Here is a 288,358-nt window from a genome sequence, read left to right as displayed (position 1 = left end):
TCCTGGTCATAACAAATGATAGACGATGACGATAGACGTTTAATCAGCTCGTTTTCCACGCCAGCGGCCTGCCTGTTGCAAACTTTTTTTTTTTCTTTCTAAGTTTTGTTGTTCAGCTTCTAGTCAGTTGTACTGTGTCACATGCTGGAAAGTTGCTGACAAAGTACACACGCCAAGGACTGGAATTTTTTGTTGACTGTAACCAGACAACACAGAAGTAGGCTACTGTAGCGGAGGGTTACTGATTCTGGCATAAGTTTTTTTATCTATCAGGGAAACAGAAGCACCAGTATCCAGCTGGACTGTAGCTTAATTGTCTCGTGTTCCTCTTTAAAATGAACAAAAAGTTTGCTCGCCTGCTTAAGTATTGCAGTGGGAGCTTTCCGTGACGCGGAAGCATTTGGTTCAGCTCGCGCCTAAGGGAGTGGAACTGTAGTGCGTACACTTATTGACAGCGAAGCTGTGGCCGCCGTACGTTATCACGACGGCGGCTGTCGCCTTTGCCCTGCCTGCTGCGTAAACAGGCAGTTTGAATGTGACCTTCACATCCACATTGAAAGCAACTAGCATTATGACATGGATAATTTTTCCGATCATGCCTCGGAAAACACCGAGGACACGATTTTCTCCCAGATTTTTGTAGCATTCTCTGTGTGCTACAAGGCTGAAAGTTTTCACTTCTGCTGTTCTGAATGACTTTACTGTTTGTCTGAGCACTATCCTTAAAGACTTGAACACATTTCTGTACAAGAGACTGAGTGTCTGGTGCACTATGAAAGAAAGAAACACAAGGAGCCTCAAAATCAACTTCTGCTGAGCCCAAAACTGTTTGAGGTTCCACTATGGACAGTACTGTTTTTTAATCAGGATTTGTTTCAAACCAATTTTAGAATTGCAGCGTAAATGTGTGTGTCTTAGCATTCTGTGTAATGCCATCATGTCACATTCTGCCACTATAGTTAATTCTACGTTGTAGTATCACGTTGAGAGAATTTTATATTGCATTGTATTCTCTGTCTTATGATGAGTGTGCGAAAGTGGTGATAGTGTCAACGCGGTGGAAATGTTTTTTATTTTTGTTAAAAGCTAGTAGTGGTCAAATGTTTAGTTCACATATGTTATGTTTTGAAATGTAGTGAATAATAGTTTTCTTACGTCCGGTCTGGACAGACTAAAATAGCTATACATTGTTTTATATGTTAAAAACTACGACGGTAATATTGACACTCAAAGATATAGTGGCTGCGAGTGGCAGCAGCGATGCTAAAAAGAGACTGTTGCACATTGTATCTCTGGCTTTGTTAGCCGACTTGGATATAATTTTTTTTGTGTGTGTTGTCTTCCTGGCGGACTTAAGGGACAGAGGTATATAGGGTGGTCCATTGATCGTGACCGGGGAAAATATCTCACGAAATAATCGTCAAACGAAAAAACTAGAAAGTACGAAACTTGTCTAGCTTGAAGGGGGAAACCAGATGGCGCTATGGTTGGTCCGCTAGATGGCGTTGCCATAGGTCAAACGGATGTCAACTGCGTTTTTTAAAATAGAAACACCCATTTTTTATTACATACTCGTCTAGTACGTAAGGAAATATGAATGTTTTAGTTGGACCACTTTTTTCACTTTGTGATAGATAACGCTGTAATAGTCACAAACAAATGGCTCACAATCTTAGACGAACAGTTGGTAACAGGTAGGTTTTTTAAATTAAAATACATAACGTAGGTACGTTTGAACATTTTATTTCGGTTGTTCCAATGTGATACATGTACCTTTGTGAACTTCTCATTTCTGAGAACGCATGCTGTTACAGTGACAATGTGCTGACGCGTGTTGTCAGTCGTTCTCGGTGGATCACGATAGCAAACATCCTTCAACTTTCCCCACAAAGAGAAATCCGGGGATGTCAGATCCGGTGAATGTGCGGTCCATGGTATAGTGCTTCAACGACCAATCCAACTGTCATGAAATATGTGATTCAATACCACTTCAACCGCACGTGAGCTATGTGGCGGACATCCATCATGTTGGAAGTACATCGCCATTCTGTCATGCAGTGAAACATCTTGTAGTGACATCGGTAGATCATTACGTAGGAAATCAGCATACATTGCACCGTTTAGATTGCCATCGTTAAAATGGGGGCCAATTATCCTTCCTCCCATAATGCCGCCCCATACACTAACCCACTAAGGTCGCTGATGTTGCACTTGCCGAAGCCTTCGTGGATTTTCCGTTGCCCAATAGTGCATATTATGCCGGTTTACGTTACCGCTGTTGGTGAATGACGCTTCGTCGCTAAGTAGAACGCGTGCAAAAGATTTGTCATCGTCCCGTAATTTCTCTTGTGCCCAGTGGTAGAACTGTACACGACGTTCAAAGTCGTTGCCATAGAATTCCTGGTGCATAGAAATATGGTAAGAGTGCAATCGATGTTGATGTAGCATTCTCAACACCGACGTTTTTCAGATTCCCGATTCTCGCGCCATTTTTCTGCTACTGATGTGTGGATTAGCCGCGACAGCAGCTAAAACACCTACTTGGGCATCATCATTTGTTGTAGGTCGTGGTTGACGTTTCACACGTGGCTGAACACTTCCTGTTTCCTTAAATAACGTAACTATCCGGCGAATGATCTGGACACTTGGATGATGTCGTCCAGGATACCGAGCAGCATACATAGCACACGCCTGTTGGGCATTTTGATCACAATAGCCATACATCAACACGATATCGACCTTTTCCGCAATTGGTATACGGTCCATTTTAATACGGGTAATGTATCACGAAGCAAATACCGTCCGCACTGGCGGAATGTTGCGTGATAGCACGTACTTATACGTATGTGACTATTGCAGCGCCATCTATCACAAAGCGAAAGAAGTGGTCCAACTAAAACATTCATATTTCTTTACGCACTACACGAATATGTAATAAAAATGGGGGTTCCTATTTAAAAAAACGCAGCTGATATCCGTTTGACTATGGCAGCGCCGTCTAGCGGGCCAACCATAGCGCCATCTGGTTTCCCCCTTAAAGCTAGACGAGTTTCGTTCTTTGTAGCGAGTCAAATACGTCGTTGAGGATTGCAGCGAGCCCTCGGTAATGTCTGTGGTGTCGCTTCGCGTTGCCGACTTTGCTGTGGCATCATAATCCTTTGACGATACCACACTAGCCGGCCGGTGTGGCCGTGCGGTTCTAGGCGCTTCAGTCTGGAACCGAGTGACCGCTACGGTCGCAGGTTCGAATCCTGCCTCGGGCATGGATGTGTGTGATATCCTTAGGTTAGTTAGGTTTAAGTAGTTCTAAGTTCTAGGGGACTGATGACCACAGATGTTAAGTCCCATAGTGTTCAGAGCCATTTGAACCGTTTGATACCACACTATCTGTGTTCTCTTTTTAGATACCTGCCCTCAGCAAGAGAAAAGGGTATTTCAAGCAACTATCTATACTTCAAAAATGGTTCAAATGTCTCTGAACACTATGAAACTTAACAGCTGAGGTCATCAGTCCCATAGAACTGCTTAAACCTAACTAGCCTAAGGACATCACACATATCCATGCCCGAGTCTGGATTCTAACCTGCGACTGTAGGGATCGCGCGGTTCCAGACTGAAGCGCCTAGAACCGCTCGGCCACACGGGCCGGCCCTATCTGTACTAGTCCACCTATTTTCCAGAAGGGGCACTATTTCTGCCCCTACAGTAAGTTACCAATTTTCCTTCAGTCTAGACTGATACTGATGTTTAGGCCGATAATAAAATGGCACACACACACATCCGATTGTTTGTTTTAACCAGTCTGCATGGGACAAATTCAAAGAGCATCTCAGATACTGATACTTCAGAAGGAAATGGTTAGATACACAGATAATATTCGGTACAAAGTTGCCAGTTGTTTCAGAAACCAAATCTTACTTGTTCTGTCAATTATGCATATACAAATGCATCATAAACATTATACGAAGACAATCATTTTATTCACACAATGAGAAAGAAAGATAATTTCATACTTCTCACACATGGGACACACTGAATGAAATTATATTCTCAGACTCAACAAAATATTTAACAAATTAATTCAAAAAACACAATATGAAGCTAGGTCTTGAAAATGAGGGCTACACGAGACTCTCTTGGAGAAATGCTGCTCTTCAGTAGATGATTACTTTCAGGATAAACTGATGATTTGAGCAAGGTGTAACTTAATGATTTAATAATATTTCGTGAATCCCATCATGAAGGGGAGCCTTTGGGAACATGTGCTGGAGTGTGGTGGTGGTGTGCCCTCCCTCCACTGATGTGGTGGTTGCTGTGACTGATCTGTAGTGCAGCCAGAGGTCTAGTTTTGAATGAAATGTGTCATTTTGGTTCTGAGCAAATGAGAATATAAAAAGAAAAGGTTGTGGTAGTAGATTCGTCTGTAGCATAGCCTAATGGTGGTGATGGGAGGGGAAAGAGCAAAGCACTATGTTACTAGAGTTATTTGCCTTCTCTTCTCCCCCTCCCCCCTACCACCACTAAAATATTGGTAGTGGTGACAGTCTAATCTGTAGCGTATCCAGAATCTGTTAACTTGAAAAGTGATAATTTGGAGAAGCCAACGGATGTGAATGCCATTAACGCTTGTGGTAAGAGAGTGGCCTGTAGTGTACTCTAATGTTTACGTTCACGCCATATTTAAAAACATTTCGTTATAAAGTTTTGTAAGGTAAATTCAGAAAACGCATATTATATAATAGACATGTTTCCGACAATTATTTTGTTGCGATTATGTACATGTTTCGTACATATACCACGAAAAATGCAATGGGATCCGCTACGTAACTCTTACCAAAAAACGACGTTGTTAAAACTCAATTCCTCAACTGGAAAAGATGATAATTTTATATGCCATTTCATTAAGAAAAGACAATTAGTGAAGTCAGGGTAAATGATTTGTTTGGTTGTTGGTAAATTTGGGGGCGGGACCAAACAGCGAGGTTATTGGTGCCATCGGGTTACGATAGGAAGTCTGTCGTGCTCTTTCAAAGGAACCATCCTGGCATTTTGCCTAAAGCGGTTTAGGGAAATCACGGAAACCATAAATCGGAATGGCCGAACTCGGGTTTGAACCGTAGTCCTCCCGAATGCGAGTCCAGTGTGCTAACCACTGCGCCACCTCGCTCGGTGTAAATGATTTAAAAGTGAAAATGTTGCAAGTGCAACCAGAAGTCAGGCACAAATTACATTTACTAAAAGCATGTGGACACAATTTAGACAGCGTTTCAAATACTTTTCTGTGGAAAAAGTATATGCAGAGGGTGATTCTTATCATTACAAAACAGTATGGAAAATTCGCAAATAAACGTCTAAAATAGTTGGCCGAAAGTATTACTCTGAATTCAGTACAATCATTTTAAATGTTTTTCTGGACGCAATTGGTAGGTGATAATCGTCAAACTAACATAATAATATAAAAAGCATAATTTTTAATCTAATTTAATTGAATGCCGCAAATGATTTAGCAGCTGTGAATGCAGACTGGATATTTACGTGCACTCAGAAACTTCAATTACAAGACATTCCTGTGTCTACCCCATGAACTTTCTGTGTATGCTGCAACATATACTTTTTGTTTGACAAAGTTTATTCGCAGTAAACACGAACACGACTTTCAGTATTTGCATCTATTTTGCTATACTACATAGAATTGAATAGGCGATACATTTCCTGCTTGGCTTCCAATAAAGTCCTTATTTGCTGATTGGCTGTGCAGTACCGAAGAGCCTAGATTTTTTGGCTGGCTGCAAAGACACAATGATGAAATCATATTAGGGAATGGGGACTTTACTGTTTGTAGACGCCACCTAACTACACTCCCTGTCATGTTTCTTATACCATATAGAGACTGTTTGAAAAGGGTTGCAGTCGCTTTTGAACCTTCATTCGAACGAACATATGATGCAGCTTCTGAAGAAATTCCATAGACTGGACCCAACTGTGGTTGGCAGTTTAATTTGTTCAATATCCGAGTGCATGTAAGGATTCATGTTGCATTCGCACCTGCTATATAAAACATAGTTCCACTCTTCACTGTTGTTCACACTAAGACGTCCACCTATGATGCATGGACTGATAAGATATTGCTGTGCCCCTTGACTCAATTCCGGACTCCATATTCAGCTATGTGCTACTGCCCACCTGAAAAACTAAGCCAACGGATATTACTATCATGCACCCTACGCCTTAAGGCATGATACTCGTGAAAGAAGTAAACCATAATGAAATACCGAAATGTGACAAGGTGCTGTGGTCATCCCGTTCCATCATTGCCAACTACTCTCGGTCGTCTAAGTAATGTTTGATTGTGTAATATGCATTATTTGTGAAGAAAGTTTTAGTTGCCCTTAAAAAATGTGTTTCAGTAATCATTTTCACTTCTTCTGACAATTTGTTGAACAATTTTATCCCCTGACATAAAATACAGTTTTGAGTCTTGAGTTTTTTCCTGTATAAATGTAACTCCAAACTGGCTCTTGTTCCATGATTATGTGCAGAACAGTTAGTGCAGTATTTATTAATGTTTTCCTTGATGTGCACAGCAGATTAGTATATGCACTTTCCTGGTGCAGTACGGATGCCCAATTTTTTAAAGTAGTTCTTCTCGATGAGCCTGACTGCTACTTCCAGTTGTTATTCTTATGGCCTTTACTGCAGTTTAAAAGCTGTGTCCATATTTTGTGCCTTCGACCCCCAGAAAAAATCCCATAGCTAAAAACTGAGTGTATGTAAGCACAGAATGTCACCATAGTGCTTTGGCCGTTGCAAACTGATGATAATACCTTAAGAGCATAGCGTGTAGGAGGACATTCTTTCTGCCAGTATCTTTGTCTGCTCACTCCATATTAGGTGACAATCAATGCACATCCATAAACACTTTGTGTTTGGTATCATCATCTATGCTCAACGTGACAGAGTTGCTTCCTCTCTTTTCATTGAACTGCATACTTCAATGTTACTTCATTACATACCACCCAATTGTAAACATCCCTAAGGGTTTCATTTGCTTTCCCTAACAGAAATTGTGTTTTATTAGTGACTAAAATGTTGCTACCATTGGTAAAGAGAACTTTTCTCCATTTCTTACACTGTCAGAAAAGTCAATTTCATGTACACTACTGGCTATTAAAATTGCTACACCACGAAGATGACGTGCTACAGCCGCGAAATTTAACCGACAGGAAGAAGATGCTGTGATATGCAAATGATTAGCTTTTCAGAGCATTCACACAAGGTTGGCGCCGGTGGCGACACCTACAACGTGCTGACATGAGAAAAGTTTCCAATCGATTTCTCATACACAAACAGCAGTTGACCGACGTTGCCTGGTGAAACGTTGTTGTGATGTCTCGTGTAAGGAGGAGAAATGCGTACCATCACGTTTCCGACTTTGATAAAGGACGGATTATAGCCTATCGCGATTGCGGTTCATCGTATCGCGACATTGCTGCTGGCGTTGGTTGAGATCCAATGACTGTTAGCAGAATATGGAATCGGTGGGTTCAGGAGGGTAATACGGAAGCCGTGCTGGACCCCATTGGCCTCGTATCACTAGCAGTCGAGATGACAGGCATTTTATCCCCATGGCTGTAACGGATCGTGCAGCCACGTCTCGATCTCTGAGTCAACAGATGGGGACGTTTGCAAGACAACAACCATCTGCACGAACAGTTCGATGACGTTTGCAGCAGCATGGACTATCAGCTCGGAGACCATGGCTGCAGTTACCCTTGACACTGTATCACAGACAGGATTGCCTGCGATGATGTACTCAACGACGAACCTCGGTGCACGGATGGCAAAACGTCATTTTTTCGGATGAATCCAGGTTCTGTTTACAGCATCATGATGATCGCATCCGTGTTTGGCGACATCGCAGTAAACGCACATTGGAAGCGTGTATTCGTCATCGCCATACTGGCTATCACCCAGCGTGATGGTATGGGGTGCCATTGGTTACACGTCTCGATCACCTCTTGTTCGCACTGACGGCACTTTGAACAGTGGACGTTACATTTCAGATGTGTTTCGACCCGTGGCTCTACCCTTCATTCGATCCCTGCGAAACCCTACATTTCAGCAGGATAATGCACGACCGCATGTTGCAGGTCCTGTACAGGCCTTTCTGGATACAGAAAACGTTCGACTGCTGGCCTGGCCAGCACATTCCCCAGATATCTCACCAATTGAAAACGTCTGGTCAATGGTGGCCGAGCAACTGGCTCATCACAATCACGTTATCACTGTAGTGGCATGATACTAATACACTTGAAGACTATTTTATGAAAATATTGAACAGTTTGCTTATAAACTGCACACATTTTCAGCATTTTTGGACACTACTTTGCTGCTCTTTTACTAATAGAAGCCCACATTTCATGACAAAATACTGTATCTTCATTCACTTCAGTGACACAAATACATAGCAGTTGGAATTTGTCTATTCTCTGAATCACTGCCTGTACCGAAGCAAATTTTTCATTCTCATGTTTTTCACTCCGAGCTTGATGAACGTAACGGAATGGTCCATTGCGAAACGTTCGATACATACTCTAAAATTTTTGTCTCACACAATAAATAAAATAAACAAAAAGATACTGTAAAAATATTAGCTGCTAAGGCGCACTGCAAGAATTTTTTTAAGTTAGTTGTTTTTCCGCAAGAAGAGCTGCAAACTTATAGCAACGGTTTGTACCGCTCTTCCAGCACAGTTCGCGAATCGGGAAATAAACAGACACAACTGTGGCAGGAGAAGGTAGCGCCACATAACATAAGGTGCAAAGTGCACACACGCGAATTTTCAGCACTTGAACCATACCAAAGTGTCTCCCATTATTAAGTTTTCTGAATACTTGCATTTCACATCGACGTCAATACTGTTTCAGATGTCATAGTTACACAAGAAACTAGCAGAGGAAAGAAAATCACGACAGTGTATGATGTTACGTTACAAATGACTTCCATCAGCTTGGACTTCAATTTGCTGACATGAAATATTTTTCAACAATTACTGCTGCACAGTTCTTATGATGATTTTTCAACAATTTATATTTTATTAACGATGAAACAGTTCCTTGTTTATTCCCTATAGTCACCACAATAATACGAAGTGTCTACTAATTGTGGAAACAAACGTTTTCCTTACACAAGGCGCATCTGATAAAAGAAGATTTAATACAGTTGAGCATTTCACAGTAACTACGAAACAAACTGGTCTGGGGAAAAACTGTTAGTAGGGCAAGTTTGGTACTTTGATGGCATTAAGTTGGCATAACTGGGATGAGCCCTGATCAGCTGATGTATTAACATTGTTTCATTTCTAACCTCAAAAATACATTTCAAAATTGCGAGTGCGCTTGTAACGTCCACATTAGTTGAATAGTGTTCTCTTATTCGTTTTTTAATCGCTGAAGGCGGGAAACCAGTGAATATATACTGTAGAATGTCTAAAGTTCATGGTGAAGGTTGTATGAAGCGTGCAAATTTCTGCAAGTGGGTAGAGCAGTTCAAAAATTGTCGTGACTCAGTGACTGGTGAACACCTTTCTGGCGGACAAGTTGCAGTTTCAACTCCCTCACTTGAAACTCGAATTTATACCATTATTAGTGCCAACCATTGTGTGACTGTAGAAATGATAGTTGATGAGGCTCAAGTTAGTACTGATACAGTTCGTAACATTACATGTAACAAGCTGAAGTACCGCAACATATGTGGAAGATGGGTGCCAAAGAATCTGATGTGGCTACACAGGGAAACACGGTTGAGAGTGTGCACAGAGGTAAAGGAATGTTATAAAAGAGAAGGTGAGCCCTTTCTCAACAAAATTTTAATTTGTGATGAAACTTGTTTTCACTATTATGAGCCAGAATCAAAAAGACAAAGCATGGAGTGGAAGCACACCAACTCCCCTGTCAAGAAAAAATTCAAAACCCAAGCATCAGCACGAAAAGTCATGTTAACTGTGTTTTGCGATGCTGAAGGTCCAGTTTTTTGTAATTATCTCGAAGAGCAATGTACAATAAACAGACAATACTACTTGGATTTGCTTTTAAACAAGGTGAAGCCAGCCATGAGAGAGAGATGCCATGGATCTTAGAGGAGAAGTGTGATTCTCCAGCAAGACAATGCACATCCTCATAGTGCAAAGCAAACCTGTGAAACCAAGACAGAATGAGCTGGGAAGTACTGCCTCCTTCCCCTCACAATCCTGATTTAGCGCCTAGTGATTTCCATTTGTTTGGTGCACTGAAGAAGGCATGATGTGGGAAGAGGTTCCAGTACTTCATCTGAACCATATTGTCTCCTTCTTTTACATATTTAATAAACATCTTATTAATTTTAACTTATTTTTACTGGATTCTAATTTGATTTTAATAAAATCTTTCATGTAATTTTTAAACAACATATCGCTCTTATTTCTAAAATTCTGCACTTCATAGATATATAAAATTTTATATCCTTTTCTTATAGCTTTATATATTTTATCAGTTGTCCAGGTTACAGTAAACCTTCTTTCGCCATCATTGTAATTGCGATGATTTATTTTTCATTCTGCACATTATCACATTAGGAACAATAGTTTATCATTTTTATCACTCCTCATTCATACAGCTAAAGCAGGATGATATAATCCTAGGTGCCTATACTTTACAGTTTACTGCACATCTGGATGGTGACTATACACAACAATACATCTTCCTTTTGTGTTAACACTACCTGCTTTAGCTGTAGTTTTATTGCATCTGTACAGCCTCCATAACAAGATCTCTTGAATACAATGGTTTGACAACTTCCAGTAATTACTTTAATTTCTTGAGTTTTTTATACACTGCTGAGTAAATTCAACTACATTGCCATGTCTCTACTAAGTTGTATTCTGAATTTCATGTTAATGTACTTCTTGATGTTTCTTGGTACAAATAACCCACTGATTCTCAATCTTTTTTGTTAACTGTTTCAGTTTTAAGAGACTTTTTTATAACCATTCCAAAAATAGCAATGGTACTGGTAAAATATTTTGGTTCCTTTCAGTACCATCTACTTTAGCTCCAGCTATATTTACTTCACCGACACCAATAGCATGTTGAATATTATTGTTGTTTCTACAACAGATTCTTTACTATAATTTTTCTTTTTATTCTATAACCAATATAGCAGTTTTTCTATTAGATAAATATTTAGATCTGTATATAGCCACACAAACTCCAACAATTGTCAAATAACAGAAACGATCAATAGTACCAATCTGTAGGAATTGTTTTCTTTGTTCTAAACAACTTCTTCTTAATATATCTGCATCAGAATTACAGCTCTCATTAATTCCTTTCTGCATATTAAATGTATAATTTTCTTTAACTTTTTCAACATGACCCTGTTTTCTGGTACCATAGTATCAGAGCAATAATATACGATATCAGGAATCAGTCCTATGTAATTTTCATTTTCCCGTGTGTTGAACAAATGTGGAATGTAACGTTTCCTTCATTATTTCAGATCAAATGTTTCTGAAAATTTATTTAGTATTCCTTGTACAAATTTCTGTATCTGTAATTTTTAGACCTAATTGTATTACCTCTGACGACGTTAATTTAGTTTCCGTGTAGAAAGTATATGGCTTCATTGTATTTTCAACACAGTACTTCAGAATGATTTGTGAATCATAATGTTCAGCACAATGAGATATAAATGTGCAATCATAATGTTCATCAGATAAATACCACTTACAGAATTAATCATTTGTCTTAAATTTGTAAACAGTATCAACATTAAAACTGTAAACTATTGTGAGATTTGAAATAAGTATTCCTGTTTCTTGTTGAGCTTCATTATCAAAGCAAAAGTATTTTTTGTATAGGTACAAGGAATTCTCTCTGGGAGTTGTTTTTTACAACACACCAATTTTTACATGCATCTATACTATTGCATTTCAGTATTTGAAAAACAGTAATTTTTAATTCACCATTAATGTAAAAACCATTTTACTACATTTTGGCACATTTTTGTAACTTGTATTGTATGTAACATTTATGATTTTTAATTTCTATTAGTTGATCACAGTCTCCACAGCTTTCAAGCCATAGCTAAGTACTTCAGATCTCAAAAAAAGCCTTTTACTTCCTGCATATTTATAAGCTGTAGTACAAATTTCTCCATGATTGTTTTAGCATTCTTCATATAACAATATCTAGTACATTTTTACAATATATCTTATTTTCCATAGTATTGTATATTGTACCCTTGGGAGAGTAATATATTTCTGTTTTTGTCTTTCATTTATGTTCGTTCCTGTTGTTATATATTTAGTTACATTTATAATGAAAATATGTAGGTCTAAGAACGCTGATAAACTATTAATTACATCAAAATGGTTGGGATTTGTATCCTGGTTAACTCATTTTGTAATTTGCATTTTCTCCTTCCTTAATGTTCTTAGTTTCATCTGTAGTTAGATTACTTGTCTGATATATTAATGCAACTATTATTGCTCTAGGATGACACAGGTACTCACCATTATTAATTCTAGCAATGCATCTATTAGACCTATCATCATCAACTACATTTAATTTTCTATTATCTTTGATACCTTTTGTAATTACTAACATTTGAATATTAAATGTAGTATTTGCTATATAAGAGACACAGAAGATGTTAATATATCACTGATTTTGTTGCACAAAACTTAGATTCTCTTGTATTATTTGATGCTTAATATTCTGCACTAATGGGATTAAAAAATCATGCATTTGCTCTTGTTATATTCAATTTATCTACTTTTCTAAAATTATTTCTCTTTTTACCTACTTCTTCTGTATAATTAAGGGCTTTCGTTATATAATCTGTTTTCTCCCTAACAATACTGAGTTTACTGACATTAAGATCGTTAAAGATAGTTTTATAGTAAGAAGTCAGAAGACCAAGATTCAATTTTTTCATTAACTTTAGATTTCATTTCTATAATCTTGAATAAATCAGTTTTCGATAGTTTCTTCTCTTTGTCGTGCTCAAATAGTTCACTACTGAATGGATAAAATTTGATCTATTCTCTCTATTTTCTTCTGTCTTGGTGCTCAACTTTTTCGCAAACATGATCGTCAAATTTGTAAATACAATTTATATGAGGTACATGTTTTTGTCTTAGTTTAGTCTTTGGAAATAGTTCTTGACGAAATGGAAATTCTTGTAAAATAATTGAAATAATTACTTCTGATTTCATTAATTTACTATAGCCTCTAATACTAAGACCTGTAGGTCTAATTTTAAGTTCAGTTGCTCCTATATTATTGAGAATCCTTATAGGAGTAGGTAAATTTTGTGATGTAATTAAAGTAATTAATTGATCGTTCCTTAATCTCTTGTAGCTAGTTATTTTATTTCTTCTACAATAAGCATGAAGTTTGGAAATCGTGAATTGCTCCAGTATAGTGTATTATCTAATAAAAAAAATTATTAGAAATTTTACAGAAGACTGAGCCAGAATACTTATTTTTGATATATTCTCGAGTACATTTAATGCATCCACTTATATGTTTGTCTTTACATGATGGATTCATGTGAAAACAGTCTACTTCCTTACTCTCTGACACTCAACACTTTTTGTTATCTATCTCAATCTGTTGTTCATCATTTGTCATCAACATTAATATCTTTGAATCTTTTTCACTTGGAATTCTTTACATATTATTTTTATAATAATATATAGAAGCATTTTTCAGCATACAAAATGAATTCATTTAATATTATATACTCTTATGTTGTATTCATTTATACATTTCTACTCATTGGCCTATAACCACCTTTGTATATATTTGATATAAAATTATGAGTTGACTTCCAGTTTTACAATATTTACACAGTTTAGATTGGACACCTTCCATTTGTACAGAAAAAATTTTTATTAGAAAAAAGTAAAATTTTCTAGTTTTTTTCAATGTATCTTTTAATATATGTATTAGCTTGGGAACTGATGCTGATGGTGTACAGCAATGAGTAACAAGTAATGATAAACCAGCTGTACCAGCTCTTATAAACTTTCTTGTGAATTCATTATATACATAAAATGTATCATCCTTGAAAATACAACAATTTGTTAATGCACCTAAATGGAGAATGTATTCCAGTAGGCAATCCTGCAAATTCTCCAGTTATTAGACCTTGTCTTATATATTTAAAATTGCATCCATCTATCGACACATAGAAAAGTTTGTTATAGAATACAAATGTTTTTTCTGTATATGTATATGTATACAAATTTTAACAAATAAAACAATTTCACTACCTAGCTTTTGATAATTTCCATCTATTTTTTGTAAATCTTGTGGTAAAAACGTTATACAATTAGTTAGCTGTGATTTCATATCACTAACTGTCCACTTCCACAATTGATAAAATATATGTATAAAATTCCATTCACAAATGTTCTAACTTCTTAATTTGGCATGAAGATTAAATTAGTGCAGATGAAGCAACTAGAGTTCTTTTTGGTATACATGGCCATACAAGCTTTGAAAATCATCAATATCATCTTCAGATAATTCCAAAAGTGAGACATTATAGTGTAGATACATTATCACACCATCAATATCTGTGTGTTTTAAACCTAATGCATGACGAATTTCATGACCAAAACTTTAAGATTTGTTTTGCCTTTGGTGCATTCCCATCAATCTACAAGTACCAGAATCCTTCATCATCCATACAATTCCATTTCCATTTAGATTGTTTGAACAATGCTGACCTTATATTTCATAACCCAGTACACATCTTTCATTTGTAATTAAAATATGATGATTATTGTTATCTTGATGAATCTGAATGCCAGTATCCTTTTGTGACAAATGAAACACAGCCTTAGTTACTTCTAACTTGTGCATCTTTATAGTGCCATTTTATGTATTCCATTTAGGCATACTACTTCTACAGCAAGATTTATATGTTATACAGCATACTTGGGTTTATTCATAAAATTTAAAGTTCCTTCACTTAACTCACCATTTATTTCAAGACTGTGTGTCCTGAAAAATCATTAACACTTCTCTAAATACAACATCATTCACCTGAGTAAGTTTTGTATCATCCTAAAATGTCTCAGAAACCATAATTCCTCAATTATTTTATAGATTTAATCCTATCATCTCTAACTACTATTTTCACAAACAACAATAGTAGAAACAGAAATTTATATAGACATACAATATTATAAGAATAAAAAATCTAATAAAATTATATGTATTGAACGGAGTTAGTCAATGACCTGGTGCAGCCTAAAGGCTGCTTCAGAAGCTGCTTCATCAACAATACGCTTACATATAATAATAAGCAGAACTTCATGATTATTGATGAAAATGAAGTTGCTGATCTTTTATGGTACAATCGTTCTAGGCATGTAATTAAAAATAACAAAGATAAGAAAACTTTTAATGAACTGGAAAATATCTAATCTATAGATATGTACATCCTCACACAGTGTTCATTAACAAAGAAGGCATAACTTCATTAGTACAAAAACATAGAGCAATCAGAAAAAGAGAAATAGACAAACTTGTGAGCGATTTTGTTTTGAAACTTAATTTAGTGACACAAGCAAAAGAACAAGAATTCATTGACATATTGATTAATTAGTTTAAGAACGTTCTATATTTCACAGAATACAGAATTGCAGTTGAGTGTGATGAAAACCTTCACAGTGATCGAAATATAACAGAAGAAATTAAAAGACAGAAATTCGTAGAAGAGCAACTAGATTCTAAATTTATTCGCTTCAATCCTGATGAGAAAAATTTTAATATTTATCATGTCCCCAACAGAATACATAAAAATGTTCTGAATCAAATGAGGATGAATAAATAAAATGAAATGTTTATCAGTTAAACATTTATAAAATAATATAAACGTAATACATATAATAAAAATTATTTTTAACAATTGGAATCAGTCACAGACCTCTTAAACAACAAGCTTACACTCAAAGAGAGATAAGCATTTGTGATTATTGATGAAAACAATAATCTATGGTTTAAAGCAAAAGATGCAGCAAAATTTTTAGAATTTAGAAACACTACAAAGACAATATCAGATCATTTTAGAGAAAAATGTAGGAAAATGTATTATGATATGAAGGGCAGCAATTCATTCCTCTTGCGAGCCAGGTACAAATTTTACTAATGAATATGGTCTATTTCCATTAATCATGAAATTAAAAATAAGAATAGCAGAAGACTTTGAAGTTTGGATTTATGAAGAAGTGTTATCATCAGTTCGCGAATATGGAGAATATAAAATTAAAGAAATGTCTCAAACCCAAAAAACTCACGTGGGAAATGTAAACAAAATTATGGATAAACAAATAAAAAATTTAAATGTCATACTTGATAATGCTATGGGAATAGTTGATAATGCTATTGGAATACTACAAAGAGAAGCAGAGAGACAGATACTTTAGTACCTCTTGTTGTTCACTTAAACATTCCATCAGAATTTAACACCAGTTATTGTTCTTTTAAAATTATTTAATTTAAACTATGAATCTAATTATTATATCATTAGATCACAACGAAAAAATTACAAAGGTGATTGTATAGTATCGAAGAGAGACATCTAAGCTGTGAAGAAATTTTAGGATTTAATTACATTCTTAATTCAGTAAATTTCTAGCAAATAATGAAAAAACTTTAAGAATTATTTGTGGCGAAATTATTTCAATATTTTAAATGATTACACATAACATCATTTGAATAATGATATAATTAGTTTTCATAAAAATTAAATTTTTATCAACATTTTCAACACTGGACAAGTAGAATGAGCTGCTAATCATTTACCAATACATTCTTTATGAAACATTTGATTACATTTTGTTTTTTTAAAATTGATGATTTTGATCAATTAAACATAGAATAATTGTTATCTTGATACTGATCCATTATTTCTTGGGTTTCTAATATTTTTTGTTTGAACGATTCAAATAAATTTTGACAGCTTTAAGTGCTTTTCCCAATTAACTTTATCTGCAAATTCCATCATAAAATATTCAGACAAAACGTGATCACTTGATATGTACCCCAATCGATTGTATCTCGAAATTCTCTTATAAAATTTTCAGACTTGCTTCTTTTTTTGGTTCATATGTCCAATCAAATGGATTTTCCGTTTTAATATAATGAACAAATATAGTTCCATAATTGATAATGCCAATTGCACAAAATTTAAATTTTTGTACATAAAATAAATCATTTGAATAAGTTGTACTTGTTTGAAATTGAGGCTCATTCACATCATTGTTATTGTTTTTAATATTATTATTGTAATAAGTTGAATCTCCAAAGGTGCCTTACTCCCAAGTAGTCACCGTAAGGTGGCTTGCAGAGAATGGATAAAGATGGATAGATTGATGATCAATAAATTGTTGTTTTGTCAGGTTAGAATCTCCTTTTATTTGTAGTTATTTTTCTCTAACTTTTAATTCACTTGCTTTTAGGTTCTCCACTTCTAAGAAATATTTTTTTAGAATAATATAAAGCTGTCTGATATCTTATGGAATTAAGCCAGACCCTGCAAAATTAACTGTTTTTATAGTACATATAAACAGTAGATATTTCTTGCCCATTTATATTCTGTAAGTAATTACTTTTCTCATCAATCAATTGATTTATGAAGGTGGATATATCATCATCAAGATAACATACAGATAGAAAATACGAAATTAATAATTTTCTCATTCGCATTGTATGATCCATTTGTATACTATAATTTTTATTAATAAAAATAACAAATTTCATCAAATTTATTTTTTTTAAATGGACCAAGTGCCAGCTGAAGCTGGCTTACGACTGCATACAACACCAAGCATATCTACTTCAGCTTTTGCACCGTCAATGGATAACAGCAGGATTTACTTAAACAATAAAGAAGTTCTTGTAATAACTGATGAAAAGAATAACCGTGGGTTAAACCTAACATAGTGCAGAGATATCGGAAAATAAATATACTTACGAAAATATTCTTAAACCCGGCAAATTACTGGATCTAAATTACAATGAAAAAAGAACCATATTTATCAGTGAATCTGGACTATAAAAGTTAGTAATTAAATCAAGTACACCTTCTTGCTGCGAGATTTACTAAATCGGTAACTAAAGAAGTTTTACCATCTATTTGGAAACATGATGTATATAAAATACAATCGACAACTGAAAATTTACAGCAATAAATTGATTTACAAATTGCAAAGAAATTGCTAATGTGTGCTAAAGAAAAGAAGAAATTCAAAACTTAAGAAGACAAGAGGAATTGCTTGTTGAATAAGTAAATGAATTGTAACTGCATGTCGTAGTACTAACTGAGAATACTGATTTGAGACATATGCTTCTTTTTTTAAAATTATTTGATGATGACTGCATGTAATTATCATGTTATTAGAGTACAAAAAACCACAAAAATATTTGCTTTTTATTCAAGATGGACACCCAAAGCATGAAGAGATGTTAAGATTTGATTTGGTCCTAATTCGATAAATTTATTCCAAGGGATGCAAGAAAATTAGAGGATTGTGTACTGTCATAATTATTTCAATATATTGTATGGCTACACACAAGAACAATTGCTTTATGGTGTAACAGATTGAGGAACTATAAAAACTATTCTTCAATAAAACAATTTAATCTTTATCTGAACAAAGAAGTATTATTACAAACTACATTTTGTGTTTTATTCACCATGGAATGATATGTCTTCCAAGTGAAAGGCGTGAAATAAATAAAGAAATTAAATTTGGAATTTCAAATATCATGACGCCGATCTCTGAACAACAACTTTTACAAGATGTAAGAAATCGTTTATAAAACTACTTTATCCTTACTAAACCCACTATTATGTGAATGATCAAAGCCTAAGCATTTAACACACACTTCACATCATTTCTTTCTCAATACTTTCTCCACGAGATATACATCTGAATATTTTGTCTTCTGTAGTTCATAGTCATAAAAATTTCCTTTTATTTTTTCTCCATCCAATGCCTTTGGTTTTCTTGTGATTGGATTACAATGAGTAACATCTCCAATTTAAAAAAAAAAATGTTGACATATTGGCTGAATATCCTTTTTCAATTCTTTTAAGCTTATTAATTCTAACTCTATTACCAACTTTATATTTAAGCTTATTATTAGATACAATGATGGCTGGCTTATAATTTCTTTCATTGTGTTCTGGTAGTTCATCATTGTTGTTAAATGCTTTGTGTTAATCTGTTTACCAACCAATTTTTCAACTAGTTCAATCTATTTGTAATTTCCTTGTGAGCCAAATTTTTTCCACTTTTTTTTCAGTAAGTGTTCTCATAAATATTCTACAATAGATGCTTTCCCTTTAGTAAGAGTTGAATAATGATTAATATAATATTTTTCATAAATTCTAGAAATTTCTTATTATAGAATTCTTTACTATTATCTGTTTGCAAGTTTCTTGGTGTTCTCTGTCTAAATATTTTTTTCTAAAGCATCAGCTATATTCTTACCTGTTTTATCTTTAATTGGGACAACCCAAGGAAATTTAGGAAAGCATCGAATACAGTTAATAAGTATGTATATCCCTTATTTATTTTTGAAATTCCTTTTAATTTACCAGAATCCATTTCTACTAGATCACTTTGCCATAAATCATTCATACCAAAAGAAACAACATGTCTTCTTTTAAAACTTTTACTCATCAGTTTATGTACTTTATCAATAGTTTCAGGTCTGGGTGAATCATCTGCCCCTTCATCTACAATTTTTTAACGCATTTACTAATTTTATTTTTACGTACTGTTAAATACCTTCAATCCTCTGTCTTCTATTTTAGTGCTGACTATTTGGGGGTGATGAGTCTCAGCAAATTTTTAATTTTACATGATTTCACCAAATATAATTAATTTTACATCTGCTGGTACAGTTGTAATTGTATCTCTTAATCTTACAGTTAGAATATTTGATTTGTGTACCATTATTGATTGATTACTAACATTTACCTCACACAGTGTATCAGCTACACTTACAGTAATATCAACCTCATCAAATTTCAAATCTTTTTATTCTTCCTGATGACAAGTCGTGTAACCACACTGTTAGTCTGATAATATACATTCCAGTGATCACCGTCTATATTTAGTGTTGTGGTATTTGCCTGTAAAAACTACTTCATTCGGAGGTAATGCCATACCTCGATTTATAAGGCTTGTTTAATTTTTAATGTGGATATCGTTAGCGATACTTGCGAGCACTGGTAGAATCAAGACCGACTGTGATAATAACATGGTCGTAGCGATCGTGTTTTTTTACATCTGGCTGCCTGTAAGACGATTATGCCTATCTTCGTAAGATACAGTAGTACCATTCACAGGAAAAACTTGTGAGACATGTCCAGCCATTGTTGATTTTCGCTCAGTATCATTTCGTATCGCCAGCAATCAGTTTTTGGCGAAGTGTTGTACTTAGTAGTACGGGATGCATGATTGGTTCACCTTGCTCATCAAGCTTATAAAATGTGCAAAGAAAATTACTATGTCCAGTCATAAGGAAGGTATGGATTTGACGTGGAATACTGCGATAGCAAAGTGAATTAAAGATTTTTTTTTAGCTTGGAAAAGTATGTCAAGTGATGTGAATGGTGCACATATTTCTACTTCCAGAGTCACAGCTGTCAGTGGGGGATATTTCCAATACTTCGCTCATTGTCGAATGTCGTCGAGTTGAGATTTCAATCTTAATATTTAATTGCAAGTATAGCTATCGAATATATATATATAGATAGTTTTCTAAGACGATTTTGTCTGGTGGTGCGTGGCGCTCGGCGGTGGTGGCCTGTGGTGGAAATGATTCACGTTTCCAGCTAACGGCAGGAGCCATCATAATGGAAAGGCCTGTTTGGGTACAGGAATGTAGCTGACCTAACCGTGTTGTCCTCTAGACGGGTAAATAGCGAACTAATACTCAGAATGTGTCGGACAGACTTCGAGATCACATGTGTTTCCCTGTGGAAATTTGAGAAGATTGTCTGGTTGACTGCTTCTACTCATTTCCCGTCTTAATTTGCTTGAGAGAACATCGATTGTGGTGTGAGTTGTGGGCATCTAGCAAGTGAAAAACGGGTGGGAGACATGTTTGCTGGTTCTCTAGATATGAGAAATACATTAGTTGACTTTGTAAATTATAAGGATGATTTGGAATCTGCTATATCACTAACATCGGTATTTGCGAGTGGAAATATATTTTTCCTCTATTTTTTTCGAGTTTTCACGTAAATATTTTCGCAGACGAGATAAGTTTCCAGTTACTCACTGGTTTACAGGACGCTCCACCTCGCTGTACCTCGCTAAAGTCTCGGGTTTCCAGAGAAATAATTTCCAGTCCAAATCTTCGGATTTATACTGTCCAAGCGATCACTAGCATACTGCTATGTGCTTGGTATCGAGAAGTATAGCGTAAATGGTATGATATTGAGGTAAAACATGTGAAAATACATATGTCTTTGTGATCCCAGAGTCTGGAGATGGGTGTAGAAAGCTACCAAGCAAGCAGGTTGGAGCCAGAAACAGTAACGCCTGTGGGGAATCGACCCATCCTCTGTACAACAGTTCAGAGAGTGATCTTGGTCTGATGAGGATGTTCTGGTCACACGCCGGGTCGGTGTGTGTGTGGGGGCGTATGACTTGTGACTGTCAGCTTGACGGTTGCAGAGCAGTGTAACTGAGGAAGTGTCTTTCTGTATTTGACAATCTGTAGACCACTTTTGCAGGGTTTAACTGTCAGTGCAATATGGCAATCTGTACAAAACAGTCCTGCAGCTGAAAGTCTCATCTGCAGAAAAAATAGCCTGACAGTGCTCTCACACCAGCATTATCAGTAATTTGATGGGTAAATGCAGTAAGGGCCAATGAGAATGCCCCATTCATTCACAAGATATCATATGTGCTGGGACATAGGAGCCTCCCATTTACATACCAGGACACTACAACTGTTCTAACCCTTCGAAATGATGGATGAAGGACCCTGGGAAGTTATGCCACATATACTGTCACAGAAAGCGCAAATCATGGGACGTGACGTTGCAGGATTTCCAAAATGTAGTGCATGAACTCCCACGTGGTTCGACTCTTCTGGCACCATTAATAGTATTGAGAAACAGGGCACCACCAGAGGAAATGCGAGAGCTGGTAGAATTTCTTCATAGGAGAAGAATTCTGCATCAATAAATAATCGAATTGGCGCTACAGAGGATCAGGGAAGCCAGAAGGAAGAGGAAGGAATGAGAAGGCAAGAAGCTCGAATCCACGAATTTTGAGTAGGGGAAAATCTTCTCATCAAATCGTTAAGACTCACCAGCGATCAGAAGAAGCAATGCCATAACTTTTTATGTGAACAATGGACCTCTTTGAGTACATAAACGCATATGAACTTCAGTTCTGAAACCTCTACGATTGGCAGGTGTGCACCAAATATCGCACATTAAACCATTCATTGAGTAAGGCTCAAAAAGAAGAATGGTATCAGTCACAATGAATGCACCAAAGCAGTGAGCTGAAAATATCTGTGTGTCCATAGTAATTTAAGTATGTTAAGAACTAGGTATAGAGTTCGCTATTGTCAACAATAGTATCAACTAGGTGGCTTGCAATAACAATAACGTGAGAGAGCTGTTATTAGGAGTAAAACCTTATCTTCAACTTTTATAGTCCTGTCTTCCTCAGTTGCGTGTAATATTACGGTATATTAAGACAGGACTATAAAAGTTGAAGATGTCAATACAGCTATGTCAAGCATTCCCTGTCAACATGTACAACAGGTTCAAGAAAATACATCTGAGACTCCAGAAGACGATACAGCATATAAAATTCAACAAAACATGCAAAAAGAACAATTTAATTCCAAGTTATATTAATGTAAAGGTTAAAAACAGTTCTACAGTGGTACAAAAGTTGAAATCATTTGCAGAACGATATTGGTTACTACATGAAATTAAGATGCTCTATTCGAAAAAACAGCACCTAAACATGATGCTCTATGAGACTCATCTAGAATTGGCAAAAAACGTAGGAAACGCCGCAGTTTTCATGACATTAGTAGAAAGAACGGAACACAACACATACACAGCAATGAAACATTTACAAACCAAACATAAACAGAAGATAATGAAACTAACAGTAAAAAAGACGCAAAAACACATTTACATTTTAAATGTGAAACCACATGAACACCAACACACATTCCATCCACGCTTAGTTAACCTAACAGAGACAGAACTACACGAAAATGAAAAAATGCTCTTGGAAAAAGGTTTGAAACACTGCACCAATAGCAAAGTGAACAATCAATACATAGAAAATCTCATAGTAGAAACCAAACACATCCTTACACGTGAAGAACAGCAAAATAATTGTGAAATAAACATATGACTGACAAGAGAACTAGTAAAAGAAGAAATAAAAGGCATAATAAAACAAACACAGCAGACACACAATAAGAACAACCAAACAGAAGCAGCTACCGTGAAAAGGTTAAAACAAAAGTTAACAGACAATAACGTATTAATAACAAGAGCAGACAAGGGAAATGTAACAGTACTCATGGATAAAGAGCAATACATCACAAAAACCAAGGAATACATAAACACCAACGCCATACAAAAACTGAAGTCAGATCCAACTACACGATTCCAGGCAAATGTGAAATGAACACTGAAAAAAATTGAACACACACTCACAGACAAACAGAAATACTACTTAACACAGAAAAACCCACAAGCACCAACACTCCGCAGTCAACCGAAAGTACATGAAGACGGAATGCCAATGAGAGCTGTTATCAACTTCAAGCAAGCCCCAACATACTGCATAGCCAAACACCTCCAAAAGTTAGTTACAAAACACTATAAAGTAGAAAACAACAGAACAGTGATAAACACAGGAAACCTAATAGAAAACATACAGAACATACAGGTACCACACACAGCATCACTGATTTCATTCGATATAGAAAATATGTATACCTCCATTCCTGTCACAGAAACAATAGAAATCATAGAACAAAATCTCTCATCCCACAGCAACCTCACCACAGACGCAATAAAAGAAATAACAGATATGCTCAGACTGACAACTGAACAAAACTATACTCCTGGAAATTGAAATAAGAACACCGTGAATTCATTGTCCCAGGAAGGGGAAACTTTATTGACACATTCCTGGGGTCAGATACATCACATGATCACACTGACAGAACCACAGGCACATAGACATAGGCAACAGAGCATGCACAATGTCGGCACTAGTACAGTGTATATCCACCTTTCGCAGCAATGCAGGCTGCTATTCTCCCATGGAGACGATCGTAGAGATGCTGGATGTAGTCCTGTGGAACGGCTTGCCATGCCATTTCCACCTGGCGCCTCAGTTGGACCAGCGTTCGTGCTGGACGTGCAGACCGCCTGAGGCGACGCTTCATCCAGTCCCAAACATGCTCAATGGGGGACAGATCCGGAGATCTTGCTGGCCAGGGTAGTTGACTTACACCTTCTAGAGCACGTTGGGTGGCACGGGATACATGCGGACGTGCATTGTCCTGTTGGAACAGCAAGTTCCCTTGCCGGTCTAGGAATGGTAGAACGATGGGTTCGATGACGGTTTGGATGTACCGTGCACTATTCAGTGTCCCCTCAACGATCACCAGTGGTGTACGGCCAGTGTAGGAGATCGCTCCCCACACCATGATGCCGGGTGTTGGCCCTGTGTGCCTCGGTCGTATGCAGTCCTGATTGTGGCGCTCACCTGCACGGCGCCAAACACGCATACGACCATCATTGGCACCAAGGCAGAAGCGACTCTCATCGCTGAAGACGACACGTCTCCATTCGTCCCTCCATTCACGCCTGTCGCGACACCACTGGAGGCGGGCTGCACGATGTTGGGGCGTGAGCGGAAGACGGCCTAACTGTGTGCGGGACCGTAGCCCAGCTTCATGGAGACGGTTGCGAATGGTCCTCGCCGATACCCCAGGAGCAACAGTGTCCCTAATTTGCTGGGAAGTGGCGGTGCGGTCCCCTACGGCACTGCGTAGGATCCTACGGTCTTGGCGTGCATCCGTGCGTCGCTGCGGTCTGGTCCCAGGTCGACGGGCACGTGCACCTTCCGCCGACCACTGGCGACAACATCGATGTACTGTGGAGACCTCACGCCCCACGTGTTGAGCAATTCGGCGGTACGTCCACCCGGCCTCCCGCATGCCCACTATATGCCCTCGCTCAAAGTCTGTCAACTGCACATACGGTTCACGTCCACGCTGTCGCGGCATGCTGCCAGTGTTAAAGACTGCGATGGAGCTCCGTATGCCACGGCAAACTGGCTGACACTGACGGCGGCGGTGCACAAATGCTGCGCAGCTAGCGCCATTCGACGGCCAACACCGCGGTTCCTGGTGTGTCCGCTGTGCCATGCGTGTGATCATTGCTTGTACAGCCCTCTCGCAGTGTCCGGAGCAAGTATGGTGGGTCTGACACACCGGTGTCAATGTGTTCTTTTTTCCATTTCCAGGAGTGTATTTTCAGTTTGAGAAAGAATATTATCTACAAACTGATGGACTGCCCATGGGATCCCAAATATCAGGAACACTAGCAAACATTTTCATCAGTCACCTAGAAAATCAGATATTTGATAAGATAACCACAAATGAAAGTTTCAAAATCATATATTGGTACAGATACGTGGATGACATTATTTGTCTGGTAGATGAGCCAAGTGAAAAAATAGATGAAGTCCATTCAGAAATAAACAAAGCTCATCAGAACATAAAATTCACACTTGAAAAAGAAAAAGAAAATCAAATAAATTTTCTTGACATTACAATTAAAAAAGAAAATGGTAAACATACATTTAATATCTTTAGAAAACCAACAGGCACAGACACAATAATACATTTCACATCCAACCACCCCCACAGCCAGAAACTTGCATCACTAAGACACATGTTACATAGATTAAACAGAATCCCACTCAGCAAGAGAAACTATGAACAAGAAATGAGTACAATCATACAAATAGCTAGGAACAACGGGTATGACACACATGTGGTACACAAGCTCAATCAAAAAATAAAAACACAAATAAAAAACAAACACAACAGTTCCACATTACAAAAGAACTCACAAGCTGAAAACTTACAAACACACTCAACAAACACACACAATGACAACACCACACAGAAAAGAACCAGATGGTACACCATGACCTACACACATAAACTAACACACAGAGTTGCAAACATCCTAAAGAGACAGTGCTTCAAAATAGCATATAAGCCTGGGCAAACCCTTCAATCACAACTAAGCCAGACAGCTACCAAGAGAGACAAATTCCAACAATCAGGAATATATAAACTTGAGTGTCAAAGTTGTGATGCAGTATACATAGGCATGACATGCAGGAATTTTCAAACAAGATACAAAGAACATATTAGATGTTGGAAGTATGAAACAAACCATTCCACATTTGCAGAGCATTTAAAACACTACAACCATCATCCTACAAACATGGAACAAGAAATGAAAATAATGAGAATAAGCAACCATGACAAACATCTTATACAAATGCAAGAAAACTTCCACACCCAGAAAGCCATAGCAGAAAACAAACATGTGATTAATGAACAAACACACATCAGCACAGGCTCCCTACTACACTTAGTAAGGGAAATGATAACATAAAACAAAAAATAATAAAAAAACAAAAAAAGAAAGAGAATTATCCCCACATCATCTGGAGACACACACACACACACACACACACACACACACACACACACACACACACACACACAGGGAAAAAAACATACACACTCACACACACAGCACAAAAAAATATATTATCACACCAAAAAAAACACTCACACACACACACACACACACACACACACACACACACACACACACATACATACACAAACGCACACACAAATGCATACACGAACAAACCACAGATACTTCAATAGTTACACTCATAAGTTTGGCAATAACATTCGATCTTTGGCAAAAACATTTGACAGTCGTCAACAGAAACCAAAACATTGCTTTAAAACAAGCGTTCTGTGCATAGTGTTGTGGAATGGCGAAATAAACCGGAAATTGGCGTTCATAAGAAGAAGAACAACACCAAAAATGCAACAGGAGCGTAATATGTAGGAAATTGTCCACGCACCCTGTAAGTACAGTTCAAAACATTACTACTTAATAGGAAATACCAACCACCAACACTGTTTATAACCTATAGGCACAATGACAAAAATGTAAATAAAATAGCTAACATATGTACATATTCCAGGCCACTGATGATGCCTTGCAGAAAATAAAGGCGAAACACGTATGGCACTAAAATTGTGTTTTATTCAGTTGCTGTCAGACGGTCCATAAGTAAAAATTATTAATATACCGTAGTAAAACCTTATGTTTAATAATTTTCTGGTGTACATACTGAGTACTAATGTCTGTCTGGTCATCCGATTCGGAGGGGATTCAGTGAGTTATTTGTGTTATGGCGCAGTACTGCTTCCTTTAATTAATGCTGTGTAGTTGAATGACGCAGACCCGAGTCTGGAGCTGTTGATTAGAGTGTGGAGTGTGTTGTTTGGTGCAGAACCGCGCCATTTTCATGAGATATTGATTTTGTGTCGTGTCGTTCACCGAGATACGGACAGATATGATGTTTATGGGTTTGGATTGAGCTGATTTGTGTTTGTATGTTCTAGAAAGAGAGTATGGAGAAAGTTTTTCTTTGCGAAGGGCTTATGTTGCTTTCGCTAGTTAATGGATGAATCTGATGTGGCAGGCACACTCATGAGCATGGGGCGTGCATAAGTAGTGGGACAAGGGTGGCGTCACCCCACGTTGCACTGTTACCAAATTTATTCAAGATGGCAGATCCAATATGGCGGCGATAGATATGGCAACGTCGCATTGCCGTCATGGCGAGGAAGTTCAAATTTTGGTGGGAAAAATGTCAATTGGGACACCTCCACTAACCTAAGAAAATGGTGAGAAAATTTTGGCAGGAAAATAGGTCACTTGGGCTACCTCCACTAACCTAAGTCATCCAACCACTACTTCTTCCTTGGAATTGGCGGTTAAAGGACTTAGCCTGTGCTGGGTTGCTGGATAGGATGGAGGTAAGTCTTTGTTTTGCATGCTGTGTATATTTAAAGAATTTGAGCTGGCATAGGCAATAGCTCCATCCAGTGTGTCCAGCATGAGGTCGAGAGTCCAACTGACCTAGTACACAGTACCGCCACCAGAGGATACTCTCATCCCTCCCATGATTAATCCAAGATGGCGATCTGGAGAAAAACGGTGGGAAAAGGAATCAGTCTTTGTCCAGCTGTTTGAAGAGAGGGAGGAGTGTGCTTTATTTATTGTCAATGGGAAGATGGAACTATTTATTTAGGAATGGATTTCATGTAGATTATTTATTTATTACATTGAATATAACACTCACCCTGACATTCTTGGGGTCACAATCATATTCTAAAGATCTGCAAACTGGTCGTAAATTACCGAAATAATACAGTACACTGATGCACAGACACGTTCATTACACATAAAATTGGCAAAAATAATGCAAACACGCTCACAACGATTAAATAGCCGAAAATAATGCAGTACACAAACACGCATTGCGTGTAAGAACGCTTTCGAATTGTTGTTAAGAAATTCGACCGCGACGTATGAGCGAACTGTTCCCTATAGAGCTCCAAGACGCGCACCCCAGAGTGGCACGCACACACTGGTCCAACAATGTCCCACATGTGAGATGCCTCTAGCCGTGTGCACGGGTTTACCTAGGTACCATTGCTGATGCAATGACACATAGCCACGAGACGTTTACCTAGCGACTTACCCTCGTAGGTGCAGCTGAAAAGTTGTCAGGCTTATACTGATGTCTCATATTTATATAAATAACTGCCAAGTCTCCCTCTGGACGCGCTGTGGAAATCTTTTGCAATGTTTCCCAGAATAACACAGGATGCATTATTCTTAGCAATCCTAATTACACATCAGTCCATTCCCAGAAATTGTGAAGTGTCGCAGGAATAGTTAACTGTCACTTTTCTTGTTGTAGGAGCTTTCGTGATGTCTCAGCTTGGCTGCATGGAAATTTTTGTCCTAACAGGACCTGTTTACGAAAATAGCTCAGGAAACACCGATTGCATTCTCTCTGATGGTCCTAACAATGTACCCTGTACATCACGTGTTAGCCTTCTTGGAAATTGTAACGTTCTGCTTTCACCATATAGTCTCAGAAACGGTAAACGTTCTCACCGTTAAAAGCCTTCATCATTTCTGTGCATGCTTGCAAAAACACCGTTAATCATAAAAGCATTCTTGTTGCCTGGAAAGAGAATACTATCTAAGCACAGACAGGAAAATCAGAACAATTACGCAAACAGAATTCGAATCACTGTCGTACAAAAGAGAAAAATTACTGGAATTTTCGGTGACCTGTCCTAATGTCACAATGGCTGGTGAGGGATAGCATCTCACCAGAGATGGATGGTCTACTTTAACTTTTCTTTGAACACTTGAGCAAAGAATACATCACATTACCCTCAGAACTTTCTGTAGATACCTTGCCCCCATCTTGTTGAATCATTCATTGTTTGACTGTCTGGATTTGCCTTCTGACATACCTTGCATGCTGACAGTAACTTCCGAATTCATCTCACCATGTCCTTGAAGTAGTACAGGTCCTTCAGTTTAAGGAAACACATTTCCGTGGCCCAAAGTGACAGTAACTCAAGTGCGTGCAGCAAATTACCTTATTGACTAACTCGTCAGGTATGCACAGACTCCACAGAATACTGACTACATTCAGGCTATGTAACAAGATAGAACATCTGTGTTTGGTCTTTCTCACAGTTATGCCAACGCTCCTTCTCTCGCTTTAATTCCGAAAGGCCCGCATCTCGTGGTCGTGCGGTAGCGTTCTCGCTTCCCACGCCCGGGTTCCCGGGTTCGATTCCCGGCGGGGTCAGGGATTTTCTCTGCCTCGTGATGGCTGGGTGTTGTGTGCTGTCCTTAGGTTAGTTAGGTTTAAGTAGTTCTAAGTTCTAGGGGACTTATGACCACAGCAGTTGAGTCCCATAGTGCTCAGAGCCATTTGAACCATTTTGAATTCCGAGTCTTCATCCTACCCACACCTTGCAGTGATATCGTAATGAAGTTCTCGAACATCATGCCTCATAAATAGAACAGACTGACTTGGCTATCCTCGATATCTTCAATCTTTGCTACTTCTCTGCCGATTGGTAAACACGGAAGGGCAACAGCAATCACTTTCGTTTTTTCCAGACACATGTGTGATGCTGAGGTCAAATTGCTGCAAAAAGAGAACCCAGCGATTCAGCCTATTGTGTCCTAATTTGACGCTCAACAAAAATTCCAGGTCTCGCTGTTCTGTGTACACACAACTCTTATGTCAGAGCAGGAAAACACTGTACTTTTTGAATGCCCAAACGATTGCCAAGGCCTCTAGTTCGGTAATAGAAATTTTGTTCACATTCTGTAAGCACACAGCTTCTAAATGCTATCGTCTTCTTCACTAAAGTACCTTCTTCCTGAAAGATTACCACGCCGATACTCGTTTTAGCTGAGTCCGTCAACATGGAAAAATCAGCTCACAGGTCTTGGTGTGCTAGGATAGGCGCTTCCACAAGAACCTGTTTTGTGCTCTGAATTCATACCCAGCTGCCTTGTCCCACACACACGGTGTCTTTTTTCCTCTTAATGTAGACAGCCTTGGTGCTGCGTTCAGCTGTACCCTAATGAATTTCTTGTAAACATTTATGACTCTGAGAAACCGTCTGAGGTCTTTCCTAGTCAGCGGTCTCTGGAACTGTGCTATTGCTTCTAGATTTTCTGGGTTGGGTGTAATCCGTTCTGCAGGGATCACATTCACAGGAAACTCCACCTTGTGTGTCCTGAAACAAGATTTCTCGAGGTTAATGTTGACACCAAGTCTCCTTAATGCGCCAAGAAGTTCCGCTAATACCCAGTAGTGTTCTCGCCAATGTGCTTTCGTGGTAAGTACATCATCAACATGGCACATGTCTTTCTTTAAGATGTCTGTCAAAATTCTATCCAGTCCTCTGCTGAACGCTGCTGACAATATGTTGAGATCAAATGGTAATTGCTCCCCAACTAAGATTACTGTGTATTAGCGGCATGAAGGATGTAATTCCAACTGCCAAAAATTTGATCAGAGGTCGACTGACATAAACACCTTAACACCATGGAATCTTTGGAAGAGGTTTTCGAGCTTCTCTAGATGGTCAGTTTCCAGCAAGATCATCGTGTTAATTTGTGTAGAATCGAGGACCAGACGTACAGCCCCATCCTTCTTTTCCTCCACCCGCAGTGGGCTATTATAGGTAGACACAGCTCTTTCTAAAACGCTCTCTTGTAGCAACCTTCATATCTTTCTCTGGAGTTTACCATGGTATGCGCAGGGAATTGGATATGGTGGCGTGAACAATTTACGATGCTCTCTGACTTGGAACTCATACTGAAATTTGTTAATGGCTCCCATGTATGGTAAAAATACTTTGTTGTTGCTTTATAGTACTGTTGCAACTATTCGCTTCCCTCGTCGTTAATATCTCGATTCCTTGCAGCCTTTCACAAACTGCCTCATTAATTTCGCGCTTTTTGACCTCCGGTTTATTACTGGCATCCCTCTCATCCACAGACTCTGAGTTCACATTCCTATTGCAGTTCTCTTCTGAATCCATGCAGATCTTGAGACACCTCACCGGAGCTTACACCATATCGCCTGTTCTATAAATCTGATGCGGATAGCTTTGGCCTTCAATAGTGTGGCCATACTGCGTCCTAAATCTAATAGTGCATTACAGTCGTTGAGGAAATTGGCCCCTTAATTACGTCACTTGATAATCTTGGCATGATAAGGAAATTTCCCATTAGCAGATGTTTTGACATGATAATTCTAATCTGGTCTGTCTGCCTGTTCACCTCAGTTACCTTGCCTACAATAGCTATTTATATCGTTATCTCCTTTACCGAGAGTTCTGCCCAATCCCATTGTTCTTTGCATACTCCACACATTTCTTCCGCAGTTGTTGATATCTGACTTTCACTGTCAAGTACTGCTTTTGGTTCCTTTCCTACTATGGTTACCCTTATGATAGGATGTATGTCAGTGTGAGAGGTCGCCACCCTATCTTTCAGTAACATCTCCTCCAAGTTAATGACAGGTTAATGACATTAAGGAGGCTATCGCCAATCTCAACTGCTGGTTCATTTTCCACCTCTCCTGCATACGAGTCTAGTCACTGGCGCTGGTGGTTGCTTCTGTGCACCCATCATTCTAGGTCCAGCCAGCTAATTTCATTACCTCAGCTCGACCTTCATTTCCGCTTCCTCCGCTGTAGTTCTAATCAAAGCTGTCAATGTTGCTAAATCCTGATCCTTGGTTCCCCCATCCACTATTCTGCAGTCCCTCTGTCCCAGCCTCTGTCCCAGCCTCCAAATACATTCCTGTTGCCATTCCTGTTTTCTTGGTGCTCACCGTTATTACGTGCGAAACTTCCTGGCTGTGAATTCTTTCCATATGGCGATGCCTTTGCCACATAACCATTCCTATTGTTGTTGAAATTACTATGTTGTGGACATGACACAGATCCTACAAAGTTCTTCTTCCAGTTTCTCCTATATTCTCCAATATTCTGCATGCTGAATGCAAATTGTAATTCATGAAGTGTGTTCCTGAAAGTACTGAACACCAAAAGGCACCTGCCCACTAGCACATATTGATGTGCTGGTGATAGATTAGTGTAACAGTGATGTATGATTTCCCTGTTAAGTATCAGGTGTCCTGATAACTTCGACAGTTAGCCGCTATGCCACACATTTTCTCGGCCACTGTACCTTCCAAATGCCCAGAAACGAAATCCGCTTTATATTGTAAAAGCCAATGTGAAGGCAAGAAAAATCAAATTGTGGTACCCATCCTTTGGGCCAAACCGAATTACCTTTATCCCGAAAATCCTGAAATTTTCGTGCTCGCAAGAAGTGCTTGAAATCAAAGGGCATCTCACTGATAACTTCTGGCAAACAGTTTGTTACTGTCCTACGAATATCATCATTGCTTGTGCCCTGTCTGTGGTGCCTCCATTGTTGCTTGATAACATCATGTTTATATCGCCATATCCTCCGCTTGCTACTAATCGTATGAAGTTATCCGTTTCGTTTGAGGTAGTCTCAGGTTCTGCTGCACTCACTCCTGTCCGGTGTCCTTAACAATGTTTATTTATGGCTTCCTCCAATTTCTTTACTAAATGTGAATTGATTGCTTCCTGTTTCTTTGTTTCCGCCAACTGGTACAGCATTTGAGACTTTCGACCCAGTGCCTAATTTGCGTAATTCGGTCTCTACCTTATCCTTGGCCTCCACTGCGAGAGTATCACCGGCTTCTTGTACTTTGGCGTCTGTATGCTGTTCAGTGTCATCTTGTCGGCTCTACATGCTTTCAACCCGTTTACCCAACTTGGACATCGCATCCTGCCTGTTCTGTTCCATACGTTTACTTGTCTTATTAACTTTTTTTGCCACCCATTTTGCAGAACTTGCTTTGGGTTTTGCACGTCCCGCTGTTATAGTAGCGTCCTCTGCGATCTTTAAACTTCTGTTTGCTTTATCATTCACCTTTCGAAGCTCTCCTCAGAACTGATCTGCCCATGTCTTATATTCCTCACGCTCATTTCCTTATTTTTCCTGTCTTATTGCATTAATTTTCTCTCTCATATGTGTTATTTTCTTACCTATTTCCTTATTCTCCCATTTCATTGCCATCACTGACACCAGATTGAAGTCCTCTTCCTTTTCCTCAGTACTGTGATCTAGTGACACCTCTTCCGATTTTGACGGTGTTGCTTCTGTAACATCTCGTTCCGACGATGCCCTGTCTATATTGTCCAGCACTACTGTTTTCACATGTTGTGGTACTTCTTCATTCTCTACCTCACACGATCTGACATTCCCCATACTCTCTACATTTGCCATATCGCCTGCTTCTGCTGCATATACTCGTATCTTGTCTTCATCGTCGCTAAATTTACCCAATGGATTAACCTGCCTACGTTCCATCTGTTCCTCCAATGTCTCAGTTCGCTATTACTCCATAATGTATTCTCTATTCTCACTATCACGATCTAATTTTCATCTACATCTACATCTACATCCATACTCCGCAAGCCACCTGACGGTGTGTGGCGGAGGGTACCTTCAGTACCTCTATCGGTTCTCCCTTCTATTCCAGTCTCGTATTGTTCGTGGAAAGAAGGATTGTCGGTATGCCTCTGTGTGGGCTCTAATCTCTCTGATTTTATCCTCATGGTCTCTTCGCGAGATATACGTAGGAGGGAGCAATATACTGCTTGACTCTTCGGTGAAGGTATGTTCTCGAAACTTTGACAAAAGCCCGTACCGAGCTACTGAGCGTCTCTCCTGCAGAGTCTTCCACTGGAGTTTATCTATCATCTCCGTAACGCTTTCGCGATTACTAAATGATCCTGTAACGAAGCGCGCTGCTCTCCGTTGGATCTTCTCTATGTCTTGTATCAACCCTATCTGGTACGGATCCCACACTGCTGAGCAGTATTCAAGCAGTGGGCGAACAAGCGTACTGTAACCTACTTCCTTTGTTTTCGGATTGCATTTCCTTAGGATTCTTCCAATGAATCTCAGTCTGGCATCTGCTTTACCGACAATCAACATTATATGATCATTCCATTTTAAATCACTCCTAATGCGTACTCCCAGATAATTTATGGTATTAACTGCTTCCAGTTGCTGACCTGCTATTTTGTAGCTAAATGATAAAGGATCTATCTTTCTGTGTATCCGCAGCACATTACACTTGTCTACATTGAGATTCAGTTGCCATTCCCTGCACCATGCGTCAATTCGCTGCAGATCCTCCTGCATTTCAGTACAATTTTCCATTGTTACAACCTCTCGATACACCACAGCATCATCTGCAAAAAGCCTCAGTGAACTTCCGATGTCATCCACCAGGTCATTTATGTATATTGTGAACAGCAACGGTCCTATGACACTCCCCTGCGGCACACCTGAAATTACTCTTACTTCGGAAGACTTCTCTCCATTGAGAATAACATGCTGCGTCCTGTTATCTAGGAACTCCTCAATCCAATCACACAATTGGTCTGATAGTCCATATGCTCTTACTTTGTTCAATAAACGACTGTGGGGAACTGTATCGAACGCCTTGCGGAAGTCAAGAAACACGGCATCTACCTGTGAACCCGTGTCTATGGCCCTCTGAGTCTCGTGGACGAATAGCGCGAGCTGGGTTTCACATGACCGTCTTTTTCGAAACCCATGCTGATTCCTACAGAGTAGATTTCTAGTCTCCAGAAAAGTCATTATACTCGAACACAATACGTGTTCCAAAATTCTACAACTGATCGACGTTAGAGATATAGGTCTATAGTTCTGCACATCTGTTCGACGTCCCTTCTTGAAAACGGGGATGACCTGTGCCCTTTTCCAATCCTTTGGAACGCTACGCTCTTCTAGAGACCTACGGTACACCGCTGCAAGAAGGGGGGCAAGTTCCTTCGCGTACTCTGTGTAAAATTGAACTGGTATCCCATCAGGTCCAGAGGCCTTTCCTCTTTTGAGCGATTTTAATTGCTTCTCTATCCCTCTGTCGTCTATTTCGATATCTACCATTTTGTCATCTGTGCGACAATCTAGAGATGGAACTACAGTGCAATCTTCCTCTGTGAAACAACTTTGGAAAAAGACATTTAGTATCTCGGCCTTTAGTCTGTCATCCTCTGTTTCAGTACCATTTTGGTCACAGAGTGTCTGGACATTTTGTTTTGATCCACCTACCGCTTTGACATAAGACCAAAATTTCTTAGGATTTTCTGCCAAGTCAGTACATAGAACTTTACTTTCGAATTCATTGAACGCCTCTCGCATAGCTCTCTTCACACTACATTTCGCTTCGCGTAATTTTTGTTTGTCTGCAAGGCTTTGGCTATGTTTATGTTTGCTGTGGAGTTCCCTTTGCTTCCGCAGCAGTTTTCTAACTCGGTTGTTGAACCACGGTGGCTCTTTTCCATCTCTTACGATCTTGCTTGGCACATACTCATCTAACGCATATTGTACGATGGTTTTGAACTTTGTCCACTGATCCTCAACACTATCAGTACTTGAGACAAAACTTTTGTGTTGAGCCAACAGGTACTCTGAAATCTGCTTTTTGTCACTTTTTCTAAACAGAAAAATCTTCCTACCCTTTTTAATATTCCTATTTACGGCTGAAATCATCGATGCCGTAACCGCTTTATGATCACTGATTCCCTGTTCTGCGTTAACTTTTTCAAATAGTTCGGGTCTGTTTGTCACCAGAAGGTCTAATATGTTATCGCCACGAGTCGGTTCTCTGTTTAACTGCTCAAGGTAGTTTTCCGATAAAGCACTTAAAAAAATTTCACTGGATTCTTTGTCCCTGCCACCCGTTATGAACGTCTGAGTCTCCCAGTCTATATCCGGCAAATTAAAATCTCCACCCAGAACTATAACATGGTGGGGAAATCTACTCGAAATATTTTCCAAATTATCCTTCAGGTGCTCAGCCACAACAGCTGCTGAGCCAGGGGGCCTATAGAGACATCCAATTACCATGTCTGAGCCTGCTTTAACCGCAACCTTCACCCAAATCATTTCACATTTCGGATCTCCGTCAATTTCCTTCGATACTATTGCACTTCTTACCGCTATAAACACGCCTCCCCCTTCACTGTTCAGCCTGTCTCTGCGGTATACATTCCAATCTGAGTTTAGGATTTCGTTACTGTTTACGTCTGGTTTCAGCCAACTTTCTGTCCCTAGTACTATATGGGCGTTGTGATCGTTTATTAATGAGAGCAGTTCTGGGACCTTTCTATAGACGCTCCTGCAGTTTACTATTAGCACATTAATATTGTTATTCCCTGTTGCATTTTGCCTACTACTATCTTGCCGCGTCTCAGGAGGCGTCTTGTCGGGCCTAGGGAGGGGATTCTCTAACCTAAAAAACCCCCATGTGCACTCCACACGTACTCCGCTACCCTTGTAGCCGCTTCCGGCGTGTAGTGCACGCCTGACCTATTCAGGGGGACCCTACATTTCTCCACCCGATAGCGGAGGTCGAGAAATTTGCACCCCAGATCTCCGCAGAATCGTCTGAGCCTCTGGTTTAAGCCTTCCACTCGGCTCCAAACCAGAGGACCGTGATCGGTTCTGGGAACGATACTACAAATAGTTAGCTCTGATTCCACCCCGCGAGCGAGGCTTTCCGCCTTCACCAATTCCGCCAACCGCCTGTACGAACTGAGGATGACCTCTGAACCCAGACGGCAGGAGTCATTGGTGCCGACATGAGCAACAATTTGCAGTCGGGTGCACCCAGTGCTCTCTATCGCCGCTGGTAGGGCCTCCTCCATATCTCGGATGAGACCCCCCGGCAAGCAGACAGAGTGAACACTGGCCTTCTTCCCCGACCTTCTCGCTATTTCCCTAAGGGGCTCCATCACCCGCCTAACGTTGGAGCTCCCAATAACTAATAAACCCCTCCCCCCGTGTGCCTGCTCGGACCTTGCTGAAGGAGCAGCCACATGTCCCCTCACAGGCAGAGCGGGCGATGCCACACGGCCAGCCTTCACATTGACCTTCCGCCTCGTGCGCCGCGAACACCGCTGAACCCGCCACTCCCCTTGGGGAGAGGGTGGCCCAACCGCGCCCGGTACCCGCGAAGATGTCTCGACAGCAGGGACAGTGGGTGAAGCATGTAACACCTGGGGTGTACCTTGCGACGCACCAGACTCCCCACTGCCGCTACACTCCGAGGCAGCAGCCTGAAGACGGCTGACCGCGGCCATCAACACGCTCAGCTGTTCGCGAACAGTGGCCAGCTCCTCCTGCGTCCGTACACAGCAGTCACACATCCTATCCATTCTAAGGAAACAATTTACTGAAGGGAGTTAATCAACCTTTAACTAGACTGCTAATTCACTAAAGGCGGCTGCTTATTCACTAAACTGTGGTTGCTAGCCCCTTCTTGTAGAAAACAATGAAAATAGCACTACCTGTCTCTGGACTGTATTGAAAACAAACTCTAGCACTACTGGCACTATGGTTGACTACAGGGACTCTCTCTTACTGTATTCAAAACAAACACGAAATCTATGGAACACTTAAGAGCACTCGAAAAATAAAGCTTCCTAAAAGCAAATACACACGGAAGAAGAAGTGACAAGTAAGAAAAATACAGTTAATACTTAAATTAAGGTAGCTCGCTGCACAGCAGACGTGAAGCAGGCGGCAGTTACGACGACACTGACACTACTGGCACTATGGCTGACTAAAGGGACTCTCTCTGACTGTATTCAAAACAAACACGAAATCTATGGAACACTATTAAGAGCACTCAAAAATTAAAGCTTCCTAAAAGCAAATACACACGGAAGAAGAAGTGACAAGTAAGAAAAATACAGTTAATACTTAAATTAAGGTAGCTCGCTGCACAGCAGACGTGAAGCAGGCGGCAGTTACGACGACACTCCCACGACCTCCCACGACCTCCCACGTAGATTTTCTCAGTGTCTTACTCCTCGTTATCATTCAATTTGCTTATGATTGACCACTGGTAACCACATACATACAACAATATAGATATTCATATTTCCAGAGCCACAGTCGTCAAGAGGGGTTTACTCGATACTTTGCTCATTATTGTTGTCAGATTAAGATTGCTATCACAATATTTAATTGTAAGTGCAGTAATAAAATAAGTGTGGGTGGTTTCCTAGGACGATTCTGCCTGGGTTGTTGGATGCGTGGTAGCTGTAGGCTGTGGCCGGAATGATTGACATTCCGGCTTACGACGGAAGCCATCTGAACTAGGGAGGCTGGCTGGAGTACAAGAATGCTGCTGACCTAATGGTGTCGCCATCTAGGTGGGTGAATAGCGACCTAATCCTCAGTACATGTTGGGCTGTCCTCGTGATCGCGTGTGTTCTCCATGGAAATTTGAGAAGATTCAATATGGGCGTGTGATTGTGCTGGACAATTATTACCTCCCACGTAGATTGACCAGCTGACTGCTTCTACATATTTCCCGTCTTTATTTGGTTGGGAGAACATCGGTTGTGTCGTGTGTCGTGTGCATTTAGGTGCTGAAAGCCAGGTGGAAACGACGTTTTCTGGTTTTCTAGACATGAGAAACACCTTTTGTATTGCATTCTATGTTAACCGGGGACCTAGAAACGATGGAGAGGCTCCGTCCCCGCCGCAGCCGCAGTGGTCCACAACCCCACGATGACTACCGCAGTCCACTTCACCCCTTTGCCGCCCCACACTGAACCCACAGTTACTGTGCGGTTCGATCCCCAGTGGAACCCCAGGGAACGTCTCACACCAGATGAGTGTAACCCCTATGTTTGCGTGGTAGAGTAATGGTGGTGGACGCATACGTGGAGAATCTGTTTTCACAGCAATCGCCGACATAGTGTAACTGAGGCGGAATAAGGGGAACCAGACCGCATTCGCCGAGGCAGATGGAAAACCGCCTAAAAACCATCCACAGACTGGCCGGTTCACCGGACCTCGACACAAATCCGCCGGGCGGATTCGTGCTGGGGAACGACATGCGTTAGACCGCACGACCAACCAACCGGGCGGGCCCGAAAAAACACCTAAGTTGACTTTGTAAAGTAGAAGGATTATTTGGAATCTATTATATCATTGACATTGGTACTGACATAAAAAAATAGAAGTGGCACTACCGGTCTCCTCTATTTTTTCGGGTTTTCACGTGAAGATCTTCGCAGACGAGATGTGTTTCTAGTTACTCGGTGGTTTTCAGCACATTCCACCTCACTAAAGTTTCAGGTTGCTATTGACATAATTTCTACTCTTTATCTTCGGAACTCTTCTTTGCAAGAGATTGGTATCATACTGCTGTGTGCTTGATATCGAGTACTATCTCGTAAATGGTATGATATTCTGGAGATCCATGTGAAAATACATACACTATGTGATCAAAAGTATCCGGACCCCTGGTTGAAAATGACTTAGAAGTTCATAGTGCCCTCCATCGATAATGCTGGAATTAAGTATGGTGTTGGTCCACCCTTAGCCTTGATGACAGCTTCCACTCTCGCATGCATACGTTCAGTCAGGTGCTGGAAGGTTTATTGGGAAATGGCAGCCCATTCTTCACGAAGTGCTGCACTAAGGAGAGCTATCGATGTCGGTAGGTGAGCTCTGGCACGAAGTCGACGTTCCAAAACATCGCAAAGGTGTTCTATAGGATTCAGGTCAGGACTCTGTGCAGGCCAGCCCATTACAGGGACGTTACTGTCGTGTAACCACTCCGCCACAGGCCGTGCATTATGAACAGGTGCTCGATCGTGTTTAAAGATGCAGTCGCCATCCCTGAATTGATCTTCAACAGTGGGAAACAAGAAGGTGCTTAAAACATCAATGTAGACCTGTGCTGTGATAGTGCCACGCAAACCAACAAGGGATGCAAGCCCCCTCCATGAAAAACACGACCACACCATAACACTACCACCTCCGAATTTTACTGTTGGCACTACACAGGCTGGCAGATGACGTTCACAGGGCATTCGCCATACCCACATCCTGCCATCGGATCGCCACATTGTGTACCGTGATTATTCACTCCACACAACGTTTTTCCACTGCTCAGTCATCCAATGTTTATGCTCCTTGCACCAAGCGAGGCGTCGTTTGTCATTTACCGGCGTGATGTGTGGTTTATCAGCAGCCGCTCGACCATCCAAGTTTTCTCACCTCCCGCCTAACTGTCATAGTACTCGCAGCGGATCCTGATGCAATTTGGAATTCCTGTGTGATGGCCTGGATAGATATCTGCCTAATACACATTACGACCCTATTCAACTGTCGGCTGTCTCAGCCAGTCAACACTCGAGGTTGGCCTGTACGCTTTTGTGCTGTTCATGTCCCTTCACGTTTCCACTTCACTATCGCATCGGAAACAGTGGACCTAAGGATGCTTAGGAGTGTGGAAATCTCGCTTACAGATGTATGACACAAGTGACACCCAATTGCCTGACCACTTTCAAAGTGCGTGAGTTTTGTGGAGTACCCCATGCTGCTCTCTCACAATGTCTAATGACTACTGAGGTCGCTGATATGGAGTACCTGGCAGTAGGAGGAGCTCAATGTACCTAATATGAAAAACGTATGTTTTTGGGGGTGCTGGATACTTTTTGATCACATAGTGTATGTTTTTGTAATCCCAGAGTCTGGAGATGGCTATAGAAGCATGGCAGCAAGCAAGCAGTTCAGGACCAGAAACAGTAACGCCTTTATGGTGGGGAAACCAGCCAAGCCTTTGTACACCAGTTTGGAGAGTGATTGCTGTCCATGGAGGGCGCTCTGATCATATGTCGGGCCAGCGTGTGCGGTGGTCAGTTGACTCGTGACTGTTGGCCATTGTGGATGACCGACCGACCTCCTGGGAAATATCTGTTGCTGAAAGGATTATGCAGGATGCAGAAGTGATGATTTTATATGCTCCAGGACACGAATTGTGTTCTATGTACTGACTTGGCAGAAAATCCTAAGAAATTTTGGTCTTATATAAAAGCAGTACGAGGATCAAAACAAAATGTCCAGACACTCTGTGACCAAAATGGTACTGAAACAGAGGATGACAGACTAAAGGCCGAAATACTAAATGTCTTTTTCCAAAGCTGTTTCACAGAGGAAGACTGCACTGTAGTTCCCTCTCTAGATTGTCGCACAGATGACAAAATGGTAGATATCGAAATAGACGACTGAGGGATAGAGAAACAATTAAAATCGCTCAAAAGAGGAAAGGCCGCTGGACCTGATGGGATATCAGTTCGATTTTACACAGAGTACGCGAAGGAACTTGCCCCCCTTCTTCCAGCGGTGTACCGTAGGTCTCTAGAAGAGTGTTGCGTTCCAAAGGATCGGAAAAGGGCACAGGTCATCCCTGTTTTCAAGAAGGGACGTCGAAAAGATGTGCAGAATTATAGACCTATATCTCTAACGTCGATCAGTTGTAGAATTATGGAACACGTATTATGTTCGAGTATAATAACTTTTCTGGAGACTAGAAATCTACTCTGCAGGAATCAGCATGGGCTTCGAAAAAGACGATCTTGTGAAACCTAGCTGGCGCTATTCGTCCACGAGACTCAGAGGGCCATAGACACGGATTCCCAGGTAGATGTCATGTTTCTTGACTTCTGCAAGGCGTTCGATACAGTTCCCCACAGTCGTTTAATGAACAAACTAAGAGCATATGGACTATCAGATCACTTGTGGGATTGGATTGAAGAGTTCCTAGATAAAAGAACACAGCATGTCATTCTCAATGGAGAGAAGTCTTCCGAAGTAACAGTGATTTCAGGTGTGCCGCAGGGGAGTGTCGTAGGACCGTTGCTATTCACAATATACATAAATGACCTTGTGGATAACATCGGAAGTTCACTGAGGCTTTTTGCAGATGATGCTGTAGTATATCGAGAGATTGTAACAATTGAAAATTGTACTGAATACAGGCGGATCTGCAACGAATTGAGGCATGGTGCAGGGAATGGGAATTGAATCTCAATGTAGACAAGTGTAATGTGCTGTGAATACATAGGAAGAAAGCTCCTTTATCATTTAGCTACAATATAGCAGGTCAGCAACTGGAAGCAGTTAATTCCATAAATTATTTGGGAGTAGACATTTGGAGTGATTTAAAATGGAATGATCATATAAAGTTGATCGTTGGTAAAGCAGATGCCAGACTGAGATTCATTGGAAGAATCCTAAGGAAATGCAATCCCAAAAGAAAGGAAGTAGGTTACAGTACACTTTGTTCGCCCACTGCTTGAATATTGCTCACCAGGGTGAGATCCGTACCCGGTAGGGTTCACAGAAGAGATAGAGAAGATCCAACAGAGAGCAGCGCGCTTCGTTACAGGATCAGTTAGTAATTGCGAAAGCGTTATGGAGATGATAGATAAACTCCAGTGGAAGACTCTGCAGAAGAGACGCTCAGCAGCTCGGTATGAGCTTTTGTTGAAGTTTCGAGAAGATAACCTCACCGAGGAGTCGAGAAGTATATTGCTCCCTCCTACGTATATCTCGCGAAGAGACCATTAGGATAATATCAGAGAGATTAGAGCCCACACAGAGGCATACCGACAATCTTTCTTTCCACGAACAATACGAGACTGGAACAGAAGGTAGAACTGATAGAGGTACTGAAAGTACCCTCCGCCACACACCGTCAGGTGGCTTGCGGAGTATGGATGTAGATGTAGCTACTACATCGATGTGGTATGTGGTGACATAGCCCGGGTGGAGATCGATTTCACGCTGAGAAGTTCAAGCTTTTCGCGTCAGTAGCAGAGCACTATAATTGAGGAAGTGTCTTTCACGATAGTTTTCATATCTCATGATCTGTAGCCCACTCTTGCAGGGTTTAACTGTCAGTCCAATATGACTGCTGTATGTTTTTTTTTATATCTGTACAAAATAGTTTTGCCACTGAAAGTCTCGTAATTTGTCTTCTGCAGAAAATGGCGGACAGTGCTCCCACATCATCAGCAGCAGCAGTTCATCATTACATCTATGGACAGAAGTTCTACTTGGTCATGGATCATAAGCCACTGACTTCACTCTTCCACCAAACCAGGCCTGTCCCACCACACACAGCGCAGAAATTGCACCGCCCTGCAGCTCAACAGTCCAACGTCGACGTGTTATCAAGGTTACCAGTGGACAAGGATGGACAGTTCGACGCCACCAAAGCACTGTGTTTTCAGACAGATGCTCTGGACGCTTCTGCAGTTCACAATTTTCCGATGGACTTTCGTCGCATAGCACAGGAGACAGCTGTGGACGCACATTTAAGCATTGTGCTGAATTACATGCGCACAGGGTGGCCAAGGAGAGTGAAAGACATTGTTCAGCCAGAAGAACGTCGATACTTCGCTCACTGTCAAGCCTTGTCAATACAATGCGGTGTTTTACTGTTAAACAATGAGAATGACCAGCCCAGGTCATCATCCCATGCACCCTTCAGCAGAATGTTTTATGGTTGCTGCATTAGAGAAGCTGGGGTATTGTTAGGACAAAGCAGCTTGCTTGAAGTCATTGTTCTTGGCCAAGGGTGGACGGCAAACTGAAGATATGACATCACACTGCGCCACTTCCATGGAGCGACAGGTGGATCCACCTCAATGCTCTTCTGACTGGTCACGCCCCAGCGGTCTGTGGAAATGCATCCCCATTGATTTTGCAGGAATTATACGGAACACATGATGGCTTATTGTAGTGGATGCCTTCAGTCATTTTCCCTTTATGGTTACAATGAACTCTGCGATGTTGGCCAGTACTATCAGGACACTTACTTCAATTTTTTGCATCGAGGGCTTGCTAGAAGCGTTAGTGTCTGACAATAGACTGCAATTCACCTCACAGGAATTTGAACAATTCTCCACGGTCACCAGTACTGAACATGTGACCACAGCGCCATTCCACGCACAATCAAATGGTGAAGCTGAATGTTTCATGCAAACATTCTAGGTGCAGATGAGTAAATTCCATAGAACTCACTCACAGCAGCAGGCCTTGCAACTGTTCCTGTCCACCTACCATATGATGCCTTGAGATAGACCTTACCCAGCCGAACTCCTGCATCGCAACCTGCTTCAGCTGCTGCACCCACCAATGAGTAGTACTGGTCAGTACAAAGATTCTCATTTTCAGATCCAGGAAGCAGTACTCTTCAGGACCTTCCAACCTGGACAGCAATGGCGATAGGGGACCGTTTTGCATGTCCGTGGACACAAAATATTCTAGGTTTCTTTCCCTACAAGGTTGCTTCTCAAAAGACATTGGAACCAGCTTCACCCTCTGAGACTCTGCGATCCAGCCGCTGTGTTTCGTTTAACACATTTAGGACACAGCCAAGAGCCAGGGTCGCAGCCATCTGCCATGGACCACATGGCAGTTCAGCCTGAGGCGCTTCCCATTGAGGTAGACACGCTCTCATTCCCGATGCCATCATTACAGCTGCCCATATCACCATGGGTGACGCCTCTGCACCCTGCCGCCTTCCACTCTGAAGGGGGCTTCCAGTGTTTGAGACTCCTGCCCTGGATGTAGTTGTACACCCTCCCTGCCGTTTGCCAGGCGTTCCCATGAGGACTCAGGGTAAATGCTGGGGTACAGATGTGAGCCTGTCACTGGCTTCAGTTCCGGTTCCCGTTCCATGTGCTGCGCCTGCACCCAGACCTCCCCCTCGCCGGTGGTTTGCAGTGCAACCATGGCCAAGAGATTTGGTGGGGACCAGTGTGGTGTCGTAAGCACAGCATTCACCACAGGCATCGATAACTCGGTAACCAACTCCAGAGATGGTGTGTAGCCCAGCAATTGCTGCACCAAGAAGTCGCAGTGGTGGCGCTTCAAGAGAAGTGATATGCGTCGGCGCCACAGCAGAGTGGCCAGCACCGAGAAGACTGCATTCTAATTGTGCGCTTCACGGCACGTCGTCTGCTTCTAGCGAGTCTATAACAGCCCATCTTCAGTGAACATTCTAGTGGAAGAAGAAATGTTAAAAAGTTGAGTATTCATCAATAACTGTTTGTGTTCTTGTCACTAATAATTACCACTATTTCAGTGTTCTCCTCGTTCTCCTCTCATAGCGTTTCCCTCAGAGCGCTAAAAATAGTTTAGGGCGATGACTAGTAAAATCTCCTTCTGTGGTTGTATCAAAAGTATGTTACAACACAGGGCTGGAAAGGAAGCCAATGTGTTTGCCAGGGCACCTCATCCACAATGTAGATGGGCCTTGCCTGCGGTTATCAAGCAGGTGGCTTGCAGTCGTCTGGAAGTTGTTGCTCATGTCGGCACCAACGATGGCTGTTGGATGGGTTCTGTGGCCATTCTCATTTCATACAGGCCGCTGGTGAAATGGTGAAAGCTGGTAGCCTCGCACATGATGTCCAAGCAAAGCTCGCAATTTGCAGCGTTGTTCCCAGAGTTGCTTCAGATCCTTTGGTTTTAATCGAGGAGAGCATCTCAACGTAAGGCTTCGTCGACTCTGTGACAGTCTTGGCTACAGATTCCTAGACCTCCATTATTGGTGGCCATTTGTAGGACTCCCATTGATAGGTCAGGGATGCACTACGCAAAGGAAACAGCTACTCAGCGCGTGAGGTTCTTTTAGGTAAAGCAAGTTTCAGAATTTTATCAGTAAATTGTCGAGGTATTCATAACAAAGTTCTCAAATTTACTGCCCTCACACTCAGATTACTCTTGGCTCAAGAGCTGGCTGAAACCTGAAGTAGAAAGCTCAGATATTTAACGAGTCATGGAAAGTATATCTGAAAGAGAAACTAGACACCATAGGAAGGGTTGTGTTCATTGCCATTAACAAAAATTTGGTCTCTATTGAGGTCGAAGTTGAGCATGACACTGAAGTTACCTGGTTACATATAACAGGTCTAGGAGAAACCAAGTTAATTGGTACCCAATTCTTACTGGGCACCCAATTCCAGAGTGACAATACAAGAGCCATTCAAAGAAAGTCTACCCAGATCATGCAATACTAGTTGGAGGCGACTTTAACTTATTGAGTATAGACTGGGACGTTTATGGATTCACTGTGTGTGTTTGTGTGTGTAGCAGGGGTACACACAGAAGTCTTGCAAAGTCTTTCTAAAAACTCTCTTGAGCAGCTGGTTCGGCAGCCGACATGCAATGGAAATATCTTAGACCTTGTAGCTACAAATAGGCCAGACTTCACTGACGGTATCAGTACAGAGACAGGGATTAGTGACCATGATGTCATTATAGCAGCTATGGTTATGAAAATTAATAAATCAGCCCAGAAGGCTAGGAGAGTATTTCTGCTAGAAAGAGCAGAAAAGCAATTGTTAGTGTCTCACTTAGACAGTGAACTGACATCGCTTAGATCCAGTAAAATGGATGTAGAAGAATTGTAGGCAAAGCTTGAACAGATTGTAAATCATGGTTTGGAGAATTATGTGCCTAGTAAGTGGATTAAGGATGGAAAAAACCCACAATGGTTTAACAACGAAATCCTCGAGATGCTGAGGAAACAAAAGCTGTCGCACTCTTGGTACGAAAGAGAGTGCGCAAATCGCGACAGGCAAAGGTTAGTGGAGATACGCGCATCTGAGAAAAGATTTATGGGCGAAGCACACAACAACTACCACCATCATACATTAGCAAAAGATTAGGCTACAAACCTGAGAAAATTCAAAATTGCTAAGCGGGGCTAAGGATCCTTCCAGTCACTCATTGGCCAGTCTGGTATGGCAGTTGAAAATAGCAAAACGAAAGCCTACGTTTTAAATTTCGCTTTTAAGAAACCGCTCATGTTGAAGAATCATACAAATATACCGCCTTTTGACCATAGAACAGATTCCCGTATGGATGACAAAATAATAAGCTTACCTGGCATAGAGAAAAAAACTGAAAGATTTGAAAACAAATGTCACCAGGTCTGGATGGAATATCAATTCGTTTTAGCAAATAGTATCGTACTCTACGGTATTGGTTCCTTACTTAGCTTTGCATTTATCACGAGTCTCTCGCCAAGCGCAAAGTCCCAAGCGAATGGAAAAAAACTCATGTTGGTCCTGTATATAAGAAGGTTAAAAGAACGGATCTGCAAAATTACAGACCAGAATCCTAACACTGAATCCTTGAACACATCCTCATTTCCAATACAATAAGCCTATGTCTACGAATCAGCACGGTTTTAGAAAGCATCGCTCATGTGAAACTCAGGTTTCTCTTTTCTCACATGGAATACTGTGAACTACGATTGCAGGGCAGCAGGCAGATTTCACATTTCTAGATTTCTGGAAAGCATCTAACACGGTGCCTCACTGCAGACTGTTAAGAGAAGTACGATCAGATAAGTGAGTGACTCGAAGTCTTCTTTAGTAATAGAACCCCGTATGTTACCTTCGATGGCGAGTGTTATCAGAGACAAGGGTATCATGAGGAGTGCTCCAGAGAAGTGCGATAGGACTGCTATTATTTTCTCTGTTCACAAATTATTTGGAGGGCAGCATGAGCAGCAATCTGCGGTTGTTTGCTGGCTGTTGTGTATGGAAATATGTCGAAATTGAGTGTCTGTAGGAGGATACAAGATGATGTAGACAAAATTTCTAGTTGGTGTAATGCATGGCAGCTAGCTCTAACTGTAGAAGAAATCTAAGTTAATCCAGATGAGTAGTAAAGATAAACCCATGACGTTCAGATACAGCATTAGTAGTGTCCTGCTTGGCACAGTCCAGTTGTTTAAATAACTGGGGTTAATGTTGCAAAGCGATAAAAAATGGAACGAGCATGTGAAGATTGTGGTAGGGAATGTAAATGATCGATTTCAGTTTATTGGGAGAATTTTGCGACATTATGATTTATCTCTAAAGTAGACCACGAGTAGAACGGTAGTGCGACCTATTCTTGAGTACTGTTCGAGTGTTTGGAATCGTGCCAGGCCAGATTATAGGAAAACATCGAAGCAATTCAGATGTGGGCTGCCAGATTTGTTACCTCTGGGTTCGAACACAAAGGTTACGGAGGTGCTTTCGGACGTTCTTTTCGGGGAACACTATTGAGAAAATTTAGAGAACCGGCATTTGAATCTGATTGCAGAACGATTCTACTGCCACCAACATTAATTTCGCGTAAGAACCACGAAGATAAGATACGAGAAATTAGGGCTCAATCGGAGGCATATAGCCAGCCATTTTTCCCTCGCTCTGTTTGTGAGAGGAACAGGAAAGGAAATGACTAGTAGTGATACATGGTATCCTCCGACACGCGCCGTTAGATGGCTTGTTGAGTGTGTATTAGCTTGGTGCATAAATTCGCAGTGTTTTTGTTTTGCATGTTAGTATTCCGGTTGCTATGGATTTATTTATCGATTGTCACCTTTTATTTGTAGTTCACTATTGCTATTTGAGTTTATGTATCGTCATTTCGTCATTTGGGGATAGTGAATGAAAGTGTGGACGCTAGAGAATGGAGTGCCAGTTGGAGAGATCGGGACATTTCGGACATCTTCTTCTGTTTGACTTCAGCAGAGGGAAGAGAACAGCAGAGGCAACATCATTTGCCACTGGACAGGGCATGGCAGGGAAATGGTTTTCTCGTTTTAAGGACGATTTTTTGAACATTAGTGACTCTCCACATACAGAAAGACCTTCAAGTTTTCACAAAGATCATTTAAATGCATTAATCCACAATGATCCACGTCAGTGTACTCGAGAATTCACAGTTGTGATGAACTGTGAACATTCCACCATAGTGGGACATTAGTATGCAGTGGGGAAGGTTCAAAAGTCGTGTGTATCATTACCACATGCTCTAAGCCAAAATCACAAAAATCAGGGGGTGGCCATATGTGCACCTCTGCTTGCTTATCATCAATTGGCTCATGAACAACACTGACGATTCCTACCCTGCATCATTGCTGATGTCGAGAAATAGTGTCTTCGTGCTAACATAAGGAAAAGAAAGATGTGGTTGAGCCTAAAGTCAGCACCCTCTCCCTATACGAAGACCTGCACGCATCCACAAAAGATAATGTTATGCGTCTGGTGGAACAGTGATGGTGTGGTGTACTACAAATTGCTTGCCCGAGGTGTAACCATCACTGGTGGCATTTATTGTCAACAACTGAGACGTCTTGCAGACGCAGTCCAAGAATAGTGACCAGGAAGACTGTGTGAAGTGATGTTACTTGATGATAACACATGCCCACATCCTGCTAGACTGACAATAAAACACTATACAGGAGTTGGGTTGGGAAGTCATTCCACAATCGCGTTTTTCACCAGATCTTGCGCTCTCTATCAAACAACCTTCAAAGAATTTCCTTTCCAGATGAAAATGTGTGCCGAACATGGCTCGATGAGTTCTTTGCTTCAAAACCGTTTGATTTCTATAGTCATGGAATTGGAAAGTTATCCCAGCACTGGCACACTGCTGTAAATAGTGGAGGAGACATGAACGATTTGTTCTAAACGGCCAGCAGGGCCTCACCCCACCAAAAATTTTATGATATATATCTTCAGTTTTATATCAAACAGTTCGAGTATGTGGTGGAGTAAGACTGACAAAACCCCACTGTAAGCAGGGTCAGTTCTCTCTGTTCTCAAACAGACAACAAACACACAAAGCGTATCCTTCTGCAGTGATGAACCATTTTTTCTTTCCACATCCGATTTTTCCAATGTCGAGCGCCTGTGGCAGGTGGCTCGTTGCCCCATACTCCCTCTTCACGCCTGGCTCCCAGTCACAGTCACATCACCAAGTGGTTTCCTCTTCTCCACCTTGCATCTTGCTGATGCATAGCTGCTGGCCAGCAAGCAGGGGGCCCAGTGGATGGGCCACTGCACATGTATCCCTTTTTCCTTGCATCCCAGACATGTCGTGGGGCCAGCAGCAGATGGTCTTTACTCCCCCCATTCTCCAGCTCCTAAAACTGAAGTCGCAGTGATGTGACCAAGCTGTTTACCTTTCTATACCTTAGTCTTCATCATAGTTCAGCTTATGGCCAGCTAGAGTGGGCTCGGAGGAAGAACCACCTTACCCATACTCCTTTTTCTCCACACCCTAATAAACCCTGCAGTCCCTGCTGCATTCCCACTCACATCCCCTGGCCCATCTGTCCACAAGTCTTCACAATGTTTGGAGCAAGTCACCTTGGGCCCATAATGCCTAACTGTAGTTGCTGTCATGTGCCTTACTGCATACCCCCCCCCCCCCCACTTCTACTGCCATTCATCAATGGGAAATATGGAAAACAGCAAATGAGGCCACCTCTCAGTAGTGCCCCGTATTCTGGAGCTGTGTGGTTAAAACTCGAATGTTCATACAGTGATTTTAAAATAAACAAAGTAGATTGTTTGCTTAAAACGCCCCTCCATTTATTAAGAATGGACAAGAAGCTGGAAATCAAGTGGTTAGGCGCATATCAACCAAAAGATTTCTTGGTGTCTTAACTCGATGGAAAGAAGAAGAGAACTTTCTGAAACAGTCTTAGTTAACAGTGGGTGAAGAGAAAGAAAAATTATTTTGTTTGTGTTACCTGGAGGCAAAGAATTGTGGACAACATTTGGCTCTGTGGATCTAAAGTATTTAAATGGATGAATTAAGAAGCATGAAAAAAGTAGAAAATGCTTGTAAATACAAAATGTTTGGCACAATTAACATTGCTGCTCAGATTGATTCAGTGTATAAAATGTCATTTCAGAAATATAATGAATTAGTTACCAAGAAGAATTAAACAGAATAGTGGAGTGCTTAATGTTTTGTAGAGCTCATTGGCTAGCACTAAGATCTTACAATGAAAACCGGGAATTAACGAACTGTGGGAATTTCTTAGATTTGTTATCTCTTCTTGGAAATCTTGACAGCATGTTAGATAACCACTTAAGCAGTTCTAGTACATCCATATGTAAATGTGTATCACACATGATACAAAATTAATTTTAGACTGTATCTATCAAGTTTACATTGAAGAACAGATTAAAGAGATTAATGCTGCCACTATTGTCTCTGAGCAGCAGATGAAGCAACAGATATCACGACGAAATAAGAGCTATTATATGCATAAGTGAATCTGCCATTACAGTGCGGTAGATTAAGGGGAAGAAACCTGTTGAAAGATTCCTTTCCTTTAAAAATGTTAAAGATAAGACGGCAAGTGGGCTTAGTGAGGTTCTGAAAGGAATTATTTAAATGTTCAAGAAGAACTCATTGCTCAGGTATACAATGGGGCCCCAGTAATAAGCGGCAGTCATGGTGGTGTACAAACTCTGGTGCAGAGTACTTTCCCATATGCCAAGTATGTCCACTATTATGAGCACCAAATGAATTTGGTCTTTCAGAAAGTTTGTTGTATAAACGTGAAGTCTGTTAAGTAGACCTTTGCAAATATTTCTGGGTTTATAATGTTTCTCTTCATCACCTAAGAGAAGTAGTTTGTTGCAAACACTGCAACAGGAGAATTACTTCAGTCACTTCAACTAGATGGAAGTTCCAGTGTCACATAGTAACTAATGTTCAAGAAAACAAATTACACTTATTGTAATGTTTTGATAAGAGTGAGGGAGAAGATTCTTGAGGTGATATTACAATAAGAGAAGTATTTTCTTTAAAAAATTTACATCACAGTCCAGACTTTTTGTGCCTTATAAATTTTTTCTATGAGATTATAAAACATTATTTTTTAAATTTTTTCTATGAGATTAAGAAACATTATTTTGTATGACACACTTCAGGTACAGATTGCAAATGCCATTACTACATCCAATGCATTATGTCACCTTGAGTCAGATGTTCCTGAAATAGGAGAGAACATGTAAAGGCATCGAGTTTATGAATGTTTTCCTCCTTCAAGAAAACGTTCCAAATAAAGCACTGAACCTAATCTGACAGCAGATGCCAAGGAAAGGTGTGACATTGTGACCAACCAACGAAAGGAAGATTCCAAATTTCTCGTGTATTCAGTAGCTTCAAAATTACTGATCTAAAAATGGTTGCTTCTTTCAGAGAACATTTCCCAGCCACTTTATTTGCCATGATAAATTGGAAAATGAACTGTCAACGAAACTTCCTGTCAGATTAAAACTGTGTGCTGGACCGAGACTCGAACTCGGGACCTTTGTCTTTCACGGGCAAGTGCTCTACCAACTTTTTTTTTTTAACCTCATTTTGTTCGTTTCATCTGCTCGTGGCGGACGTTGCAAGACACCCGTTTCAGTTCCTCGTTGATCCGTTAACTCAGTTTTATTATTACAGAGAGCTGCTAACCCTCTGACCGAACATGCTGAGCTACTGTGCCGGCAAAGACATCCGTTGAAGTTGAACGTTGATTCCTTTACTCAGTTTTTTTTATTACAGAGGGCGAGCAGCCCTCTGACCGAACACGCTAAGCTACCGTGCCGGCCCCAACTGAGCTACCAAAGCATGACTCACACCCTATCCTCACAGCTTTACTTCCACCAGTACCTCGTCTCCTACCTTCCAAGCTTCACAGTAGCTCTCCTGAGAACCTTGCACAACTAACACTTCTGGAAGAAAATATATTGCGGAGACATGGCTTAGCCACAGCCTGTGGGATGTTTCCAGAATGAGATTTTCACTCTGCAGCGGGCAAGTGTCGCAAAAGGCAAAGGTCCCGAGTTCGAGTCTCGATCTGGAACACAGTTTTAATCTGTCAGAAGTTTCATATCAGCACACACTCCGCTGCAGAGTGAAACTCTCATTCTGGGAACTGTCAGTGATTTATAGCAAAAATATGCTTAAAGACATTGCATCAGTTTGTGAACTGTTCACCTTTCTTGTGGAACATTCCTTTGAAGAATAGTTCAGTCAACAGCACAAAACATTGCAAATCGCACAAACTACACATTTTTCAACAGCAGAAGCAGAGCGTGGTTTCAGTACTTTAAAAAGAATTAAAACCTTCGTCAGGGACTGTATGGGTCAGGAAAGACTGGTTTCTGTCCCATTCATAAGGAGGAAATCAGTGAGATTCCAAACATCAATAACAGAGTAATTGACATGTTTGCCAGTCAGAAGAATAGGCATACACAACTACTGTATAAGTAACCTGCCAGGATAGAGACCTCATTAGTTAACGTGCTAGTTGGGTAAAATAAGCGTGAAATCACTCTAGGCAATATTTCCCCCAGAGTTTTTGTCCTCGGCCGTAAGGGAGGGTCCATTACATGCTCCGTGGTGTATTCCCAAGGGGAAAGAAGGTACATACTTCCTCTCACAGTTACACGACTTTTCTTGTTACGCTACACTCAGAGTACGGAAACACCACTAGAATAAGTATGAACATGAGCAGAAGTTTACTAACTCTGATAAAACCCCACCAACGAAAGTGATCACGAGCCGCCACTGGAAGGAAAATATATTATCGAGTACTACAGTCTCTGTTATGTGTTCCTGTTAACTCATGGAAAAACGTTACGAACTTTTGCACCAACCCAATAGAATAGATGTAGAAGCTAGGAAGTACGAGGTTACAGTGTGCAAAAAGCGTAGCTTCATATTCAAGAGTTTCGCATTTAAGAACTATAGAATTTTGTGTACAAGGAAACCAATAAAGTAAAGCAGTAAACAACAGAGTTATACAATTGTTATATGATAACTGAAAAAGGAACGTTTTGGTGTTGAAAGAGATGTCACAGTATGTGCGCTCAGCGCTTGTTGACTATCTTTGACTGAGTTCTGTTTAGTGTTACTGTTTGGTGTTTGACTGTTTGGTTTGATCAAGACGAAAACAGTCGTGTGAAGTTTGTATTGGAATGTTCGTAGTTACGCATGTGAGAAACATTCGTGTTATTAAAGACTGGTAAGTGTAGATGTGGAGTACTGAATTCGTTACGGTTGCCGTAATCGTAGTGTACTCACTTAATGTATCTAACAACTTGTGGCGTGGGAGAATGCTGTCCAAACATAATTTTGTGTTTTGCCCATATGCGCAGAGAGAGCAAGTCGCTTCTTGTAGTGGTATGGAGAAAACGAACACGGCATATTTGTTAAGCCTGCGTAGAAACCTCTGTTGTGTTGATAGTTTGTTGTATACTGCATGGTCACAGTACGTACAGTATTCTTTAAAATCACATAGTTGGAAGTTCGTTGTAGTATTCACGGAATCATGAAAGGTGCTAATTTGGAAAATAGTTTGGAGATCGCCAGAAGATAACCAATGCAATCAGCAATTCACTAGTTCGAATACATTTTGGTTTTACACAGCCCTGAAAGTATCTTTGATGAAATACACCCTTATTGACAGACACAAAGTACCACATTGTGCAATGTTAAGTAATGGTTGGTGGTTAAATGTGCCATTTATACATTTCGTGTATTCCAGTACTGGATTAGTCATTTTAACGGAAAACTTTCTGTTTTTTCAGTAATATTTGCTCCATTGTGTTACAGTGTTATCAGTCTAGAAGAAAGTTAAAAGCAAGAAAGTTGTAATCGTAAACTTCGCTAAAGTGTTTTCGAAATTGTGCAATTGCTATGTAATTCGGAGAGGTGACACACAGTAGAACTGCGTAAAATCCATCCTGTATTACATTTTTGATTGGACCCGCAGGAACTGCAAACTTCATATTAATCACCATATAGCACAGGTGATTGATCAGATTGTTCCATATTGTTTTTACTCGGGATAAAACGAACTTGAAAGAAATATATTTCCCCCTCCTCCTTTCTCAGAATTAAATGAAATTGTCCTTTACAGATAGTATAAACCAGGTATAAAAGACCTGCAGATTTACATTTACCTTGATCCAGTTCGCTATCATCAAGGGAACCATCTTACATCTCAACATTTGTGATTCTACGTAATGCAAAGAGAACTTTCTAAGATAAAAATGTTGTTTGACTTTTGTTATATACGATCAAATATTTATAATAGAAACTATGTTCTGCCTTTTAAATAGCTTGCCGTCCATTCGGAAAGAATAGTTGCTTGATCAATGTAATTAAATTTTCCTTAGGTGGTGCGGAAAATTGACTAAATATCCAAAACATCCACATGTTTCTATTTTTGAAGTTCCTAAAGTGCAAGTCAGAAGTAAACAGAAGTGACATGTACTTAGTGCTAATGCTGCACTTGGTGCTAAGTCTTATTTGAAAATTTTTATTATAAATATTGAATTATAGTACATTGTTACTCACCACACTGTGCAGCAGATGGGCACATTTAAAAGTAGACTGTTGGGTGTTTTTCAGCTATTGGAGAAAGTCCATCAGATGGACTTTCACACCAATGTGGTGAGTAGCAATCTTATCCTTATTCCTACTATCCCAAATTTTCCATTATTTATTTTCAGATGTTGTTAGTTTTCATATTTAAACACGTTCTCGTATCTGTGGTGTCACTGGAGAGAGCACATTTACTTTGTTTCAGTGACAACAGAAATAAATTTACATAAATATCGTTTTTAATAACATAAGTTGGATACACCCACATTTTTTCACATCTTCCTCCATGTAAAGCAAGTGAAAATATTTTATCATATAGTCACAACATTGGTGCAACTAAGAGAAAAGTGATGTGGTCTTTCAGTTCGCAGTACAATGTATGTGAACATTGGTAGCCCGCTGATGCTGTCCTTGGATAACAAATCATTTGTAAACCTGCTGACTCAGCATCAAACCAACAGAATGTAATGGAAAATATATAAATAAGGAAGAGTACACCTGTACTTTTTGCTTCTGATCAGCTACTGGAATTTGTCAGAACCATTAAATATACAGGTTGATTTAAAGTGTGATGGTGACATCTAGTTGTGGATAAAGTAGATGCTGGATTGAATTTCAGTGGAAGAACGCCAAGAATCCACGAAGGGTGTTGCTTGCATAACTTTTGCCTGTTGTTGTTGTTGTTGTTATTGGTCTGTATTTAAGCATATAACTGCTACTGGCGCCATTTCATTTACATACATACACCTGCAAATTATGAGGAAGATATGACAATTACCATCATAATGTAATAAATATTCACACACATTAAAATTATAATTATAAATCCATCTGTTTGTGACTGTTTTGGATTTTCTTAAGTCAGGCAGCTGGATGTCAACCTGCTGTTTTTAATATGTGTGATGTTGAAGAACAGGCTGTTAATATTTATGGTTTTGTTGATTGTCCTTTGTGTTCACAGAACAGTGTTGAATGCTGAGGAATATAACTGTTGGTATTTTCGGTTTTGTTGTAATATGAGGTATAAAACTCCAAAGATCCTTAATTTTTTTTGCCTCCAGATGAATCTCTGTGTAACAGTTTTTCCCATGCATTGTTTGCTACTGGATTAATGTGATATTGGTACACTTACCTTTTGCTGCACACTCTATATAACTTAGTAGGAGTGCAGTTATGTTTTTAGATGGCCTACACGGCTTAAATATGCCTAAAATGAAAATGTCACTTCAGAACTAAAATTTGGAGAAACCATATTGGTTGCAGTTACTGTGGAATTTAACAGGAAAGATGTTCTTGACAAACTGGTACATTGATGAGACGGAGAATATAATTGATCAGCTGGAGATTAGCAAGAAGAAAATGTAAAGAGTAGCATAAAGTACAGTGATCAAAATTAATGTGGTGGGTTGGAGGTGGCTAATGGAAATGAGCATTTTGTGTCATTGGCCGGGAGGCCCCTTACCGGGCAGGTCCGGCCGCCTCGGTGCAGGTCGTATTACATTCGACGCCACATTGAGTGACCTGCGCGCTGGATGGGGATGAAATGATGATGAAGACGATGACACAACACCCAGACCCTGACAGAGAAAATCCCCGACCCAGCCGGGAATCGAACTCGGGCCCCTTAGGACGGCACTCCGTCACGCTGACCATTCAGCTATCGGGGTGGATGAGGTGATTAATGAAATTTAAAAAGTAATGTTACAATAAAAGGCAAAAACAATATGAAAGGAGACTCTTTTTGTTGAAAAGTATACTGGAATGATGACAATCTGTAAAGTAGTGAAATGCGAATGGAATGAGTAAATTATTTGAGGAACTGTGTGGAACATTGTACGGAGTAACAAAAAGTTAATACCAGGTAGATGTCAGGGGATTGCCGAAAGTTCAGAGTCCACCCTTCCTCTTGGACCTGTGATGTCTTCCAGATGGCAGACACCCATATTTCAGGTATACGCAGTATAGCATCCACATCACTTATTACACCAGCAAATGACAGGTGAAATATTTAACTCTAGCAATAAAATGAAACTAACAGGACAACCATGGGAAGTACATGGTTTTAGGTGGGGTCTAACCAAATATATGACAACAAGAATCACAGTATCATTCCAAAACAAATATTAACTTAAAACTGATGCCTTCAAAATTCTCAACAATCGACCAAACCAAAAGAATGCAAAAAACACACCATTGGTATCTAAATTTTGCTTGTCTTACATAGCTCAAACAAAGCTAGTGATACTAGCAACCCACACACAAATCGAATATCGTGTACTGCAAATTTCACTTGACCAGAGTTGCCACTGGATGAACCCCTTTCCCAAACTGAGATCCATGGATTTGTCCAGAACACCAACAGTATAAATTACACAATATCCCACAAGGCCAATCTTGATTGCATGAACCAGGAACCTCTCCTAATTGATCTCCAAACATTATCTCACTGACACCTCCACATATACAGATCCATGGTTCAAGAAGGGGGAAGGGTAGTTAACTTCATCAGGTCCCCAAACTGTCAGCACCTAACACACCCAGTAAGCAAACCAAATAACTGTAAAAGCTGTGTTACATCAGCCATATCATCCTCCATGGCAGCCCCTAATGACTGACTATTAAATTTAACTGTTGGATCCATTCCTAGAAACAAACAACAAACACACATAATTAAATGTAACAAATGATCAAATTTCAAACTGCAAACTTAAAGCTAATAAACTGAAAACAAATTGGTAGTCAATAACTGCTGAAATTAAAAATTACTCACTGAAAAGCCAACAGCTACCTCCAAAAACACAATATACACCACCAGAAAAATCCAATGCGATTCTACGATTACTCGGAAACAAATTAGAAAATCAAATATCAAACACCAAGAGTGCATCACCACTTACTCACACTCTTCAAATGCCATCAATTTTAAACATGCTGTACCTCCATGACATCACACAACACAGTTATGTCACAGGTCAGGACCCACAGGTGGAATCACGGCTGTCGGGTGACCTGATGACAGGAGGAAAAACATATACTCTGGAGTAGATTTCTACCTGTGCGTGCTTGCTGTGAAAGGTTGGAACAGTCAGGAAATATGTTACAGCACAATGAGTGTCCACTGTATATTGATTTTGTCTCTCTACTTGATCTCAAAACTTTGTGGGATTAGTATGGTACACTGATTTTGTATATGAGATAGGACATACGTCTAACAACTATTAAATCTTCTAATGAAGTGAGTGAGTTTGGTTAGGGTGGCAGCAGTACGTGATTGCTACAGGATGCATTTTAGTATTTACTATTGATAAGCTTTTATTAGATTAAAACATCTGCTAAATAAAATGATTTTAAGGATTTGTATTGCATCCTGAGAATATTGTAAAAGTTTTATGAATGACCAAATCTGTTCTGTATGAAGTAGGAAGGAATTTATGCATTACAGAGTTTATATTAGTGTGTTTTAAGCCATCACACTCCAGTTTAAAGGATTAATATGCATTATATTGAGTTACATTTAAAGTTTAGGGTTTCATTACTTGGATTTATGTCAGTATTGTCCAAGGTCTGCTTCTCTGCTGTTAGTGGCGGGATTATTGAGCTTGGTCATGGCAAAGATTTCATGCAAAAATCCATGCAGGTATGGTGTATGAGAGGTTTTTTTTCGCATTACAATAATAGTAATGACATTGGCAGTGTATGTGTGAAAAAATTCAATGCAAGCAGAGTCCCATGTAACTTGAGTTATTATGGGGAAAGGAGTGTTTAAAATGTATGAAAATGATATGAAGCATAGATTTTGATAGCTGGGTTATAGTTACAAATTTGAATTGAAGTATCCCATTCAAAGTATTTGCAAGGAAGTAGAAATAAACACAGAAAAATATGATGTGGGGCGGAAAAGGAGTGAAGATATTGGACTTGAGGAAAACGATTAAGTTTTTGGAGAAATTTACAGCTCAATTTGGACATAAGGGTTTCACTTGTGAACTTCAACAAAATAGAAGCCATTAACTCCATGACTCAAAGAAAGGTGACATAACCGAAAACTGTCTGTGTTCTCAGGGTCATCACGCAGTTGTGTATGATCTGTGAGCATTTAATTGGTGAAAATGAAATGTAAGAATGGGTGGATGATGCAAAATACTTAGCAGCTGAAGATCCTTTGCATTAAGTGGCTAACATAGTGGCTAATAAAAGTGACATCAATAGTTCAATGTGTTATGGAGATGGAAATGGGTCTCCAGTAGAATCATTTTCTGTGATCTGGGAAGTGATGACTGCATTAACAGATGAGAAATTCCTTCATGTTGTATTTTAGCTGCACTCATTTAGTTATGAAACTGTTCTACTGTGTTGGGGGGGGGGGGGGGGAAGATAGAGAGAGAGAGAGAGAGAGAGAGAGAGAGAGAGAGAGAGAGAGAGAGAGAGAGAGAGATGGCTGTGAAACTGGAATTGCGTGCGGGAGGAGCATAATTCAAATTTTGATTTACATTTTCTGTGGTTTCCCTAATTTGATTGACACGAATGGTTGGTTCCTTTAAAAAGGATATAGAAGATGAAACTTCCTGGCAGATTAAAACTGTGTGCCCGACTGAGACTCGAACTCTGGACCTTTGCCTTTCGCGGGCAAGTGCTCTACTATCTGAGCTACCGAAGCTCGACTCACGCCCGGTCCTCACAGCCTTACTTCTGCCAGTATCTCATCTCCTACCTTCCAAACCTTACAGAAGCTCTCCTGCGAACCTTGCAGAACTAGCACTCCTGAAAGAAATCTGCCAGGAAGTTTCATATCAGCGCACGCTCCACTGCAGAGTGAAAATCTCATTCTGGAAACATCCCCCAGGCTGTGGCTAAGCCATGTCTCCGCAGTATCCTTTCTTTCAGGAGTGCTAGTTCTGCAAGGTTCGCAGGAGAGCTTCTGTAAAGTTTGGAAGGTAGGAGATGAGATACTGGCAGAAGTAAGGCTGTGAGGACCGGGCATGAGTCTTGCTTCGGTAGCTCAGATGGTAGAGCACTTGCCTGCGAAAGGCAAAGGTCCCGAGTTCGAGTCTCGGTCAGGCACACAGCTTTAATCTGCCAGGCAGTTTCATATCAGCGCACACTCCGCTGCAGAGTGAAAATCTCATTCAGGATGTAGAAGATTTCTGCCCTCATTATGATCCTATCCAATCTTGTGCTCTGTGCCTATGATCCCTTAGTCAGTGGGACTTTGAATCGGGATCATCCTTCCGTTTTTCTTTTGTTAGTTTATGTAGTCATCAGACGCTTCAGGTCTTTCATACCAAACAGTAGCAGATAGAGGAAGAGATCAGGTGTGTATTGAGAGAATACTTTATAAAAAATATTGAGTCAGAAATACATTTATTGCCCTAAAATTGAATCCACAAATACACTAGCAACCACTCTTAATGTCATCACACTGGACACTTACAAACATTATTCGTTAGTAGTGTTCTTAAGTAGTACTGCTGTGTGCAAACTCAATAAGAAATAGAGGGGTATGCTTCTTTTCCAAGTTTAGCAGATGTTCCAACAAATCTCTTTGTATATCATGCACAGATATGTTTGTGACATTGGTACAGGCCAAAGTAACTAGGTATATTGACTGCTACTAATTTTAGATGCTGGCATGTGCAAAATTTGCCTGGCACACCCTCCTTTGATGTCATATGCCAACCTAATCGCTGACATGACATTTCTTAACCTAACATCTTTGAGCAAGTGCAGTTCATAATCCTTTATTCGTATAATTACAGTGGACCTTACAGAAAGAATGAAGGGAAAACCAGGTACATATGGCATTGGTAACTACTCTGCCTGACAAAAGGAGTGGAACGGTCAGAAGAGGAGGAGGAAACGAAATGAAACTTCGTGGATGTAGAAGGTATGTGATGTCATTTCAGTGATTACAAAGTTTATTCAAATATGCAAGGAACTTGGCAGTATGAGCCCACTTATCTTTATTAGATTGCATCCCATGTGGCCTGGATGCATGCCCCAATTTGGTTGGGAAGGATATTGTAAAGCCATTGTATCCTCTTCCAAGGCAAGCTGACTGATAACTGTTGTAACTGGTTCCCAGTATCCCAAATACTGGCACTGGGACAGACTCGACATTGCAAATTGCTACTGGTACCACGTGTGTTCTGTCAGGATCAACCTTGCGATCTTGCTAACCACGGAGTACCTCATTGTAATGCAGACAGTTCGTAGAGACATGTGCTGTGTGAGAACTGTTGAGAAATGACTCCACAATACTGTAGCACTTCAGGACACAGGATATCTGTGATGTAGCGTTGTGCCATCAGAGTTCCCACTACCACTGCCGACCATGAATTGAAGTCGTATCTGATGGCTCCCCACACTGTGACACTGGAAGTAACATCACTACCTTTCCATAACATTGTAAGAAAGAGACTTCTCCCCAGTTTGCCGCAACACCGTTCGTCAACAATCCTTACCTCCTGGACATGACACCACACCAAACACAGCCATTTGTTTCACTTAATACTTCCTGGTTGACAGGCCATGGGTGATATGTAAAACTTTTCCCAAACATTTAACCCAAGCTGCAGGAGATATCCTTGGAGGTGAAACAATGAACTGCAATCAGAATTCGAGTGAGTGCCAAATACCAGGAAGTAGAGAGACCACCAAAGCCCATAATGTGACACTGGCTGTGGCACTATCTCTGATAGTGTCAACATTCTTGATCAAAAGTAATCAATTGCCATTCTGTTGGTGCAGAGTCAACATCCATATTTTATTTAATTCAGCACCTTATTCTTTTCTCTTAAAATTATTATGATGATCATAAATTTCAATAGCATCCCTATACATGCGCAAATGATAATGTGATGTTTTCATTATGTGAATTTTATTTCATGATTACCCTCTTGGTACACGTTTTGCTGTGGCCAATTTATCTCTATGTCCTAGAGAGCAATTCTATTCATGTATAACTATGTGGGTGTTAACACTTCTTTTTGTGGAACCAACATAAACTAGTCCACAACTACAAGAAATTTTATATGCACCCAGTGTAGCCAAAGGATGTAATATATCTTTTGCTGTTCTTAAATGTGTTTTCCTGGTTGGTATGAAAATAGTTTCAACTCAATACTGGCCCAACACTTCCCCAAGCAATTTGTAATCTTACTATTAAACAGAAGAAAAACATTTCTGTTGGACTGACGTCGTTCCTCTTTGATTCTGATTCTCTTCCTAGGGGGAAGAGCTCAGTCTTATCTCCTTACTTGAATAACCATTCTTTTTAAAGGTTGACAGTAGGTGGTTAGCCTCATCTTGTAAATAAAATGCTTCACAAATTTTGTTACCCCGGCCACCAAGGTTTTTATTAAATGATTTTTATAAAACCTCTTTTTAGTGAATGGCAGGCTTAGTTTTCAGTTTTATTCCAGCTGGGGGCTTTTATCGCTCAATCTGAGGGTTTGTCCCTTTTGTGTGTTGCGTCTGGCCTTTGGCCTACGGTTTTAGATTGGGATTTTTAGTATGTCTCTTGGTGGTTGGCTTTTCCTTTTTTGTTTCCATGGTCGGCCAACCATTTTCTGGTCTTTGACTGTATCTTTCTTGCTCTGTGTTGTCCCTTGTTACCTCCATTGCTTGTTTTTATTCCTTGGGGGTTTTCATGGTTGTGGAAAAAGGGACTGATGGCCTTTGTAGTCTGGTCCCTTCAATCCCCCCCTCCCCCCCCCCCCCCCCCCCCCCCCCCACCGCCCACAAACCAACCATCCTTTTAGTGTGGGGTGGTGGTTAGAGTCTTTGTGAACATAACGATCCGTACGCGTGCCTTTTCTATACACCATGTGGCCCAATGTCGCTCCACTCATTTGATTACTAACACGTCCAGAATTAAGTTACCCATTACTCTTTGTATCCGTAGGAAATTAGATTTTCTGATTGATACTATTAAGATGCACAAAGAAAGCATTCAACTCTTTTGTTCCATGTGTCCATACTACGAAAGTATCATCATTGTAGCAATATCTCCTAGCTGGTCTTTCACTGGCAATATGCAGCATCAGTTGTTCAAATGCCCACATAAACAAATTGGCCATAGATGGACTAAGAGGATTACCCGTAGCCACCGTATTAGCCTTTTCATAAACATCATTGTTGTATTGGAAATAGGTTGTAGTGAAGCAATGTCTGAATAACACCATTATATCAGTTGGAAAAATATCCGCTATGCAAGATATAACTTTGTTAACTGACAGTGCCTCACCACAGCCTATTTCCAGAACAATAATGATTTCAAAAACTGATTGACAGGGTAGCTATGGGCAGTTCCTGTAGTCCAGCTGCGGCCAATTTGTTTATGCAGACTTTTGAACAACAGGCAATGCAGACTGCCAGTAAAGGATCAGCTAGGTGCTACCACGATGTTGTTGATGATTTCGTAGTATGGACACATATTGCAAAGGAGTTGGATGCCTTCTCGGTATGTATCGTGTCGGCTAGTGTGGGAGTCGGCACAAACACAAACACGAAAGGGGAGAAGTTGCGATCGCCGGTGGAAAGAATCCAAAATGATCTATACGTTAAACTTTCTAATTAACCCATTAGCGCCGGAATTAATTTTTAGTGACTTTTTTTTTTTAATTGCATTATTATGTCTGTAAAAGGCACGAATTGAACAACAGAGTTGTTTCGACGAAAGTCATTACCGCCATTAGCGAGATATTTGATGTTGTCGTATGGCAACGCTACATGTAGGGAAGTGAAACATGGACGATAAATAGTTTGGGCAAGAAGAGAATAGAAGCTTTCGAAATGTGGTGCTACAGAAGAATGCTGAAGATTAGATGGGTAGATCACGTAACTAATGAGGAAGTATTGAATAGGATTGGGGAGAAGAGGAGTTTGTGGCACAACTTGACCAGAAGAAGGGATCGATTGGTAGGACATGTTCTGAGACATCAAGGGATCACCAATTTAGTATTGGAGGGCAGTGTGGAGGGTAAAAATTGTAGAGGGAGACCAAGAGATGAATACATTAAACATATTCAGAAGGATGTAGGTTGCAGTAAGTACTGGGAGATGAAGAAGCTTGCACAGGATAGAGTAGCATGGAGAGTTGCATCAAACCAGTCTCAGGACTGAAGACCACAACAACAACAACATATGGCAACGCTAGGTGCTAATGGGTTAATAGGACACTTCATTTCTAAAAACAAAACATAACATAACTATTTGTTATGTGGTGACTCGAGATGCTTCGTATGCCTCGCACGTGCAATTACTTTTACACACTATTACTAGTTGCAGAATGCAGGCTAAGTATTGTCTTCCTACTACTCAGTACTGATGCTCTCGAAGTCTGCAGCCAAACTGGGCCGACCAGTGACGGGCAGCGCTGGCAGGGGGCACTGGACTCAGTCTTCCCGAGGGTGTGGTGCTGGCCGCTCTTTCACTGGTGCGTGGGTCACCACCTCCTCGATGCCATTTCGTGGCTCTGTATTGGTCAGTGTGAGGTTGACGGTTTAGTATCATCCGAGTAACTGGAACAGAATGGAACCTTTACAGTGAGCTGTTCAAAGTAGTGTCGGAATATGGCAGGCGCGGAAGTGCTGCTGAAGGGTAAACTCGAAACATTTAACGACTCTAAATGCGGTCGACCGCAGACACTTTCCGAGACTCCTCGTCTAGAAGACTTCGCAAATACGCGTCACGTAAGTCAATTTTTGAAAAATAGCGGCCTGCACCGTGCCTGTCCGATAGTTCCTCAGGGCGAGGCAATGGATAAGTATCAATTATTATTTGTGGATTCACAGTGGATTTGAAGTCGACACAAAGATGAAGTCTTCCAGAAATCTTTGGTAAGATGACTAAGGGAGAAGGCCATTGACTAGCCTGAATAGGAGCAATAATGCAATCATCTTGCTATTCTGTAAGTTTGCTTGCAACTGTGTCTGAAGTGGATGGAGGACGGGACGTGCCTGAAAAAACTTAGGCTGTACATTGTCCTTCATTGATATGTGCATCACAAAATTATTTGCTCTGCCAAGTCCATCAGATAATAAATCGGGAAACTCCTCGAGCAGTTGAGTAACATTGTATTGTGGGTTGAAAGCAGAAACAGGAAGTACACTGTCCTGAAGACAGAGACCAAACAAAGCAAATGAATGCAACCCAAAAGTACAGTCTGGCGAACGCAAAATTGTAAATGTCACTGTTCCGGTGTGACTGGAATGTGACAGGCAAACTACACATATTGGACAGTGGAATGTCCTGACCATTATTAAGTTGAGTGCAAGATTTTGTCAACTGTGGCGAGCCCAACTGTTCGTAAGTGGTACAATTAAGCAATGTAATGGAAGCACCGGTGTCTAAATGTTCAAACTTGGGTTCGGTTCTTTCTCTGTTGCAAATATGCAGACTGTGCATGACCTGACTTTCCACATGCAAAGCAATTCGCATGCTGCAAAGCGCAGTTCTACATCTACAGCCATACTCCGCAAGCCACCTGACGGTGTGTGGCGGAGGGTACTTTCAGTACCTCTATCGGTTCTCCCTTCCATTCCAGTCTCGTATTGTTAGTGGAAAGCAAGATTGTCGGTATGCCTCTTTGTGGGCTCTAGTCTCTCTGATTTTATCCTCACAGTCTCTTCACGATATATACGTAGGAGGGAGCAATATACTGCTTGACTCCTCGGTGAAGGTATGTTCTCGAAACTTCAACAAAAGCCCGTACCAAGCTACTGAGCGTCTCTCCTGCAGAGTCTTCCACTGGAGTTTATCTATCGTCTCCGTAACGCTTTCGCGATTACTAAATGATCCTGTAACGAAGCGCGCTGCTCTCCGTTGGATCTTCTCTATCTCTTCCATCGTCCCTATCTGGTATGGATTCCACACTGGTGAGCAATATTCAAGCAGTGGGCGAACAAGTGTACTGTAACCTACTTCCTTTGTTTTCGGATTGCATTTCCTTAGGATTCTTCCAGTGAATCTCAGTCTGGCATCTGCTTTACCGACGATCAACTTTATATGATCATTCCATTTTAAAACAGTCCTAATGCGTACTCTCAGATAATTTATGGAATTAACTGCTTCCAGTTGCTGACCTGCTATATTGTAGCGAAATGATAAAGGATCTTTCTTTCTATGTATTCGCAGCACACTACACTTGTCTACATTGAGATTCAATTCCCATTCTCTGCACCATGCGTCAATTCGTTGCAGATCATCCTGTATTCAGTACAATTTTCAATTGTTACAATCTCTCTATATACTACAGCATCATCTGCAAAAAGCCTCAGTGAACTTCCAATGTTATCCACAAGGTCATTTATGTATATTGTGAATAGCAACGGTCCTACGATGCTCCCCTGCGGCACACCTGAAATCACTCTTACTTCGGAAGACTTCTCTCCATTGAGAATGACATGCTGTGTTCTGTTATCTAGGAACTCTTCAATCCAATCCCACAAGTGGTCTGATAGTCCATATGCTCTTACTTTGTTCATTAAACGACTGTGGCGAACTGTATCAAACGCCTTGCAGAAGTCAAGAAACACGACATCTACCTGGGAACCCGTGTCTATGGCCCTCTGAGTCTCGTGGACGAATAGCGCGAGCTGGGTTTCACAAGATCATCTTTTTCGAAACCCATGCTGATTCCTACAGAGTAGATTTCTAGTCTCCAGAAAAGTTATTATACTCGAACATAATACGTGTTCCAAAATTCTACAACTGATCGACGTTAGAGATATAGGTCTATAGTTCTGCACATCTGTTCGACGTCCCTTCTTGAAAACGGGGATGACCTGTGCCCTTTTCCAATCCTTTGGAACACTATGCTCTTCTAGAGACCTACGGTACACCGCTGCAAGAAGGGGGGCAAGTTCCTTCGCGTACTCTGTGTAAAATCGAACTGATATCCCATCAGGTCCAGCGGCCTTTCCTCTTATGAGCGATTTTAATTGTTTCTCTATCCCTCAGTCGTCTATTTCGATATCTACCATTTTGTCATCTGTGCGACAATCTACAGAGGGAACTACAGTGCAGTCTTCCTCTGTGAAACAGCTTTGGAAAAAGACATTTAGTATTTCGGCCTTTAGTCTGTCATCCTCTGTTTCAGTACCATTTTGGTCACAGAGTGTCTGGACATTTTGTTTTGATCCACCTACTGCTTTGACATAAGACCAAAATTTCTTAGGATTTTCTGCCAAGTCAGTACATAGAACTTTACTTTCGAATTCATTGAACGCCTCTCGCATAGCCCTCCTCACACTACATTTCGCTTCACGTAATTTTTGTTTGTCTGCAAGGCTTTGGCTATGTTTATGTTTGCTGTGAAGTTCTCTTTGCTTCCGCAGCAGTTTTCTATTTTGGTTGTTGTACCACGGTGGCTCTTTTCCATCTCTTACGATCTTGCTTGGCGCATACTCGTCTAATGCGTATTGTACAATGATTTAGAACTTTGTCCACTGATCCTCAACACTATCTGTACTTGAGACAAAACTTTTGTGTTGAGCTGTCAAGTACTCTGAAATCTGCTTTTTGTCACTTTTGCTAAACAGAAAAATCTTCGTACCTTTTTTAATATTTCTGTTTACAGCTGAAATCATGGATGCAGTAACTGCTTTACGATCGTTGATTCCCTGTTTTGCATTAACTGTTTCAAATAATTCGGGTCTGTTTGTCACCAGAAGGTCTAATATTTTATTGCCACGAGTCGGTTCTCTGTTTAACTGCTCAAGGTAGTTTTCAGATAAAGCACTTAAAAAAATTTCACTGGATTCTTTGTCCCTGCCACACATTATAAACGTTTGAGTCTCCCAGTCTATATCTGGCAAATTAAAATCTCCACCCAGAACTATAACATGGTCGGGAAATCTACTTGAAATACTTTCCAAATTTTCCTTCAGGTGCTCTGCCACAACAGTTGCTGAGCCAGGGGGCCTATAGAGACATCCAATTACCATGTTTGAGCCTCCTTTAACTGTGACCTTCACCCAAATTATTTCACATTTCGGATCTCCGTCAATTTCCTTCGATACTATTGTACTTTTTATCGCTATAAACACGCCTCCCCCTTCACTGTCCAGCCTGTCTCTGTGGTATACATTCAAATCTGAGTTTAGAATTGCCTTACTGTTTACATCTGGTTTCAGCCAACTTTCTGTCCCTAGTACTATGTGGGCATTTTTACTGTTCTGTATTTTATGCGTGGAAATGCAGCAGGGACATGATTTCACAGCACACACACATGTGCGCGCGGGCGCGTGCGCGCACACACACACACACACACACACACACACACACACACACACACACACTTGTTTACTCTGCCCACAGCACAGTGGCCTATTTGCGCATGGTGGTCAGTCGCAAGGCCATACCTGTTTGTCACTTTGCATTACATTGCAGGTGAGATCTATCTCAAAGTTTCCCACGTCACTATGACACGAGCCCTGATGTTCAATAATTTGTAGCATGTTTTAATGCAGGATCAGAATGTTTGAGAATTTGTTCATGAACCATACTGCCTGGCACATTGTACCTATCTGTGTCACGAACCATTGCATCACTATAATACTGTACACAGTTACATTGAAAATGACACTGTCATGTCAGACCTTGAAGTTCAGTGACCCACTGACGGTATGTCTGTTCTGGTTCTTTTTTTTTTCAGTCAAAAGAACATGTAATAAGCTGCCGCAACCTGTACCTGATTGTCGTAATAGTTAGCGAGGGCAGAAACTGTATCTTCAAAAACTAGCAACTGCAGTCTACTAGTCGGGAATAACTTCTGAACCAAGCAGTAAACTCTTGTGCTGGCTGTTGACAAGAGATAAGAAAGTTTCACGAACTTTGCACTTGATGTGTAGCACAATGACCATTGAACTGACCTTACCTCTTGTGCCATTCCTCTTGCTGTTCATTATCCCACCAAATGCAGAGAATTTTCTTCTTTCCAAAGCAATTTGGTCTTGTAGTGGATAAGATTCTAAAAATATATCCATTTTCCGTCACCTGTCACTATTTAATGGAGAAACGACTTTCTTTTGTATCTGGCAGCGAGCAGCATTTCACAAGTGGTCGTTCAATTTGCTTGCTGTCTTTCATTCAGTTCATGTGGAATCCATTTTCCACTTTCTGCAACTTTCTCATAGCTTTCAACCAAAGAGAAACCGCTTTCTGCATCACATTCCAGTATTCCGCAAGTTCCTGTTAAGTTTGAGTATCCTCTTCATTTAGTAAACCTGCAATTCGTTGTCTTTGAACTTTTTCGGTTGTTTCCCCCGCTCGTCGTTTCTCACATCAAAATCACCTCTTTTGAATTTTTCGAACCACTTGAAACATTGTGTTTTCCCAAGAGCACGTTCGCTGAAAGCTTCGACAAGCATTCAATGTGATTCTGCTGCAGTTTTCGTCAAATGATAACAGGAAACCAATGCTGTCTGCTAATCGTAATTCTTAGGCACAGAAGTCGACATGTTGATGGGTTTTAAACAGATACTGATACATGGAACTTGAGTTACTGTATGTTGACATTTGTCGTCCGTAATTACAGGAAGCAGATAGTGCTGCAGATGTGGTCTCACAGGCCCCCCTACACTGACAGCTAGCACCATCTATAGGGAAATTCTGGTTTCATACTTCTACGCCTGGCAAGCAAAGCAAATCCCTAGAGCAGAGCACAGAACACAAGAAAGAACACAATGAATATCAATTTTCCTCTGAAAGAAAAGAGACAATTATTAGTGACACTCTGTGATAGAGCGGTGAAGAGCAAAGGCAACGTCGGTTTTGGAATCGACAGCACCAGATGTTTTGTATTGGCTACTGTGGCAGTCAGTACAGACACAAACAAGGAAGGAGAGAAGCTGCAATGGCTGGTGGCAGGAATCCAAAATGATCTATACATTAAACTTTCTTATTTATAGGACACTTTATTTCTAAAAGGGAAAGAAACATAATTTAACTTCTTGTTATGAGGTGGCTTGATGTGCTTCTTGTGCCTCCAACATGTAGTTACATTTGTTTGCTATTACTACTTGCAGAACACAGGCTAAGTATCGTCTTCCTATTGCTCAGTACTGACGTTCTTGAAGTCTGCAACCAAATTGGGCCAACTAGTGATGGGCAGGTGGTTAAATCAGCATTGACAAGGAGTGCTGAACTCTAACCTTCCTGGAGGTGTGTTGCTGTCCGCTCTTTACATTGGCACGTAGGTGAGTGCCTTCTCGATGCTGGTTCGCAGGGCTGCAGTGGTTGGTGTGCAGTCGCTGCGTTGGGACTGCACCCGTCTTAACAGTGTCAACAAAAAAATCAAATGAGTGGATGGGATGTTGGACCATAAGGTGTATAGAAATGTCACACATACTGATCCTTAACTTTGTAGGGATTCTAACCATCACACCAGACAAAAGAAAAAGTGTTATAGAAACCGTGGTGGACAGGGCTAACAAAATTTGTGAACCATTTTATTTTCAAGATGAAGTTGACCACCTACTGTTAACTTTGGAAAAGAATGGTTATTCTACCAAGGAGATAGTTTTGAGCTCTTCACCCTTGGAAGAGAATCAGGGCCAATGAGGAACTATGGCCACACAATGGAAAAGTTTTTCTTATATTTCTTAGTACAATTACAGACTGCATTGGGAAAATTTTTTTGTAAGTAAGGAGTTGAAACTATTTTCGGACCCACCAGGAAGATAAAAGAATATTTAAGAGCAGCAAAAGATATATGACAGTCTTTGGCTACAATGGGTGTATATATGAAGGGCATTCAATAAGGAATGACACTTTTTTTTTCTTGGTCAATTTCAGTTTAAAAAATGTACAATTTGTTGTGAGATACTGTAGAATTTATTACTTCAGCCCCTACATTTTCATGAAGTTCTGGTATGTGGTGGTGCCATATGTAGCCTTCGAAATGGCGTCTGTAATTGAGGTGCTTTCAAAGCAGAGAGCTGTTATTGATCATCTTTTGGCATAAAGCATTGCAGAGAGCAGTGGGCATGTGCAGAAGATCTGTGGGGACCTGGAAGTGAACAAAAGCACCGTGAGCCATTGGGTGAGGCATCTGTCAACATCGCAACAATGTCATGCAGACCTGTCTAACCTCCCACTTGCCAGCTGGCCACACCCAGCTGTTACTCTTGCAGTGTGGGAACATGTGGACACATCACAGATCCCCCCTTCAGGTCTGGGGGTTAGAATAGGCCCGAGGTATTCCTGCTTGTCGTTGTTGTGATCTTCAGTCCAGAGACTGGTTTGACGCAGCTCTCCATGATACTCTATCCCGTGCAAGGTTCTTCATCTCCCAGTACCTACTGCAACCTACCTCCTTCTGAATCTGTTTAGTGTATTTATCTCTTGGTCTCCCTCTGCGATTTTTACTCTCCATGCTGCCCTCCAATACTAAATTGGTGATCCCTTGATGCCTCAGAATATGCCTTACCAACTGATCACTTCTTCTAGTCAAGTTGTGCCACAAATTTCTCTTCTCTCCAATTCTATTCAATACCTCCTCATTAGTTACGTGATCTACCCATCTAATCTTCAGCATTCTTCTGTAGCACCACATTTCGAAAGCTTCTATTCTCTTCTTGTCCAAACTATTTATCGTCCATGTTTCACTTCCATACATGGCTACACTCCATACAAATATTTTCATAAACGACTTCTGACACTTAAATCTATACTCAATGTTAACAAATTTCTCTTCTTCAGAAATGCTTTCCTTGCCATTGCCAGTCTACATTTTATATCCTCTCTACTTCGACCATCATCAGTTATTTTGCTCCCCAAATAGCAAAACTCCTTTACTACTTTAAGTGTCTCATTTCCTAATCTAATACCCTCAACATCACCCGACTTAATTCGACTACATTCCATTATCCTCGTTTTGCTTTTGTTGATGTTCATCTTATATCCTCCTTTCAAGACACTGTCCATTCCGTTCAACTGCTCTTCCAAGTCCTTTGCTGTCTCTGACAGAGTTACAATGTCATCGGCAAACCTCAAAGTTTTTATTTCTTCTCCATGGATTTTAATACCTACTCCAATTTTTTCTTTTGTTTTCTTTACTGCTTGCTCAATATACAGATTGAATAACATCGGGGAGAGGCTACAACCCTATCTCACTCCTTTTCCAACCACTGCTTCCCTTTAATGCCCCTCGACTCTTATAACTGACATCTGGTTTCTGTACAAATTGTAAATAGCCTTTCGCTCCCTGTATTTTACCCCTGCCACCTTCAGAATTTGAAAGACAGTATTCCAGTCAACATTGTCAAAAGCTTTCTCTAAGTCTACAAATGCTAGAAACATAGGTTTGCCTTTCCTTGATCTTTCTTCTAAGATAAGTCATAGAGTCAGTATTGCTTCACGTGTTCCAACATTTCTATGGAATCCAAACTGATCTTCCCCGAGGTTGGCTTCTACCAGTTTTTCCATTCGTCTCTAAAGAATTCATGTTAGTATTTTGCAGCAGTGGCTTATTGAACTGATAGTTCGGTAAATTTCACATCTGTCAACACCTGCTTTTTTTTGGGACTGGAATTATTATATTCTTCTTGAAGTCTGAGGGTATTTCGCCTGTCTCATACATATATCTCACCAGATGGTAGAGTTTTGTCAGGACTGGCTCTCCCAAGGCTGTCAGTAGTTCTAATGGAATGTTGTCTACTCCCGGGACCTCGTTTCGACTTAGGTCTTTCAGTGCTCTGTCAAACTCTTCACGCAGTATCATATCTCCCATTTCATCCTCATCTACATTCTCCTCCATTTCTATAATATTGTCCTTAAGAACATCGCCCTTGTATAGACCCTCTATAGACTCCTTCCACCTTTTTGCTTTCCCTTCTTTGCTTAGAACTGGGTTTCCTTCTGAGCTCTTGATATTCGTGCAAGTGGTTCTCTTTTCTCCAAGGGTGTCTTTAATTTTCCTGTAGGCAGTATCTATACCCCTAGTGAGATAAGCCTCTACATCCTTACATTTGCCCTCTAGCCATCCCTGCTTAGCCATTTTGCACTTCCTGTCGATCTTATTTTTGAGACGTTTGTATTCCTTTTTGCCTGCTTCATTTACTGCATTTTTATATTTTCTCCTTTCATCAATTAAATTCAATATTTCTTCTGTTACCCAAGGATTTCTACTAGCCCTCGTCTTTTTACCTACTTGATCATCTGCTGCCTTCACTACTTCATCCGTCGAAGCTATCCATTCTTCTTCTACTGTATTTCTTTCCCCCATTCCTGTCAATTGTTGCCTTATGCTCTCCCTGAAACTCTGTACAACCTCTGGTTCTTTCAGTTTATCCAGGTCCCATCTTAAATTGCCACCTTTTTGCAGTTTCTTCAGTTTTAATCTACAGTTCATAACCAATAGATTGTGGTCAGAGTCCACATCTGCCCCTGGAAGAGTCTTACAATTTAAAACCTTGTTCCTGAATCTCTGCCTTACCATTATATAATCTATCTGAAACCTGTCAGTAAGAGGCAATTAAAAGGAGTCTCACACATTTTGACCTTTATGTGATGGTCCCTTGTAGGGTTTGACTTTCATTTTTCGAAACTTTCCCAAAGAGCGAGCCTATTGGGGAAGGGCGCCTTACACGGTGCATAGTGTTGTCCAACATGCACTGAGACCTCTCGCATCCTTCGTCGACATGGATCTACCCTTCCACTCAGTCTCCAGCTGTTGGGCGAGATCACACTCCTGGATGCATTTTTCTCCATCCTCTGTGCGGTATTGCATTCGACGATAATGGACTTCTTAGCTTGTTTGCACCTGGTATTCAGCAAGGTAGTCAGTCCGTTGTTGTGGGGCTGCCATGTACTCTGTTGATTGTAGCTCCCTGACCACACAGGGGCCACTCTGATGATGCCTGCGCCGTTAACTCCCCACATATGCCAAGGAGTAGTTATTTGCATCTGTTGTGGATATATAAGCTAAAATATGCAAATGAGAAAATATTGTTGCTAGTGCAGTGCAGTGTGTTTAAAAAAAAATGTTCTACACAGTTGAAAAAGACTGTGTAAGCCCCCTATTATTTGTAAAATTTAATATGTCTAACATGACCGGATATTATCTATTCAGAAATTCAGTTGTAGAGTAGAGGTTGGTGAGAAATTGAAATTGGTGGAGGAGGGGGCAGAAAACCTATCTCCAAGCTGAACAACAGATTGGAAGCAGAGATCACTATCCCCAGATAAATATTATTCAACCTAGCGGAAGTTTAGACTAAGGTGCAGTTTATTGCTTAATGGTTTGTAGAAAGAAGTGTTGACACTTTCAGATGGCAGAATTTGTGAACTACTTGTCATTGCAGAACATACCAACAGGTTTCGTGGAAGAAAGAATTTGAACAGTTTCTTTATTATTGTACAAATTATCAGTTAGTGTGGTAAATATCAAACTCCATAACAGGATATGAAATCTGTTCAGTGTGTGTTATCAGTCAGTAAGATTGCATCAGTTAGGAATAGTGGAATGTAGGTTCTGATCAATCTTATTGATATATTACCATTTCTTTCATATACAATATCTGATAAAAAGTGTCCGGACACCTATTACCATAGTTGACATTAATGTGGGGTGTGTCCACCCTTGACCTTTATGATGGCTTGAACTCCACTGGTGACACTTGTGATGTGGTGTCTGAATGTCGGTGGGGGCTGCAGCCTAGTTTTCCTCGAGAGCTGAAACCAGAGAAGCTATTGATGTTGGGAACTGGAGACTGAACTGAAGTCGATATTCTATCTTGCCATTTCAGGACTTCAGTCAGGCAATTTCATTTCAGGAATATTGTTTTCCACAAACCATTACCTCACATATCCTGTTTTATGAAAAGGTTGCGTTGTCATGCTGATAACAATCAATCATCATCTCCAAACTGTTGCTCTATTGTATGCAGTACACAGTGCTGTTAACTGTGTCCCTGCTGTGTATGATAGATCACAGTTGGCCTGTATTATGCAAGTTCATTTGAATATTGTTCTTGGGTTGCCATAGTTTCTCTTTCCATTAGCTATTGTAGTTATACTTTGGTGTATCATTCCCTGTTTCAGGTTCCTTATGATTTTATTAGCTTAATGATGATGGGACAATGTTTTCTTATAATTTTTATCTTAATGCCATATGCTGGCATTAAAGGACGGATGTTGGTCGACTGCATTACTTCTTACATTGGTTCACCTATATTGTTAGTTGTAGGGATGGCTACACAGCCTGGAACTTTGCCTTGTACTACCTCTGTCCCCTGTTTTTAATGTACCTATGCCGCACAATGTTATTTTACAATCCTAGGTTAATCTGAATATGCCCCATGAGGGCAGAATATATCATTACTAATAAATAGATAAAACAGTTTGCAACTAAGGCTGTCCTATTTTAAGAAAAAGGTGTTCATATTCTTTTGCATTTTCCTAAGTGCAATAGAGGATCACACCCTAGCCACAAGAAACAATGCTATACCATAACACCACCTCCTCTGTACTTCACTGTTGGCACTACATATGATGGCAGATAACATTGAGAAGGCATGTGCCAAGTCCAGACCTAAACCCTTCCTTCAGGTTGCCACAGGGTATAGTGTGATTCTTCACTCCAAGTCATTCACATCGAGTCATCCACTGTCCAGTAGTGTCTTTTGTTCACCAACTCAATTGTCACTTAGCATTGGCAACAGAAATTAGTGGCTTCTGAGGAGATGCTTGGTCATTGCACCCCATTATTTTTAACTCTGTATGTACAGTCATTGTGCTAGTTGGACTGCTAGTAGCACTTTGTAAGTCAAGAGTGATCCCTTCCGCTTATTTCATGTGATTTTTTACAATCACCCTCGTCAGTACTTGACAGCCCCTGTCTGTCAATAAATGGGGTCTACCTGATCTTGATTTAGATGTGTTTTTCCTTTCATGTTTATACTTCAGAAAACCATCACAGACAGTCAACTTCGGCAACTTTAGACGGGTTGAAATATCCCTGATTGATTTGTTATTCAGGCGACATCCAGTGACTTTCAAAGTCACTCGGCTCTCCTGGCTGATCCATTCTGCTGTTACCGCTTCTCTGCTGACAACACAATGCTCCCTGCCTCCTTTTATACGGTGGGTCCATCTCTCATAACAGATGTGGCCAATTCCGCATTCCTTAGGGGTGTCGGGATACTATTGATCACATGATGTAGTTGAATGCATATAGAACTTTCAGTAAAGTCACATGCTTAAAAATTATTTGTCTCAAGAAACATGCATACCTTTCTCTTTTCAAACTTGTAGTCACAATAATTGATGTAATATGTTATCAAAACGTGATATAAGGTACTGTATGACAGATTATTCAAGGTACACTGGTGTCCAAAATTAAAGCAACAATTGGAAATTTTGCAAGGTTACAATTATTTTGCCACAAAACAGTATAAACAGATGATAGTAAAGTAGAAACAATGTAAAGAATACAGAACACAACCAACTGTAACATGCATAATAGTAGACAAAAATGTTCTTCATTTTTTTTTACAACTTAACGAATTAGACACACACTCTGACAATTGGTTAATGTGCTCAGTATGGGGTGTGACTACCTCTGGCACCAATACAGACCTGACAACAACAGGACATGCTGTGAATAATTTCATCAATCTCATGTTTAGGCAATAATGCCTGTGCTTCTTGCAGAGCTGCTCACAAGTCTTTGAGAGTGGTTGGTGGATGCTGACATGATGGAACCCGTCTCCCTAGTGCATCCCAGACATCCCCTACGGGGTTTAAATTGGCCGTGCTCTATGAGGTCGAGCATTATCGTCCATCAATATGAAGTCTGGGCCTACAGCACCTAACAAGAACTGTGCATGAGATCGCAAGATCTCGTCACAGGACCTGACAGCAGTTGAATCTTGATGATTCACCTGTACAATTTAATGAAGAGGTTTTTAAGTAATCAACATAATACCTACTCACACCATTAGGGATCCTTCTTGATATTGGTGTCTTTCACAATGTTTAGGTCCTTAAATTGTCTTCCATGTGCCCTCCAGATGCGAATCCATTGAGAATCACTCTCCAGACCAAATTGGGACTCATCTGTGAAAAGAACATTAGCTCACCGTTCGACCGTCCAGGTGGCATGTTGACGGCTCCATTCTAGACATTCACTTCTTGGAAGACGTGCCAGAGGTAAAAAGACAGCAGGTCTCCAACAATAAAGGCCACTTGGCTGAAGCCTTCTGTACACCGTTTGTCTCAATACAAGAAGCCGAGGGGATGCTGTGAGGTCATATGCCAATTGCAGTGCAGTAGTAAGACGGTACTGTCATTCCCTTACAGCCAAATAACTGTCCACTCTTTCTGTTTCTGGTGTTACATGTGGTCGGCTCTGTTCTTGTCTCCAGGATACAGTTTCGGTCTCTATAAACTGTCACCTCATCTGAGAAACAACAGAACAATTCACATTAAGCCATTGGGCCACATCAGTTTGTGACTCTCCTATTTCCATTCTTCCTGTGGCCCTCCACAGGCGTGTCTGTAGGCGTCATATCTGCGCCAAACTGCACCATCTGTGACTGTGTACACAGCAATTGTGTATGTGGGACTACCCTGCAAACACTACCCTGCTTGATACAGGGTGACAATTATTGAACTATATGAAATATAATTGTCATAACTTCTGAACGGTTTGCATTAGGACGTTCAAATTGCACAATTGGCCGGGGCCATATTGGGAATTAGTATGCGCTGTATGGTTTGGCTTAGCAACAAGGCCCCCTTTCATTTGGATGGATTCATCAATAAGCAAAACTGGTCCATTTGGGGGACTGAGAATCTGCATTTCGTGTTTGAGAAGTCTCTTCACCCTCAACAGATGACTGTGCGTTGTGCAATATCCAGTCATGAAATAATCGGTGTGATATTCCTTGAAGGCACAGTGACTACCAAACGTTACGTGAGGGTTTTGAAAGATGATTTTATCCCCATTATCCAAAGTGACCCTAATTTCGACAAGATGTGGTTCATGTAAGATGGGGCATGGCGCCATCGAAGCAGGAGTGTGTTTGATATCCTGGAGGAGTGCTTTGGGAACTGCATTCTGGCTCTGGGGTACCCAGAGGCCACTGGCATGGGTCTTGATTGGCCACTGTATTGTCCAGGTCATCAACAGCATCAATGTTCCGACACCTCAGTGGGTCATGCAGAATTTCGCTGTTCGTGTGTGCCACCTCATCGCCTATGATGGTAGGCGTATTGAACATGTTATAACCTAAATCTGAATCTCTCTAGTGACGTTTACATGTTAAATAAAGTGTGCACGCTGTAGTTTGTAACTAATTTATGTTTTTTTTTCCATATAGTTCAATAATTGTCACCCTATAGGTGCTCTGACATCATTACTGGCGTGGTTGTCCATTGATCGGAATGCCATCTTCTGTACAGAACATGATCGTAATGATTTATGTTGACAGTTTGTGTGATTATATCATGAATTAGACACAGGTCGGGAAAATAGCAGTTTGTTCCTTTAATTTTGGACAGCAGTGTAGTATTTATATTCTTTTATTTTTATCACACTACATTCATAAACAGAATAATTTTATAAGTAGGATTTTTTGTAACTGCACAGAAAATGCAGATGTAAATTTCTTTCAGGAACATCATTGCTACCATGTCATGAAACATGGAACTTACTGTGTCAGTCAACCTAAATGAATATGTGCACTAATTTACTGAGTTATCACCATTAATTTTATGGCAGTATTCTTTCCCATGTTTTCTGTTTTCATTGGCTTCCTTATTGATTTGGTAACAAGCTCACAATACAGGATGTCCCACTCGTAAGGGGCCCTGTGAGAAGCGTTACAAATATCGTAATGAAAGAGGTTATGAAATCAGGTTTATACATTGATATACCATCATGGTTGAGAAATGAAGGTACATTACAGGAGGTGCTGGAAGTGACCACCCACCACCGGTACACACAGTTCAATGCAGTGCTGCACGTTCATGGTTATTGCTGACAGAGTATTGGATTTCACAGCAGATTTTCTCACATCATTCATCAACATGACAGCATTGTAAAATTTGGCAACCATGAGATTCCACAAGCTGTGCATGGGTCTCTGTTTCAGTGTAGGATGCCTTACTGCCCATCTTGTTGCACGTCACTTGCTTCTTCCATTCCTGTTCGATTCTGATGGTGTATTGATACTCTGGAGAAGAGCACGTATTTCTTGTGAAACAGTATTGGATAAGTGGTTCCCTTAATATATGTTTGTGACTCTTTGTAGAACATTTTGGTGATGGATTTAAACCATCTGCACAGTAGGGACTGTCTGCAGTTATCAGAAGAAAATGTGGGTCAGGTGTCGCCCCAAAATCTCTTCTCTGTTTATTGCAGGAATCTGGGCATTCACACAGCATCACACCATCAATGAGTTATCACATAACATCTGCCAGTCAATCCGATGCTCTGCCTGTTCACAAATGTGCAGCTCTGTGTTGAACTGTGTATACCGGTTGGGGGAGGTCACTTACTGCACCTCTTGTAATGTACCTTTATTCTCAACCGTAAAAGTACACCAATGTACAAATTTGGTTTCATAACTTGTTTTACAAAGATTTTTGTAACACTCTTCCTGGAGTCCAATACAAGTGGGACACCCATGATATCTAGTGACTATAACTTTTACCGTAATTATTTTAATTTTCCTGCATGCCAGAGAAAGCCAATGAGTGTGAGTCACAGGATTTTTTTTTTGTCCTTAAGACTGTCACTGTTCATTATATAGGTAAATAAGACAATATATTAACTTACAGCTCTGTCAAGGTCTTTGCAGATGATGTCATTGTGTACACAGTGTTAGAAAATTGTTGTGAAATAAGCACAACGTGAAGATAATCAGCTCCCCCATTCCTCCAGGAGGCTCATATCTCTTTTGCTAGTATGTGCTTGGCCATCATGGGGCCCCAACCCTTGCAGCGCTACTTCACTTTCCGTGTTGAAAGTCTATACTTCCACTATTCTATTTTCCTCTCTGCCTTTCAATTGGATGATCTTCTTGGTGTTGATTGTGCTTAAATATGGTTTGTGATTTTGGACACTAGTTTTTCGCTCTTCGAGCACTGTACAACTTTTCATTCTTAACTATATGGTCCCCTGCTTGTTGGGTTTGCCTTACTACTATTTTAAAAAAGAGTGGATTGCATAGAGAAGATAGCCCAGGATGGCATATATTCCACCTTCATGTCTGTCCGTGTGTCTTTGCGCACTTCCTTTCTTGCAAAGTACTGTGCCCAAAACCCAGCACAGCAGTCATTTTATATTGGGGGGGGGGGGGGGGGAGTGTTTTCCCATGCAAGTCAATGTGTATGTGCCAATTTTGGCTGGGGAATGGGGACTCTGAGCAACAGTTTACTGGCCAGAACCATTGCTGTGGCTGGGTGGAGCCTGTGGAGAGGAGCCCCCATCCTGGGTGGGTAGTACCATTGTGAGAATCATACATGAAGCAAATTAAACTTTTTTCCACTGGTGGTGGCAAGGCCCCAGCAGTCTCTTCAGGTGGGAAAGATTATTATAATGGAGAGGGATATGACTCCACTATGTTTCATTACCTGGCTACACCACAGGAAAAGATACAAGCCAGACACATAGGTGCAAAACCCTTTACTCAATACTCAATGTGGTGAGGGTATTTCTACTGGAATGAAACCATTATTTTTTGTCAAAAACACTGAAGAGAAATATGAAGAAGTTGAGTCTCTTGGAAAAATACAAAATGCTTCATTATCAATTAAAACATTGTTTGCTACCCAATCTACACAGTTATTCAGGCATATGAGTGTTCAGGTGATATACGTGTGACCATAGCCCCCTTTGAACATGGTCCAAGGAAACATCTTTAACAGAGATCTTAGGCTCCAAGCAGATGAGGGGCTACGACCAAATCTCCAGCAGTGAGGCGTACATTTTATCAGATGTGAACAAAAAGGGCCCAAGGGTGATTGTATGGATAAAAGTGCGTGTCTCTTAGTCCTTGAAGGGAATTTCTTAGCCTTTGTGGGGACTGTCCTGGAGAAAGTGAAGGTCATGATGTAGGAGTGTGATCAGAAACTGCGTGTCTGCATGTGAGGTGCTTCAGATGTTTACGTTTTGGGCATCTGTTGACCCATTGCTCAATGGACCAAAATGTGGCAACTGTGGATGTTGGCTTCATGAATGTAGTTCTTGTGAACATCCACCTTTTTGTGTCAACAGCGTGGAACATCAACCTCTACATTCGCCAGTTTGCCCAGTTTTCAAGAAGGAACAGAAGATCCAGGAATAAAAATCTATTGAAGACATACATTCTGTGGATATGACGATCAATTATGTGATCATCACTACCATCGTCCCCTTCCCCCACCTCTGTCTTCCATCACCTCTGCCTTTCCCCAAACCAGATCTCCTACCACCCTCTTCTCCCATGGTACCTTCTTGGGAACCACTTCACACACCCAGTTGGAGAAAATTCATCTTGTTTGGCACCTACTGTTGACAGGGCTCCCTCTTGGGATCCCTCGCCCCAGCAATCACTGGACTGAAGGCCCGATGCCGAACAATGGCTCAAGGAACCACAGTCTGTGGGTCCGAGCTCTGCCTGCTCAACCGTCCTGCACTCCCTGTAGATAGCCCTCTTGAATGAACCTTGTTCATCAGTAGTTATGAAGGAAAAGAAGAAGAAGAAGAAGAATAGGAATTGAGACAAGGCTCCTCCAGTGCCCTCGGAGGCACTAGATCCCTCCACACAGTCGGATCCTGAGTCCATGTTTGTGGATGTGGTTCCATCCCCACTGGGGACAGGTAGTGGTACTGTGATGTGATAAGTTCTCCTGTCCCCCTTCACTCCTAACCTGGCTACCAGTCAAGTGATCTTTCATTGGAATTTTAATGGTTACTACTGTCACCTGGCGGAACTACAACACTGTATTTTCTCTTCTTCTTCGGTTTGCATTGATCTCCAAGAAACATACATCTCTGATGATGATTCTCCAATGTTCCGTGATTGTCGCATGTTCTATTGAAACTATGCTGGTCCTGAGATGGCATCTGGAGAGGTCTGTATGTTGGTTCATACAGATGTCATCAGTGAATGGATTCCCCTTCATACCTTGTTGGAGGCTACAGCAGTGCAGGTGCAGATGACCTCAGTGATTACCATTTGCAATGTTTACTTACCTCCAGGAATGCCACTTACTGTTGTTGAATTCATCACATTAATCCAGCAACTTTCCTACCTTTTCTCCCACTTGAGGATGCATCACCCCCTATGGTGGAGTACCACACCATCAAGTATGGGCTTTTTAATTGAGCAGCTTCTCACAGATCATGATCTGTAACTCCTCAATAGTGGTTCTCCTAGCCACTTCAGTGCTGCCCATGGTACCTTTTCAGTTATTGATCTGATGATCTTTTCCTCTAATCTTGTGGCTTCGCTACATTGGTCACCACACTATGACCTTTTTGACCACTTTCTGGTGATCCTGTAATTTCCTAGCCACCACTAGACAGACCGACCACAACGTTGGACACCTCAAAGAGCCAACTGGCCTTTGTATGCTTCTGCTGCTACATTTGCTGCCTCTGTATTTGATTGCATTGATGAATTTGTGCAAGATGCGTCAGACATGGTCATCTATGCTGCTGGAACTGCTATCCTCCTTTCTACAGGTCCCTCCCGCCATCAGGCAGTGCTGTGGTGTACAAGAGACATTGCGATAGCTAATTACAATTGCTGTAAAACCCTGCTGTTCAAATGATATTTTTCACAGACTAACCTTGTCAATTTTAAGCAATGTTGTACTAAGGCTCGCTATCTAATCAAATGTAGTAAGAAGGTATGCTGGAAGTGCCATGTCTCCTCCATGGGGATGTATGCCTCTTCACCTCAGATGTGGGCCTAGCTCTGTGGTCTTAGAGGCCGCCGGCCGGTGTGGCTATGCGGTTCTAGGCGCTTCAGTCTGGAACCGCGTGACCGCTACGGTCGCAGGTTCGAATTCTGCCTCGGGCGTGGATGTGTGTGATGTCCTTAGGTTAGTTAGGTTTAAGTAGTTCTAAGTTCTAGGGGACTGATGACCACAGATGTTAAGTCCCATAATGCTCAGAGCCATTTGAACCAATCTTAGAGGCCACCAACGGTCAACAGCTGTTTGCAGTCTTGTCGTACTGGTTGGTCTTTCTACCAGTACATCAGTTCTTGCAGAACACCTTGCGACCCATCTTGCAACAGCATTGTTTCACTCCCTACCAAGCTGAACCCTGTAATTAACTCTTCACTGATTGGGAACTACATCAGGCTCTGATTCAGTTCACAATCAGATGCTCCAACACCTGAATATTCCCCGAAGGCCACATTGAGTCAGGGTCTTCAACCGTATTTGGCTCCAAGGTGTGTGTTCCTCTTGCAGTGGCAAGGTAGCATAGTTGTCTTATTCCTTAAGCCATGCAGGAACTCAATGTCTCTTGGCAGTTACCGGCCAATTAATCTGGCCAACATGCTCTGTAAGCTGCTTGAAAGGATGGTTGCCGACATATTATTCTGGCTTTTCGAATCTTCAAGTTTTTTGTCCCCCAATCATTGTGGTTTCTCGGACGGACGATTCACAACTGACCATCTGCTTAGGTTGGAAGCAGCAATCCGCCACACTTTTTCTAAACACCAACACTTTGTCACAGTGTGTTTTGACATGCATAAGGTATATGACACCAGTCGGCATCATCAAATTTTACTTACCCTCCATGACTGGAGCTTTCAAAATGCTTACTAGTTTTTATTTGTCAGTTCTTATTTCACTCATTGTTCCGTGTTAGAGTTGGCACTTCGCTCAGCTCCTCACAGATCCAAAAGAATGGTGCTCCACAGGGCTCTATGTTGAATGTCACTCTCTTCCTCATAGCCATCAATGGGTTAGTGACCTCTGTTGAGCTGCTGGTCACCCCTGCCGCCCTATCTGGTAAGCCTCTGCTTTGGCTCTTTCTCATGGTTTCCAGTTCTCTCTTACAAAAACGCGAGTCATACATGGTCTGTTGTAACACAGTTCATCCTGACTTGGAAATGTACATAGGTACCAACTTGACATTGTAGCACAGTCCCATTTCTGGGGCCTCCTTTTTGATAAAAAAGCTGACTTGGCTGCCCCATATTTGTCACCTGAAGACTAGGTGCATGCAGAAGCATAACACTCCCTGCTTCTTTGCCCACACATCTTGGGGTGTGGATCTTGCTACTCTTAACCATATTTACCGGTCCCTGGTTTTGTCCTGTCTGGTCTATGGTTGGCAGATTTATGGTTCGACGGCTTCTTCAACTTTCAAACTTTTAGACCCAGTCCACCATCATGGCGTGCATCTGGCCATTGGTACCTTTCGGACTAGTCCTATAGACAGTTTCCTTGTTGAAGTGGGGATCTTCCCACTCAGGTTCGATGTTACCAGCTCTTGGTCTCCAATTCAATCGCCATTTGACAAATGCTTGATGATCCCATGTATCCTATTCCCTTAGCATACAAAAGCTGACATCATCCTGATACACGCCCTCCGGTGAGATTATCAGTTCGAATGTGCCTCACTTCCCTCTGCCAAGATCTCTATCTCCACTACCTGGACTGTGCTCCTTGCATTATCTCTCACACATCGTGTTGGATCCATGGATCGTACGCAGGTCACAGATTAGAATCGATCTTTTCCAAGGTCCTAAAGTCTTGGTCACCCCCATGACCTGATGACCTGTCAACTTTTGTTATGTCCAGTTCTACAAGAGTTCCAGGATGCTCTGATCTCTTACACAGTTGGCTCTTAATACTTTTACATCTCCTGTTGATGTAGAATGCCATTCAGTGCTGGAAACATGCTGTTTGTTTATGGCAGAACTGATAGCCTTTACCAGAGCCCTCCATTTTATTAAAAGGGCCTTCCCTTGACCTAGTTTTGTCATGTAGCAACTCAATGAACAGTCTCTTGACTAGACTGAATTAACCAGATAACCAGTGTACTTTTAACAAAAAGTGCCTTAAGCTCTGGCAAATGGAAACTTGGCAGAGTGAGTGGGGCACAAGTTATAAGGGACAGTCAGTCTATACTTTCTTTCCTGACATATTAGAATGGTTAAGAATGAAACTTATTGATCACAGCCATGACATGGTGCATTTATTAACAGGACATGGAACTCATCCACACACTTACACCACAATAAGTTTGAGGCAGACATCAGTTTGCACTCACAGTCCTATAGACACGTCAGGGACACAGTAAAAGTTCACAATACATACACGAAATGCCAAACACAAAACACCCTTAGAAACGAAATAGAATGGAAAACATTAGACTCATTAGCAGACAAAATTTCAAAGGCAACACACAAGGAGTACCTACATACACAGACATACAGAAGGCAAGTCTATAGACAGAAAGATAACAGACTCCATAGGATGGATGATGATACAGGTGATGAAATGAATTATGATAAAATGATAATACAATAAAAAACAAATAACTAGACAACTCCTCATTTTAGACAATAATTAACTATAGTTACATTTAGTTACATCATGTACAAGCAATCAGTGTCACTTGAGAAGTGCACGTTAGGCTAACAAAGTTAGTGAAGTGCCAGTGTATTGTCGCAAATTGCCAACTGCAATGGGCATTATAAACCTGTCAGTATGTATATAGACACAGTAATTACCATAATGTACTATAATTTAAAGAATTCCCTTACTACTAACAACCAAGATGTCTGAAGGTCAGTGGTTTGAAGCACATACCGAGGTATTCACCCTCAGATATCCAGATGGTGGTACTAACATGTGTATTTCTTTCCTATCTTTCTTTTTGCTTCTTCTTAAAATTGATAAAACATTTCTATATTTCTTTTTTAAATTCATGTAATATAGTTTGCCTCAACATAGGAATCATACAGCGAACTGGTTGCAAATAATTGTTTGGTATATTAATCCACATACGTACTTAAGCATTGTCCTGCAAAATGATAGTCAGGTCCTGCAGAAAGTGTCATCACTTCTATCTCTGTGCTGTTCATTTTTGGAACATGACCTACGACCAGCCTTAGAGACAGAAGTGATTATGTTTTCTGCAGGACCTGATCATCATTTTGCAGGACAATGCTCAAGCATGTACAGTGGAAGCTGTTACTGATTTGTTTGACTGATGGGGCTGCTAAGTGCTATACCACCTACTGCGCTCCCCTGACTTAAGCTCTCATAAGTTCAACTCAATTTCTAAACTGAAGGAAACACTTCATGCCATTCACTTCAGAACTGCTACAAATTTGGTGGGCAATAGACCGCGCCGCTCAAACTGTCAACACAACTGGCACTGCTAAGAGTATCGTACGACTTCCACATCACTGGCAATCGGTTATACACAATGGTGGTGACTACGTTGAAGGTCAATAAAACTTGGAAACGTGTATCTATTTTGTATGAACTGCAAATAAATAGTTGCCACTATTAAAGTTCCAACCCTCATATCTGCATTAAGGTAACTTTAGTAGTACACATCCATGAGATTCAAAGAAAGATGTTTCAGGACTAGGGTCAGAAAAACATAGTAAACAATGAAGACATCGAAATTCCGCGAGTGGTGAATTAAAGCCATCGAAAAAAATTTTTGTTACCTTACTGTGACTGTTCATTGAGGATGAAGCCATTGTTCTTAGTAATATGCTTGAAAATCTCCAGCTCTTAGAGTATGTCGAGCCTGTGACCTTTCTTTTCCCTGTGTAAAATGGAAATTTCTTGAGCACTTTTCGGTTTCTGACCAGAAATTAACAGATGACCAGGAAAAGTGGAATTACGTAAATTAGTGCATCATTTTCCCAATAAATGTTCCTTGCACCTGACACTGAATGATCTTCCAATTTGTCCTGTATAATAAACGGAACACTGTGGACTTGAGATTGTGAATAAGATTTTTTTGTAAGTTATTTTTGGTGGTAAAGGGAACTTTGCATCTATATTTTTTAACTAGAAGATGACGAATTCAAAAAGAAATAGGGCCTAAAAATGGAATCGACTACTGCAGGCGTCAGTGCTGTTTCTAACAGTAACAAGTATAAAAAAGATATTTAGATTCCAGGTCAAAGGCCTGCCTCCATGTGGCATGACATGTGGGCAGCAGCATGACCGGATGTTGGCAACAGGTGGGATTGCTATTCAGCTCCACTCGGATCCCATATACCAGTCATAGCGGGCAGTAGACGTAAATGACCTATATGGCGGGTTGGTAAATGGAAGCAGCAAGTGAAAAAGAAAAGAAAAAGAGAAGAAAAGAAAATTCTCCTGGGTATTGACCAATGGTATTCGTGCCACCATTTGGTCTCTGATATTTATGACCTTCTTGTTGGCCTTGCTCAGTTATCTTTCTCTGGGTTCCAAGTCCTGTGGGTATTCCAGGGAATGAACTGGCGGATTGTTTGACTGGAGAAGCACTTACTCACTCCCCATCCACTTTGCTGATCCCAGCTGTAGATTTCAGGTGCACATGCAATCTCTGCTCACTTGGAAGTGGAATGACATCTGGTGGACTACTGCACCATCTAATACACTCCACACAATTGAGGACATTACTGCAGTATGGTACTTTCCCTTCTGCTTCTCCAGGAAGGAATCCACACTCCTATGTTGTCTCCACATCTGCCATATCAGGTTAACCTATAGTTGTATTTTGTCTAATGAGCCACTCTGAAATTGTGATTTTGGAGCCTTGTGGATAGTAGCTTATTTCTTGGTGGAATGCCCCCTCCTTTTGGCACATACATACACTAGTGCTTGTTCCATAGATCATGAATACGACATTTCATAATGACTTGGAACGTGTCACTTTAATATAGGTTTTCTTCACACAAAATAATTAATTGATTAATTTTTTTACATATCTGAGAATTCATCTATTGATTAGATGGAATTGTCATTCAGAAATTCTTTTAATTTGCTTTTAATAGTTGGTTGGCTATCTGTCAGACTTTTAATATGCAATTCACTGTTATTTTTGAATTGGGATGGGTTATTAATGAGAAATTTCATAAGTGAATATATGTATTGTGAAGGTACTGTGAATATTACTTTCTCTCTTAATATTTATCATTTTGATTTGCAGCTCCTTGTGTTGACCATGTTTGCAGTTAAAATTGTTGGATGTGAGGTCCGCCAGTTATGCAAAACACCATTTTTTTCTCAGTACCCAAACATGTTTCGGCACCACTGTGCCATCATCAGTGGGTTTTTGTTTTTATTTATTCTGTAATGTGAACATTTTTGTTAAATTATTATAAAATTATGTGGACGTTTACTTCAAACAATAGACCATTTCTTTTTGTAAATACCTTCACATTTGGTGTGCATGAATTTTCCGGATCACTTGTGTGTTAATTACTACAGGTAGCTTGTCATCTGCAACCAAACAATGTTGATGTGAAAGTTTTTTGCTGGGAGTTAACCTATCTTCTATAATGTAATTTAGTTTGTCGCGATGTTTTCGTGCCCGTATTCGTTTTTACTTACGTTTTCGTGTGGCAAGCACTTTCATTCTCTGAATCATGGTGAGGTGTTGTGATGCACACATAACTATAACAAGCATTTTCCACAAATAACATAGTAAAACACTTTTCACTTCACCAAAACACAGTGTTTAAGATCTGTTTTCCTTCTGCTATTGCCTTCTGTGTATGGAAGTTTTCCTCAATGGTCAGTTTACTGTATAGGCTGTGGCTGGGTTTTAGTATTCTTAAGTCAATTTCTATTGTTGTTGGGTGGTGATTGTGGGCTACAAGGTGGCCAGCAAATGTGCTATGGGAGCTGTTGCTTTTTAAAGCTCTGAGATGTTCTGAATATCTGGTCTTGAAGTTTCTGCAAGTTTGTCCTATGTGCACTGACAATATGAATGTATGAACTCACATGCAACACTAACCAGTCAGTGTACATAGTGTACATATAGTACATAGTGTACATATAGTAACGTAATGCAGTTAAACTAATGTTAAAAATCAAAACTTGTATACCCAAAAAATTAGGCCTAAGATCGTGTATGCGCGATACATACTTCATGCGTTTTGAAAGGAAATAGATAGAACATAAAACCTTTAATTCCCCGAGTAGATACGGTATTACTAAATATATGTTTAATGAAAACAACCTAAATTCTTCACTCAATACTTGAAGAAATGTCTTAAATTTGTATGTAAATTTGCATCTAAAGTACATGGAAACAGACACTTATATTTTTTTTTCGAGAAATACTTTGAAGCATGTGATACCTTCAATAGATAATATAAAACAGACTCTAATTAACTTTGTTATGTTGTAATATTCATGTAATTGACAGTTATTACAGAATAATGACTTATCTTCACAAGCTTAATATTGAAGCGTGTGCGATCTGCGCCAGTGCTGCCCTTCATGAGCTTAATATTCAAGCGTGTGGGATTTGCGCCATGCTAAGTATGAACTTTCAGATTATTGCCTCTAATATTGGTAGATGTTACACAGATGGTTGACTTCGTTCTCAGTTTTCTGCATGAATGTGATTTTTACAAGGTCTGTTTAAAAAATTCCGGAACATTTGTAATTTCACGCCTATGGTGTTTTGGAGCGAAATGCGGTTGCACACACACACACACACACACACACACACACACACTCTCTCTCTCTCTCTCTCTCTCTCTCTCTCTCTCTCTCTCTCTCTGCTGGAAGTTTCATTGCTGTATGTCTGTTAGTTATTGTTCAGTGCTGTATTGAGTAGAACATTGTGCCGCACACTTAGTGAATTTCGATATGGCAGAGTTAGAGAAGCAAAGCGTCTGCATTAAATTTTGCATGAAACTCGAGAAAACCTGTACACAGACATACCAAACGGTGCAGGAAGCATATGGTGATGAATGCTTAAGCCATACTCCTTGTTACAAATTGTTCACATGGTTTAAAAATGGCCAGACAGAAGTTAAAGATGACCCTTGTTCAGGATGCCCTACAATACCTACTGATGAGGCTCATGTTAGGCACGTCAACGAAACTGTGCATGCCAATCGAAGATTGACTGACGGAGAGACTGCAGAATAATGTAACATTTCAGTTGGATAGTGTCTTGCATCTTGAAATGCATCATGTTGCCACCAAGTTTGTCGCATGGCTCATGTGTTAATAACAGAAAGATCTCCACCTCACCATCTGTCAAGAGCTTTTGGATCACGCAAATGAGAACAAGATGTCCCTTAAGAGAATCGTAACTGGTGATGAGATGTGGGTCTATGGTTATGATGTTGAGACCAAGGTTCAGTCTTCACAATAGGTCTGGAAAGGTTCTCCAAGACCAAAATAGACCCGCACAGGTCAAATGTCAAAGCCAAGCTGATAGTTTTGTTTCACTTTGAAGGATTAGTTCATCATGAATTCGTGCCATGTGGACAAAGTGTTAATCAGTGGTACGATCAGGATGCCTGAGAGAAAATGTGAGAAGGAAACGGCCTGAAATGTGGTGAGACAATTCGAGGCTGTTGCATCAAGATAACACACCTGCACATTCCCCTGCGGACTTTTTTTATTTCCAAAGTTGAAAACCCTGTGGAAAGGATGAAGATTTGCAATGGTAGATGAGATAAAGGAAAATTTGCAGACAGCACTTTACGCGATCCAGCAGGAGGTATACTAAGACTGCTTCCGGAAGTGGAAATGGCATTGGAAATGGTATATCAACCGTGCAGGAGAGTATTTCAAAGGAGACCATACACAATAAGTAAAAAGTAAGTGTAGAAAAATTTTGTTTACAAAGTTCTGGAATTTTTTGAACAGACCGCGTATTCTGCGTTATAAGGTTTTAACCTACCTGTGGAGCAGGCCAGAGTGGTTGGGGGTGGGGTGTCTCCTGCTGTATGTTGGGTCTGGGAGCTCCCTGACCCTACCTCTTTGAGCTGGCTACTCTTTCATCCCTCTTTTACTCTGTTTGAATCACTTGTAGATTCAGTTTGCCTCCTTGCTACTGCACCCACTCTGGGTGTTGCACTCTGTTGAATAGTTGACGTTCCTGAGCATAATGGATCAGCAGTAGGACAGCTGTGGGTGGAACGTTTCCTTTCACATGCAGAGCCCCAGGAGCCCATCTGCTGACTCCCCTATTTCCTTCATCTTGCTTGTATTATTGATGGTACAAAAGATGTCCATTACATTTTTAGCCCTCTCTCTTTTACTATTATGAGTCTCCTCGATGTTATGAATGACCGTGTTGTTTGGTCTGTTACCCCTACTCCCCACTGTACCAATCAATCGTGATCAGTTCACAGTGCAAAGCGTGTCAGTTAACCCCAAAACACATATAAATGAAAATGTAACCATGTAAATAGATGAAATTACCTGATATTTTCTGAATGAATGATCTGTGATGAGTCACTGAAATCAGGTGACAACCATGAAGTATCTATAGCATAGTTGCCTAAAGATGATTCCTGACAGTTGCAGGGGGTTCATTTCTCACTGTGGCTGTTCTGTGTATCTTTCTTAATTGGTTGAGTAATGAAGTTTTATATACATATCTTTGGAAATGCCAGTGTCATCACAGCTCTATAGGCGACTCATTTTGACCTGCATCCATTTGCACTTGGTAGTTGAAAGTTTGCAACAGTGCTGACAGCTGTCGGAGATCTTCTCTCACCGACTCTGCTGTAAGCGTATATGTCGAGAGTGGTAAGACTGACTACGCGCGCAGCTACATTAACTCCATAGCTGGACTGTTTTGTTTACTCAGTGTTGTAGAAGTGATCAACAAACCACAGTAAGAGACACTTCAAAAAAAGCAGTGTGAGTTTGTCAGCGGTACTCTCAAAATTCCAAGAGCCAATATTCCAGTATGCATCAAGAAACACATTACTTCCTTTGCCATTTATCATGCTTAATGGTCATAATTGTAAAATCAGAGAAATTTATAATTACACAGGGATTTCTGACACATTCTCATCCACATACTATCTGCTAGTCAAATAGGAAAGGGGGGGGGGGGGGTGATTTCCGTCGCTGGTCAATTCTTTGTATAAGGGTGAAGCAAATTTGCATTGTGATTTGGACACTTTGTGAAACTTTAGTTCAAAAACCTGAGTTGTAATTGTGTTCAGATTCCATGTTCAATTATAAGTTCATTTATGTGTGGCTAGGTGAACTATTTACTAATGGGAAGTCGACGATAGCATACCACCATAAGTAGAACAGTACCCAGAAAAATGTGAGGTTTAAATTTACCTTTGAGCTGTGACAGTGTACATAGTGTTAAGTTATCCTTATCTGCATTTTATATGGTACAACTTAGGCAAAAATAGTACATCTTAAGTAACTTAAAATTTTATATTTCGAATATTTTTTGCTGAGAGATTTTAATAGTTGCACAAATGTATTATTGGAATTTTTGACACACTAAAACTGTTATTGCCTTTTACAGGCCAGGTGGACCAACTCGTTCAGCAGAGCTGTGCATGTTTTGGTGATGCATCAGAGTCCAAGTGCTTACTGAAAGACATACAGGTCATAAATTGAAAATGGATCCCTACGAGTTTGCACGTAATAAGTATTATGATACAGACTACACATACTCAGGTAATCAATTTTGTGACCATATCGATTCTGCAGTTGCAAACAGCATGAGTCATGAACACAGCAGTACCCCTTTCCTTTATAGAGAGACAGGTGTTGAGTTGGCTAATGAAAGAGTGAGAGAAAATAGTGGACTTGGTGTTCCTTTGAGACAGGATTTCTTGGGGAGCTGTGAAGGAATTTCTGACTCATTTCATTCGATGTATGATGTACCTACTTTTAGCACACACACAATGCAAGATGTGTGCAATGCTAAAGACTTCAGATACGACAATAATGATGCCGAGGATAACTCATTTTATTATGCAGCATCAGATGCTGTACCTAATCATGCAGCTTATTACCTTGCAAGTGCTAATATTATGAAAGAATGTGATCCGTCTTATCCTGTTATTTATCCACCAGCAACAGTTACAGATCAGTGTACAAACTCTGTAAAACTTCACAGTGCTGATTCTGATTCTTCACAGTTGGGGAATTATTCACAGAAATATACACCGAAATATACATTTGATCCATGTGACAGAGAATTTATTGAAGCCCTTGTTGTAAAATTGGCAGAAAAATCAGTTATGTATGCAGAGAGCAGGGATAAAGGAAAAGAATATTATGATTTTGGTGCCAGTACTACCGAGGGCAAGTCTGTAACACTAGCCCAGAATGGAAATTTATCAGCTGGACTGCCTTCTGCTTCTTCCCTTGATTTAGATAGAAGTTTTAACTATGACAGCATTGTCTCGGATAAAGAAATCAATTCAGTTTCTCATGATAAGAAGGCACTCGTTCCATCTGATGAAACCGATGCTAGTGACAAACGTTTAGACATAGAGAACGTTAATAATGTCGACAACTGCTCATCTGAACAAAATGTCGAAGATGCCACTGAAGAAGTACCATATGGTATTTCAGTTGCAGATAGTAGCACTCATCAGAGTACTGTTGAGGAAGGCAACAGTGAAGCAAAACCTGCAATTGCCCTTAGCCCTGAAGAAGCCATGAAGTACTTTTTAGAAACAAACTGCCTGAATGTTACTAGTTACAAAATACTGGACTCCAATTGGACTGTAAAGGAAATTGAAGTAACATCTGACTGGTTTCCAGAGACTACACTCGACATTGATGATGAACAACAGGTAACTCCCTTTACTTTCATTTTCTCTTACAATTTTTGCTTTTTATGTGTACTGCTGTGTTCTGCTGGTTTTTAGTCTGATATAACATATACAGCCATTTCTTTCTTAAAAATACGAGTTATGTTCAAAAAGTAAGGTGACTTCATATTTTTACGAAAAAATATCTGTTTATTCGTCAGTATTCATGTTGTCCCCTTCAAAGTAATCCCTCTCAGATACAATACACTTGGGCCAACGCTTCTTCCAATCCTCGAAGCACTTCTGATAAGCACTTTTTGGTACAGCCTTGAGTACTTCTAGCAATGCAGTTTTTATTTCCTCGATCTTTGAAAATCTTAGTCCTTTCATAGGTCTCTTCAATTTTGGGAACAGGAAAAAGTCACAGGGGACCAAATCCAGTGAATATGATGGCTGAGGCATGATTGTCATGTTGTTATTGGCCAACAAATGCCTCACAAGCAATGATGAATGAGCATGTGCGTTGCGTGATGCAAAAGCCATGAATTGTTTTTCCACAATTCCGGCCATTTTTTGCGTACTGCTTCTCGCATACGGCACATAACATCAAGATAATACTCCTTATTGACCGTATGACCTTGAGGCAAAGAAATTCATGATGCACTACGCCACGGTAATTGAAGAAAAAAAAAAGTGAGCAAAACTTTGACATTTGATCGAACTTGGCATGCTTTTTTTGGTCTTGGCTCTCTGGGGACGATTGGACTTTGGTTTCAATGTCATAACTGTAAAGCTATGTTTCGTCACCAGTTATGACCCTTTTGAGCAAATCAGGATCATTGTTGATGTCATTCAAGAGCTCCTGAGCAGTGTTCGTGCGATGGTTCTTCTGATCAAAACTGAGAAGTTTTGGAACAAACTTCACTGACACATGTCTCGTGCCCAAATAATAAAAAAAAAAAAAATTGCATGACACGAGCCGATCAATATGCCAACATCTTCAGCAACTTCTCTTATGGTAATTTGATGATTTTCCAAAACAACTGTCTTCACAGCTTTGATGTTATCATCTGTTGTTGATGTGCTGGGGCGCCCAGAGCAAGTTTCGTCATTGACGTCATCTCGGACATCTTGGAAGAGCTTGTACCACTTGTAAACATTTTCTTTTACTTAGAGCAGGCTCACTGTATGCCACTGACATTTCAAGTGTTTTAGAGCACTTAATTCCATTTTTCACTCAAAATTTGATGCAAATTCTTTGCTCCATTTTTTACAATAATCAAAAATCGCAGATCACACTAAAACATGTCTAACCTTTCTATCTGTCAAAAACAAACAAAGGCTGTTTACTTGAAACTGTGAACATATGTTCGGGACCTGTGTACCAACATAACAAAAAAAAGATCGATAATCGCATGCAATTTGAAAAGTCACCTTACTTTTTGAACAGCCCTCATACGTCGACAGAAAAAAAGCCAACACCAAGAACAACTTGTTTGAGATAAACAAAAGATGGTTAATGTGTTTCTACATCTGGAGGATGATGTCTATTTGAATTTCACTCTAAACACATAAGGGTGGCACTAGTAGTACCACTATGAGGATGCAAATCAGGTTTGTTTTAAAGATGCATTAAAATGTTTGAGAGCATTAGTTTCCTTTTAGATGGGTGTAACGAGTTGATATTAGTCAAGAATGCCCTTAAGATGACAAAAACACCACATTCAACAGCTCACAGAGTTTGAACAAGGCCATTTAATAGGGATATGAGAAGCTGAATGTACCCTCCATGATACTGCAGAAAGACTTGGCAGGAATGTAGCTCTGTAGATGATTGCTGACAGCAGTGAGCACCTTGAAGGTATGGTCGTAAGAAAACTAGACTCCAGGTGGCCACATGACACTACCATAAGGAATGACCATCATGTTCGGCATATGGTTGTGGTGCATCATATTGTCCCTGCAGCAGTAATTCGAGCACCAATTGACACCATAGTGACACAACGAACTGTTACATATCAGTTACTTCAAGAACAGCTGTGAGCCGGTCACCCTGTAGCTTGCATTCCATTGACACCAAACTACCCCCATTTGCTACTTCAGTGGTGTCAAGCGAGAGCTCATTTGAAGGCGGAATGCAGGTCTGTGGTGTGTTCTGATGAAAGCTGGTTCTGCCTCAGTGCCATTGATGGCCATGTGTTGGTTAGGAGGAGGCCAGGTGAGTGCCTGCAACAAACCTGTCTGTGGCCTAGACCACTGGACCTATTTCTGGAGTTATGATCTGGGATACAATTTCATATGACAGCAAGAGCAATCTTGTGGTTATCCCATGTACCCCGACTACAAATTTGTACGTCAGTCGCTGATGACCTCGCTGTTGAGCACCCGTAAGATCCATCCTGTACGTCAGTCTGGTGATTCGGCCTGTTGTGTTGCTGTTCGTGAACAGCATTCCAGGGTATTTCCAGAATGAGATTTTCAGTCTGCAGCGGATGTTTTCCTACAGCATAATGCTCACCCACGTACCACTGTTGTAACACAACGTCCTCTACAGAGTATTGACATGTTGCCTTGCCCTGTTTGATCACCAGATCTGTCTCCAATTGAGCATGAATGGGGCGTCATTGGATGACAACTCCAGCGTCATTTGCAGCATTAACCATCCTGTATCGATGAACAAAGTGCAATAGGCATGGAACTCTATCCCACAACTGACATCTGGCACCTATACGACACAGTGCTTGCATGTTTGCGTGCTGACATTCAACATTTTTGTGGTTTCACCAGTTATTAATGTAGCAGCATTTCACATTTGCAATGGCTTATCTTGCACTTACATTAACTTGTGAACTTGTAACAGTAATTACTTAGATATGTTGACTAGATAAATGTATTCATGAAATTTCATTACTCTACATTAATTATTTCTTGGTGTTGTGATTTTTTTCTTGTATGTGCACTTCTGTAATGTGCTTTCATCAAGTAAAACTGAGTGTTTAAAACCTGTGTGACATTAGACAGCCTTTTTTGACACACACACAATACTTCTATAAAGAAGAGAATTGTTCACAATGAAGCAGCAACCAAACATAGAAACCCTGTCTTTGTAGCAGGTTAAAAAAAAAAAAAGACTTGTAAAATTCACATGATCACCATGTCCCAGAGATTCAGTGTAAAAATTACTACTAAATTTCAGAATAAAACCTTGACTCTGCAGTGGAGTGAGTGCTATTTTATAACTACCTGAAAGATGAAAATTGTGTGCCTGATGTTCTACATTCGTAAGACATTTGACATCAAGCAAACATTTTCATTTGTTGAATGTGCATTGGCATTCATTGGTCCTGTTTCATTTGGTGCCTTTTCATGACAACTTGTGCAGTGGCCCACTGATGGAAGCTGCACGAGGGAGATACTTCTGCTAATAATTTGTGATGTCTGCTTGATGCCATGTGCAGACTGTGTGTGTCCTAAGTATTGCAGCTCACATTGAAAGGAAAGGCACTTATCTTTGTTGCATTGCAAATTTGCCACTTGTAGAATCTTGAAAACAATTCCCAAATTCTATGCGAGTTCCTGTAGATTTGTGCCTGAGACAAATTATGTCGTTGAGGTAGTTCACAGCATTTGGAGCTTTCCGAATTAATTGTTCAAAATACCACAGGAACAAACTCGGCGCACTGGCTATTCCAAAGGGGTAATCTTTTTTAATGGTAGAGACAAAATGAAGATTTATCACCATAAACCTCTGTGTGTGTCTTCATCCAAATGGATTTGCAGATATGCTTCTTTAAGATTCAGCTCGACACAGTTCACAGCACCAACTAATTTTGACAGCAGTTCTTACAGCGTGTAAATAGGATGTAAATCAATAATAGATTGAGAATTAATCGTCACTTTGAAATCTCTATAGATGCAAAGGGAGCTATTCAGTTTCTGTACAGTTAAGATTGCTGTTGCTCATAGGCTCCTGTGTATCTCTTTGATGACCTCATTCTGGTCAAGACTGTCAGGAATATTGCATGCTTTGCAAAATTTCGACACAGCATTCAGATTCAGTGCAATCCATGGCATGCAACCTTTGATACTGCATGTTGCTTTGGAAGAAATGTCACCATGTTTTTACAGCAGCTGATTCTAGTTTGATTTTATTTCACTCCTCTGTAAATGGTGAAGCCCAAAGCACTGAAGATGAAGATGTCCGGTACTAATAAACTCGTTGCTCTGTTTGAATTTACAACTGTGAATGTAGTGTGTTTATACATCATACATTTTAAAAATTGTCCTTTCGCTGGAACCTCCTGATTGCTGTAAGTTAACAGCGAACTTTGAAAAGCTTTTAACTTCGGCATTCCTAATTTTTGGTATGCCTGCAGGTTAATGATTGAAACTGATGACCCTGTGTCAAATTGAAAGTCGATGAGCACTTATACTCTAAGAGTTATGGATACTGACTTGTATTCCCAGAAAACATAGCATTTGTGTAAGGTTTCGTCCTTGACAGTTTTTAGATTTATACATGGAGTGTACTTGACATTTTATTGTTATCCATTGCATTATGCTTAAGTGTGTGCTGTTTTTGTCAGTTGTGCTTTATTTTGCATGCCTCTGCCCAGTGTCCAGTCTTTTTACAGTAATTACAACATGTGTTGGGATATAAACATTTTTCTCCTTTGTGGTTTACACCACGGCATGAACAAGCTTCTAATTTAGTATTTCTATATTTGTTTACTTACTGTTTATCAAATAGTGTGCATGGTCTGTGCTATGTGGGTCTGGCCATGCTGGTTGCATGGATGTGTGGGATGTTTATGTGAATTTCTCGTCAGGGGAGTGCACGATAAGCATGTCGCGAATTAGTGAGTGTGCATATGATTTTGCAATGAAACTTCCATTCATGAGTCAGGATCTGTAATTGAGTTATACAGTCTTTATAGCTTCGATTTAACTTCCTGAAACATTGATAAAATCTTTATGTGGCAGCAACAACATTAACTTAAGTCAAAATACTTTGCAGGTGTTTCTTAAACATTAAACTGAGAGGGAGTCACAGGTTCACAAGTTGATGTCGGTTTCTGAAGTTGAAATGCAGTGAAGCCTGCATATGCTAAGATAAAGGATTTTCGTTCCACATCACCTGATACCTTGACGCCTGACGTGGTCCTGCTCCAGACATTGAATATGATTGTTGCAGGACTCGACTTTCCAATCAAATGTGGCAGCCTCGTCTTAACTGGCAGTGGTTGTGTTTGGCCTTTGGTCTCGCTTTCTTCAAGTCTTGCCAAGCATGCTACCATGAGCTCCTGGGTTGCTGACAGTTGGGAGTGTTGTAACTGAATGCTACTATTGATCCAGCCCAAACATCTGTGATAGTAGAGTGGTTTACTGCTACAATTCTTTAAAGGTGGTGGTGGTCGTCGATTGCACACAGTAACTATCAACTGAACCACCGGCTTGAATAGAACAGAAATGTAACAACACAGGTATTAATAGTGTGTTACAAAATAGCACTTAACTGTGGTACAGTTTTGTGCATGAAGCTTGATGTCCTAAACATAATACAATTATAGGGGTCTGGTCCCAAACTCCAGCAGTCACCAGCAGAACACTGACCAGGATGTGGTGGTGAGGGCCTAGCTATGCTCGAGAGCACCGAGAGAATGTTGACAATAAGAAGCAGTAATACAGGATTGTCTCCTGAGACACGACACCACAATCAGACTGGATGAGCGGCAGCCTCGTCAGCAAGGGAACGCAAGCATGTGTTCAGCCTGCATTTCCACAGGCACAGCGAGGCATCAGGTAGCAGCAGTTACATCACTGGGCAGCTGTAGACCTGTGGATGCCAGTGACCTTCAGCTCTATGTATTGATCTCCTAAATACTCTCATTGGAGGCACAGGTTTGCACTTGGGAGACACGCTCCAAGATCCACCTGAAGTACTCACTGTTATGTGGGATCAGCCCTCAGCTCCTGTTCAGGGGACAGGAACCAGCAGCATTGATGTCTGTCACAGGAATGGGATGAGCAGCAGTAGTGGCCCTCACTCTTGAAGGTGGATGACAGACTGTATCCTGGTCATGCAGGCTTAGCCTCCAGCGGGACTGCAGGGTGAAGGCAGTTCCGTCAGTTTTGCCTTGGAAGTTGGTACTGGAGCTGTCAGCCATGAGATCCTTCCAGGACGACGTGTGGCTTTGTAGACAATCAAAAATAGCTAGGTCTGCTGAGGGTCAACCCCTGTAGCCTCCTTTCTCGCTGGTTGTCTGTAACTGAGACAAGGTCTGAGACTATGCGCTGGGCAGTCAGCAATCAGCACTCAGGAAATGAGACTTCTGTTAAGAAGGATGGAGTATTTATGTTGCCACTTTCTGTGTACTCTGCGGCAGTGTGAATGAATGCCAGTGACATCTTGTTCCTGATTTTTCCTCATCAGCTCTGCTAGTGGCTTCAGACTTGAGCAATTTCACCTGGCAGATGCTCTTTTTTGCTGGTTCGGCCTAAATACTTGTGCATTTTGCCTAGGCCTTCCTCGTGACATTCTGCTTTGCCACTAGTATAATAGTATGATGGTGTCTTTTGGTTACCACGATGACAATATGCTATGCTTGTAGACTCGGGTGCTCGATCATGCTATGGTGCTGCAATACTGGCTCAGCATTTCCCCCTAGCTGGCAGTGTGCTGGTCATTGGCAGGTGGTTTGGCTTCCAGGAATTGCTGAGGTAGGACTTCATTGAATTTTTAGTGTCTGCCAAGGACATTATCCTGGGGCTTAATAGTATGATATCCAAATAACTTACCTGTCTCTTGGCAATCAGTTTATGATATTGTCATTGAAAGTAATGTTGTAGACACTCTTGATTGTCCAATAACTCGGTAAGTAGTGACTGGTAAGTCAGAATCTAGTCTTCAGAGAACTGTACTGAGCTGGCTGTGTGCACTGAACTGAACTGAACTGAACTGTCTGACTGTTGAATAGGAACTGTTGAGTGCGACCACGGTGTGTCATCTTATCTGCCTATTACTGGAAGAAGCAGTGTAGTCCATGGTTGTCAGTGCTCTATTTGGCAGCTGTCCTCACTATAGGTGGAAGAGTAAGACATGCTAAAGAATGTCATGTGGAAGCAGAAAAGAGATCTGGATTGTGAGAGCCATCTGGAGGTTGCTACACAGAACCGAGAGGAATCAGGCGAGTGGTTGTGTCACTGTGTTGGGAGCCTCTCATGGTTCTTCTTGTCTACTTCTTGCTTAATACTCAGCACTACCTTTGACAGTGACATACCCTTGTGATATGTCCTTTACCTCGATTATATCACACGAAACGTTCACCAGGTATACCATTAAACAGTTTTATTTGCAACACAGGAAAAAACTTCACAGTTTTGGTATTAACACAAGAACTAACTTCTGAAAAAAAGGAAACACAAAGAAATTTTAATGACTGAGTAAATGCTCGAATAAATTTAGTACCAGAAATAAGTCACAGATTGAATCCGTTAGAGTATGTACAAATAAAGTTTATTATAATGGCACTAAGTATGACACTCTGCAAGTGTGCGAGATGTAGCAAAAACATAGTACCAAGTGCTCTCCACTCGACAGCATCCAATTGGCAAAGTTCCACTTCACAGTGTCTGTGAGGAGTCGATTCTGTTAGCATATCATCGAGGCAAGGTCTCTCCAAGGCAGCTGGTTGTGCTGTAACTGCCAGGTGCCATTGTGGCGTGAGCCTAAATAGTCATCTCGCAGAGTTACACTTCTGTTTGATTGGCTGAAACTTAGTTTTGGTGGACGTAGGAAATAATTCGGGCTGCACGAGCTGATTGGGGCTGTGTGCGCACATCGGAGGCTAGCCCATCCACTGGTGTCACCCACTGTTGAGTTGCTAGTAAGCTGACTGGTTTGAATTTTTGCCTCACATGGACTGGAGTACCGCTGCTGTGATATGTGTTCTGTGTTCTGTGTAGCTCTTGGCACCTTGTTCTTGATCCATGACACTCCATGGGTTATGTGAGGATGGTAGCTACAAGTATGGGATGTAATTATTATAATGAGGCTCTTCTATAAAACAATTTCACTTTTTTTTAATATTTTGAGATGTTGTTCTGTAAGTTTTAAGGTGTTTACAGATGTATACAAGACAGAAGATTTAAAAGACACAGAAGTTTTTATTTAAGAATTATTTTTATAGTGTTAGGCTGGCAGAGATATGTCTTTAAACTGAGCTGCTATTTTAGAGCTTATTTCCATATTTTATGTATAAATATTATATATTTGTTCTTATTCTTTGCCTCACACTCCTTTACTAGTTTATTTTTACATTAAAACAACATAAATACTCTGCAAGTCACTGCTTAAGAGTACTGTTTGCTGTTATTATTTGAAATAAAATGTAGTTCTAAGTAGTGTTGCTGTGTGGACAATTCAGTTTCTCATACAATAATGCTGATTCATGGTGGCTCAATTCGCTAGATTCATTCCTGCTGAACCAAGAGAAAGAAAGAAAGAAAGCTTTTGATGATTCCATCTGAATAAAAATATTCTTAACTACCATTGTGTTATAGTTTGTTCAATGTTAACAGAAAAATGTCCTTACTTTAAATCTACACATCCTGATTTTTTAAATGCTATTTAATTGATTGTTTGCACTGTTTCAGAGAAATTTGTTAACTTACGTCCAGCAAACACATCTTCGTGTACTTGTAAAAAATGAGCTGAGAAAAATCAACTACAATCTTACAAATTGTAGACCAGATGAGACATTTTTCTCGAAATTAGATTCCAGCCTAAAAAAAAATACAGCATTTGTAAGAAAACTGGTGAGTTTATCGTCTTGTAGTAAATAAATACAATATAAGGTGTGTTTGTAAACTTGCCACTTTTCTGTGTTCAGAAATTATATGTGGGTTTTTAAAACTGTGTGTTCTGCCAAACACAAGGTTTTTCTTAGTTTTAATCTTTACCCAATTATTTTTCAATGTGCATGATCTACTGTGCATCTTGCTATTAAACATAACCTGTTGGTTTTCTATTTAAGTACTGAAGCCTGTCTCAGTGTCCTACTTCAGTGCCGTGGTCTCTACAAGAAACTCACAATAGAGCAGAACTTCCACATGCAGAAAGTTATTATAGAAAATAGAAAGTTTTGAATGAATACAAAACAGTTTGCAACAAAACTCAGTTTTCAACACTTGATGTATTGTACAAAACACTTCCTCAAAGAACCCTTTTGCACGACCCTCCTCCCTGCCTCCTTCCATTGTTCCCATGTGCAGTATGTTCTACCCTTGCTTGTACACCACAAAATAGTTGCATCAAATATTTTAAATTAGTGCCATACTGCACAAAAATAAAACAGTAAATAAGTGAACAGTAACAGTGACATAAATTCTCGATGAATGTGGCAAATTTTTTTTCGTAAATCTCGTTTTTGTATGAAAACTTGTGATACAAGATGAGACTAAAGTGAAAAGGTGTGAACAAATTGTATATAATTACATCTCACAAAGAAATGCACTAAATACAATATGATGGGCAACATAATTTTAGAACATCCACTGATTTTACTCTCTGGAAAAGTATTACACTTGGAACAAGGAAACACCTTCTTCAAACTATTTCACAGGTGACATGCTGTCAAGCCATAAAATACATAAAACAACTTGTACAAGCAGATCTTTATTGAAAGTTAATTCAGATTCAGGTCAACAACAAAATAAAAATTCACAGTTCATAGTTTTAGCCTCAAAATAGAAAAAAAAATGTATAATATTTTATGGAAATGAATTGAGACTAACTGAAGAAAACAAGCAAGTGTGAAAAATGTTCGGGGTGGAGGGAAAAAAAAAAAAAAAAAAAAAAAAAAGAAGGAACGTTGTACTTTGCAGAAGGCATAATTTTAAAAACCCACAGTTAAAATGTGTTTCATTTCTGACAAACAGGAACATTGACTCTTATGATTACCAGGAATACGATTGGAGCATGTGTAGTCATTTACGGAGTCAAGGGAGTATAATGAACACACAAAGTACTGGGGAAAGAGTGAGACAAATCATTTTAAATTTCTTGCACAACTGTAAAAGTTCTCTCTTATGAGTACCAAGTTTTCCATTGTATATTTCTCAGTATTTTAAATATTTCTTTTGTTATCAATATGTAGGATTTGTTAATGAGGGTACTTTTAAGGTATCATTAGGTTACGAATCATCTCTTCTGTGCAAAATGCTGTGTTGAAAATCTTCAATAGTTCTGAGATAACGAATTATCATTCACTAGGTGAAAATTCTACTATTGTATAGATTTGTGTTAAAGATGCAGCAAACTCTTGGTTCAGATCATAATTATACTAGAAGTCAGTACTGATAGATTTCAAGCATTGCTTCAGCGAATTCTCAGATGGTATGCAAATGCTCAAGCCTTACAGATTTGCCACTCCAGATCATGAATAATGTCAAAATTGGCCCCTGAAACAATCTGACTTGAGAGAAGTTCCCAACTGTGATGCATAGGAAATGCTAACTAAGTATCTTGCATTTTGCAAGGGCTTTGTCCACCTGTTTATGGCTTGAGAAGTTGGGCATTCAGTTAATGGGGATTTTATTTATTAAAAAGTAAAAGGGGTGTTGATCTGGTAAATTGTTGAATTTGTTTGCAAATTTCAAACAGAAATAAAACTCTTGAGTCCTATTGAATTGAAATGATTAGCAATGTGATTTCCTTAGACAAACTTATACACCGAGCAAGATGGCACAGTGGTTAGTGCACTGGACTCGCATTTGGGAGGATGACAGTTCAAACCTGCGGCCATCCGTCCAGATTTAGGTTTTCTGTGATTTCCCTAAATTGCGTCAGGCAAATGCTGGGATGGTTCCTTTGACAGGGCACGGCCGATTACCTTCCCCACAATTCCCTAATCCGAGCTTGCGCCCCATTCTAATGACCTTGTTGTCAACGGGATGTTAACACTAATCTCCTCCTCCTCCTCAAACTTACGCATGGTTAGTTCAATAAAAAGCCCACCACCAGTCTCCTACTGGAAAATTTGAGTGACATACTGTCCTTAAATAATTTTTGGGCACACGATTCTCCATCTCAACAGTGATGTATAATAGTGAAGAGACTGCACAAGTACCAATAATGTACGTGGACAGGGAAAGATTTGAAATAGAAAGATTTTATGAACATTACTGTCGTTCTGTAAATTTATAGCTGATAGCGCCATGTGATAACTGAGACATAAAGGTTAAGCCACAGGCGGGAACAGTACGAATGAGGCTTAACTGATTTAGCGAGATGGAGCTGCATGACTTGTAGGAGGTGGTGTCTTCATTGCAGTTGACAAAAATATTGTGTCTACTGAGGTCGAAGTAGAGTGTGATTGTGAAGTTATCTGGAAACGTTTAACAGGGCTAGGGGAAATAAAGTTAATTGTGGGGTGTTATTACCAGCCACCAGGTTCCACCGTGGCAGTTCTAGAATCATTCAAAGGGAGTCTACGTTCTTTATCGCAGAAGTATTCGGATCATGCTATATTAGTCGGAGGCGACTTCAACCTACCTAGTATAGACTGGGATGTCTCTGGATTCATTACAGGTGGTACAGACAAGCTGTCGTGTGAATTACTTTTGAACACATTATCCGAAAACTGTCTTGAGCAGCTAAATCGACAGCCAATGTGTTATGGAAATATTTTAGATCTGGTAGCCACGAACAGACCAGACCTCATTGACTGTCAGTGTTGAGACAGAGGTTAGTAATCATGATGATGTCATTATGACTATGGTTACAAAAGGTAAAAAGTCAGTCAAGAAGGCCAGGAGAGTATTCTTACTAGAATGAGCAGAGAAGCAGTTGTTGTATCCCACTTAGTAAATGAATCGACTTCATTTACTTCCGGTACGATAGACGTGGAAGAATTATGGGCAAATTTTAAACACATTGTAAATCACGCATTGGACAAGTATGTGCCGAAAAAGTGGGTTACGGACAGAAAAGACCCATCGTGGTTTAACAGCGCAATTCGGAGAATGCTCAGGAAGCAAAGGCAGTTGCACTCGCGGTGCAAGAAAGATCGGGAGAATGAGGACAGGCAAAAGTTAGTAGAGATTCGTGCTGCTGTAAAAAGAGCGATGTGTGAAGCATTCAACCACTACCACCGTCATACCTTAGCAAAAGTTCTTGCTGAAAACCCAAGGAAATTCTGGTCTTATGTAAAATCAGTAAGCGGGTCGAAGGCTTCCATTCAGTCACTCACTGATCAGTCTGGCCTGGCAATGGAAGACAGCAAAACGAAAGCTGAAATTTTAAATTTTGCATTTGAGAACTCTTTCACGCAGGAGGATCATACAAACATACCGCCCTTTGAGTCTCGTACAGATTCCCGTATGGAGGACATAGTGATAGACATCCCTGGGGCTGTGAAGCAGCTGAATGGGTTGAAAATAAATAAATTGACAGGTCCTGATGGGATTCCAATTTGGTTTTACAGAGAGTACTCTAATGCATTGGCTCCTTACTTAGCTTGCATTTATCGCGAATCTATTGCCCAACATAAAGTCCCGAGTGACTGGAAAAAAGCGCAGGTGACACCTGTATATAAGAAGGGTAGAAGGACGGATCCTCAAAATTACAGACCAATATCCTTAACATTGGTTTGTTGCAGGAGTCTCGAACATATTCTCAGTTCGAATATAATGAATTTCCTTGAGAAAGAGAAGTTGCTGTCCATGCATCAGCACAGCTTTAGAAAGCATCACTCCTGCGAAACCCAACTCCCCCTTTTTTCACATGATATCTTGCGTACTGTGGATAAAGGGTATCAGACAGATGCCATATTCCTTGACTTCCGGAAAGTGTTTGACTCGGTGCCCCACTGCAGACTCCTAACTAAGGTACGAGCATATGGGATTGGTTCCCAAGTGTGTGAGTGGCTCGAAGACTTCTTAAGTAATAGAACCCAGAACGTTGTCCTCGATGGTGAGTGTTCATCAGAGGTGAGGGCATCCTCTGGAGTGCCCCAGGGAAGTGTGGTAAGTCCGCTGTTGTTTTCTATCTACATAAATAATCTTTTGGATAGGGTGGATAGCAATGTGCGACTATTTGCTGATGATGCTGTGGTGTACAGGAAGGTGTCATCGTTGAATGACTATAGGAGGATACAAGATGACTTGGACAGGATTTGTGATTGGTGTAAAGAATGGCAGCTAACTCTAAATATAGATAAATGTAAATTAATGCAGATGAATAGGATAAAGAATCCTGTAATGTTTGAATACTCCATTAGTAGTGTAGCGCTTGACACAGTCACGTCAATTAAATATTTGGGTGTAACATTGCAGAGCGATATGAAGTGGGACAAGCATGTAATGGCAGTTGTGGGGAAGGTGGATAGTCGTCTTCGGTTCATTGGTAGAATTTTGGGAAGATGTGGTTCATCTATAAAGGAGACCGCTTATAAAACACTAATACGACCTACTCTTGAGTACTGCTCGAGCGTTTGGGATTCCTATCAGGTCGGATTGAAGGAGGACATAGAAGCAATTCAGAGGCGGGCTGCTAGATTTGTTACTGGTAGGTTTGATCATCACACGAGTGTTATGGAAATGCTTCAGGAACTCGGGTGGTATTCTCTAGAGGAAAGGAGGCGTTCTTTTCGTGTATCGCTACTGAGGAAATTTAGAGAACCAGCATTTGAGGCTGACTGCAATACAGTTTTACTACCACCAACTTACATTTCGCGGAAGGACCACAAAGATAAGATAAGAGAGATTAGGGCTCGTACAGAGGTATATAGGTAGTCATTTTTCCCTCGTTCTGTTTGGGAGTGGAACAGGGAGAGATGATGCTAGTTGTGGTACGAGGTACCCTCCGCCACGCACCGTATGGTGGATTGCGGAGTATGTATGTAGATGTAGATGTAGATGTAGATGTAGACTTCGTGACTGTCAGTGTAGTCTATCAGAATGCCACTTCAAGTTACGGTCAGAGGTTAAACCTCCCTTGTTCTGGTCTGGTGCATGCCCTGTAAGGACTGAAATACATCACAAGTGCCGCCCTACCGTATCTGGAGTGATTGAGGCGAAGAAAGGTGGTTAATTGCAGATGCTGTTGACTAGAGTACACTGCCTCCATGGACTCCTCCTGTCTTCTTCAGGAGAAAACTGACACAAATGAGAAGTCATGGTCACACCAGAGATACATCCAGTACCTTCAGTGACTAGGCATATGGCCTAAGTCCAAAAACTAGCGTCAAAATAAAGCAAAACTCCTGGGACCGCCAGAAAAATTCCTCCTGCTTTTCTCTACACCTTGGAACTGCACATTTTGTACAGAAAACAGCCAGTGAGCAAAAGGGGTTAACTGATAAGCCAATTGAAACCATGGAAATTTGTTCCCAGGACCCAACCATCTTGAGCTGCATGTCACCACCCATGAAAGCTGTTGAACAATCCCCCCATGAGAAACCTGCATGTAGCTCAGTTCCAGGCGGTGGAAGAAAATTCCCTGAGAATCTTCTCAGTGGTTCCCCACATTGTCCTCAAGCACTTGGCTGGGAGTGCCCCACAGACCATAATCAGCAAAATATGCAGAATAGCAAGACAACACTCAAGATGAGCAAAGCAGATCCCATGTATAGAAACACTCAGAGTCAGTCATTGTCAAGATGTTGTCATTTCTGGGGCCCAACAAGGTGGCGTAGGAGTATGGGCCGATGGCCATGGTCTATTATGTAACTCCGTAACACCCAGCACTTACTTGCTCGCTGGCCCTGTTTTGAAGGGCCCAGGTACACTGTTTCTGTATTTTGCAGCTCCGCTCCAAGAGGAGCACTAATATAAGTAATATAATACGATGTGTGCTTAACAAAATAACGATTGATCATCCCTCGCATTGCACCTGCACTCCAAACACACACATCACAGATCCCCAAGTTGTGCACAATCAATTATAAATGCAAGATATAAATATGCAAAAATTAAATTACTTAATTGCATGTGAAAAAAAGAAAAATAAAGAATATATGCGGGAACAGGCATGGAACATTCTGTAGCCTCACTGGGTCTCTGTTAAAAGTAGCTAAGAGTACTAAGTTTCATTGTATATTGACCAGTATTTAAAATATGGATGCACACAAATGTGCTGTTTGTAAGGAGATGTATAATACTACTACTGTCTAATTTTACTATTAAATATGTTAATGTTAAGTATTGTGAAAACACTCATTTTAGTTCATAAATTTGTGGACACAGATATTTAATCCTAATATAAGACCTCCTCCTCCACCATTCCTATACGCTATCTCACTTATTTATCTGCCTATATCTAACATTCTCTGTTTATAACTGCCTTCACACTTCCATTTTTTCTGTTTATGTCATTACCAGCAAATATTTGAAAAAGGATAATTTTATGTGTTATATCTCATTCAGAAAACATTTACTGGAAGCCAGCTTCCATCCCTCCTAAGAGACATGTCGACACTAAATTTGTCGAAGTACGTCAGCGAAGTAGCGGCGGCACTGGTCGATGCGAAGTTGAAAATGGTGGATGTGTGGCCGGCTGTTCAACTGTGTTCGTTAATGCATCAGACGTATGCCGATTTTGGACCATTTCTCTTGGATAACTGGCAGAAAGTATTGTCTCTTAAAAAGGATGAAAAGGTAAAGTACCTGTGACATACATCCTTATCTTATTGGTTGTTCTATATTTGTGTGTGTGTGTGTGTGTGTGTGTGTGTGTGTGTGTGTGTCAGTTGTTATCTTTACTCCTCGATTAGAGATAAGAAAGTGTAATTTCATTTATGGGGATAACTTTAATGGAAACTGCCTTAAAGGTTACACTTCGAATTGTCTGCTAACTGGACAGCATCAACAGTCCTCTTAAAAGTAAAATTTTTATTGCCGTACTATTGGAATTGACTTGCCCCTTTTTTCTGACAGTTGCAGGTGTATTCATCTGAATACCAACCACACAGGAAATGATGAGCTCATGTGTCGCATATTTGATTTGCGGCAGCCTCATATGTCAAGTATTCAAAGGGGCTGAATGTGACACAATATTGACCCGTAGTTCACATGAGGAAACAGCTAGTAACCTGGCATTTACTGCAGTTGCCATTGTTGGATGTTCTGTAACTTTGGCTCCGAATTAATTGTTTATGCCATACTGTACTGAAGAAAGCATTTTTGTTCACACACTCTCTTTACAGTGTACACTGTGTGTGAAATTTGTTTGCTCCATACACAATAGTCAGAAATTACATAGGTTCTGTCCAATTTGATACAGGACGGTACTGGTACTCCGATACCTGAGAACAAGTATGACTGTTCCAGAGTGGAATACCATCAAAATCGTCAAAAGTGCCAAGCATGAAATTAGCAGTGATTTTCAAGTGGTACTGAATTTTTATGTCATTGGTACCGAGCAGGGTGTTCGAATTGTTTGGTGTTTGCTATATGCTGCCATGTTCTGTGAGATCTGTTTCTGCAGTTGTCGAGCCGGTCGGTAAATCCACGGTGACTCATGAAATGGTAATGTTGCAGAGGTGACTGGCTAGAGGCAAGAGTTTGAAGGCATAACCTGATCAGTAGTTGAAGTCTTTGTCAAGGAACAACTTTTATAGAGAGAAATTTGCAAATTGTACCGAAAATAGTTGTTACAGTTATGATCAAATTCGATGAAGGAATGAAACTGTGGATGATAGCACAAGCTAAATTAGAAATTGAGACAGATACAAAGAATGATCCTTGCAGATGGTATTAGGGCATTAAAATGATAATTTCATTATTATTATTATTATTATTATTATTATTATTTTTATTATTATTGTTCACAATAGAGTTTATTGCCCCTGGAGTGGGAATGCACAGTAGACTACAGTTGCGCAGCTAGCCAGTTGTTGCTCAGTCTGTTTCCGCATTCGGTATTCTGTAAACTTCTGTTGTGTTTTAGATGCACAAAACAACAATTGACTGATTTCCATTGTATTCTGTGTTTTCCGCAAGTTTTGTCATAATGGCTGAAGTATTTACAAGGTACCAAGTGTTTCATGAACAGGCAAGAGACCTTATTTTTACAGTGTACTCGTTGTCCAAATGTGAGGCAGATTCAGGTCTGCATGTTACCGAAGTGCAGGAACGTAACATAGCTGCTATCTATGCACTTTCAGCTGAGTTGAAAATGCAGCACTCCTTGCTAGTTGCGTAGCCAGAGGCCATTAACGCTGTTGCTGACTGTAGAATAACAGAATATATGTAATGTTCACATTGCCCGGGCAAGAACAAACAGTGTTCACAAAAATAACGGATGCTGTAAACTGTCTTCAAAATTTAATGGTAGTTTGATATGCACGGTAGCACTCAGCTCTTAGGTGCTGTAAACTGTCTTCAAAATTTAATGGTAGTTTGATATGCACGGTAGCACTCAGCTCTTAGGTAGCTGGCTCAAACTGTGGTGGTGGAAGAAATTTCCACCACCAGTATTTCATCAGTAAGGAGAGTGCAGGTGATAGCTTAAAATTCTCAATTGCCAGACTTTGCACTGATGCTGAGTATTAAATAACAGATTGCACCACTGTATGTCACATATTGAGGGTGTGCAGTGATGACAGTGATCTCTTCACTGGTTGAGAACATTTAGCTTGGTAGCCCCTCAGTGCTATTATTGGAGAGCAGTAGGCTGTGGGCCGGCACAAATATGACACCACACTACACAGACAGACTCATTCAACAGACACAATTAAGACACAGTTCTCAGTCTTTGCAAAGGAGAGATGGAAGAGGATGAAGGAAGAAAATCCGTTCCAATTAGGCAGCTGAACCTACTCGTTAGGGTCTCCCAGCTGACATGAGTCCACCTTAATACAAAAAATAGAACTGGTGGCAGAGTAAAAGAAAACAATAATAATTAGAAAGACAAAAGCTCTCCAAAGTAAAAAAAAAGGAGCTAAGGAGGAAAACTATAAAACAACGAAGTGTTTCAATCTGGAGTACTCTCAAATCCCATACTGTTTTTGTGACATATCAATCAGCAGGAGAGCCATAGACAACGTCTACCCAGAAAAGTATGGATTTTTCTGGACAGGTACAGTGATGTCAAAGCAGAATCTTAGTGTAAAGAATCCTCTGTGACTACAAAGGAAAAAAAAAATTGTAAAGTTTTACTGTAACCTGTAAAATGTTGGTAACCTGCCATATTAACAAATATTGTAAAGCAGTGCTAACACAGAGGAAACAACTTAATGAGAACTACTATAAATTAGAAACCTTTGAGATACTGGAACCCTACCATATTTATCCAATTATAAGAAGAGGTTTTTTCCCAAATTCATCATTAAAAAAAAAAAGGGCCATCTTACATTTGAAGATTAAACTATTACTGCTGAGTTTAACATTTTTATGTTGTGTAAAATAAATTAATCTAGGGGTTGTCTTACATTCACAGATGAAGCTGTGTCAATTGACATCACACGAACATTTATTTTGAAGGTTTCTGAAAGGTTGTGTAGTGTCACAAATTTGCTGACACTAGTGTTTGTGCTCTTGACATTGGTTCAGTCATAGGCAATGTCTAATCTGACTATCATCCGTGTAATAGACTCCTATGTAATATGTTCAGTTTCTTTCACAAGGATTTGTATTTTTTATTAATTTTATTTTATTTCGTGCACAACAAGCGAGCACCTCGGCGGACTGTTGTTCATCTGCTTTATAATGTAGACTGGCTATTGTTGCCCCTGCCACACAGACCCAAGATATTGAGAAGACGAGCACCATGAAGCTGCATTGATGAGGTTAGAACAGATTTTAACCTCCATGCACTGGATAGATGCTGTTTGTTTTAACAATGCATTTTTGTTTGTCTGGATTGATAGGAGAAGGTGATCAGAAACACAGTAACACTTGTTAATTAGCTGTATTGAGCAAAATGTAACATTGATTTTACCAAAATATATTATGCAATAGCAAAAAAAAAAAAGACTGTTTTTGTAGTAGTGGTGAAAAAGAGATGGCAGCTATGTCTTTTTCTGAGTTAGCTGCCTCTCCATTTGCAGTCGGAATTCAATAACTTTTAAAATTGTACAAATGCTCAACAATGTTATACATTTCTACAGGAAATGGTAAAAGTCTAGATAGGGGCCAGTGATGTACTTAGTGTGTTCCATGCATCAATGTTGTTAACACTCTCTGTGAGATATAACAGGAATGAAAGAGGGTGTGTCAGCTGCTGCTTCTATACAGCCAATGAGAAAGCCGTGTGCAGATGACATGTTTGGAAGCAAGAAACAAAAGAAGACGTAGTCACATTCTCACGTCAGTAGACCACTGAAATCCACTATGTATTTGTGGAATCAGCTGTGTTTTCATGTACCACTATAACCACAACCTCAGGTATCGCAACATGTTTGTAAGAAACAGTGAAATATTTGTGGCAACCAAGATGATAAAGTTCCTTGCTGCTCGTATATAGGAACCGAGTGAGGTGTGCAGTGGTTAGCACACTGGACTTGTATTCAGGAGGATGACGATTCAAACCAGTGCCTGGGCATCCTGATTTAGATTTTCCGTGGTTTCTCTAAATCGCTTCAGGCAAATGCCAGGATGGTTCCTCTGAAAGGACACAGCCAATTCTCTTCCCCATCCTTCCCTAATCCGTTCTCACCTTTCAATTGATTATGTGAAACTATCATCCCAGATAATGATACCAGTGATGATGATGGTGATTATTATTATTATTATTATTATTATTATTATTATTATTATTATTATTAAAAATGGTAGTACCACTTATGGCTGATTTAGACAGTAAACCAATGAAGGAAGTGAAAATAAAAATTAGCGCAAACTATTTCTTTTCTCCCTGTATTGTCAAAATGTAGACAGTCAATAAAGTGCATAAGTTTAGGATAGGTATAATGTTAACTTTTATCACTGAAACAGTTTGTAATTTTGATTAGTGAGAATATCTTAAAAATAAAATTTTCTCTGAGAGCCTCTTTAAAAATAGTGTGTTACTTATATTCAAATTCAAGGTCATCTTATGTTTCGATAAATATGGTATTTCTGACAGTCAGGTCAGCCTAAATGGGAAAAAAGTGTTTATATTAGGCGATTATGTTCAAACCTTACAAGTTCAGGATGTCAGACTATACAGCTTTCAGCCGTCAAATTTCCAACCTTATTTTATTTGGCAACTAGTTTCAGCATTTTACTATGCCATCTTCAGGCCCCTTCAAACGTGTAGGAAGAATCTACCTCAGTTGTGATCAAAACAGGGGCCAGGAATACTGGTATTAGTAGATTTTTGCTATAGTGATCACTTCAACCATCTCCTGCCTAAAGATGCCATAGTAAGACACTGAAACTGGCCCCAAATAAAATAAGGTTGGAAATTTGACAGCTGAAAGGTGTTTAATTTGACATCCTATATCGAACAGCTGAGTTCTGCAACCATCTCTAAAAAGATTGGCATACAGAGACTTGCTGGTTCATTTTCAGAGCTGGAGTAAATGCTTCATCATCTAAGAAATTTCACTTTCTCATTTGATACAGAATAATTCACGCACTGTAAGTCAATAATCCTTCATAGGACTTGTTAAAAAGCAATTTACCTATCTTTTTTGAAACATAGTCCCTCTCCCATCTCCCTACCCCCTTTTTTTGTAAAGGCTATCAATGCACAAATTAACAGAAACTATGGGATGCATCTTGGGGCAATTGAAGTCCAGTTCTTGCAAGCCCTCAGGGGGCTCAAGACTCTTTTGTGGGTATGCGTGTGGTGAGGGTTGGGGCCCAAGCTACTTCAGTATGTACTTGGTATTGTGTGGTGCAAACTCTTGTCTCTTGCTAGCCTTCCTACTCTTCCTTTCTTGGAATATTCTTTTATTCACCATGTTTTGGCTGAAGTAATTTGTTGGTCCCCTTCTGGGTTTGACCATTTTCCAACTTTACTGTTGTGTAGACTAACTGGGGAAGGACACCTTAAACAAAACCAAACTGTGTGCAGTGTTACAGATCATCTGCGCACAGTACCAGTGTTGGGCTTCAAAGACAACACTGTAGCCAATCGGATATGATGGTGTAATTATATACCATTTTTGTTGAACCTCCCACCCTCCACACACTTAACATAAGGCTGTCACTGCTGATGCCTGAGCTATTCACTTCCTATGCATGCCAAGGAGTAGATGCCCATCATCTTGGAGAATCGTGAATGTCAGCTACAGCCATTGTTAAAATTAAATTTAAAACAGTCTTGATCGCAATATTTTTTTATTGGAGTGAGTGACCGGTTTCGACTCTATGAAAGAGTCATCTTCAGACTCCAGAGCGGTGGATGGACGCTGCTAGTAGCAGGTTTTTCAACCAAATGTTTGTTTAACAGCATAAATCAGGTGCCAAATCTGCTAAGTCAATATTTCACTTAAGACTGTAAGGTGTGAAACATAATCACAGATTTCAGCCATTAATACCAAGTAAATAATTATTTTTTTTAAAAAGAATTGAAGTCTTTAACTATAATAGTATGGGTGCGGCGATTTTTTTGCAATGATCTGTTTCATTTATCATGCAATTAGTGGCTTTTGCATCTGGAATACCAACCAAATAGGATATGCTACAAGAGCTGAGAGTGGCTGAAAGAGATGTCATTACTGGTGACTTGATTTTGCAAGATTTCTCTTCTTTACTTCCCCATAAAGTCAACCCCATCCTAAATTAGTTAAGGCTAATGTCATATGGTTCTTTTAAAAGGCATGTGGACAATTTCCATCCCCATCATTGTCTCATGTAAGGTGTTGTCTGTTTCCAGACCGTATTATCAAATGGATGTTAAATCATACTCTTCCTTCCGTCTTCTTTTTGTTTCGAGGTTTTTATTTGTGGTTTTTGTGGTATGCTATAGATGCTAGTCTGGCTTCTGTATAAATTTTTGTAAAATAAGTGTGGAACATCTGATTTTTTTACCCACTGCATTGTCTCTTTCTTTTGTAGATAGCAAATCAGGCCAAACTTCGTGTTGACTTGAGGTTCTATGCTGAACTTATTAGTGTTGGCATATTCACACATAAAGAAGGTTTACCATTGTTGGGCAACATTCTAACAGTGTTAACGAATATGGACCGTGAAGAACATCACAACATCAATATCATACTCAGCTTCTGCAGACACTGTGGAGATGATTATGCAGGTGAGTAACTATATGTAAACAAATTTTACAGTTATCTTTGTTTTGAGTCTGAATATTGTTAGTCACCCTTTGTTTGATTTTGGACAGTAGAATACTGCTTTGAATCTGTTTATATTGGAGTTAGTTATTTAGGAAGCCATTCAATGCATGCACTAAGAAATGGCACCGTCTAATTTCTTTTATATTGTTTGGCACTAATTTGTGCTACAAACAATGCTGCATGTGAATATGTGCTACTGCATCATACTTCTGTTTACTCCTGTTTTCTTTTAAAACTGGTTTTGAGGGTACTTTACTGTTTGAGGCATTACGTCAGGGCTTCCCAGCCACTGAACTCCACAAGCAGAAGGTGAGTGTGGGCCTTTGAGCAGCAACCACGGTCTGCCCTCCATGGTCACAGAGTAGGGGGTGGGGTACCGTGTGGAGACGTGAGAGGGGTGATGCAAATACTACAGATTTCTCAGGCTAGTTAATTTTGCAACCAAAAAGTCATAATAAATGAGGTTTTGCACTGTAAATGAAACAATCTAAAAAGGAAATGCTGCCTGATAATTTTGTTGTTAAGGGGGTACATCACTTACTAATGGTTCTGTACCCCACCACCAGGCCTGAGCTGACTTAAGGGGGTCTAGAGGTCCTCAACTAGGTAGCCCACAGGTGAGAATAAAGTTCTTTCTTGCTGCCTCCCACGTAATCCTCGGATTGTCAGGGTCAACATGTTCTGGGAGCAGGTTGTTAAAGGACAAGAGATTGCTCAATGGGGTGGTGATCTCAAGTGCGAAGATCAACTTGGCTGGATCTTTTTGTATGCTTCGTGACAATCAGTGTTAAATGCGGGGCTAAGCCAGTTCAGTGATCTGTTCCTCATTCTTTGTGAGCCAAAATGATAGATGATGAGGGCAGAGTTCAACTTCCAGAAATGAAAGTTGAGGGTAGTAAGGTGTGGTAGTTCTGTGCTTGATTCTGTGGTTGAAGCAGAACCCCCAGTACTTTTGTGAAGTGAATGCCAGCATGTTGTCACTAACTGAGATTCCGAGTGGACCAAAGCTTGAAAAAATGGTTGATAGATGTTGAGCATTTACTGCTGTTGTGGTCCCATATGAACTCCATAAATGTTATCTATGAACACAAAACTAGTACTATCCTTGGTGTGCAAAATGCAGGCCAAGGTAATCTATAAATAATTTGTCTAAGGAGTGGAACTCGCGAGTGGACTGCAAGAGACAGATATTGGGCTTCCCTTGATTACACTCCTGGTACCTACCCACTAGTTTCTGGACTTTGGCTGTCATACCATAGCATGTTACATCCTCACTAATTTTCATCCACACCTTATGGATGTCCAAGCACCCACCACATGGCAAATGCAGAAAATATCTAAAAACGGTTGGCACGAAGCTCCTGGGTAGGCAGATTTCATCTTGCCATCATTTATAGTGTGATTTCAGAGTATCCCTTTCTCCATCTTGTACCCATTCACCAGGCACCACTCACTAAACTCCTTTCAGAGGCATTTAACTTGTAATCTTTTTCCTGCTCTTGTTCAAGATCACAGCACAATGTAGGGATTTCTGCCAGTACGGCAGTGGCCATTTGGGGACCGAGCAGGACTGAGGACCTCTGCCACACCTGCAGATGTCGATGCCCCATCCACTCTGTCTTCCTCTTTCTGGCCAAATACAAATACATCACTCAGTACATCAGTCACTTGATTCTGCAATCATCATTATGGAAGGCAGAGATTCGCACTGTCCATCACACTTTTACATTGCGGGGGGGGGGGGGGGGGGCATAGCTCAACTTAAGGATTAGTTATTTGTTTCTAATTGAAACCCCCCCCCCCCCCCCTTCCATGCACCAGATAGAACTTAACTTCTCAGATGCGAACAACACAACTAGAGCTTCCAGCTCACACACCTCTCACTGACGCTGCACGTGCCTCTCTACCTGCCCTACCCCTTGCTTTAAACTCACCTTGGAGACTCGACGTGCACGTCTCTGCCACTGTCCACTCTCTCCCTCCCATTCTACACTTGTGCCATACTTATAATGTCCCTTTCAGCCATGGTGTACACACTCTTGCCCAGAGCTTGACTGTGTAGAGATATCAATCGTTATGTACAAGGTCGGTTGAAAAAATTCTGGAACATTCGTAATTTCATGCCAATAGTGTGTTGGAGTCAGTTACAGTTGGCATCCCTGCACACACCTGTGTTCAATGAATAACTGCCAGACATTTCATTGTATGTCTGTTAGGTATTGTTCAGTAGTGTATTGAGTGGAACATTGTTTCGCACAGTTTGCGAATTTTGAGATGGCAGTAAATTTTGTGTGAAACCCGAGAAAAACTTCAGTGAGAGACACCAAATGATACCAGAAGCCTACGGTGATGAGTGCTTAAGCCATACTCAGTGTTACGAATGGTTCACATGGTTCAGAAATAGATGGACAGAAGTTAGAGGTGACATTTGTTCAGGACGCCTTTGATGTCTGCGGATGACGTTGGTGTCTGGAACTTCAACGAAATTGTACGTGCCAATCAAAGACTGACTGAGAGACTGCAGAAGAATGTAACGTTTCAGTTGGATAATATCATGAAATCCTTACCCGTCATCTTGGAGTGATTCATGCTGCAGCCAAATTTGTCCCACAGCCTATGAGTCAAGACCAGAAAGACCTCCGCCCCACAATCTGTCAAAAGCTTTTTGATGAGAACGAGATGTTCCTTAAGAGAAATGTTGCTGGTGATGAGACTTTTTTTTTATTTCCAAACTTGGAAATCCTGTTGAAAGAACAAAGATTTGAAATGATAGACTGGATACAAGAAAATTCCCAGACGGTGCTTTGCATAAGTCAACAGGAGGCATACCAAGATTGCTTCTGGAAGTGGAAACGGCGTTTGGACTGGTTTTTCGAGTGTAGAAGAGAGTATTTTGAAGTACCCCATGCTCCATAAATGGTAAATGTAGAAAAGTTTGTGGACAAACTTCTGGAATTTTTTTGAACAAACCTCGTATATAATACACAATACTTGCGCACACCTCGCCCCGCCACCCCGATGCCGCACTGCACCCTGCCCCAACCCCCTGCTGCCGCACCTCACACAGCCCCCTCCCCATGCAATCGCACAGCACCCCCCCCCCCCCCCCACGCAACAGCACAGCACCCCCCCCCCATGCAACTGCACAGCGTCCCTCCACCATCCCTGCTGCACCTCATCCCCCATGCAGCCCCACAGCACCCCTCCCCCACCCCTGCTACCGCACTTCTCCCCTCGCCCTCTCCCCCACCCCTGCTGCTGCACTTCTCCCCTCGCCCTCGCCCTCTCCCCCACCCCTGCTGCTGCACTTCTCCCCTCGCCCTCTCCCCCACCCCTGCTGCTGCACTTCTCCCCTCGCCCTCTCCCCCACCCCTGCTGCTGCACTTCTCCCCTCGCCCTCTCCCTCACCCCTGCTGCCGCACTTCTCCCCTCGCCCTCTCTTCCGCCCCTGCTGCCGCATCTCTGCCCTCGCCCTCCCCCCGCCACTGCTGGTGCACCTTGCCCCTCGCCCCTACCCTGCCACTGCTGGCACACCTCGCCCCTCGTCGCCTGCTACTACTACACCTCTCGTCCCCACCACTGCACTCCACCCCCCTACACCCGCGCACCATCCTCGCAGCCTGCCCCGCCCCGTGCCTCGCGTGTACACCGCCCCACTGCGCCCCCGCTGCATCACCTCGCCCCCCACCATCCATTCTGCTGCACCTCAACCCCCAGTGCTCCTGCTGCCGCTATCCTTCTCCCCCCCCCCCTGGTGTCGAGGTTGGCATTCCGCTGTGGCCGCACCTGCCTCCCCCCCCCCCCAACCAACCAACCAACCAACCAACCAAGTTGTGCCTGGCTCTCCCCCCTGAAGTCATGCTCGGGCCCCCACAAGAGTTGCGGCATGCCTGCGGATTAATGCACTCCCGCAGAGTAGCGCCTGCCACGCCCCCCTGCCACCTCCCCCCGCCCCCCGCCTCCCCCCTGCCGCCGAGCTCCGCCTCCCCCCTGCCGCCGAGCCCCACTCCCCCCCTCTGCCACACCCTGCCACTGCGCACTGCCCCCGCCCCCCCCCCCCCCGCCCCCGACACCATGGCACCCTTGACCTGCTCCCCTGCCGCTGCACCTACATGGTGCATCTTTTGTCGTCTTTACCTTTCACGAGGTCTGAAAGCCTCGGTTCAGCCCAAGGCCCCCTGCCACCAAATTTTTTCCATCCTTGACGCGTCACAGAGTTGATAAATAATCTATACTGATGGGTTGAATGTTGTTGGACACATGTGTTTTGCTTATACTCAGGCGGGACTTACTGAACTTTGCCAGATAGCTGTAGTATTTTCACTGCGGAGGTGGTAGCCATCTATAATTCTCTAGAGCATATCCATTTGTGCACTATTCAGTCCTTTCTCTTTTGCAGCGACTCCTTGAAGAGTCTGCAAACTCTCAATCATTGTTACCTCTGCCGTCCTGTTGTCATTGCTATCCAGGATTCCCTGTATGTCCTTGAAAAATGTGGAAACTCGGTGTCCTTCGTCTGGACCCTGCACACATCGAGATACCAGGGAATGAACTCGCTGATAACCTGGCAAAACTGGCTACGAGTAAGCTGGCTCTTGAGATCAGTATTCTGGACACAGGCCTCCGATCGGTATAAAGCCAATCAAGTCCTAGGGATCTGGAGTTTGGAATGGCATACTCTGGACTTCACCAAAATAACTACAAGTGATAAAGGGGACTATGAATCTGTGGAGGTTCTCCATACAGGTGTCTCGCAAGGATTTTACCATCCTCTTTTTCAGCTCGGCATCGGCCATACTTGGCTGACTTGTGGTCATATGGGCTGCCCTGTGGCAGATTCTCTATCTCACTGACTTGCTGCCTGTGGCATTGGGGGATGATATCTCAAGGCTGACATAGTTTTATGTTTTAGTTGTGAAGGATGCTTTTACCACTGTCTTTAAGGGAGGGCCATTTAATTTTATTGGCCTGCTAAGGGGTTGGCAGAACACTCTGTTGCCTCCTCTGTCCAGAGCCTGCCGTGGCTGTCTGGGCTTGGTGGTCCAACCGGGCCCTCACCTTACTTGCCCCCCCCCCCCCCCCCCCTCCCATATGGTCTGTTTAACTTCTTTGTTTTATGTCTACCTGTGCTCCTCTTGCCCTGTCCATGTTGCTAGTGCTTCCTAGTTGAATTTCTGAGTGTGGTACCTCTGGTAAGTGGTGTGAAGTGGGGATGTATGTCCCCACATTGTGTTCTGCTTTCAGGGGCTTCTGGTTGTTCCCTAGATATGGCACCTTGCGTGCCTTTCTTCCTCTGTCTCCCTTTCTTCTTTTGTGTTTCTTGTCCCACCTTTGTTGACCAATGGTAGGCCTTGGGTTTTCTTCCCCTGGATTTTGCGCAGTAGGCCATCTCTGGTGTACTGTTATGTAGACCTGTCTGTTCGAGCAAAAAGGGACTGATGACCTAGTAATTTGGTCCATTAATCAACCAACCATCCATCTAAATAAGAGAAAACTTTATGTTAAGAAAAATGTAACAACCATAAAAGCAAGATCCTTGTAATGCCCTTCAGTTTTTATTGTGAATGAATATTTTTGCTTCACATGTAGAGATTGTAGAGTGAACCATTAGAAAGAGTCTAAAACATCTGGACATTTTGTGGTGATGGATTTGATTTGCTGGCTAAGTGGGATGCAATTGGAGATGAAATTTGTAAAGCATTTTGAGAGACATTTTCTGCAGTATATGGATCTGAAACGTGCAAGGATTGGCTGGTGGCAAGTGAAGAAGTACCACTGGTAGGTTTCCAATACCATTTGCAAATCAGAAAGGATTTTATTGGAACACATTCCTTGTTTCCTGTCTTCCACACAAGTTATGACTGAATTAAAGTGGCTTGTAAAGTGTCCGGGACTGCTTTGGTACATCAAATGATCCAAAATCACTCCTCTTCTAAAACATATTTTGTTTGGAAATACAAACAGAGGCTTTTTATGTTGTTCTGGTTTGCCTTTGTTGTTTCTAGATTGCTCTTATGTGTAAGGCACTGCAGACAGTTAATTGATTTTATTCTGTCTTTGTAATACACAAATACTGTTCAAATTCTATGTGTTTCTCGTTAGAGCACTCGGCTAAAGTGCTAACACAAAAGAAGATTTGAATTTGTGTGAGAAAGTGTATCTTTTAACAATTGGACATATTAAAACAAAGCACCAAATAAGGAGAATGACAGACGAGCGCACCAGTGTTGCACGTGACTCCCTGTCTGGGATGGGGAGACTCCTGCACATGCACATGGTGGTCTGTGTGCAGAAATCAGAGGCATGCAAGACTTTTCACCGATGCATGCACTTCCTTCCTCTTTGTGCAACATGCACCTAGTGTGCACGGAAAGTTGCACAAGTGTAAACACACCTTAAGAAAGCCTTTCAGGCTCTGCAATTTCCAGCATTCGCCACATCCTTTGCATCAGCTCTGAAAATAACTGGCCACCAATAGCAACAACTGAATTCAAATTGATACAAAAGAATTGGCCCCAAATAAGTCGCTGCAGCTGGCCTTGCAAATGGCAACCTCCTCTGAGACCAATGGGTCTTCTAAACAAAAGTATATATTGACAAGAAGCTGAAAGCTTGTCCACCATTGTGTGTCCAAACACAACAATCTCTGAGAAGGAAAAAAAAACCAAAGAAAGTACTGGTACCTTACGATGATGAAGATAATATCATGGATGTCGATCTTCCTGTGGGGGAACTGAAAACCCCCCTTTCCCCTAACATGTGCACATCACCATGGCAGAGAGAAAGGGGAAAAGAAAACACTTACTCTCCCCCTCTCTTTTTCCCCCTCTCTTTCTCCCCCCTCTTTCTCTCCCCCCCTCTTTCTCTCCCCCCCCTCTTTCTCTCCCCCCCTCTTTCTCTCCCCCCCTCTTTCTCTCCCCCTCTCTTTCTCTCCCCCTCTCTTTCTCTCCCCCTCTCTTTCTCTCCCCCTCTCTTTCTCTCCCCCTCTCTTTCTCTCCCCCTCTCTTTCTCTCACCCTCTCTTTCTCTCACCCTCTCCCCGTCTCCCCCTCTCCCCGTCTCCCCCTCTCCCCCTCTCCCCGTCTCCCCCTCTCCCCCTCTCCCCCTCCCCCCCCCCCTACCGAGCGAGGTGGCGCAGTGGTTAGCACACTGGACTCGCATTCGGGAGGACGACGGTTCAATCCCGTCTCCGGCCATCCTGATTTAGGTTTTTCGTGATTTCCCTAAATCGTTTCAGGCAAATGCCGGGATGGTTCCTTTGAAAGGGCACGGCCGATTTCCTTTCCAATCCTTCCCTAACCCGAGTTTGCGCTCCGTCTCTAATGACCTCGTTGTCGACGGGACGTTAAACACTAACCACCACCCCCCCTCTCCCCCTCTCCCCCTCTCCCCGTATCCCCCTCTCCCCCTCTCCCCGTCTCCCCCTCTCTCGGTCTCCCCCTCTCTCGGTCTCCCCCTCTCTCGGTCTCCCCCTCTCTCGCTCTCCCCGTCTCCCCGTCTCCCCCTCTCCCCCTCTCCCCGTCTCCCCCTCTCCCCGTCTCCCCCTCTCCCCGTCTCCCCCTCTCCCCCTCTCCCCCTCTCCCCGTCTCCCCGTCTCCCCCTCTCCCCGTCTCCCCCTCTCCCCGTCTCCCCCTCTCCCCGTCTCCCCCTCTCCCCCTCTCTTTGTCTCCCCCTCTCTTTGTCTCCCCCTCTCTTTGTCTCTCCCCCTCTTTCTCCCCCCCCTTCCTCTCCCCCATTTTTCTCTACACACCCTTCCCCTCTACACACCCTTCCCCCTCTACACACCCTTCCCCCTCTACACACCCTTCCCCCTCTACACACCCTTCCCCCTCTACACACCCTCCCCCTCTACACACCCTCCCCCTCTCCTCCTATACCCCTCACCCCTTCTCATTTCTCCCCCCTGTACCCCTGACCTCCTTCTACCCTTGACCCCCTCTATCCCCTATACCCCCTCTATCCCCTCTACCCTTGACTCCACTCTAACCCCTCACCCCCTCTACCCTTGACCCCCTCTAACCCCTCTACCCTTGACTCCACTCTAACCCCTCTACCCCCTCTACCCTTGACTCCCCTCTAACCCCTCTACCCCTTCTACCCTTGACTCCCCTCAACCCCCTCTACTCTTGACGCCCCTGTAACCCCTCTACCCCCTATACCCTTGACGCCCCTCTTACCCCTCTACCCCCCTACCCTTGACGCCCCTCTAACCCTTCTACCGCCTCTATCGCCTCTACCCCCCTACCCCCACTCCTGTCCCCTCTACCAACTCTACCCTTGACTCCCGCTATCCCCTTTATCCCCTCTACATCCTCTACCCCTCTTCACCCTCTAACCTTGACCCCCTCTATCCCCTATACGCCTTCTACCCTTGACCGCCTCTATCCGCTCCACCTCCTCTACCCTACACCCTCTCTATCACCTCTACCTTGACCCCCTCAATCCACTTCATCCCCTCTACGCTACACCCTCTCTATCCCCTCTACCCTACACCCTCTATATCCCCTCTACCCTACACCCTCTATATCCCCTCTACCCTACACCCTCTCTATATCCTCTACCCCATCTACCCTTGACCCCATCTACCCTTGACCCCATCTACCCCCCTTGACCCCATCCACCCTTGACCCCATCCACCCTTGACCCCATCCACCCTTGACCCCATCCACCCTTGACCCCATCCACCCTTGACCCCTTCCACCCTTGACCCCTTCCACCCTTGACCCCTCTATGCCCTCTACCCCTTCTACACTTGACCCCCTCTACCCTTAAACCCATGGCCTTTACCCCCACTATGGCCTCTACCCCCTCTATGGCCTCTACCCCCTCTATGGCCTCTACCCCTCTATGGCCTCTACCCCCTCTATGGCCTCTACCCCCTCTACCCTTAACCCACTGTAATCATTCTACCCCCACTACCATTAACCCCCTGTATCCCCTCTACCCTTAACCCCTATATCCCCGCTACCCTTAACTCCCTGTATTCCCTCCACCCCTTCTACCTGTAACCCCCTGTATTCCCTCCACCCCCTCTACCTTTAACCCCCTCTACCCTTAACCCCCTCCACCTTTAACCCCCTCTACCCTTAACCCCCTCCACCTTTAACCCCCTCTACCTTTAACCCCCTCTACCCTTAACCCCCTCTACCCTTAACCCCCTCCACCTTTAACCCCCTCTACCCTTAACCCCCTCTACCCTTAACCCCCTCTACCCTTAACCCCCTCTACCCTTAACCCCCTCTACCCTTAACCCCCTCTACCCTTAACCCCCTCTACCCTTAACCCTCTCTACCCTTAACCCCCTCCACCTTTAACCCCCTCCATCCCCACTACCCTTGACCACTTCTATCCCCTCTACCCTTCACGCTTCTCTATCCCTCTACCACCTCTATCCCCCTCTACCACCTCTATCCCCCTACCCCCTCTACGACCTCTATCCCCCTACCCCCTCTACCAACCACAACCCCCCTCTATCCCCTCTACCCCTTCTCTCCCCTCTACCACCACTACCCCTCTACCCCCTCTCTCCAATCTACCCTCACTATCCCCTCTACCCTCACTATCCCCTCTACCCTCACTATCCCCTCTACTCCCTTTCTCCCCTCTACTCCCTCTCCCATCTACACCCTCTCTCCCCTCTACTCCCTCTCTCGCTTCTACTCCCTCTCTCCCCTCTTGTCCCTCTCTACCCCCATCTCCCCGTCTACCCCATCTCCCCGTCTACCCCATCTCCCCGTCTACCCCATCTCCCCGTCTACCCCATCTCCCCGTCTACCCCATCTCCCCGTCTACCCCATCTCCCCGTCTACCCCATCTCCCCGTCTACCCCATCTCCCCGTCTACCCCCTCTCCCCGTCTACCCCCTCTCCCCGTCTACCCCCTCTCCCCGTCTACCCCCTCTCCCCGTCTACCCCCTCTCCCCGTCTACCCCCTCTCCCCGTCTACCCCCTCTCCCCGTCTACCCCCTCTCCCCGTCTACCCCCTCTCCCCGTCTACCCCCCCTCCCCGTCTACCCCCCTCCCCGTCTACCCCCCCTCCCCGTCTACCCCCCTCCCCGTCTACCCCCCTCCCCTTCTACCCCCCTCTCCCCGTCTACCCCCCTCTCCCCGTCTACCCCCCTCTCCCCGCCTACCCCCTCCCCGCCTACCCCCCTCCCCGCCTACCCATATCCCTGTCTACTTGCTCTCCCCCCTCTACTCCCTTTCTCCCCTCTACTCCCTCTCCCATCTACACCCTCTCTCCCCTCTACTCCCTCTCCCATCTACACCCTCTCTCCCCTCTACTCCCTCTCTCGCTTATACTCCCTCTCTCCCCTCTTGTCCCTCTCTACCCCCCATCTCCCCGTCTACCCCATCTCCCCGTCAACCCCATCTCCCCGTCTACCCCATCTCCCCGTCTACCCCATCTCCCCGTCTACCCCATCTCCCCGTCTACCCCATCTCCCCGTCTACCCCATCTCCCCGTCTACCCCCTCTCCCCGTCTACCCCCTCTCCCCGTCTACCCCCCCTCCCCGTCTACCCCCCTCCCCGTCTACCCCCCCTCTCCCCGTCTACCCCCCTCCCCGTCTACCCCCCTCTCCCCGTCTACCCCCCTCTCCCCGCCTACCCCCCTCCCCGCCTACCCCCCTCCCCGCCTACCCCCCTCTCCCCGTCTACCCCCCTCTCCCCGCCTACCCCCCTCCCCGCCTACCCATATCCCTGTCTACTTGCTCTCCCCCCTCTACTCCCTCTACCCCTTCTACTCCCTCTACCCCCTATAACCTTCTACCCCTCCTCCTCCCTTCTCCCCCTCCCCCTCCTCTCCATCTCCCCCACCACTCTCCCTCTCCCCCTCCTCTCTACCTCTTCCCTCCTCTCTACCTCTTCCCTCCTCTCTACCTCTTCCCTCCTCTCTACCTCTTCCCTCCTCTCTACCTCTTCCCTCCTCTCTACCTCTTCCCTCCTCTCTACCTCTTCCCTCCTCTCTACCTCTTCCCTCCTCTCTACCTCTTCCCTCCTCTCTACCTCTTCCCTCCTCTATCCCTCAAGCACTCCCCCTCCTCTCTCCCCTTCCTCTCCCATCCCCTCTCTCTTCCCCTCCTCCCTCCCATCCCCTCTCCCCTCATCTCCCCCATCCCCTCTCCCCTCATCTCTCCCATCCCCTCTCCTCTTTCCCATCCCCTCTCTCTTCCCCTCCTCTCTCCCATCCCATCTCCCCTCATCTCTTCCATCCCCTCTCCCCTCATCTCTCCCCTCATCTCTCCCATCCCCTCTCCCCTCATCACCCCCATCCCCTCTCCTCTTTCCCATCCCCGCTCCTCTTTCCCATCCCCTCTCTTTCCCTCTCAGTCTCCACCCTTCCCATCCCCTCTCCCCTCGCCTAACCCTTCCCCTCTTCCCTCGCCTCTCCCGTCCCCTCTTCCCTCGCCTCTCCCTTCCCCTCTTCCCTTGCGTCTCCCTTCCCCTCTTCCCTTGCGTCTCCCTTCCCCTCACCCCCTCTCCCCTCCCCTCCTATCTCCCTTCCCACTCTCCCCTCCTATCTCCCTTCCCCCTCTCCCCTCCTATCTCCCTTCCCCCTCTCCCCTCCTATCTCCCTTCCCCCTCTCCCCTCCTATCTCCCTTCCCCCTCTCCCCTCCTATCTCCCTTCCCCCTCTCCCCTCCTATCTCCCTTCCCCCTCTCGCCTCCTATCTCCCTTCCCCCTCTCCCCTCCTATCTCCCTTCCTCATCTCCCCTCCTATCTCCCTTCCTCATCTCCCCTCCTATCTCCCTTCCCCTCTCCCCTCCTATCCCCCTTTCCCTCTCCCCTCCTATCCCCCTTTCCCTCTCCCCTCCTATCTCCCTTTCCCTCTCCCCTCCTCTCTCACATCCCCTCTTCCCTCCTCTCTTCCATCCTCTCTCCCCCTCCCCCTCCCCACTCTCCCTCTCTCCCATCCACCTCCCCTTCCCTTTCCCCTCCCCCTCCTCTCTCTTCTCCCCTCTTCTCCCTCCCGTCTCCCTTCTCCTCTCTCATCTCCCACCTCCCCTCTCTTATCTTCTTCCCTCCCCTCCCCTCTCCACCTCCCTCCCTTCACCCTTTCCCTTCCCTCTCCCCTCCCCTCTCCTCTACCCTCCCCCTGTTCCACTCTCCACCTCTCTCCCCCTGTTCCACCCTCCACCTCTCTCCCCGTTCCACTCTCCAGGTGTATGTGTGATGTCATTATGTTAGTTCGGTTTAAGTAGTTCTAGGGGAATGATGACCTCAGAAGTTAAGTTCCATGGTATTCTCCCCCCGTGCCCCCTCACGTCTCCTCCTCCCCTCTCCCCCTGTGCCCCACCCCTCTCCCCCTGTGCCCTTCCCCTCTCCCCCTGTGCCCCTCCCCTCTCCCCCTGTGCCCCTCCCCTCTCCCCCTGTGCCCCTCCCCTCTCCCCCTGTGCCCCTCCCCTCTCCCCTGTGCCCCTCCCCCTGTGCCCCTCCCCTCTCCCCCTGTGCCCCTCCCCTCTCCCCCTGTGCCCCACCCCTCTCCCCCTGTGCCCCTCCCCTCTCCCCCTGTGCCCCTCGTCCTCTCCCCCTGTGCCCCTCCCCTCTCCCCCTGTGCCCCACCCCTCTCCCCCTGTGCCCCTCCCCTCTCCCCCTGTGCCCCTCCCCTCTCCCCCTGTGCCCCTCCCCTCTCCCCCTGTGCCCCTCCCCTCTCCCCCTGTGCCCCTCCCCTCTCCCCCTGTGCCCCTCCCCTCTCCCCCTGTGCCCCTCCCCTCTCCCCCTGTGCCCCTCCCCTCTCCCCCTGTGCCCCTCCCCCTCTCCCCCCTGTGCCCCTATCCCTCTCCCCCCTGTGCCCCTATCCCTCTCCCCCCTGTGCCCCTATCCCTCTCCCCCTGTGCCCCTATCCCTCTCCCCCCTGTGCCCCTATCCCTCTCCCCCCTGTGCCCCTATCCCTCTCCCCCCTGTGCCCCTATCCCTCTCCCCCCTGTGCCCCTATCCCTCTCCCCCTGTGCCCCTATCCCTCTCCCCCTGTGCCCCTATCCCTCTCCCCCTGTGCCCCTATCCCTCTCCCCCTGTCCGCCCTCCCCTCTCCCCCTGTCCGCCCTCCCCTCTCCCCCTGTCCGCCCTCCCCTCTCCCCCTGTCCGCCCTGCCCTCTCCCCCTGTCCGCCCTGCCCTCTCCCCCTGTCCGCCCTCCCCTCTCCCCCTGTCCGCCCTCCCCTCTCCCTCTGTCCGCCCTCCCCTCTCCCCATGTCCGCCCTCCCCTCCTCCCCACGTGCGCCCTCGCCTCTCCCGTCGTGCGCCCTCGCCTCTCCCGTCGTGCCCGACCCCCTCTTCCGCCGTGCCCGACCCCCTCACCCCTCTGTGCCCGGTCCCCCTCCCCCTGTGCCCGATCCCCTCTACCCCCTGTGCCCAATCCCCTTGCACGATCCCCTCTCCCGTCTCCCCTCTGTGCCCGATCCCCTCTCCCCTCTACCCGATCCCCTCTACCCGATCCCCTCTACCCGATCCCCTCTTTCCGATCCCCTCTGCCCGATCCCCTCTGCCCGATCCCCTCTGCCCGATCCCCTCTGCCCGATCCCCTCTGCCCGATCCCCTCTGCCCGATCCCCTCTGCCCGATCCCCTCTGCCCGATCCCCTCTGCCCGATCCCCTCTGCCCGATCCCCTCTGCCCGATCCCCTCTGCCCGATGCCCTCTGCCCGATGCCCTCTGCCCGATGCCCTCTGCCCGATGCCCTCTGCCCGATGCCCTCTGCCCGATGCCCTCTGCCCGATGCCCTCTGCCCGATGCCCTCTGCCCTTTCTGCCCGATTCCCTCTGCCCTTTCTGCCCGATTCCCTCTGCCCTTTCTGCCCGATGCACTCTGCCCTTTCTGCCCGATGCCCTCTCCCCTCTGTGCCCGATCCCCTCTCCCCTCTGTGCCCGATCCCCTCTCCCCTCTGTGCCCGATCCCCTCTCCCCTCTGTGCCCGATCCCCTCTCCCCTCTGTGCCCGATCCCCTCTCCCCTCTGTGCCCGATACCCTCTCCCTCCTGTCCCCGATCCCCCCTCCCACCCTCCGCTCGTTCCCCCCGTGCCCGATCCCCCCTCCCCTCGTGCCCAATCCCCCATCCTCCGTGCCCGATCCCCCCTTGCCCCCGTGCCCGATCCCTTCTCCCCTCAGTGCCTACTGTTCCCTCCCTTCCCCCCTCTCTCCTTTTGGTCTCCTTTTTTCTAGTCATTAGTAAATAATGGTGTGGAGATGAATGTAGACTGTGAATGAGTGATACCAAAAGAACTAATAGCCCCACACAAAGTGTGAGGGGAGGATGGGAGATCAAAGGTGCACCACCAGTCTATATCTCAACTTAAATTTCACAAATTAATTTAATTGCATAGATAAAAAAAATCTACTCACCAAGTGGAGAGAGTTTTAATTAGGTAAGCTTTGGGATTCAATGGCTCTTTGTTCAAGCAGTTGGGGTTGCAAGGAAAGGAAGAGGGGTGAAGAAAAACGCTGGAGAGGGCTAGGAGAAGGTATAGTTTTTGACAAAATGACCCAGAACTGTGGAACTGGGGAGACTTACGGGTGGGATGAGAAGTAAATTTCTTGAATTGCAGATTTTCGAAGTATAATCCTCTTCAGATGCTGACCTCTCAGATGTTACTGAATAACAAATCCTAGTTATGAAGTGAATAATGGTAGTAGTTGGAATTTCCGCTTTAAAATGGTTCAACTAAGGCAGCGTGGTCTCAATTGGTTACATCACTAACAATATGTATGGGCCAAATACACTGTCTATGATAATTCACCTCTGATCCGTGTCTTCCTGTGCTTGATTTACTGTTCCAGAAAACTTTGAAAATAATGTTCGGTAAGCAATGGCTCCATATGTACGATGATGTTACTACCCCATAGTACTACTTTGTACTCCAAAAAAAAATAACCTATACCAACTTAGTCATTTGACCTTTCGTCTAATGTCATGCAAAATACAAGAAGCCCAACTCGGACAAAATTGAAACAATAATTACACTTATCAGGTCGTAGACCAGTTACAGCACGCTTCATATCTTGCATTTTAAACACAACTCAGTCCAAGAACAACTTTTTATACTCTTCAATAAAATTGCGGAAAATTCTGCACTGATGAAGTAATGGATATAATTTTGCGCCACATGGGTATCGATTATGACAATTGTAAACATTTCCTAACTCTGATGCAGTCACATACGTCGTCTCAGTGACCCATGCTTGCTGTCTCCTCAGCCACTCAGTAGTGACTGACTGTGAAACCCCCTTCAATACGACGGATGAACCATTAGTACAGATGAATGTAGAGTGCTGCAATTATTTCTTAACAATTAAAATAAAGAAACCCGTGGGTCTTCTAGAGGTCAACTCGCCATAGTTGATCTTGGACGCACCCACACTCTGCTGTCGGCCAACACTGCACGGATGATCTTTGCTATCTATCTACTTGTGGGGCTGGATACAGTATGGATTTTTCTAGAACATATCTGTCACCATAGAGTTTACTTACAACGAAATGATAAATATCACATTCTTTTCCTCAACTTATCTTACTCCTTTGCTGCTATTACAATAGAGTGAAACGATGAAATTATATCGTGGCTGCTTAAAAACTGACAAAAATAGTTTTCATTCATCACTATACCACAGACTGAGACTGAGATATTGAGAGCCTCGTTCTATCATACAGGGTGACAATTATTGAACTATATGGACGGCGGGGGGGGGGGGGGGGGGGCCGTAAATTAGTTACAAACTATGGCATACAACACACTTTATTCAACATGTAAATCTCATTACAAGTATTCAGATTTAGGTTATGACATGTTCGATATGTCGGCCATCATTTGCGATGAGATGGCACGGACGAATAGTGAAATTCTGCATGACCCACTGAAGTGTTGAAATGTCGATGCTGTCGATGACCTCCTGAATGGATGTTTGCAGCTCAGCAATGGTTTTGGGGTTATTGCTGTACACCTTGTCTTTAATGTAGCCCCGGAAAAAGGAGTCACATTTGTTCGGATCCGGATAATATGGTGGCCAATTGAGGCCCATGCCAGTGGCTTCTTGGTATCCCAGAGCCAGAATGCAGTCCCCCCAAGTACTGCCCCAGAACATCAGACACACTCCTGCATTAATGGGGCTAAACTCTGTCTTGCATGAACCATATCTTGTCAAAATTAGGGTCACTTTGGATAATGGGGATAAAATCATCTTCCAAAACCTTCATGTACAGTTTGTTAGTCACCGTGTCATCGAGGAATATCACACCAATTATTCCGTGAATGGACATTGCACACCACAAAGTCCCCTGTTGAGGGTGAAGAGACTTCTCGGTCATGAAATGTTGAAATACGGCTAAGACACAAGTTGAAAATATGATCACTATTTTTTCTTATTTACTTAAATTTGCCATATTTCGTGACAGTACCTTTTCCATTAGACGTTTACACGGCGATATAGTCTTGGCTTCAGTTGTCTGAGAATGATTCCACAATGCATCTTTGTTGGTTGCAGAATTGACGTGGTTCGACGTGTTTCTCTCATTTTGGTGTTCCAAATACAGTTTCTTCAAATGTAATTTCTTCTTTTTTTTTTTTTTGTTCATACAAAAATAATAGTAACATACTTCAAATTGTTCTTCCGTCAACACCATGGTCAACACACACCAAGAGTTAGCTGCCGACTTACTACAGTCAAAGACGACTAACTTCAAAGATGTTTTACACCACACACAATCTTCCAGTTGTAATCAGTCTCTTTGCTATTCTTCGATACATATTTTAATAGTAATCAATATGCTTTTACTCTCAAAAACAGAAGTAAATTAACATATAATAAGACAAATTATAATAAATCCTGACAAAAATATAAGAAAACATTTACAATTCGGTATCGACAAATACGGTAAAAAAATAACATCTCCCAGATCCATTACAACTGCTCCCCAGGGCTTTTGTTGTTATGGACATATACAACAAAATCCCGACCACACTCAGTAATGGATCTGTATTACACAATTAGTACATTAATGATGCAGTCTGATAACCTCTTCCAAATTTGGACTCTTTGAATCTGTGGACTTGTTACTGGCTGTTGTTGCAATGTTAATTCCCCATCAATCTCATACACAAAAATTCAAGTAAAGAAATTATTTGACATGACAAATATACATGGTATAAAACATACATGAGAAATATTCTAACATACAGCATACAGATTGAAAATAATAGAAAGGTAAAACTCATTAACTAGAATAAGATTCAAATTTTTTTTTTTATATTAATGTTAACTTATTTTATGCTTACATATTGTACAGTAAAAACGATACTGGACATATATAGTGTAATGTGTTTTTCTCTATATTTGCCTTTTATATATATATATATTTTTTAACTTCTGATTTTTTTATTTTTTATATTTTTTTAGTCATGTTTTTTTTGTATATTTTTCTTTTGCTTATGATTTTCTTTTTAATTTTTTTTTTAACTCATGGCTTTTTTTATATTTTTTTGTGATTTTCTTCTTTTAGTACAGTTAAAGATACATCAGTACTATCTAAATTTTTTGCAATTATTTATGTATACTTGCCTCTCTACTACAATATTACTACAAATCACATTCTTGTGAAGAGTACTTTTGCTCCCCACAACATCAGTATAAACAACAATAAACTGCTCATATATCATGAGGCTTTATCTAAAATTGGTTTTTGAAACTTATACCTTTGCATGCATGTCCTCACATGCATGCCTTCACCCACAGGGAAGACTTGGCTTCCAAAAATTAGAAAAATTCAGAAATGCTCACTATGGAGACCTTTTTTTTTTGTAAAAAAGTAAAAATAAATCTCTATCTCATTTTTTGTTACAACAGTGTTTTTTTTCATCAGTTTCAATTAATATGTGACTTCAAATTATTAATTTATACATGCAAATATACATACTTGGTTGTACAGGCAGTTTTGTTCTAACAAGCGTATTCCAGTGGAGGACTTTTGTTTTAGATGATAATAGGTTATTTAAATTTTGATTTTTTTTTTTTTTTTTTTTTTTTCCGAAACCACTACTAGAGGACTATTATATGCACTGATACTCCTTTCTATTATATTACATCCTTCCATCTTTTTCAGCTCTTTCTCAACAGCAGGTCTTTTTGATATTGCAATAATGTATGGTTTTATGAAAAATGGTTCATGAGATTTTTACCTGAAGCTCACACTGATAACCCTTTACCCTACCAGGTATGTCACTGAAAACATCACTGTATTTCCACAGCAGATTTTCTAACTGTTGTTTTTGCTCCCCAGATAAATTTTGTGTTTCTGAAATTTTCAAATTTACTAAATTCCCAAATTCAACTTCATCAGTATCAAATCTATGAGTTTCAATAGTCTCCAATCTATTTTCTTTTAGTAAATTGATACTGTCAAAATTTCCATTACTCTGATCATCAAGTGTGTTCACAAAATTTGTCGGAATGTATTCCCTTTCACTAGTTTCTATCAAAAGTTTTCTTCCAACCCAATCAAATGCTGTATTTACTTTTACTATCCAATTCATACCCAAAAGAAAATCCTCATTAAATTCCTGAATTACAAAACATCCATGTGTGAACAACTTGCCTTCAATTAAAAATGTCACTAAAGCCTGGCTTTTTACCAATTTACTGCTCTTCCCAGTAGCACCTTTTATCTTTACCCCAACAACTGGCATTTCAACAAAATCTTTCCCCACTTTCAATTTCTTGCTTAACCTTTCAGATATTCCCGAGATCTCACTTCCTGTATCAATTAAACATTTACCAATCCATGACCCAATTTGAACTTTTATATAACGACTGCAAAATTGATCACTTTTCTCAGAACCTGTATCCTCATGTAATAAATCTCTTTCAATTTCCCCAAACCTATACTTATCAGAATCATATGGTATATCATTACATGTATTATTTGTCACAGTTATAAAATTTGCACAAGATACAAAATTGTCATTAGTACTCTCTATTATCTCAAATAGCCAAGAATTTTCATCCAAATCACATTGTATACTATTGAAGTACTTATCCTTCAGCTTTTCAAAAATAAAATATCTCATCTTTTTCCACCACTCAGGACATACAGTTTCACACACATTAATAAGCATCTTTCTAAAGTTCTTGTCAAAAGAAATAGTTTCACTGTTCAGCCATATATTCATAAGAAATGTGTGTGTGTCATTAGTATCTGTAAAAGTTTCACTTAGGCTACAAGTTATACATGTGGCACCGTTATTTGTGTAGTCAGATTCTTTACCAACAACATCAAAATTCACACTTTCACATACATCCATCTTGTGAGCTTTATTCATCCTGGTAACATCCCTGGGAATTTCTATAATATTCTCACTATTTAATCCATTTTCAACCATGTGTATACCCAACTCCCTATTTAAACTAATGAAATACCTTTCCTCAACATCATCATCAATACCATTACCATCATTATCAACTTTATCAACAACATCATTATCATTATACATATTCAAGTCATACACATTCAAATTATCCCCCAAAATATAATTTCCCCTTTCTAAAGTTACCAGATCCCTTTCACCAATATTTTCATTCTCACAGCATGCATTCTCTCTTTCATTCACACACATCTCTGAACTACTACAAATTACATCATCTGACAAAATGTTGTTCTTTTCTGCCCAAGTGTAAAATTCTGTTAAATTAAATGGATCACAATTACTTTTATCTACTGTATGTTCTTGTGTACTGAAAATTTTATTTTTATCAATATTATTTTCCTCTTGAAATTTTTTCAATAAGTAACAACTAATAACCTCATGTGATAGCTTAGGTTTGAAACTGTCATGTTTGGGTTTATGATAGTCACATCCATTGGTCCTTTCATCATGCTCACCTTCTGCCTCAACCTTGCGGACCTTCAAGGGGGCGTCTACTCGTTTTTTGTTTCCTGAATTACAACTGGTTCCTGTTTGAACTGCTGATTGTGGTTCTGCCAATGCCTCTGATCCACATTTCTGTTCCCATTCCTATGCCAAACATTACCTGATTGTTGGTAGTTTCTATTGTACTGACCTCTATCAAAATTTCTGTGATTTTGATCCCTAAAGTGTTCTCTATTTTGTTGATTATTACCGCGAAAATGTTGTTCTTGTTTTGGATAAAAATTATGATCCTTCTTCTGAAAATTGTTATATCCCCCTGAATTTTGACTAACACCATGATAATTGTTTTGTTCCCTTTTTTGAAAGTTATCATTTCCCCAATTTTGACCGTTACCTTTCTGAGTAAACCCACTGTGTGTTGTTGTTACCCTATCCAACTTTTCAATATAATTGAGAAACTGCTCTACATTACTATCAGGACATTGAACTAAATTCAACTGCATTGCTGATGGCAATCTTCTCTTTAAGGTATCAATTTTGATCAAGTCATCCAAAGGTTTTGTTAAATGAATAAGTTTTTGAAGTTCACTTTTGCAAAATTGTTTCATGCTCCCATCTGATTCTCTATAGTTTCGCCCATTCAAAAATTCACTTTTGATTCTAGTTTGTTTAAGATCATCCCAAAAATTTTCCAGAAATTTTGATTCAAATTCTGAAAATGTCATCCCCATAGTTACAATCTGGTTTGCCCAAGTCAAAGCTTCCCCTTCCAAGAATTTTTTCACAAATTTAATTTTTATTTCATCTGGTGAGTGAGGTAAAAAACAATCTTTACAATACTGCATAAAATCAACGGGATGTAAGGGTCCATCTACCGAAAACTGCTTCACTGGAATATTAGATACAAGATTACATGTGTTGAAATTGTAATTTTTGCTTTGAAATTCAATGTTAAAACTTTCAATTTTTTCGCTAAGTTCTTTGACAGATTTTTTGTTTTCTAAATCATTGCATTCTACTTTTTTTTCTAAAGTAACCAAACGATTGTCAGTTTTTTGTTCTACATTTTTTACTAAAACTTTTGTATTCTCATCCAAATTTTTAATTTCCCCTTTAATGTCATTAAAATCAATTAAATTTATTTCCCTATCTGCCAGTAACTCATTTTTTACAGTATTAATTTCACCGCTCAATTTAGCATCAATTTCATTTACTTTTGCTTCCACAGATTCAATTTTTTCCTCAGCATTGTCAACTCTGTTCGAAAGATCACCCACTTGGGTATTGACTGCTTGCACTTGCAACAAAATGTTATCAATTTTTTCATCCCAGTAAGTGTTATTGTCGTCAAGTGTTTGTTTAATTTCTTTCGTGAAATTTACAAGAAAACTTTTTAAATCAAACTTATCGGTTCTTTCACTTTCATTTGACCTGTCCTGATGTTCGAAGTCTATTAAATTACTACTTTCTACTTTAGGCACAATACTCTCGAAAATCTCATAAGTCATTGTGAAGAACAAAAATTTATACACAACAATACAGAACAAGATAAAAAGATTGTTTTAACAAAATACGATGGTTTCGTGACTTATCTGGAACACTCTTCTACTGTTGCAAAACCACGTTTTCTATCTATGTGATTGTTGACCAAAATTCTTGAAGTATTTTCTTCTGTCGAAAATTATATTTTTTGCCGAAACATTTCTTCATCAAAACTTTCACTTCCCGATGAACACAAACACTGTAACACACATTCTGAAGAAACTGGTATTAACACACAAAAATTTTCTTCCTCGTAGCACTGTTGAAAATCTCGTGAACACGATATCCCGGCTGCTGAGCCCCCAGTTGAAATATTGCAAAATGTTATCCCGGCTGAGCCCCCAGTTGAAATACGGCTAACTGTTATCCCGGCTGAGCCCCCAGTTGAAATACGGCTAAGACACAAGTTGAAAATATGATCACTATTTTTTCTTATTTACTTAAATTTGCCATATTTCGTGACAGTACCTTTTCCATTAGACGTTTACACGGCAATATAGTCTTGGCTTCAGTTGTCTGAGAATGATTCCACAATGCATCTTTGTTGGTTGCAGAATTGACGTGGTTCAACGTGTTTCTCTCATTTTGGTGTTTCAAATACAGTTTCTTCAAATGTAATTTCTTCTTTTTTTTTTTTTTTTTTTTTTTGTTCATACAAAAATAATAGTAACATACTTCAAATTGTTCTTCCGTCAACACCATGGTCAACACACACCAAGAGTTAGCTGCCGACTTACTACAGTCAAAGACGACTAACTTCAAAGATGTTTTACACCACACACAATCTTCCAGTTGTAATCAGTCTCTTTGCTATTCTTCGATACATATTTTAATAGTAATCAATATGCTTTTACTCTCAAAAACAGAAGTAAATTAACATATAATAAGACAAATTATAATAAATCCTGACAAAAATATAAGAAAACATTTACAATTCGGTATCGACAAATACGGTAAAAAAATAACATCTCCCAGATCCATTACAATGTGGACTCTAAGTCCCCCCCAAATGCGCCAGTTTTGCTTATTGATGAACCCATCCAAATGAAAGTGGGCTTCATCACTAAACCAAACCATAATGCACATACTAATTCCCATCATGGTCTGCGGCCAACCATGCAGTTTGAACGCCCTGACACAATCCTTTTAATAGTTATGACAGTTTTATTTCGTATAGTTCAGTAATTGTCACCCTGTAAGTTGAGTTGTAAAACTAACATAGGCTGCCACAGACTTATCATAGGTAAGTGTAGCCTACAGTAGTTTCCGAGTAGCTTTGGTCAGTTAAGGTCACACCCGTGTTGCCTGTACGTCAGGTGTGTTGCATAGTTATCAGACGATAGTTCATAATAATTGCTTTCTTTACATATGCGATCAGTGTCTTAATAAATTTCCTTAAAAATCAGAGACAGTGAATTGTCTAGAAAGTGAGTCAGGATATATAAAGGGACGGGTCACCTGCACAATATTTTTATCTTACATAATTATCCTCCTCTCTGTTACCTAAAAATAAACAATATTTATAGAAAGACTGAAATTGTCAATGTTTAATTCAGGTTTTTTCAAAAATTGTTGATTTGTAATTTGCAACAAAAGAATGTTTTAGTAAAAATAAAGAAAACAATACAGATTTATTGTATAATGCTAGGAAATTCAATTCCTCGACAAAAATATAAAATAAAGAAAATGCAAAACAAAAATATATCATACACTGCTTAATACTTCGTCTAGCTTGTATGAAACGTGTTTGTGGTATTCATAAATGACTTTGACTTGTCAGTAATAAAAGGAAACTCTTGCCTTTGGACATGTTGTGATGAAGAATGTTCTATTGAGTACAAAGTAACAACAGTAATCACATACACTGAGTTGTCAAGTCGTGTAGGATACTTCCTATTTGCCCGTCGTAGTGCAACAACTCGACGTGGCAGACTCGGCAAGTCTTTGGAAGACCCCTGCGGAAATATTGAGTGATGCTGCATCTATAATCATCCAGAATTGCGAAAGTGTTGCTGGTGCAGGATTTTGAGCACAAACTGACCTTGATTATGTCTCATAACTCTTCGATGGGATCCATGTCAGGTGATTTTGGTGGCCAAATCATTCACTTGAATTGTCTAAATTGTTCTTTAAACCAATTGTGAACAGTTGTGGCCTTGTGACATGGCGCATTGTCATCTATAAAAATTCCATCATTGTTTGGGAACGTGAAGTCTATGAATGGCTGCAGGTGGCCTCCAAGTAGACAAACATAACCATTTCCAGTCAATGATTGGTTCAGTTGGACCAGCGGACACACTCCATTCCATGTAAACACAGCTTTGGTCCATGACTTAGAGGGGTCTGCACTGTACTTGAATCCTACCCTCAGCTCTTACCAACTGAAATTGGGACTTCTCTGACCATGCCGTGGTTTTCCAGTCATCTAATGTCCAAACAATATGGTCATGAGCCTAGCAGAGGCACTGAAGACAATGTGCTATTAGCAAAGGCACTCATGTTGGTCGTCTCTTGCCGTAGCCCAGTAACACCAAATTTTGCCACACTGTCCTAATGGATACATTTGTTGTACATCCCAAATTGATTTCTGCATTTATTTCATACAGGGTTGTGTGTCTGTAAGCACTGACAACTCTACAGAAATGCCCCTGCTCTCGGTTGTTAAGTGAAGGCCGTTGGCCACTGCATTGCCCATGGTGAGTGGTAATGCCTGTAATTTGATATTCTCAGTGCACTCTGGACCCTGTGGATCTCGGAATATTGAATTTTCTAATGATTCCTGAAACAGTGCGTCCCATGTGTCTAACTCCAATTACCAGTCCGTGTTCAAAGTCTGTTAGTTCCCATTGTGCGACTATAACCATGTTGGAAGCCTTTCCACATGAATCACCTGACTACAAATGACAGGTCTAGCAATGAACTGCCTTTTTATACCTTGTGTATGCATACTGCCACAGATTGTATATGTGCATATCACTATCTCATTACTTTTGTCACCTCAGTGTAAATTTTTTTACGTTTGTGCATGTAAACTTTAGTTGCATCAGAAGTAATTGTTTTGGTTACGTAAAAGCAGAGAAGTTACGCGATCAACTAATTATTATTAGTTATAAAATGTGATTCATATTCTGTAAGGATATAAAATACACAGTGGACTAACACCAAATGATCTAATTGTGTGCTAAACAAACAAAAGAACGAATAGAAGTCATTAGTTCCAAGCTTATCTCACACCCCTTTATTTATGTTTCTTCCCCTGCCAATGCTACTGGTAATCCTAACATATACTACATCATTTATGTAGTGTGCCAAAACTACCGAACTGTAGCTTTGGTATAGCGCAGCTGTAATCAGAAGACATCTGTCTTCTAAACAGAGGTTAAGAACATTGATCTTTCGTGCTGTTCACCTACCCTTCCAAATATTTCAGAGTGGCAAGTTGACACTGATCAATACTTAGGTTACCCTCTCTAAATACACATTGGGTGCAACTTACACCCCCATATTCATAACTTAGGCTTCTGTTAAAGGTTGCCAATTTTTATTTAAATCTTTCTTGGCAATAAGGTCTTACGATTACTGCATAAACAGTTCACTCCTCCATCCTACCGCGATCCACCGCCACTGTGCTCAAATCACCCCTGTTATCTTTCCAGAATTCCTTAACCTTGAACCCTGCCTCACTATCAGTCCTCAAATCCCTCAACATGCAAGCTAACCACACATCCGCAGAAAGAACCACAATCCTACACCTAAAAACTGATCCCAACCGTATAATCCTACCTGCTGACAAAGTCTCCACCACTGTTGTTTTTAACCGCAAGGATTACCTGAGAGAAGGACTCCGCCATCTGTCAGATTCGTCCACCTACAAACCCTGCCACAGTGATCCCATTCCAGGAATCCAGGGGGATCTCCAGTGTCTCGTCAAATCCTTAGGCCCATCCCACAACCTCGCCCCGGAGTCCATCTCTGTCCTCACCCCTACCACTCCCCGTACTGCTATCTTCTGCATGTTTCTTAAAGTCATAAACCCAACCACCCACGATGCCCCATTGTGGCCAGTTTCTGTGCCACCACTGAGAGAATCTCTGCTCTTGTAAACCAACACCTTCAGCCTATTATCTGTAACGTACTCTTCTATATAGAAGATATCACCCATTTCCTCCACTGATTTTCCACAGTTTCTGTTCCTTTAACACACGGTGCCCTGCTTGTCAGTAGTGATGCCACCTCCCTTTACACTAACATCCCCAATGTCCATGGCCTTAAACCAACAGCCTCCTTCCTGGTTGCCACGACCAACTATATCCTCACCCTTAATTACTTCTCCTTTGAAGACTTTACCTACAAACAAATCTGGGGTAAGGTTATGGGCACCCACATGGCACCATCTATGCCACCTATTCATGTGCCATCTAGGGGATTCCTTCATAAACACCCAGACTCCCAAACCCCTCACCTGGTTCAATTTCAGTGATGACATCTTCGTGATCTGGATCAAGGGTGAGGACACCTTATCCACATTCCTCCACAACCTCAAGACCTTTTCTCCCATCCACTTCACCTGGTCCTACTTAACCCAACAAGCCACTTTCCTTGATGTTCACCTACACCTCAAAGATGGCTACATTAGTACCTCCGTCCATATCAAACCTATCAACTACCAGCAATATCTCTTCAGTGAGGAGTCCTGTACAATGCTTCTTATTTGTGGATGATCTTGCTATTTTCTGTTCCTCCTCCAGTGTTGCAACAGCAACTTACCAGTTGCAACTTATTGTGCAGAGATTAGAGGAGTGGGCTGCAAAGACGGGGTTTCAGTTTTCTGCAGGTGTGTGTGTGTGTGTGTGTGTGTGTGTGTGTGTGTGTGTGTGTGTGTGTGTGTGTGTGTGTTTGTTTTAATTGTTCTTGTCATTATTTGCCTGCCTGGCATGTGAGGGACATCATTCCAAATTCTAAAGACTCAGTGAGGTCTCTGGGCCTCATTTTTGACTCCAAATTGTCATGGTTGCCACGCCTGAGAGGCCTGAAAGCCAGAACCCTGAAGGCACTGAATATCATAAAGTGCCTTAGCCACAGGTCTCGGGGAGGGGACAGGGAGCGTCTGCTCCTGTTGTATAGGACTTTCGTGCGTTCGCACCTAGACTATGGGTGTACAGTGTATGGATCAGCAAGGCTTTCTTATCAGAAGATAAATGACAGTTTCCATCATGAGGAGATTAGACTAGCAACAGGTGGTTGTAGGACCCAGCCCCATACCCAGTCTCTGTGCCGAGGCTGGTGAACCTCCACTTACAATCTGATGACAGCTCCTTGTAGTGCATCAGGCATGCTAGTACCTCACAGCTCCTCTTCACCTGCATGCCATACTGTTGTTCATTTGCCTCTGGAATGCCTTTTCTCCATTTGTCCACAAGCAACAAGGCTGTTTGGGATATGCATGCGGTGTGTGCTGGAGTCACTTGGTGTGGAGCAAGTACAACCCCAAATCCAGAGTTTCAACTGTCTGCCACTCTGGTTACAGCAGAGGCCCATAGTGCATTACTATAGATGATGTGCTGTGGCCCATGTTTTTAATACATTATTTAAGGACATTTTAACTGAGCACCACAACTTTACACCTGTCTTTACAAGAGATGTGGAATTATGTGCAATCTTGGGGACTCTGGAGGAGATGATAAGCGATATAGGTACGAAATTTCTTGTCTGTTCAGATTGTATGAGTGCCCTTCACACTCTACATTGCTTGTGCCCAGCAGATAAAGTAGTCCAGAATAGCCAGGACGCCTCCTCCAGTTACAACAGCTGGAGAAGGAGGTATCATTCTGCTGGGTACCAGGGCACTTGGGTATTGCAAGGAATGAAAGGGCAGATGTAGCAGCCAAGGAGGCATGTCGCAATCCTCAGTTAGTTTGGTGCTCCATCCCCCGGCATGCTATAGCCTTGCCGAATGGCGTGAAGTGACAGACAGTAAGTTTCATCTAGTAAAGCCCATGGCATGGCTTTGGCACATCTCCTTCCAGCCACGTCGATAGGACGAGGTCCTCCTTACTCATCTTCACGTAGACGACAGCCCTATGATACATGGCTTCTTGCTCTGCTGAGACAACCCTCCAATGTGTGATGCTTGTGGTGTACAGATCACTGTGCATCACATTTTATTAGGCTGTGTTACATTTTCAGATCAGAGGGTTGCAGAACATGAGATGGTCTTAGTGTTGCCAGAGAGACTGCCTCGCCCATGTTTTTTGTGAATGGTCAGCCTGTCACATTTGCCTGTGCCATTGTTTTAGCTCATGTGTCATTTTAATTATATTTTAATTGGTGGTATAGCAACTTTCACCCTTTTTGCATTGTCTTAAGGTGTTTGAGATAGTTTGTGAATGAATGCTAGTGAGGTGGGAGTGAGTGCATAATGTCATTTTATAGGTTTTATCCTTACTGTGTACAACAGTTTTATCCACATTCATTCCTTTTAAAATGTGTCAGGGCACTGATAACCTCACTACTGACACACACACACACACACACACACACACACACACACACACACACACAGCACTGCAGGCTGTATGTTGCTCCTCAGCTGAGCACGTATGGTGCACCAGCAGAGAGAGAGTGAGAGAACTGGCTGCCTCAATCTCTTCACCGACAGGAGAGTGAAGCTCTCTCCACTCTGATGACAACTGTTTGCACTTACAGTATTAAACAGTTGCCTTGTCGTGTTTACAAACACACATCTTTCCGAAAAAAAAAACACACACACCCATTATAAATAATTTTAATTGTTTATCTCCTATAAACCTTTAGGCTTGCTTGTCCCATATACTTTTTAGTGTCAGCAGTGGTGGGTGCATGCTTCCATGCACATCTTTACTATAGAGGTGGCCATTTGTGCTCTTCCAGAAATGAGTGTAGTCACCTATTGTCAGAAAACTACTTATTTCATTTCCATTGTATTCCATCAAAGTTACATTATTTGTGAAGAAAGAATTTGTAAATACATAAAATATGCACATTTGTATTCACAGAGGGCATTGTGACAACTGACCTTTAGATTCCACCCCTCCCACTCTGGCCCTGTGTTCATCTTTCTTAGTGTTTTATTAGCATTCATTTCCACATACTTTTTTACATTTAATTATTCATGTAGGGCCATTATCTATGAGGGTGGTTTGGAAATTTCTCGGAACGGAATAGAAAAAAAGTACTTACATCACTGAAACTCTTTTTTATTTTGCAATGTAGTGTCCTTGTAGATTAATGCACTTGGTCCAACAATGTTCCAGTACCTCGATCTCCTCTCAAAAATGTGTTTCCTCCAGGCCTGCAAAATATTTGTCAACTCCGGCTAGCAATTCTTTGTTTGAAGTGAATCTTTGCCCACCAAGAAAAATTTTCGGTTTTGGGAAGAGATGGAAGTCTGACAGAGCCATATCAGGTGAATAAGGCGGGTGTCACAACAGTTCATACCTTAGTTCATGTGATTTTTGCCATGGCGATGGCACGTGTGTGGGTGTGCATTGTCTTAATGGAAGATGACTCTTCCTTGCTAAATCTGACCTTTTTTTCGTGAATCTTTTGTTACGTTTTGTCTAGGATGTTAGCATAGTATTCTCCAGTAATTGTTTGCTCAGTGGGGAGATAATCTACCAACAGAATCCCCTTCGCATCCCAGAACACATGATGCCATGACCTTTCCTGCCGAAGGAATTGTCTTTGCTTTGTTTGGTGGCGGAGAATCAGCATGTTTCCACTGCTTTGACTGTTGTTTTGTTTATGAGGTATAGTAGTGCACCCAAGTTTCATCTGTGGTCACAAACCGGCACAAAAAATCTTTTTCATTTCTCCTAAAACAGGCCAAACATTGTTCTGATATGCCCATTCTCTTGTGTTTTTGATCCAGCGTCATGAGTCACGGCACCCATCTTGCAGATAATTTTTTCATTTGTAATTCTTCAATTAAAATGTGACATACCCTTTCAGATGACATCTGGCAAGTGTGAGCAATTTCATGCACTTTCAATCGGCGATCCTCCATGACCATTTTGTGCACTGTTGCTATGATTTCTGGAGTAGTGACACATCTTCGCTGACCACTGTGCGGATCCTCATCCAAGCTCTCCTGACCAAATTTAAATTCATTTGTCCACTTGACAGCAGTTTAATATGAAGTAACAGAGTCCCCCAGTGTATTCTGGTAATTGGCATGAATGTCCTTTGCTTTTGTACCTTTCTTTACAAAATACTTAAGCTTGAATCTTGATTAGCCCTCCCCCCGGTATCTTCACAAATCACTATGTGGGAACAACAGAGCCACAGCTCTCTTTCAAGAGCACTGACGTGGCATGTTTTTACAGGCAGTAGTGCAGTGAATATCACATTAACAACTCATTTCGCTAGCACTGACCTTTCGTGGTGATTCTGAGAACTTTTCAAACTACCCTCGTATCCACCAGTATCCAGTGTACTCCAAACAAATGGTCTACTTCACTTTTACAATTTCTCATTAAGAGATGTAATTTTTTCTTGCATCTGCTTCATAATTTGCTCTGTGCATATTTCTTAAGAGATGTTCACCCCCCCCCCCCCCCTCCTCCGCCCAGCGGGCTCACGGTTCATTCGTGAGTTCGTGCATGGCACACACGCACCCCCAAGCTATTGCAGCCTATTCTTCCTTACCTGGCTGCATTTCCTTCACCCCGCCCCTCCCTCCCTATCTTCACTCCTTCCCCATTGGCCCCTCTTTGCTGGCCGGTGTGGCCGTGCGGTTCTAGGCGCTACAGTCTGGAACCGCGTGACCGCTACGGTCGCAGGTTCGAATCCTGCCTCGGGCATGGATGTGTGTGCTGTCCTTAGGTTAGTTAGGTTTAAGTAGTTCTAAGTTCTAGGGGACTGATGCCTTCAGAAGTTAAGTCCCATAGTGCTCAGAGCCATTTGAACCATTTTTTTGCCCCCTCTTTCCCCTCCCTTGGAGTTCTGATTTACATCGACCTGGCTATCCTCCTGGTTTGCTGAATTGCTTTCGATTTTGTTCCTTCTGCCTGTTCCTGTCATCCTTTTTGGTGTTTACGTCCCCGCTTGAGGTTTGACCTCCACTTCTAAATTTTCTGTTCGTAGTGTGAGCCATATGGGGAAGAACTCCCTCCCTAGTGTCTGCGTTGTGGATTCCTCTCGCCCCTTCCTTCCCCTCTTCCTTCCCCTCTTCCTTCCCCACCGTAGCCCCCTTCCTCCCTGCTAGGTCATCAGCAGGTGTAGCCAGTCCGTTTGGTGGGACTATGTACCCATTTTGCTGAGCCCCGTGACAATACAGGGATCACACTGCTGTTACCTGAGCTGTTGCCTCCACATGTACGCCAAGGAGTGGTTGCTTGTCTTCCTGGAGGATCGGAAGACCTGGCAACGGCTGCCATGGCTGTTGTGGCTGGGTGGCATCCATGGGGAGAGTCCCTGATTGGAGTGGGTGGTATGCTTAGCGCATGAAGCATATGAAGCTGCAAAAAATCTTGCTGTTCTTAAATGGCCAGCACTTTGAATGGTGAAGGATCATTGAACATTGCTTCGTATGACACAACAGCCTTCCCTTCCCTGGCTACACCATGAGAGGAGGGCCAGGCTTGCTGTCTTGGTATGAAACACTTTCCCTGCTACCTCGTCTATACTGGGACGGATAGGGACACTCTCGTTGACACAAAGCTGTTGTTTTTTATGGAGAATATTGAAGACAAGTTTGGTGAAGTGGAGTCTTGTCAGTAAGATGCGTTTGGGCTCCCGGTTGATCAGAGCTTCTTCTGCCACTCGGTCTGCAGCTCTTCTTGATTGTGATCATCTTGGCAATGTCCCAGTGTGTATTACCCCTCACCAATCTCTGAATATGGTGCAGGGAGTGATTTTTCATAGGGACCTCATTCTTCAAACTGATGAGGAACTCCAGGCTAATCTGGAGCAGTATGGTGTTCATTTTGCGCAGCGTGTACAGAAGAGTTACAAAGACACCTGCACCGATATTGGTGCCTTCTTTCTGGGTTTTGAGGGGGATACCCTCCCAGAGAAGGTCACTGTTATGTGGTACAGATGTAACGTAAAGCCATACGTCCCACCACTCGTAAGGTTCTATCGGTGCTCGTGTTTTGGGCATGTCTTCCCGCTGTTCGTCAGACCCTCTGTGTGGTGACTCTATGAGGGAAGCCCCTGTGTTCCACCACCCATGTGTGTCAGTTGTCATGACCGCTACTCCCCTTGCTCGCCAGATTGGCCAGCTTACAAGAGAGAAAAGAAGATCCAAGAGTACAAGTCCCTCAATGACATGTCATATGCTGAGGCTCACCAAAAATATGAAAGAGTCCATCCAGTGTCACTTTCTTCAACTTTTGCCTCTGTTACATTCTTTCCCCCCTCATACCTCTTCCTTACCCCAACCCCGTCCCCCTTTCCCCTCCTCCTCCCCCTCCCATGCAGTTCCCACAACCTCCCCTCCAGGAACTGCTTTCCCTCCCCGGCCGAAGAAGTGCCCCCCCCCCCCTTTTTTGGCACTTGCTGCTGATGGTGCTGTCTGCAGCGTGTCTCAGGCTGAAAGCCTATGAGCACAACTTGGTTACGAGATGCACCATCTGTGCGCCTCAAGGTTACCCGCTCTCTTTCGGTTCCTAATCTTGCAAACCCTGTACTCCATCTGTGCCCTGCCCTCCTCCATCTTTGACAGAGGAGAAGAAGAAGACACTGAAGTACCAAACAAGGCCCCTCCGGTGTCCCCAGAGGTGCCATCTCCCCCCTCGCAACCTGAGTCTGACATCTTATTTATGGATTTCATCACATCCTTGTCAGTGACGACCACTGACAGAGTGACATGAAATCCTCCGGGCTTTATGTCTAGCCTGGACTCACTCCACATGATCACCCAGTGGAAATGCAGTGCATACTATCGTCATCTACCAGAAATAAGATGTCTTGTTTCCTCCTATTCTGCATTCTGTCTTGCTCTTCAAGAAATGCACTTCCATGGTGACCACTCTACAATGTTTTGTGGTTATTGGGCATTCTGTCGGAACCGTGCTGGTTCCGGCGTAGCATCTGGTGGGGTCTGCACTTTGGTTCACTCCTATGTCATTAGTGACTGGATCCTCCTTCATCCCAACCTGGAAGCAATAGTGGTTAGAGTGCAAACAACTCGAGCAATCACCGTTTGCAGTGTCTGCCTCCCTCCAGGTACACCATTTCCTTATGTTGAACTCTCTACCTTAATACAGCAACTCATGTCCCCGTTTCTCCTCCTCGAAGGCTTCAGTGCCCACCACCTACTGTGAGGGTGTGCCACTTCAATGGGTAGACAATTAGGAGTAATTGACTAACTTATTACAGACTTTGATTTGTCTCCTCAGTGACAGTTCCCCTACCCACTTCAGTGCCACTCATGGCACCTTTACTGCTATCGATCTCACGATCTCCTCCCCTCCTCTCACGGCTTCCCTACATTGGTCATCCCATGATGATTTTTGTGACAATGACCACTGTCCGGTAATTCTGTCATTTCCCTGCTGCCGCCAGGCAGAAAGGCCCCCACATTGGGCATTCCACAGAGCTGTTGGCCTTTGTATACGTCTGCTGTGCACTTCAATACCTCGCTCTCGGATTGCATTGTTGTGATTATGCAAGACGTCCCTGACGCTATCCTTGATTCCGCTGCCACTTGTATCCCCCTCTCCACAGGTCCCCCTCACTGTCGACCAGTACCACGGTGGACCGAGAACATCGAGTCGCTATCCAGGACCGCCGACAGGTGCTACAATGATTTAATGGCCAAAATACTAAATCTCTTTTTCCAAAGCTGTTTCACAGAGGAAGACTGCACTGTAGTTCCTTCTCTAGATTGTCACACAGGTGACAAAATGGTAGATATTGAAGTAGACGACAGAGGGATAGAGAAACAATTAAAATCGCTCAAAAGAGGAAAGGCCCCTGGACCTGATGGGATACCAGTTCGATTTTACACAGAGTATGCGAAGGAACTTGCCCCCCCCCCCCTCCCCCCTTCTTGCAGGGGTGTACCGTAGGTCTCTAGAAGAGCATAGCGTTCCAAAGGATTGGAAAAGGGCACAGGTCATCCCCGTTTTCAAGAAGGGACGTGGAACAGATGTGCAGAACTATAGACCTATATCTCTAACGTCGATCAGTTGTAGAATTTTGGAACACATATTATGTTCGAGTATAAGGACTTTTCTGGAGACAAGAAATCTACTCTGTAGGAATCAGCGTGGGTTTCGAAAAAGACGGTCGTGTGAAACCCAGCTGGCGCTATTCGTCCACGAGACTCAGAGGGCCATAGACACGGGTTCCCAAGTAGATGCCGTGTTTCTTGACTTCCGCAAGGCATTCGATACAGTTCCCCACAATCGTTTAATGAACAAAGTAAGAGCATATGGACTATCAGACCAATTGTGTGATTGGATTGAAGAGTTCCTAGATAACAGAATGCAGCATGTCATTCTCAATGGAAATAAGTCTTACGAAGTAAGAGTGATTTCAGGTGTGCTGCAGGGGAGTGTCGTGGGACTGTTGCTATTCACAATATACATAAATGACCTTGTGGATAACATTGGAAGTTCACTGAGGCTTTTTGCGGATGATGCTGTAGTATATCGAGACGTTGTAAAAACGGAAAATTGTACTGAAATGCAGGAGGATCTGCAGTGAATTGACGCATGGCGCAGGGAATTGCAAGTGAATCTCAATGTAGACAAGTGTAATGTGCTGCGAATACATAGAAAGAAAGGCCCCTTATCATTTAGCTACAATATAGCAGGTCAGCAACTGGAAGCAGTTAATTCCATAAATTATCTGGGAGTAGGCATTAGGAGTGATTTAAAATGGAATGATCATATAAAGTTGATCATCGGTAAAGCAGATGCCAGTAGAATCCTAAGGAAATGCAATCCGAAAACAAAGGAAGTAGGTTACAGTACACTTTTTCGCCCACTGCTTGAATACTGCTCACCAGTGTTGGATCCGTACCAGATAGGGTTGATAGAAGAGATAGAGAACATCCAACGGAGAGCAGCGCGCTTCGTTACAGGATCATTTAGTAATTGCAAAAGCGTTACGGAGATGATAGATAAACTCCAGTGGAAGACTCTGCAGGAGAGATGCTCAGTAGCTTGGTACGGGCTTTTGTTGAAGTTTCGAGAACATACCTTCACCGAGGAGTCAAGCAGTATATTGCTCCCTCCTATGTATATATCGCGTAGAGACCATGAGGATAAAATCAGAGAGATTAGAGCCCACACATAGGCATACCGACAAGACTTCTTTCCACAAACAATACGAGTCTGGAATAGAAGGAAGAACCGATAGAGGTTCTCAAGGTACCCTCCGCCGCACACAGTCAGGTGGCTTGTGGAGTATGGATGTAGATGTAGATCTACATCTACATCTACATCTACATCTACATCCATACTCCACAAGCCACCTGATAGTGTGTGGTGGAGGGTACCTTCAGTACCTCTATCGGTTCTCCCTTCTGTTCCAGTAGATGTAGATGTAGATGTAAATGACACCCTTCACTGACCAACCTCCTCGCTTTTATTAAGTAGAGTATGTGCTATGTTTCCTCCCTGGTGATGAATGCCTCTTCATTGTAGTGTTAGTCCAAGCTCCATAGCCTTCTGGGCCACCAGCAACAGTGAACTGTCCAGGGTCTTAACCCCTAAGGTGCTCTGTGCACTGATCCATTGGTCTTTGCAGAACACCTCGTGACACACTTTGCGACGGCATCAGTATCCTCTTCCTGTCTCGCTACCTTTCTCCCGCAGAAATGCTGTGTTGCACAGACCCCCTTCTGTTTCAGCCCACACCATGCTGAACCCTAAAATGCACCCTTCACTGAATGGGAATTCTTGCAGTCTCTTACCTCTTACATGACACAGCTCCAGGCCCGAATTCCATCGACAACCGGATGATCCACCACTTAGACATTACCCAGAGACAACATCTCCTCAGGGTCTTTAACTACATTTGGCTCACGGGTGCAACGGTGAGACATTATAGTTATCCCCATCCTTAAGCCCGGGAAGAACCCAACATCTCTCAACAGCTACCATCCAATTAGCCTGACCAATTTACTTTGTAAACTGTTTGAGAAGATGTTTAGCTTCAGATTATGTTGGGTACTCGAATCTCAGGGCCTTTTTTCCCTGTATTGGTGTGGCTTCTGGGAAGGATGCTCTCCAACTGACCATTTACTCAGATTGGAAACAGCGATCCAGCAGGCTTTTACTAACCTCTGGCGCCTTGTTGTGGTCTTCTTTGACCTACATAAGGCATACAACACAGCTTGGTGCCATCATATTTTAGTTACCCTCCATGACTGGAGCTTCTGTGGCCCCCTTCTGATTTTTATCTGCGAGTTTTTATCTCACTGGCTCTTCTGGGTTCGATTTGGCACTTCACTCAGTGCCCCTCGGATTGAGGAAAACGGTATCCTACTACAGGGTTCTGTGTTAAGTGTCACACTCTTTCCTCATAACCATGAATGGACTTGTAATATTTGTTGGGCCATTGGTTACCCCCAGCATTGTACGTTGACAATTTTTGCATCTGGCGCAACTCCCACTCTGATGGGCCTCTGCATGGGCCATCTCCCATGGCATCCAGTTTTGTCCCTCCAAAAGGCAGGTCACGCATCTCTGTCGTCGACTCACAGTACACACCGATCCAGAACTTCATTTAGACGACCAGCGCCTTGATGTTGTAGCAAAGTCCTATTTCTTGGGCCTTATTTTTGATGAAAAGCTGATGTGGCTGCCCCATATTCACCACCTAAACCTAAAGGCTACATGCATCTGGAAGCTTAATGCTTTCCGCCTCCTGGCCCACACATCTTGGGGTGCAGACTGTTCCACTCTTCTCCATCTTTAATGTGCTCAGGTCTTGTCCAGACTAGATTATGGTAGTCAGGTTTATGGCTCAGTGGCTCCTTCCACTCTGCAAATACTTAACCCTGTTCACCATTGTGGGGTGCATCTGGCTATTGGTGCTGACCCTGTTCATCTACATCTACATCTACATCTACATCTATACTCCGCGAGCCACCTTACGGTGTGTGGCGGAGGGTACTTATTGTACCACTATCTGATCCCCCCTTCCCTGTTCCATTCACGAATTGTGCGTGGGAAGAACGACTGCTTGTAAGTCTCCGTATTTGCTCTAATTTCTCGGATCTTTTCGTTGTGGTGTGCGTCTGGCTGTTGGTGCCTTTCATGCTAGGCCTTCTGACAGTATCGTAGCAGAAGCAGGGATTCCCCCCCCCCCCCCTCTCTACAAATATGGTGGAGCCAACTCCTGGTTTCTTACGCAATTGCCATTCGCCAATTCCCTGACCATCCCGTGTACCCTGTATCTCTTCTGATAACCGCCCATGGGAGGGATTGCTGGTTGGAATGCGTCTCACTTCCCTCTGTTGGGATCTTCAACTTGACTCACTGGAATGCACCCTGTGTATTTCCTCCCCCCTGGATGGTGCGTAGACCACGGATTAGGACCGACTTCTTCCAGGGCCCTAAGGTCTCTGTCGCCCTTGCAGAGTTCCAGGGTGCCACCTTCTTGTACACTGATAGTTCTGAGACGATAGATAAGGTGGGATATGCTTTCATTTCTCCTACTGGTTTAGAACATCTTTTATTGCTGGTATCATGTAGTGTGTTCACAACAGAGCTCCTAGCCATTTACAGAGCCCTCCATTTTGTTTCTCAGGCCTCTCTCCACAGTGGTTTAATTTGTACCGACTCAAAGAGTAGCCTGCAGGCAATCGACCAATGCTACTCTCGTCACCCTTTGGTCTCTGCTATCCATGACCTACTCTCTGGCCTTGGCTGTGCTGCCTGCTCAATTATCTTTCTGTGGGTTCCAAGTCGTGGGCATCCCAGGGAATGAACTGGCTGACCATTTGGCTAGTGAAGCAGATACTTACCCCCATTCCTTTTCATGATTCCAGCTGCAGATGTGTGGATCTACGTCAAATCTCTTTTTGCCCAAAAGTGGAATGACATCTGGAACACTACTGCTCACAGTAATAAACTGTGCACAGTCAAGGAGTCTACTGCAGTTTGGCACTCTTCCGTCTGCTCCTCTTGGAAGGAGTTCACCAATGCGTAGGTGGCATACTGTCTATGCATTGGTCATACCAGGACCAGTCATTGTTTCCTCTTGTGTAGCGAACCACCCCCACAATGTGGTTGTGGAGCCAGACTGACAGTACCGCATATGTTGGTGGACTGTCCCCTTCTGTTGGCCCTTTGTCCTAAGTGTTGTCTTCCAGATTTCTTAAATTTAATATTGGCAGATGATTCACGGATGGTTGAACTGGTCCCCCGTTACCTCTGTGAAAGTGTTATTATTTTCAGATATAAGGTTTTCCTTTGCTCCTCAATCAGGGGCCAGGTGGTTGTGGTTGGGGCCTCTCTTCATGTTTTCTCGTTCTGGGACTTCTTTGCAAAGACTGCTCTTTTATCCCTCTGTTTTCCCAGTTTTTAGATTTGGGCTACCCTTTTATAGCTTCTACTGTGTGTATTTTAACTTCCTCATTTTATAGTTTGCCTCCTATCCACTTTTATCAACCTCTCTCTTCCGTGTGTAACTTTGGAATCGCGGGACTGATGTATTCGCCGTTTAGTCCCATGCCCCCCTCAGTCAATCAGTCAGTGCAGGTTTCTTAATAATAATGACCTTTGGAAATTCTGTCACCTTTTTTTCAAATCTTCATTCCCAGGAAGAAATCTCTGATCCTAAACTGAAGATTTTGACTCTTTTGTATACTGTCAACAGTGCTCAAATCGCTACAATTTTATGTGAATACAATATTTGTTGTAATTGACAATGTTGTTTCATTTTTACGTTAAAGTTGAAACTGTTTTCATTACTTATTTCATCCCTTTGTTTGTGTTGGTTGTTGCAGAAAAATTATGGCATTTAATTTGTGTGTGTGTGTGTGTGTGTGTGTGTGTGTGTGTGTGTGTGTGTGTGTGTGTGTGTACTCATATATATTTCCTGAGGGGAGCATTGCAGCTGTTATTGTTGTGTATTTTTACATTGCATTATTTTGTGCAAAAAACGTGGCAATTTCACTTTTTCTTGTAGGACTGGTCCCACGAAGACTTCGCATACTTTCAGAACGACATGGAATTGCAATTCCACAATATAATCTGCTGTCAAAAGAGAAACAACGCAATGTAAAATTATTGTTGAAGGATTACTACAGTTCTCTCTGCAAGCATAGATTGAAGGTGAGTATCAGTTTAATACGAGCCAGATAATTGTTGTGTATATTACTGATTTAGCTGTTCGGTACAGTTTTGCGATTTAAACTGAAGTGTTTTCTTGATCTTATGTAATTATTATTTGTATGAGTCCTACTAATTGTTTCCCAAGGATGCCATGATAATTCCATGCCAGCTGGTCTTGTGCCAGTTCTTATGAGGGTCTGATATTCCTCATTGGCAATAATATTCCATGTTTCTGACAATGTCCTGCTTGTGTTGAAATCCATTGTGTGCAGTGATTTTGTCAGTATGATAGCTGACTGCCTGGATTTTAATCAGTTCATTATAAATGAAGGTACATGCCAGTGTATTGGGAGATGAGAAATTTTAATTAATTTTTCATGTTCCCTGAGAAGGGCACTCTGTCTTCAAAGATATGGTGGCACAGTGTGTGGCTTAGAGGAGATAACCAGTAAAGAGGGGTAGGTCTGACGCAACTTGTTACCATCCTCATTGCTGCATGTATCTGAAAATCGATTTTTCTCACATGTGAACTATTAATCCACACTAGAGCACAGCATTCAGCAGCAGAATATGCAAGTGCTAAGGAAGAACATCATAGTGCTGTAGCTCTAGCACTCCCTGAGGTACAATTCATCTTCTGTAAGGTTGTTACTGTTCAGTCTCAGCTTTGCTGCAGTTTTTGCTGTGTGTTTCTTTTACAACAAGTTTCCATCAGCAACTACTCTTAGATGTTTTGGGAAGTGCTGGTGGTGGAGACTTTTACCATTAAAGATGACACGCAACTTTGCATTGGCTGTTATACACTGAAGCACCATAGAAACTGGTATAGGCATGAGTATTCAAATACAGAGATATGTAAACAGGCAGAATACGGCATTGCGATCGGCAATGCATATATGAGACAAGTGTCTGGCACAGTTGTTAGATCAGCTACTGCTACTACAGTGTCAGGTTATCAAGATTTGAGTGAGTTTGAATGTGATGTGATCAAAAGTATCTGGACACCTCGCTGAAAATGACTTACAAGTTCGTGGCGCCCTCCATCGGTAATGCTGGAATTCAACATGGTGTTGGCCCACCCTTAGCTTTGATGACAGTTTCCAATCTCGCAGGCATGCGTTCAGTGAGGTGCTGGAAGGTTTCTTGGGAAATGGCAGCCCATTCTTCATGGAGTGCTGCACTGAGGAGAGGTATCAATGTCGGTCAGTGAGGCGTGACATGAAGTCGACATTCCAAACCATCCCAAAGGTGTTCTATAGGATTCAGGCCAGGACTCCGTGCAGGCCAGTCGATTACAGGGATGTTACTGTCGTGTAACCACTCCACCATAGGCCATGCATTATGAACAGGTGCTCGATCGTGTTGAAAAATGCTATCGCCATCCCCGAATTGATCTTCAACAGTGCCCCACATGGTATTAGGCAGTAGTACCAGTTTCTTTGGCTCTTCAGTGTATTTTTAAGATGAAAACAGCTAACTTCAGTCTTTGTTGGAAGTAGTGTTAATCTCCACTTTTTGAAGTATTCATGCATTGCACTTAGATCTGCGAGGAGTATCTCTTCACCAGCTTCAAGACTTCTCTGTTGAGTTGCCAGAGTCAGATTGTCTATGTCAATGAACTTCCTTGACTCTTGTTTCAGGGAGATCAGATGTATATAAGTTGAACAAACTGGTGCCAAAACTGAACTCTGGGGAAGATGATTATTAATTTTCTTTTGTCTGCTTAATCAATTGCTATGGACCAGTTAGAAGTATCTTTAAGATAACATCTTGTTTATGAGCCTAATTACGGTTTAGCATTGTATATTTCATGATGATGGGCACTGGATTTCAGGTGTCAGTGTTCCATTTTTACCTAACTGAATTTCAGTTTTATAAATCTTAAAGGTGTTACCTAAGTACTCAGTATAATAGATGTAAATGACTGACTTTTTAAGTATCAAAGTTACATTATTGAATAATTTTGACTCTGCTGCCATGATGTTTTAAAATATACTGCTTTCTTGAAAGTATGTAATTGTCATTATAAAACTATCCTGTGTAGCAGCATGTAGTACGTTATTTATCCATGGAGCCTTCTATTATACACCATGTTGTTCCTTTGTGTTTCTTTCCCTGGGAGGGGCTGGTCACTGTGTGGTATAATGAGTACATTACCAAACTTGGTAAAAGGAGTTTCAAATAACTACATAATCTATTAGGAAATTTTGGATACTCAATGACTGATCAGTCTATTACAAAATTTAAAACCATACTTTGAGCTATGTTAATGTAAGTCCACATATTCTTTTCACACAGTTGTTCACTTTGTTTGGTGATATTTTTGGAGGATTCATTTAGCAATGTTCTAATCACAAATTTCTGAATGTTGGGAGTGAAGTTCTCTCTTTTGAAGCTTTTTCTTTCTGTTTCACTATAGGAACATCTGGAGCTTCAGAATTTTGTGAGACAGAACAGAAAAATATTGCAGACAAAGGGAGAGTTAAGCAGTGAACGTAAAGAAAAATTAGAAGCTTTACAGGCATCCTTTGAACGTATTGATGTTGGAACACAACAGTTTGCAGAAGCCTTGGATGAAGACATTCCAGCACTTCCTGAGGACGGTTGGTTCCTGTTCTTAACTGTTCAAACTCTTACACTCATAAATGTGAAAACTAAAACCTAATGATGGAATTACTGGAACAAAATTAAATTTAACACGTGGTGAGAGACCATGCAGGATATGCGAATAAGAAATATGCTATGAATGCACCTGCCTGGTCTCGACAGAACATTTGGAGGAGTTGTATTAGATGTATTGGATTGGTGCGTAATTTTATAGCATTTTTCCTTAAGTTAAATAAACACAACAGATAATCATAACACAGATTTTAATCATGACTAATATATTCTCCTTCACCATTTACAACAGTCTGCCAGTGCCGGGGTAACTTTTTGATTCTGTGACTGTAGAAATCATATGGTTTTGTGTTAAAGAACTCATTGAGCCATGCTCAAGAGTGCATTCTCATCTGGAAAGGAAGTTCCTTGAAGGTTGTTCGATAGAGAGTGGAAAAGATGAAAATCTGAGGGCGCAAGATCAGGTGAATGAGACGGGTACAGAAGAACTTCCAGACCCAGTTCCTGTAATTTTTTTATTTTTATTTTTTCCTGTGTAGCACAATGCAGTTGGGCGTTATCGTGGAGTAACACCGCTTCTTGATGTCTTCCTGGTTGTTGTTCTTGGAGTGCATCTGCAAGGTGGCTCAGTTGTTGACAATAAATGTCAGCAGATGATGGTAACACCTCGGGGAAGCAATTTGTAGTACAAAGCAGTCCATAGTACATTACATCATCACTGTTCCACAAGATGCTTAACATTATCTTTTGTGGATGCATGCAAGTCTCTGTATGAGGAGTTTCTGCATTTTTTGGGCTCCACCATTCCTTTCTTTTTGTTACATTAGCATAAAGACACCATTTATCATCACCAATGACAATACAGGATAGAAATGGTCAGTGTTGTTGATGAGCCAGTTGACGAGCAAGCAGAGATGCACATATGGCCACCTGCTGATTTTTGTGATTTTGGCTTAAAGCATGCGGTACCCAAACACCAAATTTTTGAGCCTTCCCAATTGCATGCAAATGTTGCACAGTGATGGAATTGTCACATTTGCCAGTTCTCATGTACACTTATGTGGATCATTGTTGATTAATGCATTCAAATGATCTTCATCAAACCCTGAAGGTCTTCCTGAACGTGGAGAGTCACTAATGCCTCCTTAAAAGAAGAAAACCATTTTCTTGCCATGCTCTGTCCAATGGCATTATCTCTATACTCAGAAAAAATGTTTCTGGCTGCCTCCACTGCTGTCACCCCTCTGTTGAAATCAAACAGAAGGATATGTTGAAAATGTCCCAATTTCTCCACTTGGCACTCCATTTTCTAACATCCACAGGTCCACTCACTATCTCCAAATGTCAGAATGACAATATGCAATTAAAATAGCAACAGTGAACTACAAGTAAAAAATAACAATCAATAAATGCACCAATAGCAACAGGAATACCAACATGCAAAACAAAAATGCTACAAATTTATGCACCAACCTAATAGAAATAGAAGACGACAGAGGAGCAGGGGGCCACTTTACATTATTAACAGAACAGACAATTCCACATACAGGAGGTTTTTTTGAAATACACTACTGGTTATTCTGTTACTACTAGAAGAGATTTTTATGAAATATTGCATTGCATGAAGAAATATATATATAGTGTTGTCACCATCACAAAATCAGGCAGCTTGAGGTTGCACTTGTGAATGCCTTACATCTTCTGGCCCAATTCAGTGTTTTTGTGTGTTTGGTTTTGTGTTGAATCACATACTCTTTTCTGCTTTACAGATGGCCCTTGCTGTGGTGGGTGGCTTGCGTGCCTCAGTGATGCAGATAGATATACTGTAGGTGCAGCCACAGTGGGGGGGGGGGGGGGGGGGGTGTTATCTGTTGAGTTGCCAGACAAACATGTCGTTTCTGAAGAGGGGTAGTAGCCTTTTCAGTAGTTGCAGGGGAACAGTCCAGATGACTGACTGATCTGGCTTTGTAACATTAACCATTGTAGCCTTAGTTTGCTGTTACTGTGAACAGCTGAAAGCAAGGGGAAGCTACAGCTATTATTTAACCTGAGGTCATGCATCTCTTGTGTGCTTAAATAATAATGATGTACTCTTGGGTGAAATATTCTGTAGTAAAATAGTCTCCGATTTGAATCTGTGTGCAGGGACTACTCAGGCAGATATCATCAGGAAAAACAAAATTGGCAATGTATGGGTCAGAGCATGGAATGTTAGATCCCTTAATCGGATGGGATGGTTCGAAAATTTCCGAAGTAAGATGGATAGGCTCAAGGTAGATAAGTGGGGATGAGTGAAGTTTGATGGCACCATGAACAAAACTTCTGGTGAGGTGAATACAGGATTGTAAGTACGAAATCAGATAGGAGTAATGGAGAAGTAGATCTAATAATGAATAAAAAACATTGGAATGCTGGTAAATTACAAGAAACAGCCTATTGAACATATTATCACCGCCAAGATAGACGCGAAGCCAACAGCTACCAATGTAGTATATGGCAGCTAACTCTGCAGATGAAGATATTGAAAAAAGTGTATGATGAGATAAAAGAAATTATTCAGATAATTAAGGGAAATGAAAATTACTTTTGATGGCGGACTGGAATTCAATAGTAGGTAAAGGAAGAGAAGGGAAAAAAAAGGAGGTGAATATGGACAGGGGGAAGGGAATGAACGAGGAAAGATCATAATTTAATCATAGCAAGCATTTGGATTAAGAATCATGAAAGAAGGTTGTATGTGTAGAAGAGACATGGAGACAACAAAAGGTGCCATTTTGATTATATGAGGGTAAGATGAATTTTGGAACCGGATTGTAAACTGCAAGACATTTCCAAAGGCAGATGTGGCCATAATTTATTGGCTATGAACAGTAGATTATAACTGAAGAAATTGCAAATAGGTAGGAAATTAAGATGATGAGACCTGGATAAGTTGAAGGAACCAGTGGTTGTTGAGAGCTTCAGAGGAAACATTGGGCAGTGATTGATTAGAATAGGGGAAAGAAATGCAGTAGAAGGCGAATAGGTAGCTTTGAGAGATGAAATAGTGAAGACCCGACAGCTGAGGATCAGGTAGGTAAAAAGACAAGGCCTAATAGAAATCCTTCGAGTATCACAGGAGATACTGGATTTAACTATGAAAGGACAAAATATAAAAATGAAGCTGCCAAAGGGGAATACAAATGCCAAAAATAAAAAACAGAAAATAAAATAAAAATACAGTAATGAGATTGACAGGAAGTGCAAAATGGCTAAGCAGGAATGGCTAGAGGGCAAAATTAAGGATATAGAAGCATATATATGATTAGATAGATACTGCCTATAGAACAATTAAAAAGGGAAATGTACTTCAAGAGAATATTATAGAAATAGAAGAGGACATAGATCAAGATGAGATGGGGAATGTGATACTGCAAGAACAACTTGACAGTGCACCGAAAGACAAGTCCTCTAGAGTAGGTGACATTCTGTCAGAACTACAGATATCCCTGAGAGAGTAAAAAACAATTCCACCTGATACACACGGTGTATGAGACATGTGAAATACCCCCAGACTTCAAGAAGAATGTAATAATTCCAATTCCAAAGAAAGCATGTGCTGACAGGTGTGAATATTACCAAACTCTCAGTTTAATAAGTGATGGTTGCAAAACACTAACACGAATTATTTACAGAATAGTGGAAAAACTCTTAGAAGCTGACCTCAGGGAAGATCAGATTGGATTCTGGAGAAATGTAGGAACTCGCAAAGCAGTACTGAACTCTATAACATATCTTAGAAGATAAGTTAAGTAAAGGTGAACCTATGTTAACAGCTTTTGTAGATAGGTTTTAACAATGTTAACGCAAATACACTCTGTGAAATTCTAAAGGTACAGGAAGCGAAAGGTTGTATTCAGCTTGTGCAGAAACCAAATGGCAGTTATATGAGTCAAAGGGCATAAAAGGGAACAGTGGTTGAGAAGAGAGAAAGACAGGGTTGTAGCCTATCCACAATGTTATTCAATGTATACAATGAGCAAACAGTAAAGGCACCAAAGAAAAATTTGGAGAAGGAATTAAAGTTAATGGAAAAGAAAAACTTTAAAGTTTGCTGATAACATTGTTATTCTGTCAGAGACAGCAACACTCCTGGAAGAGCAGTAGAATGGAATGGATAGAGTGTTGAAAGGATGATTCAAAATAAACACCAATAAAAGCAAATTGTGGGATGTCGAATGCAGTTGAATTAAAATGGGCAATGCTGATGGAGTTAGATTTGGAAATGGGACACTGAAACTGGTAAATTAGTACTGATTGGACTTAAGAAAACAAACTAAAGATGTGTTGTCTTAAACTTTTTTGACAAACTTGTTTGTAACAAAGAAGCTATATGGAACATTAAATTTGCCAGAACATGCAGACTGACAGCAGAAGCGTGTGGAGTCTCAGAACAGTGTGACATGTCTGTGTCATTGTAACTTCTTCTTCTTCAGAAGAAGAAGATGTGAGTACTGTCTTCCATTCACCATGAAAGGTTTATAAATGGGAAAGTGGGGCTACTCAAATGGACAATTTTAATAAAGAAGTGATCCACAAGATAGTATTAGAATATCAAAATAGAGGAGAGTACCCTATGGCCACCAAAGTCCGTGCCCAACTACAACACACAATAGAGTATGAGGAGTCAGAAAGAACCATTCCTCATCTTCTGAAAGACATCACTTTTAAGTTCAGAAAATCTAATGAAGTACCAAATTTCTTATGAAGCAAAGGGATATTGCTGCTTTGAGAGCTACATTTTGGTGGGCTGTGCATGTATTACATGCAGAGGAAAATAGGCCTGTGGTATATGTGGACAAAACTTGGGTTTTGAAACACACAAACAAATATGTTTTGCATGGCTCTGAGGGTAATGGTGGCCTGAAAGTATCTACTTGTACTTTGGTACAGAATACATATAAGTGTTTTAGGTGTTTGTTGCAGTGGTGGAAGGTCTGCAACTGTTGCAAATATAATCTGTTTGGGAAGTAGGCTAATATTCTTGATCCTATTAATATGAACCATTGGAACAAGAATCTTGGTGACGCCATGTGAGCTCTCAAACATGCAGCTTGTGAAGTCATTTTAAATAAATCCCATTCATTAGTTTGACGAGACAATAATAATGTCTCAGATATTGTAATATTAGGTTTTATCATTTTCATAATGACTGACAAGAATGTTCTTTTGGATAGTACTCTATCATATTCTACACTAAAAATAGAGAAGTCTAAGTTTTAGAATTTACACCAAAATTTGAAATGGGCACAAATTGGAAATGCTGTAAGTAGGTGAGCTGACCTAGTCAATTCAACCTGGATGTAGTAAGATAGTGTTACTTAGTGGGCAAGTGTATCTCGCGTACCTGCCACAAATTTCATGATGTGTGAGTGAGAAGCCTATTACATAAGTAGCACTTAGTCTGTCAGAGAGATGTGTGAGGAAGTCAAATCATTCTTGTAATTTCTGGGAAAGAACTTTTTCACTAACTTTCCTGGGGTTAATTTCCTCTTGATCAAGGGGATTTACTCTGCAGTTTGGTCCTACGGAACTAGACATGTAAATAAATAAATAAAAATTAAGTAGTCGGAAGTTAGTCTGTATCCCGCTGGGTGATACTTAATGCGAATAGCGAGTTGTTTACAGTAGATGTATGGCTATGATTGTAGTACTGTGCAGTTAATAAAGTTTCATTGGCAACTTCAAATATCTTTTTGCAGAATCTTTGAAACATGATATTATGGCAATGAATGGAAGCAGCGAAAATGAAGAAGGAGCTGTTCCCCCTGATCTATGGGAAGATGAGGAAACTAAGCGTTTTTATGAAAATTTTCCTGATCTTAAGGAATTCATACCGAGCCTTCAAGTGCGGGCTGTGGAACCAGAACCAGTGGTAAATATTCATACTATATGTATTATTAACCATATTGTTAATAATTACAATGTACAAATGTACTGTCCCTCGCTGACTGTAGACCTTGCCAAGCTGGGATGGCTTGTGTACCTCAACAATACAAATACCAGCACCAAAGGGATCTCTGTCAAGAGGCCAGACTAACCTGTGATCCCTGAAACGGGGTAGCAGCCTTTTCAGTAGTTGCAGGACCAACAGTCAAGATGATTGATCTAGCCATGTAACATTAGCCAACATGACCTTGTTGTGTATTGTGAACAACTGAAAGAGAGGGGAGACAAGAGACATTATTTTTTTTACCGAGGGTATTATGATTATGATGATGATGATGATGATGATGATGATTGCATCCTCTTTGGTAAAATATTCCAGAAGTAAAATAGTTCCCCATTCAGACCCATGGGCAGGGCTACTCAGGAGGTTGTCATCATGAAGAAAAACAAAACTGGCTTTGTAGTGATTGGAGTGTAGAATTTTTGATTCCTTTCTTGAGATTGAAGTCTGATATAGAGGACATTAGTGAAGTGCAATGGCTGGAAGAAGAGGGCTTCTGGATAAGTCAGTACAGGATTATGAAACAAAATGAAATGTAGGTTGGGGGGGGGGGGGGGGGGGTCAGGTAAATGCAAGAGTAGGCCTAGTAATGAATAAGAAAATACTAATGTAGATGAGCTGCTTAAACAGCTTACTAAATACATTGTCGATGCCAAGATGGACATGAAGCCACCACCTACCCCAGTACTACAACTTAATATGTTAATCAGCTCCACAGAAGACGAAAAGATTGAAAGAATGTATGATGAGATAAAGGAAACTGTTCATATTTTTAAGGAGGATGAAAATTTGATTGTAATGGGTGACCACAAATTGGTAGAAGGAGGGATGGAATAATAGTAGGAGAATGTGGACTGGGGAAAGGATTGAAAGAGTAAGCTGCCTGATAGAATTTTGCACAAAGCATTATTTAATTATTACCAACATTTGGCTTAAAAATCACAAAACAAGGTTGTCTGCTTGGAAGAGACCTGGGGATACTGGAAGGTTTCAAATTGATTATATAATGGTAAAACAGAAATTTTGGAACCAGATTTTATACTATAAGAAATTTCCAGGAGCAGCTGTAGAATCTGACCGCAATTTATTGTTTATGAATGGCAGATGTAAACTGAAGAAATTGCAAAAAATGTAAGAAATTAAGGAGACAGGACCTGGGTAAATTGAAGGAACTGGAGGTTGTAGAGAATTTCAGAGGGAGGATTAGGCATCATTGGACGAATGCAGGAAAAAGGAACATAATAGAATATCAATGAATAGCCTTGAGACATCAAATAGCAAAGGCAGCAGAGGATCATATTCATAGAGACAATGCCTCATGGAAATCACTGGATAACGGAGGTGCCATTGAATTTAATTGACAAATGAATGAAATATAAAAATGCAACAAATAAAGTGAGTGAAAGAAGCAGGAATGGCTAAGTGACAAGAGGTGAATGAATCCTGAAGTAGAAAGTTCCAAAATATTTAATGAGACTTGGAATGTATCTCGAAAAGACAGGCTAAACACCATTGGAGAGGGGGGTGGGGGAGTGTTCATTGCAGTTTACAGAAGTATTGTGTTTATTGATATCAAAATTGAGGCTGCCTGTGACGTTGTCTAGACACAAGTAACCGGTCCATGTGGTCTCAAGTTAATCATTGGTTATTTTTACCAGCTGCCCGATTTCACTGTAACAGTTGTAGAACCAGTCAAAGAAATAGTACTCTCAGTAGTGCCAAAGTACTCCGATACTGCAATATTAGTTCTATAGGCTGAGATGTCTGTGGATTCTTTGCAGGTTTTCCGGAGGATACACGGTCATGCATAGTAGTTCTTAATGCATTTTCTGGAAACTATCTATAGCAGCTAGTGCGACAACCCACACTCAATGGAAATATTTTGGACACTATAGCTACAAACAGGTCTGACCTTATCAACAGTGTCAGGCAGGGATCAATGATGATATCATCATACTGACAATGGTTACTAAAGTTAATAAATCTATCCTGAAGGTAAGGAGAGTTTTTGTGGTAGGAAGAGCAAATCAGCAATTGTTAGCATCATGCATACCGTATTTAACTCGAATCTAAGCCGCACTCGAATCTAAGCCGCACCTGAAAAATGAGACTCGAAATCAAGGAAAAAAAATTTCCCGAATCTAAGCCGCACTTGAAATCTGAGACTCGAAATTCAAGGGGAGAGAAAAGCTTTAGGCCGCAGCTCCAAATCAAAACAAAGTTGGTCCATTGTAATATGAGACACAATTTAGGTCGAATGAATGACGATACAGCTACAGTAGTTTGGTTCGAATCATAAGCTTAGCAGTTAAGCTTTACCAGGTAGCCAATGCTATGCGTCAGGCGCTCCGTCCGTATTTATACGGGTACCCTTCCTTTTTCACGTGCTTCATCTGGTTTGAATTGATTGATTATTTTTCTTTGTTCCGATAAGTGCCGTTCTCTTTGTTATAGGTGTTTACGTCACTCTAAGCTGAAAATGCTTTACTGTACTGTGTCATGCATTGTTTGTCGCATTCTGATAATGAGTGTTTACGGACTGTCGCCGCTCGTGGCATGGCTTGCTTTTGTGCATCCTACTGCCGCTTACAATTAAAAAAAAAAAAAAAAAAAAAAAAGAGGAATTGTCTCATTAGCGAAACAATGGCAAGAGACTGCTATTTGTTCTTACTTACACTGCTGCTTTCTTTGATAATGATCAACAAGAACCAAATAATAGACTGCATATGATAGAAGAAGTTCTGAACGAGAAAATCTTTGCAGACGCCTCTTTAGTACATTACATTCTGCACAGAAATTAGAGTTATCTTAGATTTAAAAATCTAGTCAATTGCCTTGCTTCATTTCTGACTGTATCACTATTAGGCATAAGAATAATACGAATATAAACATGACATGATATGTATATTCTTCCGCGTTTGCTGTTGTCTCACTCTAGTTTCGTAGTTTATTAGGCAGACAGGATTTAAATGAGATAGCAGCAAACATGAAAGAATACATGGCAAAATGTTTATATTCGTATTATACTTATGGTAAAGAGAATACTGCATGTGATTCACAGTTCATAAAAGTTCCTATTATCAACAATCTCTCCTTACAGGTAGGAAAAAATTCAGAACGTAGAGTTGGTCATATTGACAAACATCCCAAACAGTCTTGCTAGTCGAATTTTCGTAGTACATTGAAATGCTGCAACATTCGAAGATGAACAATACAGAATTTGTATTTACTTTGTTGGGTAATGTATGGAAATGCAGTGGTCAAAACTCGAGGTGGAGAAAAAAGCTCGTCTTCCACCTTTTTTTTTTTTAAATTTATTTACTGACGCAGAGGTTTTGGCACCAGTTTTTATCTTTGTGCCTGCAAAGCATGCCTGTGTAGCGCTACATATATTCGACGGCAGAAGTTAGTTGTGGCGGCACCTACCACATTTTTCAGAACTTCTGCTTATTTTGCACTCGATTCTAAGACGCAGGCAGTTTTTCTGGATTAAAAAACCAGAAAAAAAGTGCGGCTTAGATTCGAGTAAATAAATGGACATCATTTAGTTCCAGTATGGTGGAGGTAGATGGATTATGGCCAAAGTTTAAGCTGGTTGTAAATCATGCTCTGGAGAATTATGTGCCAAGTAAGTGAAATAAGGATGGGAAAGATGGATCATGGTTTAATTACAAAATTCTGAAACTGCTGAGGAAGCTGAGATTGTACACCTTCGTTTCAAAATAGAATGTTAAAATTTGCTTGGGCAAAAGTTGGTAGAAATTTGTGCTTCTATAAAATGATCAATGTGCAAAGCTTATAACTATTTCACTGATCATACTTTAATGAAAGAACATGCTGAGAATTGAAGAAAATTGTCCTCTACATAAAAGGCTTTCTATCCAGTCCCTTGTCATCCAGTCTGGTGTGGCAACATCTACATGTATATCTATACCCTGCAAATCTCCATGTGGTACATGCAGAGGGAAGGAAAGATGCAGTTTTAAATTTTGCATTAAAGAAATCATTCATGCAGGAGAATCATTCAGGCATACCATTGCACAGGCTCTCGTATGGAGGACATAGTAATAGGCATTCCTAGAGTAAAGAAGCAACTGAAAAAGTTAGAAACAAATAAAGGGAACATGTCTCTCTTTCATGTATCATTGTTCAGAAAATCTAGAGAACCAGCATTTGTGGCTGACAGCAGAAAGATCATACTGCTGCCAATGTATGTTTCACGTAAGAACTGCAAAGACAGGATTAGAGAAATTAGGGCTTGTACAGTTTGTTTTTCCCTCACTCCTTTTGTGAGTGAAATGGAAAAGGAAATAGCTAGTAGTAGTACCAGGTACCTCCACCATGCAGTGTATGGTGGCTTGCAGAGTAGGTATGTGGCTGTGGATATGTGAGGCAGTAGAAACATGAATAACTAGGGGAAATATAGATACCGTCTATTAGAAAATTAGACAGACTTTTTGGAAAAAAGAGAAGCAGATGTACGAATATTAAGAGCACAAATGGCAAATCAGGTCAGTGTTACGGAAAGAGAAGAGGAAGTAGAGGAAGATGAGATTGGAGATGAATTCTGCAAGAAAGGTTTGGCGGAGCATTGAAAGACCTAATTGGAAACACGGCCCATGTCTTTCCCTCATAATTATTGAGATCCTTGGGAGAACCACCCAAGAGAGAACTATTCCACCTGGTGCGCAAACTATGTGAGACATGCAAAATACCAAAATACCTTCAGACTTCAGGAAATGTGTAATAATTCAGATTCCGAAGAAGGTAGGTGTTAACAGGTGTGCATACCACCAAACCATCAGTTTAATATAAGTCATGGTTGCAAAGTACTAACATAAATTGCTTAGAGAAGAATAGGAAATAGAAACTGACACCAGGAAAGATCAGTTTGAGTTCTGGAGATCTGTAGGAACCTGCAAGGCAGTATGGACCCTACAACTTATCGTAGAAGGTGGATTGAAGAACGACAAACTTATGTTAGGCATTTGTAGATTTCTGTAAGTCTTTTGACAATACGCATCTACATGACGATTCTGCGATTCACAGTTAAATGCCTGGCAGAGGTTTCATTGAGCAGTCTTGAAGCCATTTCTGTACCGTTCCACTGTCGAGCAGCGCACTGGAAAAACAAACATTTAAATTTTTTCATGCAAGCTTTGATTTCTCTTACTTTATTACAGTTATCATTCTTCCCTATGTAGGTGGGTACCAACAAAATACTTTTGCATTCGTAGGAGAAAGTTGGTGATGTAAACTTTGTGGAAAGATCCTGCCGCAACAAAAAAACGTCTTTGTTGTATTGTAATGATTGCCACCCCAACTGTTGTATCATATCCATGACTCTCTCCCCCCTCTTTCATAATAATACAAAATAGCTGCCCTTCTCTTAACTTTCTCTATGTTCTCTGTCAGTCCTATCTGATGGGGGTCCAACACCATGCAGCAATACTCTAGAAGAGGACGGACAAGCATAGTGTAGGCTTTCTCCTTAGTATATCTGTTGCATCTTCAAAGTGCTCTGCCAATAAATCACAGTATTTGGTTAGCTTTCCCCAAAGCATTATCTATGTGATCATTCCAATTTAAGTTATTTGTACCCAATAAACCCTAAGTATTTTGTTGAATTCACAGCCTGTAGGTTTCCCTGATTTATTGTGTAATCAAAATTTAGCTGATTCCTTTTATTAATCTTGCAGATTACTTCACACCTCTCATTATTTAGAGTCAGTTGGGATTATTCAGATGATGTAGATATCTTGTTTAAATCATTTTGCAATTGGTTTTGATCATTACAATGACTTTATGAGGTGGCAAATGACATCATCATCTACAAACGATCTGAGAGGGCTGCTCAGATTGTTTCCTAAATCATGCATATGGATTAGGAAGAGCAGAGGGCCTATGAACTTGTTTGGGGAATTGCAGTATCACTTTGTTTTACTCTGACTGACTGTCAGTTGCAATGAACAGTGACCATTGACAGGAAACCATGAATCCAGTCTTACAAATGAGATGATTCTTTACAGTTGTGTAATTTGATTAGAAGTCACTTGTGTGGACTGTGTTGAAAGCCTTCTGGAAATCTAACTGTTTTGACAACATTACACTCTTCGAAATTTTGAAGGTAGCAGAGATAAAACACAAGGAAGGAAAAGTAAGTTACAACTTGTATAGAAATCAGACTGCAGTTGTAAGAGCCAGGTGACATGAAAGGGAACTGTAGTAGAGAAGAGAATCAGATAGGGTTGTAGCCAATCCATGATTATATTGAATCTGTACACTGAGCAAGGTGTGAAGGAAATCCAGATGAAATGTAGAAAGGAAGTTAAGTTCGGGGAGAAAAAGGTGTGCCAATAAAATTGTAGTTCTGTTGTGGGCACCAAAGGACGTGGAAGGGAAGTTGAATGTCTCAGAGGTTGTAAGTCGATCATCAGCAAACACAAACGAGGTTAATCAGATACAGTTCAATTAAAGCAGTGAAGGTAAATGAGACACTGAAAGCCATAGATGATGTAGCCTGTATAAGTAGTGCAACACCGAAAAGGCAGAGAGCAGAAACCGTAATGAATGATTTTGTGTTAAAGTAGAAAGAAAAGGATGCAGCAAGGGTGTTGGGTAAGGCGTTGGCCAGAAATATTACATATATTCACACGGTCTCCTTTCAGAAGCCACTAGGAGTGGCCTTGTTTTTATATTTCGCAACCGAGTTCCATAATTCCTTCGAAACTCTCGGTTAGACATCATCACTATTTAATTGATTATCTACTCTGCTCGCTGGAAGCAACAGTTATAATTTTTCATGATACAAGCTGTGTGGGATTGGTCGTGGGTTAGCGTGCACTTGTTGCCAGGCTAAAAATTATTGGAATAGCTCACTCTGATTTGAAATGTCAAACCAACTCAGTCGGATGTCAAGCAAAACAACAGAATGGCTTTGATAATCTATCACATTTCCTCAACAACAAGTACACACGCCAGAGCCAGAGAAGTGAGTGAACAGTCTTCACGCCTTTTCTCAAGAAGAAGAAGAAGGAGGAGAAGGAGAAGGAGAAGAAGTGGGAATGGTGCAGCCTCAGTAGATGGACAGTACTTGGTGGCAAGGCAGTCATCCCGAGAGTGACGAGGAGCATCGGCAATGGCAGACAGCAGCACAAGGTCACAGACAATACACAGAGGTGGCGCAGCAGCAGCAGCAAATTCAGCATGAGAATGCTGAGGGGGGCATACATTAACAGCAGCAGTGGTGACAGCAGCGACAAATGGAATCATAAGGAACACGGAAAAAGTTTCATGGTTGATGGTGCCCTGCAACAACAGTGCCAACAGTAAAAATTCATGTAGTGAGTGTAACACCTTAGCAGAATGTCATGCAACATGGATAGTGTTTTATGTACAGTGGCACTGACGTGCTACAATCACCCCGTAGTCAATTTATTAATTTGTTGGAAGCTCTAAAATTAATACCGCAGTAATTTGGTGGCACTAAGAATACTCTAAATGACTTCCAAAGCAGCATGATACTTTGTTAAAATTTGTAAAAATTAAAATAGTTGGCTCAGGATGTAGCAAGTTCTTAGTCAGATAACTAAGTGCAATTTGGCGAGACTTGCAAGCCACACTTGTAGAAAACTGTGAAAGCAAAAAAAAAACACTAGATTTCTATGCGTGTCTGATGTTTGCAAGTTTGCAAGAATATGGGGAAAATGCAGCACAGTGAGGCTCATGGTTGGATGCAGTACAGCATCACTTTAGCCAAGCTATCGGAGGCACCATGCAAGAGTCAGAGTTAGAAGACACCCTTGCACTCGTCTGGAAGTTAAGCAGAACAGTGTTCGTCCTAGGGATTTATGGTCATTGAATGAAGCCCATAGTGTGTTGTGTGCAGTGAGCAATTAACATTAGCATAGTCCATAGAGGTCACTGTTGCAGAAGACAGCACAATAGCCTCTGACAGAGACATGATGATCACTCAAGGTGGCACTGGAGCACTGCATAACAAAAAGAAAGGGAGGCAGGAAGCCAGGTCATGTGATGCAAGATTGTGGCACTGATAAAAGAAAAGTAGGGTCAGCAGTGTCAGGAAATGGAAGAGAGAGAGCACAAAAGTGCTAGCGAGGATGGCAGAGTTTGATCCTCCTATGTTTCATGGGCATTGCATGGGTAGCGAAGTCCGTGATGTGTTTTAAATGCAAACGAACCAGACACTACACGAGAAACTGTGTGAAGAGTGCTACTCATGCACAGAAAATGCAAAGGAAAGGTAAAGGGTGGAGAAACTAAGCAAGGGCATAACAAAGCAGTCACACAACACCTCACCCTCAAAGATATTAATAGTCAAATATGAAAACAGAAATGAGTTTATAGAACTGTAATGCTAGAAAGGCACAGAATGAATAGTGGGGCACAGATAAGCCTAGTTTGAAGAAGTACTTTGAAAGCCACTGGCAGGTATGGCTGCAAGGACAAAGGAAACTATAACCCCCAAATTACAAAGGATGAAGTAAGACATTGCTCCCATGTAATCCGGAGTATGTAGATTTTGTCTTTGATGGGCTGGTGGACAGAGATGTCTTTATGGAAAATATAATCATGATTGACTGCACCACTGCCAGACAGTGGATCCGTGGAGAATGGGTCAAAGTAAAAACAGCAATAGTGTGAGCTCTGGACAGTGCTGTTAGGTATTAGAATTCGGGGAGTTGCAAGAAAGAGAGAGCTGCTCCAGAATAGGCGCAGGTGTGGAGCTGCAGTCATGTACAGAAATGAAGACAGAACCTCAAGGTGAGCTCTACCTAGCGCGTTTATGGGAGAGAGAAGGCTCTTTCGAAACAGGCTTGAGTGTGAAGCAAGAAACACATCAAAAGTCAAAGCTGTGTAGGTGGAAAAAAGCAAACATCCGATGCACAACAAAGACAGGCAACAGTGTGTGCTGGAGAAAAGCTAAAGAGACACAAGTAAGGCTAACAATAGGGCCTCAAGAGAAATGGGTGTGCCAAATACAATGCAGACGAATGCAATGAGAGACGTCAATCCAAAACAAGAGATCACAAAGGGTGTGTATCTGCGTGAGGCAATGGTAAAAGTGAAATAAAGAGTATGCATTAGGAGTGTGCTGAACACTGCAGATGGGAATGTGTCAGTAGAATTCCCACGGCTGGTAGTGGAAGCAGTACCGGAGCAAGAACTGTTTAGGTGAGTAGTGTCAATAAAGACAAGCTGTATGTTTACTTATTTGGCTATGGTCTTTTCTTCCTTGGCAGCACCATAAGTCCATAATATCAGACAGTAAAATTTGCTTGGGCAATATAACAACTTTCAGCAATAATGAATCCAACATGACGAGATTTCAGATTCACTATTATGCACATTTATTTTTTCCAACACACACAATTGAGTGATGCCCAGTCTCTCAAAATCAAAAGTACTTTACATATTGTTCTACTAGTATAGAGCTTGCAGAAATTGTCCTGTCAGATTTTATCCAAAACAATGTCATTAATCAACTAAGTACAGCACCCTTACACCCTTACTTGTCGATGTTACAAATGGAAATAGTACTTGGTGGTAGCTCATCTATACAGTCCATTACTGTTGTCATTACTCATTTCATTTTAACATAATATTGCTTTGTAATCCACTGAATTCACTCTCAACACAGCACTAGTAATAGACCAATAACAGGACTTAATTATATAATGACAGTGAGCCTAACAATTGTCCTTCAAATGACAGTTCACCAAAAGTAACACAATGCATTATTATGTTTTGCACACACATGACCCATTACTCACAATAGAAAAGTTACTAGATACTAGTCCCATGCAGGTTGTAATAATACTGTACAAAGTGATCTGCTCAACTTTCATTGATACAAATACCTTGGAGCTATTAATGTAATCATAACTGGGAGCACACTTTCATCGAAAAGTTAACTTGATGATTGATAGCTGTGAACTCTCATGTGGACTTTCACAAAGAGGTGTTAAAATCATGTAATAGCATGACACAGAATCTCAATGAGTGGTGCAATGATGTTAACTGGATGACTGCCTTAGGCAGACTGAAGATTTTTGGGGTGAGGGTTGTATTTGAAGACTGATGTACTGATGTTTTGTGATCTTGGGTATTACATTATAGTTCATACAACTGCAAGGTAAAAACTTAATGTATTAGATAACTTATAGGTTCCAGCAATGATTTTGTCTAACTAAAAGATATTTTGTTACAAAAATATTAAAATGTCCTCAGTACTATTTGATTAGCACTCTGCCTATATTGTGGGTTACCTAATTACAAGTAAAATTGCAATGTTTGAAATTTTGTCAGTTTATGCAAATGTTTAATTAAGATCTTAATTGAATAATGAAGAGTGTTAACTGGTTTAAAAAAAATATGACAACAGAAATATGTCAGATCCTGGACTCTAACTAACAAAGTGGCTCAGTTGATGAAAGTAAACTTGGGTGCAACTGACATTTCATTACAAGTATCTTTTAAGTTTATTAGCTTTTGGAAAACTGAAGCAGGTTACTCAGATTTCACCATTACATGTTGTTACAACAATTTCAGTCAAGTTTTTCAGTGAAACTGAATGTAGCACTATCAGCAGCAGCTAGTAGATTTTAACAAAAGCTGTGAAATTGCATGAAATACTACGTAAATAAGAAATTAATCATTATTATGTACGTGGCAAATGCTATGATTGTAGAAGTACATGGAAAATAGTTTTTAAAAGCAGTAGAACAATAGCCAGTGGAATAATGTCAAGCTTTGTTTCGAAGCCATATGTGAAAGTGCGAATGACAATTACTAAAAGAGAATATCCCTGCGAGTCATTTGAACACGCAAGAGAAAGCAGCCATTGTGGAGCTGTGCACCATGCGCAGCAATGTTTTCCATTTGCTAAGAGAGGAAGTATTGAATACAAATAGTATTAGGTGCAAAATTAAACAGATACTGTTAGCCAGGGTTGCACAATTCAAAAGTACTCAAGGGCTAAACCAAAACTAGAGTCTAATGCAAGGGCCCAGTAGACTTGCTCAATTGTGTCAAATATAATCTAAATTAATAAAAATTAATCACTATTCCAATGATTAATTATTACTTTATTTTATATTTTTCTTGAACTGTGATGTAGAAATGGCTGACATACTGTATAGGTAAAGACTATGTAATGCAAACAGCAACCAAAAATATTAAACTTCATGAAACTACACAAAATTTATTTTTGAACTCCTGAATAAATACATTATTTGCAGAATATTTTTATTAAAAGACACATTTAATGACAGTAGGGAATGATGTTCTAGTAGTGTACTAGTATGACAGACTATTACTTATGAAAACAGTATAAAATGATGAAACAAAGCTTTGATGAGATACATTGCATCTCCTGTCAGCTGCAAGGTTTTCAAAGTCTGGAGTCATATTTGATGTTGAAGTTTTTAATGTGTGTTCTAAATGTTCTTCAGTTAAACAAGAGTGAAATTTGTTTTTATTTAAGTTCAGAAGAGAAAATATTTGTTCACATATATAAGTGCTGCCAATCATGCTGAATGCTTTTATTGCTGCATCTCTTAGGTTATTAAATTTATTTTTGTCCAAGCTTTTTATAGAAATCAAAACGACTATATTTTCTGTGCTTGCTTTTATAGAGTGGAGAACACAGAATTTATATGATCTTCAGTTGTAAGTCCACAGGAATCCCTTCTGGGAAAGGATCTTCAACCACCTTGAACATGATTTCCTCCTCTTTTGACAATGCAAACGTCTTGTAGAATTCTTCAATAAATTTATCAGTGTCACGAGAGAATTTCATTCCTGGCACTGCATGTATATCAAGAAATTGTTTTGCAAGTAGTAAAATGGGTCATGTCTCCTTTCAACAATTGGTTCTTGAAACAGATGGAAAATAGACAGTGACTTTCCCTATAGTTTTGAGTGCAGTTCATGTAAATGAGCCGTTATATCAGTGAGAAAACACAGGTCATTGATCCAGTTTTTATTTTTCAAGTAAGGAAAGACCTTTCGATCATTTTTCTTAAAATCAACTATTTCCTCCGTCAGTGCAAAAAAGTGCTACAGTACTTTCCCATGACTTGGCCAACGAACAGCCATATGATACAATAAATCCTTGAATTTTGCACCCACTGTTTCTTAAAGAAATTCACAAAAATGTCCAATGTTTAAGCCCTCTTGATTGTGTGTACTTGATAACAAAAACCACAGTCGACATGATAGGGTCGTGTCCTAGAACTTTGCTGCATAACACTTTGTTGATGAATAATGCAGTGGAATTTGCTTATTGTTCTTCCGACATATTCTTTCAGCAGTGAAACTGCGCCAGTCTTCTTTCCGCACCTAGAAGGTGCTCCATTGGTGCAAATGTCCACAACATTTTCTAAAGTCAGACCCAGTTTCTTTGTGACACATTCAGTTACTTCATTAGAGATGTATCCACCAGTTGTTTGCTCTTTCATGGAAGACAATCCACTCAGTTCTTTTGTGGTATTTAAATTGTTATCAGTACCACTGATGAAAACTAAAAGCTGTGCGGTATCATTTATGTCAGAATGTCGTCCATGGCTAATGAGTAATACTTGAATTCTTAAGCTTTCTTTCTTAACTGGTTGTGAAGGTTCGTGGAGATACCATGCACTCGTCTTTGAACTGTCATCTTGGACAAGCTTATGCTCACAAAAATTTTACTTTTTTCTGGGCATAGTTCTGATACAACAATCATCGTGCACTTTAAGAATTCACCCTCCGTGAAAGGTTTTTCAGCAGCAGCAATTTCTTTAGAGATTAAGCAGCTTAGTTTTGTAGCTGCTTCACTCTCTGTCTTTGCGTTCTTGAAAAATAGCAGTGGACTAGACAAAGATTTTAGCAAATTTGACACCTTTATTTTCCTCTTATTATCATTCAATTTCGCCAAATTAGTACATTTTGATTCAAAATAATATCATATATTATATTCTGTTACATCTACAATTGATTTGTGGCTAATCAAAGTACTTTACCTGTCGTACAGTACAAAAAGTACATATTTTTTCACTCCGTATTAAATATTGTGCGGACAGACAACAATTTTTCACTTGCAGTTCTTCCATTCTTTCTGGCTACCTCGAAATGAACCCACTAATAATTAAAACTCGTGCTTTAGTGTGCACACACATGTAAAGCAGAGTGCTCGCGATAATTGACACGAGCTGTAAGTATAGTGGTATGTTTGCCACGAAATATCTGAATTTGAACTTCAAACCAAAGACAATAATTTCGGGACAAGTCTATTATATAGATTTAGAATAAAACCTTATATGCCACATTCAACAGAGTGAACTCTCTGAAGGTAAGAGTGACACACCTTGTCACCTTTCTTATGTATGGGGTGGATTACACCTGTAGTCCATTTTTCTGGAATTCTTTTTTGATCCCAGAGTAAATGGATAAGTTTATGTATCCATTTGTGTAAAATAATGCCTCCTGTCTTTAGCAGATCATGAACCTATGAATGAATAAAAAAGAATCGAGTATGGAGAGATGTCAGTTGAATCAACTCACTAGGTGACACATAAAGATCACTTTAGAGAGCACGAGGACTCTGAAACATATATTTGGAAGATATGACATTGATTTGGTGTGTCCTTTGGACTAATCAGATTGAGGAAAAATGTATATCCTTACACTTCAGCATGTGCCGATCATGTTTATGGTAGCTGAACCCATTGAATGGCAAGATACCATTAAGGTAGTGTGGAATCTGGCTGAAAAAAATTATACTGAGGTACTCAATACTGCCAATACTGTTGAGTGACATGGGAAGTAATTTTATGAGTGAACTCATGAAAAGAGTATGCAAATTGTTGCCAACAGGGTAGATACAGGCTGCCAACTATCCTCAAATGAATGGAACGTTAGAGAGGTCGTACCAAACATTAACAGAGACATTGTGACACTGAGTTAAACAGATTGGGGCAGTTGCGTTCCACAGGTGGTTTTTCTGTATAGTACACCACATAGTGCAGTGGGGTATACATCACATGAATTGTTTTTTGGGACAGCATGCAATATTTCAGGGATGTTACAAAGGGATCAGGCTGAACTGATGTATAATTTTGGTGACTGTGTGGCAGAATTGTCAGAGCACGTGCAAGATACACACTAATGAGAGAGAGTCCGCAGTTCGTGGTCTGGTGGCTAGCATTGCTACCTCTGGATCACAGGGTCCCATGTTCGATTCCTGGCCAGGTTGGGGATTTTCTCTGCCTGGGGACTGGGTATTTGTGTTGTCCTCATCATTCCATCATCATTCATGAACGTAGCTAGATTGGACTGTGTACATATTGGGAATGTGGAAGGGCGCTGATGACCGTGCAGTTGAATGCCCCACAAAGCTGTCATCATCATCATCATCATCATCTAATGTGAGAGAGACCACAAGGCAGAGTGCAAGATATGGAAAAGGAATATTATGATAAGGCACAGAATGCAAAATGCACTGAATAGATATGTACCCAGAACAGTTCATAATGAGAGGTAACCTCCATGGTATACAGTCACTGTAAAGAAACTTTTAAAGAAAGAGAGATTACTGCATAATTGATGTAAAACAAAGCTTAGGGCTATAGATAGAGAGATGCTGAATGAAACACATTTGGCTGTCAAGAGAGCAATGTGTGATGTCTTCAGTGACTGCTGTAGCAGAATATTGTCATGTGATCTTTCGCAGAATCCAAAGGTATTGTGTTCAAATATAAAGGCTGTTAGTGGCACCAAAGTTAGTGTCCAGTCCCCAGCGAACGAGACAGGAGCTGAAATTGAGGGTAGAAAAGCAAAAGCTAAAATGCTTACCTCCCTTTTCAAATGTTCCTTTACAAAGGAAAACTGAAGCGAATTGGCCCAATTTAATCCTCGTACCACTGAAAAGACAAATGAAATAAGTATTAGTGTTAGTGGTGTTGAGAAACAGCTGAAATCATTGAAATTTAACAAAACTCCAGGCCCTGATGGAATCCCTGTCAGATTCTATACTGAATTTGTGGCTGAGTTAGCCCGTCTTCTAACTATAGTCTATTTAAATCCCTCAAAAAGAACCATTCACAGTTCTTGGAGAAAGGCATAGGTCACACACCCATCTATAAGAAGGATAGTAGAAGTGATCCACGAAACTACCGTCCAATATCCTTGACATCGATTTCCTGTAGAATCTTAGAACCTATTCTGAGTTCAAACATAATGAAGTATCTTGAACAGAATGACCTCCTCAATGCCAACCAGCATACATTTCAAAAATGTTGATCGTGTGGAACCTAACTCACACTTTTCTCACATGACATACTGAAAGCTTTGGATCAAGGCAACCAGGTAGATGCAGTGTTTCTTGATTTCTGAAAAGCATTTGACTCAGTACCACACCTACACTTACTGTCAAAAGTACAATCATGTGGGGTATCAGGTGAAATTTGTGACTGCATTGAGGACTTTTTGGTAGGGAGGACACAGCATGTTATCTTGGATGTAGAGTCATCATCAGATGTAGAAGTAACTTTGGGTGTGCCCCAGGGAAGTGCGTGAAGACCCTTGCTCTTAATGTTGTACATTAATGACATTGCCAACAATATGCACATAATGCAGCTATCTATAATGAAGTAGTATCTGAGAGAAACTGCATAAATATCCAGTCAGATCTTGATAAGATTTCAGTGTGGTGCAGAGACTAGTAACTTGCTCTAAATATTCAGAAATGTAAAATTTTGCAGTTCACAAAATGAAAAAAAAGTAGTATTCTATGACTATAATATCTGTCACTGGAATCAGCCAACTTATACAAATATCTGGGTGCAACACTGTAGGGATATGAAATGGAATGATCACATAGGTTCAGTCATGGGTAAAGCAGGTTTATTGGTAAAATACTGGGAAAGTACAGTCATTCTATAAAAGAGATTTCTTACAAATCACTTGGGCAGCCTGTTCTAGAAATTGAACGTATATGGAGAATGGCAGCATGAATGGTCACAGGTTTGTTTAATCCATCGGAGAGTGTCACAGAGACTGAAGAAACTGAACTGTGAGACTCTTGAAGACAAATGTAAGCTATCCTGAGGTTTCAAGAACCGACTTTAAGGATTACTCTAGGGATATGCTACCCCTCCACCATGTATTGCTCACATAGGGATGATGAGGATAAGATAGAGTAATTACTGCATGCACAGAAGCATTCAATCAATCATTCTTCCTGCACTCCATCTGCGAATGGCACAGGAAGAAATACTAATAACTGGTACAGTGAGACATACCCTCTGCAATACACCTCACAGTGGTTTGTAGAGTATAGATGTAGATGTAAAAACAATTCAATTTTTGTGATAAGGTTCTGTTGTTTGATGAGGGTGTACAGTGAGGCAGATGACATAAATTAGATACACAGTAGCAAAGTCCATACCACGTAGCATGAACAAAGGGACCTAACATAGTAATCTGTCTAAAATGAAATAATTATCTTAGAGTCCATGCCAACAAACTGAAGGAGATATTTTTAGCTGTAGTTGTTTGGTGTACTCAACAACAATACGCAATGATAACACAATGCCCATGTTGTCATGGAAATGATAATTTTCAGTGTAACTTGGAGAATAGTGAGTTATTTCAGTTTGCTAGAGCTTTTAAAGAAATTTGAGCACGCTGAGATTCTAGAGAGGTCAGCAATTGAATTCTTTAATGAATGGTTGTCAGTGTCGAATTTGAGTGCAGCAGAATGCAAAGGTATGAAACATGCATTACATTTGCACATTGGAAAGGTTAAAAAAAAAGCACAAGTCTAATTAGACAACTGGCACAGAATGAATCCTATACAAAGAAGCAAGGAAGATTAAACTTTTTGCTGAGGTCATCAAAGTCCTGTTCTGAATGTTAGACAAATGTTGCGCCACATATCTTGATGCAAAAATAGGGGTGTTCGAAGGGGAACAGAAATTGGTACGCCAGCTGTCAAAAATGGCAAGTAACAATTGTTAAATGAACTCTAGCGAGTTTGAATAAGATGGGAAGTTCCATTGCCAAAAATGAAAAGATTATAAGCAGGGAGTGAAACAGTTGAGCCGAGACGTAGGAGAATAAGAAATCACACTGACAGATGGTTAGAGAGAGCTGTAATTCTGCTATCACTGTTAATGAACACTTAATACAACTTACTGGCACTTTCAGTGAACTAGAGCAGGAATTTGATGTCATAATAACAACAATCTGATCAGTCCGTTTCAGATTGTGCCTAGAACTGATCAAGCATGACGAACAGCTCTCTGTCACCCTTATGGCATACAGTGATTACCAAATGATGAGAATTATTGACCTGGCTATCTTCACTTACAGTGAAAATGTGCTTAATTCATTAGACAAAAAATTGCAGGCAAATGGTATATTTTGTGATCTGTCAAAGGCATTTGACTGTGTAAATCACAATATCCTTTTAAGTAAACTAGAATATTATAGTGTAACAGGAAATGCTGCAAAATGGTTCAAATCTTATATCTCTGGCAGGAAACAAAGGGTGTTATTAGGAAAGAGACATGTATCAAGCTATCAGGCATCATCCAACTGGGAACTAATTGCATGTGGGGTCCCACAAGGTTCCATTTTGGGGCCCTTACTTTTCCTTGTGTATATCAATGACCTTTCATCAGTAACATTACCAGATGCCAAGTTTGTTTTGTTTGCCGATGATACAAACATTGCAATAAATAGCAAATCAAGTGTAGTCTTAGAAAGATCAGCCAATAAAATATTTGTGGACATTAATCACTGGTTCCTAGCCAATTCTTTGTCACTAAACTTTGAAAAAACACACTACATGCAGTTCAGAACTTGTAAGGGGTGTCCCAAGAGTATATGTCTAACATACGATGACAAGAAGATAGAAGAAGTGGACAGTGTTAAATTCTTGGGATTACAGCTTGATAATAAATTCAACTGGGAGGAGCACACCACAGAACTGCTGAAGCGTCTTAACAAATCTCTGTTTGCAATGCGAATTTTGTCAGGCATAGGGGATATAAAAATGAAAAAGCTGGCATACTATGCTTACTTTCATTCCATAATGTCATATGGGATTATCTTTTGGGGTAATTCATCAAGCCAAGCTAAAGTTTTCCGGGCACAAAAACGTGCAGTAAGAATTATATGTGGTGTGAACTCAAGAACATCCTGCAGAAGTGTGTTTAGGGGACTAGGGATACTAACTACAGCTTCCCAATATATTTATTCCTTAATGAAATTTGTCATTAAAAATATATCACTTTTTCAAACCAACAGCTCAATTCATGGAATCAATACTAGAAATAAGAATAATCTTCACAAGGATTTAAAGTCACTTAGTCTTGTACAAAAAGGTGTGCATTATTCAGGAACACACATTTTCAATAACTTGCCAGCAGCCATAAAAAGCTTAACAACCAATGAAATTCAGTTTAAGAGAAGCCTAAAGGATTTATTGGTGGCCAACTCCTTCTACTCCATTGATGAATTTCTTAGTAAAACCAACTGATTTGTATATAAGTACAACATAACTTCTGCACAATTTCAGTGCAGTAATGTGTTCACTGAAAATTTGTGTGTGTGTGTGTGTGTGTGTGTGTGTGTGTGTGTGTGTGTGTAAGTATAATCTAACTTCTGCACCATTTCAGTGCAGTAATGTGTTCATTGTAAATAAGTATTACAGTAGTTGTATTACATGTTTATTACCTTATAAATAAATAAAAAAACTTTATTATTTTAAATTCAGTGCATTAGTATTTGTAAAATGACTCTTAGTGTTCATTAAAAAATGACGATCATTCCACTTGGGACCTGTGGAATGGTACATTAGCTTATTTGTTTTAGTTGTAAATATTTGTCATGTATTGTTGTTTTTCTGACGTGTTCCACATCCTGGAGGACCTCCTCACTACGGATCAATTGGAATGAAAGTAAATCTAATCTAATCTAATCTAATCTAATCTACAAACAAATGTCACCAGTGACGTTGTGCTGAACTTGAACATAGTAAATAATGAGATGAAAAATATCAGTGAACTTAGCTGGATTTGCCAATGTAGCGTACAGTTAGGCAATTAGATAACATAGCAGCTGCAGGGCATAAGCTCGGTGAATTGAAGAGTGAGACTGAGTATCAGGAGAGAAGTGCTTTCAGAAAATTTTTGATATGTCATTTCTTTTTTCTGGCATACTGGTTATAGTGACTCTATGCTCTCTATGTGAATACTGTAAATGCTCAAAATTTGTTTGAACACACATTTTCAAACCATTAGGTGACAGTTGCTGTGGAATAATAAGTGTTAGAAATATAAAAATACTATTATACTATTGTTAATCATTTCCCAGATAGGGATATAGTGACTGATCATCCTACTCGAAGGACATCGGGAGACAGTGAAGAAATAATTTTTAATAGATTCCTTACACCTGTTAGGCATGTGCAAAGTGATGTTAGATGCTTCGTCGTTCACGCAAAACACCAAATTTGCCTTCTGTAAGAACAGAAAAACACTAAAAGCAAACTTGTGATCCCACCATGAAGTGTAAATTATTGTAAAGTTGATTGTAAATAAAGTTTATAGCCATTCTTTGCAGAAAACAGAACTGTAATATTGATAGAACATTTCTATTAATTGTAATACAAAAGTTCCACTCTTCCAGGAAAAAGATTTGTTTATTGTTTTAAAGCAACTGCATGTTTCTTTTGCTTATCAGTCAGTCACTGTGAAGCAATTGTCTCTCTGAGAACAATGCCTATAAATTGTTCCTCAGGAGGGTGAGTGGGGGTTATTTGTGGATAATGAAATGAGAGAATAAGCCAGAATGAATGATTTTGATTGTGAGTACAAAGATTAAGGTGTTGGCCAGAAATTTTTCATAGACTTGTGTGATAAAATTGTTAAGAGCAGTGGGGTGCTGGCCTCATGCAGGCTGACGATATACGGTCACAAATGAGAAGTCGCCAGTGAGGATTGGGTAACCATATACAGACTCAAAGTGCCGCAGTGTGTGGCCAGAAGGGCACAGCCACTGTGAGGGAATATAAGGCAGTGGCGAGTCACCCTGGAGCCAGTTAAGAGTTCAGTCACCTGAGAGGGGCTGCTTGTGGGGCAAACGTGGGCTGAATTGAATTTCACAGTTCAGAACTGTCATCTGAGAGGGACATCTGTATAGGTCACGTGCGGGTCACGAACTTCAAGTAGTCATTCTGGCTCTGCTCATGTCATTACTTAGCCGCACACCTTCTTCCAGGGGAAATTTATAGTCAGGAATAGTGTATTTTCTTTCATTCATTCATTTTTGCCCAGACAAGCAGTAAAGGCAGTGGTTCTTCAGTTATTGCCTTTTGTTCATATATTTTTTGGCCAGTTCCATAATTCCATCAAAACATTCAGTTAACCATCACAAAGTTAGCTAACTATACGGACCTTCCTGGGTATTAACATCACTAAGCATCTAGACCACTAGATGGATGCGTCAATAAGTTTTGCTATTTGGGCAGCAAATTAACTGATGATTGCTGAAGTAGAGAGGATCAAAATGAAGATGCAGTAGCAAGAAACACATTCCTGAAAAAGAGGGATTTGTGAACATCTAATATAAATTCAGATTTTATGAATTCTTTTCTGAAAGTATCTGTCCAGTGTGTGGCCTTTTATGGCAGTGAAACATGGACTACAAGCAGCCCAGAGAAGAGAATGGTAGATTTCGTAATGTGGTGCTATAGAAGAATGGTGAAGGTTAGGTGGGTGGATCGAATAACAAAATGAGGGATCAAAGAATTTTCAATTTGATGATGTGAGGAAATGAGTGTGATGAGAGGGGGGGGGGGGGGGGGGGGGGCTAAAAATTGCAGGAGGATAACAAAAGATGAGTACAGTAAGCAGGTTCAAATGGATGGAGATTGTGATTATTGTACAGAAATGATAGGGCTTCCACAGGATAGTGTAGCCTGGAGAGCTGTATCAATCCACTCTTGAGACTGAAGACAACTGCTGCTGCTTCAGTGAAATTTCAAAGTAAAATGGAAGAGAATGGCTGTTCTTCTTAAAGTAACTAATCAGTTGCTTCATTTATCAGTATTGTAAGTACCACATCAGCTATGCAGGAATGCAGTCGGGTGGCATCATCGACAACTATCAATATTTCGGCAGGTGACCACCCTGTCATTTTAAAGATAAAACTGCAGCAAGTAAGCCCTGTGCAAGTGAATATAAAACCTCAGATTTCAGAGCACTTCCATAAGGACACACACACACACACACACACACACACACACACACACACACAATAATCACTAGTGCCACCACACAGCCAAAGATGACCGACGCCAAAAGTTAATGATAGTGAAAATTACTAAACAGTGGGTGAGGTAGCATAAAACTATCCAAATAGCTGGAAGTACTTGCCAAAATCTCCTTGCTGTTATTCCATAGGATGATCAATGCCAAAATAATTTTTGTGCAATAGCTGATTTGCTCCACATGAATATTCATTTCACAATGGAGGTGGAAAAGGATGACTGCCTCCCCTTGCTTGATGTGTTGGTCAGGAAGAAGGTTGATGGTATGTTGGGACATGCTGTCTATAGTATGCCTATTCACACTTTGTATGTACAGGCTCAGCGGAAAGAGTACTTCGTACCTTGGTTCACAGGGCCGAAACCATTTTAGACCCTGAGGGTTTGCAAACTGAGTTAACCTGTCTGGAGGTCACCACCCATCAGAATGGGTAGAGTGAAAGACAGTTCAGATGGGTGTTGCACTATCGACCAACTGTGCAGTGGGTGACTGATGACAGTACCCTCCCTCCCTCCCTCCTTTATTATTTGTACAAAATGTGAGTAGGCAGTATTGAGCTTTATGGGTAAAAAAGGGCAAATAGCTTGGAATGAGCAAAGTGCAGGTGTGGGATGGTATCACAACTAACCACATTATGCTTAAACTTGGGAATTGCTGTTGAGAAAACATTGCAGGAGTCCTGCAGGTAAGTTTTTCAACTGTGTAAATTTAAATAATTTAAATGTATCATAGACTTCTTGTGGGTATCTCTAGTAAGAATTTTTTTTGCTGGCGTTACCCCATATCTTCGTGGGGGCTGAATGTTGATCAGATTACGGCATTGGCGGTAGTAGGGGTTGCCAGATACCCTTCCTGTTGCCACCCCCCTCCTCTTCCCCTCCACTCTCCCGTCAGGATGGAATTTTTATCTTCTGTCTGTCTGTCTGTGTGCCTGCCTGTATCTATTGTTATACCTCGTGAAAGTGTGAGAACATTTTTTGAAGTGTTTGTGAATCCTGTAACTGAGGTGTTGTGAATCCTGTAACTGAGGTGGACTGTGGATAGCAGCACAAGTATAACTAATGGCAAAAGAATGAATAATTCCTATATCATTTAAATGTGGTAATATTCTATGTCCTCTGATCTATCTCCATTTGCATGATATTAAGGGAGCTTGTCTGTCCCAAGAAGAAATTAGGCCTTTGTTTGATTTTAAAATTCACTGGCATTTTTGTACGTTGTACAAATAAACTTAAGTTTCTTTTATTGCTCTTCTTATGAAGCAAATGTGTTCAGTTTATGCCACAACTTAAATGTCTTTCGGTCTCTTGGCATTGTCGGAAAAGGAGGCCAGTGGTGAGTAGAGGAATGGGTAGTAAGAGGGCCAAGTAGAGAGATTTCACCTAGCAAGAAGAGGTTTGATTTGTGAGATAGTGAGGAATTTATCAGGACTAGAATTCAAATTTGAAGCTGAGGTGACCAAGTTCATATCCACAAAATCTTTTGACTGTGACATCAGTGACAATACATAGGGAGTCCACTGCCAGAGGGCCAACTTATCACTAAATGACTATAGAATTGAAGCCTTTAACAGATTATCTGTAACTACTTGCTGAACCTCTGGAAGTACTTTCTTTCTTATAAGCGGCATGTCAATAAACAATTTTAATGCAAGAAAACAGATTGTGTTCTGTGGATTCTAACATATAGATATGCTATGATGGCCCCCAAAATTATGCAAAGACTCATAGTAATGAAAGCAAGCTCCTCTGGATTTAAACACACCTTATACCACACTTGCTATAAGGCGTACACACTGTTAGATGATGAAATAAGTGTATGACATTTTGAGTCCAGTTTAACTAAAGAACAGTGTCTTTAATTCTGTGATTTGCTGTTGCCTTTCCTATTAAATAATTCTGTGAATTATCACCAACGTTGCTATTCTAATCAGACATTTATTAGTGGTTGTAATGTCACAGGTCTCAGAAGAAGCACTGGATGCAGAATTTGAGAAAGATTTGAACTGTATTTCACCAGAGGAAGAAACACTCCCTCCTGAGCCTGAAGGTTTGTAAAATTTTATTAATAACTATTCTTCCATATCCAAAACCAGCACTACATTATAATACAGTAGTTCTGTTTCCTACATTTTTTACTTAAAAGTATTTTTGTTGCCAATCTTGATACATATGAGGTCAACTTAATGTAAAAATAGTTGGATTGATACAATAGAAATCACAACCCCTATGGTTTCTACCTCCTGTGCACTTGTAATGCATTTGGGTAGAACATGCCGTTAATTTTGTTTCTCTCTGTACTTCATTATTTGAATGTCAGTTGGCTGTCAGCAATCTAACTGTTGGTCGTACAAACATTGGCTTTTCTTGTTGGAACTGTTTGTCAATATGCCATCATATGTAACCTTTATTAACTGCATGTTGTTATTTAGTGTGTGCAAATGGCCAACTGTGATTTCTTTGGCATATCCCTAGCAAAAAAGTTTTCAGGTAATAAGAATTATACATGAATATAGGTAATTCAAGAAAATTGAGACCAAAGTCTTGACCTTTAAACATTATCAATGCATTTTGTGCTGTCATGTTGCAATCTAATTACAGAATTACATTTGAATTTATTTATTGTCATGCACCATACTAAAAGGGTGCCTTCTTTCATTTGCTTAGAAATATAATTTTTTAAATATACAGATGAAGATAGGTTGTTACCCACTACATAGAAGATAACAGGTCAGTCTCTCTTCTATTTGGTGAATGGGAATCTGTATTATATTGCAGCCTGGATTTACCATCAATGCCTCTGATGTTCTGAGTACTGTTTCTATTTAATTAATATTGAGGATATATTAGCCTTTATTTATGTAAAATTTTTGCTGTAGAACGTACCCGGATATATCTCAGTGTAGTTGCTGATGATGATTGGTTTGTGGGGCACTCAACTGTGCAGTCATCAGCACCCATACAAAGTCACAATTTTTACACAGTCCCATTTAGTAACTGTCATGAATGATAGTGATGAAATGATGAGGACAACACAAACACCCAGTCCCTGGGCAGAGAAAATCCCTAAACCAGCTGGGAATCGAATCCGGGACCCTGTGATCCAGAGGCAGCAACACGGTGTAGTTGCTGACGAAACTGTTGAGGAGCTGTGACATAACAGCTGGATTCTCCCCATTTGTTGCAGTTTTTCTACTGCCATAAATAAGTAAATCTTTTTGCTGATTTTTGTCTATTTTCAATACATCTATTTGTTGGCACATAACACCTACATGAAAATCTTAAGTTCTTATTTAGAGTGAATTTCACAGGAACTTATTGTTCAGATTATTATTTTGGCTGTTCTGATTCCTCTGTTGTACTTAGCTTCCGTTAGGGCACTCATAATTAAAAGCTATAACTAACTGATGGCTGTAATATACTTTGCTATGTTCAAAACTTTATGAGCTAATCAAGATAGTTTCGAAAAGTAAAATACACCACTCCAAAGTTAAGCATTCCCACTTTCCAGTAATATATTTTAAATTACCTAAAACTGTGGCAATTAAACTAGGAGTTCATAAGCAGTCCCATTTTTCATCGTAATTTTGTCAAAACCACTGTTATATTCCAAACTTTGAGTACATACTTTTGTTAACTTGATTTTTTTCTGTACAGAATTACATACAACAGTGATTCATTTAACATACAAATTAATAATTTCATGTAAATCACTCTGATTTGCAATACAGGACTCATTCATATGAACAGAGAATTCACATTGCATAAGGATAGTGGTGACCATAAATATTTCTGGATTTTGAACCAACAACATTTTCTATGAAACAAAATCACATTAGTTTTAGTTGTTCATCAAAAGAAAGACATCACACATTCATCTAATTGATTTGTCTAGATGGGCAATGGATCTACCTTCTTCAGTGCAGATGCACAAGTATGTCCTACCTCCTGCGAGAATCTGAGTAGTGAGCATGGACGAAATGGAGAGGGACTGCAGATAGGTGGCACTTGGTGGGAATGTGGGCCATGCTGAGCTGGGTCACACATTTGCGATAATACTGTTTCCCAGATGGTGCAGTGGTTAATGCACTTGCCTAGCAAGCAGTAGATCCTGGGTTGGAATCCCGGTCCTGTACACATTTTTTGCTCACTGCTGCCAATTCTGCATAATGTCCCAATGCAGCTGACATCAGTAGTCCCGTCCCTTCCCTTCCCTTCCCTTCCCATCCCATCCCTTCCCGCCTCCCCCCCCCCCCCTCCCCCTCCACCTTCAGTTTACATATAATCACAGCTGCATAGACTCTGCATGGCGTATGTTCTTTCAGACATGACCGAAAGAGAGGACACCACACATTCATATAAATAGTTAGTATCATGGCATGACAACTTCTTCAAACAATGAAGCTTTCCTGTCGTTAGTCAATGTAATTAACATTAGTCAACAGATGTTTAAAATATTTTGTTCAGTACATCCTTTTACTGATGTTGGTGAGTATGGCTGCAACAGTGATGGGTGCATATTAAAAGAAATCTGTTGTGAAGCCATAGTAAATCTGTATTATGGCTTCAGTTCAGAAAATATGATGCACCAGTTATTTAATTTAAAAATACAACATGTTTTGGAAAGACATGACCACATTATCAAGTTCTTAAAATATTGTCATGCTATAATCATAATGGAATCGTGTCTTTCCAATCCATGTTATGTTCTTAAACTAAGTACAGCACACATCTTGGCAACTGCTGTGTGATATTCTCTATTCGGTAAAGTGTTGTTTAGAGGTGAGCTTGTGCATGCAGATCCTACACCTTAGACACAAGAAGCTTGCAGATTTCCTTGCTATTTTGCTGTATAAAACGTTTTTGTGTCACAACACACATAATGAGGTGTGATCCTCATAGGATAGACAATTAGCTGATGAAAGGTGTATTTTTAATTTCAGATTAGCTAGTGGAAGGAAGTATGTAAAGGTTTTTTCGACATGTTAGTGCCGATGTTCCAGGTGTTGGTTCATAGGAAACCACATTATGTATTTCTATTTAGTTCTATGTTTTCTTTCTTTTCTGGAAATTCCTTAAATTAATTTTGATTATTGTACCTGTCTCTGATACTTCATTTGCAATCAGTTCTCAGTCTTCATGTACTGTGTTTCTGTTGCTGTATTCAGCACTACTGTGATCATAAATACATGAGTATTCCTACACAGGACCAACAGAATGAGTATTGGGTTCAGGATCATTTCTTACTCTCCTGAGTACAAATACAATCGCACAACAAAAGGAGTATTGTGTAGCAAAGAGCAGCTGCCACATTCATCTGGCAGTAATGCGGAATGCCAGAAGATGCAGTTATGTCACACCAATCCGGTAGGCACTCTACTATTAGACTGTGTGTGGTCCACATGAAGTTTACCCCTGCGGGTCTGGGGGTAAGAATAGGCCCAAGGTAACTAAAAGGAGTTTCACACATTTTGGCCTTTATGTGTTGGTTCCCTGTAGGGTTTGACCTCCATTCTTCAAAATTTTTCTGAAGAGCGAGCCAATTGGGGAAGGGTGCCTTACATGTTGCATCGTGTCCATCGTGCGTTGAGACCTTTAACCCACTTTCTCATTGTCGCATTTCAGTCCCACTCATTCTCCATCTCTTGGGCGAGGTCACCTTCCTGGGTTTCTACCATGCACTATGCAGTGTCGCTATCTGCGTTGACGATGACTATGGACTTCTTGGCACCTGATATCCAGCATGGTAGCCAGTCCGTTGTGGTGGGGCCGCCATGTACCCTGTTGGTTGTAGCCACCTGATCATATGGGGATCATTCTGCTGATGCCTGCACCGTTAACTCCCCACGTATGCCAAGGAGTAGATAAGCGTAACCCTGGGTCATCGGGACTCTTAAGCAATGGCCATCCTGCAAGGTGGCCTTTGCTGCGGCTGGGTGGCGCCAGTGGGGAGGGCCCCTAGTCGGAGTGGATGGCATCAGGGTGGATGTCACGCGATGAACCGTATTCCATCATCTCTTGCTGGTGGTGAAACACTAGCAGTCTCTAAGCATTCACAAGCTCAATTCAACGCACAGAAGTACAACCCCAAATCGTTCCCCTCCCTGGCCACACCATGGGATGAACGTCAGGCTAAGGGTGGCAGTGGATCTTATTCGCCCCAGTACCTTGTATGTTCGAGAGCTGATAGGGAATCTTTCAGGACAATGATGCCTCAGTTTTTTGTTGAGCATTTAGAGGACAAATTCAGGGAGGTGGAAGGATTGTCCAAAATGAGATCTGGATCAGTCTTGATCAAAACAGCATCCTTTGCCCAGTCACTGATGTTACTTGCTTGTGACAAATTGGGGAATGTTTCTGTGACCATCATGCCCCATAAGAGCTTAAATGTTGTCCAGTGTATCATATTTCACAGGGACCTTCTTTTGCAGTCTGTCGATGAGCTGCATGCCAATTTAGAGCGGTGAGGTGTAGATTTCATCCGACGTGTCCACCGGGGTCTGAGGGATAATCAGGTTGCCACTGGTGCCTTCATCTTGGCCTTCGAGGGTGATACATTGCCCGAGAAGGTCAAGGTGATGGTCTACCCCTGTGATGTAAAGACCTATATCCCTCCCCTGATGGGGTGCTGCAAGTTCTGCCATATGTCTTCCAACTTTACTTGCAGCTTCACATGTCGAGTTTGCGGATGCCCATCACATCCCAATACTCCATGTGCCCCGCCTCCCATCTGTATCAACTGCGGAGAGCACCATTCGCCTTGCTCACCAGACTGCAGGATTCTCTAGAAAGAAGGAAAATCATAGAGCACAAGACCCTGAACCGACTGACCTACTGGCTCTTGCACCACCTACTTTGGGAGCAACACCCCCAACCATCGGGGACATCCGTCCCCACTTCTAAGCCAGAGAAGCGGAAGTTGTCTTCAGCTTCTCTTGCTAGGAAGGGGTCCCTTGGGTCACTCGCTTCCCAGGTTTCTGCTAGTGGGAAAGATGACACCTGCCAGTGACTGAAGAGCTCAAAAGCAGCTGGTCGTAGGGCTTCACACTCATCCTCATTCCCGGAGACTGAGCCAGTGAACTCCTCCCAGACAGGAAAACACAAGGAACAGCAAGAGAAATCCAAAAAGAAGACCCCCAAGACCAAAGAAATTGCGGTGGCACCCAAGCCACTGCTACCTACAAGCTCTGCGTCTGAGAATGGCATGGAGACTCTGGTGTCTGCTGAGGACCTGTATCTCTCCAGATCCTCAGACCCAATGGATATAGACTGCTCAGGCAATAGGTCCGTGGCAGCAGGTGACCATGAGGCGTAAACTGCCTCATTGAATGTTCCATGCCTTCCCAGTCTCATGATGATGTCATCCTGCAGTGGAATTGTGGCAGGTTTTTTTCACTACCTGCTGAGCTACAGCAAATGTTAAACTTTACGCCTGCTATCTGCATTGCCCTCCAGGAAACCTCGTTCCCAGCATTACGGACCCCTGCCCTCTGTGGCTATAAGGGATATTACAGGAACCATAGCAACTATAATCGAGTGTCATGTGGAGTTTGTGTTTATGTCCTTAACTCAGTCTGTAGTGATGCTGTGCCCCTTCAAACCCCTCTTGAAGCTGTGGCTGTCAGAATAAGGACGACACAGGAAATAACTGTCTGCAATGTATATCTTCCTCCAGATCACGCAGTACCCCTGAATGTGTTAACTGCACTGATTGATCAACTCCCTAAACCTTTCCTACTTTTGGGAGATTTTAACACCCGTAACCCTTTGTGGGGTGGCATCGTGCTTACTGGCCAAGGCAGAGATGTCGAAACTTTACTGTCTCAGTTCGACCTCTGCCTCTTAAATACTGGGGCTGCCACACATTTCAGTGTGGCTCATGGTAGTTACTCGGCCATTGATTTATCAATTTGCAGCCCAGGACTTCTCCCATCTATCCACTGGAGAGCACATGATGACCTGTGTGGTAGTGACCACTTCCGCATCTTCCTGTCACTGCCCCGGCATCAGGCCCACGGAAGCCTGTCCAGATGGGCTTTAAACAAGGCGGACTGGGAAAATTTCACCTCTGCTGTTACCATTTAATTTCCCCCACACGGTAACATCGATGTGATGTATGAGTGAGTGACTACAACAATTATTTCTGCGGCAAAAAGTGCGCTCCCTTGCTCTTTAGGGTTCCGCCGGTGTAAGGCAGTCCCTTGGCAGTCAATGGAAGTCGCTGTAGCAATTAAGGAGTGTCGGCAGGCTCTACAGCGGCACCCTTCCCTGGAGCACCTCATAGCCTTTAACCGGCACCGTGCCCGTATTCGCCAACTTATCAAACGACGGAAGCAGGAGTGTTGGGAGAAATATGTCTCGACCATTGGGTGCCATATGTCACCTTCCCAAGTCTGGCCAAAGATCAAACATCTTTTCGGGTACCAGACCCCAACAGGTGTTCCCAGTGTTACCATAAATGGCGTGCTACCTACCAACGCAAACGCAATTGCCAAGCACTTCACTGAGCACTTTGCTCGAGCCTCTGTGTCGGAGAATTAAGCCCCAGCTTTTCGCACTCTTAAATGGCGGCTGGAAGGGGAAGTCCTCTCATTCACTACATGCCACAGTGTATCCTATTACTCCCCATTTACAGAGTGAGAACTCCTCAGTGCCTTTGCACATTGCCCTGACATAGCTCCTGGGCCTGATTGGATCCACAGCCAGATGATTAAACATATCTCATCTGGCTACAAGCGACATATCCTCATCATCTTCAACCAGATCTGGTGCGATGGCGTCTTTTCATCGCAGTGGTGAGAGAGCACCATCATTCCGGTGTTCAAACCCAGTAAAAACCCGCTTGATGTGGATAGCTATCCACCAATGAGCCTTACCAACGATCTTTGTAAGCAGCTGCAACATATAGTGTGTTGGCGATTGGGTTGGGTCCTAGAGTCACGTGGCCTACTGGCTTCATGTCAGGGCGGTTTCCTCCAGGGTCACTCCACCACTGATAATCTTGTGTCCCTTGTGTCTGCCATCCGAACAGCCTTTTCCAGGTGCCAACATCTGGTTGCCGTCTTTTTTTACTTACGTAAAGCATACAACATGACCTGGTGACGTCATATCCTTGCCACATTATATGAGTGGAGTCTCTGCGGCCCGCTCCTGATTTTTATCCAAAACTTCCTGTCACTCTGCACTTTCTGTGTCCAAGTGGGTGCCTTCCATAGTTCCAGCTATATCCAGTAGAATGGAGTCACGCAGGGCTCTGTACTAAGTGTCTATCTAATTTTAGTGGCCATTAACAGCCTAGCAGCAGCTGTCGGGCCCTCCGTCCCACCTTCTCTGTATGCAGATGACTTCTGCATTTCATACTGCTCCCCCAGTACTGGCGTTGCTGAGTGTTGCCTACAGGGAGCCATCCACAAAGCACAGTCATGGGCTCTAGCCCTTGGCTTCCAGTTTTCTGACATGAAGATGTGTGTCATACATTTCTGTCGGCGTCGTACCGTTCATCCGGAAACAGCACTTTACCTTAATGACGATCCACTCACTGTAGTGGAGACATATCAATTCTTAGGTCTGGTGTTCGACGCTCATATGACTTGGCTTGCTCATCTTCGTCAGCTTAAATGGAAGTGTTTGGCAGCACCTCAATGCCCCCCACTGCCTGAGCAACACCAACTGGTGTGCAGATCGCTACACGCTGCTGCAGCTCTACAGAGCCCTTGTTCAATCCTGCCTTGACTATGGAAGTGTGATTTATGTTTCAGCGGCGCCCTCAGCATTGTGTTTGCTCGACCCATTGCAGAGTTCGACTAGTGACAGGAGCTTTTAGGACGAGTCCTGTGACAAGCGTACTGGTGGAGGCTTGAGTCCCTCCATTGAAGATCAGACGTGCACAACTGCTCACCAGTTACATTGCACACATTCATAGCTCTCCTGAACATCCTAATTACTGTCTTCATTTCCCAACCACGATGGTTCACCTCCTGCATAGGTGGCCAAGGTCAGGGCTAACGATTACGGTTCGTGTGCGATCGCTTCTGTCTGGACTGGAGTCCTTCCCTTCACCCCCTCTCCTCGAGGTCCATTCACGTACATGTCCGTAGTGTAGCTGTAGGCTGAAGCTTCACCTGGACCTTTCACAAGGCCCTAAGAACTCTGTTAACCGTGCGGCTCTCGGCTGTCACTTCCTCTCGATTCTTGAAGTGTTCCGGGGTTCTGAAGTGGTTTACACCGACAGCTCGATGGCTGATGGTAATGTTGGCTTTACCTTTGTCCACAGAGGCCATTTTGAACAGCATTTCTTGCCCGATGACTGCAGTGTATTCACTGCAGAGCTGGTAGCCATATGTCGTGCACTTCAGTATATCCGTTCATGCCCTGAGGAATCGTTTCTTCTGTGTACTGACTCCTTGAGCAGCCTATAAGGTATCAAGCAGTGCTACCCTCGCCTTCTTTGGTGGCGTCCATCCAGGAGTCCATCTATGCCCTGGACCTATACCATTGTTCAGTAGTGTTTGTGTGGACCCCAGGACTCGTCGACATCCCAGGCAACGAACTTGCTGGCAGGCTGGCCAAACAGGCTATGCGGAAACTGCTTCTGGAGATGGGTATCTCTGAACCTGACCTGTGTTCTGACTTACGCTGCAGGATTTTACAGCTTTGGGAGACAGAATGGCATAACAGTATACACAACAAACTGTGTGTCATTAAGGAGACTTCTAATGTGTGGAAGTCTTCCATGCAGGCCACTCACAGGGAATTAGTTGTCCACTGCCGGCTTTCATTGGCCATACATGGGCAACCCACAGTTACCTCTTGCGCGGTGAAGACCTGTCTGAGTGTCAGTGCGGCGCCTGGTTGACAGTGGCCCATATTCTGGTACACTGTCCCGCTTTGACTGCCCAGCGACGAAATCATGGGTTACCAGACTCGTTGTCACTCATTTTATCTGACGTGTCATTGGCTGATTTAGTTTTACGTTTTATTTGTGAGAGTGGGTTTTATCATTTGATCGAAGTTTTAGCGCATATCCTTTGTCCCTCTGTGTCCTCCACCCTAGTGCTTTTAGGATGGAGGTTTTAATGTGTTGCAGAGTGGCTGGTTTATCCTTTTTAGTCTTGTGGTCGGCCAGCCACTGTTACCTGCTTTCTTGTTTGATTCTCTTCTGTTTCTTGTCCTCTTTTGTTCCTTTTAGTGTTGGTTGCCTTTCCTTCGTTCTTGTGGTTTTTCCTTTTTTTCCGTTTTGTGTTATATGTCTCGTCTGTTTTATTCTCACACTTGTGGCGTTGTTTTATTAGGAACGAGGGACCGATGACCTCATAGTTCAGTCCCTTCCTCCCTCTTTTAAACCAACCAACCAACCACATTGAAGTTTGAAGCTGGGTGCACCCCACTTACCGCACTTGTTCGACAGCTGTCTACACAGCAACTCGTACACAGCATGCCACAGCGGTATTTCCATATTTTTTGTGTGGCTGCTGCTGTGAGTCTCATTGTAGTCCTTTCATTTCATTCCTCCCCCACCTCTCAGCTCAGTCCCAGTGAGTATGCTTGAGAGAGACAGCTATGAAAGTGAAGATACATTGTCAATAACTGGGCCTGAACAAGTGCGGACAGCTGGACAGATATGTTGAGAAATTTCAACAAATAATATGAAGAATATAATGATGGATTACTTTTTGACTTCAATAAACTGGCAGTTATGTAAAATATAATTGTATAACAGATTACACAGGGGAAAATATTTTAATAAACTAAGGTGAGAGATAAGGGTGTACTTTATTACCTACTCTCTTTAATATTTATTTAGACGATGCCATCAGAAAATGAGAAGAAAGAGCACAAAATGAGAAGAAAGAGCACCATAAGGGACTCTTATAAACAAGACTAAATGTGTTAATATTCAGTTTATGCTGGCGATATTGTATTAATGGCAAATTCGGAAGACGAACTACAAAAATCAATCCACCTTTCCAACTTTATTGGAAAGGATTAGAATTTTAAAATAGCACTGCATAAAATTAAGGCAATGGCATTCCATGGGAAATAACCCAGTATGAAACCAAATTGTAATTGAAGATGATACTTTGGAACAAGTTGAACACTTCATTTACCTTGGGAGCTATATCATTTTTAACAAGAATAAGAATGTAGATGTTAAATTACAGATATCAGAGAGGAAATAGCACTATAAGTAGAAGATTGAAAAGAAGAACAACAACAAAAATTAAATTCTATAAGCTGGTGGCTTTACCTGTTCTACCCTATGGCAGTGACACTTGCGTCATGAACATGAAAGATTCTAATTATGTTCAGGTGGCTGAAATGAAATTTTTATGAGCAGTCAGTGGTTGCACTACGTTAGGCAGGATTATTGATGAAAACTGGAGAGTCTTGTACTGTAAGGAAGCAAGGGAGAGGATGTTGTTGTGGGTGGTCAGTAACCTCTTTCTACATCGCAAATGCACACATGGATTAATACGGTTCTTTATTTACATGAACTTTTACGTAACTGGAACAGACTCCAGCAGTGTTGTGGTACAAGCTCATTAGTAATAGTCCACCGGCAGACAATATCAGTAATCTTGCCTTTACGTCCTTTAGTCTCACTGCTAGCCGCACTATGGTCAGCAATCTGGTCTCTATGTACTATTGTAGCCTGTGACCCACTCTGTGAATAACTAACAGATGTCAAACTGGAAAAGTGAGTCAGTGAGGCTCTCCAGTGAGCAGTGGTGGCCTAAATTCTTGCTCTGGAGAGGGCTTTGGTGTAATGTTGCTTGTCAGTGTGTCTCTGACCTCTCTCGTGATAGGCGTGCTTGATGCAGTGCCTACTATTGATCTTTGCCTTTCATCTTTGCTGACTGGTGTGCTGGCAACATCTTACGCCAGCACAAAAACATAAGTCAAGAACTGAATATGTTTGCAGTAAATGACAAAATGTAAGAATATAAACAAAACTGCAAGGAATATCTGAAACACATGAGAAACAAGGATTCTAAATATGGCCTTACAAAACAAACCCAGAGGAAAGAGGGGCGTAAGATAGCCACTGCTGTTGTTCACTCATCTCGTGATTAAATGGAGCAAATGAACTAATACTGTCATTATAGTTGATAATGTTAATGGTACTGACTTGAAAAAGGTAGGAAACAGATAGTATAATGGTAAATGTAGTGCATCACTCATGCCCACACTGTAAATTCGCAGCTAATATCCAAGGTGAGTACAAGCACTTGCCATCTGTGCGGTGACAGACAAGTGCGTGGCTTTCGACGAGAAGTGCTCACACAGCTACTAGGCAATGTCCACCACCGTTTGTGAATGGTATCTCCCCCACCACCTGCCCCCCCCCCCCCCCTTTCTCTCTCTCTCTCTCTCTCTCTCTCTCTCTCTCTCTCTTACACACACACACACACACACACACACACACACACACACACACACACACACACATTGCAGTGCATGCAAGCCATGCAGGTAGCCATGCACCTGAGGGCTCTAGTACAAACTTTGTAGATTTTATGTAAATGTGAAGTGTTTTTTTGTACTACAAAGACAATCAACTTCACCACTGGATGGTGACTGTTAGGTGTTGTGGGATCTGATCTGAGTAGTTACACTAATAATTTTTTGTTTTGTAAAAACTTGTCACCATAATTAATAGTTGAACTTTGAAAGAAATAAAATGCATTTGTATTGATGCCATCTAAAAAATGGTGTTGTGTACATCTTTGAACAAACACTGTGCTGCACTCATTTAAACTTTCTGCTTTGAGGTGATCAAAATTGTTGCTACTGAGGACAAGACTACAAAATCCTGTTCAGTTCTTTCTCAGGGTCTGTGCAAATTGCTTGTTATGCCAAACATACTTTTGTAAACAATAATGATGGATTACAAACAGTTATCTGAAGTAGATTTGTGCATTGCACATACACCCACAAAATGTCTGTGTGTGTGTGTGTGTGTGTGTGTGGAAAGGGTGGCAGCTTGATGTTATGTTAATTGTGTCTGTGTGTTTGTTTGTTTGTTTGCTTGTTTGTTTGTTTGCATTACCTCTGTATTTTTTGTTGTTCTCTAATTTTCATTATTGTAACAACCATGTTGATGTGCAGTAACTATCAACCACTTTAGTGATACCAAATTTAATCTGTATGTAACTGAATTTTCCAGAAATAGAAGAAACTGAGCCTTCAGCTGTAAGCAATAAAGTTTTAATAGAATCATTTCTGTCTGCTCTTCCCAACTGTGTAAACCAAGAAATGATAGACAGTGCAGCTATTGATTTTGCAATGAACTTGAATACCAAACACAACAGGAAGAAAGTTGTGAGGTGAGGCACAAATTGTTTCTAAATTTGTATTACGGCTTTGTGTGAGGATGTTTTAGACTTACGAATTTATGAATTTCTTAGGTTCTCAACCTGTGCACCTCTTTCATGGTTTTCAGGGCACTGTTCAATGTACCTCGTATTCGTTTAGATTTACTGCCTTTTTATGGACGATTTGTTGCTACGTTACACCCTGTGCAACCAGACATTTCGGAAGATCTTTGCCAGCTTTTGAAGCAAGACTTTAAATATCACATCCGCAAAAAGGTTTGTGTTTGTAATTTAATGTAGCCTGTTTTGTGAATTAATAATTAGAAGTTGCTGATGGAAATAGTGTTCATCTTTTCTTTATATGTATGCTTGTTATTAAGTTCCTGAATCCTATACTCTGCAAGAGAAGTCTTAAGCTACCAAAACTATATTAGCTCCAAAACTACATGGTAACTAGTTTTAGTTCATTTTATGGAAGAAAGCCACCGTGTACCAATAACTACATTATGTAAATTAGAAGTTCCAAATAATGTATTTATCTTATGGTTTAACAGTGTTGTGTATTGAAAGTAAAAAATATGAAATATATGTACAAGTGTTGAAATTCTCATTATGTTTGTGATGGACTCACAGTGCTGCTACAAAAATCAACACTGGAGTGTGTTCACCCTGGTGCAAGCATTGAAAGTAACATGTGGCACTCACTGATGTAAGAGTCAGGGGTGCGGATGAGGGTTGGGAAACAGGATAGAAGAGGAGAGGGGTACTGCCAGGAGAAGACTGCAGATGTTGATTCATAGACCCATAAACCAAACTAAAGTGCGAGGAAGGGGGGGGGGCGAATGGAGTGTGGTGGTAGGAGTAAAGACCTTGTGGGGAAAGGAGGGATGCAGGTGAAATGGTGGGCACAGGAGCATTATTTTGCTGTCTGATTTATTGATGGCTGGCATGAAATGAACTGATAATTTATTGGAGGGGGGTTATTAAAGTCAAAAATTACTATTATGTACCAATTATGAAGTGAAGGTAGTTCAGGAGCATAAACACCATTAATTTAGTGCTTTTATTTGTATTATGATGAAAGCAAATACTTATATACAATATTTGTGGGCAAATGTGCACAATCACAAGGTTGTATAAGCTTACATTTCATATCTTGTCGTCTGATCCATTAGATTGCGTCATCTGATGCATGGTGAATGTCCATTATCATTGTTTTGTATGCTTGAAGAGGACAATCGACAATGATATGGTGCACTGACTGTAAGGAGGCACCATAATCACAATTTGTAGACTAATTTAGTGTTAACCCAAAACAGAAACAGTAATCAGTAACTCTTTAGGCCTTTGTAGATATTGCCATTTGACACCCACCCTCTTTCCAGCACACATGCCTTCTTTCAATTATACCAGAGTAACTTATGCAACCCATTGCAGCATTCACCAGTTGTGGTTCAGTTGTTAGCTGGACAAACAACCAAGAACTCCTATGCAACCATCTTAGTCTTCTCATTCAGTTAGAAGCAGCAGGCCTATAATATAACACGATAAAGTACAACTTTCCCCAGAAGGCATGGAAAATAGTATCACCTCTCAAATGAAGGACTGTGAAATATGTTTTATGCTCACATATTATGACTTTTCTGCAGACCGAAAAGTCTCCTTTGTAGGAAGCGGCATGGATTCCATTAAGAATGACCACGTGAAACCCAGCTCACTGTTTTCATCCACAAGATCCAGAAAGCTGTGAGGACGGGGCGTGAGTCATGCTTGGGTAGCTCAGTCGGTAGAGCACTTGCCCGCGAAAGGCAAAGGTCCCAAGTTCGAGTCTCGGTCCGGCACACAGTTTTAATCTGCCAGGAAGTTGCTTCTATGTCCTCCCTCAATCTGACCTGATAGGGATCCCAAACGCTCGAGCAGTACTCAAGAATAGGTCGTATTAGTGTTTTATAAGTGGTCTCCTTTACAGAGGAACTACATCTTCCCAAAATTCTACCAATGAACCGAAGACGACTATTCGCCTTCCCCACAACTGCCATTACATGCTTGTCCCACTTCATATCGTTCTGCAATGTTACGCCCAAATATTTAATTGACACTACTAATGGAGTATTCAAACATTACAGGATTCTTTTTTATATTCATCTGCATTAATTTACATTTATCTATATTTAGAGTTAGCTGCCATTCTTTACACCAATCACAAATCCTGTCCAAGTCATCTTGTATCCTCCTACAGTCACTCAACGACGACACCTTCCCGTACACCGCAGTCAAGTTCCTCAGTGGTAGAACCTTTGTCTGGGGGAGAATAATGATAGAGTCGTCAGCTTTCAGGGACCATGGAGCCTGTAATTCTGCAGAGGACACGTTAGGGTCATGTTGTAGGGACTTAGGAAGAGTTGTGAAGCAATGCTGGATGTAAGGAATTCTTGAAAGGCTTGTAAGGGATGATTTTGAGGTAGTGGCAGTGGATCAAGTTGGGATCGTGATCAGAACTGTTCAAGGCAAAGTCCAATGTTAGCTTTGCTGTTGGAAAGGTTTTGGGATTGGGTTGCAAAATGATATTTCCAGTTGACATTCCTTTTGAAGGAACAAAGCAGCGTGATCAAATGCAGGTTTAGGGCTGAAAGTGAGACCCTCAGATAATACAGATAATTGAGGGGTGGAGAGTGCTTTAGACGAGAGGTTGAGGACACTATACTGTTGTGACTGGTTCTTGTGATTATGAGTTATTCTTGATCTGGGAGGCAGTGGTGAAGGTAGGATGTAAAGGAGAATAGCCAAGTTCGGTTTGTAGTAGAGGAGCGGTGGTCGATGGTGTGGCTGTTTAGGGAGCTGCAGAGGACAGTAAGGAAAATACCACTGTTCAGGTAGTTCAGGAGAAAGTGGGATAGGTTTTTGAGGTGAAGCCTGGCATGTTGTTGGAGTTTGAAGTTGGCTTAGCAGATGATACCATCAAAGGAGACATGATGGGGAGATAACTGCATGATTTTGTAGGAGGAGAGAAGTCTGGTGGAGTAGAAATTGGCTGATGAGTCATATAGGTCACAGATTAGACGGGTAAGAGCAAGAGATTGCAGTATTTGAAACTGTCAAGGGACAATGCTTCCGAGTGGGAAGATTAAACCTGTAATAATTCCGATACAGTATTGTTAGTGTCCTGCTTGCCACAGTCATGTTGTTTAAATGGTGCAAAGCAATATGAGGTGTAACGAACATATTAGAACTGTGGTGGTTATTGGGAGAATTTAAAGAAAGAGTGGTTCACCTGTGAAGTAGACCGCATGTGGAACGCTCGTGCGACCTGATCTTGAGTACTGGTCAAGTGTTTGGGGTCCGTACGAGATCGGACTGAAGGAAGGCATTGAAGGAATTCAGAGGCAGGTTGCTAGATTTGTTACCGGTAGGTTCGAACGACATGTAAGTGTTATAAGAGTGGTTCAGGAACTCAAATGGGAATCCGTGGGGGGTATGCGACATTCTTTTCAAGAAATGCTATTGAGAAATTTTGGAGAACTGGCGTTTGAAACTGCCTGCATAACGATTCTACTGCCAGCAACATACATTTTGTGTAAGGAACACAAAGATAAGATACAAGAAATTAGGGCTCAAATGAAGGCAGACAGACAGTCGTTTTTCCCTCACTCTATTTGTGAGTGGAACAGGCGAGGAAATGACAAGTAGTGGTACAGGGTACCCTCCATCACGCATTGTACGTTGGCTTGCAGAGTATCGACGTAGCTGTAGATGTAGACAAGCAGGTTTCAAGAAGTGGGATCTAAGACCTTAGTTTTTATAGTGCAGAAGCACCTTTTTTAAAGAATGGATGTAATATGTTCAGATGTGTGTGAACTGCTAAGGGACCAAACTGCTGAGGTCATCGGTCCCTAGACTTACACACTACTTAAACTAACTTATGCTAAAAATAACCCATACCCCAGGGAGGAATCGAACCTCTGGTGGGAGGGGCCGCGCAATCCGTGACATGGCGCCTCAAACCACACGGCCACTCCATGGAGCTATGTAATATATGATGGGATTCGTCATGGCAAGAGAGGACAGTTTGGAGTGTTAAAAATTGTGGGAGTGGCAAAAAGGATAAGCAGAGGGTGGATAAAAGATAGAAAAATGGAATAAAATCAAGCAAAAAATTCGGAAAAAATCAGAAAAATTCATACAAAAATTGTGAGAACAGAGAATGGTTAACAAGAGGTGATGAGTGAGTGAGAATTTCTCACCAGAAGAGTGCTCTATATGATATGGAAAAAAATGATGAAAAGTTTTGAAAAGAGACAAAACAGAAAGAGAAAGTAATAGAAAAACATGTAAACTACTTAATTTGGCAGTTAGGAAAAAAGAACATTTAAAAAAAAAAAAACACACACACACAAAAGTGTGAAAGGATTACACATAGACAAGATAAGGGGAGGATGGGAAAGAAAATAGCTGTCAAATTTGCGAATAAATTTGTGAAAGACAGTCAGGAGAAGTCCCTGCAGTGTACTGAACTGTAAATTGTTACAGTCAAATTCATAAATAACAATGGAATAGTTTGTGCAAATAAAAATGGACCCCTCTACATGCATGGAAATCAGTACTAGAAAAGATATAGGAGCAAAGTTTTGATTCATCTTGATGATACAGATAAATAAATGAACGGATTAGCACATAAGGTAGAAAATAGACGACAGTTTGAGTAAGACAGGTGACAACAAGGACTGTCAAGAGAGTTACGTAAGAGGGAATGATGGCCACATAGGCTAATATAACAATGAAAACAATCAAATTTTGACAATATAATTTTATTTGGATAGATAAAAAAAATCTGCTCACCAAGCGGTGGTAGAACACACACAAAAGAAGGATGTAATTAGGCAAGTTTTCAGAGCAAGCGGCTCCTCCTTCAGGCAGAAGGGCTCAAGGGGAAGAAAGACAGGTGAAGGCAAAGGACTGGAAAGGTCTAAGAAAAGGGGTAGATTTTGGAAAAGTCACCCAGAACTGCAGGTCAGGGGAGACTTACCAGATGGGATGAGAAGGAAAGGCTGATTGCTGGGGACTGCAACGGACGAGATTTGGAAACATGAGAGCTTATATGTGGAAGGCAGAGATTGCTGCTAAAACATCATGTATGAGTTAATAAGAGTGGAAAACTAAGTGCATTGTATGTAACAGAGGTGGGATGGGGATGGTGAAAAATAGACAGGTAAGAAAATGAAAGATGTAGAAAACTAAAGAGAGTGAAGATATTAATGTAAATTAAAGCCAGGTGGGTGGCGAGAACCAAGGATATCTTGTAGAGCTCATTCCCACCTGCAGCATTCTGATAAACTGGTGTCTTGGGGAAGAATCCAGATGGTGCGTGTGGTGAAACAGGCACCAAGGTCACGATTGTCATGTTGTAGAGCATGCTCCGCATCAGGATATTGTGTGTTGCGCCGGTATACACCCTCTGTCTCCGCCCAGTCATCCTAACTGGTAATTTTGTGGTAGTCATGCCAGTGTAAAAGGATGAACAGTGTTTACATAATAGCTGGTATATGTCGAGTCATTTCACAGGTTGCTCTCCCTTTCATAGTATATGTTTTGCCAGCTACGGGGCTGGTAAAGGTGATGGTAGGAGGGTGCACAGGGCAAGTCTTTCAACAGGGACGGTCACAGGGGTAGGAGCCATAGGGTAGGGAGATGGGTGCAGAAGGAGCACAGGGTCTGAAAAGAATATTGCAAAGATTGGGAGGGTGACGAAAAGCTATTCGAGGTGTGATGGGCAAAGTCTCAGGCAGGTTGGATCTCATTTCAGGGCATAATTTTAGGTAGTCATGGCCTTGTGGAAGTAGCTGAGTGTTACATTCCTGACCAGGATAATACTGAGTGACAAGTGGTGTGCTCTACGTCCAGAGAAGGCTGAGGTGAGAATGGTGGTGTATTGCTGTAAAAAGTCTGCATCCAAACAAACATGTTTGTCTCAAATGCCAAGGCTTTATGGGATGGAACGTTTGACCTGGAAGGATGGCAACTGTCAAGATGTAAGTACTGTTGTTTGTCAATTTGGACAAAAGTGTGTAGCTGGCCTGCGGTGAGGATGAGGTCAACATCACGGAAAATGGCATGGGATATCATGTGAAATTTAATTGGGAGAAGTTCTTCAGAGATTCCAGGAATTTTTACAGGTCAGCCTCACTGTGAGTCCATATGGTAAAGATGTCATCAATGTATCTAAACCAAACCAGGAGCTGCAGACCCGTGGATCCCAGGAGTGCCCCCTCCAAGTGACCCATGAAAAGGTTGCCATAGGAAGGAGCCATCCTGGTTCCCATGGCCGTACCCCCAATCTTTTTGTATGTCTGCCCCTCAAAGGTGAAGTACTTCTTGGTAAGTATAGAGCTGATTAAGGTGAGTAGAAAGGATGTCATAGGCTTGGAATCAGGGGAGCACTGCCTGAGGAAATGTTCAGCAGCAGACAGATCATGCTTGTGGGGGATGGTGGTGTAGAGGGAGATGGCGTCAGTGTTGACAGACAAGGTGTGTGGTGGGTGTGGGAAGGGCATGGATTTCAGACTATGTAGGAAATAGCTGGTATCTTTGATATAGGAGGGAAGTCTTTGTACTGTAGATTGCTGGTGCTAATCAACTAAGGCAAATATACGTTCGGGTGTGCTTTTAAACCAGTAGGTATAGGACAGCCAGTATGATTGGGTATGTGGATCTTAGGAAGAAGGTAAGAGGTAGGGTGCATGGTTTGGGTGGGGTGAGAAGTCTTACGGATTGAGGTATTAGTCCTTTTGAGGAGCTTGAGGTTTTATGGATGGACTTCAGGTCAATTTGAATCATGGGAATGAGATCTTGTTGGCAGATGCTGTATGTAGAGGTGTCAGGCAACTGGCTTAGATCATCACTAATATACTCCTTTCTGTCAAGTACCACAGTGGTAGAACTTTTGTATGTGGAAGGATAATGATGGAGTCATCAGCTTTTAGGGAACGTGGAGCCTGGTATTCTGCACATTATGGTCATGGTGTTGGGACCTGAGGAAGGGTTGTGAAGCAATGCTGGATTTGAGGAATTCTTGAAAGGCTTGTGAGGGATGATTTTGAAGTAGTGGTGGTGGATCAAGTTGGGATCGTGGTCAGAACTGTTCGAAGCAAAGTCCAATGTTGGGTTTGCTGTTGGAAAGGTTTTGGGATTGGGTTGCAAAATGATATTTCCAGTTGATATTTTGTGTGAAGGAAAGTAGGTCCTTCAACAAAGCAGTGTGATCAAATGCTGGTTTAGGGCTGAAAGTGAGACCCTTGGGTAATACAGATAATTCAGGAGTGGAGAGTGCTTTAGACACTATACTGTTGTGACTGGTTCTTGTGATTATGAGTTATTCTTGGTCTGGGAGGCAGTGGTGAAGGTGGGGTGTTAAGGAGATTAGCCAAGCTCAGTTTGTAGGAGAGGAGTGGTGGTCGATGGTGTGGCTGTTTAGGGAGCTGCAGAGGACAGTAAGGAAAATACCACTGTTCAGATAGTTCAGGAGAAAGTGGGATAGGTTTTTGAGGTGAAGCCTGGCATGTTGTTGGAGTTTGGAGTTGGCTTGGAAGATGATACCATCCAAGGAAACATGAGGGGGAGATAACTGCATGATTTTGTAGAAGGAGAGAAGTCTGGTGCAGAGGAAATTGGCTGGTGAGGCATATAGGCCACAGATTAACTGTGTAAGAGCAAGAGATTGCTGTATTTGAAACTGTGAAAGAGCCTGGAGTAGAGTAGGAGTACATCAAGAAGCAGGAACTACCCTTTGGATCATACCCCTGTGACCGTATCCTCAGACACTGGTTTATCAGAACTCTGCAGGTGGAAACAAGATCTACAAAATGCCCTTGGTTCTCACCACGCACCTGCCTTTAATTTATATTAATTTCTTCCGTCTCAGCATTTCTTCACAGTAACAACTCCTTTAGTCACTCCATTTTAGTTTTCTATATCTTTCATTTTCTTGCCTGTCTATCCCCCCCCCCCCCCCCACCACCACCACCTCTGTTACAACAATGCACTTAGCTTTTCACTCTTATTAGCTCTTACATGATGTTTTAGCAGTAATCTCTATCTTGCCTATTACCCTGTCTTTCCACCTTTAATTGCACAGGTTTTCAAATCTCGCCTGGTGCAGTCTCCAACAGTCAGTCTTTCCTTCTCATCCTGTCCAGTAAGTCTCCTCTTACCTATAGTTCTGGGTGACTTTTCCAAAATTTACCCCTTTTATTAGACCTCTCCAGTCTGTTTCCTTCACCCTTCATGCTTCACCTTGAACCCTTCTGTCTGAAGGAGGAGCCACGGCTCAGAAAGTTTGACTAAATACAACTTTCTCTTTGTGTGTTTTCTCCCACAATTTGGTGAATAGGTTTTTATCTATCCACTTACATTATATTGTCAAAAATTGATTGTTTTCCTTGTTATAATTTATTGATAGCTGTACTTACATGGCACTGTTGGAATCCCTAACTCTATACAAAAAAATTATAGTGGGCCTGATTATTCTTTTTATTTATTGTTCATATGCCCCTTTTGTGTAGTGTTAATATTGAGGCCATGTTCTGTGCATTTGATTCCCAATGTATGACACCATTGCTAAGAAATGAATGTGTCTAGGAATAGTATGTAAATGTGAGGTAGTTATTGTTGGACACTGATGACATGACTCGAATGGCGTAATGTGCTGATGGTAAGTGTCTTTGCTATTATTTTCATGTGTTCGTTCCACTTCAGCTGTCAGTCAGTATTCATCCTTAAAATATGTATGTTTGTTGCACAATCTGTGAAATTATCATTTGCATTTAATGTGACAGTGTTATTTTCCCTCTTCAAACTGAAACTCGAGAAGTTTGTTTTATTTATGTTCAGTGTTAATTTATTACTTCTTGATCTGCTGTAAACATCCCAGAGGTTTTCATTTGCTTTCACTACTGGAAGTTCTGGTGTTTTATCTGTAACTTTGCTATCATTTGCAGAGGGAATTTTTTCCTCATGCCTAACTTTGTGTGGCAAGAACTGTAATGGTTGTGAGACACTATTGTGAAGAACTCCTGTATTAAAGTATTTTTGATTTGGTTAATGTTTTACTACATAGTTCACTTCATTTGAAGCTCTATCCACAGTACCCTGTTTTACAGACATCAGAAGTGTGTGCAGAAGTACTTTTAGGTTATTTGTACTATACTCGTGTATAAGAGTATTTGTGTTTTTGTATATTAATAACTAATGTACATGTACTGTGCCCTTAAAACTCCCACAATGTAAAGTAATTTTTGCTGTTTGTGTTTATTTTAGGATCAAATGAACATTGAATCAAAAGTTAAAGTTGTTAGATTCATCGGGGAATTAGTGAAATTCCGCATGTACTCCAAAATTGAAAGCTTATATTGCCTGAAAGTGCTAGTACAGGATTTTACACATCATCATATTGAAATGTGCTGCAATCTGCTAGAATCATGTGGAAGGTTTCTTATCCGGCATCATGATTGTCATCAAAGAATGAAAGTTTATTTGGTAAGTATTAATATATTTGTGTGATTCCATAAAAAGTAGTCTTTATTTGTTATTGAAATAAAATCCAATGTACCTCGGTCTACATATGCAAGGGATCTCCATCTCTGCCCATTCCTCACCAGCTGCCCGTGTCCTCTCTTACTTTCCATCTTTACCTTCTTCATTAACCTTCATAAGTGATTTTTTGATACCAGCTGGTTACGTCCAGATTATATCAGTTTCTACTGGTAATCAATCTCCTCCAACAGCTTTGTGCTTAATCTTTTCACCCAAATGGTTGATTTTTGGTTCCTGTCTGTTGTGGTCGCATTTTCTACTTATCTTGTTTGCCCGTATTTAGCATTTTGTTTACAAGAGTTGGAGCTCTAGTTCCGTGTCGAGATAGAGATAAGTCTGTTTGCAGTTACATGTCTCCTCCCTTGTGGAGAGAGTTCATTTTGATTCCATTAAACAAGTGGTCTGCTGTCCTTATGCTTCCCTAATGTATTCTTCCCTTTTTCTGTTCACACTAATGATTTAACTTGAGTACATAAATTTGGCTGCCTGCTCTGACAGCATTCCATGAGCGGGAATTAATATCCTGCATCACATTCCCTAATAATTGCGGTATCAACTTTCCAGCATTTATCTCTGTTCCTCCTTTCCTCAGCTCCTACACACAGAAATTTATATGCTGTAGGTTTTTTCCAGTAGAAGCTACTATCATTAGATCTCCTACTGTAACGTGCGCGTGGGGCACACAATACTCATTAAAGCCTGTACTATGGTAAGTGAGCGAGGTTCACCTTACGAGACAGGATTTTCGTATAGATATTGACCGCGTGTACCTGAATGGTGGCAAATCAGACTTACATCCACTCTGTAATAACAATGATCCATCAAGTAAGTTCAAAATGCAATTACACGTCAGTATGTACCAAAAGCAACACTGAAGATGCTACTAATTTGATAATAATACAGTCGCCAGCCTAATTAGGCATTAACTGATTTTCTTCCCTGTACAAGTTGATGTATATTCATGCATAACAACACGTAGTAATACTGCGTAGTATAATAAAATTTTAGAACCAGAAAATCTATTGAACTGATAGTTTCACGTTCTGTACTGATATGGAAAAACCATGAATACATAACACTACACTATAATGTATACTACAAAGCTTCGTACTGTCTATTGATCTGATTAAAATCGGGCATAGGTTACCCTAGAAATAGCAGTTTCGAGCCACACACAAAATGTCAATTTTGATAAAGATAAAACACTGATAAATTTTTACTTATATATTGACTTTAACTTTTGCTGGTTAAACCAATGTGGAACACTTCAGAATTCAAATGAATAAAAAGGGGGGGGGGGGGGGCTGAAACTGTTGTGATCACTATATTAAAAAAAATTGATTACTGAAATTATCATGCTTTCAAGATTTCCAGTATATGAGTTACTACTCTTTTTATCCTATTTACTTCTCATTTAAATATCTTTATATCTGTCTCGAACTAATTAAACTTCATTACTATGTCAATATTAAAGTTATCTTTCAACTTCGTTAGACCTTCGTTATTCATTTACTGGTTCATTAACAAAACAGTTCTTTAAACACCATTCGAACATAACTAGGTCTGCAAGTAATTATTATTAACACAAAATTTAATTTTTCATTTCGGGACACTCGGATTGCACAACATTTGGAAAGGACCCTGCCTAGGTTAGTTGTGAGGATAATTAAATGAGGGGAAAGTTCTGGTAAAATTTAGGTTATTATTGAACAGTTCACTCCATGGTCCATACACATACAGTACTAAAAGTTTCAACCTGCTTGTATCGATGCGGCGGTTGGCAAGCGGCAAGATGGCGAGGCACAGAGCACACATACAACCACAGCTATGGCTCTTGACGTATCGGCACTTTAATTCTTCTTAGCGTCGTAATACTTTTCCATTTAGTGCCTATGGAATTTTGCCATTCTGTGTGGGCGTTGGAACAGCATACCCGAGGCTCAGTGAAACTACGTCTTCCAGGAGAGCCTCCTTGCTCCAGAAGGTGTTGTTCAGACCAATGCCAAACTCCAACTAACTGAGCTCGTTGTGCCTTCCAGTGCCCGCGTGCATTTTCCCGCGCTCGCCTGCCATCCACCGTTTACCGCTCCCTTACAGACAGGGTATTCACCCGAGGTTTTGCATTCTACATATCCTAACACATTGCCTACGTATGGACCAGATGCACAATTACAATTTTAAACATCTTACAACAGTCTCAACATTTGTTACATTTCAATTCTATCACAATATTACTTGACATTTTACGTAGACATTAATATTCACATTGAAACTTGTTTACAGTTTTCTTAACACAATGGCATGAAACAAAAAAGAAATGAAATCAGAACATCAAATACACAAGTTTATCGAAAAATCAGAAGAAAAAAATTACTTATATGTACAATAGTACAACGTCGTTGTTGTTGCACTACAAATGCCAAAATGGTCAGGTTAACTTCATAATACAGTCAGTGTATACTGCAGAAAGCAGGGTAATGAGGCAACAGCTTAATTGGATTCGTCGCCTTACAATAATTTCAGCAGATACCTGGTTTCCCATTTTCTCATGGCTCCTACAGTGTATGCATAGGCTCCGAATGTATCTTCACATACTCCACTTTCCTGTAGGAAATTAAGAGTTTAGTTTGTGGTACCCTCACATTCTTGCTCCAGATCCTAAACAGCAGCGTGACAGATTTTGTTGTTCTTCAACAGTTTTCAGACAGCCATCCTGACTGTGAACATGAGATCTCCAGTGCCTTTATTTAGCCAAAGCCACAGTGCCCTTCTCCTAATTTGCCTCCCAGCTCTTTTCTTAGTCTATCTTCTAAAATCTCCAAGGAAAGGTTTCATCATCAACAGCAAAGAAATATCTCTATGACTGATATGTTCATGATTTCTCATTTCATAAATGTGGAAATTATTACTATCTTTCCAGTTGTGTGGGATTTTCTTTGTCTACCGAGTGTTGTAATTTCAATGACAGAACTTCTACTTCCTCAGATAAGATTTTAATTACTTTTGCTGTGATGCCATTGTGGTGGCCCTTCGCTGCACATCGGTTTTAGCAGTCCGACCCCATCCTGTTTGCATGTAGCTCGCTGCAGCCATCTGCTCATACGATGAAGTTTTTTCTTCATGTGCCTCTGCTTCTGCCCGAAGCTCTCAGTTCTGCTGTGCAACTGGACACCATCAACTATGGAGGCTGGCTAACACGATGAAGACATTAGCTACACACCTTGCTTCTGTCAGCTTAACTTTCTCAGTTCACATCTTGTTGAGGCAACAGCACCAGACTTTGGTCCTGTGCTTGCACTGTGACAGATACGCCATGTGGCGTGGACTTTTTATCTCAAATAGTTCAGTACATGGTACGGGGTCCATTCTTAGTTGCTTGTGGCAGAAGTGTTGAGAATAACCTGTGCCGTTCCATCTCGACACCTGCAACACAGCACGGTGCGTGAAGCAACACATCACACAGCAAGATAATCTGTTCCACTGGCAAGTGTGTGTACCCATGTGGGTACTAGTCAAGATTCAAGCTCCTGCCAGGTATGGCCAGTATCCCTGTGTGAAGATAGTGTATCATTCAACTGAACCCTGCCCTATGGCCATTTCCCCAAGACAGACATTAATTAGTTCTGAGCCTTGTGGCTCCAAATGTGTGTTGGTGCTGCTGAACACTGGATGACTAGTTACTACACATACGCACTGTCTCCAATATTGTTTGTAAATTCTGTATTTCAAGCTCCCATGAGAGAATTGATTATTTTCGCTGCACTTGGTGCTGTTAAATCACTTGTTGTTAGCTCAAGCCACTGAATTAGTGACTCTTTTTCTATGGCCCCACTCTCATGTTGGACCATGTGCAGTGTGTTTTTCTGGGCAAATAGCTACTAAGAATGCTATTCTTACTGTGCCTCATATTGCCATTCTTTTCTTTAGTAATCATCAGATTAGCAAGGGAAATGAATACTGTGCCTCATGCTTTCAAGAACAATTGAGAACTATTAATTCTTGAGATTGTAGTGGTTAGTTAATTCAAGAAAACAGTTTCTTTTTGTCTTAAACCTCTCATTGACAATATTTATTGTGCCAGTGCTGAACATGCCTGTTCCCACTTGCTCAATTTTAGCTAATGTTATGTGGATTATATAATTTATTTAGTTAGGGACCAACATTCCTACACATCATTCCTTGCTACCTCTCGATTGTATCCTTTAACAGCTACCTACTTTTCACTTAATTCACATCTTCAAACAATGGAAATTCCAGCTTGGAATATCAACAATGTAGGAAAGGATAAATTACTACTTACAGCAAAGATGACATGTTAAATTGCAGATAGGCACAATTAAAAGACAATTATGCATAAGCTTTCAGCCACAGCCTTCATCAGAACAACAAAGAGAAACACATGCCCTTCATACATACAAGCAAGCACACCTCACACACACGACTGCCAACTTTGGCAGCTTGTATCAGAATGCCCATTCTGGTCAAAGCTGCTGGAGTTGGTGGTCATTTGTGCATGAGGTGTACTTGTTTGGTGAATGATCTTCTTTGTTGTTTGACAAAGGCTATGGCTGAAAGGTTGTGTGTAGTTGTCTTTTAATTGTGCCTGTCTGAAACTTAACTCCATATCTTCTTCAGCTTCACTTCTTACCAAGACCTTCCTCTCCTGTACTCTTTCCAGTGCTTGTTTCACAAATTCAGCAGTTCATGGAAATGTATTGCTTATTTTTGTGTCTGTTAAGATGTTTCCTTTTTTGTTGTTTATGAATTGTAGGAGGGCATTCCTTCTCCTTTCCTTGTGCCTTTGAAAATGCTGCAGAATAACTTGTGATTTCTTATGTAAGTCTTTCTCACATTCTCTCCAAATTCTTGCAGTGTTCTATTTTTCACTTACTGTACAAGGCCTTTTATGTTGTATTTTTAAATTTGTATGTCTGAAAATTGCCAATATCCTTATTTCAGAAATATTTCTTCAATATCCCCACCCCCACCCAAAAAATAAAATAAAATAAATCCCTCTCCCTCTTTGTCTCTCTTGATTATTCCTCGGTAAAGAACTGTTTTCTTATTTCTTGTCAGACTTACATATATTTTCTTGTTCACTGCCCTGTACAAAAGAAAGAGTGGTTAAACTGCTAACAACAGTTTTGTCAGTTCCCTGACTAAATGAAATGAATCTACTTGTGCATACAAGAACTTATTTTATGTATTGGTGTGCATGCAGTAATGGCCAGGATTCAACTCTGGAGATTTCTATCTGAGTTTTCCATTTTCTGAAGTCTGTGCCAGTAGAAATCAGCAAATTAACAGTTAAAAGTAACAGCTTTTTACATGCTATGCACAGGCAGAGAGGAAATACTCCTTTTTTCAGTGTTGTCAAACTCTTAAATCTGAATTGTACAGAACCATATGAGTAATATCATACAGTAGCATCCCTAATAGTGGAAATACTAAATTTGATAATGAAATTATGTTTTAGAATTGAAGTTAGTCATTTCTTGTGGTGTCATTCTTTGTTTTCGAATGTTTGCTAAGTAAAGACACAGAGTGAAGACAGCAAAATATTTATCTTAACTGTCAATGTTAGACTTTACTCATCTGTTGGTATCTCTGTTTTTTTTTTTTTTTTTTTTTTTTTTTTTTTTTTTTTTTTTTTTTTTTTTTACATGTGCATCTTTGTGGACATATGTTAGCAACATTTCTCATCTTGTAAGGGTCTTGAAGGACTCTACATTTTTCACAGAGTTAATGTAAGAAGGAAACACAAGTATTCACTTTTCACACCCTTATTTGACCTCTTTCTTCCTTTTTTTCTCCCTGTCCTTTACCTGTATCTTCACAGGCTTGGCACATTAATTTTGGATTTGACAATGTTAGTTTTAGATGGTGGCCATATGTCCATTATGTTACATGGAAATACTGTAGGTAAGAAAGTGTCCTGCATAATTAAGCTGCAAGTGGAGTTATTTGATATCTCGACAGCGCTATCACAAATAGAACTATTCAGACATCTTTGCTTAACTGTTTAACACAGAGTGCTCAGTTGCTACTGCATATACTGCTTCTTCTTATATTATGTGCGATTTTAGTACATTTCTAGTTTCACTGAAACTTTACTTCTGACTCTGAACAGAATTTATAATCAAAGAAATGACATTGTCAGTGAATCAGCTCTCTATATTCTGACCATTCCTGTCTATAAGAGGAATGTCATTCCTCTGTCTGTGTCATTCTGCAATACTTAAGCCTTCTTGTTTTTCCTTTCTGTTGTTTTGCTTGGTTATGGTGCTATTAATAGCACTTATCAAACAGGAAGGAAAGGAGTCACTTCGTTTAAATTTTAAGATGGTTCTGCTAAGCTTACCAGAGAACATATTAGTCACCCCTAAGTCATGACAGTCTGCATAGTAAGGTGGAGAAATGTGACAAAAGGCTGAGAGGAGCTATCACATTTAAACATGCCTATGACCATACTGTCACTGAAGTTGCCTGATTTGTCACTGTATCAATTGTAGACTGTCAGATGTGTCCACAAGGACACATGGTCATGTAACACCTTTTAAATGATGTAGGGTGTTCAGCATATAGATGAAATGCATGTCAGTATATACTCTTTGGAAGTAGCAGTGAATAAACCTGCTCACTTTATTATGTTTTTCTAAGTCTATGCTTAATTTTTTGTGTTCCTAGGTCTTCCACAAGGTATAGGGTGGTAAATATTCATACTAATGAATTGGGAGTAGAAAAATTTACATGGTAATTCCAGTTGTTTGCTAGTGGCATATATATTTACCAGTGTTACTTAAAGGCTTAATGCTACTTATGACAATGCCTGTGGTAATAAGTTTCTTTGTATTTGTTTTTGGTTTTGTTTTGTTGTTATTAACCATTACAGTACCATAGGTAACCCATTAATTCCATAGAATTATTCTTTAATTGGTGCGGGAAACCTCTAACAGTTATACTTCTCAATTTTTATTTTAGGAACAAATGATGCGTAAGAAGGCTGTAATGGCTCTGGACTCTAGATATGTTACAATGATTGAAAATGCATATTACTTTGTGAATCCACCAGACTCGTCACTGTCATCCAAAAAGGAAAGACCACCAGAACATGAATTCATAAGAAAGATCCTCTATCAGGATTTAACAAAAACAAACATCGACAAAATTCTGAGATTAATGAGGAAACTGGATTGGAATCAAGCCGATGTTGCATCGTATGCTATTAAATGTCTCACTTACGCTTTCAAGGTTAAATATTTCAATATCCGCTGTTTGGCAAATCTGTTAGCAGGTTTAGTTGCTCATCAGGTAAGCTACTCGTTCTACACACCTCAGCTGATTTTTCAATAACCAACGAATTTGTTAATATATCTGGTCTCTCTCTTTGTCTTAAAGGAATTTGTTGGCACCTATGTCGTTGATGGAGTGCTTGAAGACATTAGACTTGGTATGGAAGTGAATCTTCCAAAATACAATCAACGACGTGTAGCAATGATAAAATACCTTGGTGAACTGTACAACTATCGAATGGTTGAAAGCAGCAACATATTCCAGGTATGCATAAAACGAAAAGGTTATTTTAAGGTGGTCGGTATCCTGTAACTTCCTACACCCCTCCACCCACCCTAACCCCTCTTTATTCCTTATTTCCATTCCTCCTTACACCGTCTGTTCTTGCCTCCAGCCTGTCTCTACCCTACCATAACCTCCATGTATGCTCCCTCCCCCACTAAAAAAAATCTACCTACACCCACTCCCCCACTCAGCATGATGTTAAAAAACACAAACTGTAATAACAAGTATAAGAGTGTATTTCCATAGTGACATATCAGTAAAACAAGGAACTCCAGTAAACAGGTTTTATTGTGCCCTTAATGTATAATAAGTATGTGTGAAATTAATCACCCGACTTTATGATCTACCTATGTCTGGCAGAAGTGTTTCTAAAATCATTGATTTTTGGAAGTGGAGGAACTTGGTTCATGTCTTGTTAAGACCCTTTCACACTAAAAAATATTCTTTAATATATTTCCTAATTATAATGTGGTGCAAAATAGAGTAATTAATTAATTATTATAGGCACTGTTTATTGTATTAAGTGGACATAATTGAAATAGAGAACTCTTATTTTGAAATGTGCCAAAATGTCCCATTTGGTACATGCAACAGACTATTCACAAATAAGCACTGCAGGAATACAACTTTTTAATACTTCTGTACTGATTTATGCACATTTAATCTACATAGTACTGTATTTCAACACAAGATTGATGACTTGTAGGAATATTAATGTGATTTCATGCTTTCATTAGCACCTTCAAATCTGAACGTCTGTTTATAGAAAGATATAGTGAGATGATCTGCTTCTACATCTAGGTGGGAAAGGAGTTTTTGCTCATCACTTATTTTTGCTGGTTTCAGTTTGTTTCCCAATGACAAGTCTGGCACATTCATGGAAGACCACTTTTTCCCTCTTTTCAGTAGACTATGACCACAAGACTGGTATACTCCTGCCTACATTAAACTTTATTTCAATCAATAATGAGTACCTTCATGCCAGTGATTTTGAAGCCCATCTGTGACTTAAAATGGGAATTTGCAATATGTTTCCAGTCAAAAAATCCCCAATCAGTACCCAGCATATAAACCTGACCTACCTTTTGAGTAATCAAATTATAATCTTCTGGCATAAGGACTGTTTCTATTTTTTTGAGCATTTTTTCTATCCTGCCAAAAGCATTGTCAGGAAAGTAGCCGTGTTCTTGTACAGGATAAGTTATTTCAAAAATTACACCATACTGGTAAACAAGTTTACTAAGCGTATTCAGTATGGTTTGATTTTTATTTTCAACCAACATCCATCATAAAAAAATTAATTTTTCTTGTATGTCTGTTCTCAGCACAAAATTGATATAAAAAATGGAATACAGCCCTAGATACTTGTGAGCTACGGCTTTAAGCATCACCTTCAAACCCTAGAAAGAAATGTGTATCATTCAAAGTTAATTTTGATTTACCACCATAATGGTGAACTAAAGCTAAATAATATTGCCATTCCTGAAAAGCGTAAAATGCTTCACCCAAAGATGTCGAGACAGTGACTGATTTTGCATGAGTTCAAAAACAAAACATGTAAAGGTTTTGCCGTCTGCTTACGAACAAACAATTCATTCTTCATTTCTTCATTATTCTCACACATGATTCTTTATTCTCACACATGATTCTTTGTAGTGCACCTCTGATGAACAGGCACTGACCACTATGCTGCTTGTCTTGGGTCAGACGCATAGTGGATTTTTTTTTTTTTGTCTATTGCTTCTTCCGCTAGTTCTGCTGCTCAGAGATCCATTCTTTCCACATTCACTACCAGTGAAGTCTTCACAGTAACCCTACCATGGAGGACTCACAGGATTCTATTACCTTGGCCTGACGAGCCTCGGCTTTTTTATGAGGTTTTTACTCCTCCCCAGCCTCCTTCCTCATCAGTTGCACAATGAGGATCCGGGCTCGGGACCAGCATAGTGGAATTTTTTATTATTAATTTTTTAATAAATACAAATTGTGAAATAAGTACGAAAATGAAAAAGGAAAATATAACTCACAGTACAAATACCAGTTACATACTAGCTATGTTAGGGCTACATAAGAGCATATAGTAGCTATCCGAAGAGAACTATTTAAACAGAGGCAGAATCAAGAAATGTAATACTCATTTATTAAAAGCAAATGAGTACAGAATAAATCATTATAAACTAGAAATTAAAATGACAATTAAAGGACAATGGTCTGCCAGTGTGATTGAGGCGCCACCTACAAGTATGTATATGCAGTGGGGCCGATGCCGATGTGGGTACATGCAGTTTACCACGAGGATATTATTAGTGCAAGTCATGGTCTTCCATTTAGAACACATTTAAACTGACCCACCACAACAAAGCCCCCAAAAACCAAACTTGCACTATGCTTATTTACAAGGGCCATTTTTCTTTCAACCTCCAATAGGCTATAAATAAAAGACAAGTTCATAGAAAACAATTATTTTGTTACCAGAAGTTTTGTACATTTATGCTTACTTTTCAACATAATCACTGAAAAGATTGAGACATTTATCGCACTTGTGGACAAGCTCTGCAATACCCTCTTCAAAATATGTTGCCGTCAATGATTTCAAATGAGCATTGACATTGTTTTGAAGATCTGCATTGGTTTGAAAGTGCTGCCCTCCTAGCCACATCTTCAGTTCAGAGAAAAGGTGAAAGTCACTGGATGCCAGGTCAGCAACTGGAAACAGTTAATTCCATAAATTATCTGGGAGTACACATTAGGAGTAATTTAAAATGGCATGATCATATAAAGTTGATCGTCGGTAAAGCAGATAACAGAGTGAGATTCATTGGAAGAATCCTAAGGAAATGCGATCCGAAAACAAAGGAAGTAGGTTACAGTACGCTTGTTCACCCACTGCTTGAATACTGCTCAGCAGTGTGGGATCCGTACCAGATAGGGTTGATAGAAGAGATAGAGAAGATCCAACGGAGAGCAGCGCGCTTCGTTACAGGATCATTTAGTAATCGCGAAAGTGTTATAGAGATGATAGGTAAACTCCAGTGGAAGACTCTGCAGGAGAGACGGTCAGTAGCTCGGTACGGGCTTTTGTTGAACTTTCGAGTACATACCTTCACCGAGGAGTGAAGCAGTATATTGCTCCCTCCTACGTATATCTCGTGAAGAGACCATGAGGATAAAATCAGAGAGATTAGAGCCAACACAGAGGCATACCGACAATCCTTCTTTCCACGAACAATACGAGACTGGAATAGAAGGGAGAACCGATAGAGGTACTCAAGGTACCCTCCGCCACACACCGTCAGGTGGCTTGCGGAGTATGGATGTAGATGTAAGTGTAGATGTAGATGTAGGACTGTATGGCAGATGATCGAAAATGTCCCATTGAAATTGTTCAAGGAGCCGTTGGGTTGTGTCAGCAGTGTCTGGACGACCAATGTCATGGATCAACACAATTCCTGAAGTCAGCATTCCTCTTCATTTGTTTTGAGTGGCTCTCCGCAAACATCGTAAAGTTGCACAATAAGCAGCTGCATTGCATTGATAATGGTTCTGGGCTGCATAAATTCTACACACAACACACCATTTTGGTCCCAAAACACAGTAGCCATAACCTATTGTTGAATGTTTGTTTGAATTTTTTTGGTTTGTCTGGTGAATTTTGATGCATCCATTGTTGTGATTTTCATTTTGTTTCCAGTGTGTCGTATTGGATCCGAGTTTCATCTCTAGTAACAGTTGATTTCAAAACGTTCTCTCCTTCATTGTGATAACGGTCAAGGAAATTCAAAGCTGACGCCATTCGGTGACTTTTGTGGGTGTCCGTCAACATTTTTGGAACCCAACAACCACAAAGCTTTTTGTAGCCTAAGTGTGCACTAACAACAGATTGTACGACAGATCTTGAAAGTTCCTGAATTTCCATAGACAAAGCAGTTATGGTGAACCTACGATTTTCTCTAACCATTCTGTTAACTTGTTCAACAAGGTCGGCTGTAATGATGGACTTGCGTCCTTGACCCCCCTTCATCATGCACGTCATTTCAACCATCTTTAAACTTTCGGCACCATTCACGCACAACACCATCAGTCATAAATTATCACTATACACACGGCTCATTCTCTGATGAATTACTGCTGCACTATTCCCTTCTGCTTGCAGAAACCGAACTACACTTCGTAATTCACACTTGGCAGGAGCAACAATGATGGCAGCCATGTTTACGTGGCTGCAATGCAACGCAGACTAATGCCTTGAGGTCGGCAATGGTGGAGTGCATAGTATGAGAGGTGTGCAGTAGCCTACAGTGCATGTCCACTTTCTGCCGCTCACATAGCCTCTATACTAAGTGATCGGAGGTTTAAAAAAAATTAAAAAATCAGACCTCGTAATAAGTTCATCAAAACTATTGAAAAGTTTTCATTCATTTCACATTATAATACTGTTGTGGAAGTTCATGTGCTCTTTAAAATGAGTTTCAAACGAATAGCATATCTGGCTAGTCACAGTTATTGCATTTGATCTTATACACTCTTGAATTATGAAATCTGTCATATTTTGGACTGATTAGGTGCTGAAAGTGTGCTTTCACATGTTAGTTGTTTGGAAACTGGCGCTGATGTTAATTTTGCAAAAGCACAGTTCAGTCATTTTGGCACTTAACCGTTAGAACCATCATTATAAATTTATTATATATATTTTATTTTGCGGGGCAGTGTAATGAAAACTGTACTGCTATGGATCTTGCTCCATCTGCTGCCACCAACAGCCGTGGTGGTGATGATAAGCCTGAAAATGGTCTGAGGAAAGGGCCGAAACCGGTTGCTAATAAATAAAAAATTGAAAACGCGACAGAGACTGTTTTGTATCAATTTTTAGCATCCTATACCTTTACCAGTTTCATCTTGCTGCAATGGCAACCACAAGAGATGGTGGATCATAAATTGAAAAAGGCTTTCTTATACCATTGTGAATTTAAAAAATGTGCATTACTTGTAACATCTGTGCTTGTCAGTTTCCTATAAATCTCAAATGCGCACTTATTAGTTTTTATAGTGATAACAAGGTGAAAGGAATTAATGAAACAATACTGTGAGTGATGTTTCGATTATGTTTAAAGGTAACAAATGGGAAATAAATAGTTATGCTACCCTCTTAAGCAATATGCCCCCAAAATTAATTTTACTCTAGAAATAGAAAGAATTGTTCTGGTACTTCCCTTCACCTGGTTGAAACTTGTGTTAAGGAGCACATATACTCCCAGAGTAGAACTGCTTTTGGTGTGCACATTGCTACTGAGGTACGTACAATGCAGGCTGTTGGACGTAGTGTGGAGGTGCTGCACAATGCACTCGAAGGACACTTGATTTGTTGAAGGAAATAGAAATTTAAATTGATATGAAAAAAACCGAACAACACAAATTGAATCAAAACCTTTTTCAGTATTTTTGATGGCCTTATGTATTTATGTTGCAAGTTTTGTTTTTGGAGGCTTTGGTGTGGTGGACTGGTTTGAATGTGTTCTGTATGGAAGACTGCGACTTGCACTGCTGTCTTCCTCATGGCCCCACTGCATACATGTACTGGGAGGTGCTGCCTCAAGTCACATTGGCAGACCACCAGCCTCTAATTGTCATTTTAATTAGTTGTTTATAATATTTTGAATCTGTACTCATTTGTTTTAAAACATGCATATTACATTCCTTGATTCTACCTTTGTTTAAATAGTTGGATCCTACCTTTGTTTAAATAGTTGTCATGTGATATCTACTGTATACAGTTAAATAGCTACTACTTAAATAGCATTTGTATTGTAAGTTGCACTTTCCTTTTTCATTGTCATACTTAGTTCATAATTTGTACTTAGTATCATATTATTAAATAATTCTATTGTGTTGGTTGAATTGTGACTGTGCATACTTGCACATCACCTACCAATTCTTGCACAAATTTTTTATTGGCTCTTACAAGCACACTTTGCAGTTAGAATTCTAATGACCTCAAATGGTGACAAACATTGTTTTTGTTTTACGTCACTGCGTAGTTGCTTCAGAGTTCATGAAAGTATGTTCCATCTACGCAGCTGATTGGAGGCAGTTCGTTTATGGTCATACGCGATTTGTTTCTTTTGTTTGCTAGGAATCTTTAGTGGCCTGTAATACATGTTTGTTTTTATACATATTATAAATGTATTATGTGGTCAGTACAATATGATACTTTGTCATATTTTGTCATATTCTTCTCCTGTTTCTCAAGTTAGAATCAACTTTTGTAACATGAATTTCATGATGTGAAATTATCGTTCAGTGTTACTTACGATTTCCAGCACTGTTAGCCCATGTATGTGGTCCTGGAGATGTGTGTGTTGGTCTCCATGCTCCAGTTGGACTAATGATCACATCTCCAAGACCACGTACGTGGGCTAACAGCACTGGAAATCATAAATAACATCAAACGATAATGTCACATCACAAAGTTTGTACTACAAAATTTGATTCTAGCTGGAAAAACAAGAGAAAAACATGACAAAATGTAACATAGTAACATATTGTACCCACCACATAATACAAGTATTATATATATAAAAACAAACATGTATTACAGGCCACTAAAGATGCTTTGCAAACAAAAGAAGTGAAATGTTTATGGCAATAAACAAACTGCCTTCAATTAGTTACATAGATGGACATACATTCATGGTGACAAACACATTTGACCGACTTTGCACACTTTTGTATTTCATGTTCTTGATATTGACATGCTAGAATTTGTAATGAGGATGCCTAAATCTGTGTACTTGGGTACGATTCTTAATAAGTGTGGTATGTTTCTTTATGTTTTATATTTTTCTGGCCTAGTGCCTTTATTTTTAATGGAAGAATATGTGTTGTTCATGATCATAGGTTCAGAATTTGTTGGTGTATGCCAGCAGTATACTGAAACTCAGCTCATTCATTTTCATGCAACTACGATGACTGCTATGAGAAACTGATACATTTGCAAGGAGGATTGACTATAGTGCTCCACATATGCACAACAGGGTTTCTGGATGTTTTGTATGAGAACATGCAGTGAACAGCAGTGTTGTCACATTGAGCATGTAGAGCACACAGATCAGAGCTCATTGTCATTGATGTGTGCACTCCATGAAGTGGGATATTTGAAAGCGATTGAGTCTTGAAACTTATTTTATATCCAAACAGCACACCTCCAGACATGGGTTTCTTATCAAAACCGTATCTACTATACTTGGACCACTCAGACATATCACTTCGAGGTCACTCTACAAACACCTTAAAGTTGACAGTACGATTGATAAACAAATGAAGAACACGAGGCACTGCATTTTCGGAACCACTTACAGCACCGCAACATAAGATGGTTCCTGTGTCAGTGCAGGCAAATTACTGGCTTTCAGTACGTAAACATTGATTATCATTGTGCAACCATCTGCTTTTATATAGCTGTGCTCTTTTACTGCTTTGATTACAGGTTTTGCTTATTGAAAAAGTCACCAAAAAGACGTCATTCACTGAGTGCCAATGCGCCAGTTTGTGGTGTGCCATTAAATAGTCAGGCTTTAGAATTACTATGAAGGACATGTGAATTTTATGAGCAAGAAAAGAATTGTTTCTGTTTCATATCCATCTGTCAATTCCTGCTCATAAAATTTTAGAGCATACCTCGAAAATTGTAGGACTTACTGAAGTAAGTGTAACGAGGAAAGAGGTGCTACTTCAAGAATTACGTGATACTGTAGCAAACCGTGTGGAACAAAGGCCCTGTGGAGAAAACAGTGTATTTTTAAGTACCCCTGGGAAGGAGGGGGGGGGGGGGGGGGACAGCCCTGCCCAGTTCCAGATCTCAATTCATTCTAAACCGATGCAGTTTGTTGCCACATTTATGGATATTATAGTAGGAAAGGATACCCGTAGCAAAGTTGGTAGTTTCTTTAAAAGAATATGAAGTTTAGGAGGAGGAGGGGGGGGGGGGTCTGTACCTAAATGCTGTTAAAAAGTATATGCTTTCCCTTTAAAAAGTTTGATGGCCAAAACTGTTACTCAGAACAAGCTCATGTTGTTGTAGCTCATAGTATCTTCCTTCATAATATTATAGGAAGGGATCTCCATTCACTTACACACTGAGGTGACAAAAGTCATGGTATACCTCCTAATATCATGTTGGTCCTCCTTTTGCCCAGCGTAGTGCAGCAGCTCGATGTGGCATAGACTGAACAAGGCCTAGACTCAACAAGTCGTTGGAAGACCCCTGCAGGATTATTGAGCCATGCTGCCTCTATAGCCATCCATAATTGTAAAAGTGTTGACGGTGCAGGTTTTTGTGCACAAATTGTCCTCTCAATTATGTCCCATAAATGTTTAATGGGATTCAGGTCTGTTGATCTAGGTGGGCAAATCATTTGCTCGAATTGTCCAAAATGTTCTATAAACCAGTCACGAACATTTGTGGCTCGGTGACATCATTGTTTGGGAGCATGAAGTCCATGAGTGCAAATAGTCTCCAAGCAGCTGAACATAACTATTTCCATTCAATGATCAATCCAGCTGGACCAGAGGATCCTCCCATTCCATATAAACACAGCCCAAACCATTATGGAGCACCACCAGCTTGCATAGTGCTTTCTTGGCAACTTGGGTCCATGAGTTTGTGTTGTCTGCACCACACTTGAACCCTACCATCAGCTCTTGCCAACTGAAGTCAGAACACATCTGATGAGACCATGGTTTTCCTGTCATCTACAGTTCACCCAATATGGTCACAAGCCCAGGAGAGGCACTGCAGGTTATCCGTTTTGTGAGCAAAGGCGCTCCCATTGGTCATCTGCTGCCATAGCCCATTAACACTAGATTTCGCCACACTGTCCTAACGGGTGTGTTCGTCATACTCCTCACATTGATTTCTGCACAGCATCACTTCTTTGTTGGCACTGACAACTCTACACAAATACTGCTGCTCCTGGTCATTAAGTGAAGGCTGTCGACCACTGCATTGTCCATGGTGGGAGGTAATACCTGAAATTTGGTATTCTCAGCACACACTTGACACTTTAGATCTCACTATTGAATTCCATGATTATTTCCGAAATGGAATGTCTCGTGCATCTACCATTCCACATTCAAAGCCTGTTAATTCACATTGTGCAGCCATAATCGCACCAGGAACCTTTTCACATGAATCACCTGAGTACCTGTGACAACACACTGTCCTTTCATACCTTGTGTATGTGATACTACCGACATCTGCATATGTGCATATCACTATCCCATGACTTTCCTCGCTTCGATGCTGGAGAAGCAGATGATCCATGCTGGACGAATGACACTCCAAATAGCAGTGGTCATCAGTCAATGGAAAGAGGAGCTTGATTAATTGAAGTCCGTACAGGTTCTTCAAAATGTTTGGTGCATGAAGGACTTTAGTATTCTGATCGAGAGAAACCTGTGATTAGCATGAGGATATGTACCACTCCAGATTTCTGCAGTGGTTTAAAAATTTATTGTTCCAGTTTAGTGTTACAACAGAGTTTGTAATTCATAATGCAGCTTATTGCAGTGGTATTAGGCTCATTCCATGCCAAGGAGTCTAGAGGTACCCGCATAACCATAACTGATTTTGATGAAATTTTGTATGAACATTTGAATGTGTTCCCAGTAAACAATGGTAAAGTTTCACAATCACTAATTCAATTCTTCTGGAGATATAGTCATTTGTTTGACACCATAATGCAGCTATCAGCAGTGCACCCGTGAGTTTTCGGCAACTTTGAGACATAGGATCTCCTGCAATATGTTCTTGAAAGAAACAAAACTGGGCCATTTTGTTCAACATTGTGTGCTCTCTTAAGTAAAAACAAAAAAAAAATTATATGGATAATGTGACACAAAGTTGGCCGAAATAAGACGTTTGGGGGGGGGAATGAAGTTTAGATTTTTATATCCCAGATGTAATTGCGGGATAAACTGGAAGCTTTGTATGTAATAACTTATCAGTACAAGGTATTAGAACATAAAATTTCATCCTCCTACTCCTATTCGATAGTTTACAGATTGCAGGAAAAGTCGATGATCTTTCTAAAATTACCAAAAATGGCTGAAAATGACCTATTGGAAATGAGTCCGTATTACAGTGGTACTCAAATTAAATTTGCCATATTTTACTGCTGTGATTGTTTATTAATCTCTGGGGAAGGGAATAACAAATGTCTTGATGAATAGGAAGTAGGATAAAGTCCAAATAACTTGAGAAACTTCAAAAGAGGGGTGTCTTTTGCCACGACTCATCATGACATATTTCAGTGTATTTTTCTTTTAGAAGTACAAAATCAAACTGGTTATAAATTTCACAATTTAACTGTGCAATGCCAAGGCAGTTGAAGTCATGGTAGTTAAATTGTTGCTTAACAACTGCAGCACACATCATATAAATAGCTACCATGTTTCACACCATTGTAACATTGTGTAAATTTTGGTGAGGGTCATAGCAGTCTGCCTGACATCCTTTGGAATGGATTCATGCTATAGAGAATTATTATTTTGCGTTTTCATTGTGTGATACTGTTGATGCCCTAGTTTAATTCTGGTTTAAGGTATCAGCCATGGTTGGTTTTCTTTACTACAATACTTGCAAGCCTGATGACGGTTTCTTTACACATGATCCCAAGCCTGATGATACATTTATATTCAGAGGTCAAAGTATGAAGAGGTCTCTTTCAGGATCTTAAGCTTACCTACTTCAAACTACTTGAATTTTTTACAGGTTTCACAATTTGCTGTAGAATTTCATGAGGAACACTATCCAGTCAGCCGTATAATGTTGCCAATAGGATTGTTTGGCAACAGAACTCAAAAAATGCTATTCAGATGTGACTGCTTTAAATTATTAGAGGCACAAAATATTGAAAGGTATTCTTTTTATTAGATTCCTTATTCCATTTCATTCTTTATGAAATGATTTTGTAGAGCTGAATTCTCTAGAGACATCTACAAAAATGAAACAGGCTACATACTTGAAGTTTTTCTGAACTAAAGTTCATTTCCTAGTCATCAGGACTTTTGATATGGTCTTCCACAGAGAGTACTAATTAAGTACCAATAGAATATGGACCTATTTTCAATGCACCTCTACCTTGTTGTCATTTTTAGGGCCTTATATGCTCACATTGTAAAACCAGATCTAGTTTTTAATTGGTTTGGAACATGGTCAAAGTATGAAGAGGTTTAAAAGAGTTTACAGAAAACTCTTTTGTTAAGAACTATTGGAAAGTGGTGGGAGAATGACACTTTATATTCTACGACCTTCTATTGCTAAGTTTTTACATGCAGAGCTTCAGGTATATCCTGTAATTACATCTGAAACATGAAAAGCTAAACTACGTGTATTCAAACATATTTTTTTTCTCAGCTGACTTTGCTTCAAATTATCGATATGAAAATTGCCCATTAAATCTTTTTTATTATTTTGCGTATGATAGGACAAAAAGTTGTACAAGATGGCGTAGTTTTGTTTCTTTCAAGAAAATATTGCTGGAGATTTTATGTCTCAAATTTGTCAAAAACTCTCAGGTGCATTGTTGATAGCTGCACTGTGGGGTCAAACAACTGACATCTGAAGCATTGAATTAGTGATTTTGAAACTTTATCAATGTTAACTGGGAATGTGTGAAAATTCCCACTGAATTTCACGAAAATCTGTGATGATCATGTGGGAACTTGAACTTTTTCCAAAATTATACCACTTCACAGGGAATGGCCCAATACACAAAACAACAACAACAACAACAACAACAACAACAACAACAACAACTTGTGACTGCAGTGAAACTATGGTGCAGTGGTCACTGGTAGGAGGCATTGCTGTGGACATGAGTATGACAAAGCTGCTCTTGTATTCACTTGTGGAGCAAAAATAACCCTGTAACACCTACATGTGTTGTAGATGAAGTTGCAAGGGAACAGGGTCAGATAGTAATTAGGCCTTATTGCTGCCACTTCAACCTAATTGTATTTGTTTGGAATGAAGTTAAGATCTGTGTTAGAAGTAATAAGTCTTTTACTGTAACAGAAGAGGAAAGGCTATTATGTGAAGTACTTGCTATTGTTGACACCACCTCAGGGAGGAAGAAAGTAGACCATGTTGGTAAGCTTATTGGAGAAGCAAATACTATAGACAGTATTATAAATGAGAACAAGCAGTTCACAATTTCTCTTGAGAATAATGATGATGGTGGTAACAGTTTTGGCACCGGTTTGAATGATAGCGATGATGGAGAAGTGGGTACACCATTGGCATCATAAATTAGTGAGTATAAATGTATCCAGGATTAATTCTTTCACTCTGCAACATGCACCTGTTTCATTCTGTGATTGTTGATAGCATTTTCTTTGTTATTCTGTGGTTTAAATTAGTATACAATGTTTTATATGCAGCTATTATGCTAGCAATTCAGAACAACTTCTCATAGGCTTTTTTATTAACTTGGGTTGTTATTTATTTATTTTATGGTTTCATGTATTGTCAAATGCTTTTCCTCTGTAGTTATTTTCTCCATTGTCGGAAAAATGTTCCTGATTATGCTTATGTATAAGTTATTATGCAACAACTTGTATACATGAACATTCCAAGCTATATTTAAAAATTGTACTTGGGAGATATCAGTATTGGGGCTGTGCAGTGGCAGTTATTGCAATCTTGAACTTGCAGTATAGCCTACTACACGCAAGCCATCAAGTGACTTGTTTCAGTGGCTCAGGTATAAGTCCCCTTTAGAACCCCTAGATAGCTGTAATAGGAACTGAGAGACACCATGTATATTACATGATGTGATTGTTGTACAGGGAGAGGTGGTGATCAAAATGGAAGAAGCATATTTTTATGAATAGATTTATATTCTGAACTCATAATGTTGAGGGAGGCATACAGTGCTTTCTCTAGTTGTCCGTACCCATGATCTGGTGGTGCACCTATATACAGTTCATTGTTCCTCAAAACATTGCTTGTACTTATAAGTAGAAATATTTAAAAAGTTTGCTGCCCCAGTACATTGTAGAAGTATTATATGATTTAAGTCTTAGCTCTTTACAGTTTATTTTCTTCATATCCTGATATTTATATTGGAGTTTCGTGGAATGTTTTACCCTGTCTCTCGGTATCTCCACAATTTCTCATAATTTGATGTGGTAGGTGTTACATTCTCCAGGATGCAATGCTTGTGGTACAATGCTTTGTGCATTGCCCTGTGATTGTAGTGGTGGGGGAGTAAAGGTTGGATGTATAACATTCCACAAGCTGTGTGTGTGCTGCCTAATGAGTGATGTCAAATAACCAGCATGTCAAGGAGTTCAGCTAGCAATATCTGGATTCAGACTTGGTAAACTATCCAGGGTCTAGACAGTACAATTTATTATGGTAACTTCTGTCAGTGATTTGTTGACCATAGTTAGCCACCCACAGTGTTAGGATATTGTGCTTCGCAGAGGACAAGAATCTTGGCTTATTGTCTGAATCGTGGCAAGGAACATTTATTTTAAAAAGTCTAACCATGGCTTAACTAGTTACATCATTATGTTGATGGTTACAGTCATCACTGTACTTGGATTTGTTACATGAATTTGTTATGCCGTGTTTCTCATCATTTCTTACATGAATTTATACCGCTTAGTGGCAAAAATGGATTGTACTCGAGCATGCATAAATCTTGAAATCACAATAACAGTTAATAAAGAAAGACAGATGCAAACAGAATTTGCTACCATCAAATATTGTGTAGAGGCTGTGAACCATTTTCTCAAAAAGTTTGAGTAATAACTGTGTTATATGTATGTGTAAAATGTTTTTTATCTTATGACAGTAATCATATTTTAAATGAAATATGCCTGAATGAGAATGTTCATGTGGGTTTGAATGAGCAAAATTAGTGGACTGTGTGTGAGACATTGTAAGTTCCATTTTTGAATAAAACTTTTATGCAGTTTTGCACTTTGAGGGAAAGTGTCTGTTAAATAAATTATTCTTTCAAAAATTCTATATGTTGATTTTGGTGACAGAATCAGTTTGTGGAATTGTAAATCCAGATAAGGAATTTATTTTGAAATTTGTTCATTGAAGTACAGAACTGAATATTTTTTTCTAGGTTCTCTATACTCTGATTACCTTTGGTGTTACGTGGGACTGGACCGCTCCTTCTGTGCTTGATCCACCAGATAGTCTTTTTCGAATAAGACTTGTCTGTGTGCTCCTTGAAACTTGTGGCCAGTACTTTGTTAGTGGTATGAGCAAGAAGAAACTTGATATGTTCCTTGTGTACTTTCAGGTAAGAAAATCTGGTGGGAAACACCCATAACCCATGACTGGAACACATGAGTAAAGTTTGTGGTGTATAATATTGCTTATTCAATGTGTATGTATGTTCAATTAGTTTTCTCCTTTGGTTCCGTTTTGGTGAAATTGTAGATACATATACATTTATTCATACAATAGCTGAACAGAAAAACTTTATCTGTTGCAAATTTTTGGATTTTCAGAGCCAGGCACAATTTTTTTCTGGCATAAAGAGATGAGTGAATTAATGCAAGCCTGTGCTTGTAAATTACTGCCACTCACAAAGTCATTAATAATTATGCAGTATACGGAGCTCCAAATTTTCAAACATATTTATTATAATACCATCTGAAGAAGGGCAGCAGCATTTCCCATAGTTGCAATGATTGATTGAGCAGACCTTTTAATATTAGCCAACATGTCTTTGCTGTGCTGGTACTGCAAAAGTCTAAAAGCAAAGGGGAAATATAGCCACTATTTTTCCTGAACAAATGCAGATGTACTACATGACTTAATGATGATATCCTCTTAGGTAAAATATTCAGGTGGTAATATAATCTCCCATTAGGACCTCCAGTTGAGGACTACTCAAGAGGCTGTCATAATGAAAAACAAAACTGGTATTCTGTTGGCAGGAGCATGAAATGTTAGCTCCATTAATGAGGCAGGTTCGTTAGAGTGTTTAAAACGGAGCTTGATAGGTTGCAGTAAGATATAGTGGAAATTAGTGAACTGCAATCACAGGAAGAACAGGACTTCTGGCACGTGAGTACAGGGCTACAAATACAAAATCAAGTAGGAGTTGTGCAGGAGTAGATCTACTAATGAATAAGAAAAGAGAAATGAGGTTAAGCTTATATGATCAATGTAGTGAATGCATTGTAGTACCCAAGATAGAAACGAAGCCAACACCCACCATAATACTAACGTCTGCTAGCTACCTGCCCGTGTAGCCATGCGTGTTAACGTGGCTGCTTCCGGAACTGGGAAGTATGCCGGCCCTGGATCAATCTGGCCTGGCTACTCCACGACAAAGGGTCGGTGTGCTGGCCAGCCTGGATGTGGTTTTTAGACAATTTCCCCACAACCCACTTGTTGAATACTGGGCTGGTTCTCATGTTCCATCTCGGATAAATGCTGTGCAAGCATTTAGCAGACTTTCTCGCACTTGCACACAGAAATTCATCACTATGCAGACAGACTGAATACACAGCTAGTGTCCTGCAGTGTCAATAGGAGACCGACAATCTCCACTGTTTGGTCTCCTTGGAACACTTACTCAGCAGCAGTTTTCTAGATCTGCAGATGATGAAGAGGTTAAAAAAGTTCATGATGAGACATTAACCAGGTAATTAAGGAAGATGGAAATTGAACTGTGTTAGGGAGATTGAAATTCTTTAATAGGAAGGAAAGGGAAGATTCCAGGCGGAATTTTGTGCAGAGCATAATTTAATCATTTATACCACTTTGTTTAAGAATCGAGAAAGAAGGTTGTTTACATGGAAGAGACCTGGAGACTAAAAGGTTTCAGATAGATTTTAGACTGAAAAACATTTCCAGAGGCAATTATGAACTCTGACTAAAATTTATTGGTTATGAACTGCAAATTAAAATTGGAGAAATATGGGAAGTTGTGCAGTTAGATCTAAATAAATTAAAAGCATAAAAAGTTTTAGTGGGAAGGAATACAATATAAGTTGAATGGGTAGCTTTGAGAGATGAAATAATTCAGGCAGCAGAGGATCAAATAGGCAAAAAGACAAGGCCTAGTAGAAATCTATGGATAACACAGGAAATATTGAACTTAACTGACGAAAGGGGTTAATACAAAAATGCAGCAAGTGAAGCAGGCACAAGAGAATATGTAGAATGAATATTGTCGAAAACTTCTGGTAAAATGTAAATAGTTTTAGGAATAAAGGAAATCACTTACTGAATATCAGAAGTGTTTGTTAAGAGGCTGACACAAAAGAGAAAGAAAACTTGGTAGTCCTCAAGATCAATCCTTTCTCAAGCTAGAGTACAAACACATGCACAGAGAGCGCGCGCTCCCACACACACACACACACACACACACACACACACACTTGCACACACGCATGTGCCCCTACAGTCCCAGCTGGATACACAATGCTGTGATTGTAGTTCAGCAGGTGGACTAGGTGGGGTGAGGATTGTGACGGGTGAAGTGGATAGAGGAAAGGAGAGGCAGGAAGGTGAATTGGAGGAGTACAGCTTGCAGCTTGGAGGGAGGCAGCTTGTTTGCTGGCTGTGAATGTGGGATGGGGGGGGGGGGGGTGGCAGGTGTACAGGCTGGGAATGTGATGCACAGGTGCCAGATCTGCTGGAAAAGGGTGCATGATGGTGACATGGAGATGTGAATTGGGGGAGGGGGTGATAGAATGGTGGAAGGGGAAACTGTTGGAACTGTGGATTAACTGAGATTGAGGCTAGGAAGGTAATGGGAGTGAAGGCTGTGTTGCAAGGATAGCTCCCATCTGTGTAGTTAAGAAAAGCTGGTGGGGAAGGTAAGGATTCAGGTGGCCCAGGTTTTGTGAAGCAGCAATTGAAATCTTGAAATAGAGCATGCCGTACTCAGCTGCGTGTTGGACCACTGGACAATCGAATTTGTCTTGGCCACAGTTTGGTGGTGGACATTCATTGTATTAGACAGCGGGTGTGCAGTGACTGCAACGCAGTTAGTATATGACATGGCTGCTTTCACAGGTGACCTTGCCTCTGATGAGCAAGGATAGTCCTGTGACGGGTCTGTAGGTGGAACTGCTCAATGGGTAGACTCAGCAGATCTTGCACTTGGATCTTCCACAGAGATACAATCCCTGTGGCAAGGTGTTAGAAGGGGAGTGGTATAGGAAGGGATGAGGATGTTGTGTGGGCTTGGTGGGCAATGGAATACCCCTTTAGGAAGGTTTGGAAAGGTATTGGGTAGTATTTCCCTCATTTCCGAGCATAATTACAGATAATGAAAGACCTAACAAAGGATATGGTTCAGTTGTTACAACCCAGGATAATATTAGCTGATTTTTGAGGGCAGTGCCAGAATTGAGGGTGTCTCAGAATATGGAATGGGAAATCTAGGTTAGGGGACAGGAGGGAGGCTACTGCCTGTCTGTGAAAGCCCTTGTCAGACCTCCATGTGCAAGTATATACACTCCTGGAAATGGAAAAAAGAACACATTGACACTGGTGTGTCAGACCCACCATACTTGCTCCGGACACTGCGAGAGGGCTGTACAAGCAATGATCACACGCACGGCACAGCGGACACACCAGGAACCGCGGTGTTGGCCGTCGAATGGCGCTAGCTGCGCAGCATTTGTGCACTGCCGCCATCAGTGTCAGCCAGTTTGCCGTGGCATACGGAGCTCCATCGCAGTCTTTAACACTGGTAGCATGCCGCGACAGCGTGGACGTGAACCATATGTGCAGGTGACGGACTTTGAGCGAGGGCGTATAGTGGGCATGCGGGAGGCCGGGTGGACGTACCGCCGAATTGCTCAACACGTGGGGCGTGAGGTCTCCACAGTACATCGATGTTGTCGCCAGTGGTCGGCGGAAGGTGCACGTGCCCGTCGACCTGGGACCGGACCACAGCGACGCACGGATGCACGCCAAGACCGTAGGATCCTACGCAGTGCCGTAGGGGACCGCACCTCCACTTCCCAGCAAATTAGGGACACTGGGGTATCGGCGAGGACCATTCGCAACCGTCTCCATGAAGCTGGGCTACGGTCCCGCACACCGTTAGGCCGTCTTCCGCTCACGCCCCAACATCGTGCAGCCCGCCTCCAGTGGTGTCGCGACAGGTGTGAATGGAGGGACGAATGGAGACGTGTCGTCTTCAGTGATGAGAGTCGCTTCTGCCTTGGTGCCAATGATGGTCGTATGCGTGTTTGGCGCCGTGCAGGTGAGTGCCACAATCAGGACTGCATACGACCGAGGCACACAGGGCCAACACCCGGCATCATGGTGTGGGGAGCGATCTCCTACAGTGGCCGTACACCACTGGTGATCGTCGAGGGGACACTGAATAGTGCACGGTACATCCAAACCGTCATCGAACCCATCGTTCTACCATTCCTAGACCGGCAAGGGAACTTGCTGTTCCAACAGGACAATGCACGTCCGCATGTATCCCGTGCCACCCAACGTGCTCTAGAAGGTGTAAGTCAACTACCCTGGCCAGCAAGATCTCCGGATCTGTCACCCATTGAGCATGTTTGGGACTGGATGAAGCGTCGTCTCACGTGGTCTGCACGTCCAGCACGAACGCTGGTCCAACTGAGGCGCCAGGTGGAAATGGCATGGCAAGCCGTTCCACAGGACTACATCCAGCATCTCTACGACCGTCTCCATGGGAGAATAGCAGCCTGCATTGCTGCGAAAGGTGGATATACACTGTACTAGTGCCGACATTGTGCATGCTCTGTTGCCTGTGTCTATGTGCCTGTGGTTCTGTCAGTGTGATCATGTGATGTATCTGACCCCAGGAATGTGTCAATAAAGTTTCCCCTTCCTGGGACAATGAATTCACGGTGTTCTTATTTCAATTTCCAGGAGTGTATACATTTTTTATGTGGAAGGTATAACAGTAGAAATGCAGGTACTGTTGGTGACTTGTGGGTTTAATGTGGACCGAAGTGTATCCGAAGCCATCAGAGCAGTGGAGGCCAACACTTGGTTGAGGAGGACCAGGTGAAGCAGATGCGAGAGAAGGTGTTCAGGTTGTGGAGGAATGAGGATAATTTGTCTTTGCCCTCAGTTCAGGTCATGAAGATATCATCAATGAACCTGAACCAGCAAAGGGTTTGGAGTTTTGAGGCTAGGAAGATTTCCTCCAGATGGCCCATAAAAAGGTTGGCATAGGAGGGTGCCATGGGGATGCTCATGGCTCTGCCACAAATTTGTTTATATACTTTTCATAAACAAGAAGTAGTTGTATGTCATGATATAGTTGGTAAGGTGTATGAGGAATGAGGTTGTGGGTTCGAAGTGTGAAAGATGGTGAACAAGGTAGTGTTCAATTGCAGTAAGGCCATGGATGTGAGGAATGTTTGTATATAGGGAGATGACATCAACAGAGATGAATAAGGATACAGGAGGTAAAGGGGTGGGATTGACAGTGTGTAGGTGAATGAAGTTGTTAGCATCTTTGATGTAAGAGGCAAGGTTTTGGGCAATTGATTGGAGGTGTTCCACATCTGCATAGATACTCTGCAAGGCACCGTATGGTGTGTTGCCGAGGGTACCTTGCAACACCACTACTCATTTCCTTTCCTGTTCCACTCCTGAATAGAGCAAGGGAAAAATGACTGTCTATACGTTTCCCTACGAGCCCTAATTTCTCATATCTTATCTTACAATGTATGTTGGTGGCAGTAGAATTGTTTGGGTATGGCGGTGGCAGTAGATTTGCTTGGCAGTAAGCTGCAAATGTGGTTCTCTAAATTTTCTGAACAGTGTTCCTTGGAAAGAACATCGCCCTCCCTCCAGTGATTCCCATTCGAGTTCTCAAAACATCTCTGTAACACTAAAATGTTGTTTGAACCTACCGGTAACAAATCTAGCAGTCTGCCTCCGAATTGCTTCAGTGTCTTCCCTTTAAGGAGCTATCAGGTGGAGAAATGTAGGGCCCCCCTGAATAGGTCAGGCGTGCACTACACGCCGGAAGCGGCTACAAGGGTAGCGGAGTACGTGTGGAGTGCACATGGGGGTTTTTTAGGTTAGAGAATTCCCTCCCTAGGCCCAACAAGACGCCTCATGAGACGCAGCAAGGTAGGAGTAGGCAAAATGCAACAGGGAATAACAATATTAATGTGCTAATAGTAAACTGCAGGAGCGTCTATAGAAAGGTCCCAGAACTGCTCTCATTAATAAACGGTCACAACGCCCATATAGTACCAGGGACAGAAAGTTGGCTGAAACCAGACGTAAACAGTAATGAAATCCTAAACTCAGATTGGAATGTATACCGCAGAGACAGGCTGGACAGTGAAGGGGGAGGCGTGTTTATAGCTATAAGAAGTGCAATAGTAGCGAAGGGAATTGAGGGAGATCCGAAATGTGAAATAATTTGGGTGAAGGTCACGGTTAAAGCAGGCTGAGACATGGTAATTGGATGTCTCTATAGGCCCCATGGCTCAGCAGATGTTGTGGCTGAGCACCTGAAGGATAATTTGGAAAATATTTCGAGTAGATTTCCCCACCATGTTATAGTTATGGGTGGAGATTTTAATTTGCCGGATATAGACTGGGAGACTCAAACGTTCATAACTGGTGGCAGGGACAAAGAATCCAGTGAAATTTGTTTAAGTGCTTTATCTGAAAACTACCTTGAGCAGTTAAACAGAGAACCGACTCGTGGCGATAACATATTAGACCTTCTGGTGACAAACATACCCAAACTATTTGAAACAGTTAACGCAGAACAGGGAATCAGTGATCGTAAAGCGGTTACTGCATCGATGATTTCAGCCGTAAATAGAAATATTAAAAAGGTAGGAAGATTTTTCTGTTTAGCAAAAGTGACAAAAAGCAGATTACAGGGTACCTGATGGCTCAACACAAAAGTCTTGTCTCAAGTACAGATAGTGTTGAGGATCAGTGGACAAAGTTCAAAACCATCGTACAATATGCGTTAGGTGAGTATGTGCCAAGCAAGATCGTAAGAGATGGAAAAGAGCCACAGTGGTACAACAACCGAGTTAGAAAACTGCTGCGGAAGCAAAGGGAACTTCACAGCAAACATAAACATAGCCAAAGCCTTGCAGACAAACAAAAATTACGCGAAGCGAAATGCAGTGTGAGGAGGGCTATGCGAGAGGCGTTCAATGAATTCGAAAGTAAAGTTCTATGTACTGACTTGGCAGAAAATCCTAAGAAATTTTGGTCTTATGTCAAAGCGGTAGGTGGATCAAAACAAAATGTCCAGACACTCTGTGACCAAAATGGTACTGAAACAGAGGATGACAGACTAAAGGCCGAAATACTAAATGTCTTTTTCCAAAGCTGTTTCACAGAGGAAGACTGCACTGTAGTTCCTTCTCTAGATTGTCGCACAGATGACAAAATGGTAGATATCGAAATAGATGACAGAGGGATAGAGAAACAATTAAAATCGCTCAAAAGAGGAAAGGCCGCTGGACCTGATGGGATACCAGTTCGATTTTACACAGAGTACACGAAGGAACTTGCCCACCTTCTTGCAGCGGTGCACCGTAGGTCTCTAGAAGAGCGTAGTGTTCCAAAGGATTGGAAAAGGGCACAGGTCATCCCCATTTTCAATAAGGGACGTCGAACAGATGTGCAGAACTATAGACCTATATCTCTAATGTCGATCAGTTGTAGAATTTTGGAACACGTATTATTTTCGAGTATAATGACTTTTCTGGAGACTAGAAATCTATTCTGTAAGAATCAGCATGGGTTTCGAAAAAGATGGTCGTGTGAAACCCAGCTCGCGCTATTCGTCCACGAGACTCAGAGGGCCATAGACACGGGTTCACAGGTAGATGCCGTGTTTCTTGACTTCTGCAAGGTGTTCGATACAGTTCCCCACAGTCGTTTAATGAACAAAGTAAGGGCATATGGACTATCAGACCAATTGTGTGATTGGATTGAAGAGTTCCTAGATAACAGAACGCAGCATGTCATTCTCAATGGAGAGAAGTCTTCCGAAGTAAGAGTGATTTCAGGTGTGCCGCAGGGGAGTGTCATAGGACGGTTGCTATTCACAATATACATAAATGACGTTGTGGATGACATCGGAAGTTCACTGAGGCTTTTTGCAGATGACGCTGTGGTGTATCGAGAGGTCGTAACAATGGAAAATTGTACTGAAATGCAGGAGGATATGCAGCGAATTGACGCATGGTGCAGGTAATGGCAATTCAATCTCAATGTAGACAAGTGTAAAGTGCTGCGAATACATAGAAAGATAGATCCCTTATCATTTAGCTACAAAATAGCCGGTCAGCTACTGGAAGCAGTTAATTCCATAAATTATCTGGGAGTACGCCTTAGAAGTGATTTGAAATGGAATGATCATATAAAGTTGATCATCGGTAAAGCAGATGCCAGACTGAGATTCATTGGAAGAATCCTAAGGAAATGCAATCTGAAAACAAAGGAAGTAGGTTACAGTACGCTTGTTCGCCCACTGCTTGAATACTGGTCAGCAGTGTAGGATCTGTACGAGATAGGGTTGATTGAAGAGATAGAGAAGATCCAACGGAGAGCAGCGTGCTTCGTTACAGGATCATTTAGTAATCACGAAAGCATTACGGAGATGATAGATAAACTCCAGTGGAAGACTCTGCAGGAGAGACGCTCAGTAGCTCGGGACGGGCTTTTGTTAAAGTTTCGAGAACATACCTTCACCGAAGAGTCAAGCAGTATATTGCTCCCTCCTACGTATATCTTGCGAAGAGGCCATGAGGATAAAATCAGAGAGATTAGAGCCCACACAGAAGCATACCTACAATCCTTCTTTCCACGAACAATATGAGACTGGAATAGGAGGGAGAACCGATAGAGGTACTCAGGGTACCCTCCGCAACACACCGTCAGGTGGCTTGCGGAGTATGGATGTAGATGGATCCCAAACACAAGAATGTCGCACCAGTGTTCTATATGTGGTTGCCTTTACAGATGTACCACACTTTCCTCAAGTTCCCCCAACAAACCAAAGTCAACCATTCACCTTCCTCACGTGCTTTTTCCATTTCATATTGCTTTGCAGTGTTATGCCCAGATATTTGAAGGATGTGACGGTGTCAAAGGAGGACACCACTGATGCTGTATCCAAATATTACGGGTTTGTTCTTTCTATTCATGTGCATTAACTTTCATTAGTCTACATTTAGAGCTAGCCGCCTTTCATCATACCAGCTAGAAATTTTGTGTAAGTCATCTTGCATCCTCTTACAGTCACTCAACTTCGATGCCTTACCACACACCACATCATCATCAGCATACAACTGCAAATTGCTGCCCACCCTGTTCACCAAATCATTTATGTATATGGGGAACAACAGTGGTGCTGTCCCACTTCCCAGGGTCACTACTGATGATACCCTTGTCTCTGATCACTACTCACTGTCAGGGACAATGTGATGGGTTCTATAACTGAAGAAGTCTTTGGGCCAGTCAGATATCTGGGAACCTGTTCCATATGCTCGTACCTGTATTATCAGTCTGCTGTGGGGTGCTGTGTCAAATACTTTCCAGAAATCTTGAAGTATAGAATCTGCCTGTTGCCCTTCATCTATAGTTCACAGTAATATCATGTGAAAAGGGGCATGCCAAGTTTTGCATGACCGATTATTTCTAAAGCATGCTGATTCATGGACATAGTTTCTCAGTCTCTAGGGTTCTGCAGAAAATCAAAGTTAGGGATAACGGTCTGTTCTTTTACCCTTCTTATATACAGGAGCCAGCTGCACTTTTTTCCAGTCGTATGAAACTTTGTGCTGGGTATGAGGTTCATGATAAATGCGTGCTAGGTAAGGGGCAAACACTGAAGGTGAAAGATCGAATTGGAATTCTGTCCGAACCTGCTGACTAATTTTCCTTCAAATCTTTCAGTTGTTTCTCTACACCAGGTATGTTTATTACTACGTCATCCATATGGGAGTCTGTCCAGTAGTCAAATGATGATGATTGTACGATCCTCCTGCATGAACAATTTCTCGAACACAAAATTTAAAACTTTGTCTATGGTTTTGCTATCTTCAGCTGCCACAGCAGACTGGTCAACAAGGGACTGGATGGAAGCCTTTGACAGGCTTAGCAATTTTACATAGGGTTCAAATTTTCTTGTTAAGGTATGACAGTGGCAGATATATGATTTGCACAGAAGACAGAAGATGTGCAGCCAAATGATAACACCACCACATATCTTAAGCTTGAGAGCCAGATAATCGAAAGGGTGGTTAAGTTTTGCTACCTTGGAAGCGTGACATTAACAGCTGCATCAACAAAGACAATGGTGCTTTTACAACTCTCTGCTTTATGTGGGGATCAAAGGAAATAACATTGAGTACCAAACTGCTGATATTTAGAAGTACGAGTAATGTAATATCTGTGCTTCTATATGGATGTAAAACATGGAAAGTGACAAAGCAGCTAATCCATAAGCTGCAGACATTCAACAGATGCCTGAGGAACATCCTGGGGATATTGTGGCCAAATGTCATCTCCAACAAAACACTCTGGGAAAGAACCAGCCAGAAGCCAATTGAGCTGCAAATAAGAAGCAGGAAGTGGAGATAGTTAGGAAATACACTTAGGAGACCAAATGAAGATATTGTGAAGGAAGCACTTTATTGGATCCTGCAGGGGTGTCGGAGACGAGGCAGGCCCAAAATGACGTGGAAACGATCAGTTGAGGCAGAAGGTCAAGAGCAAGGAATAGGATGGGAAGAAGTGAAAATAATAGAAGACAGAACAAGATGGCAATCCTTTGTTGCAGCCCTATACTCCACATAAGGAGTTAAAGGAATTAATTAATTAAATTGATTATTGTGAAAGAAAAAGGAAAGACATTAAATTTGAATTGGAGTTAGGTGCGAGGAGGGGTTGTTGGATCTGGAGATGAAATGTAGTGATTAGTTGCTAGGAGAGTGTTAAAACTGTGATCCATTGGTTGTGTTGTTTGTAGTGGCACAACATGCTGATTTCAATGGTTGTTTCACTGAAGTACACAGATTGGAGCTATCCTTTCAACGCACTCTTCACTCCCTTAACCCTCCTGGCCTCAGTCTCCATGAACCTACTGTACCCACACCCACCACTGAACAGTTTTCCCTTCCTCTGTCCTAATTCACATCTCCACGTCACCTTCATTATGTGCCAGCTGCCACCCTCTGAGCCAGTAGCTACCCACCCAAACACCTTTTCTTGCCTCTTGCCTCTCCTTCCCTCTACCCACCCCACTCGATTCATCCCCACCCCACCCAGTACACCTGTCAAACTGCAATCATGGCATTGTGTGTCCAGCCAGCACTGTGTAGGGGCACGTGTGTGTGTGTGTGTGTGTGTGTGTGTGTGTGTGTCCTTTCCCCCCAAAACAGTAGAAAAAAATGAGATTGATTGACGAAGTGGACAATGTTGTAGCAGGAATGGTTATAGGACGAATGCGAGGCTGCAGAATCTAGATGAATACGAGATTGGCGATATCATACTGTGAGAAGATTTTGACAGAGCACTGAAGGACCCAAGTTCCTTCAGAAGTATTGAGATCCGTGGGAGAGCCAGCCATGATAGAATTCAACCTAGTATGCAAGATGCATAAGGCTGACAAAATACCATCAGAATTCAAGAAGAATGTAATAATTTCATAGAAGGCAGTACAACCAAATGTGATTAGTTCTGAACTATCAGTTTAATAAGTCATGGTTGCAAAATACTGACACAAATTATTTACAGAAGATTGGAAAAATTGGTTGTAGCTGACTTTGGGTTCTGGGTAGACTTAGGAACCCACAAGGCTATACTGACCTACGCATTTTCTTATAAGATTGACTGAACAAAGACATACCTACGTTTATAGCATTTGTAGACTTGGAGAAATTTTAACAGTGTGGACCAGAATGCACCCTAGAAGTTCTGAAGGTAGCAGGAATAAAATACAAATAACAAATGGTTATCCATAGCATCTATAGAAGACATTTTGCTGATGTAAGAGTTGAAGGACATGAAAGGAAAAAGTAGCTGAGAAGGGTGTGAGTTAGGGTTTCAGCCTATCCCCAATATTATTTAGTTTGTACATTGAGCAAGTGGTAAATGAAACCAAGGAGAAATTTGGAAAGTTCAGGGAATAGAGCTAAAAACTATGAGATCGGCCAGTGACATTGTAAATATATCAGAGGACAGCAAGGAAATTGAAAGAGCAGTCAAGTGGAATGAATATTTTCCCAAATTTGCCGTTCCATTCACAAATGGTGTGAATGAAGAGTGAGTCTCTGTAAACTTTTGTATCAGCTCTAATTTTTTTAATATTATTTTCTTGTTGTGATCATTTCAAAAGGTGTCTATGGAAAAACGTAAATCTTTCTTGACTCTTCTTCGAACGTACAGAATTTTAAGTGCAATCCTCTCTATTTAAAACATCTGCCTCTGGAGCTTGATGAACATTTCGGTTTTGATGACACACATACTAAAGAACGCTTGACAAAAAGTGCCTCTCTCCTTGAATCTTTCTTCACCCTCCACCCCCCCCCCCCCCCCCCCACCCTCCACCCTCTCCTCACCCTCCTTCCTCTATTAAACCTTCCTTTCAGGGACCCCAGACTGGTTCGTAATACTCACCCATCATTCGTATGACTGTTTCACAAGCCACTTATTTCTTAACTGAGTTACACTTCCTTGGAAATCTTCCACTGAAACTCAGCCTGACACCTGCTTTTCATATGGCTAGTTTTATCTGGATGTTCCACTGCAGGTCGCTCCAGAGCCATACTCATATATATTTTATATTTGTTTCTGTTTTCAGTAATTTATCACCAATAATGTAGTCAAACAGTTATGAGATTTCCTGCCAGTGACTCCACATATTTTATATTTATCTACTTTGAGGGTGCACTGCTAGTCCCTGCACCGAGCATCGGTTCTCTGCCAATCTTCTTGCATTTTGGTGCAGTGGCATTTCAACTTTCCTATATACGACAGCATCATCCACAAGCAGCCTTGTGGAGCGTCTGGCATTACCCAACATATTATTTCCATAAATATAGTGAATAGTAACACCACTGTAACACTCCCTCAGGGTACTCCCATAGTTACTTTTACATCTGACGATTTTGCCGCGCTGTAAGAGTGACGCTCACCTAAGCGTGGTAGGGTGTAGGATGGGCATAGGATGGTTCAGATCCCCAAACCTCTACAGGGAAATGCTGAGATTATTACTTTGAAAAGGAGACAGCAGATTTCTTTCGCCATCCTTACATAATTCGAGTGTATGCTCCATCTCTAATTACTACATCATCGACAGTTCATCTGCTACATCTATATCATTACTCTGCAGTTCACAGTCAAGTGCCTGGCAGAGGGTTTATTGAACCACCTTGAAATTACTTCTCTACTGTTCCATTCTCGAACAGCGTGTCTACATCTATATCATTGCTCTGCAGTTCACAGTTAAGTGCCTGGCAGAGGGTTTATTGAACCACCTTGAAATTACTTCTCTACTGTTCCACTCTTGAACAGCGTCTGGGGAAATTTTTTCCATGATGATACAAAACTAGCTGCCCTTCTTTGAACTTTTTTGATGTCCTCTGTCAATTCTGTCTGATGCAGGTCCCACACCACACAGCAATAGTCCAAAAGATGATGGACAAGCATAGTGTAAGCAGTCTCTTAAGTAGAGCTGTTACATTCTCTAAGTTTTCTGCCTTACAGAGTCTTTGGTTTCCATTCCCCACAACTTTATCTATGTAATCATTGCAGTTTTAAGCTATTCGTGATTGTAATCCCCAAGCATTTAGTTGAGTTTATAGCCTTTAGATTTGTGTTATTTATTGTATACTTAAATTTAGCAGATTCTTTTTAATGCTCTTGTGGATAACTTCACATTCTTCATTATTTAGAGTCAGTTGCCACATTTTGCATCATACTGATATCTTGTCTAAATTGTTTTGCAGTTCGGTTTGATCATCTGATGACTTAACACGATGGTAAATGACACCATCATCTGCAAACAATCTAAGAGGGCTGCTCAGATTGTCTCTTAAGTCATGTAGGTAACAATTCCTTGGGGAATGACAGATATTACTTCTGTTTTTGCTTGATGACTTCCCGTCAATTATCATCAACTGTGACAGGAAATCACGAATCCAGTCACACAACTGAGACGATACTCCATAGGCACACAATTTAATTAGATGTTGCTTGTGAGGAAATGTGTCAAAAGCCTTCTGTAAATCTAAAAATATGGAATAACTCTGACGCCCCTGTCAATATCACTCATTACTTCATGAGAATAAAGAGCTAGTTGTGTTTCACAAGAATGATATTTTCTGAATCTGTGTTGGCTATTTGTCAATAAATTGTTTTCTTCGAGGCGATTCATAATGTTCGAGCACAACATATGTTCCAAATTCCTACCGCAAATCGAAGTTAGTGATATGTGTCTGTAATTCAGTGAATTACTTCTATTTCCTTTCTTGAGTATTGGTGTGATATGTGCAACTTTACAGTCTTGGGTTACAGCAGTTGTATGTGAAAGTATGGAGCTCTTGTGTCAGCATACTCTGAAATGAACAGAACTGGTATACAATCTGGACTGGAAACATTGCTGTTCTTAAGTGTTTTAAGCTGCTTTGCTACACTGAGGATATCTACTACTTAGTCGCTCATATTGGCAGTTGTTCTTTATTTGAATTTGGGAATATTTACTTCATCTTCTTTTGTATTGACTTTCGGATGACCATGTTTAGTAACTCTGCTTCAGTGGCACTGCGACCAATAGCACCACCATTTTTGAGAATAACAAATTATTTAGGAGTAAAGGGATGACTCACCAAAAGGCAGAAGCACTGGGTCGTCAACAGATACACAAACAAAAGGTATAGAGCTTTGCTAGCTGTTGGAATGAAATTTCTTTCTCAAGCTGGAGGAGAAACGTGCGCTTGTGCTGCTCCCCCCACCCCTCCACTCCTTACACACACACACACACACACACACACACACACACACACACACACACACACACACACACACTTGGGTGTGGGTGGGGGAGGGGGGGGGGGCAGCGAGTTACCTTAGGTTTAGGCCAGGGAGGTTACGGGAGCAAAGGATATGCTGTAAGAGTAAATAGCTCCCATCTGCGCAGCTCAGAAAAGCTGGTGGTGGTGGGGAGGATCCAAATGGCATGGATTGTGAAGCAGCCATTGAAATCTTGCTTTTTGTGTTCTGCTGCATGTTCTGCCAGTGGGTGGTCCATCTTGTTTCTGGCAACAGTTTGATGGTGGGCATTCATTCATGTTGACAGCTAGTTGGTTGTCATACCAGTGTAAAATGCTGCACAGTGGTTACAGTGGAGCTGTTATATAACATAGCTGCTTTCATAAGTGGCCTGGCCTTTGATGGGGTAGGATAGCTTGTGACGGGACTGGAGTAGGAGGTGCTGGGTGGCTGGATGGGGCAGGTCTTGAGTCTGGGTCTTCCACAAGGGTATGATCCCTGTGTCAGTGCATTGGGGGTGGGATTGGGATAGGGATGACTAGGATGTTGTGGAGGTTGGGTGGACAGGGGATCACCACTCTGGGAAGGGGAGGAAGTATCATGGGTAGGATGTCCCTCATTTCAGGGCACAATGATAGATAGTCAAAGCCCAGATGGAGGACGTGATTCAGTCATTCCATTTCCAGGTGATGTTGGGTGACAAGTGGGGGTCGCTTGTTTATGATTGGTTCTAGGGATGGATGTGAGGATCAGGTGTGTGTGGGGATATAGCTTGGGAGATCTGCTTGTGTATTAGATCTGGGGGTATTGCCTGTCCGCAGAGGCCTTTGTGAGGCAGCTGTCAAAGTGCAGGTACTGTTGGTGGTTGGTGTGTTTGATGTGGATTTAGGTGTGGATGGAGCCATCCAAGAGGATGAGATAGACATCTAGGGAGCATGATGATGGATGGAGGAGGACCAGGTGAAGTGGAGGAGGTTTTTATAATCTTAGACTTCTATAGCTACGATTAACTACGATTAGTGGTATTAATACCTGTAGATGTACATAACCAAATTTTCTTATCTTAACAGCAGAATCTCTAACTTTTCGTGCCTGGATTCACATAAGATAAACTTCTGGCTTGAGTTTCGTAAATTCTGTGAACTTTATAATAGGCTTTGACTGATAAGTGCAACATAAAATCCTTTTTGTAGCATAGATTGTTAACCTGCCACCTGAATATTGTATCCACTTGAAAATACTAACCTGCCTGTGTCTGTGAGTCTTCAGTATACAACGAAGCAGAAAAATTGCTAGATTGGTCAGTCACAGGTAACTACAGCATTTGCTGTACAGTTTCAAAGTGCCTTTTAAATATCTTCATGTATGGGTACAGATTCTAATTAGCTTTGTTAATTGCAGAGTGTACATATCCTCGTTTCATCATCTGAACATTTGATTCACATTTGTATCAGCTCCAAATGTGTTTGTACAGAGCAACATAAGCATTTATTCTGTTACCATATATGTGCAATTGACATTGATTTCAGCATTATTACTGGTTTAAATACTTACATCCTGTGTGGACCACTGAGCAGCCATTTCCAGTCGGGATAAGCCATATGGTTAAGGAAACTATCACAAACCTGCGCCGCAATATACACTTGTTTAATTCATTGGAAGAAGCAGAAGAAGCAGTTATCAAGTTGCGCGCTGAACAGGAGGCAAATCTTGGACCTCTGCAAAAATTTTGGCAAGGCTCAAATAATGCTGATGATACTACTTCACAAGGAAGCATTGGTGACAATTCTGTGGAATTTGATGATGAATCAGAGCAAGGTGCTTCAGATTTGGACACAAGTCAAGAAGACCTGGATGCAGATGATGGAGCATCAAGTGGGATATCAGGGCTTTCTGAGCTTGTTATTCCAGGTAACTTTCATAGCAACTTGCATGTGACTTTCTATGCAAAGTTGTGTTTAATGGCAGCATAGTTTCAAAGAGAGTAGAATATAGTTTGTAGTGGAGACAAAAATTTTCTCTACCTAAAGAATGGCTCAAGGTCATGTTTGATTCAGTGGTAGATACCAGATTTCCATTCTTTCTTCCATTTTATATTTCATTATGTTACTGTGATTCCTGTTTTGTAGCATCATGTCACTTCTTTCACCTTTCATTGGTATCTACTTTATGGCAGAGTAGTTAATGAAGGATAGCCACAATGTTTTGTGCTGAATATTGTATAGGACATAGCTGTTAACAAAACATGTATAATAGTGCAACTGATTATTTCCAACCTGTGGTTTTTTTACTGCACATTACCTTTCTCGTTGGGAGGGTATGTAAAGAAAACAGTAAAACTGTATTAAGTTGTGAGAGATAATTGTCACTTAGACAGGCCAAAAGAATGATTAAATTAAAAAAGGTAACCTATGAGGCAGGTAAAGATGGAAAAGTAAATGGAAAAAGGCTCTAATTCAATGTGTGGTGATACATTAACTAAAACTGAACATTCACTGCAGCATGTAATCTGACAAATCCTGCTGATATTCATTACATACTTAAGCAAAGTTGCCGTAATACAAAGCCTCATTTATTTAGTGGCAATGAATAAGAAATGATGACTATGAACTTATTGTGAAGAACTGAATGCCCACAGATGTGTGGCGTGTCGAGCACATGCTTACATTTTCACATATCACATAACTGAAGCTTGTGTTGTGTCTGCATAACGTGGCACAAGATTCAGTTGTATGATATGAAATTGCCACAGTATATTAAAATGAATCTTATGTAACCTGTAGCTGTCTATTCTTATTAGAACTAGACGGGTTATCTTCAAACTTCAGCATCTAACTTCTCTCCTTCCAATGATGTCATCCTACGTTTGTGTTTGATGCCCATATTACTGTCTACCTGTAGCTTTATGGCAATATTTCTCCAGCATATATGTGTTTGTTGCAATCATACATGGTAGTACGTGATTTAAAGGGAAGCATTTGTTTCCACCTTTAGGTGAAGATTCATACTCAGTTGACAGTACATATGATCTAATGTGTGAGAATATCAAAGATGAAAATTATTCAGAAATGCTGAACACTTTTGATGTTGGAGATACAACCACGGGAAGATCTGATGTGCACATACAATCTGAGGTAAGTAACAAACTATCGTTTGTAATGGATTCTAAAATCAACATTCTGGAAACGCTTTAATTTGTTGACTTTAACTTTTCCAGAAAACTGATGGTTGTCTTGCACCTAGGCTGGTGGAGTGTCCAGAAGATGATGAATTTTTGAATGCATTTGAACGTATGGTCTCTGATAACATCCAAGATAGGTTACAAGAAACAATAAAACCACAACAAGTTGACATATCTGTTCCACTCCACATAAAAGGAAGCTCAAAAAAGACATATGGTTAGTATATAACAAAGATGTAACGTTTCCTTTACATTTATATGATGTAAGCTAGGAGTATTGGAATTATGTTTGCTGACTGACATTATATTTCACCCTCGTTCAGGTGTGTGAATCTGATGACAGTGGCAGGAAATCTGAAATCTCTGACTCATATCTATAATGGCCTAGTTGGTCCTGCACATGTTGTTATAATGAGCATACAGAACACTCTAAATTTCATTGTGGATGTTGTGATGAGCAAAGGTGCTATTAACGTTGCTACATCATATTAACAGACCAAAAACTGTGAATTCATGAGCTTACAGTGAGCTAAAATTATCAAAAATATCAACTCTTATTGTGTAAAAACAGCTGCCTGGGTGACAACATTTGACTTTCTGAAATTACTTGAATAGATCAGAAAACTGATGTGTGTGTCTTAATAAAATGTCTTTTGTATCTGGAATGGAATGAGAAGCTTTAAAGATCAGGAACATGGCCTGTAAAGAGCAAGGAAAAATGTACCTTAGCCACACAAATAAGGCACATAATGCTCATACCACGAATCTGCATAACCTTTCTGTATATCTTCTGTTGTGAATTAGAGACTGTCCACTCTTTGTGTCAGAAAACTTGATGATGGATGGAGATGGGAAAGCTGCTGCTCAGCATTATCACATCAGCTCAAGAAACACCAATTTTTAAAAAGGTCACATCATAGCCTAATTTTGCTGTGGCTGTACGGACTAAAAGCCTGTCAGTGCAGATATATTTGTGGGGATGCTACTTCATGCAAGCTAGTTGTTTTTGCACCCTAAATCAAAACAAGACAAGCAAAACAATACTTCATGCAAGCTTACCCTTGCTCCTTGGCTGATGTGTTGAAGAGTAATAAAGCTGCAGGCCCACCAGTTGTAAGCAAATTCTACATGGCTTTTTTCCAAGCCAAGCTAGATTATAAAAAATCTGACGTTCAGCTAAAATCAAACAATGAAAAATCCAGGATAAATAGAGTAATGACAATATTATGGAAAGGATAGATTGCTACTCACCATATGGAGGAGATGAGTCACAAAGAGGCACAACAGGGACACACACACACACACACACACACACACACACACACACACACACACACACACACACACTGAAGCAAGTGTGCGCAAGACCACTGTGTCTGGCCACAAGGCCACACTGCGAGCAACTGCACATGATGAGAGAAGCAGTCTGGGTGGTGGGGGTAAATAGAAGGAGGCTAAGCCAGGGACAGGGCTTGAAAAAGGAGATTTTGCATGTGTGGGAAGAACAGAAGGCTCTGCACTGCTGCAGTGGGAGAGGGAAAAGTATAGGGAGTGAAGAACAGTGACTACCAAAAGTTGAGGCCAGAGGGTTGTGGGAACGTATAGTGTAGTTCAGAAAAACTGGTGTTGATAGGAAGGATCCAGATGGCGCTGTCTGAAAGCAGTCAGTTCTGCAATTCAATTACTGCACTATGCAGTCTTCTATTCCACCAACGCACCCACAGTCTTTTTGTGCCCCTCCTCTACAGCCCCCCCCCCCCCCAAAAAAAAAAATTGTCTAACCCTGACACGTATCTGTGTGTGTGTGTGTGTGTGTGTGTGTGTGTGTGTGTTTTGTCTACTTCAGAAGACGGCCTTTTGGCCAAATGGTCTCGTGTTTAGCAGTCTTTTTGTTGTGTCTCTCTGTGAGTCAACAACTCCTCTATGTGATGAGTAGGAATCTATCCTTTTAATAACAAAAGTTCAGTTATAATTTCATACTTAAATTTTATATGAGTGAGATTAAAGTTCTGGTGAACTAGACTGCTAATGTTTCTCATGGTTCACAATACCAAGTGTCAAGATTGTTGCTTTTAAAAGGCCATAGCCAATTTCCTGTCCTATCCTTGACCAATTTGTGCTCCATCTCTAAAGACATTATTCTCAACAAGATATGCCCTAATCTTCCTTTCTTTCACACCTAAATATCCCTAAATATTATAAATGTTGCTCATCAACATAAGAATTTAGTGTGTATTCAAAGTTCTCTCTCTCTCTCTCTAAATTCTATATAATCTTGAGAATTGCTCTTAGTGTGCCCTACAATAAACAACCACCACCGATGCTAATATATGCTGAGCACTTGTGCCCTGAGAAATTATATACTGAAAATCACTAACTGATGTTCCATAAATAGTTTTTCACCTACAGAAAATTCAGCTCTGTAGCATATAGTGTAATTAAATTAACTGTATGATTGACATTTGAATTTAAAGACAATGTTATTGCAACATACTAAAGTTAAGAATATTTATCCATTTTTTGATTGTACTATTAGCTTAAGTGCTAGGGCCTGGAGCCATGTAGATAACGGTGGTACTGTAGTACTCTTTAATGGCAGCACTATTAATCCTGGTGCAATGTGAGTACCACAGTTACCTGTTTAATGACAATGATATTCGCAAAAATGTTCAAACATGCACACTTAATCCTGTGATGTAACTAAATAAATTTATGTATGTAACATGCAATTGAAGGTGACTATTAAAGTTGTCAGTACTCACTGTACTCACACCGTGTGCTCTTTTCTGGACTGCAGGGTGAAAATAGGAACATAACCAAGTAAGAGCAGTTTACTTGAGATTGTGTGTCAACACCATAGGACAGCTACAACTTTGAACCAAACCACAGTGAATTGAACCATGTGAGCATGTGCATGTGGACCACCCCCCCCCCCCCCTCCAAACCCCCCCTCCCCCCCCCCCCCCCCACACACACACACATATTAACTTATTATGTATGCCCCTCACCAGAATGCCTGGTTCATTTCTCACTTTTGTGTAAATCCTTACAGAAAGAGACAGTACAGCAAATATATGGAAGAGAGCTGTGATCAGATGATACTCGCTTTGCTGTAGCATCTCTCACAAAGTTTTTTTTCTTTTTTTTTTTTTTTTTCTCCTTACGCAGTTGTTGAATTTGAACATGATCATTTATGAAGTTGGCACTTTGCTGAAGTACTATGGGCAATGCTGAGGATGCTAGTGATGTTGCAATATTGTAACTATTTGATGCACTTGCAAAGTCTAAGTCTTCAATTATGTTCTAACTTCCCTTTTCAGAGCAACTCCAGGAAGAGGAACAAGAGAAAACAAATATGAATTTCGTATTAATGTTGAGAAAGGGCCATAAACAACAGTACAAAAATTTGGCAGTGCCTGTTGATTCAGAAATGGCATTGAACCTAAAGAACAGGGAGGAGGTAAAGTCTGAACTTTTTAATATTTGCATAATGTAGTCTTACAACTAGGCTCATAGCCTCTAATCATATTAATTGTGAAAAAAGGTTATCACCACTGAAAAAGTATTATCTTTTGTAGGCTGAACGTGCAGAAAAAGAGAGAGTAAAGCGTTTGACATTGGACATAAATGAAAGATTGGAAGAGGAAGATTACCAGGAAATGTTGGCACAGGTATGTTTTATATGATCTACATAGGAAAAATGTAATTTATGACAAGTTTCCAATACTTTTGTATACTGAGATTCGAGAGTTGATGTTTGTTAATATTGGAGTATTTGTATATCTCTTTGAAATGCTATCTGTTGCTCTATGGATACTATCATCTTCCTGAAAAGAATCCCGTATACTCCAGTGTTTGTGTTCTGTTGTTTTGAAGGAGTATTTATTTGTATTAAAGATAAATACTACTGAGCCATCAAAAGGCACATTAGCATGTGCCCGACAGTGTGGCTACTGTTCATTGAGTTGTTATCTTTACTCCATAAATTGTCTGGATTTTCCATTACCATAGATTAATAATTAGTTCAGCTTACTGACTCAACCCCACTCCCAAATTCAGATGGTATATTTGCTGAAAGGTTCAAGAATAATTTGAGACACACAGAATTATTGTTGGTGGTGACTTCAAACTACCCTAAACAAGGTGGCAAAAGTACATGTTTAAAGTTGGTGGTAGGCATAAAAAATAATCCTAAATTGTACTATATGCTTTCTGTGAATTATTTTGAGTAGTTAGTTTAGGAGCCCACATGAAAAAGTAAGAGGTTGCAGTAACCTGCTGGAGCTCTTAGTGGCAAAGACTCCCAAGCAAATAGTGTATGGCATGACAGCTACAGGAATTAGTGACCACAAGGTTTTTTGTAGCAGGATTGAATACTGTAATACCATTTGGACATGATCCACTCAGCAGCATTCAACTTCTACAAAGCTGGATACCAGAGCTACCACGAGATGTCAGTCCAAATGCCAATAAATGTGGAACAGACAACATTCGTGCCTCCTGAGAACTTTTCTTGTCTGTGCTGCTTAAATCATTTTAAGTTTTATGAAAGTTGCGATATGCAGTTACCTAATGCTGTTCTCTGATTTTTATTCATAACTCTGTGCAGTAGCCCCTAAACAACATTACCCATTATACTTAACGAGTTGCCTGGCTGTAGAGAGAGAGAGAGAGAGAGAGAGAGAGAGAGAGAGTGTGTGTGTGTGTTTTAAAAAAAATCCAGAAGACATGATCAGTGTAATTTGGTGCATCAACACGCAACCGGCTGGTGTGTAAATCATTAGAGATGCAATTCACTGTGACAGATAGAATGGCCACCCGACTGTGTTAGTGGTGTTAACATTTAGTGTTTTTACCAGCCCTGGAATGATATATGAGAGCTGTGAACAGCATCTGATGTTTAGTGGACACTGTAAAGGACACGGAGATGCCCTGTTCTCGTGTGAGACAGCTTATCAGCACCAGACAGAGCTTAAAGCAGTCTCACTGCAGGTCTCCATCTGGCCATCTAGTCGAATTGTGCATTATCCAAATTTGTGGGGAATTTGGATGGGACAGTGGCCCGCTGTTGGAGTGCTTGGCGATGGCCTGCTGTGGACTAGTTGGGAATGCTGGTTCTTCAACATATTCTCACATCAAATATAATAAATTTCCTTGAGATGGCAAAGATTCTGTCCATGATTCAGCTTGCCATTTTCTCATATGATATCCTGCGAACTATGGATGAAGGGATGCAGGCAGATTCCATATTCCTAGATTTCCAAAAAGCGGTTGGCACAGTGTCCCATTGCAGACAGTCAATGGAGGTACAAGCATATGGAATAGGTTCCCATATTTGTGAGTGGCTCAAAGACTTTTTAAACTAAAAGAACCCCACCCCCCCAGGGGGCTCACAGCTCTTTCGTGAGATCGTATGTGGCGTACATGAGGCCCCAAGCTATTGCAACCCATTTTTCCTTTCCAGGCTGCACTTTCTTCCCCATGCTCCTTCCTCCCCATCCTCACTCCTTCCCCACTGCCCCCTCCTTCCCCTCTTTGTGTTCTTACTTATGTTGACCTGGGTATTCACTTGGTTTCCTGTATTCCTTGTGGTTTTGTTCCCCTTGCCTTTTCTCTTTCATCCCTCCTTTTTGGATTTTTTGGTCCCTTGTTGAGGTTTGACCTCCACTTCTAAATTTTCTCTCCATAGTGTGTGCTGTTTTGAGAAGAACTCCCTCCCTAGCACCTGAAGTGTAGATTCCTCTCCTGTCTTCCTTCCCCTCTTCCTGCCCTGCTGTAGCCCCCCCCTCGACCCCGCCAGGTCACCAGCACGTGTAGCCAATCCATGTGGTGGGGCTGTTACGTATCCATCTGGTTCAGGCCCTGACAACACAGGGATCACACATCTGATACCTGAGATGTTGCCTCCCCATGTATGCCTAGGAGTGGTTGCTTGTCATTCCAGAGTGGCAACAGATGCTGTGTCAGTCAGACCTCGCTGTGGCTGGATGGCACCCATGGGGAGAGAGCCCTGTATCAGTGTGTCTGCTATCGGGGCAGATACTTTCCGTATGAAATGTATGAAGCTCCAAAAATCTGGCTGTTCTTCGATGGCTCTCTCTTCAATTGGTAATAGATCATTGAATGCTTCTTCTTATGCCCCTGCGGCCTTTGCTTTCCTTCCCTGGCTACACCCTGGGAGGAGGGCCAGGCTCACCAGCTTGGGGTGAACACTTTCCACGCTGTCTGGTATGTACTAGGATGGACGGGGATGCATTCACCATCACAAAGCCATTATTTTTTGTGGAAAATATTGAAGACAAGTTTGGCGATGTGCAGTCTCTCAGTAAGGTGCAGTCGGGTTCCATGTTGATCAAAACTACTTCTGCAGCTCTTCGCGCTTGTGATCATCTTGGCGATATCCCAGTGTCCATTACACCTCACCAGTCTTTGAATATGGTCCAAAGAGTCACTCTTCATAGGGACCTCATCCTTCAAACTGATGAGAAAATCCAGACCAATCCTGAAAGCCGGGGCATTCATTTTATTTAGCACGTGCAGAAAGGTCATAAGGACAATCGCACTGATCCTGGCATCTTTATTCTGGCTTTTGAGGGAGATATCCTCCCAGAAAAGGCCGAGGATGTGTGTTTATGGTGTGATGTGAGGCTGTATGTCCCACCATTCATATCCATGAAGTGTTTTCAGTGCTTGTGTTTCAGGCACGTCTTTTCGATGTATGGCGGTCCCTCTGTGTGATGACTGTGGTTGCCGCTTGGATTATCTCGGGCTTGGCAGTCATGGTTTGCAATCTCTCTCCCCTTTCTGGATGTCACATCTGCTGCCCTAACTCCCCTCCATCAGCATCTCCCTTCCTCCTCCTTGGGGAGTTCAATGCCCATCACTCTTTGTGGGGCAGTACTTTTCAATGTAGTCGCGGGCTCCTCATTGACCAATTTCTTACGGACCACAACCTGTGCCTTCTTAATGATGGTTCCCCTACTCATTTTAGTGTTACATTTGGCACTTTCTGTGCCATTGATCTTTTGCTCCTCTCCTTCTTCCTTCCTTACATTGGTTGCCACATGATGACCTTTGTGATAGTGATCACTTCCCATTGATTCTCTTGTTCTCTTCCCACCTCCCGATGACCAGGTTACCCTGCTGGGCTTTCCATCGTTCTGATTGGCTTCTATATACCTCCCAGGTCATCTTTCCACCTTCTTTGTCAGGTTATATTAATGGAGTCATCTGTGATCTGTCCGATAAGGTAATCCATACTGCTGGCATTGCCATTCCCTGCTTGACAGGTCGTGTTTGCCTTCGACCAGTTGCATGGTGGAGCGTGGCCATTGCTGCTGCTATCCAAGATCATTGTCGCACCTTGCAGCATCTTAAGTGACTCTCATTCTCTGCTGGTCTTATTACCTTTAAATGTCTTTGTGCCAAAGCCCATTATGTGTTAAGAATGCTTTGCTTTCTAGGCCCTTCTGTCCATTCGTCATGGGTATGGACTACACTCCGCACCCCCGAAGGTTGTCAGTGGCAGTCTTCTATTTGGACCTGCCTTTCCAGGTGGCCATTGTACAAATGCATCAGTTCTTGCGGAACACCTCGTGACCCATTTTGCAATGACATCAGCGTCAGCCTCCTGTCCAGCTGCTTTCTTCCTCCGGAAACAGTGGGCTGAAGCTTCCTGCCTATGTTTTACCCCTTGTCAGGTGGAATCTTACTATGATCCTTTTACTGAATGGGAGCTTCTTGTGGCCCTCTCCTCTCCCCACGATTAACCTCCTGGCTCTGCTTCCACTCATAACCAATTGCTTCATTATCTCAATCCTCCACGTCAATATCTGCTCCAGGTGTTTAACTGTATTTAGCTCCAAGGCATTTTCCCCTCTAAATGGAGCAAAAGTACTGTGGTTCATATCCTTAAGCCTGGCAAGGATCGATTGTCCCTTGATAGTTACCAGCAATCAGCCTGATCAATGTCCCCTGCAAGTTACTAGAATGTATGGTGGCTCAAATGGGTCCATGACTCTTGGGACCTTTCATCTCCTCACGAGTGGATTTTAGGAGGGATGGTCTCCAACCTATCATCTGCTTCAATGAGAAACTGCAGTTTGACAGGCATTTTTGCAGTGCCATCTTTCTGCAGTTTTCTTCGATCTTTGTAAGGCCTATGACAGACTGGCAGCATCACATCCTCCTTATGTTTCATGAATGGGGTCTTTGGGGCACCCTCCCAATTTTTATTTGCCACTTCCTGTCCCATTGGTTGTTCAGACTCCAGGTTGGTACTGTTCTCAGCTCTTTGTGGACCCAGGAGAATGGTGTGCCACAGGGATCAGTCTAACGTGTTGGACTTGTGCCTTCTGCCAGACCATTGGTCACCCCTTGCTCTGTACATGGATGGTTTCTGTATTTGAGCAAGCTCCTACTTGGTGGCCTCTGCGGGTTGACAGCCCCAGGGTGCCATTCGTCATGCTTCCACATGGACACTCTCACACGTCTTTCAGTTGTCTCTGATTAAGTCGAGGGTGGTGCATAACTCAATGTTCTTTGCTTTCTTGCCAGCACATCTTGGGGTGCAGATCATTCGACCCTTCTCTGCCTAATGAGGCATTAGTTTTGTCTTGTCTGGACTATGGTTGTTAAGCTTATGGATCAGCTGCCCCTTCCATGCCGCTCCTCTTGGAGCCAGTTCACCATCACAGTATCTGTTTAGCCACCATTGCCTTTCGCACTAGCCCTATCGGTAGTCTCCTGGTTGACACTGGGACTCCTCCCCTTTCGGTTCAGCAGTCCCAGCTCTTGGTTTTGTATGCCATCACTGTCTGCTGTTCCCCTGCTCTCCCTTCCTATTCTATTCTATTCATGGCTTTGGGCTGTTGCTCGCCCTTGGGTGGGTATACTGTTTGGGCACCACCTTGCTTCTCTCCTCTGTGACTTCCATCTCACCTCCTTGTCCTCTTCCCCACGTTCTCTCCTGACCACTACACCTTAGTTAGTTCCTCAGCCATGGATTCAGATGGGTCTCTTCTGGGGTCTGAATGCCTCCATCACCCCAGTGGTGGTCTGTTGTTTGTTCTGAAAGCTCTTACAAGAGTTTCAGGATGCCATTGTTTTTTAAACAAATGGTTCTAAATCTGCGGATTATGTGGGAATATGCCTTCATGTTCTCTATTGGCATGGAGGGCCATCTCTTGCCTGCCGTGTGTGAGGTGTATATTGCAGAATTGATGGCCATCTATCGGGCCCTCTGCTTCATTAAATAGTCATCACTCAGTCGAGTATTGTTATGTATGGACTCATGAGAAACCTTCAGGCTATTGCTCAAGAGTTTTTCCCGCCACTCCTTGGTCTCTTCCATCCATGACATTCTCACTGATCGTGGTGATGCTGCTTGTTCAATAGATTTCCTTTGGGTTCTTAGCTATGTGGGTACCTCGGGTAATGAACTTTATGATCATCAGGGGGGGGGGGGGGGGGGAGGTGCAGCAGCCACCCACCTCCTATTCTCCATGACCCCTCCGGGGGCAGATTTGTGGCTTTACATCAAATCTCTTTCCGCCCAATTGTCGGCTGACTCTTGGGAGGTTTCCCCTGTCTAATAAACTTCACACCATCAAGGAGACTCTCACCATGTGACATTCTTCCCTCTGCCTCTCCCAGTGGGAATCTACCATCTTCTGCCATCTTTGTATTGGGCATATTAGGTTGACCCACGGTTTTTTACTCTGCAAGGAGGCCCCCCCCCCTCCCCCTCTTTGTAGTTGCAGGGCTCCATATTTTATTGGACTGCCCCTGCCTTCATCCATTCGCACTAAATATACCCTCCCACCATCCTTGTCTCAGGTGTTAGTGGACGACCCTTGCATGATTACGTCTGTCCTTGGTTTTCTTTGTGAAAATTGAGTTTGCTCTTAGGTATGAGTCCCTGAATTTTCCTCTGGAATTTGTGTCCCTCAGTTAGCTTAGGTGTTGGTTATGGAGGCCTTGACCTTGCCACCACATGGGCCAGGTTCCTCCCACCTTTACCCTACATTTTGTCTGGTCTGGTTTGCTGTTTTGTTTCACCTTTTCTTGCATCTTCTTCCCCTGGTGTTGCCCCAAGTGTATCATGGTAATGGTATGGTGTGGGTGTCAGGACGGGTCGGTGGTGGACCACACGTAGCATTTCTGGGGTACCTCTACTCTCCCCACTTCCACCCATTGCCTTCCTGTTCTTTCCTCTTCCTGCTGCTCTGACGTCCCTTTTCCCTCTTTGTTTGCATGTTATCCCTTCCTCTTGAATGGACTGTGCTGTTTCTCCCTTGGTTTCTGCGGTCCTAGATAATGGGGCTGATGACCTTACCGTTTAGTCCCCTCTCCCTCCAAATCAAGCAACCAGCCAACTAAAAGAACCCATTACATTTCCTTGATGGACGGCAAATGTTAATCAGGATTCCCCCAGAGAAGTGTATACGACCACTGTTATTTTCTGTGTACATAAATGATCTGGCAGACAGGGTGAGGGTAGGTTCAAACGATGTAAAAGTATTACGGAGATGCTTTGGGAACTCGAATGCAAATCCGTGGATGGAAGACATTGTTCTTCTCGAGGAACACTATTCAGAAAATTTAGAAAATCATCATTTAAAGCTGACTGCAGAAAGGTTCTGCTGCCGCCAATGTACTGGGTTATTCTAAATGATGGACCCATTTTCAAAAGTTTATATGTATTCAAGTACAAAGTGAACAAGCTTTATACCAATGAAAAGAGGGAAGTTTCAAAGTTTTTGGCGGGCGAGTGGTGGTGGTATCAGGTATGGCCGAACATGAAAGAGATTCACCGAAGAACAACGTGTTCTTTGCTATATCCCATGCAAAGATTTATGGACCATTTTTCTTTGCGGAAAGAACTGTAACGGGAATCACGTATCTGGACATGTTGGAGCAATGGCGGTTCCCTCAAGTTATGGAAGATTCCCAGGACTTCATTTTCTAACAGGATGATGCTCCACCCTATTGGCACTGTGATGTACGAGGCTTTTTTAAATGACTTCCTTCCTCAGCACTGGATCGGTCACAGGGAATTTGAGGACCTGGCTCAAGGTTACAGTTAACCACTACAGTCTACCCCAAGGAAGAATGTGCATGAAGCTTATCCTGAACCCTTCCTTTCTGGACCTGCCATCCAAGAACAAGTAATGGACTCCCTGCTACATTCCTTCTCGTCCTGCACCAGTGCTCGGAGACTAGTAGCAGCCAGATGAGGGAATTACCGCCTCGTGCATAGGCTGCCATTAATACCATAACACAAATGGTTGCATTTGGAATGGTACTGTGACTGGGAAGTATGGACTGGTGATGTACGGTATTGTAGTGTGTTCAGCAGTAAATTGCAGAACTGTGCTACCCGAGATAATCATCTTCGGTGTGTATGGTGGTGACCTGGAGAGAGGTCCCATTTCTCCATTGTTTTGGAGAGTGTCTAGCATCATGGTGTGGAGAACCTTAGGCTATATTTGACATCATAGCTGGTGGTGATTGAGGGAACTCTGATAGCACAACAGTATGTCATAGATATCCTGGGTCCTCATTTGTTAGTTCTAATGCGACATTATCGTGGTGCAATTTTTGGACAATTCTCATCCACACATTGCACTTGTCTTTATAAACTGTCTGCAAGCTGTTAAGGTACACCATGGCCAACATGTTTCCCAGATATATCCCCAATGGAATATGTGTGGGACCAGCTCAGACGTCAACTCCGTCCCAGTGCCAGTATCCAGAATACCGTGGACCCGTTGCAACAGTTGTGAACCAGCTCGCTTCAGGAGAGGATACAACAGCTTTGACACCTTCCCAACCAAATAAGTGTATGCATCCATATCCGGAGGAGTGCAACACCACACTGATAAGGGGGCTCATACTGCCAATTTCTTTGTAAATTTGACTTGATTTTGTAGTCACTTCTCAACCTGAGAAGTTCCATTTTGTTTCTTCCAACGGTTCTGGGTGCTTCACTTTGTAAATGTGGAGGGATTACAATTGCAAACAACTTAAATTCGAGCCATCACACATAGAATTTGTGGGCAAGGTTAACCAAAGACAAGAACAATTATAAAGTGTCACGTATCTACTTCACTGCCAGCACTATGTTTCTCTCTTCAGTTCTGGAGTATTACTGTGTGGTACAGGATCTAAATGTACATCTGTACCTACCTATATACCTATTTCACAAGCCTTTGTATAGTGTGTTACGGAGGGTACCTTGTACCACTACTTTTGTGTTCCACTCGCAAATAGTGAGAGCGAGGAAAATAGACTTCCGATCTGGTGCAGATCCCAAACAACGGAACAGTGCTTAACACTGGGTCGCACTTATGTCCTATATGCCGTGTTCTTTACAGATGACCCACACTTCCCTAACATTCTTCCAATAAACCAAAGCTGACCATTCACCTTCCATACTCTAATATCCCCAATAGAATATATACTCATTTCATTTCATGTTGCTTTGCAAGCTTATGCCTTGATATTTAATTGACATGACTGTATCAAGCAGCACACTACTAGCCCTGTACTCGATCATTATGGGTCTGTGTTTCCTGCTCATCTCCATTAATGTAAATTTTTCTACATCTACAGATAGCTGCATTCATCACATCAAGTACAAAGTTCATCTCATATCCTCTTACAGCCACTCAATGGCAACACCTTCCCATAAACCACAGCATCATCAGTAAACAGCTGCAGATTGCTGCTTATCCTGTCCACCAGATCATTTATGTACATAGAAGATAACAGCAGTCCTATTACACTTCCCTGGGGGCACACCTGAATACTCGCCTTCGAGGACAACGTGTACTGGGTTCTGTTACTTAAGAAAGTCTTAAGCGTCATTCACATGCCTGAGAAGTAACTCCGTTAACTTCATTAACAGTCGACAGTGTGGCACCATTTCAAATGCGTCTTACCAGATAGAATTGATGGAAGACATTGAAAAAGTTCAGAGAAGGGCAGCTCATTTTGCACTATTGCAAAGTAGGAGAGTGAGTGTCAGGGATATAATAAGCAAGCTGGAGTGGTTATCATTAAAACAGTCATTTATGACAAGATCTTGTCATGTAATTACACTTGTCAACTTTTTCTTCCAAATTCTAAAATATTTTGTTTATTCCCACCTACATAGATTGAAATGACAATCATGATAAAATAAGAGAAATTGAAGTTCACACGTAAAGATGTAGGTTTTCATTTTTACCACATGCTGTTTGATAATGTCCACCTCAGAAGCTAAGTGGTCAATGTGTCTGGCTGCTATGCGCAGGGCCCCATTCCGATTCCCGGTGCCACCAGAGATTTTTTTTTCCTTGGTAGGAGGTCTGGAGGAGGTTGCAGTCTGCCTTGTGATGCCAAGTGAAGAGCTACCTGAGTAGCAAGTAGCAGCACCAAGGTCAAGAAAGCACACGACAGCTGGGAGAACAGTGTGCTAATCCCTCGCCCCTCCATATCACACCTAGTGACGCCATCGGTAGAGTATGACATGGTGGTCACTCAGTCCCAATTGGCCCATCAGAGCCAGAATGCAGAGCTTCACTTTTTTATTTATTTGATAGAGAGCAGTATAGAAATAATCTGAGATTGTTAACTATAGTTATTTGTTTATGTAGCACTATACAGGATCAGGTATTGCTACAGTGAAAAAATGAGTTTGGAATTAAAACTATTTACTTCCATCAGCCAAGACTGTGATACCCGTGTTTGGATTCAGGACTGCCCTATTGGTAGAACCCCATGTGTGTTGTTATAGAGCCATTATTGTTCATGGCGTATCAAAATGATGTGGGTAATGTTGGAAACTTCATGAGGATATTCATAGGTTCTGCTGTCATACACGGGAAATTCAAAAATCCAGAAAGTTGCAGTAAAATACAGTCAAACCTCCATAGGTCCTGTGCTTGGTGCAGGGACTGGCAGTTGACCCTCAACACTGGTTATGCGATTGGTGATTTGGAAATTGTAACAACAGTAAAATATCTAGCATTAAGGGTTCAGAGTGAGCTAAAATGAAATGACCACATAACATTAGTTGTAGGATAAGTAGATTCCAGACTGAGAGCATGTGGCATTATCATAAGGAATTTTTAGTTTAGTTTAATTTTAGTTATGTCATGTTCCATAGATCATTTTCCTGATTATTTTATAGATATGATGTGGAACAGGTCAGATTAAAATACACACACTGACCATTAAAATTGCTACACCAATAACAAATGCAGATGATAAACGGGTATTCATTGGACAAATATATTTTACTAGAACTGACATGTGATTACATTTTCACGCAATTTGGGTGCATAGATCCGGAGAAATCAGTACCCAGAACAACCACCTCTGGCCGTAATAACGGCCTTGATATGCCTGGGCATTGAGTCAAACAGAGCTTGGATGGCGTGTACAGGTACAGCTGTCCATGCAGCTTCAACATGATACCACAGTTCATCAAGAGTAGTGACTTGCGTATTGTGACAAGCCAGTTGCTCGGCCACCATTGACCAGACGTTGTCAATCGGTGAGAGATCTGGAGAATGTGCTGGCCAGGGCAGCAGTCGAATATTTTCTGTATACAGAAAGGCCCGTACAGGACCTGCAACATGCGGTCGTGCATTACCCATCTGAAATGTAATGTCCATTGTTCAAAGTGCCGTCAGTGTGAACAAGAGATGACTGAGACGTGTAACCAATGATACCCCATACCATCATGCCGGTTGATACGCCAGTATGGCAATGACGAATACATGCTTCCAATGTGCGTTCAGCGCGATGTCACCAAACATGGATGCGACCATCATGATGCTGTAAACAGAGCCAGGATTCATCCGAAAAAATGACGTTTTGCCATTCATGCACCCAGGTTCGTCGTTGAGTACACCATTGCAGGCACTCCTGTCTATGATGCAGTGTCAAGGGTAACCGCAGTCATGGTCTCTGAGCTGATAGTCCATGCTGCTGCAAATGTCGTGGAACTGTTTGTGCAGATGGTTGTTGTCTTGCAAACGTCCCCGTCTGTTGACTCATGGATCGAGACATGGCTGCACGATCCGTTACAGCCATGCGGATAAGATGCCTGTCATCTCGACTGCTAGTGATACGAGGCCATTAGGATCCAGCACCAGCATTTCGTATTACCCTCCTGAACCCACTGATTCCATATTCTGCTTACAGTCATTGGATCTCAACCAACACGAGCAGCAATGTCGCGATATGGTAAACCGCAATCACAATAGGCTACAATCTGACCTTTATCAAAGGTGGAAACGTGATGGTACACATTTCTCCTCCTTACACGAGGCATCCCAACGACGTTTCACCAGGCAACGCTAGTCAACTGCTGTTTGTGTCTGAGAAATCGAAACTTTCCTCATGTCAGCACATTGTAGGTGTCGCCACCGGTGCCAACCTTGTGTGAATGTTCTGAAAAGCTAATTATTTGCATATCACAGCATCTTCTTCCTGTCACTTAAATTTCACGTCTGTAGCACATCATCTTAATCGTGGTGTAGCAATTTTAATGGCCAGTAGTGTATTAATATTACTGAAATTGTTAGTTCTACACATTTAACTACATTAAGAGGTTCAAATTTTTAACCATTTCTGAAACAGAAACTTGTCTATGGAGTAGAAGAAGTTGTCCAAAAGAAATGATTTTAAGCTAGATTTAAAACTTGATATGCTACTTGCCAGACACTTTATGTTGTTGGGCAAATGATCAAAGATTTTTGTTGCTGAATAATGTACTCCTTTTTGAGTAACTGACAGCTTCAGTAATGGATAGGAAAGGTCATTTTTCCCTCTAGTGTTGTAGATATGAACATCACTGTTCTTTGCAAATTGAGGTGGATTATTTGTAATGAATTTTATTAACGAGTATATGTACTCTGATGGTGCAGTTAAAATACCTAACTTCTTGAATAGGTGCCTACATGACGTCCTTGGGTGAACACCACTAATTATTCTCACTGCTCTCTTTTGTTCAATCAGTACTTTATGTCTGTGTGGTGAGTTACCCCAGAAAACTATTCCATAAGACATTATTGAGTGGAAATATGCAAAGTATGTTAGGAGGCTGATCTGTTTATTATCAAGACTAGTGATTATATAAAGAACGAAAGAAGCTGAACTACCCACTCACTAGAATTTACCACCCTCCCAACATTATTTGTGCTATACAGCACAACTTTTTGCATTCTGTTCATTAAGTATGATTCAAACCAGCTGTGTGTATAGCCTTCAGTTGCATAGAAACTGAGTTTCTTTAAGAGTGTGACATGATCCACACAGTCAAATGCCTTGGAGAGATCACAAAAAATACCAACTGGCGATAATTTGTTATTTAGGGCTTGTACGATTTGATGGGTAAATGTGTAGATAGCATTCTCAGTCGAGTAACCCTTCTAGAATCCGAACTGTAACATGCTGAGTAAATTATTTTCACTTAAATGTGAGACTACTGTTGAATACATAACTTTTTCGAATATTTTAGAAAATGAAGTCAGCAATGAGGTTGGTCTATAATTATTTAAATCACTCTTGTCCCCTTCTTATGAAGAAGTTTGACAGTTGTGTATTTCAATCTGTCTGGAAAAATTCCCTGTGCCAGCGAAGCATTACATATATCGTTAAGAACTCCACTTATTAAATTAGAACAACACTTCAAAATTCTGTTAGAGACTCCATCAACACCACATGAGCCGTTGGCTTTCCGTATATTTATAATTCCCTTAATTTCTGTGGGGGATGTTGGTGCTATTTTTAAAGGCCTAAAGTCCTGAGGAATGACATTTTTAACATATTTTTTGCATCTTCAACTGAACCCTTTAACACTATTTTTGCTGCTACATTCAGAAAGTGATTGTTAAAAATACTTGCAACTTGTGAATTATCACTTGCAACAGCATAATTTAGCTTTATTGCTATGGTATGCCGTGCACTGTCAGGCTGTCCAGTCTCCTGATTGACAATATTCCATATAGTTTTAATCTTGTTATCCACATTATTAATTCCTGTCAGAACACACAAGCTTCTTGACTTCTTAATGACTTTCCTTAAAATATTACAGTATCTTTTGTAGAAAGCAAGTAACGTCAGATCCTGACTTATTCTAGCCTGTCCATATATTTCCCTCTTCCTCATACACAATATCTTAATTCCCTTGGTAATCCATGGCTTACTTGACTTTGTAATGGCTTTTTTTGATAACATTTCAGGAAAGCAACTCTCAAATATTGAGAAAGTTTACAGTGGAATAAATTGAATTTGGCATCAGCATGATTTTCTGTGTATACTTCATCCCATTCTACCTCTTTTAGGCTGCACTTAAAGCCCTGTATCCTATTCACATTAATAAGCCTCCCTGCCTTGTATGAACCTTCCTGAATCCTGTAAGGTGCTATATGTGTTATTTCCATTAACTGTGCATCATGATCAGACAGCCCTTTAACGACTGGGTACACATTAATTGTATCTGCCTTAGCACTGTCTATGAAAATGTTATCAGTAAGTGACCTATTATCCTGCTGCACAGGAGTTGGAAAATTTACAACAGATACTAGATTGTAACAACCAAACAAAGATTCTATCTCATTTTTCCTATCCGTATCTTTTAAGAAATCTACATTAAAATCACCAAAAACCACTAACTGCTTCTTTTTGTCTGACAGGTAGCTCAATAATGCCTCAAGACTTTTCATGACTAGCTGAAAGTTACCTTGACGGGATATGTAGATTGTTACGATTACTATAAAAGTATATTGCAGTAGCAAATCACAAGCACAGGCTTCAAGGATCTGATCTACACAAAAACTATTTGTTTCAATATTTTTGACTTTGTGTCCAGTTTTTATATAAGTAGCAACTCCTCCTTTCTCCATGTTGACTCTACATGAATAAGTTGCTAATCTGTAATCCCTTAAATTTAACTTCTCCATCCTTGCACTTACATGGTGTTCAGAGAGACACAAAACATCAATACCTTCAGAATTTACCTCATTTGCTAGGCATACAAGAAGCAGCTCATCTATCTTCTTCTTCTTCTCTTCTCTTTTTTTTTCCAGTCCTCTAATTTTCTGATGAAACACACACATTTTATTTCTTTAGAATTACCATTAATCTATGAAAGGGGCACAAAGCTCTTGCTGAATTAATTCCCTCCTCATCAGTATGGAATCCGCATTAACATCTACTTACATACTCCGCAAGCTGCTATATTGTTTATGAAAGAGGGTACCTTGTACCACTACTAATCATTTCCTTTCCTTGTTCCATTCACAAATTTCTCTTGTCTTGTATTTGCGGTCCTTGTGTGAATTGTACAGTGGCAGCAGTAGAATTACTCTGCAGTCAGCTTCAGATGTGGGTCCTTGAAATTTTCCCTCCTAGGATTCCCATTTCAGTTCATGAAGGATCTCCACAATACTTGCATGGCAGTTGAACCTATCGCTAACAGGTCTAGCAACACACCTCTGAATTACTTCAATTTCTTCCTTTAATCTGACCTGGAGGGGATCTCAAATGCCGAAGCAGTACTCAAGAATGGGTCTCACGAGTGTTGTATATGTGGTCTCCATTATAGATGCACTACACTCTCCAAAAATTCTTGCAGTAAACCAAAGTCGACTATTCACCTTCCATATTACTGACCTTACATGCTCATTCCATTTTGTATCACACTCCAACGCTATGCCTAGATATTTAACTGATGTGATTGCACAGGCAACACACTGCTAATAGTGTATTTGATCATTACAGGAATGTCTTTCCTACTGATGTGCATCAACTTACATTTTTCTACATTTATAGCAAGCTGCCATTCATCACACCAAACAGAAATTCTAAGTCATCCTGTATCCTTCTACAGCCAATGAAGATACTTTCCTATATATTACAGCATTATCAGCAAACAGTCGCTCACATTATCTCTTAGATCATTTATGTATGTAGAGAACGAGCAGTCCTATCGCACTTCTCTGGGGGAACACCTGTCTGTACCCTTCACTTTGATGAAGCATCATCATTGAAGACAACATGCTCGAGCCACTTGCATATCTGGGAACCTATTATGTATGCTGAGACTTCCATGAGCAGTCCACTGAGGGGCATCATGTCAAGCGTGTTCAGATAATCAAAGTATGTGGAATTTGCCTGTTGCCCTCATGTATGGTTCTCAGGATATTGTGAGAGAAGGACAAGCTGAGTTTCACATGAGCGATACTTTCTAAATCTGCACTTATTTATCGACGGAAGCTTTTACGTCTCAAGGAAATTTATCATATTCGAACATGGAGCATATTCAAGAATTCTACGGCAAACCAATGTTAAGGATATCAGTCTGTAATTTTGCGGGTCTTCTTTTACCCTTCCCATTCGCTTAGGACTTTGTGCTGACTGAGAGATCCCAGATAAATGGAAGCTCAGTAACGGCCCAGTGTCACAGAATTCTGTCTGTAAAACCGAATTTGGATTCCATCTTGACCTGGTGACTTATTTGTTTTCATCTCTTTCAGTTGCTTCTCTATACCAGGGGTGCCTATTACTATGTCCTCCATGTGGGAGTCTACGTGACAGTTAGACAACGGTATGTTTATATGATCCTTCTGTGTGAATGATTTCTTTAATGTGAAATTTAAAACTTCAGCTTTCTGTTTGCTGTCTTCTATTGACACACTGGACTTGTTGATGAGTGACTGGACCCACTTAGTGATTTTATGTAGAACAAGAATTTTCTCAGGTTTTCATCAGGATCTTTCACTAAGGTATGATGATGGGAATTGATGTATGCTTAATGCATCGATCTTTTTATAGCCACTAGAATTTCTGCTAACTTTTTGCCTGTTGATATTTCCAAGTTCTTCTTTGATCCAAGGGTGCAATGATCTCTGCTTCCTCAGCAGTTTTCGAATTTTGTTATTAAACCACAGTGTGTCTTTTCCATCCTTAATCCACATAGTTGGCAAATATTTCTGTTGAGCGTGATTTACAATCAATTTATACTTTGCCTGTTGTTCATCTGCATCCATCAGTTTGGAACTAAATGATGTCCATTCATTGTCCAAGTAGGATTCTAACAACTGCTTATCTCCTCTTTCCAGCATAAATGCTCGCCTAGTCTTCTTGATTGATTTATTAATTTCAGTAACCATCTTGTTATGATAGCATGATCATTAATCCCTGTCTCTATACTAACACTGGCGATAAGGCCGTATGTGTTTGTAACTACTAGGTCTAAAATATTTCCATTGTGTGTGGATTGTCTACATAAGGTAGGATTAATAGAAGTGATAGAGAAGATCCAAAAAAGGTGGTCCATTTTTGGTATCATTTAGTAAGCACAGGAGCATCTCAGAGGTGGTTGAAATTGAGAGAGATCACTTTTGAAAAAGAGTTGTGACATATTGCTTCCTCTTGACAGCTTGCAAAATGAACACAATGGAAAAATTGGAGATTTAGTGATAATTGTTCGTCATGCCTGCTATTGGTCATACTCTCTGAGACCATCGAACCTTAGGCACTAAGTACCGTGTACAGTATCATCTGCAAAAGTTGTCAGTCAGGTAGAGCTGTGGTTATTTGAACCTATGAGGAGGTGGAGATTGTAGAGAAGTTTTGAACCTTTGCCAAACATCTTGTATTGGAAAACAAATTGTATGGTATATATTGAGACATACTTCACGAAGTGCAGCAAAGTAGAAAGATGACACTACTAGAAATAAATGAGGTAAATAACCATACAACATAGAAAAACGCATCTGATGGTAACAACGTTTTAGTGCTCTGTTGGAAACGCCATCAATTCCATGGGAGCTTTCACTTTTGCGTGAATTTATTATTTTCCTAATTTTAGTAGAGAGGTGGGTTGAATTTCAGTTTTATGAAATTGCATAGTTATTGCATCTTCCATATACAGCCTTGCATTTTCTAATCAACAGCTGGATGATATCTTCTCTACAACACTTAAAAATGGTTATTAAAAATATTTTCTACTTCTGACTTTTTGTTAATTAACTTTTCATTGAGTCTCATAGAAATACAGTCTTCCTGCGCTCTCCCGTGCCCTGTTTCCCTTTTAACAATATTCCAAATTGTTTTAGTTTTATTACCATAGCTGCAATTTCAGAATAAGGCACATACTTCTGGACTTTGTAGTAACTTTTCTTAATACAGTGCAGTAGTTTTTATAATATTTGACTGTTTCTGGGTCATTACTACTTTTAGCTATGACACATTTCCCTTTTCTGTTTACAAGATTTTTTATGCTTTTAAAAAGCTATGACTTTTTAGATGGTTTCTTACAATTATGTTTCACTGTTTTCTTAGAGAAACTGTTTTCAGATATACTCACAAAGGTATCATGAAATTAGTTAAATTTTAAATTATCAGTGTGGTTTATCCATCTATAAATAAAATCTCACATAGAACTTTTGGATCGCTTTTCAATTTTTGTGGTGACCTTTTGGAGAACTGTAACTAATTCTTATAGTCATTGCCATGTAGCTTTTGATGCAATGTAATGTTGAAAAGATGAAATGTGTCTGAATATAGTATTCACAGAACATTCCTTTGGTGAATACCACTAGCATATTCGAGTTGCCTTGCAAGGTGGGTGTTATTGCTACCTTTTTAGTTGGGTATAATCAGGGTACATTTCAACATACCTCACTGCTGCTCTTATGAATTGGCGACTATTTTATACATTGTGAAAGTCTCAGTCTGGTCACTACAGGAGTAGAGAGCACAGACTAATGGGCTTCAAGTGAACAACTAAATACATGAGTTACATGTTTGCCTACATTTAGTTCAGTGAGGCAGTTGTTTGTAGGACCTTACCTCCTGACACTGATACAGTGGCTTGTGGCTCTGTATTCTTGCTACTGTTTTATCAAGTTCCACACATTATGTAATTTATGCCCTCTTCATAGGCTCTTTCCAATGCCACAGTAAAACGAATGTAATCACGATAAAGGACATATCTATGTACACTCAAGAATAAAAAAAAACTAGGCCACAGAACAGCAGAAAAATTGAACCATTTGGCAATAGCAGCAGAAAAATCGAGCTGGTTGTGATATCGGACAGAGGAAGTGGGTTATCGATTGAGGAAATGAGATGACGATCACTCTGTGTTAGTCTGTGCCCATGTGCTAAGGATTGCTTACTTTAAGAAGCAGATTATAGGCCTGACTGAATGTTCGAATCACAGTGACAGCATCTGGATACCTACAAATACAAGGTACAGAGGCTATAAAAGTTTTAAAAATGTGCTTATAAGAGCTTACTATGTATTGTTCAGGCTTTACTAAGAATGAAGGACCACTCTAACCAACAATTTTTTTTTATAAAATTTCTTATATTCATCTTTTGCAACTTGAAATGATAACTCTGTACATTTTACAAAGAAGATAAAAGCCACACAATTGCCTTCAATGAGAGTATGATCTCGAGCATTTGAGGACATTGCCCTAATGTCTATCTCTCGTGCCATAATGGTTAGAGGAGAGGAGTGCTAGTCTGAAGGTGTAAAGTTTGATGCTACATGTTTCTATTCTTTTTTCATTTGTACAAATTCAGTAGAATGAAAGAGACAGTGAAATTTCAGACATGTTTACCCAAAATGTGAAATAGAATATTAGAATAACAAAATAGCTGGCATTACTGCTTCGCCATAATTGAAATATTTTTCTTCGTGTAGCCGAAGTTTCCGTGAGCTCTGATGTGCTTAATTTCGTGTGACTTTTGGATCTTTCTTGCTGTGATCATCATATTAAGAATTTTTATTTACTTAGGTTTCTGATGACATTGCACTGTTTTAACAGGTAGTCAAGCAGAGTCAGTTAAGGGGGACTGGTGACAATAAATATTTCCAATTCAGTGGGAGGCATTAAGAACTTAACATAATGTAATGAAGTTGTTACAGAGCTGATATTAATATATGTGTGTTACCATTTTTATCCTCATTGCACTGGCAGAGTTGAGGCTAGTAACCATTGACTGAATTATTATGGTAATACTCAAGTGTTGGAAGTTGATCCAGGTCTGTTGAAAATTTTTTCTCATAATGGCATAATTGCCTTGTGTAATTAGTCTCCATACCTTAACTGCACCAGGCTGTGTTGATGCTCACCACCACAACCACAAGCTACAAAAGTAACAAATCTTCTATGACACGTATTAGGGATTCTTTCATGATTTAGGGACAAATAAACATAGAAAAACTAACAGATGCAATGTACTTCCTGTGGTGCCTAAATATTTAATGTCTTCCATTCTCATATTGTCTAAAACCATCGCTTTAGCATTTTTCATGTGGCATCCAGGAACGTAATTTACAATGATCATCTGAAACTATTCTTTATAGTTACCATGGCAAGTTCTCAGTCTGCTACAAACAAAATTAAGTTGTCTACCTATTTAACAAATTGTTTAGAGACACTCAGTATTTAATCTAATTATTTATTCACAAGGTATTTTAAACATTGTTGGCTCAAAGGGAAAAACGCTAGTATTAACAAATGTGTACTTCAGGAATTCCATAAGCTTTTCACCTTCAGATCCAAAACATACTGAACAAAGTTTGAGAAGACATTCAGAGGGTTTCTTAAGATATCCTAGCCAATTTTTGGTTTGGGAGTTGGAAGAAGAGGATAAACATACATGCAGAATAGTAGTCCTCCACTGGGCTTTGAACCCACAGCTACTACAACCATTGCTTCAGATAGTGATCACATTACCATTGCACTAGTGAGCCAGTGCTGTGTACCATCGTGTCATTGCTGTAGTGATAGCTAGTATAGATAATTTGTGGTGTAAAAGATGAGAGTAGTTTTATTTTCTCAATGGAATGACCTTCCTGGACTCAAAACCATGAATCTGATACACTGATGTCACATCTTACATGAAAATCACTCATATTATTTAATGCCGCTGAAAATAAATTATCAAGTGAATTTAGCAGGATAATTCTGTGCCATTCCTGGAAGCAACTTGACATTCACAGAGTTGCCAAACATATTATGCAGAGTTGCTAATTTTACCAGCCACAAGACTAGTGCATTTACACAGCCGATGGTTTCTCTGAGCAGACTTGAGAGTGCAAAATGTAGCTCATGTCTCAAAGATCCACTATCAAGTTGACCCAGGGCCAAAATACCAAGAGAGACTTTTACTCGTGTTTCTGTAACTAGGCTTAAGGGCTATACCATAGATACTAATGAAACACACTGTTGCATTGACTGCAAGCTCAAAATTGTAAATCAATAGCTGTCACAATTATTATTAATTTTTCTTTCTCAATCGTACTCCAAACTGTTCATTCACAAGGTGTGATTCACTTTCCTGGAGTGTCATCGGTAGTTATAAGATTAAGCATTATACTTAACATATATCTTGATCTTTATGGACATAGAAAAGCTTGAGAACACTGTCCATGGCACTACTGCCAAAACAAAGGAATTTAAATGAGAAGACAATAACAGAGCACAAAATGCAAAAAATGGACATCCACAGAGAATTTCCATAAGCTAAAAGTAATATAAAGTCTCAGATTGTTTAAGTGAACTGTATGAAGAAACAGTTTTCAATTATCAAAAATGTGCCACCGCAAAAACATACAGAAGGAAAGTAGGGATTGTAAAAAGGAAGACAGTATGGTGAGAGGACAATTTTTAGTTTGTCATTCTAAAGTAAAACTCTCATTTGGTCAATAATAATGAGAACAACACAAAGTAAATTGTACTCATAGTGACTACAAAACAGTCATTTTTGATGCTATTTTCATAAAATCGAAAATGTTCTTACGAGGAAACTGTTCCATTTGCAGTATGCTTACGACGAAAGCGGCTGAAATAGCAATAATAGGGTTTATCTAGTACAGTGTGGGGCACATTTGCAAAGTAATGCCTCACAACCAGTTCAGTTATTTCTTAAGTTATTACCTCATAGTTTGATATTAACTTCTTTAGGCCATCATAGTATTTATATAAGAATCAGCGAGGAGCAATAGCTATAACAGACTGCTATGTTATGTGGGAATTTGTGAAATCAGGTAGTGCTCATTGTTTGATATCAACCCTTGAAGCATTCAGCATGTCCCAAAACAGTCACATGGCCTGTAGACTACTGTATGGGGTTAATAATGTCTTGAGCACATTTACTTGTCTGCAGAAGCAACTCACCTGCTCTTTTTCAACTGCAAAATTTGGGTGGGCAACTAGTGCAAAACCAGAATGACCAATAGGCACTGAAATTAACAGTCTTCCTGGTGACATCATCACAGACAAAGATGAATAAGGCATTGGGAAATAGTAAAATAAAACAGAAAATAGAAAACCTCGGATGGAATAATGACAGTATTATGAAAAGGGTGGATTGCTGCTCACCATACAGCGGAGATGTTGACTTGCAGACAGGCACAACATAATGGCAACTAAATACATAAGCTTTCAGCCAGAAAGCTTTGTTCTGAAATAGACAACATACACACCCACATTCATGCAAACACAGCTCTCTCTCTCTCTCTCTCTCTCTCTCTCTCTCTCTCTCTCACACACACACACACACACACACACACACACACACACACACACACACACACACACACACACACACACAACCACTGTGTCTGGTTGCTAAGGCCAGATTGCGAGCTACTGTGTGTGGTGGGAGAAGCAGTCTGGATGGTGAGGGTAAGGAGGGAGGCTGGGGCAGGAAGGGGGAGGAGAGCAGGAGACTGTAAAATGCTGTTTGTGAGATGAGTAGGACAGAGGGTAGGGCAGCTACGTGCAGTCAGGAGGTTAGACGGAGGGCAGAGAGGATGGAAAAGGAAGAAACGTGAGTCAATTCTGGACACATTGTCAAGCAAGGTGGACAGACGACACAGCTAAATGGACAATGGCAATGCCTTCTGGCAATTGGCCAGGGTGTGGGGGGACAGACTTATTCTTCTTCAGGCAGCAGCAGCTGGCCGAGATAGTCACAGCAACAGGGAGGTAACCAATTTTGTGACTTTTACAAGTTCCTAACCAGGAGCGAATTTTATAATATCATCTGTGTGCTTTAACAGTTTAGTTTCTGCATGTTAATTTAATATCTAATAGCCAGAGTTCTCTTATTTTTGTTGGCGTCGGAAAGTAAACTGATTTTGTGTCATATTACAAGCTCCTAATCAGGGGCTAATTATTTAGTTTCACCTGAGTGCTTCGGAAAATAGGTTTTTGAATCTCTGCCTGTTAATCTAATTTATTAGATACGGTTCCTGCATTGTAGTCAGTATCTACAGTAGAGTTCCGCAGCATGTACCGACAGTCCATTTATCTGGGTATTTTAGTTTTCCACGGTCTTTAGTATGGATAGGGACTGTGAGTGTTGTGTGCTGATGTGAGCCGAGTTGGTGACACTTTACTCTCAGCTCCAGGCTGTGATGGCTTTGGTTACACAGCTTGAGGCTGCAGTGGATGGGCACCACAGTTGTGGGCTGGCCATGTGGATCCAACATACATCCAGCACGTCTGAGTCTTCCGATCGATCCTCACCGGTGGCGAGCCCTGTTACTGCTCACACTGAGGTCGCCCCAGGGCTTAGCAGGCAGCGAAAGACTTCCCAGGGGGCCGCATGTAAGGCCTCTCCAGTTAATCTGACAAACAGATTCCAGGTGCTGTCTGTGGCCAACACAGTCACTGAGCCAGATGCCATTGCCTGCCCTTTTTCAGAGGAAACCTCTCAGCCTGCAATATCTGGACAATTACAGAGGGTGGGAGTATTAATAGTTGGAAGCTCCAATGTTAGATGCGTTATGGGGTCCCTGAGGGATGTGCTTGCCAAGCCGAGGAAGAAAGCCAATGTGCACTTTGTGTGTGTACCGGGTGGAGTCAATCCAGATGTGGAACAGCTCCTCCCAGATGCCGTGAAGAGCACAGAGTGCAGCCGACTGCAGGTGGTGGCTAACATCGGTACCAATGATGAGTGTCGCTTTGGATCAGAAGAGATTCTCTCTGGTTTCGAGTATCTAACAGAAGTGATAGAGGCTGCCAGTCTTACTTGCGAGATGAAAGCGGAGGTGACCATTTGCAGCATAGTCAACAGGATCGATTGGGGACCTGTGGTACAGAGCCGAGCAGAGGGTCTGAATCAGAGGCTCAGACAGTTCTGCGACCATGTAGGCTGCAGATTCCTCAACTTGCACACCATATCTGCACACGCAAGCCCCTTAATTCCTGTAAATTCCATGGAGAAGGGCCATGGGAGGGGGACGGGGGGGGGGGGGGGGGGTGAGAACATCCATCACACACCTGACCTTTTGACATGGTGCATTATCTTGTCAAAAAATGTCATGGTTGTCATGAAGGGGTGTACATAGTCTGCAACAAGAGTACAATACTTGTTGGCAGTCATGGTGCTTTGCATAAAATCCTGTGCACCCATGGATGCCCACCCTAATGTTCACCATAGCATAATAGAGCTGCCACCGTCCTGGAGTACAGGTGGCAAGGGCCTGTTCCCCTGGAAGACAACGGATTTGCACACTCCCATTGGCATGACGAACAAGGTCTCAGTATTCATGAGACCATGCAGGCTGCCCTGCCACTGCAGCAGAGTACACTGCCAATTGTCATGTGCCCATTTCAGTCATAATTGGTGATAACCCCCCCTCCCCGCAGAGGGCTCACCGCTCTTTGGCATGTTTGTGCTTGGCTACCACGAGGCTCCAACCTTTGCAGCATCTTTTCCCTTCAGTGCTGCATGCCTATCCTCTTGCTGTTCCTTGTCCCCTCCCTTGGAGAAAATGTGTGGCTGTTTTTGGAACTGTATTCTGCATTTTCGGTAGTCTGTATCAGAATATTTTCCACTGTTATTCATTCTTTTTTTCTTTCTTCATTCACCTTCTATCCTCCCTCTGTTTCGGCATTTGAAGTTAGTCTTTTTCTTCTTCCTCCCTGTGCACTCCTGAAGGCTGGCCCACACGTCTTACGGGTAACAGGTAACTGGGTAAGGCCGGTATTACACTATCATCATTTCTTTGTCAAAGATTTGATCAAAGATGTGATCAAATATTCCGTCAAATATATTTGACAAAGATCTTTGACGTAGCACTAGAAGGGGTATTACACTGTCATCAAATTTTTCGTCAAAGTTCAAGATGGCTGACAACAACTTGTTATTAACCGCAGCAGTTGTACGTACCCCAATTGCATTGTGTGCACATGCGGAATAGAAGTGGGGGAAAAATGGAACCATACATATGAGGTTGACAGTCTTAAAAGTCCTGGGATTACAATTTGATAATAAATTCAATTGGGAGGAGCACATTCCAGAACTGCAGAAACGCCTTAACAAATCTGTTTGCAATCCGAGTGTTAGCAGACATAGACAACATAAAAATGAAAAAGCTTGCATACTTTCATTCCATAATGTCATATGGTATAATATTTTGGGGTAAATCTTCAAGTCAAACAAAAGTTTACAGAGTCCAAAAGCGTGTAATACGTATTATTTGTGGAGTAAATTCACGGACGTCCTGTAGAAACCTCTTCAAAGAACTGGGTATACTAACTACTGCCTTTCAGTATATTTAATCCTTAATGAAATTTGTCATAAATAATATATCTCTTTTTCCAACAAACAACTCAGTTCATACATACAATACCAGGAACAAAAATGATCTACACAAGGACTTAAAAGCACTTACTTTAGTTCAAAAAGAGGTCCACTACTCAGGAACACTCATCTTCAATAATTTGCCAGCGAATATAAAAAATTTAGTTACAAATAAAGATCAGTTTAAAAGGAGCTTGAATGACTTACTAGTGGCCAGCTCCTACTCCACTGACGAAATTTTTAATAGAAACAAATGATGTATTGTATTTATTCATACTATTAGTATTGTTATTTCAGTTTAAAAAAATTGACATGTTCCACATCCACGAGGATCTCCTCAGCACGGATCTATGGAACGAAAAACTAATCTAATATGGGTGAAGCCATGGGTTTTACGACAGCACGATAAAAGCATTTAACAAAACTTCTTACGTGAGCTTACAGTGGAAGACGTCAAGTGGTACATCAATTACTTAAGAATGGATGAGCATACATTCCTGTATGTGCTCAGTGAAGTGTATCCTGATATCACAAAGCACAATATTCACTTAAGAACTGCTACATCGTCAAAAGACAGGCTCACTGTAACACTCCGATTCCTTGCTACAGGAGAGGGTTATGTTATGTTAGGGTAGGTTAGGTCAGGTTAGGTCAGGTCAGGTCAGGTCAGGTCTCGTCTACAATCTTCTTATTTTATTTTTGTATTCAGGGTGCCTCACGTTGTAAAGTGTCTCATCAGCATCATACATCTCTATTAATTTTGTAGTTGTCGGCACACGCCAATTGTATTTACTGGCAATGTTTATAAAAACACTACAGACGACAGAACGCTGCAGCGATGCTAGCGCTCCATGTGGTAACATGTCACATTGCAGTGAACAGAAGACAAGCGATTTCTTTGATCAAATCTACAGCGAGGCCCTAGATTTGATCAAATATTGGACGACATTTGACAAAGTTCCTATTACACCATCAAATATCTTTGACAAAGAAATTTGATAGTGTAATACCGGCCTAATGCATAATTCCCAACCTGGGTCGACAGGTAGGGTTCACACGTATCCCCTGGTACAGGCCAGGCCCAGGGAGGGGTGATTTCCTGAGCTGCTACTTTTTCCAAATTGCTGATTGCTCCCTCTGTCAGGTGTTCCGGAGTTATGGCCAGAGGTGTGAGCAATCACCTAAGGTGGGCAAGCCGCGCTCTGAGGAGGGCCACCAGTTGGAAGCTGCTCGCAATCTGAGATGCTGGCAATCATGGAGATTTTCTAGCAATGAGCCAATTACCTTCTTCGTAGTCAACTTGTAGCGAACGTAAATGGAATAAAGCTCCCAATTCAAAGACCTTCACGACTGCACCACAATTCCTTGTGGTTTCTCATACTGAGCACAGTCAGTCCTTTGCAATGCTAAATCCATTTGTTATTCAGAAAGGTGTTAATGCAATTGCTGGCCCTGTGAAATCCTGCTCTCGTTTACACAATGGCACTTTACTTTTGGAGATTACTTTTGACTTGAAGAACAACAACTGCATGCTGCTTTGCTTCTCCATTGCTGTCCTGTTCGTGTCAAGGCCCATAGAACCGTGAATTCTTCCCAGGGTGTTATTTACAGTAGGCTGCTCGATGGGTGACAGAGGCAGAAATCCGAAGGTACCTCATCGGGCTCTCATTGCAGCCCATCAGGTGATGAAAAAAGATAGATGCATCCTTAGTGCACACATGCACTCTTTTTCTCATTTTTGATACAGTGGTGCTTCTGTTCAAGATCAAAGCAGGCTATGAAGTTATCACAGTTCAGCTGTACATTCCAAACCCAATGTGTTGCTACCAGTGTCCTCGTTTCAACCACACTCAAATGTCCTGTTGACACGTGGCCAAATGTGTAACATGTGGTGGGAATGCTCACAAGGGTGATTGTCCACCTCCTACTCCCCACTGTAACAACTTAAACGGCGACCATACTGCCTCCTCTCGAGATTGTCCCATTCAACTCGATTAGCGGGCTGTCCAGGAGATGTGGGTAAAGGAAAAAGTGCCTTGCTCAATCGCTGACAAGTTATTGGCTAGTCACAAACCTTGTGTTCTACCATCTGGCAGTTACAGTACTGTTCTTGCTACATCTGACTCCCTGAAGGACGTTGCCACGCAGACACGCCAACCTCAAATTCAACAGTGTGGTGGTGAAATCACCCAGTGGTACGGTAGCTTTTGTGCATTGACTATTTTCGACTAAACAAAATCACCAAAAAAAAGATGTCTATCCATTGCAGCACATTGACAACATGCTAGGCTGCTGAAAAGGAAAAAGATACTTCTCAACTGAGAACATGCAGACAGGCTATTGGAAAATCCAGGTTGATGAGGCTGATCGAGGAAAGACTGCCTTCATAACTCTGAACAGCCTCAGAGTTAAAAGTTATGCCATTGAGACTACATAATGCTCCAGTCACCTTCAAACTTATGATGGGCAACTTGCATTGACACAGTATATGGGTGGCGTATCTTTGCTATCTGAATGACATAAAAACTTAATTTCTACAGGGAATCATATAATTCTTTTGGAAAATGGCTTTCCTAGGCTTACATCTGAAATACCCCTCCATGATGCTGACAAGGTGGAGATGTGAGTCAATAATTGAATCACTGAAGACTAAGGACTCTCATGGATACGATGGAGTGTCTAGCAGAATACTAAAGTGCTGTGCTGCACATGCTAGCCCTGTATTTAGCCTTAATTTTTCCTTTAGGAATGCTCAGTTTCCTGAACAGTTAAAATATTTGGTAGTAAAGCTGCTTCATAAAGGGGAGAAAGGGATAATGTAGACAATTTTAGATGTATTCCTCTGCCATCAGTGTTTGGTAAATTTATTGAAAAGGCTGTAATTGGTCATTTCATTTCACGTAATATGCAGTGAAATGTAGTGTTTGGTTTTAGAAATGGTTTTATAACTAAAAATGCTGTATTCTCTTTTCTCTATAAGTTATTGGATGGATTAAATAAGAGGTTTTGAATGCTAGGCATATTTTTTTATTTATTTATTTAAGTAACATATTTTATTATGTTGATCACAAAATACTGCTCCAGAAGTTGGAGCGTTATGGAATACGAGGAGTTGCTCACAACAGTTGGTTCATCTCTTACTTTAAAGAACAGACAGCAAAAGGTCATTCTGTACACAATGTGGGTCCAAGTGGAGCACAGTTAAATTGGGGGGGGAGGGGGGGGGGGCAGGGATCAGCGCTGGGGCCACTCCTGTTGCATATTTATGTATGTAAGTGATATTTCTTCTAGTATTACAGGTAATTCTAAAATATTTCTGTTTGATGATGACACTGGCTTGCTAGTAAAGGATGTTGTGTGCAACACAAATAGTGCAATTCAAGATATAAGTTCGTGGCTTGCAGAAAATAAACTAATGCTAAATGAAAGTAAGACTCAGTTTTTACAGTTATCCATTCCCAAGAATTGGCAGCTTTCACTCAGTTTATACTCGGCAAAAATTCAGTCTTCATTTGGGTCACACAGCCTTGTCTCTCGTGCAGAAAGACGTGCAGTATTTTGCTGCATCCATTTTCAATAAGCTACCACAAGAATTAAAAAATCTTAGTAGTAATCCATGAATTTTCAAGTTTAAACTGAAGAGTTTTCTCATTCCTTGAAAAATTTGGCTAATTCCTGTATTACATTGTTGATTGTGTTTATATAAATTTATATCTTGTCATCCTCTTAGAATTCATGAACTATCCCCCCTCCCTCCTACCCTGAAGACATTTGAAGAATATTTAAGCTGCCCGACAACCATGTTGAAGTATGTTCAGAGTGCAGGCCACTGCCTGAATCCAAAAACGAACCTCTTTGCCACCCAAGAAATAATGTAATGAATGGCTTGGAATCCATTAGTCTCCTGAATATATGGACCTTGGGAATGATGTACTGTTTTTATTGTTATTCCAGACAATGCAGGTGACAGCTTTTATGTTACCTAATTAGAGTGATGGTGATGAAGAGGCTTTTAAGTACAAGGCACCTCTACTGAACAGTGTTGTGTCATGTCATAGCCGTAATCAGATCCAAATCTGAAAGCCATGTCTTTAGTGAAATAGAATACTTAGCACGGAAATCACACGTGTACAGACAAAACAGGAATCCTGTATGGAGAGTGCTGTTATTTCCATGAACATCAAATATTTGAGAAAATATGAATATTACTTTTCGAGAACCTTCCAGAAATTGGGTAAAAAGTTCTGTTTACTTGCCATGTCAAATCCAGATAAAATCCCAATCTTTCAATGAGTGCCTCAATCGTCATGGTCAGGGGCTAAGTCTGACTGTCATGAAACTGGCAAGGCTGCCACTTTTATGCCGAGGATGGCGTCCAAGTAGCTGAATTACATCATGGAAATGGCATGTATGGAGATGTTGCCCTCTGTGTCCATAGATTATGGCTGCACTCTGTATTCAGGGTCCCTTGCAGTGCCATCACTCATATCAGGCAGGGAACTACAGGAAGTCTTCCTCTGGGCTCTTTCTTTAACAAGTGCGTGCTTCCATGCATTGTTAAGGGCATAGCTGGTGTCTCTGTTAAACGGATTTTCATACAGTCATCATCATTGCTCACAGTGTGATTTCAAAATGATGCATAGGTTGTCATCCAAATAGTTGTTGATGGGCCAGACAACTTCAGTCATCTCAGTCTTGGAGAGTACTGTGAGAGCATAAGCTATCACCTTTGCAGCATCTTAAATTTGCCTGTCACCTTAGTCAAATGGACTCTCTCATAATGCTGTAATAAGACATTGGCAGATAAGCTCCCAATGTATGTTGATGCTGAATAGAGAGACTGTGATAACATACTGCCTGTCATGACATTGTCATACAACACAGCTAAGCAAGAAACTACATGCTTCTCGCCATTGTTTATGCTCCAAGGACACAAGGCCAAAATGACAGTAGATACATTGTTCCCATTTCAAGCACACGGCACTCAGGATGACTACATGAAACTCTTCATCACCAGGATCGAAGCAGCAAGACAGCTGGCTTGCATAAGTACAGTGGACACCCAGGATGAGGACCAAGAACACTGTATTGCCAATCACCAGACAATGAGGTAGAGCCTGGGAGACTAGGTATGAATTTTTATGCCTGTGAAGAAAGTGGAATCATCAGAGAAGTTACTAAATCATTGCTTTGAGCGGTAACATATCCTTCGTCACTTGTCAGACGTCACATGTGAAGTGGAGTATTATGGCCCATTATCAAGAAGAAAGAAGCGCAGAGACATAAAAGCATGTTATGTGTGTCCTCCATATGAAGTCCTACTACAGTCTTCTGGAAGTGCAAGTTGATTATGGGGCTTCTCGTACAATGAGTGACAACATGACTAGAATGCAAGGATCCACCAGTGCTGCCATACAGAGGACCGTTGACAAGATCTAGAACAGTGGGTCTTTGTTTCTCCAGGAGAGGGAACAATGCCACGAGCTGTGCTGCATGCAGTTTATATTGTAGCGATTACCCCACTGGGTGGCATGCTCCAGGTTGCCAGTTCAAATCAGACCACCAGCAATTATTTGTTGTTTAGTATTTATCATTTCAAAAAGGTTCTTGATATATCTTATGTTTGTATTGTTCGTGTATTCTGGACTATTCTCCATCCTCAAGTTCTGTTCTATTTTTACTTTGTTATTTGAATTACATTTCCTGTCAGTGAGGTGGCCTGTCTTAGCTGTCTCACCCTGTGTATTAATTTGTGTGAAAATTTGTATCACTTTTACTGTCAGAAGTACAAACAATGGAAAATAAAGTAGAAGGACAAAGTAACACAACCCCCCCCCCCCCCCCCCCCGAGTGCATTTCAGGCTATCCATTTACCTATAAACATACTATTTGCATGGCAACAGAATTTTCCATTATGTTTCTTGTAGATCTCAAATGTAACATGCTGGTTATTATTTTGAAATTTATAACTGCACTTTCTGCTTCAGGCACAACGTCCAGCCTTCATGAACCTCAACCGGGAACGGAGACATAAATATCAGCACCCAAAAGGTGCACCAGATGCTGATCTCATATTTGGTCCAAAGAAAGTAAGATGAGAAGTGTTTGGAAACTAAGTAGTGGATGCAACTTGGTTTACAGAATCGCCGTGCGTTTGTAAGATCAAAGTTGTTTGTTAATCTACATTGCAAGGTGGTTGTGTATCTTCCTGTTTCTTATTCTTTACATATCTGTGGCTCATTTGTTTCATATTAATTTATAAATATTGTATACATTTGAGAGCTCTTTTATGTTATTGTAATAAGTGACGATCTGTATGTATGCTGGAATATGGAGTTTGTTGCTATATGAGTCGTGGAAAAGATTCTGCTGATCATGTTTGTTCTGGTTACATGCAGAATTAACTGTTTAATGCATGACACTGTAAATACCTTTTGGTTGTAGTGCAATAAAAAGACTGTTTTAAAAAGTAAAAAAAAAGTACTGATTATGCTGTCTTATCTATTTTCTGTGGCTTTAAATGCAAGTTTATCTGAAACAGTGTCTTCTTCAAAATGATTTAATTTATTTGTGAATAAATGTATAAATTAGAAAAAATAATTTTTTATGTTAGTCGGCTGCAACAAAACATAACAGGAGCCAGTAGAAATGCTATGTCAGGTCTGAATTATGCTCACTTATGAATATAAGATTGTGAGAGAGTGATGTGGGAACAAAAACGCATTGAATACCAGAAAGGATGAAGTCCTGAAAAGTGCAGAAAATTTCAGTGGTTGTTGAAAACAGATTATCATAATGAGCAAATGCTAGATACAGTATTGACCAATCTGATATTAAGTGTGTAGCTTTTATGCCCTGGTGGGAAACTCTTATAATTTTGGTATTAATTATCTTCATTAATTAGATTAATAATCTCTCATCTTCCTGCCTTTTCTTCATTGGATTATGATATGCATGTATACAGTGAATGTTGTTGGAAAGTATATGTTTGCTTCTTGGTCCATCCATTATATGTCTGGTTTTTGGAGCCCCCTCTAAATTATAACAAGTAGTGTATGCAATGATTTTATAATGAATATAGCCTGTGTGTGACCTTAATGTCTTTCAATTGGCTGACTGTAAGCCCTACCCGGTTGTTGACAAATACACTATTTCCCTTAAAGATTGTGCTCCTCTGTTGTGTGTGAGTTGGACCACTCATCTTTATTAAATTTGTACAAGTTCTGTTCAATATCATAGACACCTGTTACTGTGAAAGTTGTTTTGCACTCAGCATGCTATTTTACAAGCAAGAAGCATGACAATACAGTACAATTTATTGGTGGTACTGCAATCGCAGATCCATTCTGTTTTGGCACAAATGCGTACTGACCATTCTTACTATTTCTTACAATTATTATTATTATTATTATTATTATTATTATTATTATTTCTTCAATTTGTTTACTGACTTTTATTTCTGGCATTGGCCTTCCAAGGTTTTGATTCAGAGACCATCATCATCATCATCATCATCATCATCATCTCTCTCTTTCTAAAGAGAGGTCTTCTAAACCTCAATTCTGGTTGCCTTGCAGTACTGTTATGTATCAGTTCATCACTTCTGTTCATTGTTTTCATTAATCTGAATTCATAGCTTCTTGAACTGTTTGTAGCTCATTATGACCAGTCGGAGCAGATATTTCACATATTGTTGGACATTTGAGTGTTGATGGAACAGGTAACTGTATTATTGTCATTAAATTTCCTGTGGTCGCTTCATCTGTTGTCATGTGATCTTCACTTTTATTGCTAGCATCAGATATTTATTTTTGGTATGAATTGTTGAATTTTCAGTAGGAATAATATATAACTGCTAGACGCTGTGTTCCTTTCTCCTCATGTAATAATTTTCTTCAAAAGTAACATGCTGCTATTCATTAAATTTAGTACCTTTCATTGTTAATATTTGCTGACTGTTACTCTATTGCTACTTCAATGCTATCAAAATGAAATTTCAAGCTCTTTTCATGTGCCTGTAGAAAAATAACAATTAATTAAAGGAGGGGGGACAGCCTTTTTTGTAAGAACACAACTATTTTGTAGAAAAATAACAATTAATTAAAGGAGGGGGGACAGCCTTTTTTGTAAGAACACAACTATTTTGTTTAATACCCACACGTTTCACCACAGTGGTATCCTCTGTAGGTTTTCCTTTTATTATTACAGAAATATACACGCATAGATTGTATGTATGATTGGAATACATTACATCATATTTTGTTGCTGTTTATGTTACATATGTACTTCACATTTCTTTACATTGTGTGCCTTGTGCCCGCTAACAGAAATCAACCACTGGTCTAAAGCAATAAGTCAGCAAACTTAAAATAATTTCCCCTGAATAACTCTTTCGATTCCATTGATGAATTTTTACTTAAAAACTGGTAGCCAGTAAAAGAAGAAAGAAAAACAAAAACTTTGTTTTTAAATGTAATTGCATGAGTAGGACTAAAAAAATTGTTCATTTATCTTAACACCAATCATGTATACATATCCTGTAAACACATTTGTTCCATGCCATTTCAATAAAAGAATTGTTCAAATGATGTATGGACCATGTAACTAACTAACCATGTCATCTGCAACACAGGGATGTTAGTATGAAATGTAAACTGAATTATCATTGGCAATACAACATTTAAAAACTATATATTCTGGTAAAATCATGGAGTGTACCCCCTTTATATGCTTACCATTGCTGTATTTGATTTGGTCTGAGCTGTACTTGCTTTCATTTGCCTGCCAAATGTGTTCTTATTGTTGTAAATGAAATAAACTATATCCCAGCCTACTGAAAAAACTTATTACTTTCTTTTGTGTGTATTTAAAAAAAATCCTGCATTTTCTTTAAAGTACAAGTGAGATTTTTGTGAAAATTTGATAAAAATAATGTTATTGCTATACTTCCACTAAAGAAAGTTATCATTTTATGATGTATGCTAAGTTCACTTTTTTCATGACAATAAAATTATCTGTAGAGTGATTTCATAGTGTGGTAACAAACAACTCTGACAGCATTATGTATGTGTTTTTTGATTGTAAATGGTATGTTCCATTATGTATGCCAACATTGTGTGTTTTAACAGGAATATATTATGAGGCTGATTCAAATATAAATGGCAATATACATTTATTGATTAAGTGTTTACACATCTGAAACCTTCGGTTTTTCTCTACATGGCCTACTGAATTTTCTACACACTTTTTCCAGTGATTTGGAAGCTTGAACATCCCATGTAGATAAAAAAAAAAATTGAGAGCACGTCAACCAATTGCACACATACTCCTCTGTGGTTGTTTCCAAGTACATGTCCACCAATTCTTCACGTGTGAAATCCTTTCTTCACTACCCCTTACTCACTATGTGGTATTCTGGAGTGTAATGATCAATCCATGTCTCATGCATATGATAATGTACTTCAAAAAATCCTCCACTTCTTGCCAGAATTGGTTCAGAAGTCTCTCTCAGATATCCAACATGACCTGTTTTTGCTGTTCCGTTAACAATTTCGGAACCCGTTGAGCACTAATTTTTCTAAAGCCAGGCTGTTAACTGATAATTGTACGAGTACACCTAATGCTGATACCCAGTTCTGCTGCAATTTGTTCAACAATGCACTGGCAATCACCTTCAGTAAGTTCTCAAACAGCATAGGTGTTATCACCTGTGATACTTGACCATGTGTATTGAGCATGACACTAATTTTCTACACTTTCTCAACTGCTCTTAAAATATATAGCCTTTCTACCTGATAACAATGGTGAAGTCACTGATGACAGTGCCCCTGAAGCACAGTTATTAAACAGGGTTTTCCAAAACACCTTCACAAAAGATGACAAAGTAAATATTCCTGAATTCCAATCAAGAACAACTGCCAAGATGAGAAACATAGAAGTAGGTATCCTCGGTGTAGCAAAGCAGCTTAAATCACTTAATAAAGGCAAGGCCTCTGGTCCAGATCATATACTAGTCAGGTTCCTTTCAGAGTATGCTGATACAATAGCTCCATATTTAGCAATTCTATGCAACCACTCGCTCACAGAAAGATCCGTACCTGAAGACTGGAAAATTGCTCAAGTCACACCAATACCAAAAAGGGGAGTAGGAGTAATCCGCTGAATTACAGGCCTATATCACTAACGTCGACTTGCAGTAGGGTTTTGGAACATATACTGTATTCGAACAATATGAAGTACCTCAAAGAAAACGATTTATTGACATATAGCACAGATTCATCATGAAGTAATAAGTGCTATCAAGGGGGGATGTCAAATAGATTCCATATTTTTGGATTTCCAGAAGGATTTCAACACCGTTCCTCGCAAGCGTCTTCTAACCGAATTGCGTGCCTACGGAGTATCGCCTCAGTTGTGCGACTGGATTCATGATTTCCTGTGAGAAAGGCCACAGTTCATAGTAATAGATGGAAAGTCATAGAGTAAAACAGAAGTAATATCCGGCGTTCCCCAACGAAGTGTTACAGGCCCTCTATTGTTCCTGATCTATATTAACGACATAGGACACAATCTGAGTAGCCACGTTAGATTGTTTG

The 288,358-nt window shown here is 41.1% G+C and overlaps 1 protein-coding gene across 3 annotated transcripts; it reads left to right on the top strand.

The window, feature by feature from the left end:
* Positions 1 to 54,440: 54,440 nt before the first annotated feature.
* LOC126185032 (regulator of nonsense transcripts 2-like) lies at positions 54,441 to 284,284 on the top strand. Of its 3 annotated transcripts, XM_049927770.1 has the most exons (23): positions 54,519 to 54,577; positions 55,969 to 56,010; positions 61,698 to 61,825; positions 93,386 to 94,670; positions 103,284 to 103,445; positions 110,055 to 110,285; positions 116,616 to 116,811; positions 155,371 to 155,516; positions 157,936 to 158,119; positions 163,877 to 164,049; positions 187,421 to 187,508; positions 199,626 to 199,785; positions 199,902 to 200,049; positions 209,083 to 209,301; positions 216,340 to 216,669; positions 216,757 to 216,915; positions 231,078 to 231,257; positions 247,498 to 247,879; positions 248,963 to 249,102; positions 249,186 to 249,366; positions 252,470 to 252,609; positions 252,728 to 252,820; positions 283,751 to 284,284. In XM_049927770.1, the coding sequence occupies exons 4-23, from the start codon at positions 93,483 to 93,485 to the stop codon at positions 283,859 to 283,861; spliced, it is 4,611 nt and encodes a 1,536-aa protein (XP_049783727.1). In that variant the 5' UTR covers positions 54,519 to 54,577; positions 55,969 to 56,010; positions 61,698 to 61,825; positions 93,386 to 93,482; the 3' UTR covers positions 283,862 to 284,284. The 3 variants fall into 3 exon arrangements, with proteins under 3 accessions (XP_049783728.1, XP_049783729.1, XP_049783727.1); XM_049927771.1 differs by lacking the exon at positions 55,969 to 56,010 and having other exon boundaries at positions 54,441 to 54,577; XM_049927772.1 differs by lacking the exons at positions 55,969 to 56,010; positions 61,698 to 61,825 and having other exon boundaries at positions 54,452 to 54,577.
* Positions 284,285 to 288,358: the final 4,074 nt, after the last annotated feature.

This window comes from Schistocerca cancellata, chromosome 4, assembly GCF_023864275.1.
Source record: "Schistocerca cancellata isolate TAMUIC-IGC-003103 chromosome 4, iqSchCanc2.1, whole genome shotgun sequence".
Lineage (NCBI taxonomy): Eukaryota > Metazoa > Arthropoda > Insecta > Orthoptera > Acrididae > Schistocerca > Schistocerca cancellata.
Note: the sequence above shows the minus strand (reverse complement) of the source record. Positions and strands in the feature narration are given on the sequence as shown.

Excerpts from the sequence above, each read along its gene's own strand:
- LOC126185032 (XM_049927771.1), top strand. The coding sequence starts at position 93,483 with ATGGATCCCTACGAGTTTGCACGTAATAAGTATTATGATACAGACTAC. Across the intron at positions 103,446-110,054 it reads CAGCATTTGTAAGAAAACTG|AAAACATTTACTGGAAGCCA; the intron begins GTGAGTTTATCG and ends TATCTCATTCAG. Across the intron at positions 231,258-247,497 it reads TGTTCCTTGTGTACTTTCAG|CATTATTACTGGTTTAAATA; the intron begins GTAAGAAAATCT and ends CATTGATTTCAG.